This window comes from Mobula birostris, chromosome 11 (genome assembly GCF_030028105.1).
Source record: "Mobula birostris isolate sMobBir1 chromosome 11, sMobBir1.hap1, whole genome shotgun sequence".
NCBI classification, from domain to species: domain Eukaryota; kingdom Metazoa; phylum Chordata; class Chondrichthyes; order Myliobatiformes; family Myliobatidae; genus Mobula; species Mobula birostris.
This window is the reverse complement of record NC_092380.1, coordinates 37,650,777-37,939,134: the sequence shown is the minus strand read 5'-3', so window position 1 is coordinate 37,939,134 and position 288,358 is coordinate 37,650,777. Positions and strand designations below refer to the sequence as shown.

At 39.0% G+C, this 288,358-nt stretch overlaps 1 protein-coding gene across 1 annotated transcript; it reads left to right on the top strand.

Annotated features, from left to right (window-relative positions):
* Positions 1-186,880: 186,880 nt before the first annotated feature.
* On the top strand, positions 186,881-286,649 carry LOC140204661 (uncharacterized). The gene is made up of 4 exons (XM_072271354.1): positions 186,881-187,062; positions 196,191-198,252; positions 235,945-236,004; positions 285,212-286,649. Exons 2-4 carry the CDS (start codon positions 196,702-196,704, stop codon positions 286,424-286,426), a joined length of 2,826 nt encoding a protein of 941 aa, XP_072127455.1. The 5' UTR covers positions 186,881-187,062; positions 196,191-196,701; the 3' UTR covers positions 286,427-286,649.
* Positions 286,650-288,358: the final 1,709 nt, after the last annotated feature.

Here is a 288,358-nt window from a genome sequence, read left to right as displayed (position 1 = left end):
TAAAAAAGTTGATATCTCAGTCGATACATTGCTTTGACATTAAAAGAAGTATGTATTTCAATTTCACTCAATAGTACTGAATGCAATCCTTATGGAAATATCTTAATATAACTCACCACATGATTCTGAGTTGTCTAGGAGCTGTTATATCACTTTGCTATTCAAGGTGAAAAAGTGCTCACAGTGCATAGGCATTGAAAGAAGTATACATTTAAATTTTGCTGCATAGTACTGAATGCAAACCTGATCGAAAAATCTTAACATCACTCCCCACACGATTCTGAGCTTTTTGACACCTGTTAAATGATTTAGCTATTCAAGATAAAGAAGTTGATTTCTCAGTGCATATGGGCTTTAGCATTAAAAGAAGTATGTATTTCAATTTTATTCAATAGTACTGCAGGCAAACCTTATGGAAACATGTTAACATAACTCCCCACATGATTCTGAGATTTTTGACACCTGTTATATCACTTAGCTATTCAAGATAAAAAAGTTAATTTCTCAGTGCATAGAGTGCTTTCGCATTAAAAGAAGTATGTATTTCAATTTCACTCAATAGTACTGAATGCAATCCTCATGGAAACATCTCAATATAATTCCCCACATGATTCTAAGTTGTCTAGGAGCTGTTATATCACTTTGCCTTTCAAGATAAAAAAGTTGATTTCTCAGGGCATACAGGGCATTGGCATTGAAAGAAGTATACTTTTCAATTTTACTCAAAGGTACTGACTGCAATCCAGATGGAAACATCTTAACATAACTCCCTGCATGATTCTGAGCTGTTTGACACCTGTTATATCACTTAGCTATTCAAGATGAAAAAAGTTGATTTCTCACTGCATACAGTGCTTTGCATTAAAAGAAGTATGTACTGCAATTTTACTCAATAGTACTGCAGGCAAACCTTATGGAAACACCTCAACATATCTCCACACATGATTCTGAGATGTTTGACACCTGTTGCATCACTCAGTTCTTCAAGACAGAATAGTTGATTTCTGACTGCGTACAGTGCATTGCCATTAAAAGAAGTATGTATTGCAATTTTACTCAATAGTACTGCATGCAACCCTTATGAACACATCTTATTATAACTCCCGACATGATTCTGCGATGTTTGACACCTGTTATATCACTTAGCTATTCAATATAAAAAAGGTGATTTCTCAGTGGATACAGTGCTTTGGCATTAAAAGAAGTATGTATTTCAATTTCACTCAATAGTACTCAATGCAATCCTTATCGAATCATCTTAATATAACTCCCCACATGATTCTGAGTTGCCTAAGAGCTGTTATATCACTTTGGTATTCAAGATAAAAAAAAGTTGATTGCTCTGTGCATACAGTGCTTTGGCTTTGAAAGAAGTATACATTTCCATTTTACTCGAAGGTACTGACTGCAAACCTGATGGAAACATCTTAACATAACTCCCCACATGATGCTGAGCTGTTTGACACCTGCTATATCACTTAGCTGTTCAAGATAAAAAGGTTGTTTTCTCACTGCATACAGTGCTTTGCATTAAAAGAAGTACGTACTGCAATTTTACTCAATAGTACTGCAGGCAGACCTTATGGAAACATCTCAACATAACTCCCCACATGATTCTGAGATGTTTGACAACTGTTGTATCACTCAGTTCTTCACGATAGAAAAGTTGATTTCTCAGGGCTTACAGTGCTTTGGAATTAAAAGAAGTATGTATTTCAATTTTACTCAATAGTACTGAATGAAAACATGATGGAAACATCTTAACCTCACTCCCAACATGATTCTGAGATGTTTGACACCTGTTATATCACTTAGGTATTCAAGATATAATGGTAGTTTCTCACTGAATAGAGTGCTTTGGCATTAAAAGACGTATGTATTTCAATTTGACTCAAGAGTATTGAATGCAATCCTTATGGAAACATGTTAATATAATTCCCCACATGAATCTGTGTTGTCTAGGAGCTGTTATATTACTTTGCTATTCAAGATAAGAAAGTTGATTTCTCAGTGCACACGCTGCTTTGGCATTGAAAGAAGTATACATTTCAATTTTACTCAAAGGTACTGACTGCAAACCTGTTTGAAACATCTTAACATAACTACCCACATGATTCTGAGCTGTTTGACACCTATTATATCACTTAGGTTTTCAAGATAAAAAAAACTGATTTCTCACTGCATACGGAGCTTTGCCATTAGAATAAGTATGTATTGCAATTTTACTCAATAGTACTGAATGCAATTCTTATGGAAATATCGTAGTATAACTCCCCGCATGATTCTGAGTTGTCCAGGACCTGTTATAGCACTTTCCTATTCATGATAAAAAAGCATTGACTTCTCAGTGCTTACAGAGCTTTGGGATTAAAAGAAGTATGTATTTCAATTTTACTCAATAGTACTGAATGCAAAACTTATGGAAACACATCAATATAACTCTCCACACAATTCTGAGTTGTCTAGGAGCTGTTATATCACTTTCCTGTTCAAGATGAAAAAGTTGATTTATCAGTGCATACAGTGCTTTGGAATTAAAAGAAGTATGTATTTCAATTTCACTGAATAGCACTGAATGCAATCCTTATGGCAACATCTTAATACAACTCCCCAAATAATTCTGAGTTGTCTAGGAGCTGTTATATCACTTTGCTATTCAAGGTGAAAAAGTGCTCACAGTGCATAGGCATTGAAAGAAGTATATATTTCAATTTTGCTCCATAGGACTGAATGCAAACCTGATCGAAAAATCTTAACATCACTCCCTACATGATTCTGAGCCTTTTGACGCCTGTTATATCACTTAGATATTCAAGATAAAAAAGTTAATTTCTCAGTGCATAGAGTGCTTTGGCATTAAAATAAGTATGTATTTCAATTTCACTCAATAGTACTGAATGCAATCCTCATGGAAACATCTCAATATAATTCCCCACATGATTCTGAGTTGTCTAGGAGCTGTTATATCACTTTGGTAATCAAGATAAAAAAAGTTGATTTCTCAGGGCATACAGGGCATTGGCATTGAAAGAAGTATACTTTTCAATTTTACTCAAAGGTACTGACTGCAATCCTGATGGAAACATCTTAACATAACTCCCCACATGATTCTGAGCTGTTTGACACCTGCTATATCACTTTGCTATTCAAGATGAAAAAAGTTGATTTCACACTGCATACAGTGCTTTGCCATTAAAAGAAGTATGTATTGCAATTTTACTCAATAGTACTGCATGCAAACCTTATGGAAACATCTTAATATAACTCCCACATGATTCTGAGATGTTTGACACCCGTTATATCACTTAGGTATTCAAGATAAAACAGTTAATTTCTCAGTGCATAGACTGTTTTGGCATTAAAAGAAGTATGTATTTCAATTTCACTCAATAGTACTGAATGTAATCCTTATGGAAACATCTTAATATAACTCCCCGTATGATTCTGAGTTGCCTAAGAGCTGTTATATCACTTTGCTATTCAAGATAAAAAAAGTTGATTGCTCATTGCATATAGTGCTTTGGCTTTGAAAGAAGTATACATTTCAATTTTACTCGAAGGTACTGACAGCAAACCTGATGGAAACATCTTAACATATCTCCCTACATGATTCTAAGCTGTTTGACACCTGCTATATCTTAGTTGTTCAAGATAAAAAAGTTGTTTTCTCACTGCATACAGTGCTTTGCATTAAAAGAAGTATTTACTGCAATTTTACTCAATAGTACTGCAGGCAAACCTTATGGAAACATCTCAACATAACTCCCCACATGATTCTGAGATGTTGGACACCTGTTGTTTCACTCAGTTCTTCAAGATAGAAAAGTTGATTTCTCAGGTCTTACAGTGCTTTGGAATTAAAAGAAGTATGTATTTCAATTTTACTCAATAGTACTGAATGCAATCCTTATGGAAACATCTTAATATAATTCCCCACATGAATCTGTGTTGTTTAGGAGCTGTTATATCATTTTGCTATTCAAGATAAGAAAGTTGATTTCTCAGTGCACACGCTGCTTTGGCATTGAAAGAAGCATACATTTCAATTTTACTCAAAGGTACTGACTGCAAACCTGTTTGAAACATCTTTACATAACCACCCACATGATTCTGAGCTGTTTGACACCTGTTATATCACTTAGGTTTTCAAGATAAAAAAAAAGCTGATTTCTCACTGCATACAGAGCTTTGTCATTAAAAGAAGTATGTATTGCAATTTTACTGAATAGTACTGAATGCAATTCTTATGGAAACATCTTAATATAACTCCCCGCATGATTCTGAGTTGTCCAGGAGCTGTTATATCACTTTGCTTTTCAAGATAAAAAAGTTGCTTTCTCAGTGGATACTGTGCTTTGGCATTGAAAGAAGTATACATTTGAATTTTACTCAACGGTACAGACTGCAAACCTGATTGAAACATCTTAACATAACTACCCGCATGAATCTGAGCTGTTTGACACGTGTTATATCACTTAGCTACTCAAGAGAAAAAAGTTGATTTCTCAGTGGATACAGTGCTTTGGCATTAAAAAACCTATGTATTTCAATTTCACACAATACTACTGAATGCAATCCTTATGGAAACATCTAAATATAACTCCCCACATGAATCTGAGCTGTTTGACACCTGTTATATCACTTAGCTATTCAAGATAAAAAAAAAAGTTGCTTTCTCAGTGGATACAGTGCTTTGGCATTAAAAGAAGTATGTATTTCAATTTCACACAATACTACTGAATGCAATCCTTATGGAAACATCTGAATATAACTCACCACATTATTCTGAGTTGTCTAGGAGCTGTTATATCACTTTGCTATTCAAGGTGAAAATGTGCACACAGTGCATAGGCATTGAAAGAAGTATACATTTCAATTTTGCTCCATAATACTGAATGCAAACCTGATCGAAAAATCTTATCATCACTCCCCACATGATTCTGAGCTTTTTGACACCTGTTAAATGACTTAGCTATTCAAGATAAAATGTTGATTTCTCAGAGCATATGGGCTTTGGCATTAAAAGAAGTATGTCTTTCAATTTTATTCAATAGTACTGCAGGCAAACCTTATGGAAACATGTTAACATCACTCCCCACATGATTCTGAGCTGTTTGACACCTGTTATATCACTTAGGTTTTCAAGATAAAAAAGTTAATTTCTCAGTGCATAGAGTGCTTTGGCATTAAAAGAAGTATGTATTTCCATTTCACTCAATAGTACTGAATGCAATCCTTATGGAAACATCTTAATATAGTCCCCAAATAATTCTGAGTTGTCTAGGAGCTGTTATATCACTTTGCTATTCAAGATAAAAAGCATTGACTTCTCAGTGCTTACAGGGCTTTGGGATTAAAAGAAGTATGTATCTCAATTTTACTCAATAGTACTGAATGCAAAACTTATGGAAACACATCAATATAACTCTCCACACGATTCTGAGTTGTCTAGGAGCTGTTATATCACTTTCCTGTTCAAGATGAAAAAGTTGATTTATCAGTGCATACAGTGCTTTGGAATTAAAAGAAGTATGTATTTCAGTTTTATTCAATAGTACTGCAGGAAAATCTTTGGAAACATGTTAATATAACTCCCCGCATGATTCTGAGATGATTGACACCTTTTATATCACTTAGCTATTCAAGATAAAAAAGTTGATTTCTCAGTCGATACCGTGCTTTGGCATTAAAAGAAGTATGTATTTCTATTTCACTCAATAGTACTGAATGCAATCCTTATGGAAACATCTTAATATAACTCCCCAAATAATTCTGAGTTGTCGAGGAGCTGTTATATCACTTTGATCTTCAAGGTGAAAAAGTGTTCACAGTGCATAGGCATTGAAAGAAGTATACATTTCAATTTTGCTCCATAGTACTGAATGCAAACCTGATAGAAAAATCTTAACATCACTCCCCACATGATTCTGAGCTTTTTGACGCCTGTTATATCACTTAGCTTTTCAAGATAAAAAAGTTGATTTCTCAGGGCATACAGGGCATTGGCATTGAAAGAAGTATACTTTTCAATTTTACTCAAAGGTACTGACTGCAATCCTGATGGAAACATCTTAACATAACTCCCCACATGATTCTGAGCTGTTTGACACCTGCTATATCACTTAGCTATTCAAGATTAAAAAAGTTGATTTCACACTGCATACAGTGCTTTGCCATTAAAAGAAGTATGTATAGCAATTTTACTCAATAGTACTGCATGCAAACCTTATGGAAACATCTTAATATAACTCCCACATGATTATGAGATTTTTGACACCTGTTATGTCACTTAGGTATTCAAGATAAAACAGTTAATTTCTCAGTGCAAGAAAGTGTTTTGGCATTAAAAAAAGTATGTATTTCAATTTCACTCAATAGTACTGAATGCAATCCTTATGGAAACATCTTAATATAACTCCCCGTATGATTCTGAGTTGCCTAAGAGCTGTTATATCACTTTGCTATTCAAGATAAAAAAGTTGCTTTCTCAGTGGATACTGTGCTTTGGCATTGAAAGAAGTATACATTTGAATTTTACTCAACGGTACAGACTGCAAACCTGATAGAAACATCTTAACATAACTACCCGCATAAATCTGAGCTGTTTGACACGTGTTATATCTCTAAGCTATTCAAGATAAAAAAAAAAGTTGCTTTCTCAGTGGATACAGTGCTTTGGCATTAAAAGAAGTATGTATTTCAATTTCACACAATACTACTGAATGCAATCCTTATGGAAACATCTTAGTATAACTCAACACATTATTCTGAGTTGTCTAGGCGCTGTTATATCACTTTGCTATTCAAGGTGAAAATGTGCACACAGTGCATAGGCATTGAAAGAAGTATACATTTCAATTTTGCTCCATAGTACTGAATGCAAACCTGATCGAAAAATCTTATCATCACTCCCCACATGATTCTGAGTTTTTTGACACCTGTTAAATGACTTAGCTATTCAAGATAAAAAGTTGATTTCTCAGTGCATATGGGTTTTGGCATTAAAAGAAGTATGTCTTTCAATTTTATTCAATAGTACTGCAGGCAAACCTTATGGAAACATGTTAACATCACTCCCCACATGATTCTGAGCTGTTTGACACCTGTTATATCACTTAGGTTTTCAAGATAAAAAAGTTAATTTCTCAGTGCATAGAGTGCTTTGGCATTAAAAGAAGTATGTATTTCCATTTCACTCAATAGTACTGAATGCAATCCTTATGGAAACATCTTAATATAGTCCCCAAATAATTCTGAGTTGTCTAGGAGCTGTTATATCACTTTGCTATTCAAGATAAAAAGCATTGACTTCTCAGTGCTTACAGGGCTTTGGGATTAAAAGAAGTATGTATCTCAATTTTACTCAATAGTACTGAATGCAAAACTTATGGAAACACATCAATATAACTCTCCACACGATTCTGAGTTGTCTAGGAGCTGTTATATCACTTTCCTGTTCAAGATGAAAAAGTTGATTTATCAGTGCATACAGTGCTTTGGAATTAAAAGAAGTATGTATTTCAGTTTTATTCAATAGTACTGCAGGAAAATCTTTGGAAACATGTTAATATAACTCCCCGCATGATTCTGAGATGATTGACACCTTTTATATCACTTAGCTATTCAAGATAAAAAAGTTGATTTCTCAGTCGATACCGTGCTTTGGCATTAAAAGAAGTATGTATTTCTATTTCACTCAATAGTACTGAATGCAATCCTTATGGAAACATCTTAATATAACTCCCCAAATAATTCTGAGTTGTCGAGGAGCTGTTATATCACTTTGATCTTCAAGGTGAAAAAGTGTTCACAGTGCATAGGCATTGAAAGAAGTATACATTTCAATTTTGCTCCATAGTACTGAATGCAAACCTGATAGAAAAATCTTAACATCACTCCCCACATGATTCTGAGCTTTTTGACGCCTGTTATATCACTTAGCTTTTCAAGATAAAAAAGTTGATTTCTCAGGGCATACAGGGCATTGGCATTGAAAGAAGTATACTTTTCAATTTTACTCAAAGGTACTGACTGCAATCCTGATGGAAACATCTTAACATAACTCCCCACATGATTCTGAGCTGTTTGACACCTGCTATATCACTTAGCTATTCAAGATTAAAAAAGTTGATTTCACACTGCATACAGTGCTTTGCCATTAAAAGAAGTATGTATAGCAATTTTACTCAATAGTACTGCATGCAAACCTTATGGAAACATCTTAATATAACTCCCACATGATTATGAGATTTTTGACACCTGTTATGTCACTTAGGTATTCAAGATAAAACAGTTAATTTCTCAGTGCAAGAAAGTGTTTTGGCATTAAAAAAAGTATGTATTTCAATTTCACTCAATAGTACTGAATGCAATCCTTATGGAAACATCTTAATATAACTCCCCGTATGATTCTGAGTTGCCTAAGAGCTGTTATATCACTTTGCTATTCAAGATAAAAAAGTTGCTTTCTCAGTGGATACTGTGCTTTGGCATTGAAAGAAGTATACATTTGAATTTTACTCAACGGTACAGACTGCAAACCTGATAGAAACATCTTAACATAACTACCCGCATAAATCTGAGCTGTTTGACACGTGTTATATCTCTAAGCTATTCAAGATAAAAAAAAAAGTTGCTTTCTCAGTGGATACAGTGCTTTGGCATTAAAAGAAGTATGTATTTCAATTTCACACAATACTACTGAATGCAATCCTTATGGAAACATCTTAGTATAACTCAACACATTATTCTGAGTTGTCTAGGCGCTGTTATATCACTTTGCTATTCAAGGTGAAAATGTGCACACAGTGCATAGGCATTGAAAGAAGTATACATTTCAATTTTGCTCCATAGTACTGAATGCAAACCTGATCGAAAAATCTTATCATCACTCCCCACATGATTCTGAGTGTTTTGACACCTGTTAAATGACTTAGCTATTCAAGATAAAAAGTTGATTTCTCAGTGCATATGGGTTTTGGCATTAAAAGAAGTATGTCTTTCAATTTTATTCAATAGTACTGCAGGCAAACCTTATGGAAACATGTTAACATCACTCCCCACATGATTCTGAGATGTTTGACACCTGTTATATCACTTAGCATTTCAAGATAAAAAAGTTAATTTCTCAGTGCATAGAGTGCTTTGGCATTAAAAGAAGTATGTATTTCAATTTCACTCAATAGTACTGAATACAATCCTCATGGAAACATCTCAATATAATTCCCCACGTGATTCTGAGTTGTCTAGGAGCTGTTATATCACTTTGGCATTCAAGATAAAAAAGTTGATTTCTCAGGGCATACAGTGCATTGGCATTGAAAGAATCATACATTTCAATTTTACTCAAAGGTACTGACAGCAAACCTGATGGAAACATCTTAACATAACTCCCCACATGATTCTGAGCTGTTTGACACCTGCTATATCACTTAGCTATTCAAGATGAAAAAAGTTGATTTCACACTGCATACAGTGCTTTGCCATTAAAAGAAGTATGTATTGTAATTTTACTCAATAGTACTACATACAAACCTTATGGAAACATCTTAATATAACTCCCACATGATTCTGAGATGTTTGACACCTGTTACATCACTTAGGTATTCAAGATAAAACAGTTAATTTCTCAGTGGATACTGTGCTTTGGCATTAAAAGAAGTATGTATTTCAATTTCACTCAATAGTATTGAATGCAATCCTTATGGAAACATCTTAATATAACTCCCCACATGATTCTGAGTTGTCTAGGAGCTGTTATATCACTTTGCTATTCAAGATAAAATAGTTGCTTTCTCAGTGGATACTGTGCTTTGGCATTGAAAGAAATATACATTTGAATTTGACTGAACGGTACAGACTGCAAACCTGATTGAAACATCTTAACATAAATACCCGCATGAATCTGAGCTGTTTGACACGTGCTATATCACTTAGCTATTCAAGAGAAAAAAAGTTGATTTCTCAGTGGATACAGTGCTTTGGCATTAAAAGAAGTATGTATTTCAATTTCACACAAATACTACTGAATGCAATCCTTATGGAAACATCTTAATATAACTCAACACATGATTCTGAGTTGTCTAGGAGCTGTTATATCACTTTGCTATTCAAGGTGAAAAAGTGCACACAGTGCATAGGCATTGAAAGAAGTATACAATTCAATTTTGCTGCATAGTACTGAATGCAAACCTGATCGAAAAATCTTATCACTCCCCACATGATTCTGAGATGTTTGACACCTGTTATATCACTTAGCTATTCAAGATAAAAAAGTTAATGTCTCAGTGCATAGAGTGCTTTGGCATTAAAAGAAGTATGTATTTCAATTTCACTCAATAGTACTGAATGCAATCCTCATGGAAACATCTCAATATAATTCCCGACATGATTCTGAGTTGTCTAGGAGCTGTTATATCACTTTGGTATTCAAGATAAAAAATTTGATTTCTCAGGGCATACAGTGCATTGGCATTGAAAGAAGTATACATTTCAATTTTACTCAAAGGTACTGACAGCAAACCTGATGGAAACATCTCAACATAACTCCCCACATGATTCTGAGCTGTTTGACACCTGTTATATCACTTTGCCTTTCAAGATAAAAAAGTTGATTTCTCAGGGCATACAGGGCATTGGCATTGAAAGAGGCATACTTTTCAATTTTACTCAAAGGTACTGCATGCAAACCTTATGGAAACATCTTAATATAACTCCCACATGATTCTGAGATGTTTGACACCTGTTATATCACTTAGGTATTCAAGATAAAGCAGTTAATTTCTCAGTGCATAGACTGTTTTTGCATTAAAAGAAGTATGTATTTCAATTTCACTCAATAGTACTGAATGCAATCCTTATGGAAACATCTTAATATAACTCCCCGTATGATTCTGAGTTGCCTAAGAGCTGTTATATCACTTTGCTATTCAAAATAAAGAAAGTTGATTGCTCATTGCATATAGTGCTTTGGCTTTGAAAGAAGTATACATTTCAATTTTACTCGAAGGTACTGACTGCAAACCTGATGGAAACATCTTAACATAACTCCCCACATGATTCTAAGTTGTTTGACACCTGCTATATCACTTAGTTGTTCAAGATAAAAAAGTTGTTTTCTCACTGCATACAGTGCTTTGCATTAAAAGAAGTATTTACTGCAACTTTACTCAGTAGTACTGCAGGCAAACCTGATGGAAACATCTCAACATAACTCCCCACATGATTCTGAGATGTTTGACACCTGTTGTATCACTCAGTTCTTCAAGATAGAAAAGTTGATTTCTCAGGGCTTTCAGTGCTTTGGAATTAAAAGAAGTATGTATTTCAATTTTACTCAATAGCACTGAATGAAAACATGATGGAAACATCTTAACCTCACTCCCCACATGATTCTGAGATGTTTGACACCTGTTATATCACTTAGGTATTCAAGATATAAAGGTAATTTCTTAGTGAATAGAGAGCTTTGGCATGAAAAGACGTATGTATTTCAATTTTACTCAAGTATATTGAATGCAATCCTTATGGAAACAGCTTAATATAATTCCCCACATGATTCTGAGTTGTCCAGGAGCTGTTATATCACTTTGCTATTCAAGATAAAAAAGCATTGACTTCTCAGTGCTTACAGAGCTTTGGCATTAAAAGAAGTATGTATTTCAATTTTATTCAATAGTACTGCAGGCAAACCTTTGGAAACATGTTAATATAACTCCCCGCATGATTCTGAGATGATTGACACCTGATATATCACTTAGCTATTCAAGATAAAAGAGTTGATTTCTCAGTCGATACATTGCTTTGACATTAAAAGAAGTATGTATTTCAATTTCACTCAATACTACTGAATGCAATCCTTATGGAAACATCTTAATATAATCCCCAAATAATTCTGAGTTGTCTAGGAGCTGTTATATCACTATGTTATTCAAGATAAAAAAGTTGATTTCTCAGGGCTTACAGTGCTTTGTCATTGAAAGAAGTATGTATTTCAATTTTGCTCAATAGTACTGAATGAAAACATGATGGAAACATCTTAACATCATCCCCACATGATCCTGAGATGCTTGACACCTGGTATATCATTTAGCTATTCAAGTTAAAAAAGTTGCTTTCTCAGTGGATACTGTGCTTTGGCATTAAAAGAAGTATGTATTTCAATTTCACTCAGTAGTATTGAATGCAATCCTTATGGAAGCATCTTAATATAACTCCCTACATGATTCTGAGTTGTCTAGGAGCTGTTATTTCACTTTGCTATTCAAGCTAAAAAAGTTGCTTTCTCAGTGGATATTGTGCTTTGGCATTGAAAGAAGTATACATTTGAACTTTACTCAACGGTACAGACTGCAAACCTGATAGAAACATCTTAACATAACTACCCGCATGAATCTGAGCTGTTTGACACGTGTTATATCACTTAGCTATTCAAGATGAAAAAAAAAAGTTGATTTCTCAGTGGATACAATGCTTTGGCATTAAAAAACGTATGTATTTCAATTTCACACAATACTACTGAATGCAATCCTTATGGAAACATCTAAATATAACTCCCCACATGAATCTGAGTTGTCCAGGAGCTGTTATATCACTTTGCTATTCAAGGTGAAAAAGTGCTCACAGTGCATAGGCATTGAAAGAAGTATACATTTCAATTTTGCTCCATAGTACTGAATGCAAACCTGATCAAAAAATCTTAACATCACTCCCCACATGATTCTGAGCTTATTGACACCTGTTAAATGACTTAGCTATTCAAGATAAAAAGTTGATTTCTCAGTGCATATGGGCTTTGGCATTAAAAGAAGTATGTCTTTCAATTTTATTCAATAGTACTGCAGGCAAACCTTATGGAAACATGTTAACATAACTCCCCACATGATTCTGAGATGTTTGACACCTGTTATATCACTTAGCTATTCAAGATAAAAAAGTTAATTTCTCAGTGCATACAGTGCTTTGGCATTAAAAGAAGTAAGTATATCAATTTCACTCAATAGTACTGAATGCAATCCTGATGGAAACATCTCAATATAATTCCCCACGTGATTCTGAGTTGTCTAGGAGCTGTTATATCACTTTGGCATTCAAGATAAAAAAGTTGATTTCTCAGGGCATACAGTGCATTGGCATTGAAAGAATCATACATTTCAATTTTACTCAAAGGTACTGACAGCAAACCTGATGGAAACATCTTAACATAACTCCCCACATGATTCTGAGCTGTTTGACACCTGTTATATCACTTTGCCTTTCAAGATAAAAAAGTTGATTTCTCAGGGCATACAGGGCATTGGCATTGAAAGAGGCATACTTTTCAATTTTACTCAAAGGTACTGCATGTAAACCTTATGGAAACATCTTAATATAACTCCCACATGATTCTGAGATGTTTGACACCTGTTATATCACTTAGCTATTCAAGATAAAAAAGTTAATTTCTCAGTGCATAGAGTGCTTTGGCATTAAAAGAAGTATGTATTTCAATTTCACTCAATAGTACTGAATGCAATCCTCATGGAAACATCTCAATATAATTCCCGACATGATTCTGAGTTCTCTAGGAGCTGTTATATCACTTTGTTATTCAAGATAAAAAAGTTGATTTCTCAGGGCATACAGTGCATTGGCATTGAAAGAAGTATACATTTCAATTTTACTCAAAGGTACTGACAGCAAACCTGATTGAAACATCTTAACATAACTCCCCACATGATTCTGAGCTGTTTGACACCTGTTATATCACTTTGCCTTTCAAGATAAAAAAGTTGATTTCTCAGGGCATACAGGGCATTGGCATTGAAAGAGGCATAATTTTCAATTTTACTCAAAGGTACTGCATGCAAACCTTATGGAAACATCTTAATATAACTCCCACATGATTCTGAGATGTTTGACACCTGTTATATCACTTAAGTATTCAAGCTAAAACAGTTAATTTCTCAGTGCATAGACTGCTTTGGCATTAAAAGAAGTATGTATTTCAATTTCACTCAATAGTACTGAATGCAATCCTTATGGAAACATCTTAATATCACTCCCCGTATGATTCTGAGTTGCCTAAGAGCTGTTATATCACTTTGCTATTCAAGATAAAAACAAGTTGATTACTCATTGCATATAGTGCTTTGGCTTTGAAAGAAGTATACATTTCAATTTTACTCGAAGGTACTGACTGCAAACCTGATGGAAACATCTTAACATAACTCCCCACATGATCCTAAGCTGTTTGACACCTGCTATATCACTTAGTTGTTCAAGATAAAAAAGTTGTTTTCTCACTGCATACAGTGTTTTGCATTAAAAGATGTATTTACTGCAATTTTACTCAATAGTACTGCAGGCAAACCTTATGGAAACATCTCAACATAACTCCCCACATGATTCTGAGATGTTTGACACCTGCTGTATCACTCAGTTCTTCAAGATAGAAAAGTAGATTTCTCAGGGCTTACAGTGCTTTTGAATTAAAAGAAGTATGTATTTCAATTTTACTCAATAGTACTGAATGAAAACATGATGGAAACATCTTAACCTCACTCCCCACATGATTCTGAGATGTTTGACACCTGTGATATCACTTAGCTTTTCAAGATATAAAGGTAATTTCTCAGTGAATAGAGAGCTTTGGCATTAAAAGACGTATGTATTTCAATTTTACTCAAGAGTATTGAATGCAATCCTCATGGAAACATCTTAATATAATTCCCCACATGAATCTGTGTCGTCTAGGAGCTGTTATATCATTTTGCTATTCAAGATAAGAAAGTTGATTTCTCATTGCACACGCTGCTTTGGCATTGAAAGAAGTATACATTTCAATTTTACTCAAAGGTACTGATTGCAAACCTGTTTGAAACATCTTAACATAACTACCCACATGATTCTGAGCTGTTTGACACCTGTTATATCACTTAGGTTTTCAAGATAAAAAAAAAGCTGATCTCTCACTGCATACAGAGCTTTGTCATTAAAAGAAGTATGAATTGCAATTTTACTCAATAGTACTGAATGCAATTCTTATGGAAAAATCGTAATATAACTACACACCTGATTCTGAGTTGTCTAGGAGCTTTTATATCACTTTGCTATTCAAGATAAAAAAGTTGATTTCTCAGTGCATACAGTGCATTGTCATTGAAATAAGTATATATTTCAATTTGACTCAAAGGTACTGACTGCAAACCTAATGGAAAAATCTTAACTTCACTCTGCACATGATTCTGAGCTGTTTGTCACCTGTTAGATCACTTTGCTATTCAAGATAAAAAAGTTGATTTCTCAGTGCATACAGTGCATTGTCATTGAAATAAGTATACATTTCAATTTGACTCAAAGGTACTGACTGCAAACCTGATGGAATCATCTTAACATAACTCCCCACATGATTCTGAGTTGCTAGGAGCTGTTATATCACTTAGATATTCAAGATGAAAAATTTGATTTCGCAGTGGATATAGTGTTTTGGCATTAAAAGAAGTATGTATTTCAATTTTACTCAAAGGTACTGACTGCAAACCTGATGGAAACATCTTAACATAACTCCCCACATGATTCTGAGCTGTGTGACACCAGTTATATCACTTAGCTTTTGAAGTTAAAAAAGTTGATTTCTCACTGCATACAGTGCTTTGCCATGAAAAGAAGTATGTATTGCCATTTGACTCAATAGTACTGCATGCAAACTATTATGGAGACATCTTAATATAACTCCCCACATGATTATAAGATGTTTGACACCTGTTATATCACTTTGCTATTCAAGATTAAAAAAGTTGATTTCTTAGTGGATACAGTGCTTTGGCATTAAAAGAAGTATGTATTTCAATTTCACTCAATAGTACTGAATGCAATCTTATGTAAACATCTTAATATAACTTCCCTTATGATTCTGAATTGACTAGCAGCTGTTATATCACTTTGGTGTTCAAGATAAAAAAAGTTGATTTTTCAGTGCAAACAGTGTATTGGCATTGAAAGAAGTATACATTTCAATTTTGCTCCATAGTACTGATATAAACCTGATGGAAAAATCTTAACATCACTCTCCACATGAATCTGAGATTTTTGACATCTGTTATATCACTCAATTCTTCAAGATAAAGAAGTTGATTTTCAGTGCATACAGTGCTTTGGCATTAAAAGAAGTAAGTATTTCAGCTTTATTCTATAGTACTGCAGGCAAAACTTACGGAAATACCTTAATAGAACTCCCCACATGATTCTGAGCTGTTTGACACCTGATGTATCACATTGTTATTCAAGATAAAGAAGTTGATTTCTCAGGGGATACATTGCTTTGGCATTGAAAGAAGTATATATTTCAATTTCACTCAGTAGTACTGAATGCAATCCTTATGGAAACATCTTAATATAACTCCCGAAATAATTCTGAGTAGTCTAGGAACTGTTTTATCACTTGGCTATTCAAGATAAAAAACGTTGATTTCTCACTGCATACAGTGCTTTGCCATTAAAAGAAGTATGTATTGCAATTTTACTCTATAGTACTGCATGCAAACCTTATGGAAACATCTTAATATGACTCCCCACATGATTCTGAGATGTTTGACACCTGTTATATCACTTAGCTATTCAGTATAAAAAAGTTGATTTCTCAGTGGATACAGTGCTAGGGCATTACAAGAAATATGTATTTCAATTTTACTCAATAGTACTGAATGCAACCCTTATTGAAATACATAAATACAACTCTCCACATGATTCTGAGTTGTCTAGGAGTTGTTACATCAATTTGGTATTCAAGATGAAAAAGTTAATTTCTCAGTGCTCACAGTGCATAGGCATTGAAAGAAGTATACATTTCAATTTTGCTCCATAGTACTCAATGCAAACCTGATCGAAAAATCTTAACATCACTCCCCACATAATTCTGAGCTGTTTGACACCTGTTAAATCACTTAGGTATTCAGGATAGAAAAGTTTAATTTTCAGGGCTTACAGTGCTTTGGCATTGAAAGAAGTATGCTTTTCAATTTTACTCAAAGTTAGTGTCTGCAATCCTGATGGAAACATCTTAACATAACTCACATAACTCCCCACATGATTCTGAGCTGTTTGACACCTATTCTATCACTTAGATATTCAGGATTAAAAAAGTTGATTTCTCAGTGCATACAGTGCATTGTCATTGAAATATGTATACCTTTCAATTTGACGCTAAGGTACTGACTACAAACCTCATGGAATCATCTTAACATAACTCCCCACATGATTCTGAGCTGTTTGACACCTGTTTTTATCACTTAGCTATTCAAGATAAAAAAGTTGATTTCTCAGTAGATACAGTGTTTTGGCATTAAAAGAAGTATGCATTTCAATTTTACTCAATAGTACTGAATGCAACCCTTATGGAAATACATTAATATAACTCTCCACACGATTCTGAGTTGTCTAGGAGCTGTTATATCACTTTGCTATTCAAGGTGAAAAAGTGCACACAGTGCATTGGCATTGAAAGAAGTACACATTTCAATTTTGCTCCATAGTACTGAATGCAAACCTGATGGCAAAATCTTAACATCAGTCCCCACATGGTTCTGAGCTGTTTGACACCTGTTACATCACTTAGCTATTCAAGATAAAAAAAGTGGATTTCTCAGTGGATAAAGTGCTTTGGCATTAAAAGAAGTATGTATTTCAATTTCACTCAATAATACTGATTGCACTCCTTATGAAAACATCTTAATATAGCTACCCACATGATTCTGAGTTGTCCAGGAGCTGTTATATCACTTTGCTATTCAAGACAAAAAAGTTGATTTCTCAGGGCATACAGTGCATTGGCATTGAAAGAAGTATACTTTTCAATTTTACTCAAATGTACTGACTGCAATCCTGATGGAAAATTCTTAACATCACTCCCCACACGATTCTAAGCTGTTTGACACCTGTTACATCACTTAGCTATTCAAGATAAAGAAGTTGATATCTCAGTGCACACAGTGCTTTGGCATTAAAAGAAGTATGTATTTCAGCTTTATTCAATAGTACTGCAGGCAAACCTTATGGAAACATCATAAGATAACTCCCCACATGATTCTGAGATGATTGACACCTGTTAAATCACTTAGCTATACAAGATAAAAATGTGGATTTCTCAGTGGATACAGTGCTTTGGCATTAAAAGAAGTATGTATTTCAATTTCACTCTGTAATACTGAATGCACTCTTTATGGAAACATCTTAATATAACTACACACATAATTCTGAGTTGTCTTGGAGCTGTTACATCACTTTGCTATTCAAGATAAAAAAGTTGATTTCTCAGAGCAGACAGTGTATTGTCATTGAAATAAGTATACATTTCAATTTTACTCAAAGGTACTGACTGCAAACCTGATGGAATCATCTTAACATAACTCCCCACATGATTCTGAGCTCTTTGACACCTGATATATCACATAGTTATTCAAGATAAAGAAGTTGATTTCTCAGTGGATACATTGCTTTGGCATTGAAAGAAGTATACATTTCAATTTCACTCAGTAGTACTGAATGCAATCCTTATGGAAACATCTTAATATAACTCCCGAAATAATTCTGAGTAGTCTAGGAACTGTTTTATCACTTGGCTATTCAAGATAAAAAACGTTGATTTCTCACTGCATACAGTGCTTTGCCATTAAAAGAAGTATGTATTGCAATTTTACTCTATAGTACTGCATGCAAACCTTATGGAAACATCTTAATATGACTCCCCACATGATTCTGAGATGTTTGACACCTGTTATATCACTTAGCTATTCAGTATAAAAAAGTTGATTTCTCAGTGGATACAGTGCTAGGGCATTACAAGAAATATGTATTTCAATTTTACTCAATAGTACTGAATGCAACCCTTATTGAAATACATAAATACAACTCTCCACATGATTCTGAGTTGTCTAGGAGTTGTTACATCAATTTGGTATTCAAGATGAAAAAGTTAATTTCTCAGTGCTCACAGTGCATAGGCATTGAAAGAAGTATACATTTCAATTTTGCTCCATAGTACTCAATGCAAACCTGATCGAAAAATCTTAACATCACTCCCCACATAATTCTGAGCTGTTTGACACCTGTTAAATCACTTAGGTATTCAGGATAGAAAAGTTTAATTTTCAGGGCTTACAGTGCTTTGGCATTGAAAGAAGTATGCTTTTCAATTTTACTCAAAGTTAGTGTCTGCAATCCTGATGGAAACATCTTAACATAACTCACATAACTCCCCACATGATTCTGAGCTGTTTGACACCTATTCTATCACTTAGATATTCAGGATTAAAAAAGTTGATTTCTCAGTGCATACAGTGCATTGTCATTGAAATATGTATACCTTTCAATTTGACGCTAAGGTACTGACTACAAACCTCATGGAATCATCTTAACATAACTCCCCACATGATTCTGAGCTGTTTGACACCTGTTTTTATCACTTAGCTATTCAAGATAAAAAAGTTGATTTCTCAGTAGATACAGTGTTTTGGCATTAAAAGAAGTATGCATTTCAATTTTACTCAATAGTACTGAATGCAACCCTTATGGAAATACATTAATATAACTCTCCACACGATTCTGAGTTGTCTATGAGCTGTTATATCACTTTACTGTTCAAGATGAAAAAGTTGATTTATCAGTGCTCACAGTGCATTGGCATTGAAAGAAGTACACATTTCAATTTTGCTCCATAGTACTGAATGCAAACCTGATGGCAAAATCTTAACATCAGTCCCCACATGGTTCTGAGCTGTTTGACACCTGTTACATCACTTAGCTATTCAAGATAAAAAAAGTGGATTTCTCAGTGGATAAAGTGCTTTGGCATTAAAAGAAGTATGTATTTCAATTTCACTCAATAATACTGATTGCACTCCTTATGAAAACATCTTAATATAGCTACCCACATGATTCTGAGTTGTCCAGGAGCTGTTATATCACTTTGCTATTCAAGACAAAAAAGTTGATTTCTCAGGGCATACAGTGCATTGGCATTGAAAGAAGTATACTTTTCAATTTTACTCAAATGTACTGACTGCAATCCTGATGGAAAATTCTTAACATCACTCCCCACACGATTCTAAGCTGTTTGACACCTGTTACATCACTTAGCTATTCAAGATAAAGAAGTTGATATCTCAGTGCACACAGTGCTTTGGCATTAAAAGAAGTATGTATTTCAGCTTTATTCAATAGTACTGCAGGCAAACCTTATGGAAACATCATAAGATAACTCCCCACATGATTCTGAGATGATTGACACCTGTTAAATCACTTAGCTATACAAGATAAAAATGTGGATTTCTCAGTGGATACAGTGCTTTGGCATTAAAAGAAGTATGTATTTCAATTTCACTCTGTAATACTGAATGCACTCTTTATGGAAACATCTTAATATAACTACACACATAATTCTGAGTTGTCTTGGAGCTGTTACATCACTTTGCTATTCAAGATAAAAAAGTTGATTTCTCAGAGCAGACAGTGTATTGTCATTGAAATAAGTATACATTTCAATTTTACTCAAAGGTACTGACTGCAAACCTGATGGAATCATCTTAACATAACTCCCCACATGATTCTGAGCTCTTTGACACCTGATATATCACATAGTTATTCAAGATAAAGAAGTTGATTTCTCAGTGGATACATTGCTTTGGCATTGAAAGAAGTATACATTTCAATTTCACTCAGTAGTACTGAATGCAATCCTTATGCAAACATCTTAATATAACTCCCGAAATAATTCTGAGTAGTCTAGGAACTGTTTTATCACTTTGCTATTCAAGATAAAAACTGTTGATTTCTCACTGCATACAGTGCTTTGCCATTAAAAGAAGTATGTATTGCAATTTTACTCAATAGTACTGCATGCAAACCTTATGGAAACATCTTAATATAACTCCCCACATGATTCTGAGTTGTCCAGGAGCAGTTATATCACTTTGTTATTCAAGATAAAAAAGCATTGACTTCTCAGTGCTTACAGAGCTTTGGCATTAAAAGAAGTATGTATTTCAATTTTATTCAATAGTACTGCAGGCAAACCTTTGGAAACATGTTAATATAACTCCCCGCATGATTCTGAGACGATTGACACCTGTTATATCACTTAGCTATTCAAGATAAAAAAGTTGATTTCTCAGTCGATACATTGCTTTGACATTAAAAGAAGTATGTATTTCAATTTCACTCAATAGTACTGAATGCAATCCTTATGGAAACATCTTAATATAGTCCCCAAATAATTCTGAGTTGTCTAGGAGCTGTTATATCACTATGTTATTCAAGATAAAATAGTTGATTTCTCAGGGCTTACAGTGCTTTGTCATTGAAAGAAGTATGTATTTCAATTTTGCTCAATAGGACTGAATGAAAACATGATGGAAACATGTAACATCATCCCCACATGATCCTGAGATGTTTGACACCTGTTATATCATTTATCTATTCAAGTTAAAAAAGTTGCTTTCTCAGTGGATACTGTGCTTTGGCATTAAAAGTAGTATGTATTTCAATTTCACTCAATAGTATTGAATGCAATCCTTATGGAAACATCTAAATATAACTCCCCACATGAATCTGAGCTGTTTGACACCTGTTATATCACTTAGCTATTCAAGATAAAAAAAAAAGTTGCTTTCTCAGTGGATACTGTGCTTTGGCATTAAAAGAAGTATGTATTTCAATTTCACACAATACTACTGAATGCAATCCTTATGGAAGCATCTTAATATAACTCAACACATGATTCTGAGTTGTCTAGGAGCTGTTATATCACTTTGCTATTCAAGGTGAAAAAGTGCTCACAGTGCATAGGCATCGAAAGAAGTATACATTTCAATTTTGCTCCATAGTACTGAATGCAAACCTTATCGAAAAATCTTAACATCACTCCCCACATGATTCTGAGCTTTTTGACACCTGTTAAATGACTTAGCAATTCAAGATAAAAAGTTGATTTCTCAGTGCATATGGGCTTTGGCATTAAAAGAAGTATGTCTCTCAATTTTATTCAATAGTACTGCAGGCAAACCTTATGGAAACATGTTAACATAACTCCCCACATGATTCTGAGATGTTTGACACCTGTTATATCACTTAGCTATTCAAGATATAAAAGTTAATTTCTCAGTGCATAGAGTGCTTTGGCATTAAAAGAAGTATGTATTTCAATTTCACTCAATGGTACTGACTGCAAACCTCATGGAATCATCTTAACATAACTCCCCACATGATTCTGAGCTGTTTGACACCTGTTATATCACTTAGCTATTCAAGATAAAAAAGTTGATTTCTCACTGGATACAGTGTTTTGGCATTAAAAGAAGTATGTATTTCAATTTTACTCAATAGTACTGAATGCAACCCTTATGGAAATACATTAATATAACTCCACACGATTCTGAGTTGTCTATGAGCTGTTATATCACTTTACTGTTCAAGATGAAAAAGTTGATTTATCAGTGCTCACAGTGCATTGGCATTGAAAGAAGTACACATTTCAATTTTGCTCCGTAGTACTGAATGCAAACCTGATGGCAAAATCTTAACATCACTCCCCACATGGTTCCGAGCTGTTTGACACCTGTTACATCACTTAGCTATTCAAGATAAAAAAGTTGATTTCTCAGTGCACACAGTGCTTTTGCATTAAAAGAAGTATGTATTTCAGCTTTATTCAATATTACTGCAGGCAAACCTTATGGAAGCACCTTAATATAACTCCCCACATGATTCTGAGATGATTGACACCTGTTAAATCACTTAGCTATTCAAGATAAAAAAGTGGATTTCTCAGTGGATACAGTGCTTTGGCATTAAAAGAAGTATGTATTTCAATTTTACTCAATAATACTGATTGCACTCCTTATGGAAACCTCTTAGCTGCCCACATGATTCTGAGTTGTCTAGGAGCTGTTATATCACTTTGCTATATAGCTACCCACATGATTCTGAGTTGTCTAGGAGCTGTTATATCACTTTGCTATTCAAGATAAAAAAGCTGATTTCTCAGGGCATACAGTGCATTGGCATTGAAAGAAGTACACTTTTCAATTTTACTCAAATGTACTGACTGGGAATCCTGATGGAAAAATCTTAACATCACTCCCCACACGATTCTAAGCTGTTTGATACCTGTTACATCACTTAGCTATTCAAGATAAAGAAGTTGATATCTCAGAGAATACAGTGCTTTGGCATTAAAAGAAGTATGTATTTCAGCTTTATTCAATAGTACTGCAGGCAAACCTTATGGAAACATCTTAACATAACTCCCCACATGATTCTGAGATGATTGACACCTGTTAAATCACTTAGCTATTCAAGATAAAAACGTGCATTTCTCAGTGGATACAGTGCTTTGGCATTAAAAGAAGTATGTATTTCAATTTCACTCTGTAATACTGAATGCACTCTTTATGGAAACATCTTAATATAACTACACACATGATTTTGAGTTGTCTAGGAGCTGTTATATCACTTTGCTATTCAAGATAAAAAAAGTTGATTTCTCAGAGCAGACAGCCTATTGTCATTGAAATAAGGAGACATTTCAATTTTACTCAAAGGTACTGACTGCAAATCTGATGGAATCATCTTAACATAACTCCCCACATGATTCTGAGCTCTTTGACACCTGATATATCACATAGTTATTCAAGATAAAGAAGTTGATTTCTCAGTGGATACATTGCTTTGGCATTGAAAGAAGTATATATTTCAATTTCACTCAGTAGTACTGAATGCAATCCTTATGCAAACATCTTAATATAACTCCCGAAATAATTCTGAGTAGTCTAGGAACTGTTTTATCACTTTGCTATTCAAGATAAAAACTGTTGATTTCTCACTGCATACAGTGCTTTGCCATTAAAAGAAGTATGTATTGCAATTTTACTCAATAGTACTGCATGCAAACCTTATGGAAACATCTTAATATAACTCCCCACATGATTCTGAGTTGTCCAGGAGCAGTTATATCACTTTGCTATTCAAGATAAAAAAGCATTGACTTCTCAGTGCTTGCAGAGCTTTGGCATTAAAAGAAGTATGTATTTCAATTTTATTCAATAGTACTGCAGGCAAACCTTTGGAAACATGTTAATGTAACTCCCCGCATGATTCTGAGATGATTGACACCTGTTATATCACTTAGCTATTCAAGATAAAAAAGTTGATTTCTCAGTCCATACATTGCTTTGACATTAAAAGAAGTATGTATTTCAATTTCACTCAATAGTACTGAATGCAATCCTTATGGAAACATCTTAATATAGTCCCCAAATAATTCTGAGTTGTCTAGGAGCTGTTATATCACTCAGTTCTTCAAGATAGAAAAGTTGAATTCTCAGGGCTTACAGTGCTTTGGCATTGAAAGAAGTATGTATTTCAATTTTACTCAATAGTACTGAATGAAAACATGATGGAAACATCTTAACATCACTCCCCACATGATTATGAGATGTTTGACAGCTGTTATATCACTTAGCTATTCAAGACAAAAAAGTTAATTTCTCAGTGAATAGAGTGCTTTGGCATTAAAAGAAGTATGTATTTCAATTTCACACAATAAAACTGAATGCACTCCTTATGGAAAAATCGTAATATAACTACACACCTGATTCTGAGTTGTCTAGGAGCTGTTATATCACTTTGTTATTCAAGATAAAAAAGTTGATTTCTCAGTGCATACAGTGCAATGTCATTGAAATAAGTATACATTTCAATTTGACTCAAAGGTACTGACTGCAAACCTGATGGAATCATCTTAACATAACTCCCCACATGATTCTGAGTTGCTAGGAGCTGTTATATCACTTTGCTATTCAAGATGAAAAAGTTGATTTCTCAGGGCTCACAGTGCATTTGCATTGAAAGAAATATACATTTGAATTTTGCTCTATAGTACTGAATGCAAACCTAATGGAAAAATCTTAACTTCACTCTGCACATGATTCTGAGCTGTTTGTCACCTGTTAGATCACTTAGCCATTCAAGATAAAAAAGTTAATTTCTCAGTTCATAGAGTGCTTTGGTATTATAAGAAGTATACATTTCAATTTTTCACAAAAGTACTAACTGCAAACCTGATGTAAACATCTTAACATAACACCCCACATGATTCTGAGCTGTTTGATACCTGTTATATCACTTAGCTTTTGAAGTTAAAAAAGTTGATTTCTCACTGCATACAGTGCTTTGCCATGAAAAGAAGTATGTATTGCCATTTGACTCAATAGTACTGCATGCAAACTATTATGGAGACATCTTAATATAACTCCCCACATGATTATAAGATGTTTGACACCTGTTATATCACTTTGCTATTCAAGATTAAAAAAGTTGATTTCTTAGTGGATACAGTGCTTTGGCATTAAAAGAAGTATGTATTTCAATTTCACTCAATAGTACTGAATGCAATCTTATGTAAACATCTTAATATAACTTCCCTTATGATTCTGAATTGACTAGCAGCTGTTATATCACTTTGGTGTTCAAGATAAACAAAGTTGATTTCTCAGTGCAAACAGTGTATTGGCATTGAAAGAAGTATACATTTCAATTTTGCTCCATAGTACTGATGTAAACCTGATGGAAAAATCTTAACATCACTCTCCACATGAATCTGAGATTTTTGACATCTGTTATATCACTCAATTCTTCAAGATAAAGAAGTTGATTTTCAGTGCATACAGTGCTTTGGCATTAAAAGAAGTATGTATTTCAGCTTTATTCTATAGTACTGCAGGCAAAACTTACGGAAACACCTTAATAGAACTCCCCACATGATTCTGAGCTGTTTGACACCTGATGTATCACATTGTTATTCAAGATAAAGAAGTTGATTTCTCAGGGGATACATTGCTTTGGCATTGAAAGAAGTATATATTTCAATTTCACTCAGTAGTACTGAATGCAATCCTTAAGGAAACATCTTAATATAACTCCCGAAATAATTCTGAGTAGTCTAGGAACTGTTTTATCACTTGGTTATTCAAGATAAAAAACGTTGATTTCTCACTGCATACAGTGCTAGGGCATTACAAGAAATATGTATTTCAATTTTACTCAATAGTACTGAATGCAACCCTTATTGAAATACATAAATATAACTCTCCACATGATTCTGAGTTGTCTAGGAGTTGTTACATCAATTTGCTATTCAAGATGAAAAAGTTAATTTCTCAGTGCTCACAGTGCATAGGCATTGAAAGAAGTATACATTTCAATTTTGCTCCATAGTACTCAATGCAAACCTGATCGAAAAATCTTAACATCACTCCCCACATGATTCTGAGCTGTTTGACACCTGTTAAATCACTTAGGTATTCAAGATAGAAAAGTTTAATTTTCAGGGCTTACAGTGCTTTGGCATTGAAAGAAGTATGCTTTTCAATTTTACTCAAAGTTAGTGTCTGCAATCCTGATGGAAACATCTTAACATAACTCACATAACTCCCCACATGATTCTGAGCTGTTTGACACCTATTCTATCACTTACATATTCAAGATTAAAAAAGTTGATTTCTCAGTGCATACAGTGCATTGTCATTGAAATATGTATACCTTTCAATTTGACGCAAAGGTACTGACTACAAACCTCATGGAATCATCTTAACATAACTCCCCACATGATTCTGAGCTGTTTGACACCTGTTTTTATCACTTAGCCATTCAAGATAAAAAAGTTGATTTCTCAGTGGATACAGTGTTTTGGCATTAAAAGAAGTATGCATTTCAATTTTACTCAATAGTACTGAATGCAACCCTTATGGAAATACATTAATATAACTCTCCACACGATTCTGAGTTGTCTATGAGCTGTTATATCACTTTACTGTTCAAGATGAAAAAGTTGATTTATCAGTGCTCACAGTGCATTGGCATTGAAAGAAGTACACATTTCAATTTTGCTCCATAGCACTGAATGCAAACCTGATGGCAAAATCTTAACATCAGTCTCCACATGGTTCTGAGCTGTTTGACACCTGTTAAATCACTTAGGTATTCAAGATAGAAAAGTTTAATTTTCAGGGCTTACAGTGCTTTGGCATTGAAAGAAGTATGCTTTTCAATTTTACTCAAAGTTAGTGTCTGCAATCCTGATGGAAACATCTTAACATAACTCACATAACTCCCCACATGATTCTGAGCTGTTTGACACCTATTCTATCACTTACATATTCAAGATTAAAAAAGTTGATTTCTCAGTGCATACAGTGCATTGTCATTGAAATATGTATACCTTTCAATTTGACGCAAAGGTACTGACTACAAACCTCATGGAATCATCTTAACATAACTCCCCACATGATTCTGAGCTGTTTGACACCTGTTTTTATCACTTAGCCATTCAAGATAAAAAAGTTGATTTCTCAGTGGATACAGTGTTTTGGCATTAAAAGAAGTATGCATTTCAATTTTACTCAATAGTACTGAATGCAACCCTTATGGAAATACATTAATATAACTCTCCACACGATTCTGAGTTGTCTATGAGCTGTTATATCACTTTACTGTTCAAGATGAAAAAGTTGATTTATCAGTGCTCACAGTGCATTGGCATTGAAAGAAGTACACATTTCAATTTTGCTCCATAGCACTGAATGCAAACCTGATGGCAAAATCTTAACATCAGTCCCCACATGGTTCTGAGCTGTTTGACACCTGTTACATCACTTAGCTATTCAAGATAAAAAAAAGTGGATTTCTCAGTGGATACAGTGTTTTGGCATTAAAAGAAGTATGCATTTCAATTTTACTCAATAGTACTGAATGCAACCCTTATGGAAATACATTAATATAACTCTCCACACGATTCTGAGTTGTCTATGAGCTGTTATATCACTTTACTGTTCAAGATGAAAAAGTTGATTTATCAGTGCTCACAGTGCATTGGCATTGAAAGAAGTACACATTTCAATTTTGCTCCATAGCACTGAATGCAAACCTGATGGCAAAATCTTAACATCAGTCCCCACATGGTTCTGAGCTGTTTGACACCTGTTACATCACTTAGCTATTCAAGATAAAAAAAAGTGGATTTCTCAGTGGATACAGTGCTTTGGCATTAAAAGAAGTATGTATTTCAATTTCTCTCAATAATACTGAATGCACTCTTTATGGAAACATATTAATATAACTACACACATGATTCTGAGTTGTCTAGGAGCTGTTATATCACTTTGCTATTCAAGATTAAAAAGTTGATTTCTCAGAGCAGACAGTGTATTGTCATTGAAATAAGTATACATTTCAATTTTACTCAAAGGTACTGACTGCAAACCTGATGGAATCATCTTAACATAACTCCCCACATGATTCTGAGCTCTTTGACACCTGATATATCACATAGTTATTCAAGATAAAGAAGTTGATTTCTCAGTGGATACATTGCTTTGGCATTGAAAGAAGTATACATTTCAATTTCACTCAGTAGTACTGAATGCAATCCTTATGCAAACATCTTAATATAACTCCCGAAATAATTCTGAGTAGTCTAGGAACTGTTTTATCACTTTGCTATTCAAGATAAAAACTGTTGATTTCTCACTGCATACAGTGCTTTGCCATTAAAAGAAGTATGTATTGCAATTTTACTCAATAGTACTGCATGCAAACCTTATGGAAACATCTTAATATAACTCCCCACATGATTCTGAGTTGTCCAGGAGCAGTTATATCACTTTGCTATTCAAGATAAAAAAGCATTGACTTCTCAGTGCTTACAGAGCTTTGGCATTAAAAGATGTATGTATTTCAATTTTATTCAATAGTACTGCAGGCAAACCTTTGGAAACATGTTAATATAACTCCCCGCATGATTCTGAGATGATTGACACCTGTTATATCACTTAGCTATTCAAGATAAAAAAGTTGATTTCTCAGTCGATACGTTGCTTTGACATTAAAAGAAGTATGTATTTCAATTTCACTCAATAGTACTGAATGCAATCCTTATGGAAACATCTTAATATAGTCCCCAATTAATTCTGAGTTGTCTAGGAGCTGTTATATCACTATGTTATTCAAGATAAAATAGTTGATTTCTCAGGGCTTACAGTGCTTTGTCATTGAAAGAAGTATGTATTTCAATTTTGCTCAATAGTACTGAATGAAAACATGATGGAAACATGTAACATCATCCCCACATGATCCTGAGATGTTTGACACCTGTTATATCATTTAGCTATTCAAGTTAAAAAAGTTGCTTTCTCAGTGGATACTGTGCTTTGGCATTAAAAGTAGTATGTATTTCAATTTCACTCAATAGTATTGAATGCAATCCTTATGGAAACATCTAAATATAACTCCCCACATGAATCTGAGCTGTTTGACACCTGTTATATCACCTAGCTATTCAAGATAAAAAAAAAAGTTGCTTTCTCAGTGGATACTGTGCTTTGGCATTAAAAGAAGTACGTATTTCAATTTCACACAATACTACTGAATGCAATCCTTATGGAAGCATCTTAATATAACTCAACACATGATTCTGAGTTGTCTAGGAGCTGTTATATCACTTTGCTATTCAAGGTGAAAAAGTGCTCACAGTGCATAGGCATCGAAAGAAGTATACATTTCAATTTTGCTCCATAGTACTGAATGCAAACCTTATCGAAAAATCTTAACATCACTCCCCACATGATTCTGAGCTTTTTGACACCTGTTAAATGACTTAGCAATTCAAGATAAAAAGTTGATTTCTCAGTGCATATGGGCTTTGGCATTAAAAGAAGTATGTCTCTCAATTTTATTCAATAGTACTGCAGGCAAACCTTATGGAAACATGTTAACATAACTCCCCACATGATTCTGAGATGTTTGACACCTGTTATATCACTTAGCTATTCAAGATATAAAAGTTAATTTCTCAGTGCATAGAGTGCTTTGGCATTAAAAGAAGTATGTATTTCAATTTCACTCAATGGTACTGACTGCAAACCTCATGGAATCATCTTAACATAACTCCCCACATGATTCTGAGCTGTTTGACACCTGTTATATCACTTAGCTATTCAAGATAAAAAAGTTGATTTCTCACTGGATACAGTGTTTTGGCATTAAAAGAAGTATGTATTTCAATTTTACTCAATAGTACTGAATGCAACCCTTATGGAAATAAATTAATATAACTCTCCACACGATTCTGAGTTGTCTATGAGCTGTTATATCACTTTACTGTTCAAGATGAAAAATTGATTTATCAGTGCTCACAGTGCATTGGCATTGAAAGAAGTACACATTTCAATTTTGCTCCGTAGTACTGAATGCAAACCTGATGACAAAATCTTAACATCACTCCCCACATGGTTCCGAGCTGTTTGACACCTGTTACATCACTTAGCTATTCAAGACAAAAAAGTTAATTTCTCAGTGAATAGAGTGCTTTGGCATTAAAAGAAGTATGTATTTCAATTTCACTCAATGATACTGAATGCACTCCTTATGGAAAAATCGTAATATAACTACACACTTGATTCTGAGTTGTCTAGGAGCTGTTATATCACTTTGCTATTCAAGATAAAAAAGTTGATTTCACAGTGCATACAGTGCATTGTCATTGAAATAAGTATACATTTCAATTTGACTCAAAGGTACTGACTGCAAACCTGATGGAATCATCTTAACATAACTCCCCACATGATTCTGAGTTGCTAGGAGCTGTTATATCACTTTGCTATTGAAGATGAAAAAGCTGATTTCTCAGGGCTCACAGTGCATTTGCATTGAAAGAAATATACATTTGAATTTTGCTCCATAGTACTGAATGCAAACCTAATGGAAAAATCTTAACTTCACTCTGCACATGATTCTGAGCTGTTTGTCACCTGTTAGATCACTTAGCCATTCAAGATAAAAAAGTTAATTTCTCAGTGCATAGAGTGCTTTGGTATTATAAGAAGTATACATTTCAATTTTTCACAAAAGTACTAACTGCAAACCTGATGTAAACATCTTAACATAACACCCCACATGATTCTGAGCTGTTTGATACCTGTTATATCACTTAGCTTTTGAAGTTAAAAAAGTTGATTTCTCACTGCATACAGTGCTTTGCCATGAAAAGAAGTATGTATTGCCATTTGACTCAATAGTACTGCATGCAAACTATTATGGAGACATCTTAATATAACTCCCCACATGATTATAAGATGTTTGACACCTGTTATATCACTTTGCTATTCAAGATTAAAAAAGTTGATTTCTTAGTGGATACAGTGCTTTGGCATTAAAAGAAGTATGTATTTCAATTTCACTCAATAGTACTGAATGCAATCTTATGTAAACATCTTAATATAACTTCCCTTATGATTCTGAATTGACTAGCAGCTGTTATATCACTTTGGTGTTCAAGATAAACAAAGTTGATTTCTCAGTGCAAACAGTGTATTGGCATTGAAAGAAGTATACATTTCAATTTTGCTCCATAGTACTGATGTAAACCTGATGGAAAAATCTTAACATCACTCTCCACATGAATCTGAGATTTTTGACATCTGTTATATCACTCAATTCTTCAAGATAAAGGAGTTGATTTTCAGTGCATACAGTGCTTTGGCATTAAAAGAAGTATGTATTTCAGCTTTATTCTATAGTACTGCAGGCAAAACTTACGGAAGCACCTTAATAGAACTCCCCACATGATTCTGAGCTGTTTGACACCTGATGTATCACATTGTTATTCAAGATAAAGAAGTTGATTTCTCAGGGGATACATTGCTTTGGCATTGAAAGAAGTATATATTTCAATTTCACTCAGTAGTACTGAATGCAATCCTTATGGAAACATCTTAATATAACTCCCGAAATAATTCTGAGTAGTCTAGGAACTGTTTTATCACTTGGTTATTCAAGATAAAAAACGTTGATTTCTCACTGCATACAGTGCTTTGCCATTAAAAGAAGTATGTATTGCAATTTTACTCTATAGTACTGCATGCAAACCTTATGGAAACATCTTAATATGACTCCCCACATGATTCTGAGATGTTTGACACCTGTTATATCACTTAGCTATTCAGTATAAAAAAGTTGATTTCTCAGTGGATACAGTGCTAGGGCATTACAAGAAATATGTATTTCAATTTTACTCAATAGTACTGAATGCAACCCTTATTGAAATACATAAATATAACTCTCCACATGATTCTGAGTTGTCTAGGAGTTGTTACATCAATTTGCTATTCAAGATGAAAAAGTTAATTTCTCAGTGCTCACAGTGCATAGGCATTGAAAGAAGTATACATTTCAATTTTGCTCCATAGTACTCAATGCAAACCTGATCGAAAAATCTTAACATCACTCCCCACATGATTCTGAGCTGTTTGACACCTGTTAAATCACTTAGGTATTCAAGATAGAAAAGTTTAATTTTCAGGGCTTACAGTGCTTTGGCATTGAAAGAAGTATGCTTTTCAATTTTACTCAAAGTTAGTGTCTGCAATCCTGATGGAAACATCTTAACATAACTCACATAACTCCCCACATGATTCTGAGCTGTTTGACACCTATTCTATCACTTACATATTCAAGATTAAAAAAGTTGATTTCTCAGTGCATACAGTGCATTGTCATTGAAATATGTATACCTTTCAATTTGACGCAAAGGTACTGACTACAAACCTCATGGAATCATCTTAACATAACTCCCCACATGATTCTGAGCTGTTTGACACCTGTTTTTATCACTTAGCCATTCAAGATAAAAAAAGTTGATTTCTCAGTGGATACAGTGTTTTGGCATTAAAAGAAGTATGCATTTCAATTTTACTCAATAGTACTGAATGCAACCCTTATGGAAATACATTAATATAACTCTCCACACGATTCTGAGTTGTCTATGAGCTGTTATATCACTTTACTGTTCAAGATGAAAAAGTTGATTTATCAGTGTTCACAGTGCATTGGCATTGAAAGAAGTACACATTTCAATTTTGCTCCATAGTACTGAATGCAAACCTGATGGCAAAATCTTAACATCAGTCCCCACATGGTTCTGAGCTGTTTGACACCTGTTACATCACTTAGCTATTCAAGATAAAAAAAAGTGGATTTCTCTGTGGATACAGTGCTTTGGCATTAAAAGAAGGATGTATTTCAATTTCACTCAATAATACTGATTGCACTCCTTATGGAAACATCTTAATATAGCTACCCACATGATTCTGAGTTGTCCAGGAGCTGTTATATCACTTTGCTATTCAAGACAAAAAAGTTGATTTCTCAGGGCATACAGTGCATTGGCATTGAAAGAAGTATACTTTTCAATTTTACTCAAATGTACTGACTGCAATCCTGATGGAAAATTCTTAACATCACTCCCCACACGATTCTAAGCTGTTTGACACCTGTTACATCACTTAGCTATTCAAGATAAAGAAGTTGATATCTCAGTGCATACAGTGCTTTGCCATTAAAAGAAGTATGTATTGCAATTTTATTCAATAGTACTGCATGCAAACCTTATGGAAACATCTTAATATAACTTCCCACATGATTCTGAGCTGTTTAACACCTGTTAAATCACTTAGGTATTCAAGATAAAAAAGTTGATTTCTCAGTGCATATAGTGCTTTGGCATTAAAAGTAGTATGTATTTCAATTTTATTCAATAGTACTGCAGGCAAACCTTATGGAAACATGTTAACATAACTCCCCACATGATTCTGAGATGTTTGACACCTGTTATATCACTCAGTTCTTCAAGATAGAAAAGTTGAATTCTCAGGGCTTACAGTGCTTTGGCATTGAAAGAAGTATGTATTTCAATTTTACTCAGTAGTACTGAATGAAAACATGATGGAAACATCTTAACATCACTCCCCACATGATTATGAGATGTTTGACAGCTGTTATATCACTTAGCTATTCAAGACAAAAAAGTTAATTTCTCAGTGCATAGAGTGCTTTGGCATTAAAAGAAGAATGTATTTCAATTTCACTCAATAATACTGAATGCACTCCTTATGGAAAAATCGTAATATAACTACACACCTGATTCTGAGTTGTCTAGGAGCTGTTATATCACTTTGCTATTCAAGATAAAAAAGTTGATTTCACAGTGCATACAGTGAATTGTCATTGAAATAAGTATACATTTCAATTTGACTCAAAGGTACTGACTGCAAACCTGATGGAATCATCTTAACATAACTCCCCACATGATTCTGAGTTGCTAGGAGCTGTTATATCACTTAGCTATTCAAGATGAAAAATTTGATTTCGCAGTGGATATAGTGTTTTGGTATTAAAAGAAGTATGTATTTCAATTTTACTCAAAGGTACTGACTGCAAACCTGATGGAAACATCTTAACATAACTCTCTGCATGATTCTGAGTTGTCTAGGAGCTGTTATATCACTTTGCTAGTCAAGATGAAAAAGTTCATTTCTCAGGGCTCACAGTGCATTTGCATTGAAAGAAATATACATTTCAATTTTGCTCCATAGTACTGAATGCAAATCTGATGGAAAAATCTTAATATAACTCCCCACATGATTCTGAGTTGTTTAGGAGCTGTTATATCACTTTGCTATTCAAGATGAAAAAGTTGATTTCTCAGTGTTCACTGTGCATTGACATGTAAAGAAGTACACATTTCAATTTTGCTCCATAGTACTAAATGCAAACCTGATGGAAAAATCTTAACATCACTCCCCACATGAATCTGAGATGTCTATCATCTGTTATATTACTTAGCTATTCAAGATAAGAAAGTTGATTGCTCACTGCATACAGTGCTTTGCCATTAAAAAAAGTATGTTTTGCAATTTTACTCAATTGTACTGCATGCAAACCTTACGGAAACATCTTAATATGACTCCCCACATGCTTCTGAGATGTTTGGCACCTGTTATATCACTTAGCTATTCAGTATAAAAAAGTTGATTTCTCAGTGGATACAGTGCTTTGGCATTAAAAGAAGTATGTATTTCAATTTCACTCTGTAATACTGAATGCACTCTTTATGGAAACATCTTAATATAACTACACACATGATTTTGAGTTGTCTAGGAGCTGTTATATCACTTTGCTATTCAAGATAAAAAAGTTGATTTCTCAGAGCAGACAGCGTATTGTCATTGAAATAAGTATACATTTCAATTTTACTCAAAGGTACTGACTGCAAACCTGATGGAATCATCTTAACATAACTCCCCACATGATTCTGAGCTCTTTGACACCTGATATATCGCATAGTTATTCAAGATAAAGAAGTTGATTTCTCAGTGGATACATTGCTTTGGCATTGAAAGAAGTATATATTTCAATTTCACTCAGTAGTACTGAATGCAATCCTTATGCAAACATCTTAATATAACTTCCGAAATAATTCTGAGTAGTCCAGGAACTGCTTTATCACTTTGCTATTCAAGATAAAAACTGTTGATTTCTCACTGCATACAGTGCTTTGCCATTAAAAGAAGTATGTATTGCAATTTTACTCAATAGTACTGCATGCAAACCTTATGGAAACATCTTAATATAACTCCCCACATGATTCTGAGTTGTCCAGGAGCAGTTATATCACTTTGCTATTCAAGATAAAAAAGCATTGACTTCTCAGTGCTTACAGAGCTTTGGCATTAAAAGAAGTATGTATTTCAATTTTATTCAATAGTACTGCAGGCAAACCTTTGGAAACATGTTAATGTAACTCCCCGCATGATTCTGAGATGATTGACACCTGTTATATCACTTAGCTATTCAGGATAAAAAAGTTGATTTCTCAGTCCATACATTGCTTTGACATTAAAAGAAGTATGTATTTCAATTTCACTCAATAGTACTGAATGCAATCCTTATGGAAACATCTTAATATAGTCCCCAAATAATTCTGAGTTGTCTAGGAGCTGTTATATCACTCAGTTCTTCAAGATAGAAAAGTTGAATTCTCAGGGCTTACAGTGCTTTGGCATTGAAAGAAGTATGTATTTCAATTTTACTCAATAGTACTGAATGAAAACATGATGGAAACATCTTAACATCACTCCCCACATGATTATGAGATGTTTGACAGCTGTTATATCACTTAGCTATTCAAGACAAAAAAGTTAATTTCTCAGTGAATAGAGTGCTTTGGCATTAAAAGAAGTATGTATTTCAATTTCACTCAATGATACTGAATGCACTCCTTATGGAAAAATCGTAATATAACTACACACTTGATTCTGAGTTGTCTAGGAGCTGTTATATCACTTTGCTATTCAAGATAAAAAAGTTGATTTCACAGTGCATACAGTGCATTGTCATTGAAATAAGTATACATTTCAATTTGACTCAAAGGTACTGACTGCAAACCTGATGGAATCATCTTAACATAACTCCCCACATGATTCTGAGTTGCTAGGAGCTGTTATATCACTTTGCTATTGAAGATGAAAAAGCTGATTTCTCAGGGCTCACAGTGCATTTGCATTGAAAGAAATATACATTTGAATTTTGCTCCATAGTACTGAATGCAAACCTAATGGAAAAATCTTAACTTCACTCTGCACATGATTCTGAGCTGTTTGTCACCTGTTAGATCACTTAGCCATTCAAGATAAAAAAGTTAATTTCTCAGTGCATAGAGTGCTTTGGTATTATAAGAAGTATACATTTCAATTTTTCACAAAAGTACTAACTGCAAACCTGATGTAAACATCTTAACATAACACCCCACATGATTCTGAGCTGTTTGATACCTGTTATATCACTTAGCTTTTGAAGTTAAAAAAGTTGATTTCTCACTGCATACAGTGCTTTGCCATGAAAAGAAGTATGTATTGCCATTTGACTCAATAGTACTGCATGCAAACTATTATGGAGACATCTTAATATAACTCCCCACATGATTATAAGATGTTTGACACCTGTTATATCACTTTGCTATTCAAGATTAAAAAAGTTGATTTCTTAGTGGATACAGTGCTTTGGCATTAAAAGAAGTATGTATTTCAATTTCACTCAATAGTACTGAATGCAATCTTATGTAAACATCTTAATATAACTTCCCTTATGATTCTGAATTGACTAGCAGCTGTTATATCACTTTGGTGTTCAAGATAAACAAAGTTGATTTCTCAGTGCAAACAGTGTATTGGCATTGAAAGAAGTATACATTTCAATTTTGCTCCATAGTACTGATGTAAACCTGAAGGAAAAATCTTAACATCACTCTCCACATGAATCTGAGATTTTTGACATCTGTTATATCACTCAATTCTTCAAGATAAAGGAGTTGATTTTCAGTGCATACAGTGCTTTGGCATTAAAAGAAGTATGTATTTCAGCTTTATTCTATAGTACTGCAGGCAAAACTTACGGAAGCACCTTAATAGAACTCCCCACATGATTCTGAGCTGTTTGACACCTGATGTATCACATTGTTATTCAAGATAAAGAAGTTGATTTCTCAGGGGATACATTGCTTTGGCATTGAAAGAAGTATATATTTCAATTTCACTCAGTAGTACTGAATGCAATCCTTATGGAAACATCTTAATATAACTCCCGAAATAATTCTGAGTAGTCTAGGAACTGTTTTATCACTTGGTTATTCAAGATAAAAAACGTTGATTTCTCACTGCATACAGTGCTTTGCCATTAAAAGAAGTATGTATTGCAATTTTACTCTATAGTACTGCATGCAAACCTTATGGAAACATCTTAATATGACTCCCCACATGATTCTGAGATGTTTGACACCTGTTATATCACTTAGCTATTCAGTATAAAAAAGTTGATTTCTCAGTGGATACAGTGCTAGGGCATTACAAGAAATATGTATTTCAATTTTACTCAATAGTACTGAATGCAACCCTTATTGAAATACATAAATATAACTCTCCACATGATTCTGAGTTGTCTAGGAGTTGTTACATCAATTTGCTATTCAAGATGAAAAAGTTAATTTCTCAGTGCTCACAGTGCATAGGCATTGAAAGAAGTATACATTTCAATTTTGCTCCATAGTACTCAATGCAAACCTGATCGAAAAATCTTAACATCACTCCCCACATGATTCTGAGCTGTTTGACACCTGTTAAATCACTTAGGTATTCAAGATAGAAAAGTTTAATTTTCAGGGCTTACAGTGCTTTGGCATTGAAAGAAGTATGCTTTTCAATTTTACTCAAAGTTAGTGTCTGCAATCCTGATGGAAACATCTTAACATAACTCACATAACTCCCCACATGATTCTGAGCTGTTTGACACCTATTCTATCACTTACATATTCAAGATTAAAAAAGTTGATTTCTCAGTGCATACAGTGCATTGTCATTGAAATATGTATACCTTTCAATTTGACGCAAAGGTACTGACTACAAACCTCATGGAATCATCTTAACATAACTCCCCACATGATTCTGAGCTGTTTGACACCTGTTTTTATCACTTAGCCATTCAAGATAAAAAAAGTTGATTTCTCAGTGGATACAGTGTTTTGGCATTAAAAGAAGTATGCATTTCAATTTTACTCAATAGTACTGAATGCAACCCTTATGGAAATACATTAATATAACTCTCCACACGATTCTGAGTTGTCTATGAGCTGTTATATCACTTTACTGTTCAAGATGAAAAAGTTGATTTATCAGTGTTCACAGTGCATTGGCATTGAAAGAAGTACACATTTCAATTTTGCTCCATAGTACTGAATGCAAACCTGATGGCAAAATCTTAACATCAGTCCCCACATGGTTCTGAGCTGTTTGACACCTGTTACATCACTTAGCTATTCAAGATAAAAAAAAGTGGATTTCTCTGTGGATACAGTGCTTTGGCATTAAAAGAAGGATGTATTTCAATTTCACTCAATAATACTGATTGCACTCCTTATGGAAACATCTTAATATAGCTACCCACATGATTCTGAGTTGTCCAGGAGCTGTTATATCACTTTGCTATTCAAGACAAAAAAGTTGATTTCTCAGGGCATACAGTGCATTGGCATTGAAAGAAGTATACTTTTCAATTTTACTCAAATGTACTGACTGCAATCCTGATGGAAAATTCTTAACATCACTCCCCACACGATTCTAAGCTGTTTGACACCTGTTACATCACTTAGCTATTCAAGATAAAGAAGTTGATATCTCAGTGCATACAGTGCTTTGCCATTAAAAGAAGTATGTATTGCAATTTTATTCAATAGTACTGCATGCAAACCTTATGGAAACATCTTAATATAACTTCCCACATGATTCTGAGCTGTTTAACACCTGTTAAATCACTTAGGTATTCAAGATAAAAAAGTTGATTTCTCAGTGCATATAGTGCTTTGGCATTAAAAGTAGTATGTATTTCAATTTTATTCAATAGTACTGCAGGCAAACCTTATGGAAACATGTTAACATAACTCCCCACATGATTCTGAGATGTTTGACACCTGTTATATCACTCAGTTCTTCAAGATAGAAAAGTTGAATTCTCAGGGCTTACAGTGCTTTGGCATTGAAAGAAGTATGTATTTCAATTTTACTCAGTAGTACTGAATGAAAACATGATGGAAACATCTTAACATCACTCCCCACATGATTATGAGATGTTTGACAGCTGTTATATCACTTAGCTATTCAAGACAAAAAAGTTAATTTCTCAGTGCATAGAGTGCTTTGGCATTAAAAGAAGAATGTATTTCAATTTCACTCAATAATACTGAATGCACTCCTTATGGAAAAATCGTAATATAACTACACACCTGATTCTGAGTTGTCTAGGAGCTGTTATATCACTTTGCTATTCAAGATAAAAAAGTTGATTTCACAGTGCATACAGTGAATTGTCATTGAAATAAGTATACATTTCAATTTGACTCAAAGGTACTGACTGCAAACCTGATGGAATCATCTTAACATAACTCCCCACATGATTCTGAGTTGCTAGGAGCTGTTATATCACTTAGCTATTCAAGATGAAAAATTTGATTTCGCAGTGGATATAGTGTTTTGGTATTAAAAGAAGTATGTATTTCAATTTTACTCAAAGGTACTGACTGCAAACCTGATGGAAACATCTTAACATAACTCTCTGCATGATTCTGAGTTGTCTAGGAGCTGTTATATCACTTTGCTAGTCAAGATGAAAAAGTTCATTTCTCAGGGCTCACAGTGCATTTGCATTGAAAGAAATATACATTTCAATTTTGCTCCATAGTACTGAATGCAAATCTGATGGAAAAATCTTAATATAACTCCCCACATGATTCTGAGTTGTTTAGGAGCTGTTATATCACTTTGCTATTCAAGATGAAAAAGTTGATTTCTCAGTGTTCACTGTGCATTGACATGTAAAGAAGTACACATTTCAATTTTGCTCCATAGTACTAAATGCAAACCTGATGGAAAAATCTTAACATCACTCCCCACATGAATCTGAGATGTCTATCATCTGTTATATTACTTAGCTATTCAAGATAAGAAAGTTGATTGCTCACTGCATACAGTGCTTTGCCATTAAAAAAAGTATGTTTTGCAATTTTACTCAATTGTACTGCATGCAAACCTTACGGAAACATCTTAATATGACTCCCCACATGCTTCTGAGATGTTTGGCACCTGTTATATCACTTAGCTATTCAGTATAAAAAAGTTGATTTCTCAGTGGATACAGTGCTTTGGCATTAAAAGAAGTATGTATTTCAATTTTACTCAATAGTACTGAATGCAACTCTTATGGAAATACATTAATATAAATCTCCACATGATTCTGAGTTGTCTAGGAGCTGTTACATCAATTTTCTATTCAAGATGAAAAAGTTGATTCTCAGTGCTCGCAGTGCATAGGCATTGAAAGAAGAATACTTTTCAATTTTGCTCCATAGTACTGAATGCAAACCTGATCGAAAAATCTTAACATTACTCCCCACATGATTCTGAGCTGTTTGACACCTGTTAAATCACTTAGCTATTCAAGATAAAAAAGTTGATTTCTCAGTGCATATAGTGCTTTGGCATTATAAGAAGTATGTATTTCAATTTTATTCAATAGTACTGCAGGCAAACCTTATGGAAACATGTTAACATAACTGCCCACATGATTCTGAGATGTTTGACACCTGTTATATCATTCAGTTCTTCAAGATAGAAAAGTTGAATTCTCAGGGATTACGGTGCTTTGGCATTGAAAGAAGTATGTATTTCAATATTACTCAATGGTACTGAATGAAAACATGATGCAAACATCTTAACATCACTCCCCACATGATTCTGAGATGTTTGACACCTGTTATATCACTTTGTCTTTGAAGATAAAAAAAGTTGATTTCTCAGGGCACACGTGGCATTGTCATTGAAAGAAGTAAACTTTTCAATTTTACTCAAAGGTACTGACTGCAATCCTGATTGAAACATCTTAACATAACTCCCCACATGATTCTGAGCTGTTTGACACCTGTCATATCACTTAGCTATTCAAGATAAAAAAGTTGATTTCTCAGTGGATGCTGTGCTTTGGCATTAAAAGAAGTACATATTTCAATTTTACCCAATAGTACTGAATGCAACCCTTACAGAAACACATTAATATAACTCTCCACGCGATTTTGATTTGTCTAGGAGTTGTTATATTGCTTTGCTGTTCAAGATGAAAAAGTTGATTTACCAGTGCGTTGGCATTGAAAGAAGTACACATTTCAATTTTACTCAAAGGTACTGACTGCAAACCTGATGGAAAAATCTTAACCTCAATCAAGAAAGGTAGTGCACCCGTGGCTTACAAGAGAAATTAGGTATAGTATCAATTCCAAAGAAGAAGCATACAAATTTGCCAGAGAAAGTGGCTCACCTGAGGACTGGGAGAAATTCAGAGTTCAGCAGAGGAGGACAAAGGGCTTAATTAGGAAGGGGAAAAAAGATTATGAAAAAAAACTGGCAGGGAACATAAAAACGGACTGTAAAAGCTTTTATAGATATGTATAAAGGAAAAGACTGGTAAAGACAAATGTAGGTCCCCTGCAGACAGAATCAGGTGAATTGGTTATGGGGAGGAAGGACATGGCAGACCAATTGAATAATTACTTTGGTTCTGTCTTCACTAAGGAGGACATAAATAATCTTCCAGAAATAGTAGGGGACAGAGGGTCCAGTGAGATGGAGGAACTGAGCAAAATACATGTTAGTAGGGAAGTGGTGTTAGGTAAATTGAAGCGATTGAAGGCAGATAAATCCCCAGGGCCAGATGGTCTGCATCCCAGAGTGCTTAAGGAAGTAGCCCAAGAAATAGTGGATGCATTAGTGATAATTTTTCAAAACTCTTTAGATTCTGGACTAGTTCCTGAGGATAGGAGGGTGGCTAATGTAACTCCACTTTTTAAAAAAGGAGGGAGAGAGAAACCGGGGAATTATAGACCGGTTAGCCTAACGTCGGTGGTGGGGAAACTGCTGGAGTCAGTTATCAAGGATGTGATAACAGCACATTTGGAAAGCGGTGAAGTGATTAGACAAAGTCAGCATGGATTTGTGAAAGGAAAATCATGTCTGATGAATCTTATAGAATTTTTTGAGGATGTAACTAGTAGAGTGGATAGGAGAGAACCAGTGGATGTGGTATATTTGGATTTTCAGAAGGCTTTTGACAAGGTCCCACACAGGAGATTAGTGTGCAAACTTAAAGCACACAGTATTGGGGGTAAGGTATTGGTGTGGGTGATGAGTTGGTTAGCAGACAGGAAGCAAAGAGTGGGAATAAACGGGACCTTTTCAGAATGGCAGGCGGTGACTAGTGGGGTACCGCAAGGCTCAGTGCGGGGACCCCAGTTGACTACAATATATATTAATGACTTGGATGAGGGAATTAAATGCAGCATCTCCAAGTTTGCAGATGACACGAAGCTGGGTGGCAGTGTTAACTGTGAGGAGGATGCTAAGAGGATGCAGGGTGACTTGGATAGGTTGGGTGAGTGGGCAAATTCATGGCAGATGCAATTTAATGTGGATAAATGTGAAGTTATCCACTTTGGTGGCAAAAATAGGAAAGCAGATTATTATCTGAATGGTGGCCGATTAGGAAAAGGGGAGGTGCAACGAGACCTGGGTGTCATTATACACCAGTCATTGAAAGTGGGCATGCAGGTACAGCAGGCGGTGAAAAAGGTGAATGGTATGCTGGCATTTATAGCGAGAGGATTCGAGTACAGGAGCAGGGAGGTACTACAGCAGTTGTACAAGGCCTTGGTGAGACCACACCTGGAGTATTGTGTGCAGTTTTGGTCCCCTAATCTGAGGAAAGACATCCTTGCCATAGAGGGAGTACAAAGAAGGTTCACCAGATTGATTCCTGGGATGGCAGGACTTTCATATGAAGAAAGACTGGATGAACTGGGCTTGTACTCGTTGGAATTTAGAAGATTGAGGGGGGATCAGATTGAAACGTATAAGATCCTAAAGGGATTGGACGGGCTAGATGCAGGAAGATTGTTCCCGATGTTGGGGAAGTCCAGAACGAGGGGCCACATTTGAGGATAGAGGGGAAGCCTTTCAGGACCGAGATTAGGAAAAACTTCTTCACACAGAGAGTGGTGCATCTGTGGAATTCTCTGCCACAGGAAACAGTTGAGGCCAGTTCATTGGCTATATTTAAGAGGGAGTTAGATATGGCCCTTGTGGCTACGGGGGTCAGGGGGTATGGAGGGAAGGCTGGGGCGGGGTTCTGAGTTGAATGTTCAGCCATGATCATAATAAATGGCGGTGCAGGCTTGAAGGGCCGAATGGCCTACTCCTGCACCTATTTTCTATGTTTCTATCACTCTCCACACAATTCTGAGCTGTTTGACACCTGTTACATCACTTAGCTATTCAGGATAAAAAAAAGTTGATATCTCAGTGCATACAGTGCTTTGGCATTAAAAGAAGTATGTATTTCAGTTTTCTTCAATAGTACTGAATGAAAACATGATGGAACCATCTTAACATCAGTCCCTACATGATTCTGAGATGTTTTTCACCTGTTATATCACTCAGCTATTCAAGATAAAAAAGTTAGTTTCTCAGTGCATAAAGTGCTTTGGCATTAAAAGAAGAATGTATTTCAATTTTACTCAATAGTACTGAATGCAATCCTTATGGAAACATCTTAATATAATTCCCCACATGATTCTGAGTTGTCTAGGAGCTGTTATATCACTTAGCTATTCAAGATTAAAAATTTGATTTCTCAGTGGATACAGAGCTTTGGCATTAAAAGGACTATGTATTTCAATTGTATTCAAAGGTACTGACTACAAACCTGATGGAAACATCTTAACATAACTCCGCACATGATTCTGAGCTGCTTGACACCTGCTATATCACTTTGCTATTCAAGATAAAAAAGTTGATTTCTCAGTGCATACAGTGCATTGGCATTGAAAGAAGTATACATTTCAATTTTACTTCAAGGGTACTGACTGCAAACCTGATGGAAACATCTTAATATAACTCCCCACATGATTCTGAGCTGTTTGACACCTGTTATATCCCTTAGCTATTCAAGATAAAAAAGTTGATTTCTCAGTGGATAGTGTGCTTTGGCATTAAAAGATGTATGTATTTCAATTTTACTCAATAGTACTGATTGCAAACGTTATGGAAACATCTTAATATAACTCTCTACATGATTCGGTGTTGTCTAGGAGCTATTATATCACTTTGCTATTCAAGATGAAAACGTTCATTTCTCAGGGCTCACAGTGAATTTGCATTGAAAGAAATATACATTTCAATTTTGCTCCATAGTACTGAATGCAAACCTGATGGAAAAATCTTAACATCACTCTGCACATGATTCTGAGCTGTTTGGCACCTGTTATATCACTCAGCTATTCAAGATAAAAAAGTTAGTTTCTCAGTGCATAAAGTGCTTTGGCATTAAAAGAAGTATGTATTTCAATTTTACTCAATAGTACTGAATGCAATCCCTATGGAAACATCTTAATATAATTCCCCACATGATTCTGAGTTGTCTAGGAGCTGTTATATCACTTAGCTATTCAAGATTAAAAATTTGATTTCTCAGTGGATACAGAGCTTTGGCATTAAAAGGACTATGTATCTCAATTTTATTCAAAGGTACTGACTGCAAACCTGATGGAAACATCTTAACATAACTCCCCACATGATTCTGAGCTGCTTGACACCTGCTATATCACTTTGCTATTCAAGATAAAAAAGTTGATTTCTCAGTGCATACAGTGCATTGGCATTGAAAGAAGTATACATTTCAATTGTACTTCAAAGGTACTGACTGCAAACCTGATGGAAACATCTTAATATAACTCCCCACATGATTCTGAGCTGTTTGACACCTGTTATATCCCTTAGCTATTCAAGATAAAAAAGTTGATTTCTCAGTGGATAGTGTGCTTTGGCATTAAAAGATGTATGTATTTCAATTTTACTCAATAGTACTGATTGCAAACGTTATGGAAACATCTTAATATAACTCTCTACATGATTCGGTGTTGTCTAGGAGCTATTATATCACTTTGCTATTCAAGATGAAAACGTTCATTTCTCAGGGCTCACAGTGAATTTGCATTGAAAGAAATATACATTTCAATTTTGCTCCATAGTATTGAATGCAAACCTGATGGGAAAATCTTAACATCACTCTGCACATGATTCTGAGCTGTTTGGCACCTGTTATATCACTTAGCTATTCGAGTTAGAAAAGTTGATTTCTCAGTGCATACAGTGCATTGGCATTGAAAGAAGTATACATTTCAATTTTACTTCAAAGGTACTGACTGCAAACCTGATGGAAACATCTTAATATAACTCCGCACATGATTTTGAGCTGTTTGACACCTGTTATATCCCTTAGCTATTCAAGATAAAAAAGTTGATTTCTCAGTGGATAGTGTGCTTTGGCATTAAAAGAAGTATGCATTTCAATTTTACCCATAGTACTTAATGCAACCCTTAAGAAAACACATAAATATAACTCTCCACACGATTCTGAGTTGTCTAGGAGCTGTTATATCACTTTGCTATTCAAGATTAAAAAGTTGATTTTTCAGTGCTCACAGAGCATTGGCATTGAAAGAAGTACACATTTCAATTTTACTGAAAGGTAGTGACTGCACCCCTGATGGAAACATCTTAACATAACTCCCCATACGATTCTGAACTGTTTAACACCTGTTATATCACTTTGCTATTCAAGATAAAAAAGTTGATATCTCAGTGCATACAGTGCTTTGGCATAAAAAGAAGTATGAATTTCAGTTGTATTCAACAGTACTGCAGGCAAACCTTATGGAGACATCTTAACATAACTCCCCACATGATTCTGAGATGATTGACACCTGCTAAATCACTTAGCTATTCAAGATAAAAAAGTGGATTTCTCAGTGGATACAGAGCTTTGGCATTAAAAGAAGAATGTATTTCAATTTCACTCAATAATACTGAATGCATTCCCTATGGAAACATCTTAATATAACTACACACATGATTCTGAGTTGCCTAGGAGCTGTTATATCAGTTCGTTATTCAGTATAAAAAAGTTGATTTCTCAGTCGATACAGTATTTGGCATTAAAAGAATTATGTATTTCAATTTTACTCAATAGTACTGAATGCAACCCTTAAGGAAGTGCATTAATATAACTTTCCACATGATTGTGAGTTGTCTAGGAGCTGTTACATGAATTTGCAATTCAAGATGAAAAAGTTGAGTTCTCAGTGCTCACAGGGCACAGGCATTGAAAGAAGTATACATTTCAATGTTGCTCCATAGTACTGAATGCAAACCTGATCGAAGAATCTTAACATCACTCCCCACATGATTCTGAGCTGTTTGACACCTGTTAAATGACTTAGCTATTCAAGATAAAAAAGTTGATTTCTCAGTGCATATAATGCTTTGGCATTAAAAGAAGTATGTATTTCAATTTTATTCAATAGTACTGCAGGCAAATATTATGGAAACATGTTAACATAACTCCCCACATGATTCTGAGATGTTTGACACCTGTTATATCACGCAGTTCTTCAAGATAGAAAAGTTGAATTCTCAGGGCTTACAGTGCTTTGGCTTTAAAAGAAGTATGTCTTTCAATTTTACTCAATAGTACTGAATGCAACCCTTATGGAAACACATTAATATAACTCTCCACATAATTCTGAGTTGTCAAGGAGCTGTTCTATCACTTTCCTATTCAAGACGAAAAAGTTGATTTCTCAGTGCTCACAGTGCATTGGCATTGAAAGAAGTAAACATTTCAATTTTGCTCCATAGTACTGAATGCAAACCTAATGGAAAACACTTAACATCATTCACCACAGGATTGTGAGATGTTTGACACCTGTTATATCACTAAGCTATTCAAGATAAAAAAGTTGATTTCTCAGTGCATACAGTGCTTTGGCATTAAAAGAAGTATTTATTTCAATTTTATTGAATACTACTGCAGGCAAACCTTATGGAAACATCTTAACATAACTCCCCACATGATTCTGAGATGTTTGACACCTGTTATATCACTCAGTTCTTCAAGATAGAAAAGTTGACTTCTCAGGGCTTACAGTGCGTTGGCATTGAAAGAAGTATGTATTTTAATTTTACTCAATAGTACTGAATGAAAACATGATGGAAACATCTTAACGTCACTCCCCGCTTGATTCTGAGCTGTTTCACACCTGTTATATCACTTAGCTATTCAAGATAAAAAAGTGGATTTCTCAGTGGATACAGTGCTTTGGTATTAAAAGAAGTATGTATTTCAATTTCACTCAATAATACTGATTGCACTCCTCATGGAAACATCTTAATATAACTACCCACATGATTCTGAGTTGTCTAGGAGCTGTTAGATCACTTTCCTATTACAGATAAAAAAGTTCATTTCTCAGTGCATACTGTGCATTGGCATTGAAAGAAGTATACATTTCAATTTTACTCTAAGGTACTGACTGCAAACCTGATGGAATCATCTTAACATCACTCCCCACACGATTCTAAGATGTTTGACACCTGTTACATCACTTAACTATTCAAGATAAAGAAGTTGATATCTCAGTGCATACAGTGCTTTGGCATTAAAAGATGTATTTCAATTTCATTCAATAGTGCTGAATGCAATCCTTATGGAAACATCTTAATATAACTCCCCAAATAATTTTGAGTGGTTTAGGAGTTGTTATATCAATTTGCTATTCAAGATAAAAAAAGTTGATTTCTCAGGGCTTACAGTGCTTTGTCATTGAAAGAAGTATGTATTTCAATTTTACTCAATAGTACTGAATGAAATCATGATGTAAACATCTTCACATAACTCCCCACATGATTCTGAGATGTTTGACACCTGTTATCACTCAGCTATTCAAGATAAAAAAGTTCATTTCTCAGTGGATACTGTGCTTTGGCATTAAAAGAAGTATGTATTTCAATGTTACCCAATACTACTGACTGCAAACCTGATGCAAACATCTTCACATAACTCCCCACATGATTCTGAGCTGTTTGACACCTGTTATATCACTTTGCTATTCAAGATAAAAAAGTTGATTTCTCTGGGCATACAGTCCATTGGCATTGAAAGAAGTATACTTTTCAATTTTACTCAAAGGTACTGACTGCAATCCTGATGGAAAAATCTTAACATCACTCCCCACACGATTCTAAGCTGTTTGACACCTGTTACATCACTTAACTATTCAAGATAAAGAAGTTGATATCTCAGTGCATACAGTGCTTTGGCATTAAAAGAAGTATGTATTTCAGTTTTATTCAATAGTACTGCAGGCAAACCTTACCGAAACATCTTAACATAACTCCCCACATGATTCTAAGATGATTGACACCTGTTAAGTCACTTAACTATTCAAGATAAAAAAGTGGATTTCTCAGTGTTTACAGTGCTTTGGAATTAAAAGAAGTATGTATTTCAATTTCACTCAGTAATACTGAATGCACTCCTTATGGAAACATCTTAATATAACTACACACATGATTCTGAGTTGTCTACGAGCTGTTATATCACTTTGCTGTTCAAGATAAAAGTTGATTTCACAGAGGATACATTGCTTTGGCATTGAAAGAAGTATGTATTTCAATTTCACTCAATAGTACTGAATGCAATCCTGATGGAAACATCTTAATATAACTACACACATGATTCTGAGTTGTCTAGGAGCTGTTATATCACTTTGCTATTCAAGATGAAGAAATACATTTCTCAAGGCTCACAGTGCATTTGCATTGAAAGAAATATACATTTCAATTTTGCTCCATAGTACTGAATGCAAACCTGATGGAAAAATCTTAACATCACTCTGCACATGATTCTGAGCTGTTTGTCACCTGTTAGAACACTTAGCTATTCAAGATAAAAAAGTTAATTTCTCAGTGCATAGAGCGCTTTGGCATTATAAGATGTATACATTTCAATTTTTCATAAAAGTACTAACTGCAAACCTGACGGAGTCATCTTAACATAACACCCCACATGATTCTGAGCTGTTTGATACCTGTTATATCACTTAGCTGTTGAAGTTAAAAAAGTTGACTTCTCACTGCATACAGTGCTTTGCATTAAAAGACGTATGTATTGCCATTTGACTCAATAGTACTGCATTCAAACCTGATGGAGACATCTTAATATAACTCCCCACATGATTATAAGATGTTTGACACCTGTTATATCACTTAGCTATTCAAGATAAAAAAAAAGTTGATTTCTTAGTGGATACAAGTGCTTTGGCATTAAAAGAAGTATGTATTTCAATTTCACTCAATAGTACTGAATGCAATCTTATGTAAACATCTTAATATAACTCTCCTTATGATTCTGAATTATCTAGCAGCTGTTATATCACTTTGGTATTCAAGATAAAATAGTTGATTTCTCAGTGCAAACAGTGCATTGGCATTGAAAGAAGTATACATTTCAATTTTGCTCCAAGGTACTGATGTAAACCTGATGGAAAAATCTTAACATCACTCTCCACATGAATCTGAGATGTCTGACATCTGTTATATCACTCAGTTCTTCAAGATAAAGAAGTTGATTTCTCAGTGCTCACAGTGCATTGGCATTGAAAGAAGTACACATTTCAATTTTGCTCCATAGTACTGAATGCAAACCTGATGGGAAAATCTAAACTTCACTCCCCACATGATTCTGAGCTGTTTGACACCTGTTACATCACTTAGCTATTCAAGATAAAAAAAGTTGATTTCTCAGTGCATACAGTGCTTTGGCATTGAAAGAAGTATGTATTTCAATTTCACTCAGTAGTACTGAATGCAATCCTTATGGAAACATCTTAATATAACTCCCGAAATAATTCTGAGTTGTCTAGGAATTGTTTTATCACTTTGCTATTCAAGATAAAAAATGTTGATTTCTCAGTGCATACAGTGCATTGTCATTGAAATAAGTATACATTTCAATTTGACTCAAAGGTACTGACTGCAAACCTGATAGAATCATCTTAACATAACTCCCCACATGATTCTGAGTTGCTAGGAGCTGTTATATCACTTAGCTATTCAAGATGAAAAATTTGATTTCGCAGTGGATATAGTGTTTTGGCATTAAAAGAAGTATGTATTTCAATTTTACTCAAAGGTACTGACTGCAAACCTGATGGAATCATCTTAAAATAACTCCCCACATGATTCTGAGCTGTTTGACACCTGATATATCATTTAGCTATTCAAGATAAAAAAGTTGATTTCTCAGTCAATACATTGCTTTGGCATTAAAAGAAGTATGTATTTCAATTTCACTCAATAGTACTGAATGCAATCCTTATGGAAACATCTTAATATAACTCCCCAAATAATTCTGAGTTGTTTAGGAGCTGTTATATCACTTTGCTATTCAAGATATAAAAGTTGATTTCTCAGGGTTTACAGTGCTTTGTCATTGAAAGAAGTATGTATTTCAATTTCACTCAATAGTACTGAATGAAATCATGATGTAAACATCTTAACATCACTCCCCACATGATTCTGAGATGTTTGACACCTGTTATATCACTTAGCTATTCAAGATAAAAAAGTTCATTTCACAGTGGATACTCTGCTTTGGCATTAAAAGAAGTATGTATTTCAATTTTACCCAATACTACTGAATGCAACCCTCATGGAAACACATTAATATAACTCTCCACACGATTCTGAGTTGTCTAGGATCTGTTATATCACTTTGCTGTTCAAGATGAAAAAGTTGATTTATCAGTGCTCACAGTGCATTGGCATTGAAAGAAGTACACATTTCAATATTACTCAAAGGTACTGACTGCAAACCTGATGCAAACATCTTCACATAACTCCTCACATGATTCTGAGCTGTTTGACACCTGTTATATCACTTTGCTATTCAAGATAAAAAAAGGTTGATTTCTCAGGGCATACAGTGCATTGGCATTGAAAGAAGTATACTTTTCAATTTTACTCAAAGGTACTGACTGCAATCCTGATGGAAAAATCTTAACATCACTCCCCACACGATTCTAAACTGCTTGACACCTGTTAGATCACTTAGCTATTCAAGATAAAGAAGTTGATATTTCAGTGCATACAGTGCTTTGGCATTAAAAGAAGTATGTATTTCAATTTTAATCAATAGTATTGAATGCAAACCTGATCGACAAATCTTCACATCACTCCCCACATGATTCTGAGATGTTTGACACCTGTTATATCACTCAGCTCTTCAAGTTAGAAAAGTTGAATTCTCAGGGCTTACAGTGCTTTGGCATTGAAAGAAGTATGTATTTCAATATTACTCAATGGTACGGAATGAAAACATGATGCAAACATCTTAACATCACTCCACACATGATTCTGAGATGTTTGACACCTGTTGTATCACTTTGCCTTTGAAGATAAAAAAGTTGATTTCTCAGGGCATGCAGAGCATTGGCATTGAAAGAAGTATACTTTTCAATTTTACTCAAAGGTACTGACTGCAATACTAATGGAAACATCTTAACATAACTACCCACATGGTTCTGAGCTGTTTGACACCTGTTACATCACTTAGTTATTCAAGATAAAAAAGTTGATATCTCAGTGCATACAGTGCTTTGGCATTAAAAGAAGTATATATTTCAGTTTTATTCAATAGTACTGAATGAAAACATGATGGAACCATCTTAACATCACTCCCCATATGATTCTGAGATGTTTTTTACCTGTTATATCACTTAGCTATTCAAGATAAAAAAGTTAATTTCTCAATGCATCGAGTGCTTTGGCATTAAAAGAAGTATCTATTTCAATTTCACTCAATAGTACTGAATGCAATCCTTATGGAAACATCTTCATATAATTCCCCACATGACTCTGAGTTGTCTAGGAGCTGTTATATCACTTTGCTATTCAAGATGAAAAAGTTCATTTCTGACTGCTCACAGGTCATTTGCATTCAAAGAAGTATACATTTCAATTTTGCTCCATAGTACTGAATGCAAACCTGATAGAAAAATCTTAACATCACTCTGCACATGAATCTGAGATGTCTATCATCTGTTATATTACTTAGCTATTCAAGATAAAAAAGTTGATTGCTCACTGCATACAGTGCTTTGCCATTAAAAGAAGTATGTATTGCAATTTTACTCAATAGTACTGCATGCAAACCTTATGCAAACATCTTAATATAACTCGCCACATGATACTGAGATGTTTGACACCTGTTATATCACTTAGCTATTCAAAACAAAAAAGTTAATTTCTCAGTGCATAGAGTGCTTTGGCATTAAAAGAAGTATTTATTTCAATTTTACTCAATAGTACAGAATGCAATCCTTATGGAAACATCTTAATATAATTCCCCGCATGATTCTGCGTTGTCTAGGAGCTGTTATATCACTTTGCTAATCAAGATAAAAAAAGTTGATTTCTCAGTGCATACAGAGCATTGGCATTGAAAGAAGTATACATTTCAATTTTACTCAAACGTACTGACTGCAAAACTGATGGAAATATCCTAACATAACTCCCCACATGATTCTGAGCTGTTTGACACCTGTTAAATCACTTAGGTATTCAAGATAGAAAAGTTGAATTCTATGGGCTTACAGTGCTTTGGCATTGAAAGAACTATGTATTTCAATTTTACTCAATAGTACTGAATGAAAACATGATGGAAACAGCTTAACATGACTCCCCACATGATTCTGAGATGTTTGACAGCTGTTATATCACTTACCTATTCAAGATAATAAAGTTAATTTCTCAGTGCATTGAGTGCTTTGGCATTAAAAGAAGTATGTTTTTCAATTTCACTCAATAATACTGAATGCACTCCTTATGGAAACATCTTAAGATAACTACACACATGATTCTGAGTTGTCTAGGAGCTGTTATATCACTTTGCTATTCAAGATAAAAAAAAGTTGATTTCTCAGTGCATACAGTGCATTGTCATTGAAATAAGAATACATTTCAATTTGACTCAAAGGTACTGACTGCAAACCTGATGGAATCATCTTAACATAACTCCCCACATGATTCTGAGTTGTTTAGGAGCTGTTATATCACTCAGCTCTTCAAGTTAGAAAAGTTGAATTTTCAGGGCTTACAGTGCTTTGGCATTGAAAGAAGTATGTATTTCAATATTACTCAATGGTACGGAATGAAAACATGATGCAAACATCTTAATATCACTCCCCACATGCTTCTGAGATGTTTGACACCTGTTATATCACTTTGCATTTGAAGATAAAAAAGTTGGTTTCTCAGGGCATACAGAGCATTGGCATTGAAAGAAGTATACTTTTCAATTTTACTCAAAGGTACTGACTGCAATCCTGATGGAAACATCTTAACATAACTCCCCACATGGTTCTGAGCTGTTTGACACCTGCTACATCACTTAGCTATTCAAGATAAAAAAGTTAATTTCTCAGTGCATAGAGTGCTTTGGCATTAAAAGAAGTATTTATTTCAATTTTACTCAATAGTACAGAATGCAATCCTTATGGAAACATCTAAATATAACTCCCCACATGAATCTGAGTTGTCCAGGAGCTGTTATATCACTTTGCTATTCAAGGTGAAAAAGTGCTCACAGTGCATAGGCATTGAAAGAAGTATACATTTCAATTTTGCTCCATAGTACTGAATGCAAACCTGATAGAAAAATCTTAACGCACTCTGCACATGATTCTGAAATGTTTGTCACCTGTTATATCACTTAGCTATTCAAGATAAAAAGGTGAATTTCTCAGTGCATAGAGTGCTTTGGCATTATAAGAAGTATACATTTCAATTTTACTCAAAAGTACTGCATGCAAACCTTATGGAAGCATCTTAACATAACTCCCCACATGATTCTGAGATGTTTGACACCTGTTATATCACTTAGCTATTCAGTATAAAAAAGTTGATTTCTCAGTGCATACAGTGATTTCGGATTAAAAGAGGTATGTATTTCAATTTTACTCAATAGTACTGAATGCAACCCTTACTGAAATACATTAATATAACTCTCCACATGATTCTGAGTTGTCTAGGAGCTGTTACATCAATTTGCTATTCAAGATGAAAAAGTTGATTTCTCAGTGCACACAGTGCATAGGCATTGAAAGAAGTATACATTTCAATTTTGCTCCATAGTACTGAATGCAAACCTGATCGAAAAATCTTAACATCACTCCCCACATGATTCTGAGCTGTTTGACACCTGTTAAATCACTTAGGTATTCAAGATAGAAAAGTTGAATTCTCAGGGCTTACAGTGCTTTGGCATTGAAAGAACTATGTATTTCAATTTTACTCAATAGTACTGAATGAAAACATGATGGAAACAGCTTAACATGACTCCCCACATGATTCTGAGATGTTTGACAGCTGTTATATCACTTACCTATTCAAGATAATAAAGTTAATTTCTCAGTGCATTGAGTGCTTTGGCATTAAAAGAAGTATGTATTTCAATTTCACTCAATAATACTGAATGCACTCCTTATGGAAACATCTTAAGATAACTACACACATGATTCTGAGTTGTCTAGGAGCTGTTATATCACTTTGCTATTCAAGATAAAAAAAAGTTGATTTCTCAGTGCATACAGTGCATTGTCATTGAAATAAGAATACATTTCAATTTGACTCAAAGGTACTGACTGCAAACCTGATGGAATCATCTTAACATAACTCCCCACATGATTCTGAGCTGTTTGACACCTGATATATCACTTAGGTATTCAAGATAAAAAAGTTGATTGCTGACTGCATACAGTGCTTTGCCATTAAAAGAAGTATGTATTGCAATTTTACTCAACAGTACTGCATGCAAACCTTATGGAAACATCTTAATATAACTCCCCACATGATTGTGAGATGTTTGACACCTGTTATATCGCTTAGCTATTCAGTATAAAAAAGTTGATTTCTCGGTGGATACAGAGCTTTGACATTAAAAGAAGTATGTATTTCAATTATACTCAATAGTACTGAATGCAACCCTTATGGAAATACATTAATATAACTCTCCACATGATTCTGAGTTGTCTAGGAGCTGTTACATCAATTTGCTATTCAAGATGAAAAAGTCGATTTCTCAGTGCTCACAGTGCATAGGCATTGAAAGAAGAATTTTGCTCCATAGTACTGAATGCAAACCTGATCGACAAATCTTCACATCACTCCCCACATGATTCTGGGCTGTTTGACACCTGTTAAATCACTTAGCTATTCAAGATAAAAAAAGTTCATATCTCAGTGCATACAGTGCTTTGGCATTAAAAGAAGTATATATTTCAGTTTTATTCAATAGTACTGAATGAAAACGTGATGGAACCATCTCGACATCACTCCCCACATGATTCTGAGATGGTTTTCACCTGTTATATCACTTAGCTATTCAAGATAAAAAAGTTAATTTCTCAGTGCATAGAGTGCTTTGGCATTAAAAGAAGTATCTATTTCAATTTTACTCAATAGTACTGAATGCAAACCTGATAGAAAAATCTTAACATCTCTCTGCAAATGATTCTGAGATGTTTGTCACCGGTTATATCACTTAGCTATTCACGATAAAAAAAGTTAATTTCTCAGTGCATAGAGTGCTTTGGCATTATTAGAAGTATACAATTCAATTTTACTCTATAGTACTGAATGCAATCCTTATGGAAACATCTTAATATAATTCCCCGCATGATTCTGCGTTGTCTAGGAGCTGTTATATCACTTTGCTATTCAAGATAAAAAAAGTTGATTTCTCAGTGCATACAGTGCATTGGCATTGAAAGAAGTATACATTTCAATTTTACTCAAACGTACTGATTGCAAAACTGTGGAAACATCCTAACATAACTCCCCACATGATTCTTAGCTGTTTGGCACCTGTTATATCACTTAGCTAGTCAAGTTAAAAATGATCATTTCTCAGTGTATACAGTGCTTTGGCATTAAAAGAAGTATGAATTTCAATTTCACTCAATGGTACTGAATGCAATCCTTATGGAAACATCTTAATATATCTCCCCACATGATTCTGAGTTGTTTAGGAGCTGTTATATCACTTTGCTATTCAAGATGAAAAAGTTGATTTCTCAGTGTTCACTGTGCATTGACATTTAAAGAAGTATACATTTCAATTTTGCTCCATAGTACTAAATGCAAACCTGATGGAAAAATCTTAACATTATTCCCCACATGAATCTGAGATGTTTGACATCTGTTATATTACTTAGCTATTCAAGATAAAAAAGTTGATTGCACACTGCATACAGTGCTTTGCCATTAAAAGAAGTATGTATTTCAACTTTACTCAATAGTACTGAATGCAATCCTTATGGAAACATCTTAATAATTCCCCACATGATTCTAAGTTGTCTAGAGCTGTTATATGACTTTGTTATTCAAGATAAAAAAGTTGATTTCTCAGTGCATACAGTGCATTGGCATTTAAAGAAGTATACATTTCAATTTTACTTCAAAGGTACTGACTGCAAACCTGATGGAAACATCTTAATATAACTTCCCACATGATTCTGAGCTGTTTGACACCTGTTATATCCCTTAGGTATTCAAGATACAAAAGTTGATTTCTCAGAGAATAGAGTGCTTTGCCATTAAAAGAAGTATGCATTGCAATTTTACTCAAGACTACTGCATGCAAACCTTATGGAAATATCTTAATATAACTCCCCACATGAATTCTGAGCTATTTGACACCTGTTATATCACTTAGCTCTTCAAGATTAAAAATTTGATTTCTCAGGGGATACCGTGCTTTGGCATTAAAAGAAGTATGTATTTCAATTTTACTCAAAGGTACTGAATGCAAACCTGATGGAAAGATCTTAACATAACTCCACACATGAGTCTGAGCTGTTTGAAAACCTGTTATATCACTTTGGTATTCAAGATAAAAAAAGTTGATTTCTCAGCGCATACAGTGTACTGCCTTTGAAAAAAGTATACTTTTCTGTTTTACTCAAAGGTGCTGACTGCAAACCTGATGGAAACACCTTAACATAACTCCCCACATGATTCTGAGCTGTTTGGCACTTGTTATAGCACTTAGCTATTCATGATAAAAAAGTTGATTTCTGACTGCATACAGTGCATTGCCATTAAAAGAAGTACGTATTGCAATTTTACTCAATAGTACTGCATGCAATCCTTATGGAAACATCTTATTATAACTCCCGACATGATTCTGAGATGTTTGACACCTGTTATATCACTTAGCTATTCAATATAAAAAAGATGATTTCTCAGTGGATAGAGTGATTTGGCATTAAAAGATGTATCTATTTCAATTTTACTCAATAGTACTGATTGCAAAGCTTATGGAAACATCTTAATGTAACTCTCCACATGACTCTGAATTGTCTAGGAGCTGTTATATCACTTTGCTTTTCAAGATGAAAAAGTTCATTTCTCACTGTTCACAGTGCATTTGCATTGAAAGATGTATACATTTCAATTTTCCTCCATAGTACTGAATGCAAACCTGATGGAAAAATCTTAACATCACTCTGCACATGATTCTGAGATGTTTGTCACCTGTTATATCACTCAGTTCTTCAAGATAAAAAAGTTGATTTCTCAGTGGTTACAGCGCTTTGGCATTGAAAGAGGAATGTACTTCAATTTTACTGAATAGTACTTAATGCAAACCTTATGCAAACATGTTCATATCACTCCCCACAAGATTCTGAGTTGTTTGACACCTGTTATATCACGTAGCTATTCAAGATAAAAAAGTTGATTACTCTATGCATACAATGCTTAGGCTTAAATAGAAGTATGTATTTCAATTGTACTCAATAGTACTGAATACAAACCTCATGGAAACATCTTAAGATAACTCCGCAAATCATTCTGAGAAGTTCAGGACCTGTTACATCGCTCAGCTCCTCAGAATAATGAAGTTGATATCTCAGTGCACACAGTGCATTCGCACTGAAAGAAGTATACATTTCAATTTTACTCAAAGGTACTGACTGCAAACCTGATGGAAACATCTAAAGATAAATCCCCACATGATTCTGAGCTGTTTGACACCTGTTATATCACTTAGCTATTCAAGATAAAATAGTTCATTTCTCAGTGCATACACTGCTTTGGCATTAAACGAAGCATGTATTTCAATTTTACTCAATAGTACTGAATGCAATCCTTATGGAAACAATATAATATGACTCCCCACATGATTGTGAGTTGTCTAGGAGCTGTTATTTCGCTTTGATATTCAAGATAAAAAAGTTGAATTTTCAATGCATACAGTGCATTGGCATTGAAAGAAGTATACATTTGAATTTTGCTCCATAGTACTGAATGCAAACCTTACGGAAACATCTTAATATAACTCCCCACATGATTCTGCGTTGTTTAAGAGCTGTTATATCAATTAGCTATTCAAGATAAAAAAGTTGATTTCTCAGTGCATAGAGTGCTTTGCCATTAAAAGAAGTATGCATTGCAATTTTACTCAAGACTACTGCATGCAAACCTTATGGAAACATCTTAATATAACTCCCCACATGAATTCTGAGATATTTGACACCTGTTATATCACTTAGCTCTTCAAGATTAAAAATTTGATTTCTCAGTGGATACAGTGCTTTGGCATTAAAAGAAGTATGTATTTCAATTTTACTCAAAGGTACTGACTGCAAACCTGAAGGAAACATCTTAACATAACTCCACACATGAGTCTGAGCTGTTTGAAAACCTGTTATATCACTTTGGTATTCAAGATAAAAAAGTTGATTTCTCAGCGCATACAGTGTACTGCCTTTGAAAAAAGTATACTTTTCTGTTTTACTCAAAGGTGCTGACTGCAAACCTGATGGAAACACCTTAACATAACTCCCCACATGATTCTGAGCTGTTTGGCACTTGTTATAGCACTTAGCTATTCATGATAAAAACGTTGATTTCTGACTGCATACAGTGCATTGCCATTAAAAGAAGTACGTATTTCAATTTTACTCAATAGTACTGAATGCAACCCTTATGGAAATACATTAATATAACTCTCCACATGAATCTGAGTTGTCTAGGAGCTGTTACATTAATTGGCTATTCAAGATGAAAGAGTTGATTTCTCAGTGCTCACAGTGCATAGGCGTTGAAAGAAGAATACATTTCAATTTTGCTCCATAGTACTGAATGCAAACCTGATCGACAAATCTTAACATCACTCCCCACATGATTCTGAGCTGTTTGACACCTGTTAAATCACTTAGCTATTCAAGATAAAAAAGTTGATTTCTCAGTGCATATAGTGCTTTGGCATTAAAAGAAGTATGTATTTCAATTTTACTCAATAGTACAGAATGCAATCCTTATGGAAACATCTTAATATAATTCTCCACATGATTCTGAGTTGTCTAGAAGCTGTTATATCACTTAGCTAATCAAGATTAAAAATTTGATGTCTCAGTGGATACAGTGCATTGGCATTGAAAGAAATATACATTTCAATATTACTTCAAAGGTACGGACTGCAAACCTGATGGAAACATCTTAATATAATTCCCCACATGATTCTGAGATGTTTGACACCTGTTATATCACTCAGTTCATCAAGATAGAAAAGTTGAATTCTCAGGACTTACAGTGCTTTGGCATTGAAAGAACGATGTATTTCAATTTTACTCAATGGTACTGAATGAAAACATGATGCAAACACCTTAACATCACTCCCCACATGATTCTGAGCTGTTTGACACCTGTTATATCACTTTGGTATTCAAGATAAAAAAGTTGATTTCACCGTGCATACAGTGCACTGGCATTGAAAGATATATACATTTCAAAATTACTTCAAAGGTACTGACGGCAAACTTGATGGAAACATCTTAATATAACACCCCACATGATTCTGAGATGGTTGACACCTGTTATATCCCTTAGCTATTCAAGATAAAAAAAGTTGATTTCTCAGTGGATAGAGTTTTTTCGCATTAAAAGATGAATGTATTTCAATTTTACTCAATAGTACTGATTGCAAACCTTATGGAAACATCTTAATATAACTCTCTACATGATTCTGGGTTGTCTAGGAGCTGTTATATCACTTTGCTATTCAAGATGAAAAAGTTCATTTCTCAGGGCTCACAGTGCATTTGCATTGAAAGAAATAGACATTTCAATTTTGCTCCATAGTACTGAATGCAAACCTGAAGGAAAAATTTTAACATCACTCTGCACATGACTGTGAGCTGTTTGGCATCTGTTTTATCACTTAGCTATTCGAGTTAAGAAAGTTGATTTCTCAGTGTATACAGTGCTTGGCATTAAAAGAAGTATGTATTTCAATTTCACTCAATAGTACTGAATGCAATCCTTATGGAAACATCTTAATATAACTCCGCACATGATTCTGAGTTGTTTAGGAGCTGTTATATCACTTTGCTATTCAAGATGAAAAAGTTGATTTCTCAGTGTCACTGTGCATTAACATTTAAAGAAGTATACAATTCAATTTTGCTCCATAGTACTAAATGCAAACCTGATGCAAAAATCTGAACATCACTCCCCACATGAATCTGAGATGTTTGACATCTGTTATATTACTTAGCTATTCAAGATAAAAAAGTTGATCGCTCACTGCATACAGAGCTTTGCCATTAAAAGAAGTATGTATTTCAATTTTACTAAATACTTCTGAAAATAACCCTTATGGAAATACATTAATATAACTCTCTACATGATTCTGAGTTGTCTAGGAGCTGTTACATCAATTTGCTATTCAAGATGAAAAAGTTGATTTCTCAGTGCTCACAGTGCATAGGCATTGAAAGAAGAATACATTTCAATTTTGCTCCATAGTACTGAATGAAAACGTGATCGAAAAATCTTAACATCATTCCCTACATGATTCTGAGCTGTTTGACACCTCTTAAATCACTTAGCTATTCAAGATAAAAAAGTTGATTTCTCAGTGCATATAGTGCTTTGGCATTAAAAGAAGTATGTATTTCAATTTTACTCAATAGTACTGAATGCAATCCTTATGGAAACATCATAATATAATTCCCCACATGATTCTGAGTTGTCTAGGAGCTGTTATATCACTTAGCTATTCAAGATTAAAAATTTGATTTCTCAGTGGATACAGTCCTTTGGCATTAAAAGAAGTATGTATTTTAATTTTACTCAAAGGTACTGACTGCAAACTTGATGGAAACATCTTAACATAACTCCCCACATGATTCTGAGCTGTTTGACACCTGCTATATCACTTTGCTATTCAAGATAATAAAGTTGATTTCTCAGTGCATGCAGTGCATTGGCATTGAAAGAAATATACATTTCAATATTACTTCAAAGGTACGGACTGCAAACCTGATGGAAACATCTTAATATAACTCCCAACATGATTCTGAGATGTTTGACACCTGTTATATCACTTAGCTATTCAGTATAAAAAAGTTGATTTCTCGGAGGATACAGTGCTTTGGCATTAAAAGATGCATGTATTTCAATTTTACTCAATAGTACTGATTGCAAACCTTATGCAAACATCATAATATAACTCTCTACATGATTCTGAGTTGTCTAGGAGCTGTTATATCACTTTGATATTCAAGATGAAAAAGTTCATTTCTCAGGGCTCACAGTGCATTTGCATTGAAAGAAATATACATTTCAATTTTGCTCCATAGTACTGAATGCAAACCTGATGGAAAAATCTTAACATCACTCTACACATGACTCTGAGCTGTTTGGCACCTGTTATATCATTTAGCTATTCAAGTTAAAAAAGTTTATTTCTCAGTGTATACAGGGCTTTGACATTAAAAGAAGTATGTATTTCAATTTCACTCAAAAGTACTGAACAAAATCCTTATGGAAACATCTTAATATAACTCCCCACATGATTCTGCCTTGTTTAGGAGCTGTTATATCCCTTTGCTATTCAAGATGAAAAAGTTGATTTCTCAGTGTTCACTGTGCATTGACATTTAAAGAAGTATACAATTCAATTTTGCTCCATAGTACTAAATGCAAACCTGATGGAAAAATCTGAACATCACTCCCCACATGAATCTGAGATGTTTGACATCTGTTATATTACTTAGCTATTCAAGATAAAAAAGTTGATTGCTCACTGCATACAGTGCTTTGCCATTAAAAGAAGTATGTATTGCAATTTTACTCAATAGTACTGCATGCAAACCTTATGGAAACATCTTAATATAACTCCCGACATGATTCTGAGATGTTTGACACCTGCTATATCACTAGGGTCTTCAGTATAAAAAAGTTGGTTTCTCGGTGGATACAGTGCTTAGGTATTAAAAGAAGTATGTATTTCAATTTTACTCAATAGTACTGAATGCAACCCTTATGGAAATACATTAATATAACTCTCCACATGATTCTGAGTTGTCTAGGAGCTGTTACGTCAATTGGCTATTCAAGATGAAAAAGCTGATTTCTCAGTGCTCACAGTGCATAGGCATTGAAAGGAGAATACATTTCAATTTTGCTCCATAGTACTGAAGGCAAACCTGATCGACAAATCTTAACATCACTCCCCACATGATTCTGAGCTCTTTGACACTTGTTAAATCACTTAGCTATTCAAGAAAAAAAGTTGATTTCTCAGTGCATATAGTGCTTTGGCATTAAAAGAAGCATGTATTTCAATTTTACTCAATAGTACTGAATGCAATCCTTATGGAAACATCTTAATATAATTCCCCACATGATTCTGAGTTGTCTAGGATCTGTTATATCACTTAGCTATTCAAGATTAAAAATTTGATTTCTCAGTGGATACAGTGCTTTGGCATTAAAAGAAGTATGTATTTCAATTTTACTAAATAGTACTGAAAACAACCCTTATTAAAATACATTAATATAACTGACCACATGATTCTGAGTTGTCTAGGAGCTGTTACTTCAATTTGCTATTCAAGATGAAAAAGTTGATTTCTCAGTGCTCACAGTGCATAGGCATTGAAAGAAGAATACATTTCAATTTTGCTCCATAGTACTGAAGGCAAACCTGATCGACAAATCTTAACATCACTCCCCACATGATTCTGAGCTCTTTGACACTTGTTAAATCACTTAGCTATTCAAGAAAAAAAGTTGATTTCTCAGTGCATATAGTGCTTTGGCATTAAAAGAAGCATGTATTTCAATTTTACTCAATAGTACTGAATGCAATCCTTATGGAAACATCTTAATATAATTCCCCACATGATTCTGAGTTGTCTAGGATCTGTTATATCACTTAGCTATTCAAGATTAAAAATTTGATTTCTCAGTGGATACAGTGCTTTGGCATTAAAAGAAGTATGTATTTCAATTTTACTAAATAGTACTGAAAACAACCCTTATTGAAATACATTAATATAACTCACCACATGATTCTGAGTTGTCTAGGAGCTGTTACTTCAATTTGCTATTCAAGATGAAAAAGTTGATTTCTCAGTGCTCACAGTGCATAGGCATTGAAAGAAGAATACATTTCAATTTGGCTCCATAGTACTGAATGCAAATCTGATCAAAAAATCTTAACATCACTCCCCACATGATTCTGAGCTGTTTCACACCTGTTAAATCACTTAGCTATTCAAGATAAAAAAAAGTTAATTTCTCAGTGCATACAGTGCATTGGCATTGAAAGAAGTATACATTTCAATATTACTTCAAAGGTACTGACTGCAAACCTGATGGAAACATCTTAATATAACACCCCACATTATTCTGAGCTGTTTGACACCTGTTATATCCCTTAGCTATTCAAGATAAAAAAGTTGATTTCTCAGTGGATAGAGTGCTTTGGCATTGAAAGATGCATGTATTTCAATTTTACTCAATAGTACTGATTGCAAGCCTTATTGAAACATCTTAATATAACTCTCTACATGTTTCTGAGTTGTCTAGGAGCTGTTATATCACTTTCCTATTCAAGATGAAAAAGTTCATTTCTCAGGGCTCACTGTGCATTTGCATTGAAAGAAATATATATTTCAATTTTGCTCCATAGTACTAAATGCAAACCTGATGGAAAAATCTGAACATCACTCCCCACATGAATCTGAGATGTTTGACATCTGTTATATTACTTAGCTCTTCAGTATAAAAAAGTTGGTTTCTCGGTGGATACAGTGCTTTGGCATTGAAAGAAGTATGTATTTCAATTTTACTCAATCGTACTGAATGCAACCCTTATGGAAATACATTAATATAACTCTCCACATGATTCTGAGTTGTCTAGGAGCTGTTACATCAATTGGCTATTCAAGATGAAAAAGTTTATTTCTCAGTGCTCACAGTGCATAGGCATTGAAAGAAGAATACATTTCAATTTTGTTCCATAGTACTGAATGCAAACCTGATCGTAAAATCTTAACATCACTCCCCACATGATTCTGAGCTGTTTGACACCTGCTATATCACTTTGGTATTCAAGATAAAAAGTTGATTTCTCAGTGCATACAGTGCATTGGCATTGAAAGAAATATACATTTCAATATTACTTCAAAGGTACGGACTGCAAACCTGATGGAAACATCTTAATATAACTCCCTACATGCTTCTGAGATGTTTGACACCTGTTATATTACTCAGTTCATCAAGATAGAAAACTTGAATTCTCAGGGCTTACAGTGCTTTGGCATTGAAAGAACTATCTATTTCAATTTTACTCAATGGTACTGAATGAAAACATGATGCAAACACCTTAACATCACTCCCCACATGATTCTGAGCTGTTTGACACCTGTTATATCACTTTGCTATTCAAGATGAAAAAGTTCATTTCCACAGTGCATAGAGTGCTTTGGAATTAAAAGAAGTATCTATTTCAATTTTACTCAATAGTACTGAATGCAATTCTTATGGAAACATCTTAATATAATTCACCACATGATTCTGAATTGCCTAGGAGCTGTTATATCACTTAGCCATTCAACAATAAAAATTTGATTTCTCAGTGGATACAGTGCTTTGGTATTAAAAGAAGTATGTAGTTCAATTTTACTCAAAGGTACTGACTGCAAACCTGATGGAAACATCTTAAAATAATTCCCCGCATCATTCTGAGCTGTTTGACACCTGTTATATCACTTTGGTATTCAAGATAAAAAAGTTGATTTCTTGGTAGATACAGTGCTTTGGCATTAAAAGAAGTACGTATTTCAATTTTACTCAATAGTACTGCATGCAAACCTTATGGAAACATTATAATATAACTCCCGACATGATTCTGAGATGTTTGACACCTGTTACATCACTTAGCTATTCAGTATAAAAAAGTTGATTTCTTGTAGATTCAGTGCTTTGGCATTAAAAGAAGTACGTATTTCAATTTTACTAGATAGTAATGAAAACAACACTTATGAAATACATTAATATAACTCTCCACAGGATTCTGAGTTGACTCGGAGCTGTTACATCAATTTGCTATTCAAGATGAAAAAGTTGATTTCTCAGTGCTCACAGTGCATAGGCATTGAAAGAAGAATACATTTCAATTTTGCTCCATAGTACTGAATGAAAACGTGATCGAAAAATCTTAACATCATTCCCCACATGATTCTGAGCTGTTTGACACATGTTAAACCACTTAGCTATTCAAGATAAAAAAGTTAATTTCTCATTGCCCAGAGTGCTTTGGCATTAAAAGAAGTATGTATTTCAATTTTACTCAAAGGTACAGACTGCAAACCTGATGGAAACATCTTAAAATAACTCCCCACATGATTCTGAGATGTTTGACACCTGTTATATCCCTTAGCTATTCAAGATAAAAAAGTTGATTTCTCAGTGGATAGAGGCTTTGGCATTAAAAGATGCCTGTATTTCAATTTTACTCAATAGCACTCATTGCAAACCTTATGGAAACATCTTAATATAACTCTCTACATGATTCTGAGTTGTCTAGGAGCTGTTATATCACTTTGCTATTCAAGATGAAAAAGTTCATTTATCAGGGCTCACAGTGCATTGGCATTGAAAGAAGTATACATTTCAATATTACTTCAAAGGTACTGACTGCAAACCTGATGATAACATCTTAATATAACTCCCCACATGATTCTGAGATATTTGACACCTGTTATATCCCTTAGCTATTCAAGTTAAAAAAGTTGATTTCTCAGTGTATACAGTGCTTTGGCATTAAAAGAAGTATGTATTTCAATTTCACTCAAAAGTACTGAATGAAATCCTTATGGAAACATCTTAATATAACTCCCCACATGATTCTGAGTTGTTTAGGAGCTGTTATATCACTTTCTTCTTCAAGATGAAAAAGTTGATTTCTCAGTGTCACTGTGCATTGACGTTTAAAGAAGTATACAATTCAATTTTGCTCCATACTACTAAATGCAAACCTGATGGTAAAATCTAAACATCACTCCCCACATGAATCTGAGATGTTTGATATCTGTTATCTTACTTAGCTCTTTAGTATAAAAAAGTTGGTTTCTCTGTGGATACAGTGCTTTGGCATTAAAAGAAGTATGTATTTCAATTTTACTCAATCGTACTGAATGCAACCCTTATGGAAATACATTAATATAACTCTCCACATGATTCTGAGTTGTCTAGGAGCTGTTACATCAATTGGCTATTCAAGATGAAAAAGTTGATTTATCAGTGCTCACAGTGCATAGGCATTGAAAGAAGAATACATTTCAATTTTGTTCCATAGTACTGAATGCAAACCTGATCGTAAAATCTTAACATCACTCCCCACATGATTCTGAGCTGTTTGACACCTGCTATAGCACTTTGGTATTCAAGATAAAAAGTTGATTTCTCAGTGCATACAGTGCATTGGCATTGAAAGAAATATACATTTCAATATTACTTCAAAGGTACGGACTGCAAACCTGATGGAAACATCTTAATATAACTCCCCACATGCTTCTGAGATGTTTGACACCTGTTATATCACTCAGTTCATCAAGATAGAAAACTTGAATTCTCAGGGCTTACAGTGCTTTGGCATTGAAAGAACTATCTATTTCAATTTTACTCAATGGTACTGAATGAAAACATGATGCAAACACCTTAACATCACTCCCCACATGATTCTGAGATGTTTGACACCTGTTATATCACTTTGCTATTCAAGATGAAAAAGTTCATTTCCACAGTGCATAGAGTGCTTTGGAATTAAAAGAAGTATCTATTTCAATTTTACTCAATAGTACTGAATGCAATCCTTATGGAAACATCTTAATATAATTCGCCACATGATTCTGAATTGCCTAGGAGCTGTTATATCACTTAGCCATTCAACAATAAAAATTTGATTTCTCAGTGGATACAGTGCTTTGGTATTAAAAGAAGTATGTAGTTCAATTTTACTCAAAGGTACTGACTGCAAACCTGATGGAAACATCTTAAAATAACTCCCCGCATGATTCTGAGCTGTTTGACACCTGTTATATCACTTTGGTATTCAAGATAAAAAAGTTGATTTCTTGGTGGATACAGTGCTTTGGCATTAAAAGAAGTACGTATTTCAATTTTACTCAATAGTACTGCATGCAAACCTTATGGAAACATCATAATATAACTCCTGACATGATTCTGAGATGTTTGACACCTGTTATATCACTTAGCTATTCAGTATAAAAAAGTTGATTTCTTGGTGGATACAGTGCTTTGGCATTAGAAGAAGTACGTATTTCAATTTTACTAAATAGTAATGAAAACAACACTTATGAAATACATTAATATAACTCTCCACATGATTCTGAGTTGACTCGGAGCTGTTACATCACTTTGCTATTCAAGATGAAAAAGTTGATTTCTCAGTGCTCACAGTGCATAGGCATTGAAAGAAGAATACATTTCAATTTTGCTCCATAGTACTGAATGCAAACGTGATCGAAAAATCTTAACATCATTCCCCACATGATTCTGAGCTGTTTGACACATGTTAAACCACTTAGCTATTCAAGATAAAAAAGTTGCTTTGGCATTAAAAGAAGTATGTATTTCAATTTTACTCAAAGATACAGACTGCAAACCTGATGGAAACATCTTAAAATAACTCCCCACATGCTTCTAAGATGTTTGACACCTGTTATATCCCTTAGCTATTCAAGATAAAAAAGTTGATTTCTCAGTGGATAGAGGCTTTGGCATTAAAAGATGCCTGTATTTCAATTTTACTCAATAGTACTCATTGCAAACCTTATGGAAACATCTTAATATAACTCTCTACATGATTCTGAGTTGTCTAGGAGCTGTTATATCACTTTGCTATTCAAGATGAAAAAGTTCATTTATCAGGGCTCACAGTGCATTGGTATTGAAAGAAGTATACATTTCAATATTACTTCAAAGGTACTGACTGCAAACCTGATGAAAACATCTTAATATAAGTCCCCACATGATTCTGAGATGTTTGACACCTGTTATATCCCTTAGCTATTCAAGTTAAAAAAGTTGATTTCTCAGTGTATACAGTGCTTTGGCATTAAAAGAAGTATGTATTTCAATTTCACTCAATAGTACTGAATGCAATCCTTATGGAAACATCTCAATATAATTCCCCACATGATTCTGAGTTGCCTACGAGCTGTTATATCACTTAGCTATTCAAGATTAAAAATTTGATTTCTGAGTGGATACAGTGCTTTGGCATTAAAATAAGTATGTATTTCAATTTTACTAAATAGTACTGAAAACAACCCTTATGGAAATACATTAATATAACTCTCTACATGCTTCTGAGTTGTCCAGGAGCTATTATATCACTTTGCTATTCAAGATGAAAAAGTTCATTTCTCAGGGCTCACAGTGTATTTGCATTGAAAGAAATATACATTTCAATTTTGCTCCATATTACTGAATGCAAACCTGATGGAAAAATCTTAACATCACTCTGCACATGATTCTGAGCTGTTTGGCACCTGTTATATCACTTAGCTATTCAAGTTAAAAAAGTTGATTTCTCAGTGTATACAGTGCTTTGGCATTAACAGAAGTTTGTATTTCAATTTCACTCAATAGTACTGAATGCAATCCTTATGGAAACATCTTAATATAACTCCCCAGATGATTCTGAGTTGTTTAGGAGCAGTTATATCACTTTGCTATTCAAGATGAAAAAGTTGATTTCTCAGTGTTCACTGTGCATTGACATTTAAAGAAGTATACAATTCAATTTTGCTCCATAGTACTAAATGCAAACCTGATGGAAAAATCTTAACATCACTCCCCACATGAATCTCAGATGTTTGACATCTGTTATATTACTTAGCTATTCAAGATAAAAAAGTTGATTGCTCACTGCATACAGTGCTTTGCCATTAAAAGAAATATGTATTGCAATTTTACTCAATAGTACTGCATGCAAACCTTATGGAAACATCTTAATATAACTCCCCACATGATTCTGAGATGTTTGACACCTGTTATATCACTTAGCCATTCAGTATAAAAAAGTTGATTTCTCGGTGGATACAGTGCTTTGAAATTAAAAGAAGTATGTATTTCAATTTTACTGAATAGTACTTAAAACAACCCTTATGGAAATACATTAATATAACTCTCCACATGATTCTGAGTTGTCTACGAGCTCTTACATCAATTTGCTATTCAAGATGAAAAAGTTGATTTCTCAGTGCTCACAGTGCGTAGGCATAGAAAGAAGAATACATTTCAATTTGGCTCCATAGTACTGAATGCAAATCTGATCAAAAAATCTTAACATCACTCCCCACGTGATTCTGAGCTGTTTCACACCTGTTAAATCACTTAGCTATTCAAGATAAAAAAAAGTTAATTTCTCAGTGCATTGAGTGCTTAGGCATTAAAAGAAGTATGTATTTCAATTTTACTCAAAGGTACTGACTGCAAACCTGATGGAAACATCTTAAAATAACTCCCCACATGATTCTGAGCTATTTGACACCTGTTATATCACTTTGGTATTCAAGATAAAAAAGTTGATTTCTTGGTGGATACAGTGCTTTGGCATTAAAAGAAGTAGGAATTTCAATTTTACTCAATAGTACTGCATGCAAACCTTATGGAAACATCATAATATAACTCCTGACATGATTCTGAGATGTTTGACACCTGTTATATCACTTAGCTATTCAGTATAAAAAAGTTGATTTCTTGGTGGATACAGTGCTTTGGCATTAGAAGAAGTACGTATTTCAATTTTACTAAATAGTAATGAAAACAACACTTATGAAATACATTAATATAACTCTCCACATGATTCTGAGTTGACTCGGAGCTGTTACATCACTTTGCTATTCAAGATGAAAAAGTTGATTTCTCAGTGCTCACAGTGCATAGGCATTGAAAGAAGAATACATTTCAATTTTGCTCCATAGTACTGAATGCAAACGTGATCGAAAAATCTTAACATCATTCCCCACATGATTCTGAGCTGTTTGACACATGTTAAACCACTTAGCTATTCAAGATAAAAAAGTTAATTTCTCATTGCCCAGAGTGCTTTGGCATTAAAAGAAGTATGTATTTCAATTTTACTCAAAGGTACAGACTGCAAACCTGATGGAAACATCTTAAAATAACTCCCCACATGATTCTGAGATGTTTGACACCTGTTATATCCCTTAGCTATTCAAGATAAAAAAGTTGATTTCTCAGTGGATAGAGGCTTTGGCATTAAAAGATGCCTGTATTTCAATTTTACTCAATAGTACTCATTGCAAACCTTATGGAAACATCTTAATATAACTCTCTACATGATTCTGAGTTGTCTAGGAGCTGTTATATCACTTTGCTATTCAAGATGAAAAAGTTCATTTATCAGGGCTCACAGTGCATTGGTATTGAAAGAAGTATACATTTCAATATTACTTCAAAGGTACTGACTGCAAACCTGATGAAAACATCTTAATATAACTCCCCTCATGATTCTGAGATGTTTGACACCTGTTATATCCCTTAGCTATTCAAGTTAAAAAAGTTGATTTCTCAGTGTATACAGTGCTTTGGCATTAAAAGAAGTATGTATTTCAATTTCACTCAATAGTACTGAATGCAATCCTTATGGAAACATCTTAATATAATTCCCCACATGATTCTGAGTTGTCTACGAGCTGTTATATCACTTAGCTATTCAAGATTAAAAATTTGATTTCTGAGTGGATACAGTGCTTTGGCATTAAAATAAGTATGTATTTCAATTTTACTAAATAGTACTGAAAACAACCCTTATGGAAATACATTAATATAACTCTCCATATGATTCTTAGTTGTCTCGGAGCTGTTACATCAATTTGCTATTCAAGATGAAAAAGTTGATTTCTCAGGGCTCACAGTGCATAGGCATTGAAAGAAGAATACATTTCAATTTTGCTCCATAGTACTGAATGCAAACCTGATGGAAACATCTTAACATTACTCCCCACATGATTCTGAGCTATTTGACATCTGTTATATCACTTTGGTGTTCAAGGTAAAAAAGTTGATTTATCAGTGCATACAATGTATTGGCATTGAAAGAAGTATACATTTCAAAATTACTTCAAAGGTACTGACTGCAAACCTGATGGAAACATATTAATATAACTCCCCACATGATTCTGAGCTGTTTGAGACCTGTTATATCCCTTAGCTATTCAAGATAAAAAAGCTGATTTCTCAGTGGATAGAGTGCTTTGGCATTAAAAGATGCATGTATTTCAATTTTATTCAATAGTACTGATTGCAAACCTTATGGAAACATCTCAATATAACTCTCTACATGATTCTGAGTTGTCCAGGAGCTGTTATATCACTTTGCTATTCAAGATGAAAAAGTTCATTTCTCAGGGCTCACAGTGTATTTGCATTGAAAGAAATATACATTTCAATTTTGCTCCATATTACTGAATGCAAACCTGATGGAAAAATCTTAACATCATTCTGCACATGATTCTGAGCTGTTTGGCACCTGTTATATCACTTAGCTATTCAAGTTAAAAAAGTTGATTTCTCAGTGTATACAGTGCTTTGGCATTAAAAGAAGTTTGTATTTCAATTTCACTCAATAGTACTGAATGCAATCCTTATGGAAACATCTTAATATAACTCCCCAGATGATTCTGAGTTGTTTAGGAGCAGTTATATCACTTTGCTATTCAAGATGAAAAAGTTGATTTCTCAGTGTTCACTGTGCATTGACATTTAAAGAAGTATACAATTCAATTTTGCTCCATAGTACTAAATGCAAACCTGATGGAAAAATCTTAACATCACTCCCCACATGAATCTCAGATGTTTGACATCTGTTATATTACTTAGCTATTCAGTATAAAAAAGTTGATTTCTCGGTGGATACAGTGCTTTGAAATTAAAAGAAGTATGTATTTCAATTTTACTGAATAGTACTGAAAACAACCCTTATGGAAATACATTAATATAACTCTCCACATGATTCTGAGTTGTCTACGAGCTCTTACATCAATTTGCTATTCAAGATGAAAAAGTTGATTTCTCAGTGCTCACAGTGCATAGGCATTGAAAGAAGAATACATTTCAATTTGGCTCCATAGTACTGAATGCAAATCTGATCAAAAAATCTTAACATCACTCCCCACGTGATTCTGAGCTGTTTCACACCTGTTAAATCACTTAGCTATTCAAGATAAAAAAAAGTTAATTTCTCAGTGCATTGAGTGCTTAGGCATTAAAAGAAGTATGTATTTCAATTTTACTCAAAGGTACTGACTGCAAACCTGATGGAAACATCTTAACATAACTCCCCACATGATTCTGAGCTATTTGACACCTGTTATATCACTTAGCTGTTCAAGATAAAGAAGTTGATTTCTCACTGCATACGGTGCATTCGCATTGAAAGAAGTATACATTTCAATTTTACCCAAAGGTACTGACTGCAAACTTCATGGAAACATCTTAACATAACTCCCCACATGATTCTGAGATGTTTGACACCTGTTATATCACTTAGATATTCAAGATAAAATAGTTAATTTCTCATTTAATACAGGGCTATGGCATTAAAAGAAGTATGTATTGCAATTTTACTCGATAGTACTGAATGCAAAGCTTATGGAAACATCTTAATATAACTTCCCACATGATTCTGAGTTGTCTAGGAGCTGTTATACATTTTAATTTTACTCAAAAGTAATGACTGCAAACCTGATGGAAACAACTTAACATCACTCCCCACATGATTCTGAAATGCTTGACACCTGTTATATCACTAGGGTCTTCAAGATAAAAAAAAGTTGATTTCTCAGTGCTTACAGTGCTTTGGCATTAAAAGAAGTATGTGATTCTGAGTTGTCTGGGAGCTGTTATATCACTTTGCAATTCATGATAAAAAAGTTAATTTCTCACTGCAAACAGTGCTTTGGCTTTAATAGAAGTATGTATTTCAATTTTACTCAATAGTACTGAATGCAATCCTCATGGAAACATCTTAATATAAATCCCCGCATGATTCTGAGATGTTTGACACTTGTTATATCACTTAATTATTCAAGATAAAAAAGTTAATTTCTCAGTGCATACAGTGCTTTGGCATTAAAAGAAGTATGTATTTCAATTTTACTCAATAGTACTGAATGCAAACCTTATGGAAGCATCTTGATATAACTCCCCACGTGATTCTGAGTTGTCTGGGAGCTGTTATATCACTTAGCTATTCAAGATAAAAAAAGTTCATTTCTCACTGCATACAGTGCTTTGGCATTGAAAGAAGTATACATTTCAATCTTACTCAAAGGTAATGACTGAAAACCTGATGGAAAGATCTTAACATCACTGCGCACATGATTCTGAGATGTTTGACACCTGTTATATCACTCAGCCATCCAAGATAAAAAAAGTTGATTTCTCTTTGCTTACAGTTCTTTGGCATTAAAAGTAAATATTTCAATTTTACTCCAAAGTTCTGAATGCAAACCTTATGGAAACATTTTAATATAACTCCCCACATGATTCTGAGTTGTCTGGGACCTGTTATATCACTTAGTTTTTCAAGATAAAAAGGTTGATTTCTCACTGCATACAGTGCATTGGCATTGAAAGAAGTATACATTTCAATTTTACTCCAAGGTACTGACTGCAAACCTGATGGAAACATCTTAACATAACGCCCCACATGATTCTGAGATGTTCAAGACCTGTTACATCACTCAGGTCCTCAAGATAAAGAAGTTGATATCTCAGTGCATAGGCATAGAAAGAAGTATATATTTCAATTTCACTCAACGGTACTAACTGCAAACCTGATGGAAACATCTTAACAGCACTCCCCACATGATTTTGAGATGTTCGACACCTGTTAAATCACTTAGCTATTCAAGATAAAAAAGTTGATTTATCAGTGCGTGCAGTGCTTTGGAATTAAAAGAAGTATGTATTTCAATTTTACTCCATAGTACTGAATGCAAACCTTATGCAAACATCCTCATATAACTCCCCACATAATTCTGAGGTGTTTGAGAACTGTTATATCACTTAGCTATTCAAGATAAAATAGTTGATTTCTCAGTGCATACAGTGCTTTGGCATTAAAAGTAGAATGTATTTCAATTTTACTCCATAGTAGTGAATGCAAACATGATGGAAACATCTTAACATCACTCCCCACATGATTCTGAGATGTTTGACACCTGTTATAACATTTAGCTATTCAAGATAAAAAATGTTGATTTCTCAGTGCATACAGTGCTTTGGCAATAAAAGAAGTATGTATTTCAATTTTAATCAATAGTACCGAATGGAAACCTTATCGAAACATCTTATTATAACTCCCCACATGATTCTGAGTTGTCTGGGAGCTGTTATATCACTTTGCAATTCAAGATAAAAAAAGTTGATTTCTCACTGCATACAGTGCTTTGGCTTTAATAGAAGTATGTATTTCAATTTTACTCAATAGTACTGAATGCAACCCTCATGGAAACATCTTAATATAAATCCCCGCATGATTCTGAGATGTTTGACACTTGTTATATCACTTAATTATTCAAGATAAAAAAGTTAATTTCTCAGTGCATACAGTGCTTTGGCATTAAAAGAAGTATGTATTTCAATTTTACTCAATAGTACTGAATGCAAACCTCATGGAAACATTTTAATATAACTCCCCACATGATTCTGAGTTGTCTGGGACCTGTTATATCACTTAGTTTTTCAAGATAAAAAGGTTGATTTCTCACCGCATACAGTGCATTGGCATTGAAAGAAGTATACATTTCAATTTTACTCCAAGGTACTGACTGCAAACCTGATGGAAACATCTTAACATAACTCCCCACATGATTCTGAGATGTTCAAGACCTGTTAGATCACTCAGCTCCTCAAGATAAAGAAGTTGATATCTCAGTGCCTACAGTGCTTTGGCATAGAAAGAATAATACATTTCAACTTCACTCAAAGGTAATGACTGCAAACCTGATTCAAACATCTTAACATCACTCCCTACATGATTCTGAAATGTTTGAGACCTCTTATATTACTCAGTTCTTCAAGATAAAAAAGTTGATTTCTCAGAGCTTACAGTGCATTGGAATTGAAAGAAGTATGTATTTCAATTTTACTCAATAGTACTGAATGCAAACTTTATGCAGGCATCTTAACATAACTTCCCACATGATTCTGAGTTGTCTACGAGCTGTTATATCACTTAATTATTCAACATAAAAAAGTTGATTTCTCATTGCATACAGTACATTGGCATTCAAAGAAGTATACATTTTAATTTTACTCAAAGGTACTGACTGCAAACCTGATGGAAACATCTTAACAGCACTCCCCACATGATTTTGAGATGTTCGACACCTGTTAAATCACTTAGCTATTCAAGATAAAAAAGTAGATTTATCAGTGCGTGCAGTGCTTTGGAATTAAAAGAAGTATGTATTTCAATTTTACACCATAGTACTGAATGCAAACCTTATGCAAACATCTTCATATAACTCCCCACATAATTCTGAGGTGTTTGAGAACTGTTATATCACTTAGCTATTCAAGATAAAATAGTTGATTTCTCAGTGCATACAGTGCTTTGGCATTAAAAGTAGAATGTATTTCAATTTTACTCCATAGTAGTGAATGCAAACATGATGGAAACATCTTAACATCACTCCCCACATGATTCTGAGATGTTTGACACCTGTTATAACATTTAGCTATTCAAGATAAAAAATGTTGATTTCTCAGTGCATACAGTGCTTTGGCAATAAAAGAAGTATGTATTTCAATTTTAATCAATAGTACCGAATGGAAACCTTATCGAAACATCTTATTATAACTCCCCACATGATTCTGAGTTGTCTGGGAGCTGTTATATCACTTTGCAATTCAAGATAAAAAAAGTTGATTTCTCACTGCATACAGTGCTTTGGCTTTAATAGAAGTATGTATTTCAATTTTACTCAATAGTACTGAATGCAACCCTCATGGAAACATCTTAATATAAATCCCCGCATGATTCTGAGATGTTTGACACTTGTTATATCACTTAATTATTCAAGATAAAAAAGTTAATTTCTCAGTGCATACAGTGCTTTGGCATTAAAAGAAGTATGTATTTCAATTTTACTCAATAGTACTGAATGCAAACCTCATGGAAACATTTTAATATAACTCCCCACATGATTCTGAGTTGTCTGGGACCTGTTATATCACTTAGTTTTTCAAGATAAAAAGGTTGATTTCTCACCGCATACAGTGCATTGGCATTGAAAGAAGTATACATTTCAATTTTACTCCAAGGTACTGACTGCAAACCTGATGGAAACATCTTAACATAACTCCCCACATGATTCTGAGATGTTCAAGACCTGTTAGATCACTCAGCTCCTCAAGATAAAGAAGTTGATATCTCAGTGCCTACAGTGCTTTGGCATAGAAAGAATAATACATTTCAACTTCACTCAAAGGTAATGACTGCAAACCTGATTCAAACATCTTAACATCACTCCCTACATGATTCTGAAATGTTTGAGACCTCTTATATTACTCAGTTCTTCAAGATAAAAAAGTTGATTTCTCAGAGCTTACAGTGCATTGGAATTGAAAGAAGTATGTATTTCAATTTTACTCAATAGTACTGAATGCAAACTTTATGCAGGCATCTTAACATAACTTCCCACATGATTCTGAGTTGTCTACGAGCTGTTATATCACTTAATTATTCAACATAAAAAAGTTGATTTCTCATTGCATACAGTACATTGGCATTCAAAGAAGTATACATTTTAATTTTACTCAAAGGTACTGACTGCAAACCTGATGGAAACATCTTAACAGCACTCCCCACATGATTTTGAGATGTTCGACACCTGTTAAATCACTTAGCTATTCAAGATAAAAAAGTAGATTTATCAGTGCGTGCAGTGCTTTGGAATTAAAAGAAGTATGTATTTCAATTTTACACCATAGTACTGAATGCAAACCTTATGCAAACATCTTCATATAACTCCCCACATAATTCTGAGGTGTTTGAGAACTGTTATATCACTTAGCTATTCAAGATAAAATAGTTGATTTCTCAGTGCATACAGTGCTTTGGCATTAAAAGTAGAATGTATTTCAATTTTACTCCATAGTAGTGAAAGCAAACATGATGGAAACATCTTAACATCACACCCCACATGATTCTGAGATGTTTGACACCTGTTATAACATTTAGCTATTCAAGATAAAATAGTTGATTTCTCAGTGCATACAGTGCTTTGGCATTAAAAGAAGTATGTATTTCAATTTTAATCAATAGTACCGAATGGAAACCTTATCGAAACATCTTATTATAACTCCCCACATGATTCTGAGTTGTCTGGGAGCTGTTATATCACTTTGCAATTCAAGATAAAAAAAGTTGATTTCTCACTGCATACAATGCCTTGGCTTTTATAGAAGTATGTATTTCAATTTTACTCAATAGTACTGAATGCAAACCTCATAGAAGCATCTTAATATAACTCCCCACATGATTCTGAGTTGTCTAGGAGCTGTTATATCACTTAGCTATTCAAGATAAAAAAGTTGATTTCTCATTGCTTCGAAAGCTTTGGCTTTAATAAAAGTATGTATTTCAATTTTACTCTATAGTACTGAATGGAAACCTTATGGAAACATGTTAATATAACTCCCCACATGATTCTGAGCTGTCTGGGAGCTGTTATATCACTTAGCTATTCAGGATAAAAAAGTTGATTTCTCACTGCATACAGTGCATTGGGATTGAAAGAAGTATACATTTCAATTTGACTCCAAGGTACTGACTGCAAAACTGATGGAAACTTCCTAACATAACTCCCCACATGTTTCTGAGTTATCTAGGAGCTGTTATATCACTTTGCTATGCAAGATGAAAAAGTTGATTTCTGAGTGCATACAGTGCATTTGCATTAAAAGAAGAATACATTTCAATTTTACTCCAAGGTGCTGACTGCAAAACTGATGGAAACTTCTTAACGTAACTCCCCACATGATTCTGAGATGTTCAAGACCTGTTAGATCACTCAGCTCCTCAAGATAAAGAAGTTGATATCTCAGTGCCTACAGTACATTGGCATAGAAAGAATAATACATTTCAACTTCACTCAAAGGTACTGACTGCAAACCTGATTCAAACATCTTAACATCACTCCCCACATAATTCTGAGAAGTTTGAGACCTGTTATATCACTCAGCTATTCAAGATAAAAAAGTTGATTTCTCAGTGCTTACAGTGCTTTGGCATTGAAAAAGTTTGTATTTCAATTTTATCAATAGTACTGAATGCAAACATTATGGAAACATGTTAATATAATTCCCCACATGATTCTGAGTTGTCTGGGAGCTGATATATCACTTTGCTATTCAAGATAAAAAAGAAGTTGATTTCTCACTTCATACAGTGCTTTGGCTTTAATAAATGTATGTATTTCAATTTTACTCAATAGTACTGAATGCAGTCCTTATGGAAACATCTTAATATAGCTCCCCACATGATTCTGAGTTGTCTGGGAGCTGTTATATCACTTAATTATTCAAGATAAAAAAAGTTGATTTCACAGTGCAGTGCTTTGGCATTAAAAGAAGAATATATTTCAAACTTACTCCATAGTAGTGAGTGCAAACATGATGGATACATTTTAACATCACTCCCCACATGATTCTGAGATGTTTGACACCTGTTATAACATTTAGCTATTCAAGATAAAAAATGTTGATTTCTCAGTGCATACAGTGCATTGGCATTAAAAGAAGCATATCTTTCAATTTCAATCAATAGTACTGAATGCAAACATTATGCAAACATCTTAATATAACACCCCACCTGATTCTGAGTTGACTGGAGCTGTTATATCAGTTAGCTTTTCAAGATAAAGAAGTTGATTTCTGAGTGCATACAGTGCATTAGCATTGAAAGAAGAATACATTTCAATTTTACTCCAAGGTACTGACTGCAAACCTGATGGAAACATCTTAACATAACTCCCCACATGATTCTGATATGTTCAAGACCTGTTACATCACTCAGCTCCTCAAGATAAAGAAGTTGATATCTCAGTGCACACAGTGCATTGGCATAGAAAGAAGTATACATTTCAATTTCACTCCAAGGTACTGACTGCAAACCTGATGCAAACATCTTAACATCACTCCCCACATGATTCTGATATGTTTGAGACCTGTTATATCACTCAGTTCTTCAAGACAAATAAGTTGATTTCTCACTGCATACAGTGCTTTGGCTTTAACAGAAGTATGTATTTCAATTTTACTCCATAGTACTGAATGCTAACATTATGGAAACTCTTAATATAACTCCCCAGATGATTCTGAGTTGTCTGGGAGCTGTTATATCACTTAGCTGTTCAGGATAAAGCAGTTGATTTCTCACTGCGTACCGTGCGTTCGCATTGAAAGAAGTATACATTTCAATTTTACCCAAAGGTACTGACTGCAAACTTCATGGAAACATCTTAAAATAACTCCCCACATGATTCTGAGATGTTTGACACCTGTTATATCATTTAGCTAGACAGGATAAAAAATGTTGATTTCTCAGTGCATAAAGTGCTTTGGCATTAAAAGAAGTATGTATTTCAATTTTAATCAATAGTACCGAATGGAAACCTTATGGAAACATCTTCATATAACTCCGCACATGATTCTGAGTTGTCTAGGAGTGGCTACATCACTTTGCTATTCAAGATAAAAAAAGTTGATTTCTCACTGCATACAGAGCGTTGGCTTTAATAGAAGTATGTATTTCAATTTTAATCAATAGTACTGAATGCAAACCTTATGGAAAAATCTTATTATAACTCCCCACATGATTCTGAGTTGTCTGGGAACTGTTATATTACTTTGCAATTCATGATAAAAAAAGTTAATTTCTCACTGCATACAGTGCTTTGGCTTTAATAGAAGTATGTATTTCAATTTTAATCAATAGTACTGAATGCAAATGTTATGGAAACATCTTATTATAACTCCCCACATGATTCTGAGTTGTCTGGGAGCTGATATATCACTTTGCAATCCATGATAAAAAAAAGTTGATATCTCACTGCATACAGTGCTTTGCCATTAAAAGAATTATGTATTGCAATTTTACTCAATAGTACTGCATGCAAACCTTATGGAAACATCTTAATATAACTCCTGACATGATTCTGAGATGTTTGACACCTGTTATATCACTAGGGTCTTCAGTATAAAAAAGTTGGTTTCTCGGTGGATACAGTGCTTTGGCATTAAAAGAAGTATGTATTTCAATTTTAATCAATAGTACTGAATGCAAATGTTATGGAAACATCTTATTATAACTCCCCACATGATTCTGAGTTGTCTGGGAGCTGTTATATCACTTTGCAATCCATGATAAAAAAGTTGATTTCTCACTGTATATAATGCTTTGGCTTTAATAGAAGTATGTATTTCAATTTTACTCAATAGTACTGAATGCAATCCTCATGGAAACATCTTAATATAACTCCTCGCATGATTCTGAGATGTTTGACACTTGTTATATCACTTAATTATTCAAGATAAAAAAGTTAATTTCTCAGTGCATACAGTGCTTTGGCATTAAAAGAAGTATGTATTTCAATTTTACTCAATAGTACTGAATGCAAACCTTATGGAAGCATCTTGATATAACTCCCCACGTAATTCTGAGTTGTCTGGGAGCTGTTATATCACTTAGCTATTCAAGATTAAAAAAAAGTTCATTTCTCACTGCATACAGTGCTTTGGCATTGAAAGAAGTATGTATTTCAATTTTACTCAATAGTACTGAATGCAAACCTCATGGAAACATCTTAGTATAACTCGCTACATGATTCTGAGATGTTTGACACTTGTTATATCAGTTAGGTATTCAAGATAAAAAAGTTAATTTCTCAGTGCATACAGTGCTTTGGCATAAAAGAAGAATGTATTTCAATTTTAATCAATAGTACTGAATGGAAACCTTATGGAAACATGTTAGTATAACTCCCCACATGATTCTGAGTTGTCTGAGAGTTGTTATATCACTTAGCTATTCAAGATAAAAAAGCTGACTTCTCAGTGCATACAGTGCATTGATATTGAAAGAAGTATACATTTCAATTCTACTCAAAGGTACTGACTGCAAACTTCATGGAACCATCTTAACATAACTCCCCACATGATTCTGAGATGTTTGACACCTGTTATATCATTTAGCTATTCAAGATAAAAAATGTTGATATCTCAGTGCATACAGTGCTTTGGCATTAAAAGAAGTATGTATTTCAATGTTAATCAATAGTACCGAATGGAAACCTTATTGAAACATCTTCATATAACTCCGCACATGATTCTGAGTTGTCTAGGAGCGGTTACATCACTTTGCTATTCAAGATCAAAATGTTGATTTCTCACTGCATACAGTGCTATACGTTTAATAGAAGTATGTATTTCAATTTTCCTCAATATTACTGAATGCAAACCTCATGGAAACATCTTAATATAACTCCCCACATGATTCTGAAATGTTTGACACGTGTTATATCACTTAGCTATTCAAGATAAAAAAGTTGATTTCTCACTGCAATACAATGCTTTGGATTTAATAGAAGTATTTATTTCAATTTTACTCTGTATTGCAGAATGAAAACCTCATGGAAACACCTTAAAATAACACCCCATTTGATTCTGAGATGTTTGACACCTGTTATATCACTTAGATATTCAAGATAAAAAAGTTAATTTCTCAGTTAATACAGAGGTATGGCATTAAAAGAAGTATGTATTGCAATTTTAGTCAATAGTGCTGAATGCAAAGCTTATGGAAACATAAGCTTATAAGAAGTATACATTTTAATTTTACTCAAAATTAATGACTGCAAAACTGATTTAAACATCTTAACATCACTCCCCACATGATTCTGAAATGCTTGACACCTGTTATATCACTAGGCTCTTCAAGATAAAAAAAAGTTGATTTCTCAGTGCTTACAGTGCATTGGCGTTAAAAGAAGTATGTATTTCCATTTTAATCAATACTACTAAACGCAAACCTTATGGAAGCATCTTGATATAACTCCCCACGTGATTCTGAGTTGTCTGGGAGCTGTTATATCACTTAGCTATTCAAGATAAAAAAAAAGTTCATTTCTCACTGCATACAGTGCTTTGGCATTGAAATTTTACTCCAAGGTACTGACTGAAAACCTGATGGAAACATCTTAACATCACTCCCCACATGATTCTGAGATGTTTGAGACCTCTTATATTACTCAGTTCTTCAAGATAAAAAAGTTGATTTCTCAGAGCTTACAGTGCCTTGGAATTGAAAGAAGTATGTATTTCAATTTTACTCAATAGTACTGAATGCAAACTTTACGCAGACATCTTAACATAACTTCCCACATGATTCTGAGTTGTCTGGGAGCTATTATATCACTTAATTATTCAAGATAAAAAAGTTGATTTCTCAGTGCACACAATGCATTGGCATTCAAAGAAGTATACATTTTAATTTTACTCAAAGGTACTGACTGCAAACCTGATGGAAACATCTTAACAGCACTCCCCACATGATTCTGAAATGTTCGACACCTGTTAAATCACTTAGCTCTTCAAGATAAAAAAGTTGATTTCTCAGTGCATGTAGTGCTTTGGCATTAAAAGAAGTATGTATTTCAATTTTACTCCATAGTACTGAATGCTAACATTATGGAAACTCTTAATATACCTCCCCAGATGATTCTGAGTTGTCTGGGAGCTGTTATATCACTTAGCTGTTCAAGATAAAGCAGTTGATATCTCACTGCATACCGTGCATTCGCATTGAAAGAAGTATACATTTCAATTTTACCCAAAGGTACTGACTGCAAACTTCATGGAAACATCTTAAAATAACTCCCCACATGATTCTGAGATGTTTGACACCTGTTATATCATTTAGCTATTCCAGATAAAACATGTTGATTTCTCAGTACATAAAGTGCTTTGGCATTAAAAGAAGTATGTATTTCAATTTTAATCAATAGTACCGAATGGATACCTTATTGAAACATCTTCATATAACTCCGCACATGATTCTGAGCTGTCTAGGAGTGGTTACATCACTTTGATATTCAAGATAAAAAAAGTTGATTTCTCACTGCATACAGTGCTTTGGCTTTAATAGAAGTATGTATTTCAATTTTACTCAATAGTACTGAATGCAAACCTCATGGAAACATCTTAACATAACTCCCCACATGATTCTGAAATGTTTGACACTTGTTATATCACTTAGCTATTCAAGATAAAAAATGTTGATTTCTCAGTGCATAAAGTGCTTTGGCATTAAAAGAAGTATGTATTTCAATTTTAATCAATAGTACCGAATGGAAACCTTATGGAAACATCTTCATATAACTCCGCACATGATTCTGAGTTGTCTAGGAGTGGTTACATCACTTTGCTATTCAAGATAAAAAAAGTTGATTTCTCACTGCATACAGTGCGTTGGCTTTAATAGAAGTATGTATTTCAATTTTAATCAATAGTACTGAATGCAAACCTTATGGAAACATCTTATTATAACTCCCCACATGATTCTGAGTTGTCTGGGAGCTGTTATATTACTTTGCAATTCATGATAAAAAAGTTAATTTCTCACTGCATACAGTGCTTTGGCATTGAAATTTTACTCCAAGGTACTGACTGAAAACCTGATGGAAACATCTTAACATCACTCCCCACATGATTCTGAGATGTTTGAGACCTCTTTTTTACTCAGTTCTTCAAGATAAAAAAGTTGATTTCTCAGAGCTTACAGTGCCTTGGAATTGAAAGAAGTATGTATTTCAATTTTACTCAATAGTACTGAATGCAAACTTTATGCAGACATCTTAACATAACTTCCCACATGATTCTGAGTTGTCTGGGAGCTATTATATCACTTAATTATTCAAGATAAAAAAGTTGATTTCTCAGTGCATGTAGTGCTTTGGCATTAAAAGAAGTATACATTTTAATTTTACTCAAAGGTACTGACTGCAAACCTGATGGAAACATCTTAACAGCACTCCCCACATGATTCTGAAATGTTCGACACCTGTTAAATCACTTAGCTCTTCAAGATAAAAAAGTTGATTTCTCAGTGCATGTAGTGCTTTGGCATTAAAAGAAGTATGTATTTCAATGTTAATCAATAGTACCGAATGGAAACCTTATTGAAACATCTTCATATAACTCCGCACATGATTCTAAGTTGTCTAGGAGCGGTTACATCACTTTGCTATTCAAGATCAAAATGTTGATTTCTCACTGCATACAGTGCTTTAGGTTTAATAGAAGTATGTATTTCAATTTTCCTCAATATTACTGAATGCAAACCTCATGGAAACATCTTAATATAACTCCCCACATGATTCTGAAATGTTTGACACGTGTTATATCACTTAGCTATTCAAGATAAAAAAAGTTGATTTCTCACTGCAATACAATGCTTTGGATTTAATAGAAGTATTTATTTCAATTTTACTCTATATTGCAGAATGAAAACCTCATGGAAACACCTTAAAATAACACCCCATTTGATTCTGAGATGTTTGACACCTGTTATATCACTTAGATATTCAAGATAAAAAAGTTAATTTCTCAGTTAATACAGAGGTATGGCATTAAAAGAAGTATGTATTGCAATTTTAGTCAATAGTGCTGAATGCAAAGCTTATGGAAACATAAGCTTATAAGAAGTATACATTTTAATTTTACTCAAAAGTAATGACTGCAAAACTGATTTAAACATCTTAACATCAATCCCCACATGATTCTGAAATGCTTGACACCTGTTATATCACTAGGCTCTTCAAGATAAAAAAAAGTTGATTTCTCAGTGCTTACAGTGCATTGGCGTTAAAAGAAGTATGTATTTCCATTTTAATCAATACTACTAAACGCAAACCTTATGGAAGCATCTTGATATAACTCCCCACGTGATTCTGAGTTGTCTGGGAGCTGTTATATCACTTAGCTATTCAAGATAAAAAAAAAGTTCATTTCTCACTGCATACAGTGCTTTGGCATTGAAATTTTACTCCAAGGTACTGACTGAAAACCTGATGGAAACATCTTAACATCACTCCCCACATGATTCTGAGATGTTTGAGACCTCTTTTTTACTCAGTTCTTCAAGATAAAAAAGTTGATTTCTCAGAGCTTACAGTGCCTTGGAATTGAAAGAAGTATGTATTTCAATTTTACTCAATAGTACTGAATGCAAACTTTATGCAGACATCTTAACATAACTTCCCACATGATTCTGAGTTGTCTGGGAGCTATTATATCACTTAATTATTCAAGATAAAAAAGTTGATTTCTCAGTGCACACAGTGCATTGGCATTCAAAGAAGTATACATTTTAATTTTACTCAAAGGTACTGACTGCAAACCTGATGGAAACATCTTAACAGCACTCCCCACATGATTCTGAAATGTTCGACACCTGTTAAATCACTTAGCTCTTCAAGATAAAAAAGTTGATTTCTCAGTGCATGTCGTGCTTTGGCATTAAAAGAAGTATGTATTTCAATTTTACTCCATAGTACTGAATGCTAACATTATGGAAACTCTTAATATACCTCCCCAGATGATTCTGAGTTGTCTGGGAGCTGATATATCACTTAGCTGTTCAAGATAAAGCAGTTGATATCTCACTGCATACCGTGCATTCGCATTGAAAGAAGTATACATTTCAATTTTACCCAAAGGTACTGACTGCAAACTTCATGGAAACATCTTAAAATAACTCCCCACATGATTCTGAGATGTTTGACACCTGTTATATCATTTAGCTATTCCAGATAAAACATGTTGATTTCTCAGTACATAAAGTGCTTTGGCATTAAAAGAAGTATGTATTTCAATTTTAATCAATAGTACCGAATGGATACCTTATTGAAACATCTTCATATAACTCCGCACATGATTCTGAGTTGTCTAGGAGTGGTTACATCACTTTGCTATTCAAGATAAAAAAAGTTGATTTCTCACTGCATACAGTGCTTTGGCTTTAATAGAAGTATGTATTTCAATTTTACTCAATAGTACTGAATGCAAACCTCATGGAAACATCTTAACATAACTCCCCACATGATTCTGAAATGTTTGACACTTGTTATATCACTTAGCTATTCAAGATAAAAAATGTTGATTTCTCAGTGCATAAAGTGCTTTGGCATTAAAAGAAGTATGTATTTCAATTTTAATCAATACTACCGAATGGAAACCTTATGGAAACATCTTCATATAACTCCGCACATGATTCTGAGTTGTCTAGGAGTGGTTACATCACTTTGCTATTCAAGATAAAAAAAGTTGATTTCTCACTGCATACAGTGCGTTGGCTTTAATAGAAGTATGTATTTCAATTTTAATCAATAGTACTAAATGCAAACCTTATGGAAACATCTTATTATAACTCCCCACATGATTCTGAGTTGTCTGGGAGCTGTTATATTACTTTGCAATTCATGATAAAAAAGTTAATTTCTCACTGCATACAGTGCTTTGGCTTTAATAGAAGTATGTATTACAATTTTAATCAATAGTACTGAATGCAAATGTTATGGAAACATCTTATTATAACTCCCCTCATGATTCTGAGTTGTCTGGGAGCTGTTATATCACTTTGCAATCCATGATAAAAAAAGTTGATTTCTCACTGCATACAGTGCTTTGCCATTAAAAGAAGTATGTATTGCAATTTTACTCAATAGTACTGCATGCAAACCTTATGGAAACATCTTAATATAACTCCTGACATGATTCTGAGATGTTTGACACCTGTTATATCACTAGGGTCTTCAGTATAAAAAAGTTGGTTTCTCAGTGGATACAGTGCTTTGGCATTAAAAGAAGAATGTATTTCAATTTTAATAGTACTGAATGCAAATGTTATGGAAACATCTTATTATAACTCCCCACATGATTCTGAGTTGTCTGGGAGCTGTTATATCACTTTGCAATCCATGATAAAAAAGTTGATTTCTCTCTGTATACAATGCTTTGGCTTTAATAGAGTATATATTTCAACTTTACTCAATAGTACTGAATGCCATCCTCATGGAAACATCTTAATATAACTCCTCGCATGATTCTGAGATGTTTGGCACTTGTTATATCACTTAATTATTCAAGATAAAAAAGTTAATTTCTCAGTGCATCCAGTGCTTTGGCATTAAAAGAAGTATGTATTTCAATTTTACTCAATAGTACTGAATGCAAACCTTATGGAAGCATCTTGATATAACTCCCCACGTGATTCTGAGTTGTCTGGGAGCTGTTATATCACTTAGCTATTCAAGATAAAAAAAAACTTCATTTCTCACTGCATACAGTGCTTTGGCTTTAATAGAAGTATGTATTTCAATTTTACTCAATAGTACTGAATGCAAACCTCATGGAAACATCTTAATATAACTCGCTACATGATTCTGAGATGTTTGACACTTGTTATATCAGTTAGCTATTCAAGATAAAAAAGTTAATTTCTCAGTGCATACAGTGCTTTGGCATAAAAGAAGAATGTATTTCAATTTTAATCAATAGTACTGAATGGAACCCTTATGGAAACATGTTAGTATAACTCCCCACATGATTCTGAGTTGTCTGAGAGTTGTTATATCACTTAGCTATTCAAGATAAAAAAGCTGACTTCTCAGTGCATACAGTGCATTGATATTGAAAGAAGTATACATTTCAATTCTACTCAAAGGTACTGACTGCAAACTTCATGGAACCATCTTAACATAACTCCCCACATGATTCTGAGATGTTTGACACCTGTTATATCATTCAGCTATTCAAGATAAAAAATATTGATATCTCATTGCATACAGTGCTTTGGCATTAAAAGAAGTATATATTTCAATGTTAATCAATAGTACCGAATGGAAACCTTATTGAAACATCTTCATATAACTCCGCACATGATTCTAAGTTGTCTAGGAGCGGTTACATCACTTTGCTATTCAAGATCAAAATGTTGATTTCTCACTGCATCCAGTGCTTCAGGTTTAATAGAAGTATGTATTTCAATTTTCCTCAATATTACTGAATGCAAACCTCATGGAAACATCTTAATATAACTCCCCACATGATTCTGAAATGTTTGACACGTGTTATATCACTTAGCTATTCAAGATAAAAAAGTTGATTTCTCACTGCAATACAGTGCTTTGGATTTAATAGAAGTATTTATTTCAATTTTACTCTATATTGCAGAATGAAAACCTCATGCAAACACGTTAAAATAACACCCCATTTGATTCTGAGCTGTTTGACACCTGTTATATCACTTAGATATTCAAGATAAAAAAGTTAATTTCTCAGTTAATACAGAGGTATGGCATTAAAAGAAGTATGTATTGCAATTTTACTCAATAGTACTGAATGCAAAGCTTATGGAAACATCTTAATATAACTTCCCACATGATTCGGAGTTGTCTGGGAGCTGTTATATCACTTAGCTATTCAAGATAAAAAGTTGATTTCTCAGTGCATACAGTGCATTGGCATTCAAAGAAGTATACATTTTAATTTTACTCAAAAGTAATGACTGCAAAACTGATTTAAACATCTTAACATCACTCCCCACATGATTCTGAAATGCTTGACAACTGTTATATCACTAGGCTCTTCAAGATAAAAAAAAGTTGATTTCTCAGTGCTTACAGTGCATTGGCGTTAAAAGAAGTATGTATTTCCATTTTACTCAATAGTACTAAACGCAAACCTTATGGAAACATTGTAATATAACTCCCCACATGATTCTGAGTTGTCTGGGAGCTGTTATATCACTTTGCAATTCAAGATAAAAAAGTTAATTTCTCACTGCGTACAGTGCTTTGGCTTTAATAGAAGTATGTATTTCAATTTTAATCAATAGTACTGAATGCAAATGTTATGGAAACATCTTATTATAACTCCCCACATGATTCTGAGTTGTCTGGCAGCTGTTATACCACATTGCAATTCATGATAAAAAAAGTTGATTTCTCACTGTATACAATGCTTTGGCTTTAATAGAAGTATGTATTTCAATTTTACTCAATAGTATTGAATGCAATCCTCATGGAAACATCTTAATATAACTCCCCGCATGATTCTGAGATGTTTGACACTTGTTATATCACTTAATTATTCAAGATAAAAAAGTTCATTTCTCAGTGCATACAGTGCTTTGGCATTAAAAGAAGTATGTATTTCAATTTTACTCAATAGTACTGAATGAAAACCTTATGGAAGCATCTTGATATAACTCCCCACGTGATTCTGAGTTGTCTGGGAACTGTTATATCACTTAGCTATTCAAGATAAAAAAAAAGTTCATTTCTCACTGCATACAGTGCTTTGGCATTGAAAGAAGTATGCATTTCAATCTTACTCAAAGGTAATGACTGAAAACCTGATGGAAAGATCTTAACATCACTCCCCACGTGATTCTGAGATGTTTGACACCTGTTATATCACTCAGCCATCCAAGATAAAAAAAGTTGATTTCTCTTTGCTTACAGTGCTTTGGCATTAAAAGTAAATATTTCAATTTTACTCTAAAGTTCTGAATGCAAACCTTATGGAAACATTTTAATATAACTCCCCACATGATTCTGAGTTGTCTGGGACCTGTTATATCACTTAGTTTTTCAAGATAAAGAGGATGATTTCTCACCGCATACAGTGCATTGGCATTGAAAGAAGAATACATTTCAATTTCACTCCAAGGTACTGACTGCAAACCTGATGGAAACATCTTAACATAACTCCCCACATGATTCTGAGATGTTCAAGACCTGTTACATCACTAAGGTCCTCAAGATAAAGAAGTTGATATCTCTGCGCATACAGTGCATTGGCATAGAAAGAAGTATACATTTCAATTTCACTCAACGGTACTGACTGCAATCCTGATGCAAACATCTTAACATCACTCCCCACATGATTCTGAGATGTTTGAGACCTCTTATATTACTCAGTTCTTCAAGATAAAAAAGTTGATTTCTCAGAGCTTACAGTGCCTTGGAATTGAAAGAAGTATGTATTTCAATTTTACTCAATAGTACTGAATGCAAACTTTGTGCAGACATCTTAACATAACTTCCCACATGATTCTGAGTTGTCTGGGAGCTGTTATATCACTTAATTATTCAAGATAAAAAAGTTGATTTCTCAGTGCACACAGTGCATTGGCATTCAAAGAAGTATACATTTTAATTTTACTCAAAGGTACTGACTGCAAACCTGATGGAAAGATCTTAACAGCACTCCCCACATGATTCTGAAATGTTCGACACCTGTTAAATCACTTAGCTCTTCAAGATAAAAAAGTTGATTTCTCAGTGCATGTAGTGCTTTGGCATTAAAAGAAGTATGTATTTCAATTTTACTCCATAGTACTGAATGCTAACATTATGGAAACATCTTAATATAATTCCCCAGATGATTCTGAGTTGTCTGGGAGCTGTTATATCACTTAGCTGTTCAAGATAAAGCAGTTGCTTTCTCACTGCATACAGTGCATTCGCATTGAAAGAAGTATACATTTCAATTTTACCCAAAGGTACTGACTGCAAACTTCATGGAAACATCTTAACATAACTCCCCACATGATTCTGAGATGTTTGACACCTGTTATATCATTTAGCTATTCAAGATAAAAAATGTTGATTTCTCAGTGCATAAAGTGCTTTGGCATTAAAAGAATTATGTATTTCAATTTTAATCGATAGCACCGAATGGAAACCTTATTGAAACATCTTCATATAACTCCGCACATGATTCTGAGTTGTCTAGGAGTGGTTACATCACTTTGCTATTCAAGATAAAAAAAGTTGATTTCTCACTGCATACAGTGCTTTGGGTTTAATAGAAGTATGTATTTCAATTTTACTCAATAGTACTGAATGCAAACCTCATGGAAACATCTTAATATAACTCCCCACATGATTCTGAAATGTTTGACACTTGTTATATCACTTAGCAATTCAAGATAAAAAAAGTTGACTTCTCACTGCATACAGTGCTTTGGCTTTAATAAATATATGTATTTCAATTTTATTCAATAGTACTGAATGCAGTCCTTATGGAAACATCTTAATATAGCTCCCCACATGATTCTGTGTGGTCTGGGAGCTGTTATATCACTTAATTATTCAAGATAAAAAAAGTTGATTTCACAGTGCAGTGCTTTTTCATTAAAAGAAGAATGTATTTCAAATTTACTCCATAGTAGTGAGTGCAAACATGATGGATACATTTTAACATCACTCCCCACATTGTTCTGAGGTGTTTGACACCTGTTATATCACTAGGCTCTTCAAGACAAAAAAAAACTTCAAGTGCATTAGCATTGAAAGAAGAATACATTTCAATTTTTCCTCCAAGGTACTGACTGCAAACCTGATGGAAACATCTTAACATAACTCCCCACATGATTCTGAGATGTTCAAGACCTGTTACATCACTCAGCTCCTCAAGATAAAGAAGTTGATATCTCAGTGCATACAGTGCATTGGCATAGAAAGAAGTATACATTTCAATTTCACTCCAAGGTACTGACTGCAAACCTGATGCAAACATCTTAACATCACTCCCCACATGATTCTGATATGTTTGAGACCTGTTATATCACTCAGTTCTTCAAGACAAATAAGTTGATTTCTCACTGCATACAGTGCTTTAGCTTTAATACGAGTATGTATTTCAATTTTAATCAATAGTACTGAATGCAAACCTTATGGAAACATCTTCATATAACTCCGCACATGATTCTGAGTTGTCTAGGAGCGGTTACATCACTTTGCTATTCAAGATAAAAATGTTGATTTCTCACTGCATACAGTGCTTTAGGTTTAATAGAAGTATGTATTTCAATTTTACTCAATATTACTGAATGCAAACCTCATGGAAACATCTTAATATAACAACCCATTTGTTTCTGAGATGTTTGACACCTGTTATATCACTTAGATATTCAAGGTAAAAAAGTTAATTTCTCAGTTAATACAGAGCTATGGCATTAAAAGAAGTATGTATTGCAATTTTACTCAATAGTACTGAATGCAAAGCTTATGGAAACATCTTAATATAACTTCCCACATGATTCTGAGTTGTCTGGGAGCTGTTATATCACTTAGATATTCAAGATAAAATGTTGATTTCTCAGTGCATACAGTGCATTGGCATTCAAAGAAGTATACATTTTAATTTTGCACAAAAGTAATGACTGCAAACCTGATGGAAACATCTTAACATCACTCCCCACATGATTCTGAGATGTTTGACACCTGTTATGTCACCTAGGCATTCAAGATAAAAAAGTTGATTTTTCAGTGCATACAGCACTTTGGCATTAATAGAAGTATGTATTTCAATTTTACTCAATAGTACTGAATGCAAACATTATGGAAACATCTTAATATAACTCCCCAGATGATTCTGAGTTGTCTGGGAGCTGTTATATCACTTAGCTGTTAAAGATAAAGAAGTTGATTTCTCACTGCATACAATGCATTCGCATTGAAAGAAGTATACATTTCAATTTTACCGAAAGGTACTGACTGCAAACTTCATGGAAACATCTTAACATAACTCCCCACATGATTCTGAGATGTTTGACACCTGTTATATCATTTAGCTATTCCAGATAAAACATGTTGATTTCTCAGTACATAAAGTGCTTTGGCATTAAAAGAAGTATGTATTTCAATTTTAATCAATAGTACCGAATGGATACCTTATTGAAACATCTTCATATAACTCCGCACATGATTCTGAGTTGTCTAGGAGTGGTTACGTCACTTTGCTATTCAAGATAAAAAAAGTTGATTTCTCACTGCATACAGTGATTTGGCTTTAATAGAAGTATGTATTTCAATTTTACTCAATAGTACTGAATGCAAACCTCATGGAAACATCTTAACATAACTCCCCACATGATTCTGAAATGTTTGACACTTGTTATATCACTTAGCTATTCAAGATAAAAAAGTTGATTTCTCACTGCATACAGTGCTTTGGCTTTAAAAGAAGTATTTATTTCAATTTTACTCTATATTACTGAATGAAAACCTCATGGAAACACCTTAATATAACACCCCATTTTATGCTGAGATGTTTGACACCTGTTATATCACTTAGATATTCAAGATAAAAAAGTTAATTTCTCATTTAATACAGAGCTATGGCATTAAAAGTAGTATGTATTTCAATTTTACTCAATAGTACTGAATGCAAAGCTTATGGAAACATCTTAATATAACTTCCCACATGATTCTGAGTTGTCTAGGAGCTGTTATATCACTGAGCTATTCAAGATAAAAAAAAGTTGATTTCTCAGTGCATACAGTGCATTGGCATTCAAAGAAGTATACATTTTAATTTTACTCAAAAGTAATGACTGCAGACCTGATGGAAACATCTTAACATCACTCCCCACATGATTCTGAAATCCTTGACACCTGTTATATCACTAGGCTCTTCAAGATAAAAAAAAAGTTGATTTCTCAGTGCTTACAGTGCTTTGGCATTAAAAGAAGTATGTATTTCAATTTTACTCAATATCACTGAACGCAAACCTTATGGAAACATTGTAATATAATTCCCCACATGATTCTGAGATGTTTGACACCTGTTATGTCACCTGGGCATTCAAGATAAAAAAAGTTGATTTTTCAGTGCATACAGCGCTTTGGCATTAATAGAAGTATGTATTTCAATTTTACTCAATAGTACTGAATGCAAATCTTATGCAGACATCGTAACATAACTCCCCACATGATTCTGAGATATTTCACACCTGTCATATCATTAAGTATTCAAGATAAAAAATGTTGATTTCTCACTGCATACAGTGCGTTGGCTTTAATAGAAGTATGTATTTCAATTTCAATCAATAGTACTGAATGCAAACCTTATGGAAACATCTTATTATAACTCCCCACATGATTCTGAGTTGTCTGGGAGCTGTTATATCACTTTGCAATCCATGATAAAAAAGTTGATTTCTCACTGTATAGAATGCTTTGGCTTTAATAGAAGTATGTATTTCAATTTTACTCAATAGTACTGAATGCAATCCTCATGGAAACATCTTAATATAACTCCCCGCATGATTCTGAGATGTTTGACACTGGTTACATCACTTAATTGTTCAAGATAAAAAAGTTAATTTCTCAGTGCATACAGTGCTTTGGCATTAATAGAAGTATGTATTTCAATTTTACTCAATAGTACTGAATGCAAATCTTATGCAGACATCGTAACATAACTCCCCACATGATTCTGAGATATTTCACACCTGTCATATCATTAAGTATTCAAGATAAAAAATGTTGATTTCTCACTGCATATGTTGGCTTTAATAGAAGTATGTATTTCAATTTCAATCAATAGTACTGAATGCAAACCTTATGGAAACATCTTATTATAACTCCCCACATGATTCTGAGTTGTCTGGGAGCTGTTATATCACTTTGCAATCCATGATAAAAAAGTTGATTTCTCACTGTATAGAATGCTTTGGCTTTAATAGAAGTATGTATTTCAATTTTACTCAATAGTACTGAATGCAATCCTCATGGAAACATCTTAATATAACTCCCCGCATGATTCTGAGATGTTTGACACTGGTTACACTTAATTATTCAAGATAAAAAAGTTAATTTCTCAGTGCATACAGTGCTTTGGCATTAAAAGAAGTATGTATTTCAATTTTACTCAATAGTACTGAATGCAAACCTTATGGAAGCATCTTGATATAACTCCCCACTTGATTCTGAGTTGTCTGGGAGCTGTTATATCACTTAGCTATTCAAGATAAAAAAAGTTCATTTCTCACTGCAATACAGTGCTTTGGCATTGAAAGAAGTATACATTTCAATCTTACTCAAAGGCAATGACTGAAAACCTGATGGAAAGATCTTAACATCACTCCCCACATGATTCTGAGATGTTTGACACCTGTTATATCACTCAGCCATCCAAGATAAAAAAAGTTGATTTCTCTTTGCTTACAGTGCTTTGGCATTAAAAGTAAATATTTCAATTTTACTCTAAAGTTCTGAATGCAAACCTTATGGAAACATTTTAATATAACTCCCCACATGATTCTGAGTTGTCTGGGACCTGCTATATCACTTAGTTTTTCAAGATAAAGAGGTTGATTTCTCACCGCATACAGTGCATTGGCATTGAAAGAAGTATACATTTCAATTTTACTCCAAGGTACTGACTGCAAGCCTGATGGAAACATCTTAACATAACTCCCCACATGATTCTGAGATGTTCAAGACCTGTTACATCACTCAGGTCCTCAAGATAAAGAAGTTGATATCTCTGTGCATACAGTGCATTGGCATAGAAAGAAGTATACATTTCAATTTCACTCAACGGTACTGACTGCAAACCTGATGCAAACATCTTAACATCACTCCCCACATGATTCTGAGATGTTTGAGACCTCTTACATTACTCAGTTCTTCAAGATAAAAAAGTTGATTTCTCAGAGCTTACAGTGCCTTGGAATTGAAAGAAGTATGTATTTCAATTTTACTCAATAGTACTGAATGCAAACTTTATGCAGACATCTTAACATAACTTCCCACATGTTTCTGAGTTGTCTGGGAGCTGTTATATCACTTAATTATTCAAGATAAAAAAGTTGATTTCTCAGTGCATACAGTGCATTGGCATTCAAAGAAGTATACATTTTAATTTTACTCAAAGGTACTGACTGCAAACCTGATGGAAAGATCTTAACAGCACTCCCCACATGATTTTGAGATGTTCGACACCTGTTAAATCACTATTCAAGATAAAATAGTTGATTTCTCAGTGCATACAGTGCTTTGGCATTAAAAGTAGAATGTATTTCAATTTTACTCCATAGTAGTGAATGCAAACATGATGGAAACATCTTAACATCACTCCCCACATGATTTTGAGATGTTTGACACCTGGTATATCACTGGGCTCTTCAAGATTAAAAAAATTGATTTCTCAGTGCATACAGTGCTTTGGCATTAAAAGAAGGATGTCTTTCAATTTCAATCAATAGCACTGAATGCAAACATTATGGAAACATCTTAATATAACTCCCCACATGATTCTGAGTTGTCTGGGAGCTGTTATATCACTGAGCTATTCAAGACAAAAAAGTTGATTTCTCAGTGCATACAGTGCATTGGCATTCAAAGAAGTATACATTTTAATTTTACTCAAAAGTAATGACTGCAAACCTGATGGAAACATCTTAACATCACTCCCCACATGATTCTGAAATCCTTGACACCTGTTATATCACTAGGCTCTTCAAGATAAAAAAAAAAGTTGATTTCTCAGTGCTTGCAGTGCTTTGGCGTTAAAAGAAGTATGTATTTCCATTTTACTCAATAGTACTAAACGCAAACCTTATGGAAACATTGTAATATAACTCCCCACATGATTCTGAGTTGTCTTGGAGCTGTTATATCACTTTGCAATTCAAGATAAAAAAGTTAATTTCTCACTGCGTACAGTGCTTTGGCTTTAATAGAAGTATGTATTTCAATTTTAATCAATAGTACTGAATGCAAATGTTATGGAAACATCTTATTATAACTCCCCACATGATTCTGAGTTGTCTGGGAGCTGTTATACCACATTGCAATTCAAGATAAAAAAGTTAATTTCTCACTGCGTACAGTGCTTTGGCTTTAATAGAAGTATGTATTTCAATTTTACTCAATAGTACTGAATGCAATCCTCATGGAAACATCTTAATATAACTCCCCGCATGATTCTGAGATGTTTGACACTTGTTATATCACTTAATTATTCAAGATAAAAAAGTTCATTTCTCAGTGCATACAGTGCTTTGGCATTAAAAGAAGTATGTATTTCAATTTTACTCAATAGTACTGAATGAAAACCTTATGGAAGCATCTTGATATAACTCCCCACGTGATTCTGAGTTGTCTGGGAGCTGTTATATCACTTAGCTATTCAAGATTAAAAAAAAGTTCATTTCTCACTGCATACAGTGCTTTGGCATTGAAAGAAGTATGCATTTCAATCTTACTCAAAGGTAATGACTGAAAACCTGATGGAAAGATCTTAACATCACTCCCCACGTGATTCTGAGATGTTTGACACCTGTTATATCACTCAGCCATCCAAGATAAAAAAAGTTGATTTCTCTTTGCTTACAGTGCTTTGGCATTAAAAGTAAATATTTCAATTTTACTCTAAAGTTCTGAATGCAAACCTTATGGAAACATTTTAATATAACTCCCCACATGATTCTGAGTTGTCTGGGACCTGTTATATCACTTAGTTTTTCAAGATAAAGAGGATGATTTCTCACCGCATACAGTGCATTGGCATTGAAAGAAGAATACATTTCAATTTCACTCCAAGGTACTGACTGCAAACCTGATGGAAACATCTTAACATAACTCCCCACATGATTCTGAGATGTTCAAGACCTGTTACATCACTAAGGTCCTCAAGATAAAGAAGTTGATATCTCTGCGCATACAGTGCATTGGCATAGAAAGAAGTATACATTTCAATTTCACTCAACGGTACTGACTGCAATCCTGATGCAAACATCTTAACATCACTCCCCACATGATTCTGAGATGTTTGAGACCTCTTATATTACTCAGTTCTTCAAGATAAAAAAGTTGATTTCTCAGAGCTTACAGTGCCTTGGAATTGAAAGAAGTATGTATTTCAATTTTACTCAATAGTACTGAATGCAAACTTTGTGCAGACATCTTAACATAACTTCCCACATGATTCTGAGTTGTCTGGGAGCTGTTATATCACTTAATTATTCAAGATAAAAAAGTTGATTTCTCAGTGCACACAGTGCATTGGCATTCAAAGAAGTATACATTTTAATTTTACTCAAAGGTACTGACTGCAAACCTGATGGAAAGATCTTAACAGCACTCCCCACATGATTCTGAAATGTTCGACACCTGTTAAATCACTTAGCTCTTCAAGATAAAAAAGTTGATTTCTCAGTGCATGTAGTGCTTTGGCATTAAAAGAAGTATGTATTTCAATTTTACTCCATAGTACTGAATGCTAACATTATGGAAACATCTTAATATAATTCCCCAGATGATTCTGAGTTGTCTGGGAGCTGTTATATCACTTAGCTGTTCAAGATAAAGCAGTTGCTTTCTCACTGCATACAGTGCATTCGCATTGAAAGAAGTATACATTTCAATTTTACCCAAAGGTACTGACTGCAAACTTCATGGAAACATCTTAACATAACTCCCCACATGATTCTGAGATGTTTGACACCTGTTATATCATTTAGCTATTCAAGATAAAAAATGTTGATTTCTCAGTGCATAAAGTGCTTTGGCATTAAAAGAATTATGTATTTCAATTTTAATCGATAGCACCGAATGGAAACCTTATTGAAACATCTTCATATAACTCCGCACATGATTCTGAGTTGTCTAGGAGTGGTTACATCACTTTGCTATTCAAGATAAAAAAAGTTGATTTCTCACTGCATACAGTGCTTTGGGTTTAATAGAAGTATGTATTTCAATTTTACTCAATAGTACTGAATGCAAACCTCATGGAAACATCTTAATATAACTCCCCACATGATTCTGAAATGTTTGACACTTGTTATATCACTTAGCAATTCAAGATAAAAAAAGTTGACTTCTCACTGCATACAGTGCTTTGGCTTTAATAAATATATGTATTTCAATTTTATTCAATAGTACTGAATGCAGTCCTTATGGAAACATCTTAATATAGCTCCCCACATGATTCTGTGTGGTCTGGGAGCTGTTATATCACTTAATTATTCAAGATAAAAAAAGTTGATTTCACAGTGCAGTGCTTTTTCATTAAAAGAAGAATGTATTTCAAATTTACTCCATAGTAGTGAGTGCAAACATGATGGATACATTTTAACATCACTCCCCACATTGTTCTGAGGTGTTTGACACCTGTTATATCACTAGGCTCTTCAAGACAAAAAAAAACTTCAAGTGCATTAGCATTGAAAGAAGAATACATTTCAATTTTTCCTCCAAGGTACTGACTGCAAACCTGATGGAAACATCTTAACATAACTCCCCACATGATTCTGAGATGTTCAAGACCTGTTACATCACTCAGCTCCTCAAGATAAAGAAGTTGATATCTCAGTGCATACAGTGCATTGGCATAGAAAGAAGTATACATTTCAATTTCACTCCAAGGTACTGACTGCAAACCTGATGCAAACATCTTAACATCACTCCCCACATGATTCTGATATGTTTGAGACCTGTTATATCACTCAGTTCTTCAAGACAAATAAGTTGATTTCTCACTGCATACAGTGCTTTAGCTTTAATACGAGTATGTATTTCAATTTTAATCAATAGTACTGAATGCAAACCTTATGGAAACATCTTCATATAACTCCGCACATGATTCTGAGTTGTCTAGGAGCGGTTACATCACTTTGCTATTCAAGATAAAAATGTTGATTTCTCACTGCATACAGTGCTTTAGGTTTAATAGAAGTATGTATTTCAATTTTACTCAATATTACTGAATGCAAACCTCATGGAAACATCTTAATATAACAACCCATTTGTTTCTGAGATGTTTGACACCTGTTATATCACTTAGATATTCAAGATAAAAAAGTTAATTTCTCAGTTAATACAGAGCTATGGCATTAAAAGAAGTATGTATTGCAATTTTACTCAATAGTACTGAATGCAAAGCTTATGGAAACATCTTAATATAACTTCCCACATGATTCTGAGTTGTCTGGGAGCTGTTATATCACTTAGATATTCAAGATAAAATGTTGATTTCTCAGTGCATACAGTGCATTGGCATTCAAAGAAGTATACATTTTAATTTTGCACAAAAGTAATGACTGCAAACCTGATGGAAACATCTTAACATCACTCCCCACATGATTCTGAGATGTTTGACACCTGTTATGTCACCTAGGCATTCAAGATAAAAAAGTTGATTTTTCAGTGCATACAGCACTTTGGCATTAATAGAAGTATGTATTTCAATTTTACTCAATAGTACTGAATGCAAACATTATGGAAACATCTTAATATAACTCCCCAGATGATTCTGAGTTGTCTGGGAGCTGTTATATCACTTTGCTATTCAAGATAAAAAAAAGTTGATTTCTCACTGCATACAGTGATTTGGCTTTAATAGAAGTATGTATTTCAATTTTACTCAATAGTACTGAATGCAAACCTCATGGAAACATCTTAACATAACTCCCCACATGATTCTGAAATGTTTGTCACTTGTTATATCACTTAGCTATTCAAGATAAAAAAGTTGATTTCTCACTGCATACAGTGCTTTGGCTTTAATAGAAGTATTTATTTCAATTTTACTCTATATTACTGAATGAAAACCTCATGGAAACACCTTAATATAACACCCCATTTGATGTTGAGATGTTTGACACCTGTTATGTCACTTAGATATTCAAGATAAAAAAGTTAATTTCTCATTTAATACAGAGCTATGGCATTAAAAGTAGTATGTATTTCAATTTTACTCAATAGTACTGAATGCAAAGCTTATGGAAACATCTTAATATAACTTCCCACATGATTCTGAGTTGTCTAGGAGCTGTTATATCACTGAGCTATTCAAGATTAAAAAAAGTTGATTTCTCAGTGCATACAGTGCATTGGCATTCAAAGAAGTATACATTTTAATTTTACTCAAAAGTAATGACTGCAGACCTGATGGAAACATCTTAACATCACTCCCCACATGATTCTGAAATGCTTGACACCTGTTATATCACTAGGCTCTTCAAGATAAAAAAAAAAAGTTGATTGCTCAGTGCTTACAGTGCTTTGGCATTAAAAGAAGTATGTATTTCAATTTTACTCAATATCACTGAACGCAAACCTTATGGAAACATTGTAATATAACTCCCCACATGATTCTGAGATGTTTGACACCTGTTATGTCACCTAGGCATTCAAGATAAAAAAAGTTGATTTTTCAGTGCATACGGCGCTTTGGCATTAATAGAAGTATGTATTTCAATTTTACTCAATAGTACTGAATGCAAATCTTATGCAGACATCGTAACATAACTCCCCACATGATTCTGAGATATTTCACACCTGTCATATCATTAAGTATTCAAGATAAAAAATGTTGATTTCTCACTGCATATGTTGGCTTTAATAGAAGTATGTATTTCAATTTCAATCAATAGTACTGAATGCAAACCTTATGGAAACATCTTATTATAACTCCCCACACGATTCTGAGTTGTCTGGGAGCTGTTATATCACTTTGCAATCCATGATAAAAAAGTTGATTTCTCACTGTATAGAATGCTTTGGCTTTAATAGAAGTATGTATTTCAATTTTACTCAATAGTACTGAATGCAATCCTCATGGAAACATCTTAATATAACTCCCCGCATGATTCTGAGATGTTTGACACTGGTTACACTTAATTATTCAAGATAAAAAAGTTAATTTCTCAGTGCATACAGTGCTTTGGCATTAAAAGAAGTATGTATTTCAATTTTACTCAATAGTACTGAATGCAAACCTTATGGAAGCATCTTGATATAACTCCCCACTTGATTCTGAGTTGTCTGGGAGCTGTTATATCACTTAGCTATTCAAGATAAAAAAAGTTCATTTCTCACTGCAATACAGTGCTTTGGCATTGAAAGAAGTATACATTTCAATCTTACTCAAAGGCAATGACTGAAAACCTGATGGAAAGATCTTAACATCACTCCCCACATGATTCTGAGATGTTTGACACCTGTTATATCACTCAGCCATCCAAGATAAAAAAAGTTGATTTCTCTTTGCTTACAGTGCTTTGGCATTAAAAGTAAATATTTCAATTTTACTCTAAAGTTCTGAATGCAAACCTTATGGAAACATTTTAATATAACTCCCCACATGATTCTGAGTTGTCTGGGACCTGCTATATCACTTAGTTTTTCAAGATAAAGAGGTTGATTTCTCACCGCATACAGTGCATTGGCATTGAAAGAAGTATACATTTCAATTTTACTCCAAGGTACTGACTGCAAACCTGATGGAAACATCTTAACATAACTCCGCACATGATTCTGAGATGTTCAAGACCTGTTACATCACTCAGGTCCTCAAGATAAAGAAGTTGATATCTCTGTGCATACAGTGCATTGGCATAGAAAGAAGTATACATTTCAATTTCACTCAACGGTACTGACTGCAAACCTGATGCAAACATCTTAACATCACTCCCCACATGATTCTGAGATGTTTGAGACCTCTTACATTACTCAGTTCTTCAAGATAAAAAAGTTGATTTCTCAGAGCTTACAGTGCCTTGGAATTGAAAGAAGTATGTATTTCAATTTTACTCAATAGTACTGAATGCAAACTTTATGCAGACATCTTAACATAACTTCCCACATGTTTCTGAGTTGTCTGGGAGCTGTTATATCACTTAATTATTCAAGATAAAAAAGTTGATTTCTCAGTGCATGCAGTGCATTGGCATTCAAAGAAGTATACATTTTAATTTTACTCAAAGGTACTGACTGCAAACCTGATGGAAAGATCTTAACAGCACTCCCCACATGATTTTGAGATGTTCGACACCTGGTAAATCACTATTCAAGATAAAATAGTTGATTTCTCAGTGCATACAGTGCTTTGGCATTAAAAGTAGAATGTATTTCAATTTTACTCCATAGTAGTGAATGCAAACATGATGGAAACATCTTAACATCACTCCCCACATGATTTTGAGATGTTTGACACCTGGTATATCACTGGGCTCTTCAAGATTAAAAAAATTGATTTCTCAGTGCATACAGTGCTTTGGCATTAAAAGAAGGATGTCTTTCAATTTCAATCAATAGCACTGAATGCAAACATTATGGAAACATCTTAATATAACTCCCCACATGATTCTGAGTTGTCTGGGAGCTGTTATATCACTGAGCTATTCAAGACAAAAAAGTTGATTTCTCAGTGCATACAGTGCATTGGCATTCAAAGAAGTATACATTTTAATTTTACTCAAAAGTAATGACTGCAAACCTGATGGAAACATCTTAACATTCTCCCCACATGATTCTGAAATCCTTGACACCTGTTATATCACTAGGCTCTTCAAGATAAAAAAAAAAGTTGATTTCTCAGTGCTTGCAGTGCTTTGGCGTTAAAAGAAGTATGTATTTCCATTTTACTCAATAGTACTAAACGCAAACCTTATGGAAACATTGTAATATAACTCCCCACATGATTCTGAGTTGTCTTGGAGCTGTTATATCACTTTGCAATTCAAGATAAAAAAGTTAATTTCTCACTGCGTACAGTGCTTTGGCTTTAATAGAAGTATGTATTTCAATTTTAATCAATAGTACTGAATGCAAATGTTATGGAAACATCTTATTATAACTCCCCACATGATTCTGAGTTGTCTGGGAGCTGTTATACCACATTGCAATTCAAGATAAAAAAGTTAATTTCTCACTGCGTACAGTGCTTTGGCTTTAATAGAAGTATGTATTTCAATTTTAATCAATAGTACTGAAAGCAAATGTTATGGAAACATCTTATTATAACTCCCCACATGATTCTGAGTTGTCTGGCAGCTGTTATACCACATTGCAATTCATGATAAAAAAAGTTGATTTCTCACTGTATACAATGCTTTGGCTTTAATAGAAGTATGTATTTCAATTTTACTCAATAGTACTGAATGCAATCCTCATGGAAACATCTTAATATAACTCCCCGCATGATTCTGAGATGTTTGACACTTGTTATATCACTTAATTATTCAAGATAAAAAAGTTCATTTCTCAGTGCATACAGTGCTTTGGCATTAAAAGAAGTATGTATTTCAATTTTACTCAATAGTACTGAATGAAAACCTTATGGAAGCATCTTGATATAACTCCCCACGTGATTCTGAGTTGTCTGGGAGCTGTTATATCACTTAGCTATTCAAGATTAAAAAAAAGTTCATTTCTCACTGCATACAGTGCTTTGGCATTGAAAGAAGTATGCATTTCAATCTTACTCAAAGGTAATGACTGAAAACCTGATGGAAAGATCTTAACATCACTCCCCACGTGATTCTGAGATGTTTGACACCTGTTATATCACTCAGCCATCCAAGATAAAAAAAGTTGATTTCTCTTTGCTTACAGTGCTTTGGCATTAAAAGTAAATATTTCAATTTTACTCTAAAGTTCTGAATGCAAACCTTATGGAAACATTTTAATATAACTCCCCACATGATTCTGAGTTGTCTGGGACCTGTTATATCACTTAGTTTTTCAAGATAAAGAGGATGATTTCTCACCGCATACAGTGCATTGGCATTGAAAGAAGAATACATTTCAATTTCACTCCAAGGTACTGACTGCAAACCTGATGGAAACATCTTAACATAACTCCCCACATGATTCTGAGATGTTCAAGACCTGTTACATCACTAAGGTCCTCAAGATAAAGAAGTTGATATCTCTGCGCATACAGTGCATTGGCATAGAAAGAAGTATACATTTCAATTTCACTCAACGGTACTGACTGCAATCCTGATGCAAACATCTTAACATCACTCCCCACATGATTCTGAGATGTTTGAGACCTCTTATATTACTCAGTTCTTCAAGATAAAAAAGTTGATTTCTCAGAGCTTACAGTGCCTTGGAATTGAAAGAAGTATGTATTTCAATTTTACTCAATAGTACTGAATGCAAACTTTGTGCAGACATCTTAACATAACTTCCCACATGATTCTGAGTTGTCTGGGAGCTGTTATATCACTTAATTATTCAAGATAAAAAAGTTGATTTCTCAGTGCACACAGTGCATTGGCATTCAAAGAAGTATACATTTTAATTTTACTCAAAGGTACTGACTGCAAACCTGATGGAAAGATCTTAACAGCACTCCCCACATGATTCTGAAATGTTCGACACCTGTTAAATCACTTAGCTCTTCAAGATAAAAAAGTTGATTTCTCAGTGCATGTAGTGCTTTGGCATTAAAAGAAGTATGTATTTCAATTTTACTCCATAGTACTGAATGCTAACATTATGGAAACATCTTAATATAATTCCCCAGATGATTCTGAGTTGTCTGGGAGCTGTTATATCACTTAGCTGTTCAAGATAAAGCAGTTGCTTTCTCACTGCATACAGTGCATTCGCATTGAAAGAAGTATACATTTCAATTTTACCCAAAGGTACTGACTGCAAACTTCATGGAAACATCTTAACATAACTCCCCACATGATTCTGAGATGTTTGACACCTGTTATATCATTTAGCTATTCAAGATAAAAAATGTTGATTTCTCAGTGCATAAAGTGCTTTGGCATTAAAAGAATTATGTATTTCAATTTTAATCGATAGCACCGAATGGAAACCTTATTGAAACATCTTCATATAACTCCGCACATGATTCTGAGTTGTCTAGGAGTGGTTACATCACTTTGCTATTCAAGATAAAAAAAGTTGATTTCTCACTGCATACAGTGCTTTGGGTTTAATAGAAGTATGTATTTCAATTTCAATCAATAGTACTGAATGCAAACCTTATGGAAACATCTTATTATAACTCCCCACACGATTCTGAGTTGTCTGGGAGCTGTTATATCACTTTGCAATCCATGATAAAAAAGTTGATTTCTCACTGTATAGAATGCTTTGGCTTTAATAGAAGTATGTATTTCAATTTTACTCAATAGTACTGAATGCAATCCTCATGGAAACATCTTAATATAACTCCCCGCATGATTCTGAGATGTTTGACACTGGTTACACTTAATTATTCAAGATAAAAAAGTTAATTTCTCAGTGCATACAGTGCTTTGGCATTAAAAGAAGTATGTATTTCAATTTTACTCAATAGTACTGAATGCAAACCTTATGGAAGCATCTTGATATAACTCCCCACTTGATTCTGAGTTGTCTGGGAGCTGTTATATCACTTAGCTATTCAAGATAAAAAAAGTTCATTTCTCACTGCAATACAGTGCTTTGGCATTGAAAGAAGTATACATTTCAATCTTACTCAAAGGCAATGACTGAAAACCTGATGGAAAGATCTTAACATCACTCCCCACATGATTCTGAGATGTTTGACACCTGTTATATCACTCAGCCATCCAAGATAAAAAAAGTTGATTTCTCTTTGCTTACAGTGCTTTGGCATTAAAAGTAAATATTTCAATTTTACTCTAAAGTTCTGAATGCAAACCTTATGGAAACATTTTAATATAACTCCCCACATGATTCTGAGTTGTCTGGGACCTGCTATATCACTTAGTTTTTCAAGATAAAGAGGTTGATTTCTCACCGCATACAGTGCATTGGCATTGAAAGAAGTATACATTTCAATTTTACTCCAAGGTACTGACTGCAAACCTGATGGAAACATCTTAACATAACTCCGCACATGATTCTGAGATGTTCAAGACCTGTTACATCACTCAGGTCCTCAAGATAAAGAAGTTGATATCTCTGTGCATACAGTGCATTGGCATAGAAAGAAGTATACATTTCAATTTCACTCAACGGTACTGACTGCAAACCTGATGCAAACATCTTAACATCACTCCCCACATGATTCTGAGATGTTTGAGACCTCTTACATTACTCAGTTCTTCAAGATAAAAAAGTTGATTTCTCAGAGCTTACAGTGCCTTGGAATTGAAAGAAGTATGTATTTCAATTTTACTCAATAGTACTGAATGCAAACTTTATGCAGACATCTTAACATAACTTCCCACATGTTTCTGAGTTGTCTGGGAGCTGTTATATCACTTAATTATTCAAGATAAAAAAGTTGATTTCTCAGTGCATGCAGTGCATTGGCATTCAAAGAAGTATACATTTTAATTTTACTCAAAGGTACTGACTGCAAACCTGATGGAAAGATCTTAACAGCACTCCCCACATGATTTTGAGATGTTTGACACCTGGTAAATCACTATTCAAGATAAAATAGTTGATTTCTCAGTGCATACAGTGCTTTGGCATTAAAAGTAGAATGTATTTCAATTTTACTCCATAGTAGTGAATGCAAACATGATGGAAACATCTTAACATCACTCCCCACATGATTTTGAGATGTTTGACACCTGGTATATCACTGGGCTCTTCAAGATTAAAAAAATGATTTCTCAGTGCATACAGTGCTTTGGCATTAAAAGAAGGATGTCTTTCAATTTCAATCAATAGCACTGAATGCAAACATTATGGAAACATCTTAATATAACTCCCCACATGATTCTGAGTTGTCTGGGAGCTGTTATATCACTGAGCTATTCAAGACAAAAAAGTTGATTTCTCAGTGCATACAGTGCATTGGCATTCAAAGAAGTATACATTTTAATTTTACTCAAAAGTAATGACTGCAAACCTGATGGAAACATCTTAACATCACTCCCCACATGATTCTGAAATCCTTGACACCTGTTATATCACTAGGCTCTTCAAGATAAAAAAAAAAGTTGATTTCTCAGTGCTTGCAGTGCTTTGGCGTTAAAAGAAGTATGTATTTCCATTTTACTCAATAGTACTAAACGCAAACCTTATGGAAACATTGTAATATAACTCCCCACATGATTCTGAGTTGTCTTGGAGCTGTTATATCACTTTGCAATTCAAGATAAAAAAGTTAATTTCTCACTGCGTACAGTGCTTTGGCTTTAATAGAAGTATGTATTTCAATTTTAATCAATAGTACTGAATGCAAATGTTATGGAAACATCTTATTATAACTCCCCACATGATTCTGAGTTGTCTGGGAGCTGTTATACCACATTGCAATTCAAGATAAAAAAGTTAATTTCTCACTGCGTACAGTGCTTTGGCTTTAATAGAAGTATGTATTTCAATTTTAATCAATAGTACTGAAAGCAAATGTTATGGAAACATCTTATTATAACTCCCCACATGATTCTGAGTTGTCTGGCAGCTGTTATACCACATTGCAATTCATGATAAAAAAAGTTGATTTCTCACTGTATACAATGCTTTGGCTTTAATAGAAGTATGTATTTCAATTTTACTCAATAGTACTGAATGCAATCCTCATGGAAACATCTTAATATAACTCCCCGCATGATTCTGAGATGTTTGACACTTGTTATATCACTTAATTATTCAAGATAAAAAAGTTCATTTCTCAGTGCATACAGTGCTTTGGCATTAAAAGAAGTATGTATTTCAATTTTACTCAATAGTACTGAATGAAAACCTTATGGAAGCATCTTGATATAACTCCCCACGTGATTCTGAGTTGTCTGGGAGCTGTTATATCACTTAGCTATTCAAGATTAAAAAAAAGTTCATTTCTCACTGCATACAGTGCTTTGGCATTGAAAGAAGTATGCATTTCAATCTTACTCAAAGGTAATGACTGAAAACCTGATGGAAAGATCTTAACATCACTCCCCACGTGATTCTGAGATGTTTGACACCTGTTATATCACTCAGCCATCCAAGATAAAAAAAGTTGATTTCTCTTTGCTTACAGTGCTTTGGCATTAAAAGTAAATATTTCAATTTTACTCTAAAGTTCTGAATGCAAACCTTATGGAAACATTTTAATATAACTCCCCACATGATTCTGAGTTGTCTGGGACCTGTTATATCACTTAGTTTTTCAAGATAAAGAGGATGATTTCTCACCGCATACAGTGCATTGGCATTGAAAGAAGAATACATTTCAATTTCACTCCATGTTACTGACTGCAAACCTGATGGAACATCTTAACATAACTCCCCACATGATTCTGAGATGTTCAAGACCTGTTACATCACTAAGGTCCTCAAGATAAAGAAGTTGATATCTCTGCGCATACAGTGCATTGGCATAGAAAGAAGTATACATTTCAATTTCACTCAACGGTACTGACTGCAATCCTGATGCAAACATCTTAACATCACTCCCCACATGATTCTGAGATGTTTGAGACCTCTTATATTACTCAGTTCTTCAAGATAAAAAAGTTGATTTCTCAGAGCTTACAGTGCCTTGGAATTGAAAGAAGTATGTATTTCAATTTTACTCAATAGTACTGAATGCAAACTTTGTGCAGACATCTTAACATACTTCCCACATGATTCTGAGTTGTCTGGGAGCTGTTATATCACTTAATTATTCAAGATAAAAAAGTTGATTTCTCAGTGCACACAGTGCATTGGCATTCAAAGAAGTATACATTTTAATTTTACTCAAAGGTACTGACTGCAAACCTGATGGAAAGATCTTAACAGCACTCCCCACATGATTCTGAAATGTTCGACACCTGTTAAATCACTTAGCTCTTCAAGATAAAAAAGTTGATTTCTCAGTGCATGTAGTGCTTTGGCATTAAAAGAAGTATGTATTTCATTTTACTCCATAGTACTGAATGCTAACATTATGGAAACATCTTAATATAATTTCCCCAGATGATTCTGAGTTGTCTGGGAGCTGTTATATCACTTAGCTGTTCAAGATAAAGCAGTTGCTTTCTCACTGCATACAGTGCATTCGCATTGAAAGAAGTATACATTTCAATTTTACCCAAAGGTACTGACTGCAACTTCATGGAAACATCTTAACATAACTCCCACATGATTCTGAATGTTTGACACCTGTTATATCATTTAGCTATTCAAGATAAAAAATGTTGATTTCTCAGTGCATAAAGTGCTTTGGCATTAAAGAATTATGTATTTCAATTTTAATCGATAGCACCGAATGGAAACCTTATTGAAACATCTTCATATAACTCCGCACATGATTCTGAGTTGTCTAGGAGTGGTTACATCACTTTGCTATTCAAGATAAAAAAAGTTGATTTCTCACTGCATACAGTGCTTTGGGTTTAATAGAAGTATGTATTTTCAATTTCAATCAATAGTACTGAATGCAACCTTATGGAAACATCTTATTATAACTCCCCACACGATTCTGAGTTGTCTGGGAGCTGTTATATCACTTTGCAATCCATGATAAAAAGTTGAATTTCTCACTGTATAGAATGCTTTGGCTTTAATAGAAGTATTATTTCAATTTTACTCAATAGTACTGAATGCAATCCTCATGGAAACATCTTATATAACTCCCCGCATGATTCTGAGATGTTTGACACTGGTTACACTTAATTATTCAAGATAAAAAAGTTAATTTCTCAGTGCATACAGTGCTTTGGCATTAAAAGAAGTATGTATTTCAATTTTACTCAATAGTACTGAATGCAAACCTTATGGAAGCATCTTGATATAACTCCCCACTTGATTCTGAGTTGTCTGGGAGCTGTTAGATCACTTAGCTATTCAAGATAAAAAAAGTTCATTTCTCACTGCAATACAGTGCTTTGGCATTGAAGAATATACATTTCAATCTTACTCAAAGGCAATGACTGAAAACCTGATGGAAAGATCTTAACATCACTCCCCACATGATTCTGAGATGTTTGACACCTGTTATATACTCAGCCATCCAAGATAAAAAAAGTTGATTTCTCTTTGCTTACAGTGCTTTGGCATTAAAAGTAAATATTTCAATTTTACTCTAAAGTTCTGAATGCAAACCTTATGGAAACATTTTAATATAACTCCCCACATGATTCTGAGTTGTCTGGGACCTGCTATATCACTTAGTTTTTCAAGATAAAGAGGTTGATTTCTCACCGCATACAGTGCATTGCATTGAAAGAAGTATACATTTCAATTTTACTCCAAGGTACTGACTGCAAACTGATGGAAACATCTTAACATAAACTCCGCACATGATTCTGATGTTTCAAGACCTGTTACATCACTTACAGGTCCTCAAGATAAAGAAGTTGATATCTCTGTGCATACAGGTGCATTGGCATAGAAAGAAGTATACATTTCAATTTCACTCAACGGTACTGACTGCAAACCTGATGCAAACATCTTAACATCACTCCCACATGATTCTGAGATGTTTGAGACCTCTTACATTACTCAGTTCTTCAAGATAAAAAAGTTGATTTCTCAGAGCTTACAGTGCCTTGGAATTGAAAGAAGTATGTATTTCAATTTTACTCAATAGTACTGAATGCAAACTTTATGCAGACATCTTAACATAACTTCCCACATGTTTCTGAGTGTCTGGGAGCTGTATATCACTTAATTATTCAAGATAAAAAAGTTGATTTCTCAGTGCATGCAGTGCATTGGCATTCAAAGAAGTATACATTTTAATTTTACTCAAAGGTACTGACTGCAACCTGATGGAAAGATCTTAACAGCACTCCCCACATGATTTTGAGATGTTCGACACCTGTTAAATCACTATTCAAGATAAAATAGTTGATTTCTCAGTGCATACAGTGCTTTGGCATTAAAAGTAGAATGTATTTCAATTTTACTCCATAGTAGTGAATGCAAACATGATGGAAACATCTTAACATCACTCCCACATGATTTTGAGATGTTTGACACCTGTATATCACTGGGCTCTTCAAGATTAAAAAAATTGATTTCTCAGTGCATACAGTGCTTTGGCATTAAAGAAGGATGTCTTTCAATTTCAATCAATAGCACTGAATGCAAAACATTATGGAAACATCTTAATATAACTCCCCCACATGATTCTGAGTTGTCTGGGAGCTGTTATATCACTGAGCTATTCAAGACAAAAAAGTTGATTTCTCAGTGCATACAGTGCATTGGCATTCAAAGAAGTATACATTTTAATTTTACTCAAAAGTAATGACTGCAAACCTGATGGAAACATCTTAACATCACTCCCCACATGATTCTGAAATCCTTGACACCTGTTATATCACTAGGCTCTTCAGGATAAAAAAAAAAGTTGATTTCTCAGTGCTTGCAGTGCTTTGGCGTTAAAAGAAGGTATGTATTTCCATTTTACTCATAGTACTAACGCAAACCTTATGGAAACATTGTAAATATAACTCCCCACATGATTCTGAGTTGTCTTGGAGCTGTTATATCACTTTGCAATTCAATGATAATAAAGTTAATTTCTCACTGCGTACAGTGCTTTGGCTTTAATAGAAGTATGTATTTCAATTTTAATCAATAGTACTGAATGCAAATGTTATGGAAACATCTTATTATAACTCCCCACATGATTCTGAGTTGTCTGGGAGCTGTTATACCACATTGCAATTCAGATAAAAAAGTTAATTCTCACTGCGTACAGTGCTTTGGCTTTAATAGAAGTATGTATTTCAATTTTAATCAATAGTACTGAAAGCAAATGTTATGGAAACATCTTATTATAACTCCCCACATGATTCTGAGTTGTCTGGCAGCTGTTATAACCACATTGCAATTCATGATAAAAAAAGTTGATTTCTCACTGTATACAATGCTTTGGCTTTAATAGAAGTATGTATTTCAATTTTACTCAATAGTACTGAATGCAATCCTCATGGAAACATCTTAATATAGACTCGCCCGCATGATTCTGAGATGTTTGACACTTGTTATATCACTTAATTATTCAAGATAAAAAAGTTCATTTCTCGTGCATACAGTGCTTTGGCATTAAAATAAGTATGTATTTCAATTTTACTCAATAGTACTGAATGAAAACCTTATGGAAGCATCTTGATATAACTCCCCACGTGATTCTGAGTTGTCTGGGAGCTGTTATATCACTTAGCTATTCAAGAAGAAAAAAAAGTTCATTTCTCACTGCATACAGTGCTTTGGCATTGAAAGAAGTATGCATTTCAATCTTACTCAAAGGTAATGACTGAAAACCTGATGGAAAGATCTTAACCATCACTCCCCACGTGATTCTGAGATGTTTGACACCTGTTATTCACTCAGCCATCCAAGATAAAAAAGTTGATTTCTCTTTGCTTACAGTGCTTTGGCATTAAAAGTAAATATTTCAATTTTACTCTAAAGTTCTGAATGCAAACCTTATGGAAACATTTAATATAACTCCCCACATGATTCTGAGTTGTCTGGGACCTGTTATATCACTTAGTTTTTCAAGATAAAGAGGATGATTTCTCACCGCATACAGTGCATTGCATTGAAAGAAGAATACATTTCCAATTTCACTCCAAGGTACTGACTGCAAACCTGATGGAAACATCTTAACATAACTCCCCACATGATTCTGAGATGTTCAAGACCTGTTACATCACTAAGGTCCTCAAGATAAAGAAGTTGATATCTCTGCGCATACAGTGCATTGGCATAGAAAGAAGTATACATTTCAATTTCACTCAACGGTACTGACTGCATTCCTGATGCAAACATCTTAACATCACTCCCCACATGATTCTGAGATGTTTGAGACCTCTTATATTACTCAGTTCTTCAAGATAAAAAAGTTGATTTCTCAGAGCTTACAGTGCCTTGGAATTGAAAGAAGTATGTATTTCATTTTACTCAATAGTACTGAATGCAAACTTTGTGCAGAACATCTTAACATAACTTCCCACATGAATCTGAGTTGTCTGGGAGCTGTTATATCACTTAATTATTCAAGATAAAAAAGTTATTTCTCAGTGCACACAGTGCATTGGCATTCAAAGAAGTATACATTTAATTTTACTCAAAGGTACTGACTGCAAACCTGATGGAAAGATCTTAACAGCACTCCCCACATGATTCTGAATGTTCGACACCTGTTAAATCACTTAGCTCTTCAAGATAAAAAAGTTGATTTCTCAGTGCATGTAGTGCTTTGGCATTAAAAGAAGTATGTATTTCAATTTTACTCCATAGTACTGAATGCTAACATTATGGAAACATCTTAATATAATTCCCCCAGATGATTCTGAGTTGTCTGGGAGCTGTTATATCACTTAGCTGTTCAAGATAAAGCAGTTGCTTTCTCACTGCATACAGTGCATTCGCATTGAAAGAAGTATACATTTCAGTATACATTTCAATTTTACCCAAAGGTACTGACTGCAAACTTCATGGAAACATCTTAACATAACTCCCCACATGATTCTGAGATGTTTGACACCTGTTATATCATTTAGCTATTCAAGATAAAAAATGTTGATTTCTCAGTGCATAAAGTGCTTTGGCATTAAAAGAATTATGTATTTCAATTTTAATCGATAGCACCGAATGGAAACCTTATTGAAACATCTTCATATAACTCCGCACATGATTCTGAGTTGTCTAGGAGTGGTTACATCACTTTGCTATTCAAGATAAAAAAAGTTGATTTCTCACTGCATACAGTGCTTTGGGTTTAATAGAAGTATGTATTTCAATTTTACTCAATAGTACTGAATGCAAACCTCATGGAAACATCTTAATATAACTCCCCACATGATTCTGAAATGTTTGACACTTGTTATATCACTTAGCAATTCAAGATAAAAAAAGTTGACTTCTCACTGCATACAGTGCTTTGGCTTTAATAAATATATGTATTTCAATTTTATTCAATAGTACTGAATGCAGTCCTTATGGAAACATCTTAATATAGCTCCCCACATGATTCTGTGTGGTCTGGGAGCTGTTATATCACTTAATTATTCAAGATAAAAAAAGTTGATTTCACAGTGCAGTGCTTTTTCATTAAAAGAAGAATGTATTTCAAATTTACTCCATAGTAGTGAGTGCAAACATGATGGATACATTTTAACATCACTCCCCACATTGTTCTGAGGTGTTTGACACCTGTTATATCACTAGGCTCTTCAAGACAAAAAAAAACTTCAAGTGCATTAGCATTGAAAGAAGAATACATTTCAATTTTTCCTCCAAGGTACTGACTGCAAACCTGATGGAAACATCTAACATAACTCCCCACATGATTCTGAGATGTTCAAGACCTGTTACATCACTCAGCTCCTCAAGATAAAGAAGTTGATATCTCAGTGCATACAGTGCATTGGCATAGAAAGAAGTATACATTTCAATTTCACTCCAAGGTACTGACTGCAAACCTGATGCAAACATCTTAACATCACTCCCCACATGATTCTGATATGTTTGAGACCTGTTATATCACTCAGTTCTTCAAGACAAATAAGTTGATTTCTCACTGCATACAGTGCTTTAGCTTTAATACGAGTATGTATTTCAATTTTAATCAATAGTACTGAATGCAAACCTTATGGAAACATCTTCATATAACTCCGCACATGATTCTGAGTTGTCTAGGAGCGGTTACATCACTTTGCTATTCAAGATAAAAATGTTGATTTCTCACTGCATACAGTGCTTTAGGTTTAATAGAAGTATGTATTTCAATTTTACTCAATATTACTGAATGCAAACCTCATGGAAACATCTTAATATAACAACCCATTTGTTTCTGAGATGTTTGACACCTGTTATATCACTTAGATATTCAAGGTAAAAAAGTTAATTTCTCAGTTAATACAGAGCTATGGCATTAAAAGAAGTATGTATTGCAATTTTACTCAATAGTACTGAATGCAAAGCTTATGGAAACATCTTAATATAACTTCCCACATGATTCTGAGTTGTCTGGGAGCTGTTATATCACTTAGATATTCAAGATAAAATGTTGATTTCTCAGTGCATACAGTGCATTGGCATTCAAAGAAGTATACATTTTAATTTTGCACAAAAGTAATGACTGCAAACCTGATGGAAACATCTTAACATCACTCCCCACATGATTCTGAGATGTTTGACACCTGTTATGTCACCTAGGCATTCAAGATAAAAAAGTTGATTTTTCAGTGCATACAGCACTTTGGCATTAATAGAAGTATGTATTTCAATTTTACTCAATAGTACTGAATGCAAACATTATGGAAACATCTTAATATAACTCCCCAGATGATTCTGAGTTGTCTGGGAGCTGTTATATCACTTAGCTGTTAAAGATAAAGAAGTTGATTTCTCACTGCATACAATGCATTCGCATTGAAAGAAGTATACATTTCAATTTTACCGAAAGGTACTGACTGCAAACTTCATGGAAACATCTTAACATAACTCCCCACATGATTCTGAGATGTTTGACACCTGTTATATCATTTAGCTATTCCAGATAAAACATGTTGATTTCTCAGTACATAAAGTGCTTTGGCATTAAAAGAAGTATGTATTTCAATTTTAATCAATAGTACCGAATGGATACCTTATTGAAACATCTTCATATAACTCCGCACATGATTCTGAGTTGTCTAGGAGTGGTTACATCACTTTGCTATTCAAGATAAAAAAAGTTGATTTCTCACTGCATACAGTGATTTGGCTTTAATAGAAGTATGTATTTCAATTTTACTCAATAGTACTGAATGCAAACCTCATGGAAACATCTTAACATAACTCCCCACATGATTCTGAAATGTTTGACACTTGTTATATCACTTAGCTATTCAAGATAAAAAAGTTGATTTCTCACTGCATACAGTGCTTTGGCTTTAATAGAAGTATTTATTTCAATTTTACTCTATATTACTGAATGAAAACCTCATGGAAACACCTTAATATAACACCCCATTTTATGCTGAGATGTTTGACACCTGTTATATCACTTAGATATTCAAGATAAAAAAGTTAATTTCTCATTTAATACAGAGCTATGGCATTAAAAGTAGTATGTATTTCAATTTTACTCAATAGTACTGAATGCAAAGCTTATGGAAACATCTTAATATAACTTCCCACATGATTCTGAGTTGTCTAGGAGCTGTTATATCACTGAGCTATTCAAGATAAAAAAAAGTTGATTTCTCAGTGCATACAGTGCATTGGCATTCAAAGAAGTATACATTTTAATTTTACTCAAAAGTAATGACTGCAGACCTGATGGAAACATCTTAACATCACTCCCCACATGATTCTGAAATCCTTGACACCTGTTATATCACTAGGCTCTTCAAGATAAAAAAAAAAGTTGATTTCTCAGTGCTTACAGTGCTTTGGCATTAAAAGAAGTATGTATTTCAATTTTACTCAATATCACTGAACGCAAACCTTATGGAAACATTGTAATATAATTCCCCACATGATTCTGAGATGTTTGACACCTGTTATGTCACCTGGGCATTCAAGATAAAAAAAGTTGATTTTTCAGTGCATACAGCGCTTTGGCATTAATAGAAGTATGTATTTCAATTTTACTCAATAGTACTGAATGCAAATCTTATGCAGACATCGTAACATAACTCCCCACATGATTCTGAGATATTTCACACCTGTCATATCATTAAGTATTCAAGATAAAAAATGTTGATTTCTCACTGCATACAGTGCGTTGGCTTTAATAGAAGTATGTATTTCAATTTCAATCAATAGTACTGAATGCAAACCTTATGGAAACATCTTATTATAACTCCCCACATGATTCTGAGTTGTCTGGGAGCTGTTATATCACTTTGCAATCCATGATAAAAAAGTTGATTTCTCACTGTATAGAATGCTTTGGCTTTAATAGAAGTATGTATTTCAATTTTACTCAATAGTACTGAATGCAATCCTCATGGAAACATCTTAATATAACTCCCCGCATGATTCTGAGATGTTTGACACTGGTTACATCACTTAATTGTTCAAGATAAAAAAGTTAATTTCTCAGTGCATACAGTGCTTTGGCATTAATAGAAGTATGTATTTCAATTTTACTCAATAGTACTGAATGCAAATCTTATGCAGACATCGTAACATAACTCCCCACATGATTCTGAGATATTTCACACCTGTCATATCATTAAGTATTCAAGATAAAAAATGTTGATTTCTCACTGCATATGTTGGCTTTAATAGAAGTATGTATTTCAATTTCAATCAATAGTACTGAATGCAAACCTTATGGAAACATCTTATTATAACTCCCCACATGATTCTGAGTTGTCTGGGAGCTGTTATATCACTTTGCAATCCATGATAAAAAAGTTGATTTCTCACTGTATAGAATGCTTTGGCTTTAATAGAAGTATGTATTTCAATTTTACTCAATAGTACTGAATGCAATCCTCATGGAAACATCTTAATATAACTCCCCGCATGATTCTGAGATGTTTGACACTGGTTACACTTAATTATTCAAGATAAAAAAGTTAATTTCTCAGTGCATACAGTGCTTTGGCATTAAAAGAAGTATGTATTTCAATTTTACTCAATAGTACTGAATGCAAACCTTATGGAAGCATCTTGATATAACTCCCCACTTGATTCTGAGTTGTCTGGGAGCTGTTATATCACTTAGCTATTCAAGATAAAAAAAGTTCATTTCTCACTGCAATACAGTGCTTTGGCATTGAAAGAAGTATACATTTCAATCTTACTCAAAGGCAATGACTGAAAACCTGATGGAAAGATCTTAACATCACTCCCCACATGATTCTGAGATGTTTGACACCTGTTATATCACTCAGCCATCCAAGATAAAAAAAGTTGATTTCTCTTTGCTTACAGTGCTTTGGCATTAAAAGTAAATATTTCAATTTTACTCTAAAGTTCTGAATGCAAACCTTATGGAAACATTTTAATATAACTCCCCACATGATTCTGAGTTGTCTGGGACCTGCTATATCACTTAGTTTTTCAAGATAAAGAGGTTGATTTCTCACCGCATACAGTGCATTGGCATTGAAAGAAGTATACATTTCAATTTTACTCCAAGGTACTGACTGCAAACCTGATGGAAACATCTTAACATAACTCCCCACATGATTCTGAGATGTTCAAGACCTGTTACATCACTCAGGTCCTCAAGATAAAGAAGTTGATATCTCTGTGCATACAGTGCATTGGCATAGAAAGAAGTATACATTTCAATTTCACTCAACGGTACTGACTGCAAACCTGATGCAAACATCTTAACATCACTCCCCACATGATTCTGAGATGTTTGAGACCTCTTACATTACTCAGTTCTTCAAGATAAAAAAGTTGATTTCTCAGAGCTTACAGTGCCTTGGAATTGAAAGAAGTATGTATTTCAATTTTACTCAATAGTACTGAATGCAAACTTTATGCAGACATCTTAACATAACTTCCCACATGTTTCTGAGTTGTCTGGGAGCTGTTATATCACTTAATTATTCAAGATAAAAAAGTTGATTTCTCAGTGCATACAGTGCATTGGCATTCAAAGAAGTATACATTTTAATTTTACTCAAAGGTACTGACTGCAAACCTGATGGAAAGATCTTAACAGCACTCCCCACATGATTTTGAGATGTTCGACACCTGTTAAATCACTATTCAAGATAAAATAGTTGATTTCTCAGTGCATACAGTGCTTTGGCATTAAAAGTAGAATGTATTTCAATTTTACTCCATAGTAGTGAATGCAAACATGATGGAAACATCTTAACATCACTCCCCACATGATTTTGAGATGTTTGACACCTGGTATATCACTGGGCTCTTCAAGATTAAAAAAATTGATTTCTCAGTGCATACAGTGCTTTGGCATTAAAAGAAGGATGTCTTTCAATTTCAATCAATAGCACTGAATGCAAACATTATGGAAACATCTTAATATAACTCCCCACATGATTCTGAGTTGTCTGGGAGCTGTTATATCACTGAGCTATTCAAGACAAAAAAGTTGATTTCTCAGTGCATACAGTGCATTGGCATTCAAAGAAGTATACATTTTAATTTTACTCAAAAGTAATGACTGCAAACCTGATGGAAACATCTTAACATCACTCCCCACATGATTCTGAAATCCTTGACACCTGTTATATCACTAGGCTCTTCAAGATAAAAAAAAAAGTTGATTTCTCAGTGCTTGCTGTGCTTTGGCGTTAAAAGAAGTATGTATTTCCATTTTACTCAATAGTACTAAACGCAAACCTTATGGAAACATTGTAATATAACTCCCCACATGATTCTGAGTTGTCTTGGAGCTGTTATATCACTTTGCAATTCAAGATAAAAAAGTTAATTTCTCACTGCGTACAGTGCTTTGGCTTTAATAGAAGTATGTATTTCAATTTTAATCAATAGTACTGAATGCAAATGTTATGGAAACATCTTATTATAACTCCCCACATGATTCTGAGTTGTCTGGGAGCTGTTATACCACATTGCAATTCAAGATAAAAAAGTTAATTTCTCACTGCGTACAGTGCTTTGGCTTTAATAGAAGTATGTATTTCAATTTTAATCAATAGTACTGAAAGCAAATGTTATGGAAACATCTTATTATAACTCCCCACATGATTCTGAGTTGTCTGGCAGCTGTTATACCACATTGCAATTCATGATAAAAAAAGTTGATTTCTCACTGTATACAATGCTTTGGCTTTAATAGAAGTATGTATTTCAATTTTACTCAATAGTACTGAATGCAATCCTCATGGAAACATCTTAATATAACTCCCCGCATGATTCTGAGATGTTTGACACTTGTTATATCACTTAATTATTCAAGATAAAAAAGTTCATTTCTCAGTGCATACAGTGCTTTGGCATTAAAAGAAGTATGTATTTCAATTTTACTCAATAGTACTGAATGAAAACCTTATGGAAGCATCTTGATATAACTCCCCACGTGATTCTGAGTTGTCTGGGAGCTGTTATATCACTTAGCTATTCAAGATTAAAAAAAAGTTCATTTCTCACTGCATACAGTGCTTTGGCATTGAAAGAAGTATGCATTTCAATCTTACTCAAAGGTAATGACTGCAAACCTGATGGAAACATCTTAACATAACTCCCCACATGATTCTGAGTTGTCTGGGACCTGTTATATCACTTAGTTTTTCAAGATAAAGAGGATGATTTCTCACCGCATACAGTGCATTGGCATTGAAAGAAGAATACATTTCAATTTCACTCCAAGGTACTGACTGCAAACCTGATGGAAACATCTTAACATAACTCCCCACATGATTCTGAGATGTTCAAGACCTGTTACATCACTAAGGTCCTCAAGATAAAGAAGTTGATATCTCTGCGCATACAGTGCATTGGCATAGAAAGAAGTATACATTTCAATTTCACTCAACGGTACTGACTGCAATCCTGATGCAAACATCTTAACATCACTCCCCACATGATTCTGAGATGTTTGAGACCTCTTATATTACTCAGTTCTTCAAGATAAAAAAGTTGATTTCTCAGAGCTTACAGTGCCTTGGAATTGAAAGAAGTATGTATTTCAATTTTACTCAATAGTACTGAATGCAAACTTTGTGCAGACATCTTAACATAACTTCCCACATGATTCTGAGTTGTCTGGGAGCTGTTATATCACTTAATTATTCAAGATAAAAAAGTTGATTTCTCAGTGCACACAGTGCATTGGCATTCAAAGAAGTATACATTTTAATTTTACTCAAAGGTACTGACTGCAAACCTGATGGAAAGATCTTAACAGCACTCCCCACATGATTCTGAAATGTTCGACACCTGTTAAATCACTTAGCTCTTCAAGATAAAAAAGTTGATTTCTCAGTGCATGTAGTGCTTTGGCATTAAAAGAAGTATGTATTTCAATTTTACTCCATAGTACTGAATGCTAACATTATGGAAACATCTTAATATAATTCCCCAGATGATTCTGAGTTGTCTGGGAGCTGTTATATCACTTAGCTGTTCAAGATAAAGCAGTTGCTTTCTCACTGCATACAGTGCATTCGCATTGAAAGAAGTATACATTTCAATTTTACCCAAAGGTACTGACTGCAAACTTCATGGAAACATCTTAACATAACTCCCCACATGATTCTGAGATGTTTGACACCTGTTATATCATTTAGCTATTCAAGATAAAAAATGTTGATTTCTCAGTGCATAAAGTGCTTTGGCATTAAAAGAATTATGTATTTCAATTTTAATCGATAGCACCGAATGGAAACCTTATTGAAACATCTTCATATAACTCCGCACATGATTCTGAGTTGTCTAGGAGTGGTTACATCACTTTGCTATTCAAGATAAAAAAAGTTGATTTCTCACTGCATACAGTGCTTTGGGTTTAATAGAAGTATGTATTTCAATTTTACTCAATAGTACTGAATGCAAACCTCATGGAAACATCTTAATATAACTCCCCACATGATTCTGAAATGTTTGACACTTGTTATATCACTTAGCAATTCAAGATAAAAAAAGTTGACTTCTCACTGCATACAGTGCTTTGGCTTTAATAAATATATGTATTTCAATTTTATTCAATAGTACTGAATGCAGTCCTTATGGAAACATCTTAATATAGCTCCCCACATGATTCTGTGTGGTCTGGGAGCTGTTATATCACTTAATTATTCAAGATAAAAAAAGTTGATTTCACAGTGCAGTGCTTTTTCATTAAAAGAAGAATGTATTTCAAATTTACTCCATAGTAGTGAGTGCAAACATGATGGATACATTTTAACATCACTCCCCACATTGTTCTGAGGTGTTTGACACCTGTTATATCACTAGGCTCTTCAAGACAAAAAAAAACTTCAAGTGCATTAGCATTGAAAGAAGAATACATTTCAATTTTTCCTCCAAGGTACTGACTGCAAACCTGATGGAAACATCTTAACATAACTCCCCACATGATTCTGAGATGTTCAAGACCTGTTACATCACTCAGCTCCTCAAGATAAAGAAGTTGATATCTCAGTGCATACAGTGCATTGGCATAGAAAGAAGTATACATTTCAATTTCACTCCAAGGTACTGACTGCAAACCTGATGCAAACATCTTAACATCACTCCCCACATGATTCTGATATGTTTGAGACCTGTTATATCACTCAGTTCTTCAAGACAAATAAGTTGATTTCTCACTGCATACAGTGCTTTAGCTTTAATACGAGTATGTATTTCAATTTTAATCAATAGTACTGAATGCAAACCTTATGGAAACATCTTCATATAACTCCGCACATGATTCTGAGTTGTCTAGGAGCGGTTACATCACTTTGCTATTCAAGATAAAAATGTTGATTTCTCACTGCATACAGTGCTTTAGGTTTAATAGAAGTATGTATTTCAATTTTACTCAATATTACTGAATGCAAACCTCATGGAAACATCTTAATATAACAACCCATTTGTTTCTGAGATGTTTGACACCTGTTATATCACTTAGATATTCAAGGTAAAAAGGTTAATTTCTCAGTTAATACAGAGCTATGGCATTAAAAGAAGTATGTATTGCAATTTTACTCAATAGTACTGAATGCAAAGCTTATGGAAACATCTTAATATAACTTCCCACATGATTCTGAGTTGTCTGGGAGCTGTTATATCACTTAGATATTCAAGATAAAATGTTGATTTCTCAGTGCATACAGTGCATTGGCATTCAAAGAAGTATACATTTTAATTTTGCACAAAAGTAATGACTGCAAACCTGATGGAAACATCTTAACATCACTCCCCACATGATTCTGAGATGTTTGACACCTGTTATGTCACCTAGGCATTCAAGATAAAAAAGTTGATTTTTCAGTGCATACAGCACTTTGGCATTAATAGAAGTATGTATTTCAATTTTACTCAATAGTACTGAATGCAAACATTATGGAAACATCTTAATATAACTCCCCAGATGATTCTGAGTTGTCTGGGAGCTGTTATATCACTTAGCTGTTAAAGATAAAGAAGTTGATTTCTCACTGCATACAATGCATTCGCATTGAAAGAAGTATACATTTCAATTTTACCGAAAGGTACTGACTGCAAACTTCATGGAAACATCTTAACATAACTCCCCACATGATTCTGAGATGTTTGACACCTGTTATATCATTTAGCTATTCCAGATAAAACATGTTGATTTCTCAGTACATAAAGTGCTTTGGCATTAAAAGAAGTATGTATTTCAATTTTAATCAATAGTACCGAATGGATACCTTATTGAAACATCTTCATATAACTCCGCACATGATTCTGAGTTGTCTAGGAGTGGTTACATCACTTTGCTATTCAAGATAAAAAAAGTTGATTTCTCACTGCATACAGTGATTTGGCTTTAATAGAAGTATGTATTTCAATTTTACTCAATAGTACTGAATGCAAACCTCATGGAAACATCTTAACATAACTCCCCACATGATTCTGAAATGTTTGACACTTGTTATATCACTTAGCTATTCAAGATAAAAAAGTTGATTTCTCACTGCATACAGTGCTTTGGCTTTAATAGAAGTATTTATTTCAATTTTACTCTATATTACTGAATGAAAACCTCATGGAAACACCTTAATATAACACCCCATTTTATGCTGAGATGTTTGACACCTGTTATATCACTTAGATATTCAAGATAAAAAAGTTAATTTCTCATTTAATACAGAGCTATGGCATTAAAAGTAGTATGTATTTCAATTTTACTCAATAGTACTGAATGCAAAGCTTATGGAAACATCTTAATATAACTTCCCACATGATTCTGAGTTGTCTAGGAGCTGTTATATCACTGAGCTATTCAAGATAAAAAAAAGTTGATTTCTCAGTGCATACAGTGCATTGGCATTCAAAGAAGTATACATTTTAATTTTACTCAAAAGTAATGACTGCAGACCTGATGGAAACATCTTAACATCACTCCCCACATGATTCTGAAATCCTTGACACCTGTTATATCACTAGGCTCTTCAAGATAAAAAAAAAAGTTGATTTCTCAGTGCTTACAGTGCTTTGGCATTAAAAGAAGTATGTATTTCAATTTTACTCAATATCACTGAACGCAAACCTTATGGAAACATTGTAATATAATTCCCCACATGATTCTGAGATGTTTGACACCTGTTATGTCACCTGGGCATTCAAGATAAAAAAAGTTGATTTTTCAGTGCATACAGCGCTTTGGCATTAATAGAAGTATGTATTTCAATTTTACTCAATAGTACTGAATGCAAATCTTATGCAGACATCGTAACATAACTCCCCACATGATTCTGAGATATTTCACACCTGTCATATCATTAAGTATTCAAGATAAAAAATGTTGATTTCTCACTGCATACAGTGCGTTGGCTTTAATAGAAGTATGTATTTCAATTTCAATCAATAGTACTGAATGCAAACCTTATGGAAACATCTTATTATAACTCCCCACATGATTCTGAGTTGTCTGGGAGCTGTTATATCACTTTGCAATCCATGATAAAAAAGTTGATTTCTCACTGTATAGAATGCTTTGGCTTTAATAGAAGTATGTATTTCAATTTTACTCAATAGTACTGAATGCAATCCTCATGGAAACATCTTAATATAACTCCCCGCATGATTCTGAGATGTTTGACACTGGTTACATCACTTAATTGTTCAAGATAAAAAAGTTAATTTCTCAGTGCATACAGTGCTTTGGCATTAATAGAAGTATGTATTTCAATTTTACTCAATAGTACTGAATGCAAATCTTATGCAGACATCGTAACATAACTCCCCACATGATTCTGAGATATTTCACACCTGTCATATCATTAAGTATTCAAGATAAAAAATGTTGATTTCTCACTGCATATGTTGGCTTTAATAGAAGTATGTATTTCAATTTCAATCAATAGTACTGAATGCAAACCTTATGGAAACATCTTATTATAACTCCCCACATGATTCTGAGTTGTCTGGGAGCTGTTATATCACTTTGCAATCCATGATAAAAAAGTTGATTTCTCACTGTATAGAATGCTTTGGCTTTAATAGAAGTATGTATTTCAATTTTACTCAATAGTACTGAATGCAATCCTCATGGAAACATCTTAATATAACTCCCCGCATGATTCTGAGATGTTTGACACTGGTTACACTTAATTATTCAAGATAAAAAAGTTAATTTCTCAGTGCATACAGTGCTTTGGCATTAAAAGAAGTATGTATTTCAATTTTACTCAATAGTACTGAATGCAAACCTTATGGAAGCATCTTGATATAACTCCCCACTTGATTCTGAGTTGTCTGGGAGCTGTTATATCACTTAGCTATTCAAGATAAAAAAAGTTCATTTCTCACTGCAATACAGTGCTTTGGCATTGAAAGAAGTATACATTTCAATCTTACTCAAAGGCAATGACTGAAAACCTGATGGAAAGATCTTAACATCACTCCCCACATGATTCTGAGATGTTTGACACCTGTTATATCACTCAGCCATCCAAGATAAAAAAAGTTGATTTCTCTTTGCTTACAGTGCTTTGGCATTAAAAGTAAATATTTCAATTTTACTCTAAAGTTCTGAATGCAAACCTTATGGAAACATTTTAATATAACTCCCCACATGATTCTGAGTTGTCTGGGACCTGCTATATCACTTAGTTTTTCAAGATAAAGAGGTTGATTTCTCACCGCATACAGTGCATTGGCATTGAAAGAAGTATACATTTCAATTTTACTCCAAGGTACTGACTGCAAACCTGATGGAAACATCTTAACATAACTCCCCACATGATTCTGAGATGTTCAAGACCTGTTACATCACTCAGGTCCTCAAGATAAAGAAGTTGATATCTCTGTGCATACAGTGCATTGGCATAGAAAGAAGTATACATTTCAATTTCACTCAACGGTACTGACTGCAAACCTGATGCAAACATCTTAACATCACTCCCCACATGATTCTGAGATGTTTGAGACCTCTTACATTACTCAGTTCTTCAAGATAAAAAAGTTGATTTCTCAGAGCTTACAGTGCCTTGGAATTGAAAGAAGTATGTATTTCAATTTTACTCAATAGTACTGAATGCAAACTTTATGCAGACATCTTAACATAACTTCCCACATGTTTCTGAGTTGTCTGGGAGCTGTTATATCACTTAATTATTCAAGATAAAAAAGTTGATTTCTCAGTGCATACAGTGCATTGGCATTCAAAGAAGTATACATTTTAATTTTACTCAAAGGTACTGACTGCAAACCTGATGGAAAGATCTTAACAGCACTCCCCACATGATTTTGAGATGTTCGACACCTGTTAAATCACTATTCAAGATAAAATAGTTGATTTCTCAGTGCATACAGTGCTTTGGCATTAAAAGTAGAATGTATTTCAATTTTACTCCATAGTAGTGAATGCAAACATGATGGAAACATCTTAACATCACTCCCCACATGATTTTGAGATGTTTGACACCTGGTATATCACTGGGCTCTTCAAGATTAAAAAAATTGATTTCTCAGTGCATACAGTGCTTTGGCATTAAAAGAAGGATGTCTTTCAATTTCAATCAATAGCACTGAATGCAAACATTATGGAAACATCTTAATATAACTCCCCACATGATTCTGAGTTGTCTGGGAGCTGTTATATCACTGAGCTATTCAAGACAAAAAAGTTGATTTCTCAGTGCATACAGTGCATTGGCATTCAAAGAAGTATACATTTTAATTTTACTCAAAAGTAATGACTGCAAACCTGATGGAAACATCTTAACATCACTCCCCACATGATTCTGAAATCCTTGACACCTGTTATATCACTAGGCTCTTCAAGATAAAAAAAAAAGTTGATTTCTCAGTGCTTGCTGTGCTTTGGCGTTAAAAGAAGTATGTATTTCCATTTTACTCAATAGTACTAAACGCAAACCTTATGGAAACATTGTAATATAACTCCCCACATGATTCTGAGTTGTCTTGGAGCTGTTATATCACTTTGCAATTCAAGATAAAAAAGTTAATTTCTCACTGCGTACAGTGCTTTGGCTTTAATAGAAGTATGTATTTCAATTTTAATCAATAGTACTGAATGCAAATGTTATGGAAACATCTTATTATAACTCCCCACATGATTCTGAGTTGTCTGGGAGCTGTTATACCACATTGCAATTCAAGATAAAAAAGTTAATTTCTCACTGCGTACAGTGCTTTGGCTTTAATAGAAGTATGTATTTCAATTTTAATCAATAGTACTGAAAGCAAATGTTATGGAAACATCTTATTATAACTCCCCACATGATTCTGAGTTGTCTGGCAGCTGTTATACCACATTGCAATTCATGATAAAAAAAGTTGATTTCTCACTGTATACAATTCTTTGGCTTTAATAGAAGTATGTATTTCAATTTTACTCAATAGTACTGAATGCAATCCTCATGGAAACATCTTAATATAACTCCCCGCATGATTCTGAGATGTTTGACACTTGTTATATCACTTAATTATTCAAGATAAAAAAGTTCATTTCTCAGTGCATACAGTGCTTTGGCATTAAAAGAAGTATGTATTTCAATTTTACTCAATAGTACTGAATGAAAACCTTATGGAAGCATCTTGATATAACTCCCCACGTGATTCTGAGTTGTCTGGGAGCTGTTATATCACTTAGCTATTCAAGATTAAAAAAAAGTTCATTTCTCACTGCATACAGTGCTTTGGCATTGAAAGAAGTATGCATTTCAATCTTACTCAAAGGTAATGACTGCAAACCTGATGGAAACATCTTAACATAACTCCCCACATGATTCTGAGATGTTCAAGACCTGTTACATCACTAAGGTCCTCAAGATAAAGAAGTTGATATCTCTGCGCATACAGTGCATTGGCATAGAAAGAAGTATACATTTCAATTTCACTCAACGGTACTGACTGCAATCCTGATGCAAACATCTTAACATCACTCCCCACATGATTCTGAGATGTTTGAGACCTCTTATATTACTCAGTTCTTCAAGATAAAAAAGTTGATTTCTCAGAGCTTACAGTGCCTTGGAATTGAAAGAAGTATGTATTTCAATTTTACTCAATAGTACTGAATGCAAACTTTGTGCAGACATCTTAACATAACTTCCCACATGATTCTGAGTTGTCTGGGAGCTGTTATATCACTTAATTATTCAAGATAAAAAAGTTGATTTCTCAGTGCACACAGTGCATTGGCATTCAAAGAAGTATACATTTTAATTTTACTCAAAGGTACTGACTGCAAACCTGATGGAAAGATCTTAACAGCACTCCCCACATGATTCTGAAATGTTCGACACCTGTTAAATCACTTAGCTCTTCAAGATAAAAAAGTTGATTTCTCAGTGCATGTAGTGCTTTGGCATTAAAAGAAGTATGTATTTCAATTTTACTCCATAGTACTGAATGCTAACATTATGGAAACATCTTAATATAATTCCCCAGATGATTCTGAGTTGTCTGGGAGCTGTTATATCACTTAGCTGTTCAAGATAAAGCAGTTGCTTTCTCACTGCATACAGTGCATTCGCATTGAAAGAAGTATACATTTCAATTTTACCCAAAGGTACTGACTGCAAACTTCATGGAAACATCTTAACATAACTCCCCACATGATTCTGAGATGTTTGACACCTGTTATATCATTTAGCTATTCAAGATAAAAAATGTTGATTTCTCAGTGCATAAAGTGCTTTGGCATTAAAAGAATTATGTATTTCAATTTTAATCGATAGCACCGAATGGAAACCTTATTGAAACATCTTCATATAACTCCGCACATGATTCTGAGTTGTCTAGGAGTGGTTACATCACTTTGCTATTCAAGATAAAAAAAGTTGATTTCTCACTGCATACAGTGCTTTGGGTTTAATAGAAGTATGTATTTCAATTTTACTCAATAGTACTGAATGCAAACCTCATGGAAACATCTTAATATAACTCCCCACATGATTCTGAAATGTTTGACACTTGTTATATCACTTAGCAATTCAAGATAAAAAAAGTTGACTTCTCACTGCATACAGTGCTTTGGCTTTAATAAATATATGTATTTCAATTTTATTCAATAGTACTGAATGCAGTCCTTATGGAAACATCTTAATATAGCTCCCCACATGATTCTGTGTGGTCTGGGAGCTGTTATATCACTTAATTATTCAAGATAAAAAAAGTTGATTTCACAGTGCAGTGCTTTTTCATTAAAAGAAGAATGTATTTCAAATTTACTCCATAGTAGTGAGTGCAAACATGATGGATACATTTTAACATCACTCCCCACATTGTTCTGAGGTGTTTGACACCTGTTATATCACTAGGCTCTTCAAGACAAAAAAAAACTTCAAGTGCATTAGCATTGAAAGAAGAATACATTTCAATTTTTCCTCCAAGGTACTGACTGCAAACCTGATGGAAACATCTTAACATAACTCCCCACATGATTCTGAGATGTTCAAGACCTGTTACATCACTCAGCTCCTCAAGATAAAGAAGTTGATATCTCAGTGCATACAGTGCATTGGCATAGAAAGAAGTATACATTTCAATTTCACTCCAAGGTACTGACTGCAAACCTGATGCAAACATCTTAACATCACTCCCCACATGATTCTGATATGTTTGAGACCTGTTATATCACTCAGTTCTTCAAGACAAATAAGTTGATTTCTCACTGCATACAGTGCTTTAGCTTTAATACGAGTATGTATTTCAATTTTAATCAATAGTACTGAATGCAAACCTTATGGAAACATCTTCATATAACTCCGCACATGATTCTGAGTTGTCTAGGAGCGGTTACATCACTTTGCTATTCAAGATAAAAATGTTGATTTCTCACTGCATACAGTGCTTTAGGTTTAATAGAAGTATGTATTTCAATTTTACTCAATATTACTGAATGCAAACCTCATGGAAACATCTTAATATAACAACCCATTTGTTTCTGAGATGTTTGACACCTGTTATATCACTTAGATATTCAAGGTAAAAAAGTTAATTTCTCAGTTAATACAGAGCTATGGCATTAAAAGAAGTATGTATTGCAATTTTACTCAATAGTACTGAATGCAAAGCTTATGGAAACATCTTAATATAACTTCCCACATGATTCTGAGTTGTCTGGGAGCTGTTATATCACTTAGATATTCAAGATAAAATGTTGATTTCTCAGTGCATACAGTGCATTGGCATTCAAAGAAGTATACATTTTAATTTTGCACAAAAGTAATGACTGCAAACCTGATGGAAACATCTTAACATCACTCCCCACATGATTCTGAGATGTTTGACACCTGTTATGTCACCTAGGCATTCAAGATAAAAAAGTTGATTTTTCAGTGCATACAGCACTTTGGCATTAATAGAAGTATGTATTTCAATTTTACTCAATAGTACTGAATGCAAACATTATGGAAACATCTTAATATAACTCCCCAGATGATTCTGAGTTGTCTGGGAGCTGTTATATCACTTAGCTGTTAAAGATAAAGAAGTTGATTTCTCACTGCATACAATGCATTCGCATTGAAAGAAGTATACATTTCAATTTTACCGAAAGGTACTGACTGCAAACTTCATGGAAACATCTTAACATAACTCCCCACATGATTCTGAGATGTTTGACACCTGTTATATCATTTAGCTATTCCAGATAAAACATGTTGATTTCTCAGTACATAAAGTGCTTTGGCATTAAAAGAAGTATGTATTTCAATTTTAATCAATAGTACCGAATGGATACCTTATTGAAACATCTTCATATAACTCCGCACATGATTCTGAGTTGTCTAGGAGTGGTTACATCACTTTGCTATTCAAGATAAAAAAAAGTTGATTTCTCACTGCATACAGTGATTTGGCTTTAATAGAAGTATGTATTTCAATTTTACTCAATAGTACTGAATGCAAACCTCATGGAAACATCTTAACATAACTCCCCACATGATTCTGAAATGTTTGTCACTTGTTATATCACTTAGCTATTCAAGATAAAAAAGTTGATTTCTCACTGCATACAGTGCTTTGGCTTTAATAGAAGTATTTATTTCAATTTTACTCTATATTACTGAATGAAAACCTCATGGAAACACCTTAATATAACACCCCATTTGATGTTGAGATGTTTGACACCTGTTATGTCACTTAGATATTCAAGGTAAAAAAGTTAATTTCTCAGTTAATACAGAGCTATGGCATTAAAAGAAGTATGTATTGCAATTTTACTCAATAGTACTGAATGCAAAGCTTATGGAAACATCTTAATATAACTTCCCACATGATTCTGAGTTGTCTGGGAGCTGTTATATCACTTAGATATTCAAGATAAAATGTTGATTTCTCAGTGCATACAGTGCATTGGCATTCAAAGAAGTATACATTTTAATTTTACTCAAAAGTAATGACTGCAGACCTGATGGAAACATCTTAACATCACTCCCCACATGATTCTGAAATGCTTGACACCTGTTATATCACTAGGCTCTTCAAGATAAAAAAAAAAAAAGTTGATTGCTCAGTGCTTACAGTGCTTTGGCATTAAAAGAAGTATGTATTTCAATTTTACTCAATATCACTGAACGCAAACCTTATGGAAACATTGTAATATAACTCCCCACATGATTCTGAGATGTTTGACACCTGTTATGTCACCTAGGCATTCAAGATAAAAAAAGTTGATTTTTCAGTGCATACGGCGCTTTGGCATTAATAGAAGTATGTATTTCAATTTTACTCAATAGTACTGAATGCAAATCTTATGCAGACATCGTAACATAACTCCCCACATGATTCTGAGATATTTCACACCTGTCATATCATTAAGTATTCAAGATAAAAAATGTTGATTTCTCACTGCATACAGTGTGTTGGCTTTAATAGAAGTATGTATTTCAATTTCAATCAATAGTACTGAATGCAAACCTTATGGAAACATCTTATTATAACTCCCCACATGATTCTGAGTTGTCTGGGAGCTGTTATATCACTTTGCAATCCATGATAAAAAAGTTGATTTCTCACTGTATAGAATGCTTTGGCTTTAATAGAAGTATGTATTTCAATTTTACTCAATAGTACTGAATGCAATCCTCATGGAAACATCTTAATATAACTCCCCGCATGATTCTGAGATGTTTGACACTGGTTACATCACTTAATTATTCAAGATAAAAAAGTTAATTTCTCAGTGCATACAGTGCTTTGGCATTAAAAGAAGTATGTATTTCAATTTTACTCAATAGTACTGAATGCAAACCTTATGGAAGCATCTTGATATAACTCCCCACATGATTCTGAGTTGTCTGGGACCTGCTATATCACTTAGTTTTTCAAGATAAAGAGGTTGATTTCTCACCGCATACAGTGCATTGGCATTGAAAGAAGTATACATTTCAATTTTACTCCAAGGTACTGACTGCAAACCTGATGGAAACATCTTAACATAACTCCCCACATGATTCTGAGATGTTCAAGACCTGTTACATCACTCAGGTCCTCAAGATAAAGAAGTTGATATCTCTGTGCATACAGTGCATTGGCATAGAAAGAAGTATACATTTCAATTTCACTCAACGGTACTGACTGCAAACCTGATGCAACCATCTTAACATCACTCCCCACATGATTCTGAGATGTTTGAGACCTCTTATATTACTCAGTTCTTCAAGATAAAAAAGTTGATTTCTCAGAGCTTACAGTGCCTTGGAATTGAAAGAAGTATGTATTTCAATTTTACTCAATAGTACTGAATGCAAACTTTATGCAGACATCTTAACATAACTTCCCACATGTTTCTGAGTTGTCTGGGAGCTGTTATATCACTTAATTATTCAAGATAAAAAAGTTGATTTCTCAGTGCATACAGTGCATTGGCATTCAAAGAAGTATACATTTTAATTTTACTCAAAGGTACTGACTGCAAACCTGATGGAAAGATCTTAACAGCACTCCCCACATGATTTTGAGATGTTCAACACCTGTTAAATCACTATTCAAGATAAAATAGTTGATTTCTCAGTGCATACAGTGCTTTGGCATTAAAAGTAGAATTATTTCAATTTTACTCCATAGTAGTGAATGCAAACATGATGGAAACATCTTAACATCACTCCCCACATGATTTTGAGATGTTTGACACCTGGTATATCACTGGGCTGTTCAAGATTAAAAAAGTTGATTTCTCAGTGCATACAGTGCTTTGGCATTAAAAGAAGGATGTCTTTCAATTTCAATCAATAGTACTGAATGCAAACATTATGGAAACATCTTAATATAACTCCCCACATGATTCTGAGTTGTCTGGGAGCTGTTATATCACTTATCTGTTCAAGATAAAGAAGTTGATTTTTCAGTGCATACAGTGTTTTGGCATTGAAAGAAGTATACATTTCAATTCTACTCAAAGGAACTGACTGCAAACTTCATGGAAACATCTTAACATAACTCCCCAGATGATTCTGAGATGTTTGACACCTGTTGTATCATTTAGCTATTCAAGATAAAAAATTTTGATTTCTCAGTGCATGCAGTGTTTTGGCATTAAAAGAAGTATGTATTTCAATTTTAACCAATAGTACCGAATGGAAACCTTATTGAAACATCTTATTATAACTCCCCACATGATTCTGAGTTGTCTGGGAGCTGTTATATCACTTTGCAATTCAAGATAAAAAAGTTAATTTCTCAGTGCATACAGTGCTTTGGCATTAAAAGAAGTATGTATTTCAATTTTACTCAATTGTACTGAATGCAAACCTCATGGAAACAACTTAATATAACTCCCCACATGATTCTGAATTGTCTAGGAGCTGTTATATCACTTAGCTATTCAAGATAAAAAAGTTGATTTCTCATTGCATAGAATGCATTGGCTTTAATAAAAGTATGTATTTCAATTTTACTCTATAGTACTGAATGCAAACCTCATGGAAACATCTTAATATAACTCCCCATTTGATTCTGAGATGTTTGACACCTGTTATATCACTTAGGTACTCAATATAAAAAAGTTAATTTCTCAGTGCATACAGTGCTTTGGCATTAAAAGAAGTATGTATTTGAATTTTAATCAATAGTACTGAATGGAAACCTTATGGAAACATGTTAATATAACTCCCCACATGATTCTGAGCTGTCTGGGAGCTGTTATATCACTTAGCTATTCAGGATAAAAAAGTTGATTTCTCACTGCATACAGTGCATTGGGATTGAAAGAAGTATACATTTCAATTTTACTCCAAGGTACTGACTGCAAAACTGATGGAAACTTCCTAACATAACTCCCCACATGATTCTGAGTTATCTAGGAGCTGTGATATCAGTTAGCTTTTCAAGATAAAGAAGTTGATTTCTGAGTGCATACAGTGCATTAGCATTGAAAGAAGAATACATTTCAATTTTACTCCAAGGTACTGACTGCAAACCTGATGGAAACATCTTAACGTAACTCCCCACATGATTCTGAGATGTTCAAGACCTGTTACATCACTCAGGTCCTCAAGATAAAGAAGTTGATATCTCTGTGCATACAGTGCATTGGCATAGAAAGAATAATACATTTCAACTTCACTCAAAGGTACTGACTGCAAACCTGATTCAAACATCTTAACATTACTCCCCACATGATTCTGAGAAGTTTGAGACCTGTTATATCACTCAGCTATTCAAGATAAAAAAGTTGATTTCTCAGTTTTTACAGTGCTTTGGCATTGAAAAAGTTTGTATTTCAATTTTATCAATAGTACTGAATGCAAACGTTATGGAAACATGTTAATATAACTCCCCAGATGATTCTGAGTTGTCTGGGAGCTGTTATATCACTTTGCTATTCAAGATAAAAAGAGTTGATTTCTCACTGCATACAGTGCTTTGGCTTTAATAAATGTATGTATTTCAATTTTACTCAATAGTACTGAATGCAGTCCTTATGGAAACATCTTAATATAGCTCCCCACATGATTCTGAGTTGTCTGGGAGCTGTTATATCACTTAATTATTCAAGATAAAAAAAGTTGATTTCACAGTGCAGTGCTTTTTCATTAAAAGAAGAATGTATTTCAAATTTACTCCATAGTAGTGAGTGCAAACATGATGGATACATTTTTACATCACTCCCCACATTGTTCTGAGGTGTTTGACACCTGTTATATCACTGGGCTCTTCAAGATAAAAAAAAAAGTTCATTTCTCAGTGCATACAGTGCATTGGCATTAAAAGAAGTATGTCTTTCAATTTCAATCAATAGTACTGAATGCAAACATTATGGAAACATCTTAATATAACTTCCCACATGATTCTGAGTTGTCTGGAGCTGTTATATCAGTTAGCTTTTCAAGATAAAGAAATTGATTTCTGAGTGCATGCAGTGCATTAGCATTGAAAGAAGAATACATTTCAATTTTACTCCAAGGTACTGACTGCAAACCTCATGGAAACATCTTAACATAACTCCCCACATGATTCTGATATGTTTGAGACCTGTTATATCACTCAGTTCTTCAAGCCAAATAAGTTGATTTCTCACTGCATACAGTGCTTTGGCTTTAACAGAAGTATGTATTTCAATTTTACTCAATAGTACTGAATGCAAACCTTATGGAAACATCTTAATATAACTCCCCACATGATTCTGAGTTGTTTGAGAGCTGTTATATCACTGACTCTTCAAGATAGAAAAGTTGATTTCTTAGTGCATAAGGTGCTTTTACATTAAAGGAAGTGTCCATTTCATTTTACCCAATAGTACTGACTGGAAACATGATGGAAACATCTTAGCATAACTCCTCATATGATTCTGCATTGTTTGAGAGCTGTCATATCACTGAGCTCTTCAAGATAAAAAAGTTGATGTCTCAGTGCATACAGGATTTTGCCATTAAAAGAAATAAACATTTCAATTTTACTCCAAAGTGCAGACTGCAAACCTGATGGAAATATCTTAACATAACTGCTCACATTATTCTGAGTAGTTTGAGACCTGTTTTATCACTGAGCTCCTCAAGATAAAAAAAAGTTGTATTTACAGAGCATACAGAGCACAGACATTAAAAGAGGTATACTTTTCAATTTTACTCAAAAGTACTGACTGCATACCTGATGGAAACATCTTAGCATTACTCTCCATATGATCCTGAGTTGTTTGAGAGCTGCTATATCACTGATCTCTTCAAGATAAAAAAGTTGATTTTTCAGTGCATACAGTGCTTTAACATGAAAAGAAGTATACATTTCAATTTTACCCAATAGTACTGGTTGCAAACCTAATGAAAACATCTCAGCATAGCTCCTCATATGATTCTGAGTTGTTTGAGAGCTCTTATATCACTGAGGTCTTCAAAATAAAAAAGTTGATTTCTCAGTGCATACAGTGCTTTGACATTAAAAGAAGTATATTTATCAATTTTACTGAAAAGTACTAACTGGAAACCTGATGGATACATCTTAACATTACTCCCTATATGATTCTGAGTTGTTTGAGAGCTGTTATATCACTGAGCTCTTCAAGACAAGAAAGATGATTTCTCAGTACCTACAGTGCTTTGATATTAAAGGAAGTATATATTTCAATTTTACCCAAAAGTACTGACTGCAAACCAGATGGAAAATCTTACCATAACTCCGCATATGATTCTGAGCTGTTTGAGAGCTGTTATATCACTGAGCTCTTTAAGATAAAAAGGTTGATTTCTCAGTGAATACAGTGCTCTCACATTAAAAAGTATATTTTTTCAATTTTACCCAATAGCACTAAATTCAAACCTGAAGGAAACATCTTAGCTTAACTCCCCATATGATTCTGTGTTGTTTGAGAGCTGTTATATCACTGAGCTCTTCAAGACAAAAAAGATGATTTCTCATTGCCTACAGTGCTTTGATATTAAAGGAAGTATACATTTCAATTTTACCCAAAAGTACTGACTGAAAACCAGATAGAAACATCTTAACATTACTCCCCATATGATTCTGAGTTGTTTGAGACCTGTAATATCACTGAGCTCTTCAAGATAAGAAAAAGTTGATTTCTCAGTGCCTACAGTGCAATGCTATTAAAAGAAGCAAACATTGCAAATTTACTCAGAAGTACTGACTGCAAACCTGATGAAAACATCTTAACATTACTCCCCATATGATTCTCAGTGTTTGAGACCTGTTTTAGCTCTGAGTTCGTCAAGATAAAAAGTTGATTTCTCAGTGCATACAGTGCATTGACAATAAAAGTACTATATATTTGAATTTTACTCAAAAGTACTGATTGCAAACATGATCTTAACATAACTCCCCATATGAACCTGAGTAGATTGAGACCTGTTTTATCACTGAACACTTCAAGATAAAAACGTTGTATTCACAGTGCCTAGAGTGCTTTGACATTAAAAGAAGTATACATTTCAATTTTACTCAAAAGTACTGACTGCAAAGCAGATGGTAACACATTAACATAACTCCCTATATGATTCTGAGTTCTTTGAGAGCTGTTATAGCACTAAGCTCTTCAAGATAAAAAAGTTGATTTCTCAGTGCATACAGTGTTTTGACATTAAAAGAAGTATACATTTCAATTTTACCTAATCATACTGACTGCAAACCTGATGGAAACATCTTAGCATAACTCTCCATATGATTCTGAGTTGTTTCAGACCTGTTATATTACTGAGCTCTCAGAGATAAAAGAAAATTGAGTTCTGAGTGCATACTTTGCTTTGATATTAAAATAAGTTTACATGTCAATTTTACTCAAAAGTACTGACTACAAAGCTGATGGTAACACATTAACATAACTCCCCATATGATTCTGAGTTCTTTGAGAGCTGTTATAGCACTAAGCTCTTCAAGATAAAAGAAGTTGATTTCTCAGTGCATACAGTGTTTTGACATTAAAAGAAGTATACATTTCAATTTTACCCAATCGTACTGACTGCAAACCTGATGGAAACATCTTAGCATAACTCTCCATATGATTCTGAATTGTTTCAGACCTGTTATATTACTGAGCTCTCAGAGATAAAAGAAAATTGAGTTCTGAGTGCATACTTTGCTTTGATATTAAAATAAGTTTACATGTCAATTTTACTCAAAAGTACTGACTGCAAACCTGATAGAACCATCTTAACATAACTCCTCATAAGATTTTGAGTTGTTTTGAGACCTGTAATATCACTGAGCTCTCCAAGATAAAAAAGTTGATTTCTCAGTGCCTACAGTGCAATGCCATTAAAAGAAGTAAACATTTCAATTTTACACAAAAGTACTGACTGCAAACCTGATGGAAACATCTTTACGTAACTCCGCACATGATTCCGGTTAGTTTGAGACATGTTTTATCACTGAGCTCCTCAAGATAAAAAAAGTTGTACTCATGGTGCATACAGTGCATTGGCATTATAGAGGTATACATTTTAAATTTACTCAAAAGTGCTGATGGCAAACCTGATGGACACATCTTAACATAACTCCCCACATGATTCTGAGTTGTTTGAGACCACTTTTATCACTGAGCTCTTCAAGATAAAAAAGTTGGCTTCTCAGTGCGTACAGTACATTCGCATTAAAGAAGTATACATTTCAATGTTATTCAAAAGTACTGACAGAAAACCTGATGGAAACCTCTTAACCTACCTCCCCATATAATTCTGAGTTGTTTGAGACCTGAAATATCACTGAGCTCTTCAAGATAAAAAAGTTGATTTCTCAGTGCATACAGGGCATTGGCATGAAAGGAAGTAAACTTTTCTATTTAACTCAGAAGTACTGACTGCAAACCTGATATAAACATCTTAACATAACTCCGCACTTGATACTGAATTGTTTGAGACATGGTTTATCACTGAGCACTTCTAGATAAAAAAGTTGTATTCACAGTGCATAGACTGCATTGACATTAAAGAAGCATACATTTTAATTTTACTCAATAGTACTGACTGCAAACCTGATGGAGACATCTTAACATAATTCCCCACATGATGCTGAATTGTTTGAGACCTCTTTTATCACTGAGCTCTTCAAGATTAAATTTGTACTTGCAGTGCATACAGTGCTTTGACATTAAAAGAAGAATACTTTTCAATTTTACTCAAAAGTACTCACTGCAAACCTCATGGAAACATCTTAACATTACACCCCATATGATTCTGAGTAGTTTGAGACCTGCTTTACGACTGAGCTCTTCAAGATAAAAAAACTTGTATTCACAGTACATACAGTACATTGGCATTAAAGAAGTATACATTTCAATTTTACTCAGATGTACTGACTGCAACACTGATAGAAACATCTTAACATAAGTCCCCACATGATTCTGAGTTGTTTGAGACATGTTTTATCACTGAGTTCTTCAAGATAAAAAAGTTGTATTAACAGTTCATGGAGTGCATTGACATGAAAAGAAGTATACATTTCAATTTTACTCAAAAGTACTGACTGCAAGCCTGATGGAAACATCTTAACATAACTCCCCATATGATTCTGAGTTGTTTCAGACCTGTTACATCACTGAGCTCTTAAAGATAAAAAAAAAAGTTGATTTCTCAGGGCATACAGTGCTTCGACATTAAAAGAGGTATACTTTTGAATTTTACTCAAAAGTACTGATGGCAAACCTGATGGAAACATTTTAGAATTACTCTCAATATGATTCTGAGTTGTTTGAGAGCTGTTATATCACTGAGCTCTTCAAGTAAAAAAAAAGTTGCTTTCTCAGTGCATACAGAGCTTTGATATTAAAAGAAGTATACATTTCAACTTTACCCAACAGTACAAAGTTAAAAACTGAAGGAAACATCTTAGCATAGCTCCCCATATCATTCTGTGTTGTTTGAGAGCTGTTATATCAATGAGATCTTCAAGATAAAAAAGTTGATTTCTCAGTGCATACAGTGTATTGCCATTAAAACATGTAAACATTTCAATTTTACTCAAAAGTGATGACGACAAACCTGATGGAAATATCTTAACATAACTCCCCACATGATTCTGAGTTGTTTGAGACCTCTTTCATCACTGAGCTCTTCAAGATAAAAAAGATGATTTCTCAGTGCATATGGTGCCTTGGCATTAAAGAAGTATAAATTTCAATTTTACTCAAAAGTACTGACTGCAAACCTGATGGAAACAGCTTAACATAACTCCCCATGTGATTCTGAGTTGTTTCAGACCTGTTTAATTACTGAGCTCTTCAAGATAAAAAGGTTCATTTCACAGTGCATACAGGGCTTTGGGAGTAAAGAATTATACATTTCAATTTTACTCAAAAGTACTGACTACAAACCTGATAGAAACATGTTAACATAACTCCCCATATGATTCTGAGTTCTTTGAGAGCTTTTATATCACTGAGCTCTTCAAGATAAAGAAGTTGATTTCTCAGTGCATACAGTGCTTTGACATTAATAGAAGTATACATTTCATTTTACCCAATAGTACTGACTGCAAACCTGATGGAAACATCTTAGCATAACTCCCCATATGATTCTGAGTTGTTTCAGACCTGTTAGATCACTGAGCTCTCCAAGACAAAAAAGATGATTTCTCAGTGCCTACAGTGCTTTGATATTAAATGAAGTATACATTTCAATTTTACCCAAAAGTACTGACTGCAAACCAGATGGAAAAATCTTACCAGAACTCCGCATATGATTCTGAGCTGTTTGAGACCTGTTATATCACTGAGGTCTTTAAGATAAAAAAGTTGATTTCTCAGTGAATACAGTGCTCTCACATTAAAAAGTATATTTTTCAATTTTACCCAATAGTACTAAATTGAAACCTGAAGGACACATCTTAGCATTACTCTCCATATGATTCTGAGTATTTTGAGAGCTGTTATATCACTGAGCTCTTCAAGACAAAAAAGATGATTTCTCATTGCCTACAGTGCTTTGATATTAAAGGAAGTAAACATTTCAATTTTACCCAAAAGTACTGCCTGCAAACCAGATGGAAACATTTTAACATTACTCCCCATATGATTCTGAGTTGTTTGAAACCTCTTTTATCACTGAGCTCTTCAAGATAAAAAAGTTGATTTCTCAGTGCATACAGTGCTTTGACATTAAAAGAAGTATACACTTCAATTTTACCCAATAGTATTGACTGCAAACCTAATGAAAACATCTCAGCATAGCTCCCCATATGATTCTGAGTTGTTTGAGAGCTGTTAAATCACTGAGGTCTTCAAAATAAGAAAGTTGATTTTTCAGTGCATACGGTGCTTTGACATTAAAAGAAGTATATTTATCAATTTTACTGAAATGTACTAACTGGAAACCTGATGGACACATGTTAACATTACTCCCCATATGATTCTGAGTTGTTTGAGACCTGTAATATCACTGAGCTCTTCAAGATAAAAAAAAGTTGATTTCTCAGTGCCTACAGTGCAATGCCATTAAAAGAACTCTACATTTGAATTTTACTCAAAAGTACTGAATGCAAACATGATGGAAACATCTTAACATAACTCCCCATATGATTCTGAGTAGCTTGAGACCTGTTTTATCACCGAGCCCTTCAAGATAAAAAAGTTGTATTCACAGTGGCTAGAGGGCTTTGACATTAAAAGAAGCATACATTTCAATTTTACTCAAAAGTACTAACTGCAAACCTGATGGAAACATCTTAAAATAACTCCGCACATGATTCTGAGTTCTTTGAGACCTGTTATATCACTGACCTCTACAACATAAAAAAGTTGATTTCTCAGTGCATACAGTGCATTGCCATTAAAAGATGTAAACATTTCAGTTTTACTCAAAGCTGCTGACTGCAAACCTGTTGGAAACATCTTAACATAACTCCCCACATGATTCTGAGTTGTTTGAGACCTCTTTTATCACTGAGCTCTTCAAGATAAAAAAGTTGTATTCACCGTGCATACAGGGCATTTGCATTAAAGAAGTATACATTTTAAATTTACTCCAAAGTACTGACTGCAAACCTGATGGAAACATCTTAACCTATCTCTCCATATGATTCTGAGTTGTTTCAGACCTGAAATATCACTGAGCTCTTCAAGATAAAAAAGTTGATTTCTCAGTGCATACAGGGCTTTGGCATGAAAGGATGTAAACTTTTCTATTTAACTCAGAAGTACTGACTGCAAACCTGATATAAACGTCTTAACATAACTCCGCACTTGATTCTGAGTTGTTTGAGACATGTTTTATCACAGAGCACTTCAAGATAAAAAAGTTGTATTCACAGTGCATAGAGTGCATTGACATTAAAGAAGCATACATTTTAATTTTACTCAATAGTACTGACTGCAAACCTGATGGAAGCATCTTAACGTAACTCCGCACATGATGCTGAGTTGTTTGAGACCTCTTTATCACTGAGCTCTTCAATATTAAATTTGTACTTACAGTGCATACAGTGCTTTGACATTAAAAGAAGAATACTTTTCAATTTTACTCAAAAGTACTGACTGCAAACCTCATGGAAACATCTTAACATTACATCCCATATGATTCTGAGTAGTTTGAGATCTGCTTTACGACTGAGCTCTTCAAGATAAAAAACTTGTATTCACAGTACATACAGTGCATTGGCATTAAAGAAGTATACATTTCAATTTTACTCAGATGTACTGACTTTAAACCTTATAGAAACATCTTAACCTAAGTCCCCACATGATTCTGAGTTGTTTGAGACATGTTTTATCACTGAGCTCTTCAAAATAAAAAAGTTGTATTAACAGTTCATGGAGTGCATTGACATGAAAAGAAGTATACGTTTCAATTTTACTCAAAAGTACTGACAGCAAGCCTGATGGAAACATCCGAACATAACTCCCCATATGATTCTGAGTTCTTTGAGAGCTGTTTTATCACTGAGCTCTTCAAGTTAAAGAAGTTAATTTCTCAGTCAATACAGTGCTTTGATATTAAAAGAAGTATACATTTCATTTTACCCAATAGTACGGACTGCAAACCTGATGGAAACATCTTAACCGAACTCCTCACATGATTCTGAGTTGTTTCAGACATGTTTTATCACTGAGCTCTTCAAGGGAAAAAAAGTTGTATTCACTTTGGTTCCAGTGATCATAACGCCATTAGTTTCAATTTGATCATGGACAAGGATAGATCTGGTCCTAGGGTTGAGGTTCTGAACTGGAAGAAGGCCAAATTTGAAGAAATGAGAAAGGAACTAAAAAGCGTGGATTGGGACAGGTTGTTCTCTGGCAAAGATGTGATTGGTAGGTGGGAAGCCTTCAAAGGGGAAATTTTGAGAGTGCAGAGTTTGTATGTTCCTGTCAGGATTAAAGGCAAATTGAATAGGAATAAGGAACCTTGGTTCTCAAGGGATATTGCAAATCTGATAAAGAAGAAGAAGGAGTTGTATGAAATGTATAGGAAACAGGGGGTAAATCAGGTGCTTGAGGAGTATAAGAAGTGCAAGAATATACTTAAGAAAGAAATCAGGAGGGCAAAAAGAAGACATGAGGTTGCCTTGGCAGTCAAAGTGAAGGATAATCCAAAGAGCTTTTACAAGTATATTAAGAGCAAAAGGATTGTAAGGGATAAAATTGGTCCTCTTGAAGATCAGAGTGGTCGGCTTTGTGCGGAACCAAAGGAAATGGGGGAGATCTTAAATAGGTTTTTTGCGTCTGTATTTACTAAGGAAGCTGGCATGAAATCTATGGAATTGAGGGAACCAAGTAGTGAGACCATGGCAACTGTACAGATTGAAAAGGAGGAGGTGCTTGCTGTCTTGAGGAAAATTAAAGTGGATAAATTCCCGGGACCTGACAGGGTGTTCCCTCGGACCTTGAAGGAGACTAGTGTTGAAATTGCGGGGGCCCTGGCAGAAATATTTAAAATGTCGCTGTCTACGGGTGAAGTGCCAGAGGATTGGAGAGTGGCTCATGTTGTTCCGTTGTTTAAAAAAGGATCGAAAAGTAATCCGGGAAATTATAGGCCGGTGATTTTAATGTCAGTAGTAGGTAAGCTATTGGAGGGAGTACTAAGAGACAGAATCTACAATCATTTGGATAGACAGGGGCTTATTAGGGAGAGTCAACATGGCTTTGTGCGTGGTAGGTCATATTTGACCAATCTGCTGGAGTTTTTCGAGAAGGTTACCAGGAAAGTGGATGAAGGGAAGGCAGTGGATATTGTCTACATGGACTTCAGTAAGGCCTCTGACAAGGTCCCGCATGGGAGGTTAGTTAGGAAAATTCAGTCGCTAGGTATATATGGAGAGGTGGTAAATTGGATTGGACATTGACTCGATGGAAGAAGCCAGAGTGTGGCGGTAGAAAATTGCTTCTCTGAGCGGAAGCCTGTGACTAGTGGTGTGCCACAGGGATCAGTGCTGGGTCGATTGTTAATTGTCATCTATATCAATGATCTGGATGATAATGTGGTAAATTGGATCAGCAGGTTTGCTGATGATACAAAGATTGGAGGTGTAGTAGACAGTGAGGAAGGTTTTCAGAGCCTGCAGAGGGACTTGGACCAGCTGGAAAAATGGGCTGAAAAATGGCAGATGGAGTTTAATACTGACAAGTGTGAGGTATTGCACGTTGGAAGGACAAACCAACATAGAACATATAGGGTTAATGGTAAGGCACTGAGGAGTGCAGTGGAACAGAGGGATCTGGGAATATAGATACAAAATTCCCTAAAAGTGTCGTCACAGGTAGATCGGGTCGTAAAGAGAGCTTTTGGTACATTGGCCTTTATTAATCGTAGTATCGAGTATAAGAGCTGGAATGTTATGATGAGGTTGTATAAGGCATTGGTGAGGCCGAATCTGGAGTATTGTGTTCAGTTTTGGTCACCAAATTACAGGAAGGATATAAATAAGGTTGAAAGAGTGCAGAGAAGGTTTACAAGGATGTTGCCAGGACTTGAGAAACTCAGTTACAGAGAAAGGTTGAATAGGTTAGGACTTTATTCCCTGGAGTGTAGAAGAATGAGGGGAGATTTGATAGAGGTATATAAAATTATGATGGGTATAGATAGAGTGAATGCAAGCAGGCTTTTTCCACTGAGGCAAGGGGAGAAAAAAAACAGAGGACATGGGTTAAGGGTGAGGGGGGAAAAGTTTTAAGGGAACATTAGGGAGGGCTTCTTCACACAGAGAGTGGTGGGAGTATGGAATGAGCTGCCAGACGAGGTGGTAAATGCGGATTCTTTTTTAACATTTAAGAATAAATTGGACAGGTACATGGATGGGAGGTGTATGGAGGGATATGGTCCGTGTGCAGGTCAGTGGGACTAGGCAGAAAATGGTTCGGCACAGCCAAGAAGGGCCAAAGGGCCTGTTTCTGTGCTGTAGTTTCTATGGTTCTATTGTTCTATGGTTCACAGGTCATATACTGCATTGACATTAAAAGAAGTATGCATTTGAATTTTACTCAAAAATACTGAATGTAAAGTTGATCGAAACATCTTAACATAACTCCCCATTTGATTCTGAGTAGTTTGAGACCTGTTTTATCACTGAGCACTTTAAGATAAAAAAAGTTGTATTCACAGTGCACACAGTGCATTGGCGTTAAACAAGTATACATTTCAAATTTACTCAAAAGTACTGACTGCAAACCTGACGGAAACATCTTAGGATTACTCCCCACATGATTCTGAGTTGTTTGAGACCTCTTTTATCACTGAGCTCTTCAAGATAAAACAGTTGACTTCTCAGTGCGTACAGTGCATTCGCATTAAAGAAGTATACATTTCAACTTTACTCAAAATTACTGACTGCAAACCTATTGGAAACACCTTAACCTACCTCCCCATATGATTCTGAGTTGTTTGAGACCTGAAATATCACTAAGCTCTTCAAGATAAATAAGTTGATTTCTCAGTGCATACAGTGCATTGGCATTAAAGAAGTATACATTTTAGTTTTACTCAATAGTACTGACTGCAAACCTGATCAAAACATCTGAACATAACTCCCCACATGATACTGAGTTGTTTGAATTCTCTTTTATCACGGACCTCTTCAAGATAAAAAAAGTTGTATTTACACAAAAGTACAGACTATTATCTAAATGGGGAGACGGGTCAAACATCAGAGGTGCAGAGGGACTTAGAAGTCCTCGTGCAGGACTCCCAGAATGTTAACTTGCAGGTTTTGTCTGTGGTAAAGAAGCCAAATGCAATGTTGGTATTTATTTCAAGGGGAATAGAATATAAAAGCAAGGAGCCTTTATAAGACACTAGTCAGGCCACACTTGGAATATTGCCGACAGTTTTGGGCCCCAGATCTCAGGAAGATTGCATTGTCATTGGAGACAGTTCAGAGGAGGGTCACTGGGATGATTCCAAGAATGAACAGGTTAACATATGAAGAGTGCTTGGCAGCTTTGGAACTATACTCACCGGAATTTAGAAGAAAGTGGGTGGATCTCATTGAACCCTACCGAATATTGAAAGGACTGGACTGGTTGAATGTGGAGAGAATGTGGTAGGGGTATCCAGAACAAGAGGGCCTCAAAATTGAGGGGTGACCCTTTAAAGCAGAGGTAAGGCGGATTTATTTTTGAGCTAGAGAGTAGTAAATTTGTGGAATGCTCTGCTACAGACTGTGTAGGAAACCAAGGCAGTAGTTGATCGTTTCCTGATCGGTCAGGACATCAAAGGATATGGCGAGAAGGAAAGTGTATAGGGTTGAGTGGGATCTGGGATCAGCCATGATAAAATAGCAGAAATAGACTCGATGGGCTGAATGGCCTGATTCTGTTCCTATGTCTTATGGTCTTAATCCTGTTGATCCTATTGAGACATTCCTGATACTGGGAGCTGTACTGAGCTGTATTGACTCAATACATGTGCACGTTAAAATGACAATGCACTTGAACAACATTAGTTCTGGACCCTAATACAACATGAATGTAGGGGAGAGAATCTCTCTTTATAGGGGTCCATCATAGGGAAGAGATGATCTCGTTAACAGCGCTCCCTGATGTGTGAGAGACTATTATTGAATGGGTTCTCTAACAGTATATAAGCAAATTGGTTTATTATTATCATATGTACAAACGTTTGTACAAAGAGACTGTGAAACATGTTGTTTTGTGTGCCAGCAATACAGATCCTTTCAGCACATCAGTATATGGAGGTACAGAATGCAGAATACAGTGTTACAGTTAGAGAGAAAGTACAGTGCAGGCAGATAATAAGGTCATTACGAAGTAGATCGTGGGGTTAAGAATCTATCTTTCAACCTAGAGAGCCGTTAGAACAGCGGGACGGGAACATTTAGCTTGGTGAACATGCTTTTGTATTTTCTGCCCGATGGGGGAGGAAAGAAAGGATAAAATGCCCCGCCCGTGCTGGAAAGAGAAGTGGGTGGGGGGTGGTGCCGCCGGCGAGTATATTAAGGGAGTGACGAGATGCTGAGGTGTGGTGACATCAGACAGCGGAGCCGCCCTGTCAACAGGCGCTGAGGTGAAGTCCTGGCCAGGGAGTCGGCCTCTCTCCGGGACACGGTCTCACTATCAGTCATATTAAACCCGTTTCTGATTCTCTCGCAATAAAGCGCTATTACATTCCTGCTTCGAACTTCAGACGCCGATCCGACCACAGATGGAAGGTGGGTGAAGAGGGAGGTTGTGAGGCAGGGCTGTGGGTTGGTGTCGGAGAGATGGGAGGACGAACAGAGTGGGTAGGAGAGTGACACCGTCCTCGCCCCCTGGTAACCGGGAGCCGGATACATCGGCCTATCCCATGAGGATTTAATGTTTAGACCGAGAGTGGAGATGGTCTAAAACTACCAACGTGAGGCTTTAAAAGAATTTGGGACCTATCGAAGAGTTTCGGTGGGCAACACACATCGCGAGACGTCTTTTGTTGGTGAAGCGACGCGAGGTTTAAAAAGATAGCAGGTGAGGTTTCTGATTCTGGCAATTATGGAGAAGGTGCTGGGTTAAAATGTACCAACTGTGGAGGAGAATATATAGCTCTGCTTATGCCGAGTGTCCTGAACTTAAAGTTCTGGAAGTACAGTGTGTTCGGGTGGAAATGGCGATATCATATGCAGAGTTTCTGAAGAAAGTACAGAGAGTAATGTAAATAGAAGCTATTAATATAAGGAGTAGTAAATAATCACAAGACTGCAAAGTAGATTTGTTAATGGTTTTTCTCATCTTACAATGGAAAACTGGAAAGTTAGAAACATAGAAAACCTACAGCACAATACAAGCCCTTCGGTCCACAAAGTTGTGCCGAACATGTCCCTACCTTAGAAATCACTAGGCTTACCTATAGCCCTTTATTTTTCTAAGCTCCATGTACCTATCCAAAAGTCTCTTAAAAGACCCTATCGTATCCGCCTCCACCACTGTTGCCAGCAGCTCATTCCACGCACTCACCGCTCTCTGAGTAAAAAATCTTACCCCTGACATCTCCTCTGTACCTACTCCACAGCACCTTAAACCTGTGTCCTCTTGTGGCAACCATTTCCGCCCTGGGAAAAAGCCTCTTACTATCCACATGATCAATGCCTCTCATCATCTTATCAGGTTACCTCTCATCCTCCTTAACTTGTTAGCTAATGGTTAAGAAATTAAGAATTTATTTACTGGAGATTAAATTAAAGAGATTTACCAAATAAACCTGATGTTAGATGTGCACAGGAATCCTGGTTGAAATCTTCTGAGTTTAATTGAGGATATAAAAAATCATTTTGAAACTATTGTGAGGGGATCCAGGGGTGCCCCTATTAACTGTTTGAAGAGAGACAGAGAGAGACATTTATCTTTGATGGTTTGTTTGGGAAGGAGAGAGTGACAGAGTTTGAAAAGAGAAAGAGAGACGAAGATTAACGGTTGGACTGTCACTTTAAGGCATTGGAAGTAACTTTGGATTTTTACTGAGTTTGGAGTTGGAGACAGCACCGAGCAGCTTGTAAGTTGCTATAGTGACCAAAGCCGGTAGACACTCGATGTTATGATTTTCAGCAGGTTGTTGATATTTCTTCAAGGACTTGTTGCCTGCTTGTGCACTTCTTTGCAGACAAAGGAAGGAGGGACCCTTTGAATGGCAGGTGATGCTCAGCCTGGTGAAATAAATGGGAGGCCAGATGATACAGACCTCAGACACATGATCTGGACACTGAATGAACATTGTTGTGCCCGCAGAGAAAGTGGATTTTGGAGGATCGATCCAAATTGCTATCCCAGCGGTGAAGCAGGGGTTGACTGGTGGGGAGTTGTCTATGTGTCCGCCTTTGCCGGGGTGATAGCTCCACCACAGGAAAACCGGTCCCCCTGGTTAAAGTCATAGTCGGTGACTTGTAGAGGATTTTGGGAAACAACGAGAAGATCGAAGGCATCAGCTCACCTGAAGACTCAACTCTCTCTCTCTCTCCATCACTACTCAACTAAATACCACGAACTGAACTGAACTGAACTTTACTCAACATCATAAGACTGTATCTTTTTACCCCTAAACTTAAGGAAGCTTGGTTTTCATACATATATATTCCACACTTACTTTCCTATATAATCATTGCTAACCTGTTTGATTTATCTACATTTATATTACTGTATTGTGTAGTTACTAATAAATATTATTAGTTGTTAGCAATACAAGACTCCAAAGTGCTTTCTATTTCTGCTGGTTCTTTATCCCTGTCACGGGGTACGTGACACTATGTAACCTCTGGCTAAAAGAATAATTGGGACTGAACAGGAATTTTTGAACTGAAATAAACTCTGTCTTCAGCAGTTTTAAAAAAAAGGCTTATACAAGTTCTCTCTTAATTTGCAGAGAGACATTGAGAATTTGATAAACTGTACATAGTGCCCTTGTTCAAGGAGGGCAGGAGGAGGACTCGCTGATAAGGACAGGAATGAATATCCGTCTGTAATTAAGTCAGGGCCTAGCAAAGGGAATAACTGATAAGGACTGGACAGCACATCCATCTGTAATTAAACCTTGATTTAGAGGACTCTCTTATCTGTAACTAAGTTTTGCACCAACACACTTGGTGGGCAGACCAGTTCAAATGACATCTTGTAGCAGTAATGTATGGGACTTACTATGTATAAATATATGGCTATAACCTGACTAAGTGAGCCCACTTGTTGGATGGGGGCAACACTTATGTGCCTTCCCTTCGACAACTGGGTCTCAAACTCCTGCAGGAGAGTGTACTGTTGTAACTATACAACAACTATGCTGGGTCTCCCGAGTTTTATTCAGATTTGGTTTTAACATTTGGCATCACGAACAGGATCCTAATAGAGGGAGTGCCAAATAGACGGGCTGAGTAAGCGGCTGGACTATTCTGGAGACTGACCAGCCACCCAATAGGTATTTTACCTTTTGTCGCTCTCCGTTAGCTCCTTTGGAGGTACGGTCCCTCGCCCAAGGTTGATTGCATCACCTTGATGGGATTGGGAAAAAATCTGTCGGGAGACTCGTATAAGGTAGGCAAATTTTATTAATTGAGCAGGAGGCAGTACCGGGTAAATTTATTAATTCAGCAGGAGGCAGTACCGGGTAAATTTTACTAATTGGGCCAGAAGCAGACGTGCCGGGTAAATTTATCAATTGAGCAAGGGGTGCCAGCCGGGTAAATTTATCTGATTGTTAATAGAGCAGGAGACTTTGTGCCGGGGGCAATTGCAGTCAATTGATACGAGTAGGCCAGGGGCAGCCCTACACAATATGTGTGAGAGTTTTCCAGACAAGGAAAAACATTTACGAATGTTGAGTGCAGCACTGATTAAGAAATTGGGGAACCAAATATGGCCAGTGGGGGGGAACCTGGGATATTACCTCATGAGAACAAACAGTAAATTTGAACAAACAGGAAAAAGAACTGTGGAAAGAAGTGGAAATTGTTGAAAAGGGAATGGAAAGAAAAGGCAGATGTAAAGTGGAACAGTATATTATTAGCAAGTTAGAGGAATAATGCATGTGACAAAGGAATAGAGGTATGTACTGCAGAAGAAACGCCAAAAGGTTGGGAGATGCTAAAGGCAGAGCGTGAATAGGTGGATGGGCGCCGAAAACGAGAACAGGAAAAACAACAAAGCAAACTAAGGCTGAACTAGATAGGAGAACATCAGTCTAGAGTTTGAACTAATAGGGAAACAAGGGATCTCGAACCCACGTCTGGCGTTCCGACCCTGTTGAGGACAGTGACCGCGATGAGGATTGGGCACCCTTCATACACATCACCCCCAGCACACCCCCAACAGCAACTTAACTAAGTGCACCCAGTGCTCCCGAACCCTAATCTTCCCAGTATGCAGATACAGTGGCCGCTTGCGTAAAACAGCAGCAGCAGGGGAGCGGGGGTGTCCCTATACCCTGAGATCCATAAAGGGAATACCAAGGATTATTCCGAGACAGGGAGGGAAGAATCCAATAAAAACCCAGAGCTAACGGTTCCACCAGGACAATTGCCTTCCCGAATGCTGCCCAGTCCATGAAAGTTGCTGGAATGCCAATTCTGTTTATGATTGATATGGGGGCAACCACCACCACTCTCGATCAGGAAATAGTATTGGAACAGGGATTCCAGCTATCAGATGCTACAATCACTCTGTCGAGATTTGAAGGCAACGGAACTTACATATTCACGTACCCAGCCACTGCAGGTTCAATTCCAGGGGAACCAGTGTGAGGTTTCATTTGCAGTCACCACCAGTCTGCAGTGTAATCTAGCAGGGACAGACTTGCTCTGTTCGTTGGAAGTCGATATTCTATGCACAGACAAGGGTATCACCCTCGGACTAGTGAACAACGGACAGCTTCCCCAGTTTTCGACCCTCCCAGTGGTGGGCACTTAATCCGGACCCCACTTTGTTTGAACTCCCTCTACCAGCGGTCGACCCCCATTGTCACCCTGTGCTATGACCCTACGGGGTGTTCAACTCAGTAAAGCCAATATTATGGCTCGAGGGACAGAAGTTCCTAGTCACGGTGATTGGAGAGGTTAAAGGAAGAGAGGGCAGTGCATTACTGGCCGAAGTTCCGGATTTCCTTTGGCGACAGACAGGACTGAGCGGTTCCCCATGCAAGTGAAGTCACTTTTTAATTGTCATTTCAACCATAACTGCTGGTACAGAATATAGTAAAAATGAGACAACGTTTTCCAGGACCATGGTGCTACATGAACAATACAAAAACTACACTGAACTACGTAAGAAAAAACACAAAAACTACACTAGACTACAGACCATATAACCATATAACAATTACGGGCCATCTCGGCCCTTCTAGTCCGAGCCAAACTCTTACTTTCACCTAGTCCCACCGACCTGCACTCAGCCCATAACTCTCCATTCCTTTCCTGTCTATATAGCTATCCAATTTAACTTTATTGACAACATTGAACCTGCCTCAACACTTCTGCTGGAAGCTCGATCCACACAGCTACCAGTCTCTGAGTAAAGTTCCCCATCATGTTACCCCTAAACTTTTGCCCTTTAACTCTCAACTCATGTCCTCTTGTTTGAATCTCCCCCACTCTCAATGGAAAAAGCCTATCCACATCAACTCTATCTATCCCCCTCATAATTTTAAATACCTCCATTAAGTCCCCCCTCAACCTTCACACTCCAAAGAATAAAGACCCAACTTGTTCAACCTTTCTCTGTAACTTCGGAAATGAAACTCTGGTAACATTCTAGTAAATGCTTCCGATCCAGGACTGCGTAAAGTGCACAAAACAGTGCAGGCACTACAATAAATAATAATAAACAATAAACAAGACAGTAGGCACAGTAGAGGGTATAGTAGGTTGGTGTCAAGCCAGGCTCTGGGGTATTGAGGAGTCTGATGGCTTGGGGGAAGAAACTGTTACATAGTCTGGTCGTGAGAGACTATAGTTACCACGGTTAGGATTTGCCCTAGGTTCAAGCCAAAGAGCCTAGGGTTTCTTGCCTACACCCTGACGAAACAAGGCTACAGCGCCAAGAGAGAACGGCAAGATTTGCCTGCGGGCCAACTCTGATACTGGAAGGAGTCTGAGGTGAAGATGGGACATCTGGTAAGACACTCTTTTAATATTGACCGAACCCAAGACGTTGTACCCCATCTCTGGGCAATTTCAGACCATGAAGTCGGCCGTATCAATTCCGCCCCCACCCCCCCAATCCGGATCACCGTGAAAGAAGGACAGACTCTTCCATCCATTTCGCAATACCCCCTCAAGCCCGAGGCAACGTTTTATGAGAATGGAAGCTCCTTTCTGGACCCAGCAGGGAAACGATGTTCTGGCTATGCAATAGTGACGGACAGTGAAATAATAGAGCAGGCCTCTTTTGAAGCAGCTGTCTCAGCCCAGAAGGCTGAGCTGATTGCTCTGACTCGTGCCTGTATCCTAGCAACAGACAAAAGTGTGAATGTTTACACAGACTCCTGTTATGCATTTGGAGCTGCACATGACTACGGGGTTCTCTGGGAACATCAGGGATTCCTGACTTCCCCTGGCTACCCCATTAGTAATTCCACCTTTGTAAATAACTTACTCACCGCTCTACAGCTACCTCGAGTTTTGTCTATTATTAAATGCGCAGCTTACACCCGCATGTCCGACCAGAGTCACTAAATGCAATGCGTTAGTGGATAAGACAGCGAAAAATGTGGCACAATCCTCAGTAGTTGTAGTCCCGTGAGGTTCATGTCAAGCACCCCTCCGTGACTTAAGCAGAACGGTTCGGCCAGACATGCGGGAGGTACGTATTTTCAGAGGGACGCCTCAGAGGAGGAACGCAAACTGTGGTCTCAGATGGGGTGCCAGAAAGACCCCGACCTGGGCCTCTGAACCACCCAGCAGGACAGGTTTGTGTTCCTACACAGTTTTTACCAATATTGGTCGATTATATACATAATTGTACACACCTGGAAAAGGAGGGAATGATTGGTAACCTGTACCCTACACACCGGTACAAATTCCTTGCCAGGTGGACCTTTTTCGTGTCTACAAGTTGATTTTATTGAATTGCCTAGAGTACATTACAATAGATACTGCTTAGTTATTATAGATTTGCTTAGTAGATGGATTGAAGCTATTCCAACTACCTTGGTGTCCACATTTCTGAGGATCTCACCTGGTCCTAGAACTCCTCCGTTCTGATCAAAAAGGCGCAAAGCGCCTTTATTTCCTGCGGAGCATCAAGAAAGCTCACCCCTGTCCCAGGATACTGACGGACTTTTACCACTGTACCATTGACAGCATACTCACCAACTGCATCTCAGTGTGGTGTGGCAATTGTCCCGTATCAGACCGCAAAGCAATCCAGCATGGTGAAAATTGCCCAGCCGATTATCGGCAACCAATTGTCCACCATTGAGAACATCTACCATAAACGCTGCCTGGGCAGGGTGAAAAGCATTATCAAGGATGCATCTCACCCTAACCATCGACTTTTTACTCTCCTCCCATCTGGTAGACGCTACAGGAGCCTCCACTCCCGCACCAGCAGACACAGTAAGAGCTTCTTCCCTGAGGCTGTGATCCTGCTGAACTTCACATCACAGCACTAAGCAGTATTGCACTCATATTGCACTGTCTCATACTTCTATACTTGTGTGCTGTAGCACTTACTTTTTATTTGCAGTTATTTTGTAAATAACACTATTCTTTGCATTTCTGGTCAGATGTTAACTGCATTTCATTGGCTTTGTATCTGTACTCGGCACAATGACAATAAAGTTGAATCTAATCTAATAATACTGCTATGACTGTTGTGAAAGTATTATTACGGGAAATAATTCCCAGGTACGGCCTGCCAGAGATGTTGAGCTCTGACAACAGACTAAACTTTGTGGCAAAAGTAAACAAAGGGGTATGTAATGAACTAGCTATCAAGCAACAATTCCACTGTGTACACCACCCATGGGATGCTGGCATAGAGTAAATTAGCCAAACTAATGGCGGAGACTGGACTCACTTGGGTGAAGGCCCTACCGCTAGCCCTATTCCACATGAGGGTTACCCCACAGGGGAAAACAGGATTGTCACCAGCTGAAATCATTTATGGATGGACCATGAGGACTCCTGGGGACCAAGATCTTGTGTACCATTGCTCCCAGAAAGTCTACCAAAAAAAATTGGATATGCATACCCTAGGGGAAGAGATGGGGAAATATATATGCCAACTAACCAATATTCTCCAAGCATTTCAGTCACAGGTATAGCAGGCTTACAAGGAAGAGAACAACCCCGCAGAGAGGAGTGACTATCCCACCCTGGAACCTGGGGAGTTTGTCCTGATCAAGAACTGGGATCGAGGGAAACTAGGAACTCGGTGGAAGGACCATATCGGGTGTTACTGACCACTCCCACGGCTGTGAAACTGAAGGGACAATCTCGGTGGATACATCGGACAGACTTCAAACGTGTTACTGAAGTATTGTACTTATTGTAACTGCTGTCATTCTTGTATTGCGATGCTTGTGGCCACTGGTGGCTAGCTGCTTCAGCCCTGGGATCCTTTGGGTCCTGAGAGTTATTATGAAATGATAAAAAGAGGGAATGACGAATTCAGGATATAAAAAAAATCATTTTGAACCTATGTAACCTCTGGCTGAAAGGGACTGAACAGGAATTTTTGAACTGAAGTAAACTCTGTCTTCAGCAGTTTATAAAAAAACGGTTTGTACCAGTTCTCTCTTAATTTGTGGAGAGACATTGAGAATTTGATAAATTGTACATTGTACCCTCGTTTGAGTAGGGAGGGAGGAGGACTCACCAATAAGGACAGGAATGAATATCCATCTGTAATTAAGTCAGGGCCTAGCAAAGGGAGTAACTGATAAGAACTGGACAGCACATCCATCTGTAATTTGATTTATCTGTAACTAAGTTTTGCACCAACAGACTTGGTGGGTGTACCAGTTCAAATGACATCTTGCAATAGTAATGTATGGGACTTACTATGTATAAATATATGGCTGTAACCTGACTAAGTGAGCTCACTTGTCAAATGGTGGCAGTACTTACGTGCCTTCCCTTCGACAACTGGGTCTCAAACTCCTGCAGCATGACGCGCAATAAACTGTTGTAACTATAAGAAGCTGGTCTCCCAAGTTTTATTCAGATTCGACTTTAACATTATGTTGAAGTAAGACACAATGGAAAAATGGGTAATGTAGGTTTGGCTACCTTTCTCAGAAATGGGACAGTGCATAGAGTTATGGAAATTGGAGTTGTTTATGAATCAATTGTGTTTAGAATATTTGGAAAGAATAAATTTTATAACCCTTGTGAAGGGGTGTAAGATTTATTCTGTTGCTTCAGCTCAGGGTATTCACATACAGTCATCCTTCACTGATCCAACTACCTGTAATCCAGTGCTTTCGATAGTCCGGCACTGATTATGCTTAATGTGATCCCTCTGTAATTTGGCATTTCCACTAATCCGGCACTCCTCGGGTCCCAATGGTGCCAGATTAGTGAAGGTTGACCTGTTATCTAATGACAAACAGAAGGAGACAATACACATGTTGAAGGCCACAGGAAAGCACTTTATTTGAACTAGCACAAATGCCATGCAAAATACAAAAAGCAGTACAGAAATCCAAATAATACTTCTCAACCTCTGAATGAGCTAGTCTGTAGAATGCTCCACAGAGCCTGTTCTCTCCCCCTCGATTCAAGTTTTTTATGTGATAGGAAGATAAAGTTAGGATAAGAACAACATCCTCTCAGGAGTATAAGAGAATGGGACTCCACAAGGGAGTGTATCTAGCCCAGTGCTTTTTAGTATTGTAATTAATGATATTCACTTAAATGTTGGCGTTTGCAAATCATTATATGCAGATGACGGTGCAGTGTGGAAGAGAGATGGGACTTAAATTATATCGTTAGAAAAATTCTCTAAGTAGAGGAATAGGAACATCTGCGTGGGTTTAAATTTTCTGTTGCGGGGGTTCCAGTGATGTTATCATTCAGAATGGCAGCTTAAATCAATACCTCCTCTGGAAAAATGCATATTTGCCACATTAATCCATCAAATATAAGATCTTTTGAAAATATCTGAATTGATAAGGGGGCCAAGAATGGGGAAAAAGAATGGAGATTTAAAAAAAAGCACCACTGCGGAGCCTATGGAAGAGAGAGATACAATGAGCGGCTCTCCTACCCGTGCGCGTGGCGGCGAGGCTGACGCTGGAACTCGTGCAGGCGAAGTAGCAAATATGATAAAGATTTTGGAAGAGATAAGGGAAGTCCAAAAAGATAACAAACAGCAACTCAATGATATCAAGTCAGAGCTCGCCAACCTCAATCAAAAAATAGCAGTGGCAGACACTTGAATTGAGAAGGTGAAAGATTGCGTACAAAACGTGGAACAGATACTAAGAAAGACGATAAAAATATTAAATCAACAGGAAAGTAAATTGCTTGACCAGGAGGGAAGATTGCGACGGAAAAATATCACGATTTATAATGTTCCCGAAGGAGCGGCGGGATCGTCGACGATAGACTTTGTAAAAAAGCTACTGCGGGAAGTGCTGGAGATTCCTCCGACTACGGACATTGAAATTGTGAGGGCGCATCGTTCGCTCGTCCCGCGGCCTCCCAGAGACAGAGGAAGTAAGTTGCGCTCAATAGTACTTAGATTCCTTCGATTCAAGAGCAAGGTGGAGATTCTACGAAGAGCCTGGGGTAAGAAGAGGGTGTTTTGGAATGGGAAGTTAATATACTTCGATCATGATTACCCTCCGGTAGTCCTACAGAAACGGAAGGAATATTCCGAAGCAAAACAAATATTAAAGCAAGAAAAGATTAAATTCCAAACCCTGTACCCTGCTAAACTGAGGGTATTTTACCAAGAAGGGATACGACTATATTAGACGGTGGAAGAGGCGACTACAGACATGAAGAACAAAGGACCACCCATTAGCGTGGTCAAACCAAGGGAAAGTCTGGCTGAGCAGTTATCCCGATCTGGTTGGGAAATAGTAAGAGAACCGAGAAAGCAGCGGACAGGAGCAGGACGAGAGACGGATATTAGGAAGAGACTGTGATTTCTCCGATGACAGCCCTCACCTCCTCCAGAAAAGCCATAATGTCTGGCTAAATTTAAAAGTACTGATAAACTAAACGGAAGCAAAATTAGACGGTGATATACCTATCTCGAGAAATACGTATTATACGTGTTAATACATATTACTCAATTTTTTTAAAATTCATTTATTCATTCCTTTTTCCCCACCTAAATGAGAATTCATACATAGCAGGAATACACAGGGAAATCATTTCTGTGTTATGGACATAGATTTTTTTTTACTTACTTTTATAGGTTCTACAGCGGGGGCCCTCAACTCACAGGTAGGAGAGGCTATCCCCCATGGCTAGACGTTTCTTCTAGCTCAACCCAGGGTCATCTAGAGACCGCAGCCTTGGAATCACACCTTTGTTACCTTGTTTTTTATTATTCGCGTTTCTTGGCTCTTATTTGTTCAGGGAATAGATAGATTAAGTTATATTCTGCAAATTTCAATGATATACTAACAGATAAATACACATGGCTAAGGAAAAAGTAAAATTCATTTCTTTTAATGTCAGTGGGCTGTTGAATCCAGTCAAGCAGAGTAAAATTCTATCAAAAATGAAGAAAGAACAAGCCCAAGTAGCATATTTACAGGAAACTCACTTAAGTGATAATGAGCATGGAAAATTAAAGAGAATGGGCTTCACCAATTTGTTTTTCTCCTCATATAAATCAGGACATAGACGAGGAGTTGCTATTCTCATCTCAAGCAAGCTAAATTTTGAAAAAAGTATTCGAAATGGGAGATAAGGAGGGCAGATATATTCTGGTAAGGGGGAATATAGATGGAAATCAGTTACTTTATTGAATATATACGCACCCCCAGGAAGTGATATTAGTTTTTTCCAGAAAATTAACGGAAATGGAAGGTCTCTTGATATGTGGGGGAGACTTAAATTTACAATTACAACCAAAGTTAGATTCTTCCAATAGAAAAACTTATGAAACATTAAAGTCCTTACATAAGGAAGTTAATATTCTTTTTGAGGATGTTGGTCCAATTGATATACGGAGGGGCCTTTTCCCCGACAGAAGGGATTGCACTCATTATTCTGACCACCCCCGCCCCCCCGCCCCATTCCTTATATACAAGAATAGACTATTTCATAACATTCGGTAAAGATAGAGACAAAATAATCACCTGTGGAAATGGGACAATAGATGTAAGTGACCATGCACCTATATATTTATCTGTTGATTTTGACCTACAACCAAAGAATACTATTTGGAAACTAAATTCAAGTCTACTCAATGATCCCTATTTTAAGGAACAAATTAAAAATAAATTGGTCTTTACTTCGAATTCGATGATAATGGAGAGCTTTCACCTCCCATTCTATGGGATACTCTGAAGGCTGTTTTAAGCGGGAAAATTATAGCGATACCTTCAAATAAGAAAAAATAATAAGGAATAAAACATTAGAGGAATTACAAAATAAGCTGAAGGAACTACAAAAAAAACACGAATTGAGTTTGGCACAGGATACACCAGAGGAAATTTTAAAAATTAGGAATGAAATTAGTAGTTTGGCTACACAAGAAATTAGAAAATATTTAATGTTTCTGAAACAGAGACACTATGAAAGTGGATCTAAATCTATGAAAATACTGGCATGGAAACTGGAAAAAAAGATAGCAGAAAATACAATTCATAGAATTAGGGATCCAAGAACAAAAGTGATAAAAAATACGCTAAGTGAAATTCAAGAAGCTTTTGAAATGTTTGACAAAACTCTATATTCCAAAGTTCCAGGGGGAAGCATGACTCAATTTGACACCTTCCCGAATTCTTTAGAGTTACCCACTTTAAGCAGAGAACAAAATAGAAGGATGACTGCTGATATAGCTGAAGCTGAACTAAAAACTGCAATTAGTAGACTTAAATTAAGAAAGTCACCAGGATCAGATGGATAGACGGAAGAGTGATATAAAGAGTTTAGAAGTGAGTTAATTCCTGTTTTAGTCCCCACACTGAACTGGGCCCTAAGAAAGGAACAAATGCCACCCAGCTGGAAGGAGGTGATAATCTCAGCTATACCGAAAGAAGGCAAGGATAAAATGGAACGTGAGTCATTTGGACCAATTTCTATTTTTTAATGTGGATTATAGAATATTTACCTCCATCATGGCCAAACGATTAGAAGAGTTTCTATCCACACTGATACGTAATGATCAGACAGGTTTTATACAACAATGCCAAACACAAGACATATACGAAGGACACTTCACATTCTGGATCATATAAAAAAATGAAATTGAAGCAATAGTGATAAGTGTGGATGCTGAAAAGGCATTTGATTCGGTTAAATGGAATTTTCTTTACAGAGTTTTACATAGATTTGGTCTACATGACACAATTATTAAAAATATATAGGCACTATATGACAATCATACTGCCAGGATTAAAATCAATGGATATTTATCTAATAGTTTTACCCTAAAAAGGGGCACGAGACAGGGTTGTGCATGGTCACTGCCATCCTTCACATTATATTTGGAACCCTTATCTCAATACATCAGACAAAATGAAAATCTCAGAGGAATTACTATTAAAGGGACAGAGCATAAATTGGCCTGTTACACAGATGACATTTTGATCTGTCTAGAGCAACCAACATACTCTTTACCTAAATTGATGCAATCCTTTGAACAATATGGCCAATTATCAGGATACAAGATCAACATAGATAAAACCCAACTACTTTCATATAAATATAACCCACCAAGAGAAATTGAAAGTAGATATCTTTGGGCATGGCAAACAGAGTCTTTCAAATATTTGTGTACCTCAGATAAATATTATGTGGAGTTGTGACAAATATGATTATATGATATATATGTACAGTATCTGAAGTACATCTTATGGAAATGTTTGATGATGAAATTCAATAAAAAATAAATTACAAAACAAAATAAATTTTCTGTTGCAAAGAGTCATGTTATCTGTGTATTGAAAAGGAACACTGCCACCATAATTGATCTTGGATGAAATGGTAAATCACTTAAACAAGAGTCAGTGGTAAAGTTTTTAGGCAAGGGAATGGACACAAGGCTAACATGGAAGATGCATGTGGATAAAATTTGAGAGAAATGTGAAAAAGACCCTTCATATGCTCAAGAGCTTGGTTGGGTGTGATTGTGGTGAGAGTAGGAGGTCACTTAAACAAATCTACATTGCTTTCATCAGATCTGTCTTTGATTATGGATGTGTTGCTTATGAGTCAGCCTCACCAGTGGTCTTAAAGCCTCCAGATTATATTCAAGCTGAAACACTGAGATTTTTGTTGCCATATTAAATCATTCCCATATTCATCATTACTGGTAGAAATGAATGAAGTACTGTCACATCTACGAAGGTTACAGTTAGAAATGGGCTTATTGGATTAACAAAAGGGGACATAACATTGTTCATTCAACATCTGTTGAGGCTGCAGAGTCCAGGTTGTATATAAATTTCTTATGGATCCCTACCCTTGTTGGGGAGAAAGAAAATGAGGTAGCAGACATTCTAAAATTAAGGATATAAATGTAGTGGTGCCTTTGCATAAAGGAGAGGTGAAAATCATAATTAAAAAGTCTATTCAGTCACTGTCGCTGCAAAGTTGGCTTAAGCAAAGGAGAGGACAACGTTTGGATAAGATTCAGAGGATGGTGGGAACCAAACTGGAACAATGGTATAAAAAGAGGGGAAGAATTTATACTTGCACCAGCTTGAATAATTACTAGTTCATAATTAATATGCGTGGTACAGGGACTTGTAGGGAATACACTTGTCAAGAAGCAGTGCAGCATGCATTGTTTGAGGTTCAATGGAAACATCTAATTGCTAAATTGAGATCTTTGGGAGAGACACAGTTTAACCTGGAAAGTTGTTAAGATAGCAATGTCATCAGAATATCCTTGTGCATATCTGATTTTCTTTAAGCACTAGAATTTTTCACATGATATGGGATGAGAATTTAGTTGGTATACTTCCTATCTCTGCTCCACACTCCAATTCATTTGATGATGGCACCTTATATTGGTCTGCCAACTGCTATTAAACCTTAGAAGAACTTTTTGGCGGGCTGCAATCATCACATGAAGTTGTTTGTTGGTGAGGCAGTACGAGGTTTAAAAAGACTGAGGCTTTTCGGAAAATTCCGGTGAGCTACAATCATAATGATCTAGTTGACATTTGGCAGGGGCTGATGAAAGGAATCAAGACATAATCGGAATGGCCCTTGTTGGAGTGGACAGTGTTAGTGGCCATGCACTGATTTGACAAGCTAGGGTGAGAACAAGCACAGGCTAAAATTTAAGCTTCAGAAGTTAGAGGTGTAGTTAGGATGTTAGTTAGTGCAGTGGAATACTCCTGTGAGATGTGGCAGGATACCTATCTCATGACTACATCTACAGGAAGTACACCCATCTTCAGCTCCTAATTGACAAGGTTTAAGAACTGGAATAGGAGCTGGATGTACTAAGGATGATATGAAAGGCTGAAAACCTGACAGATGAAACTTTTTCTGAGGTGGTCATAGCCAGAATGCAGACTTCAGGCAGTATATAGATGACCACCAGGCAAAGAGAGGGGAGTAAGCAATCAGTGTAGAGCTCCCCTGTGGACATTCCTCTCAGCAATAAGTATACCCTTTTGAATACCGCTTGGGGAGATGACCTGTCAGGGCAGAGCAACAGAAGCCAGGCTAGTGGCAATGTTGCCAACTCTGAGACTCAGCATGGAACAGTAAAGTCAGGTGGAGTGGTGGTGATAGGAGATTCATTATTTAGGAAGATGGACAGGAGATTCTGTGGCCATGAAACAGACACCAGGATGGTGTGTTGTCTCCCAAGTGGAAGGATCCTGGATGTCTCAGAGGTTGCAGAAGATTGTCAAGAATGAGGGTGAGCAGGCAGAGGTTGTTCATTTTGGCACCAATGACATCGGTAGAATGAGGGAAGAGGTTTTGTGCAGTGAATACAGGTTGTTGGGGTAGAGGCTGGAGTAACACCTTCAAAATGATAATCTATGGATTACTCCCAGTACCGTGTGTTAGTCAGAGCAGGAATATGATGATAGTCCAGATGGGTGAATGAGTGGCAGAGGAAGTGCTGCAGGAGGCAGGGTTTCAGATTTCTGGATCATTGGGATCTCTTCTGGAGAATGTGTGACCTATACAAAAAGGAAGGGTTACACCTGAACCTGAGGGAGACCAACATCCTTGAGGGCAGGTTTGGTAAAGCATTGAGAAGTGTTTAAACTAATATGGCGGGGGGCTGGGAATTGGAATGGAGCAGTTGGTGTACAAGTCAATTGGTTGTGTCATAGGTCTGTGAGGAAGGATAGAGCAAAATTGCAGTCAATGGGATGAGTTGAAGTGCAACAAGGGAGCAAGATTGAAAGGGTGATGAATACAGGCCTGAAGGTGTTATATTTGCACTCAGTGTACAGAATAAGCAAGATGATCTTGCACATTTAGAGATTGGCAGGTATGACATCATGGCTGAAAGAAGGTCATAGTTGGGAGCTGAACATCCAAGGATACAGATTGTATCGATTGAAAGCACTGGCAGCTAGGTAGAGAGGATCATGAGACTCTGTCAGTAAGAATTGGAACTAAATTCTGAGGAAGAGGTGGCATAGGATCTTAAGATATAGAATGTTTATGGGTAAAATTAAAAAATTCAAAGGTATAAAGACCCTAATGGGAATCATTTATAGGCCTCTGAGTGACAGCCAGGATAAGGAATCTAAATTACAATGGGAGATAAAAAGGCATGTAAAAAGGGCAAGGCTATGATACTCTTGGGGGATTTCAATATGGAGGTAGATTGGGGGAAGCAGTTTAGTGTTAGATTCCAAGAGAGGGAATTTGCATAATGCCTATGAGTTGGATTTTCAGAGCAGCTTGTGGTTGAACCCAGTAGGGGAAAGAGAATTCTGGTTTGGGTGTTGTATCATGAACCAGATTTGATTAAGGAACTTAAGGTAAAGGAACACTTAGGAGGCAATGATCATGATGTAGAATTCACTCTGCAGTTTGAGAAGGAGAAGATCAAGGCAGATGTATCAATATCACAGTGAAAAAATACAGAGGTATGAGATAGGAGCTGGCTAAAGTTGATTGGAAGATGATACTAGCAAGAATGACAGTAGATAAACAATGGCTGGAGTTTCTGAGGACAAAGGATAGATACATACCAAAGAACAGGAAATATTCTAAAGGCGGGACTAGATTACATCAAAGACAGCAAAAAGAAAAGATAGGGCGTATAATATAGAAAATATCAGTTAGTGGATTGGGACATTTTTAAAAACCAACAGAAAACAACCAAAAGAGCCATAAGGAGAGAAGAGATAAAATATGAAGGTAATCTAGTCAATAATATAAAAGAAGATGCCTTTTTTTTCCAACTATAAAGAATAACAGAGGTGAGAGTAGATATCAGAGCACCAGAAAATGATGCTGAGGGGTAGTAGTGGGAGACAAAGAAATTAGAATTAAACCTGAATATGTATTTTGCATTAGCCTTCCCTATGGAAGTCACAAGCAAAATGCCAGAAATTCAGTATTAGGGAGCAGAAGTGAGTGTAGTTGCTGTTACTAAGAAGATGCTCAGGAAACTGAAACTGAAGGGAGATAAGTCACCTGGACAAGATAGAATACACCCCATGGTTCTGATAAAGGCCACTGAAGAAATTGTGGAAATTGGAGAGGACAGCAGAAGAAAGGATACTATGAGTCTAGTTAGTCTGACTTCAGTGATTAGAACGATATTGGAGTCCATTATTAAGGATGAGATGTTGGGGTACTGGAGGCACATGATAAAATAGGCCAAAGTCAACATGGTTTCCATATGCTGAAATGTTCCCTGACAAAGCTGTTGGAGTTCTTTGGGGAAATAGCAGGCAAGATAGAGAAAGGGAAGTCAGTGGATGTTGTTTACTTGGACCCTTTAGCAGGACTGGAGAAAAAAAAATGAGCAGACTTAAAAGGTGGGATGGAGGAGAGGGAGATACACCAGGTGACAGGTGAAACTGGGAGGAGAAGGGATGAAGTAAAGAGCTGGGAAATTGATTGGTGAGAGATACAGGGCTGGAGAAGGGAGAATCTGATAAAGGAGAGGACAAAAGTGCATAGAAGAAAGAAAAGGAGAGAGGTACACCAGAGGGAGGCAATGGACAGGTAAGGAGATAATGTGAGAGAGAGAAAAGGAAGAGGATGGAGAATGGGGAAGGAGGGGGTGGGATTACAGGAAGTCCGAGAAATCGACGAACTGGTTCATCCAACCTGAGTGTGGCCACATCGCGCCATGGATTGACGTAATGGAATGGGAAATGTAATTAAAATGGGTGGGCCTGCTTCTTTTGGTGGATGGAGCGCAGGTTCTCGGTGAAGTAGACTCCCAATCTATGTCGGGTCTCATCAATTCACATTCTTAAAATAAAGTAGTGACCCTAACTGACCTAAGACAGGGAATGTTTTCTCTGATTAAATGTCAGGAATTGTGAAAAACTGAGTTTAAATGTATTTGGCTAAGGTGTATTAAACTTCTGACTTCAACTGTATGTTAATAATTTGGACAATGGGATTAATTGATAAGTGGCTAAATTTGCCGATGATACAAAGATAGAAACATAGAAACATAGAAAATAGGTGCAGGAGTAGGCCATTCGGCCCTTCGAGCCTGCACCGCCATTCAGTATGATCATGGCTGATCATCCAACTCAGAACCCTATACCTGCCTTCTCTCCATGCCCCCCGATCCCTTTAGCCACAAGGGCCTTATCTAACTCCCTCTTAAATATAGCCAATGAACTGGCCTCAACTGTTTCCTGTGGCAGAGAATTCCACAGATTCACCACTCTCTGTGTGAAGAAGTTTTTCCTCATCTTGGTCCTAAAAGGCTTCCCCTTTATCTTCAAACTGTGACCCCTTGTTCTGGACTTCCCCAACATTAGGACCAATCTTCCTGCATCTAGCCTGTCCAATCCCTTTAGAATTTTGTACGTTTCAATCAGTTCCCCCCTCAATCTTCTAAATTCCAGAGAGTATAAGCCTAGTTGATCCAGTCTTTCATCATCTGAAAGTCCTGCCATTCCAGGAATCAATCTGGTGAACCTTCTTTATACCCCCTCTATGGCAAGAATGTCTTTCCTCAGATTAGGGGACCAAAACTGCACACAATACTCTAGGTATGGTCTCACCAAGGCCTTGTACAACTGCAGTAGTACCTCCCTGCTCCTGTACTCGAATCGTCTTGCTATGAATGCCAGCATACCATTCGCCTTTTTCACCACCTGCTGTACCTGCATGCCCACTTTCAATGACTGGTGTACAATAACACCCAGGTCTCGTTGCACCTCCCCTTTTCCTAATCGGCCACAATTCAGATAATAATCTGTTTTCCTGTTCTTGCCACCAAAGTGGATAACCTCACATTTATCCACATTAATTTGCATCTGCCATGAATTTGCCCACTCACCTAACCTATCCGAGTCACCCTGCATCCTCTTAGTATCCTCCTCACAGCTGACACTGCCGCCCAGCTTCGTGTCATCCGCAGACTTGGAGATGCTGCATATAATTCCTTCGTCTAAGTCATTAATATATATTGTAAACAACTGGGGTCCCAGCACTGAGCCTTCTGGTACCCATTCTGAAAAGGTCCCGTTTATTCCCACTCTTTGCTTCCTGTCTGCCAGCCAATTCTCGATCCACATCAATACCATACCCCCAATACCGTGTGCTTTAAGTTTGCACACTAATCTGTAGGGGACTTTGTGAAAAGCCTTTTGAAAATCCAAATATACCACATCCATTGGTTCTCCCCGATCCACTCTACTAGTTACAAGATAGGTGGAGGAGCAGGTAGTGTTGAGGAAACAGAGCCTGCAGAGAGACTAAGATCATTTAGGGGAATAGGGAAAGAAGTGGCAAATGAAATACAATGTTGGAAAGTGTATGGTCATGCACTCTGGTGGAAGAAATAAACGGGCAGACTATTATTCAGATGGGAAGAGAATTCAAAATGCAGAGGTGCAAAGGAACTAGGGAGTCTTTGTGCAGAATTTCCTAAATGTTAACATCCAGATTGAGTCAGTGGTGAAGGCGGCAAATGCAATGTTGGCATTCATTTCTAGAGGTGTAGAATATAAGAGCAGGGATGTGATGTTGAGGCTCTACAAGGCACTTGTGAGACCACACTGAGTATTGTGTGTAGTTTTGGGCTCCTTATTTTAGAAAGGATAATTGACATTGAAGAGGGTTCAGAGAAGATTCATGAGAATGATTCCAGGAATGAAAAGGTTACTGTATGAGGAACGTCTCGCAGCTCGGGCTGTTCAGGAGAATAGAGGGGAGGTCTCATAGATACATTCCGAAAGTTAAAAGGCCTGAACAAACTAGATATGGCAAAGTTATTTCCCATGGTAGGGGAGTCAAGGATAAGAGGGCACGACTTCAGGATTGAAGGACATCCATTTCGAACAGAGATGTGGAGAAGAGAGTGGTAAATCTATGGAATTTGTTGCCATGAGCGACCGTGGCGGCCAAGTCATTGGGTGCATTTAAAACAGAGATAGGTAGGTTCTGATTAGCCAGGGCATCAAAGGGTATGGAGAGAAGGCAGAGGAGCTGGGATGACTGGAAGAATTGGATCAACCCATGATTGAATGGTGGAGCAGACTTGATGGGCCAAATGGCCTACTTCTGCTCATATGTCTTATGGTCTTATATTCTTATGATTGGTGAATGTTTTACAGGGCTGGAGAAGAGGGAAATCTAATAGGAGGGGACTGAAAGCCATGAAAGGAAAAAAGGGGAGAGGAGCACCAGTGGGAGGTGATGGGCAGGCAGGGAGATAAGGCGAGAGAGGGAAAAGGGGATAGGAACGGTGAAGGAGAGGGCAGGGCATTACTGGAAGTTCCAGAAATTGATGTTCGTGCCATCAGTAGAGACTGCACAGATGGAATACCAGGTGTTGTTCGTCTAACCTGAGCATGGCCTCTTCGTGTCAATTGAGGCCCTGGACAGACATATCAGAATGGGAATGGGAAATTCAACTAAAATGGGGGGCAACTGGGAGATCCCACTTATTCTGGTGGACACATCAATGCTGAGTGACCTAAATCAATTTCAGGTCTCACCAATATACAGAAGGCCATACCGGAAGAACCCTATCCCTGGTAGGGTGGCGGGAGGATGGGCAGATGAGCGTGAAATGGAAGAGATGCAGTTGAGGGCAGTGTTGATGGTGGAGGAAGAGAAGCCCCTTTCTTTGAAAAAGGAAGATATCTCTGTTCTGGAATGAAAAGCCTCATCCTGAGAGCAGGTGTGGTGGAGACAGTGGAATTGAGAGAAGGGGATGGTGTTTTTGCAAGTAAATCAATCTCAGTCTCTGTCTCTGACTCTGGAGACAGCTTACCTATATATATATATATATATCTCTATAATAAACCCATGGTCTCTCACAGCTACGTCTTCCCACCCTGGTACTTGTAAAAATGCCATCCCCTTCTCTCAGGTCCTCTATCTATGCAGCATTGCTCTCAGGGTGAGAATTTTCATTCTGGAACAAAGGAAATTTTCTCCTTTTTCAAAGAAAGGGGCTTCCTTTCCTCCAGAATCAACACTGTCCTCAACTGCACCTCTTCCATTTCATGCACGTCTGCTCTCAGCCCATCTTCCCGCCACCCTACCAGGGATAGGGTTCCTCTTGTCCTTAACTACCACCCCACCAGCCTCATAATTCTCTGGAACTTCCATCATCTCTGACAGGATCCCACCACAAAGCAGATCTTTCCCTCCACCTCCCCCACAAATTTCTACATTCTGCAGGGAGCGCTCCCTATGCAACTCCCTTGTCTATTCATCGTTCCACACTGATCTCCTCCTGGCACTTATCCTTCCAAACAGAACAAATTCTACACCTGCCCCTACATTTCCTCCCTCACTACCATTCAGGACACATGGTGAGTGCATGGAATGGGCTGCGGACAACGGTGGTGGTGGGGGATACGATAGGGTCTTTTAAGAGACTTTTGGATAGGTACGTGGAGCTTAGCAAAATAGAGGGCTATGGGTAAGCCTAGTAATTTCTAAGGTAGGGAAATGTTCAGCACAACTTTGTGGGCCGAAGAGCCTGTATTGTGTAGTAGGTTTTCTATGTTTCTATGAAACGGTCTTTCCAAGTGAGGCGACACTTCACCTGTGAGGAAAAAGTTTTTCCTCGACTCTGTTCTAAATGGCCTACCCCTTATTCTTAAACTGTGGCCTCTGGTTCTGGACTCACCCATCAGTGGGAACATGCTTCCTGCCTCCAGCGTGTCCAATCCCTTCATAATCTTATATGTTTCAATAAGATTCCCTCTCAGCCTTCTAAATTCCAGAGTATACAAGCACAGTCACTCCAATCTTTCAACATATGACAGTCCCGCCATCCTGGGAATTAACCTTGTGAATCTACACTGCACTCCCTCAATAGCAAGAATGTCCTTCCTCAAATTTGGAGACCAAAACTGCACACACTACTCCAGGTGTGGTCTCACCAGGGCCCTGTACAGCTGCAGAAGGACCTCTTTGCTCTTATACTCAATTCCCCTTGTTATGAAGGCCAGCATGCCATTAGCTTTCTTCACTGCCTGCTGTACTCACATGCTTGCTTTCAGTGACTGATGTACAAGAACACCTAGATCTCGTTGTACTTCCCCTTTTCCTAATTTGACTCCATTTAGATAATAATCTGCCTTCCTGTTCTTACCACCAAAGTGGATAACCTCACATTTATCCACATTAAGCTGCATCTGCCCACTCACCCAGCCTGTCCAAGTCACCCTGCATTCTCATAATATCCTCCTCACATTTCACACTGCCACCCAAGCTTTATGTCATCGGCAGATTTGCTAATGTTACTTTTAATTGCCTCATCTAAATCATTAATATATATTGTAAATGGCTGCAGCCCCAGCACTGAACCCTGCGGTACCCCACTGGTCACAGCCTGCCATTCCGAAAGGGTCCTGTTAATTGCTACTCTTTGTTTTCTGTCAGCCAGCCAAGTTTCAATCCATGTCAGTACTCTGCCCCCAATACCATGTGCCCTAATTCTGCCCACTAATCTCCTATGTGGGACTTTATCAAAGGCTTTCTGAAGGTCCAGGTACAGTACATCCACTGGCTTTCCCTTGTCCATTTTCATAGTTACATCCTCAAAAAATTCCAGAAGATTAGTCAAGCATGATTTCCCCTTCGTATATCCACGCTGACGCGGAACGATCCTGTTACTGCTATCCAGATGTGTCATAATTTCATCTTTTATAATTGACTCCAGCCTCTTTCCCACCACCGACGTCAGGCTAACCGGTCTATAATTCCGTTTTCTCTCTTCCTCACTTCTTAAGGAGAGGGACAACATTAGCCACCCTCCAATCCACAGGAACTGATCCTGAATCTATAGAACACTGGAAAATGATACCAATGCATCCACGATTTCTAAAGCTACCTCCTTAAGTACCTTGGGATGCAGACCATCAGGTCCCAGGGACTTATCAGCCTTCAGACCCAACAGTCTATCCAACACCATTTCCTGCCTAATATAAATTTCCTTCAGTTCATCCAATACCCTAGGTCCTTTGGCCACTTTTATATCTGGGAGATTGTTTGTGTCTTCCCTAGTGAAGACAGATCCAAAGTACCTGTTCAACTCGTCTGCCATTTCCTTGTTCCCCATAATAAATTCACCCGTTTCTGTCTTCAAGGGCCCAATTTTGGTCTTAACTATTTTTTTCCTTTACACATACCTAAAGAAGCTGTTACTATCCTCCTTTATATTCTTGGTTAGTTTACCGTTGTACCTCATTTTTTCCTCAGCGTATTGCCTTTTTAGTTACCTTCTGTTGCTCTTTAAAAGTTTCCCAATCCTCCGGCTTCCCACTCATCTTTGGTATGTTATACTTCTTCTCTTATTTTTATACTATCCATTACTTCCCTTGTCAGCCATGGCCTCCCCTTACTCCCCTTTGGATCTTTCCTTCTCTTTAGAATGAACTGATCCTGCACCTTCCGCATTATTCCCAAAAACACTTGCCATTGCTGTTCTACTGTCATCCCTGCTAGGGTAATGTTCCATTGAACTTTGGCCAGTTCCTCCCTCATAGCTCCATAGTTGCAACAGAAAACATTTCAGGCACAAAGCACCCTTCCAGCTGGGACGAGATACTCCTTCATCTCCTAGGGTCAACAACAGATACGTCGGTGTTACAAAGGAAATACCTGGTCAGTCTGTAATTATCTAAAGACAGCAAAACTGACGTTTGAGATTCCCATACAGACACTTTGCTGTTTCTACCCCGTAAAAATACTTACAATAAACATCAGTGGGTGAAGGACAGCATTTCAGATGAGATGATTTTAGTCTCTACGCTGAGCTCTGACATCAAACTGTTACAGCGAGCTTCAATCCAAGCTGGGGGAAGAACTCCTCGACATTTAACTGGGAACGGATCAGGCATCCGGACTGACTGTCAAATTATCTGACAGTCTTCCTGTCTGTATCAGATTGGGCTATTTCTGCCCGCCTTCAATCTTTCACTTGGCAGAGTATAACACTCTCCATCAGTTTTGCTCACTGTTTCCCCTGTGGTGTGTAGCCACAGAGTAATTGAAACACTCCCACACACATAGCCGTTGTTGCCTTGTTGCTGAATTTTCATTTATATAATGTTAATTTAAAGCGCTGTACAGTTTTCAGGCCATGTAAAAAATTCTTGCTTGGAACAATGGTTGGAAAAAAAATTAGATGGAGCATTGGTATTATTTCAAGTTCTGGTCATGTACCACAGTGGTATAAAGAGCTCTGAGCCCTCCCCAACACCAGGTGATTGACGGGGAATACGAAGAAAAGTCTTTCTCATTGGAGTATGATAGAAATCTACAGCACATACCAGGCCCTTTGGCCCACAATGTTGTGCCAACTATGTAACTTACTCTAGAAAATGCCTCGAATTACCCTACAGCATAACCCTCTATTTTTCTAAGCTCCATGGACCTATCTAAGTTTCTTCAAAGACCCTATTGTACCCACCTCTACACTGTTGCTGGCAGTGCATTCCACACACCCACCACTCTGTGTCAAAAAACTTACCTCTGACAGCCCCCCCTTGTACCTACTTCCAAGCACCTTAAAACTATGCCCCCTCATGTTAGCCATTTCAGCCCTGGGGAAAAAAAAAACCTCTGACTATTCACACAATCAATACCTCTCATCATCTTATACACTTCTATCAGGTTACCTCTCATCCTCAAGTACAAGAGTGTGGCACTTTTGTGATGTGAAAGCTCCAGGTCACTTGTTACCCAGAGAGAATGGGACAAAACATGTTCTCAGAGGTAGAAATGACCAGAATAAGAGGAGGTAGAACAAAAAGTGTTTTCTTCAAAAACTAAAGTCGTTGGAGGGATTTTGTTCATTGCCCACCCCTCCCTCCCCCCCCCCCCCCCGCCCCCGAGTTCCTAATGCTTCGATTTAGATAGTTGGAACTCGGCTGTTGCAAGGGAAAAAGTTAAATGTTATTCCTCTTTGGTATATGGTAAAATAAAATGAAAGTCTGTACGACAAAATGCTGTTACCTTGGAGGGGACTGTTGTGGAAAGTACCAGTCCACAGCAACATTTTGAGGAAGTTAAGGGAGTACAAATCTCCAGCTATAACAGTGGAAAATGGTGAAGGTGAGGTCATTGTTCAGGTGGAGGTCCCGCATAGAGATTGTTCAAAATGAGGTCGTAAATTGGATTGGACATTGGCATTGTGGGAGAAGCCAGAGAGTGGTAGTAGATGGTTGCCTCTCTGACTGGAGGCCTGTAACTAGTGGAATGCCGCAGAGATTGATGCTGGGTCCGCACTATATCAACAATCTGGATGACAACGTGGTGAACTGGATCAGCATATTTGTGGATGACTCCATGGTTGGGGGTGTAGTAGACAGTGATGAAGTCTACCAAGGCTTACAGCAGGATGTGCATCAGCTGGAAAAATTGGGCTGAAAACTGACAGATGGAATTTAATGCAGACAAGTGTGAGGTGTTGCACTGGGGTAGGAGCAACCAGGATAGGCCTCACACAGTGAACGATAGGGCACTGAGATGCACAGTGGAACAAAGGGATCTGGGCATACAGGTTCATAATTTATTGAAAATGGTTTTACAAGCAGATAGAGCTGTAAAGAAAGCTTTTGGCACATTGGCCTTTTCACAAGAATCACCACTTGTAATAATGATCAGTGAGGCACAGAGAATCTGTATTTACCAACAAGTAACTTCTATTGTCTCTACTAAAAATCATGTGGGTTGACAAACTAACTACCTGTGTACATCCTACTAGAGCCCCAGACCCTCCATGAACAGTCAATGAAGAGAAAAGGTATTTCCTGGGAAAGGAGGCTACGCTGGCCAGATGTTCCTCGTGGTTCTGATTTCCACGTGCCCGTGGGGTCCTTCTTATCCGCAATGGTTGGTCTCTGGTTGCTGGAGAGTTATCACCCTTGCGTACTTGGAGCTCTTGACTCTTATAGTGATCCTCATTAATTGAACTGGTGAATCTCCACCCCGTTGGCTCAAGGTCACCTGACCTACCTGGGTCACCTCCTTACCGGTCACTGTACAGGGCTACAGCCAACATTGTTCCATGTCTCTGCCCACCACAACCTTGTGTATTTCTGCCTTTCAACTCCAACTGGTCCAAACCAGTTAAATGAGGCAAATTAGACAGAGTCTAATGAGATTGCAGATTGCTTCTTTGGTGGGTCTGGAATTTTACATAATAACTAGCTACTCATCTGAGAATGGTCTCAGGTTTAGCAAGTCATTACCTGAAGCTTCTTGTGTTCAATTGCTCTGATTAGATCATCTAAGAGCAAGATTCAGATCAGAGTCCACAAAATAGGCCGGGGGGGGGAGAAGATAGAAACAAAGACAACTGGTTTGTCTGCTTCTCCTGACCTTGATTAGACTAGTTTCTTCCAGCCAACAGCCTTCATAAATCAAAGTACTGAGTAAAGGAGATGGGATGTTATGTTTAAGTTGTGCAAAGTATTGATGAGGCTTACTTTGGAGTATTGTAAACATGAGAAAGATGCTGGAAATCCAGGTAACGCATGAAAAATGCTGGAGACAAATGCAAGACATATCTTGTGAGGTTACTTAAATTTAGTATATTGTTTGAAAACAGGAGAGCATGGCAGGAGTAGGAATAGCGAACTGGACAAGGACTGTGGACTACGACTTATCTGGGGGACCAAGGGTCTGGGCTAGGACTCGGAATCGGCTCCCAGAACTAGAGGAGATATGAAGAGGCTAGGGTATGGACTCCAAGCCCGAGACTGGGCAAGGACCCAGTACCTGGGTCTTGCCTCGGGCTCGGACCCCAGAACCAGGCATGGACATGACATGGGCTAGGGAGAGGAGGAACATGGAAAACAGAGCCTCGGTCTCGGGAGAGCAGGTACATGGAACCATAGACACATACACAGAACACAGAGTCGGGACCCTGCCTTACGTACAGGACATAGGGCCGGGACTCACACACAGAACAGAGAGCCGGAACCCCTCCTTGGGTACAAGACATAGGTCCGGGACTCATGACCCCCCGCGGGGCAACGGCAAGACAGCCTGACATACCCCACGGAGGCGAGGACAAGACGAGACAAGACATGACTCTCTACAAGGCAAGAGCAAAACGGCCAGACTTACCCCACGGAGGCAAGGACCAGACAAGACAAGACATGACACCCTGCGGGGCAACGGCAAGACGGCCTGATTTACCCCACGGAGGCAAGGACAGGACAAGACCAACACGAAAGCACACCAGACAATACCTGATTCGCTCCGGTGATAGAACTAGACCGAAGGGCAGGCGAGGGCTGCAGATGAGGGCTAGAGGCGAGAGAGGCAGAGAAGTGATTCAGACAGGGGGGGTAGGACAGGAATCACAGACCGCCAGGGCCAGGACTTGACTCAGAACTGGGAAGCCGCCAGGGCTTGACTTGGTGCTTGAATGCTGCCAGGACCAGGACCTGACTTGGTGCTAGAATGCCGCCAGGACCAGGACGTGACTTGGTGCTAGAAAGCTGCCAGGGCCAGGACTTGACTTGGAACCTCCGGGTAGTGGCGAGCTCTCAACTCGACCCGGGAACAGTAGACAGCGGTTCTTGATTCCCTCCGCCGGGTTAACTGACGGACCCACCTTGATGAGGAAACTCTGCAGGCTCGCTTCGGCGAGGTTGCTCCGGTGAGGAAGGGCGAAATACCGGCACTCGCTTCAGCAGAGACTAGGTTTGCTCCAGCCAGATGACATCGGCACACCGTACCTTTGATGACTTTGCAGACGCTCCCGCACCAAACGGCTGAAAGCCAGAGACTATAAACTACCGGTTCAGCCGAGCGTTAATTGCCTCTAATCACCAAAGCCAAGGGACACAGGAAAACGGGGAATCAATGGTCTGGATCGTAACATAAACAAGGTAAATTTAAAGGGACCCCGATCCGGACCATGACAGCTAATGGGCGATCGAGAATCTTCTGGAAGGAAGGCCCCAAAATCCACGGCTTTGCCTGCTGCTGGCAACCGAGACTGAGTTCGAATCGTTCGGATAGAGATGGTGCTCGGTACTCAGTGTCGGAGGGCTGATCGGAGGCTCGAAGTTTTCGGACAACTCAGAGTTAGACTGTGGTCGGGCATGGCAGGGAGAGTTTTCTTCCTTCTCCTGTCTGTGTGAGATATGGGACATTCGAGAGACTTTGAACTTTTTTACTGTGCTAACTAACTGAAGGAAGATTTAGTACTTTTAAAGAGATTTAGTAATCTCTTACTAACTCTTCCTTCAGTTAGTCCCGACGAAGGGTCTCGGCCTGAAACATCGACTGTACCTCTTCCTAGAGATGCTGCCTGGCCTGCTGCGTTCACCAGCAACTTTGATGTGTGTTGTTATAATTATGTGGTTTTGTTAGTTTTTTAAGTCTTTGTCTGTCCTGTATTTTGTGATATCACACCGGAGGAATATTGTATTATTTCTTAATGCACGCATTACTAAATGACAATAAAAGAGGACTGCGTGTCCTCATAATCTAATCTAAGGCAGGCACCATCTATGGAAAGGAATAAACAGTCAACATTTCGCCCTGAGACCCTTCATCAGGATTGGAAAAAAAAAGATGAGAAGTCAGATTAAGATGACACACAGAATGCTGGAGAATTCAGCAGTATTATGTGCACTTTTGGTCACCTACCTGCAAGAAAGATACAAACAAGGTTAAAAGATGACAGAAAAAAATTATAAGAATGTTGCTGGATCTGGAAGACCAGAGTTATAAGGAAAGATTGAATAGGCTAGAATTTTATTCCTTGCAACAAAGAAGATTGAGAAATTTGATAGAGCTATACAAAATGATGAGAGGGTATAGATAAGGCAAGAAGGCTTTTTTCTGCTAAGGTTGGCTGGGTCTACAATTAGAAGTTATGGATTAAGGGGGAAAGGTGAAAAGTTTAAGGGGAAACTTCTTCACTCAGAGGGTCAAGAGAGCGAGGAACAAGCTGCCAGCACAATTGGTGCATGCAAGCCCTGTTTAAATGTGTAAGAGAAGTTTTGATAGGTCCATGCATTGAAGCGGTATGGAAGGCTATGGTCTCAGCGCAGGTTGATGGGAGCAGGCAAGTTCTGCGTGGACTAGATGGGCCGAAGGGCATTTTAGTGCTGTATTTTTCAATGAACTTGTAACTCTAAATGCATGGAGAAGTACCAGTGTAAGGTGTTTTGAAGGGCATAAAATGGGCACTTTGGTGCAAGGAGAGAGTTTTGTCCAAGGCCAGGTCATGGTTGGTCACTAGTGCTGAGAGTGTGTCGAGTGGGAGTTAGCGAGAGGAGAGGCGAGGCGAGGCTGAGTGCAAGCATTCCGCAGAAGAGCATTATTTGCATTTCTGTGCTTGTTCAAATAAAGTGTTTTCTTGTGGTCTTGAGCACGTGCGACATTTCCTTTTGTTTGTAAATATATATGAGAAAACTGAGCTGAACCAGGAAAGAACACAAACAATTTTAAAATAATTTTCGTTTACAGCTGGAACTTGATCCGCTCCAATCCCTTCAGCCTTCGCTCATCAGTCCAAAACTCCTCAGTTCCCGCGTAGGGATCGTGGGGGGGAGAACGAGGACCGTCCCGGGGTGCGGTACCACAGTATGTTCAGTCTCAACAATTGTCCCGGAGTGGCGCTGCGTACCGGTACAAAAACGCTTCCGCCCGGAACTCCAATCCTACCTGCCGTTGATCCTCCAAAGCATGCGCATTTTCCCTGACCGTTGGCGACCCTTATGCCTGCGCATTGATCGCTGGGGCACTGGCGGCGAATTCTGATTCGCGGAGCTTTCTGGGTAGGAAAGATTCCATTAAAGCTTCCACGTTACATGCTTCAAGACACAATGTTTTTCTGTGGAAAAGTCAGCAGCCATTTTAAAGCAGCAAGAACCCACAAACAATATAGTCAATATCAACACGCATTCCGTGTGTGAAATATCAAAGACCAACCCACTCACAAATGCAGATTCGAAGTCGGCTGCCCCTTGCACGCTTTCCATCCTTGCTGGTTTGAGCGTCGATCTCACCAACTCGGCCTTGTAAAAAATCACACCAACGCGTGAAAAGAACAATATAAAACTCCAGTCCCATTAAATGTGAACATCAGCAGAAGAAATTCCCCCCATGCCAGTGTTCAAAGTGGCGAACTGGGTGTGACAAGCAGCCAACACACAGGAACTCAGCAGGCCAGGTAGCATCTCTGGAAAAGAGTACAGTCGACGTTTCAGGCCAAGACCCTTCAGCAGGACTGGAGGGGAAAAAAAAGACGAGGAGTAGATTTAAAAGGGGGAGGGGGAAGGGGAGGGAGAAACACAAGGTCAAACAGGGAGGGGGAGGGGCGAAGTAAAGAGTTGAGAAGTTGATTTGAAATTTGAGGAGAAACTAAAATCCGAAGTATCTGTATTTCAATAGAATAAAGGAAATTACAATGATAATGGGAGGAGAACTAGCCAAAGTTTACTGAAAAGGGACACTAGTAAGAAGGACAGCAGAGCAGCAATAGCTGGAGTTTCTGTGAAAAATGAGGGAAATGCAAGACGGATATATTCCAAACAAGAAGATATTTTCGAATGGAAGAAGGATACCATCATGGCTGACAAGTGGTCTCCGAGCCAAAGTAAAAGAAAAAGAGAAGGCATACAAGGAAGCCAAAACTAGTAGGAAGATAGGGAATTGGGAAGTTTTTAAAAACTTGCAGAAGGAAACTAAGAAGGTCATTAGGAAGGAAAAGATGAATTATGAAAGGGAGCTGGCAACTAATATCAAAGAAGATACTAAAAGCATTTTTAAGTATATAAAGGGTAAAAGAGACTAGGGGGTAGATATAGGACCAATAGAAAATGATGCTGGAGATATTGTAATGAGACACACAGAGATGGAAGAGGAACTGAATGTGTATTTTGCATCAGTCTTCACAATGAAAGACATCTGCAGTATACCGGACATTCAAGAGTGTCGGGGAAGTGAAGTAGGTGCAGTGAAAATTACGACCGAGAAGGTGCTCAGGAAGCTTAATGGTCTGAGGGTAGATAAATCTCCTGAACCTGATGGAAATGCGCCCTCGGGTCCTGAAGGAAGTAGTTGGGGAGATTGCAGAGGCATTAACAATGATCTTTCAAGAGTCAATAGATTCTGGCATTGTACTGGATGACTGGAAAATTGCAAATGTTACTCCGCCATTTAAGAAGGGTGAGAGGCAGCAGAAAGGAAACTATAGACCTGTTAGCCTGACATCAGTGGTTGGGAAGTTGTTGGAATCTATTGCTACCGATGAGATGGAGGCACATGACTAGATAGGCCAAAGCCAGCATGGTTTCCTGAAAGAAAATTCCTGCCTGACAAACCTACTGCAATTTTTTGAGGAAATTACAAGCAGGGTAGACAAAGGAGATGCATTGGATTTTCAGAAGGCCTTTGACAAGCTGCCGCACATAGGGCTGTTTAGCAAGATAAGAGCCTATGGAATTACAGGGAAGCTACCAGCATTGGTGGAGCTTCAGCTGATCGACAAAAAACAGAGAGTGGGAATAAAGGGATCCTATTCTGGCTGGCTGGATCCTATTCAGGTAAATGAGGGGGAATCTCATAGAAACATTCTGAATGTTAAAAGGCCTGAACAGATTAGGTATAGCAAAGCTATTTCCCATGGTAGGGGAGTCTAGGATGAGAGGGCACTTCAGGATTGAAGGACTTCTATTTAGAACAGAGATGTGGAGAAATTACTTTAGTCAGAGAATGGTAAATCTGTGGAATTTGTTGCCATGAGTGGCTGTGGAGGCCAAGTCATTGGGTGCATTTAAGGCAGAGATAGGTTCTGATAAACCAGGGCATCAAAGGCTATGGGGAGAAGGCATGGGAGTTGGGATGACTGGAACTGGATCAGCTCATGATTGAATTGATGGGCTCAATGGCCTACTTCTGCTCCTATGCCTTATGGTCTTATAGTCTTATGATTGGTGGAAGTTATACAGCGCTGGACAAGGGGGAAATCTAATAGGAGGGGACTGAAAGCCATGGAAGGAACAAGGGGAGAGGAGCACCAGAGGGAGGTGATGGGCAGGAAGACAGATAAGGTGAGAGAGGGAAAAGACAATAGGACGGGGCATTACTGGAAGTTCCAGAAATTGATGTTCATGCAATCAGTAGAGGCAACACAGATAGAATAGAAGGTGTTGTTCTTCCAACCTGTGTGTGGCCTCTTCGTGTCAGTACAGGAGGCCATGGATAGACATATCGGAATGGGAATGAGAAATGGAATTAAAATGGGGGGCAACTGGGAGATCCCACTTATTCTGGTGGACACAGCAATGCTGAGCGAAGCAGTCTCTAAATCAATTTCAGGTCTCACTGACATACAGAAGGCCACACTGGAAAGAACCCTATCCCTGGTAGGGTGGGGGGATGATGGGCAGACAAGCGTGAAATGGAAGAGATGCAGTTGAGGGCGGTGTTGATGGTGGAGGAAGGGAAGCCCCTTTCTTTGAAAAAGGAAGATATCTCTGTTCTGGAATGGAAAGCCTCATCCTGAGAGCAGATGTGGTGGAGACAGTGGAATTGAAAGAAGGGGATGATGTTTTTGCAAGGAACAGGGTTGAAAGAGGTATAGTCCAAGTAGCCGTGAGAGTCCGTGGGTTTATAATAGACATCATAGCTGTCTCTAGAGATAGAGACAGAAATCAAGAAAAGGGTTGGGGGATGTGTCAGAAAATGACCAGGTAAATCTGAGGGCAGTTTGGAGTTTAGAGGGAAAATTGATTGTCGATGAGCTCCACGTGGGTGCAGGAAGCAGCACCAATGCAGTCACATAGCATAGGAAAAGCGGGGACAGACATTAATGTAGAGTTGGAACATAGTTTGTTCCATGTTGCCGACAAAAAGGCAGGCATATCTGGGACCCACACTAGTGTCCATGGCTACACCTTTAGTTTGAAGAAAGTGGGAGGAGCCAAAGGAAAAAGTATTAAGAGTGAGCACAAATTCCATTAGACAGAGGCTTTTCATTCCAGAACAAAGGAGATGTCCTCCTTTTTCAAAGAAAGGGGCTTCCCTTCCTCCAACATCAAAACTGCCCTCAACCGCATCACTTTCATCTCGCGCACATCTGCTCTCACCTCATCCTCCCGCTATCCTACTAGGGATAGGATTCCTCTTGTCCTCACCTACCACCCCACCATCTTCCGCGTCCAGCACAAAACTTTCCGAAACTTCCGCCACTTTCAACTGGATCCCACCACCAAACATATCTTTTCCTTCCCCACCTTCTGCAAGGATCACTCCCTATACGACTCCCTTCTCCGTTCGCCCCTCCTCACAGATCTCCCTTCTGATACATCCTTGCAAACAGAACAAGTGCTACACCTCCTCCCTCATTCAGGGCTCCAAACAATCCTTCCAGGCGAGGCAACACTTCATTTGCGAGTCTGTTGGGGTCATCTACTGTATCTGGCCTCCTGTGTATTGGTGAGACCCAACGGAGATTGGGAGGCCACTTTTCCGAGCACATACGCTCTGTCCACCAGAACAAGTGGGATCTCCCAGTGGGGACCCATTTTAACTCCGCTTCCCATTCCAATGTCTATCTATAGCCTCCTCTATTGTTGTGATGAGGCTACACTCAAGTTGGAGGAATGCCATCTGGATAATCTTCACCCTTTTCTTCTGAGGGCTTCTGTCCTCGCCCATTAGATTCTCCCTTCTCCAGCCAATCCACTTCCCAGCTCTCTACTTCACCCCTCCCCTTCCCAGTTTCAACTATCACCTTGTATTTCTCCCTCCCCTCCCCCACCCTTTAAAGCTACTCCTCGTCTTTTCTTCTGTAATCTTGCTGAAGGGTCTCAGCCAGAGACTTCAACTGTACTTTTTCCCATAGACGCTATCTGGCCTACTGAGTTCCTCCAGCACTTTGTGTGTGTTGCTTGGATTTCCAGCAGCTGTAGATTTTCTCTTGTTTGTGATAAGCAGCCACAAGAACTGCAGAATCTGACATTAACAGTTCGTTGTGAACTTGCAGCTGGATTCAGCTATCAAGATGCTTAACAGAGTTTATTTGGACTTCCCATCTGATGTGAAGCTGTTGGTACTTCAGCGGATGGGATGAATGAGTAAATCCTTTTGCGCACGAGAGACAAAAGGGTGGCCTCTACTGATTGTGAACTTTCAGGAGCATCACAAGGTGGGGTAATGGAATTAATTTCTACTCACACACGGAGCAAGCGAGTAGCTTCTCCCAGGTGTGAACTTGCTGGTGTATCTGCGTCTCTTCCAAAATGAGAGCCAGTGAATGTCATCTCACCACTATCAACTCTATGCCAATTTATCCCTTCAGATCTTGGACATATTCATGTTCTTCAAGGATATAGAAACATAGAAAATAGGTGCAGGAGTAGGCTATTCAGCCCTTCGAGACTGCACCGCCATTCAGTATGATCATGGCTGATCATCCAACTCAGAACCCTGTACCTGCCTTCCCTCCATACCCCCGATCCCTTTAGCCACAAGGGCCATATCTAACTCCCTCTTAAATATAGCCAATGAACTGGCCTCAACTGTTTCCTGTGGCAGAGAATTCCACAGATTCACCACTCTCTGTGTGAAGAAGTTTTTCCTAATCTCGGTCCTAAAAGGCTTCCCCTTTATCAAACTCTGAGGAGTCAGGGGATGATCAAAATAGGATGGCAAAACTGAGAGAAGTCTTTTGATGACTGGAACCTGATTCATTTGATGAAGACAATCAACAAACTTATAGTCGAGGTTAACAAAGCAAAAATTTTACGAAATGGATTGCTATTAGTGATTTGCTGGGATAGTGCTCAACAAGGCAAAGTGATAAGATTAAATAAAATAGATGGCAAGGAAGTACAATGCTCCATACCTAACAACAGAAAGTGGACTACAGGAGTCATTGTGGGAATACCAGCAAAGTTACTATGGATGAGATTAAACAGAACATAAAAGGAGCAAAAATTATTGAGGCCAAATGTTTGAAAGCTACAAGAAATGGAAAAAAGTGTGATAGTTTATTGGTTATGATTAACTTCGAACAGGAGAGATTGCTGACTAAAGTTTATTTAGGATATATGTGTTATGAAGTCAGAATATATATATATACCACTGCTTTTAAGATGCTTTCAATGCCAGAAATTTGGGCATATTGTGGCTGTCTGCAGAGGGAAACAAAGATGAGGGAGATACGCTGCAGAACATGAATACGGAAAATGTGAAGAGGGAGCTCGGCTGAAATGCTGTTACTGTGGTGAGGAACACAGTGCAGCTTACCGAGGGTGCATTAATAGTAATAAAGAAGCTGAGATACAACATGTGAAAGTAACTCAAGGAATCAGTTATGCGGAGGCAGTGAAAGCATTTGCTGGAAAGAAGGCTACAAAGCAAACAAATACAGGGAATAATAAACTGGTGAACTGTGAGGGCTGTAATAAGATAAATAAGGATATGCTAATAAGGAGTAGAAAGGATTTCCTACTGTTTATGGTAGATGCCATTAACTGTTCAGTGCAAACAGACAAAAGAACAGAAAAAATTAAAATTATAGTCAAGTCTGCAGAAAAATATCTTGGGATTACAGGGCTTAGGTGGGAAGCAGTCAAAGAAATGCTGAATGGAGGATCAAACAGTTTACAGGCAGGAGAGGAGGGATATTAATGGCAGTATATATATTACAAGGGAATGCAAGGAGTCTTATTGCAAATGGTCAAGAATTAACGAAATATGTATCAGAACTTAAAGAAAAACTTCAGATTTTATGTATACAAGAAACATGATTGAAACCCAGGGTAAAAGTGCAGAACTCCAACAACAAATAGAGGTACTCAAAAAGAACAACTGAAAGTTGGAAAAGAGATTGGATGAAACAGTACTGCATTTAAAGGAGACAGTTTCTGAAAAGGATGCTTGTTGTCAAAAATTCAGTGACTTGGAAAACAGATAAAACAATGGAGGAAATTGGTCAGTTATAAAAGGAAAAAGGAATTGTTGCAAAGTGAATTATTTACATTCGGATTATTAAACAAAAACATGGAAACAAATTTAAAAGTTAAGCATGCGATAAATAATAATAAGATTTTAGTCTTACAAATGATGCAATGTCTTACAATCAATGTAATTGAGGTGATGCAATTACTTGAAAACCATGTGATTAAAAATTAGGGAGAACAGCAGTTTGCGACACTGCTCTCTAATAGGCACATACAGCATTTGCAAGAGGAATTTCAATTACAGAGTGAAACAAATAGAGATTTGCAGGTGGAACTAGGTTGTCTAAAATGGGTTGGAAGGAGATTGAAAATGGAGGAACTTATTACAAAATTACAAAAGGAAAAGGTATTGTGGTAAAGTGAAGTATCTACATTCAGGTTATAAAATGAAATCATGGAAGTAAATGAAGAAGAACGGCAAGATCTCAGTAAACAACGAAAGACTATGATTCAAGAAAAGGAAAACTTGGAAAAAGCAGATAGACTTGAAAAACAGCAATTTTAAATGTTAAGCATGCAAAAATTAATATTCTTAGACAAGAAGCTTTTAGATTTAACAGATATAAAACAGGAGAGATTCTGCAGGTGCTGGAAGAATAGTTGATATTGAATATACTGTTCTACCACGTATTCATAGACTTCAGGGTGTTTGACAGAATCTGGCATGATGCCTTATGGGCCACCATGAAGAAATTCACCATGGGGCAGAAGCTGGTTCATACAATCCATCAGCTTTATGCCAAGGTAACCAGTGCAGTGCTCGCTCAGGGCACCATTGGGGAGTGGTTCCATACCTCTGTTGGAGTCCGTCAGGACTGCCTCCTCTCCCCCACTCTCTTCAACATCTTACTTGAACGAATTATGAGTGTTGCCCTTGAAGATCATGTGGGCACAATCAGCATCGGAGGGAGGAACATCACAAACCTAAGATTTGCTGACGTCATTGATGGACTTGCAGGAAAAGAGGACGAACTGGCCAACCTGGTCAGGCATCCTGACAGAGCCTCCACAAATGGAAATAAGTACCGAGAAAACCAAGCTCATGGCAAATGCCAATGGTGCCATCACAACAGACATCTCAGTCTATGGTCAGAAACTTGAGACAGTACAGCAGTTCAAATACCTGGGGGCAATCATCAGTGATGAAGGATCAAGACCAAAGTCCTGGCAAGAACCACACAATGACTGCACTATCCAAACTCAAGACAATATGGAGGGACAGTAACATCACCATGAAGTACAACATCAGACTCCTGCGTGCATTGGTATTCTCCATCTTCCTGTACGCATGTGAGACGTGGACCCTCACAGCAGAGCTACAAAGGAAGATACAGGCATTGGAAATGAGATGCTATCACAACATCTTGAGTATCTCATACTTGGACCACATCACAAACGAGCAGGTCCGCAAGACCATCCAGCACCACATTGGCCCCCATGAAGACCTTCTCACAACCGCGAAGAAAGCTGAGATGGTACGGCCACGTAACAAGATCCAGTGGCCTTGCAAAGACCGTTCTACAAGGAACTGTGGAGGGGAAAAGAAGGAGAGGTAGACAGAGGAATAGATGGACGGACAACATTAAAGAATGGACAGGGAAAACATTTGCGATGACCCAGGCACTGGCACACAACCGCGACAGATGAAACAGACTGGTGCAAAGCTCGTCATGACCGCACCCCGACGACTCCACCACGAGTTAAGCGCCAAGGAAGGAAGAAAGGATACTATTTATGCCAGCTTGCTGCGTTAAAGTAACGCTGAGTTTTCTACATAAAAACATTGACTGTGTTTGAGGCATGTGGCGTGGAACTGATGCTTATAAAAGCGTTCTTAAAGGCACTTTAAACCTCTATTTCAGAGTTCCACATCCACGACCCGGCGATGGAGTGCGCATGCGTAACGGGAGCGCAGTTCCGGGAAATCGCGCATGCGCTCGGTGGACAAAGGGCTCTGGAAGAACGGGTCTTTGGGTGGGAGGGAGAAGGTTTCATTTCCATTGGCGTCTGCATCTTGATGCAGGAGCATTTGTGACCCCGCATCTTGGGATAGTGCCAGTCTTTTTTTCTCTCTCTCTTAAGCGGGCCTTGAGGAGTTTGCGGCTGATGAACGAAGGTGCTGGCGTGGTAAGTGTCGGTACAGAGGCCTAAACGCAGTAGCAAGTAAAAGAAAGGTAGGGTTAATCGGAGCGGTCAATTGTCAGAGTGTGCCAGTATTAGAGTGGGAAAGCCTTGGCTCAACAGGCAGAAGAACAAGTAAGAAGAGGTAAAGTTTCTCTCCTATTCACTAAAGTTTTGTTTTTTTTAGTACAGTGTAGTCAGGATGCAATACTGCACCGGAAGTGGATTAAGCAGTCAATGCAGGGTTTCCCTGTGACCATGCCTCTCATTAACAAGTATACCTCTTTAGATAGTGCTGGTGGGGGGGTAATGACTCATCAGGCCACAGCAACAGCAGCCAGACTAGTGGCACTGTGGCCTCCTCAGGCTCAGTCAGGAAGGGTAGTGCAGTAGTGATGGGGGACTTGATAGTTAGGGGCTGGACAGGAGATTTTGTGGCTGCAAATGAGACACCAGAATGGTGGGTTGCCTCCTGGGTACTAGACTCCAGGATGTAGTGGAGTTGCTGAAGAATACTCAAGGGGGAGGGTAAACAGCCAGAGGTTGTGGTGTGTATTGGCACCAATGACATAGGCATAAAAGGAGAAGAGGTCCTATGTAGTGAGTATTGAGAGTTGTGAAAGAGGCTGAAGAGAAGGACCTCAAAGGTAATAATCTCCGGATTACTCTTAGTGCCACGGGCTGGTGATAGCACAGATGACTAAGTGGCTGAGGAGATGGTGTAGGGAGCAATATTTCAAGCTCTTGGATCACTAACCTTTTCTGGGGAAGGGATGACCTGTACAAGAGGGATGGGTTGCACTGGAACTGGAAGGGAACCAATATCCTAGCTGGGGGTTTGCTAATGCTACTCAGGAAGATTTAAACTAGTTTGGCAGGGGGCTGGGAACATGATCACTATGTCAGTAAGTGAAGAATTGATCGGACAGGAAGATAGATATCAGAGAAAGTACTGATAGGCAAAATTTTCACGTGGGGGTTGTTTGTGTGATTTGTTTTTCTTTTGGAGAGGGTTGATATTTTCCTTTCTTTGTTTCATGGCTGTCTGGAGAAATCAAATCTCAGAGATGTATACTGCATACTTTGATAATAAATGTACCTTTAAAATAACAAGTATGATGGGGCGGATAGTTTAAAGTATGTGTATTTTAATGCTCGGAGTATTATGGATAAGAGTGTTAAACTTAACAGCATGCATCAGTACATGGAACTACAATGTTGTGGCTATTGCAGGGATTTGGTTGAGAGAGGGGCAGAGGAATGTACCAGGATTTTGAACTTTTAGAAAAGATAGAGAAAGAGGTAAGGGTGGAGGGGGGTGGAGGGAGTTGCGCTACTAATTAGGGACAATATCACAGCTGTACTCAGGTGAGACATAATAGAGGGTTCAGACGTAGTCCATTTGAAAAGAACTTGAAAAATTGGAAGGGTGCAATAGGATTGTACGACAGACCTAATATCCACCAGGCCATTGAGAAACAGATATTAAACAGATTAATGACGTGTAAAAAAAAAGGTAAAATGGGTTGTTATCATGGGGTATTTCGATCCCCTCCCTAATATAAACTGGGACCTTTTTAGTGCAAGGAGTTTAGATGGGGCAGAATTTGTCAGGCGTATCCAGGGAGGTTTCTTAAATCAATACATGGATGGTCGAATGAGCGGAGGAGCAGTACTAGACCTGCCCAGATGACTGATCTTTCAGTTGGTGAACAATTAAGAAACTGTGACCACAACTCCCTAACTTTCAGGATAGCTCTAGGTTAGCATTGTACAGTCCTTGCGGGAGAGTTTTAAATAGGAGTAGGGCAAATTACGAGGGCATTAGGCAGGAACTTGAGTTAATTGGGAACATCTTTTCTCTGGCAAGTCCACATCAGACATGTGGAGGGTGCTTAAAGATCAATTGCACAGAGTACAGGAAAGGTATGTTCCTGTTAGAAGATAAGAGAACCTTTGATGTCCAGAGAGGTGATTAATTATGTTCTATACTAGTCAAATTTAAGAGACTACTACACAGGTATATGGAGGAATTTAAGGTGGGGGGTTATAAAGAAGGCAGGGTTTAAGGGTCGGCACAACATTGTGGGCCGAAGGGCCTGTACTGTGCTGTACTATTCTATGTTCTAATTAAAAACGAAAGAAAAGTTTGTAAAGCTTGGAAGTTGGAATTAAGTGGAGCACTCAGAATCGGGTGTATTTTCACCAGCACGTGAGATGAAATTTGTTAACTTAGCAGCAGTTCAATGCAATACAGAAGAGAAAAAAAATTAAAATAATAAATACGTAAATCAATTGCAGTATACGTATATTGAATAGATTTAAAAATGAGCAAAAAACTGAAATACTGTATATTTTTTTTAAAAAGTGAGGTAGTGTCCAAGGGTTCAATGTCCATTTAGGAATCGGATGGTAGACGGGAAGAAGCTGTTTCTGAACTGACATATAAATAAGCCAGGAAAGAAATAAAGAAAGAAATTAGCAAGGGCCATGAAAAGTCCTTGGCAAGTAGGATTGTGAATCCTAAGGCGTTCCATACGTACGTAGAACAAGAGCAAGAGGATAACTGTAAAAGAGGGTGGCACTACTCAAGGGTAAAGAGGGGAACATTTGTTTGGAATGTGAGTGAGGTCCTTAATGAGTATTTTATTCCATTACTTACCAAGGAAAATGACGTGGAGGACCAAGAGATTAATGCTGAATATATAAATATATTAGTGTTTATGCGGTCAAGGAGGAGGAAGTGTTGGGTCTCCTGATGGGTATTAAGATGGCAAACAAGAAAATCTGCAGATGCTGGAAATCCAAGCAACACGCGCAAAATGCTGGAGGAACTCAACATCCATACAGTACAGTCGATGTTCCTGGCCAAATCCAGAACTAAGTACAGTCGACATTTCTGGCAGGACCGGAGAAGATTTAAAAGGTGGGGGGAGGGGAGAGAAAAGCACCAGGTGATAGGTGAAACCTGGAAGGGGAGGGATGAAGTAAAGAGCTCGGCATTTGATTGGTGAAAGAGACAGAAGGCCATGGAAGAAGAAAAAATGGGGAGGAGATGAGGTGAGAGAGGGAAAAAGGAATGGGAAATGGAGTGGGGTGGGGGCATTACCAATAGTTTGAGAAATCAATGCTCATGATGTCAGATTGGAGCTAGCCAAACGGATGTTCCCAATTAACTCTTGGTTCCTGCCTAATGCCCTCATAATTTGTCCTACTCCATCCTAAGCGTGGCCTCATCATGACAGTGGAGGAGGCCAGGGATGGACATGTCGGAATGGGAAGTAAAATTGAAATAGGTGGCCACTGGGAGATCCTGCTTGTTCTAGTGGACGGAGCATAAATGCTCAGCGAAGCAGTCTCCCAGTCTACGCGGGTCTCACCGATATACAGGAGGCCATGCCGGGAGCACCAGATGAAGTATAGTATTTGACCCCAAAAGACTCTCAGATGAAGTGTTGCCTCACCTGGAAGGACTGTTTAGGGCCCTGGATGATAGTGAGGGAGGAGGTGTAGGGGCAGGTGTAGCACTTGTTCCGCTTGCAAGGATAAGTGCCAGAAGGGAGCTCAGTGGGGAGGGTTGCGTGGACGAGGAGTTGCGTAGGGAACAATCCCGCCAGAAAGTGGCGGGGGGGGAGCAAAAGATGTGCTTGGTGGTGGGATCCTGTTGGAGGTGGCGGAAGTTTCGGAGAATTGTGTGCTGGATGCAGAGGCTGGTGAGGTGATAGGTGTGGGCAAGAGGAATCAGGTTACAGAGGGCGATGAGAGACTAGATGGCTAGGGCCTTGACCAGTATCTCTGTCCTCTCTGGGCACAGGCAGAGGCCCAGAGGACTGGCAAGTGGCTAATACTGTACCTTACTTAAGAAGGGATTAAGGGAAAATCCTGGGACCTATAGATCAGTGAGTCTTGCGTCAGTTGTAGGCAAATTGCTGAAGAAAATTCTTAGGGATAGGATATATGAACATTTGGAACCCAGTGGCTGGCTTGGAGGGCAAGTTGTGCCTTACCAAGTAACTTGTTTTTATTAGATTAGATTAGACTTTTTGACAAGGTGATGAGTGAGATTGAAGAAGGGAGAGCAGTGGATGTTGCCTATATGGATCTTAAATAAGGCATTTGACAAAGTCCCCCATGGGCTGCTAATCCAGAAGATTAGGGTGCATAGGGTCCACGGTGAATTGGCTGTTTGGATTCAGGACTGGCTTGTGCATAAGACAGAGGGTAGTGGTTGGAGGGACATTCGAGTTGGAGGTCTGTAATCAGTTGTACTCTGCTGGTTGTGATGTATACTGTATAAATGACCTGGATGAAAATGTAGATATGTGAGTTAGTAAGTTTAGACCATAAGACTTAGGAACAGGATTAGGCCATTTGGCCCATCGAGTGTGCTCTGCCACTACATCATGGCTGATCCATTTACCTTCTCAGCCCCAATCTCCTGCCTTTTCCCCATATCCCTTCATTTCCTAACTCTTCATAATCTCTGCCTTAGTTATACCCAATGATTTGGCCTCCACTGCAGCACGTGGCAATGAATTCCACAGATTCAGCCCGCTCTGGCTAAAGAAATTATTCGTCTCTGTTCTAAAAGGACACAGCACTATTCTGAGACTGTGTCCTCTGGTTTTAGACTCTCCCACCATTGGAAACATCCTGTCCACATCCATTTTTATTTAGGCCTTTTATCACTTGATAAGTTTCAATTAGGTTGCTCCTCATTCTTCTAAATTCTAGTGAATACAGGCCCAGAACCTTCAAAAGCTTTTTGTATGACAAGCTATTCAATCCCAGAATCATTTTAAACTCTCAATACTCCAAGTGAGGCCTCAGCAGAACTTCATAAAACCTCAATATTACATCTTTGCTTTTGTATTCTGGTCATTGGAATGAGTGCTGACATCACATTTGCCTTCCTCACTGCTGACTCAACCTGCAAATTAACCTTAAGGACTCCCAAGTGCCTTTGTACCTCTGATTTTTGAATTTTCTTTCCATGTACTAAATAGTCTACTCTTTTATTTCTTCTCCAAAGTGCATGACCATACACTTCCCAATGCTGGATTCCACCTGCCACTTCTTTGCCCATTCTCCAAGTCAGTCTAAGTCCTTCTTTAGCCTCTCTCCTCAAAACTACCTGCCCCTCCCTCTATCTTCATATCGACGCGAACCTGTCCACAAATCTCACAGTTCCATCATCCAAGTTATTGATATATAACATAAAAAGTAGTGGTCCCAACACAGATCCTTGTGGAACACCATTAATCACTGCAGTCAACCAGAAAGGGCGTCCTTTAATTCCACTGTTTGCGTCCTGTCTATCAGCTACTGCTTTACCAATGCTAGTATCTTTCCTATAATACTATGGGCTGTTAATTTGTTAAGCAGCCTTGTGTGGCATCCTGTCAAAGGCCTCTTAAAATCCAAGTATACAACATCCACCGATTCTCCTGGTCTAAACAGCTTGAATTCCAACATTTGTCAGTCAAGATTTTCCTTGAAGGAAAACCATGCTGAGTATGGCCTATTTTATCATGTGCCTCCAAGAACCCTAAACCACATCCTTCACAATTTACTTCAACATCTTCCCAACCACTGAGATCAGAGTATCTGGTCTACTCTTTTTTCTGCTTCTCTTCTTTGAAGAGTGGGTGACATTTGCAATTTTCTGTTGCTCCGGAACCATGCCAGCATCAATTGATTCTTGAAAAATCATTACTAATGCCTTTACAATCTCTTCAGCCACTTCTTTCAGAATCCTGGGGTGTTTATTATCTGGTCCATGTGACCTTCCACCTTTAGACCTTTCAGTTTCCCAAGAACCTTCTCCTAGGTAATGGCAACTTCACACACTTTTGCTCTCTAACACACTCAAACTTCCAGCATACTATTCCACTGTGAAGGCTGATGCAAAATGCTTTTTAAGTTCATATGCCATTTCCTTGTCCCATTACTACTATTTCCCAGCAGTCTGATATCCACTCTTGCCTCTTGTACACTTTATGTATCTGAAGAAAGTTTTGGTATCCTCTTTAATATTATTGGCTAGTTTTCTTTCATATTTCATCTTTTCCTCAATGAATTTTTTGAACCTTTCTGTTGGTTTTTAAAAGGCTTCAAAATCCTCAACTTCCCACTATTTTTTGCGCTACTCTTTGGTGTTTATGCTGGCTTTGATTTCTCATGCTAGCCATGGCTTTATCATCTTGCCTTTAGAATACTACTACTTTAAGATGTATACATCCTGCACCTTCCAATTTGCTTCCAGAAACTCCCGCTTATGCTGCTCTGTTGTCATCCCTGCCAGTGTTCATTTCCAATCAATTTTGACCAGCTTCTCGCTTGTGCCACTGCAATTCCCTTTCCTTCACTGTAATACTGATACATCTGATTTTTCAAATTTCAGGATGAATTCTATGATATTTTGATCACTTACCCTAACGTTTCCTTTACCTTAGGCTCCCTAATCAGCTCTGGTTTATTGCACAATACCCAAGCCAGAACAGCTAATCCCCTAGTGGGCTCAACCATGAGCTATTCTAAAAAGCCATCTTGTAGACATTCTATAAATTCACCCTCTTGGGATCCAGCACCAGCCTGATTTTCTCAATATACCTGCATAAAATCTCCCATGACTAGTGCTACATTTGCACTTTTGACATGCATTTTCTATCTCCTGTTGTAACTTGTAGACCACATCCTTGCTCCTGTTTGGGTTCTGCATATAATTCGGATCAGGGTTATTTTACCGTTACTGTTCCTTAGCTCTACCCACAATGATTCACCTTCTGACCCAATGTCACCTCTTTCTGATGATTTGATTTCATCTTTTATCAACAGAGCCACACCACCCCATCTGCATATCTGCTTGTCCTTTCAGTACAAAGTGTATCCTTGGACATTAAGTTCCCAGTCACAATTCAATGATACCCACAATGTCATACAAGTTCTGTATATTCTGTATACCTGGTTCTGTATATTGCATGTATTCAAATACAACACATTCAGTCCTGTATTCACACTTTTTAATTTTTTTGCCTTTTGCATTGCGACATAGCCATCTCACTACATACCGCCTCTGTAAACCTCAATTCTCAGCATTATCACTCTGGTTCCCATCCCCCTGTCAAACTAGCTCACACTCTCCCGAAGAACTCCAGTAAACCTGCCCACATGGATATTGGTTCCCCTTGGGTTCAAGTGTGACCCTTCACTTTTGTACTGTAGGTCATATCTTCCCCAGAAAAAATCCCAGTGATTCATTAATCTGAACCCCTGACCCCTGCACCAGTTCCACAGCCACACATTCACCTGCCAAGTCGTCCCATTCTTGCTGTTGCTGGCAAATGGCATGGGCACCAATCAAGAGATTACTTTCTGTGGATCTCTTGTTCTTCAGCTTTCTACCTAGCTCCCTAATATCTCTCCAGACCCCCTCACCTTTTTTAACTATGTCATTGGTTTGTGCATGATACCTAGATTGGTGGAGTTGCGCATAGTATCAAATACAGGCAAAAAATACAGTACCTTATAGATCAGTTGCAGATATGGCTAGAGAATTGGCAGATGGAGTTTAAGCCAGATAAATATGAGACGTTGCAAGACCCTTAACAGTGTTGCTGAGTAGAGTTCTTGGGGTCCAAGTTCATAACTCTTTGAACGTGGCTATGCAGGTCGATACAGTGGTTACAAAGGCTTATGGAAAGCTTGCTTTTATTTGTTGAGGCATTGAATTCAAAAGTCAAAGGTTGTGTTGTGATTTTTTGGAACTGGTTAGGATGTTGAGACTTTGAGGGTGCAGAAGAGGTTTACCAGGATATTGCTTGGCTTAGAGAGCATGAGAGGGTTGACAAGCTTGGGGTGTATTCTCTGGAGTGGCAGAGGCTGAGATCTGTTAGAGATTTGTAATATTATTTGGGGATAGATAGATTAGATAGTGAGTATCTGTTTTCCTCAGTAGAAATGTCTAATACCAGAGGGCATGCATTGAATGTGAGAGAGGATGAAAGGGGATGCAAGGAGTAAGTTTTTTTTTTACTGAGCATTGAATGCCTGGAATAGTATGGTGGTAAAGGCAAATGCATTGGAGGCTTTTAGGAGTTGTTTAGAGAGGCAGGTGAATATGAGGAAGATGGAGGGATATGGGCTTTTGTGCAGGTAGGAAGGATTAGCTTTTGGGTTTTTTGAATTTAATTTTTAGCTGATTTGACACAACACTGAGTTGTGCACAACATGTTCTATGTCCTGTGGTGCATGTACATCGTTGGGACCATGATGGGGATCTCATTGGGGATTAGTAGGTATACAGACAGCCATGAGTAACACTTCCACACCCTGCCCAGCTTCAGTTAACTAAATCAGATAATATCACTGGCATATGTCACAAAATTTGTTGTTATTCAGAAGCAGTACATTGCAAAACATAATAAAAATGTGAATTATAGTAGTGTATATAATCATAAAAAAACAGTAGTGAGGTAGTGTTCCTGGGTTTAATGTCCCTTCAAATATAAGATGGCAGAGGAGAAGAAGCTGTTCCTGAATCATTCAGTGGATGCTTTCTGGCTCCTGTACCTCCTACCTGATGGTAGCAATGAGAGGAGGGAATGCCCTGCGTAATGAGGGCCCTTCATAATGGATGCTGCCTTTTTGAAGATGCCCTCGATGCTGGTGAGGCTAGTGCCCATGTTGGAACTGCCTTTGGTGATTAGGAACTCAGAACAAAGATAAACTTCTGAGTTAATCTTGTGATGAAGAGTCTACCTTCCAGGACTGAATGGGAAAAATGAACAAAATCCTTCCATCGGCTTCAATTCTTGAGAAAATTGCCTTCATTTTATCTGCTCTTGTTTTCGGATAGAAATGCCCAGAATATGTTTTGTCCCATTCTCTCTGGGTACATAATAATAACAAACATATTTGTCCTGGGTAACAAGTGACCTGGGGCTTTCACACACAAATGTGCCACACTCCAATGAGAAAGACTACTGTACTCCATATTCATTGGTATTTCCACTGATGAATTAATTACCATCAATCACCTGATCTTGGGGAGGGGTCAGAACTCTTTGTACCACTGTGGGACATGACTAGAACTTGAAATAATACTAATGCTCCATCTAATTTTTTTTCCACAGCTGTGTGAACCAACAGTTGGTCTGAGCAAGAAATTTTTACACGGCCTGAAGACTGTGCAGCACTTTAAATTAACATTATATAAATGAAAATCCAGCTACAAGGCAACAAAGGCTATCTACGTGGGAGTATTTCCATTACCGTGTAGCCATGCAGCCATGCACCTTGTTGACCCTAGGAGATGAAGTATTTCATCCCAGCAGGAAAGCTGTTTTGTGTCTGAAATGAAGTTTTCTGTTGTAATCCAGTGAAATCCCCTGGAACCGGGGTGCTGAGAACACGCCAGCATTTGTTCACGAGAGATCAGTCCTTCAACTGCATTGATTTACTATGCCTGACATCTGACTTGATGAATTGATAGAGAAATGTGGGAAAGAATTCACTCACTCATCCCACTTGCAGACACACACGAGTTCACACTGAGGAGAGGTTGTTCACCTGTTCTGAGTGTGGGAAGGGATTAGCTTGGGCATACAGCCTACAGAACACATCAAATCAGTTAACACTGCAGAGATGCCATTCACCTGCTCAGACTGTGGGAAGGGATTTCCTCAGTCTTCTCAACTGAAGGTACATCAGCAGATTCACATTGGGAAGAAGCCATTCACCTGTTCAGAATGTGGGATGACCTTCACTACCTCATCCAGACTACTAAGACACCAGCAAGTTCACACTGGGGAGAGGCCGTTCACCTGTTCAGTGTGTGGGAAGGGATTCACTCGGTTATCCAGCCTACAGACACACCAAACAGTTCACACTGGGGAGAAGCCGTTCACCTGTTCAGACTGTGGGAAGGGATTTGCTCAGTCATCTCACCTACAGACACACCAGGCAGTTCACACTGGGGAGAGGCCTTTCACTTGCTCAAATTGTGGGAAACGATTTACTCGGTCATCTGAGCTACTGGCACACCAATCAGTTCACACTGGGGAGAGGCCTTTCATCTGCTTGGACTGTGGGAAGGGATTCACTTGGTCATCTCAACTTAAAGTACATCAGCGAATTCACACTGGGGAGAAGCCATTCACCTGTTCAGACTGTGGGAAAGGATTTATTCGGTCATCTGACCTACTGGCTCACCAGTCCATTCACACTGGGGAGAGGCCATTCACCTGCTCAGATTGTGGGATGGGATTTACTTACTTATCCAAACTGCAGAGACACCAACGAGTTCACACTGGTGAGAGGCCATTCACCTGTTCTCTGTGTGGGAAGGGATTCACTCGACTATCCAGCCTACAGATACACCAGTCAGTTCACACTGGGGAGAGGCCGTTCACCTGTCCAGAATGTGGGAAGGGATTCAGTCAGTCATCCCATCTACAGAGACACCTGTTAGTTCATACTGGGGAGAAGCCGTACACCTGTCCAGACTGTGGGAAGGGATTTGCTTCATCATCTGAATTGATGGTACACCAACGAATTCACACTGAGGAGAGGCCATTCACCTGTTCAGATTGTGGGAAAGGATTTACTCGGTCATCTGACCTACTAGCACACCAGCGAGTTCACACTGGGGTGAGGCCATTCACTTGCTCAGACTGTGGGAAGGGTTTCACTCAGTCATCTCAGCTGAAGGTACATCAGCGAGTTCACACTGGGGAGAGGCCATTCACCTGTTCATTCTGTGGGAAGGGATTCACTCGGTCATCTCACCTATATACACACCAGTCAGTTCACACTGGGGAGAGGCCGTTCACCTGCTCAGACTGTGGGAAGGGATTCACTCACTCATCCAACCTACAGAGACACCAGCGAGTTCACACGGGAGAGAGGCCATTCACCTGTTCTGTGTGCTGGAAAGAATTCACTCGATTATCCAGTTTGCAGACACACCAGTCAGTTCACAGTGGGGAGATGCTGTTCACCTGCTCAAACTGTGGGAAGGGATTTGCTCAATCATCCCAACTGCAGACACACCAGGCAGTTCACAGTGGGGAGATGCTGTTCACCCTCTCAGACTGTGGGAAGGCATTCACTCAGTCATATGCCCTGCAGACAAGCCAGTCAGTTCATATTGGGAGAAACCATTGTGGGAAGAGTTTCACTCAGTTATCTAGCCTTGTGACACATGACTGAGTTCACAGTGGAAAAGGTTTAAATGAGCTGCACGCAGGATATTTAACCTTCATTGCTGGCTGGCAGGCTGAAAGGTGACTGTTGGTGTCAAACTCTGAAAATATTGCTGCATCACATCCAGTTCTGCAGTTTTCAGTTTCACTTGCTGAAATTCACCTTTATTCAGACTGGAGTTTAATATTCTGGATCTGTGACTAATAAATCAGTTTTAAACTCTTGTCTCTGGTGCATAGTGTATTTAAAACACATCCTGTGTTTAGGGGGGAGTCAACTCAACCAAGCAAAGGTAGCGTGCAGTCAGACTGTCAGGAAGGGCAGGCAGATGATGATAAAATTACATTAGGGATGCAGAATCAAAAAGGGTAGCAAAAGAAGAAATCAAGGTGTTGTATCTCAATGCATAGAGTATAAGAAATGGGGTGGATGAGCTTGTTGCACTATTAGAGATTGTCAGCTATAATGTGGCAATCACTGAATCATGATTCAAGGATAGTTGTGGTTGGAAGCTGAATGTTCAAGGATACGTGTATCGGAGAGAGAAGAAGTTAGGCAGAGTGGGTGGCATGGCTCTGCTGGTAAAGAATGACATCAAATCAGTAGAAAGATGTGGCAGGATTGGAAGGATGTTGAATCCTTGTGGGTGGAGTTAAACTGCAAGGGTAAAAGGATATACAGGCCTCCCAACAGTAGCTGGGAATGTGGACCACAGACTACAACGGGAAACACAAAAGGGCAATGTTATGATAGTCATGGGAGATATTAACATGCAGGTCGATTGCGAAATCTCGAGTGAGTTTGTTGAATGCCTACAAGATAGCTTTTTAGAACAGTTTGTCATTGAGCCTACTAGGAGATCAGCTATGCTGGATTTGGTGTTATGTAATGAACTGGAGGTGATCAGGGAGCTTAAGGTAAAATGACCTTTAGGAGACAGTAATCACAATATGATTGAGTTCAACTTGAGGTTTGATAGGAAGAAAGTAAAGTCTGATGTAGCAGTATTTCAGTGGAGTAAAGGAAATTTCCATGGTATAAGAGGAGGAATTGGCCAAAGTAAAGTGGAAGGATATGCTGGCAGGGATGACAACAGAACATCGATGGTGTGAGTTTCTGGGGAAAAAATGAGGAAGATGGAGGATAGATATATTCCAAAAAGGAAGAAATACTCTAATGGCAAAATAGTACAACCATGGCTGATAAGGGAAGTCAAAGTGAATGTAAACGTAAAAGGGCATAGAACAAAGCAAAATTTCGTGGGCAGATAGAGGATTGGGAAACTTTTAAAAACCTACGGAGAGCAACTAAAAGAATCATTAGGAGGGAAAGATGAAATATGAAAGCAAGCTAGCAGACTATCAAAGTGAATAGTAAAAGTTTTTTCAAGTATATAAATGAAGGAGAAATGAGGGTGAACATGGGATCATTAGAAAATTATGCCAGAGAAATAATAACGGGGTACAAGGATATGACAGATGAATTAAGTGGGTATTTTGCATTTGTCTTTACTTTGGAAGACAATAGCAGTGTGCCAGACGCTGAAGGGTGTGAGGGAAGAGAAGTGAGTGAGTTGCTGTTACAAGGGAGAACATGCTCAAAAAGCTGAAAGACCTAACGGTACGTAAGTCACCCTCACCAGATGAACTGCACCCCAGGGTTCTGAAAGAGCGGTAGAGATTGTGGAAGTATTAATACGGCTCATTCAAAAATAATTGGATAGGTTCCAGTGACGTCATCGTTCGGAATGGTAGCTTAAATCAACAGCTCCTCCGGAGAAACGCATCTTTTGCTCCGTTAATCCATCAAATTTAAGATCTTTCGAAAATATCTGAATTGATAAGGGGGTCAAGAATGGAGATTTAAAAAGCACCACTGCGGAGCCTATGGAAGAGACAGGTACAGCGTGCGGCTTTCCTACACGTGCGCACGATGGCGAGGCTGATACGGGGCCTCGTTCAGGCGAAGTGGCAAATATGTTAAGGATTCTGCAAGATTTAAGGGAAGTCCAAAAAGATATAAAACAGCAACTCAATGATATAAAGTCAGAGCTCGCCAACGTCAATCAGAAAATAGCGGTGGCAGAGACTCAAATTGAGAAGGTGGAAGATCGTGTTTGACAAACCTCATTGAATTTTTTGATGAGGTTACTAGGAAAGTTGACGAAGGTAAAGCGGTGGGTGTTGTCTATATAGACTTCAGTAAGGCCTTTGACAAGGTTCCACACGGAAGGTTAGTTAGGAAGGTTCAATCGTTAGGCATTAATATCGAAATAGTAAAATGGATTCAGCAGTGGCTGGATGGGAAATGCCAGAGAGTACTGTTAGATAACTGTGTGTCAGATTGGAGGACGGTATCTAGCGGTGTGCCTCAGGGATCTGTACTGGGCCCAATGTTGTTTGTCATATATATTAATGATCTGGATGACGGGGTGGTAAATTGGATTAGTAAGTATGCAGATGATACTAAGATAGGTGGCGTTGTGGATAATGAAGTAGGTTTTCAAAGCTTGCAGAGAGATTTTAGGCCAGTTAGAAGAGTGGGCTGAAAGATGGCAGATTGAGTTTAATGCTGAAAAATGTGAGGTGCTACATTTTGGTAGGACTAATCAAAATAGAACATACATGGTAAATGGTAGGGCATTGAAGAATGCAGTAGAGCAGAAGTTTCTAGGAATAATGGTGCATAGTTCCCTGAAAGTGGAATCTCATGTGGATAGGGTGGTGAAGAAAGCTTTTGGTATGCTGCCCTTTAGTAATCAGAGCATTGAGTATAGGAGTTGGAGTTGGAATGTTGAAATTGTATAAGGCATTGGTGAGGCCAAGTGTGGAGTACTGTGTACAGTTCTGGTCCCCGAATTATAGGAAATATGTCAATAAAATTGAGAGAGTACAGAGGAGATTTACTAAAATGTTGCCTGGACTTCATCTCCTAAATTACAGAGAAAGCTTGAAAAAGTTAGGTCTTTATTCTTTGAAGAGTAGAAGGTTGAGGGGGACTTAATAGAAGTATTTAAAATTATGAGGGGGATAGATAGAATTGACGTGGATAGGCCTTTTCCATTGAGAATAGGGGAGATTCAAACAAGAGGACATGAGTTGAGAGTTAAAGGGCAAACGTTTAGGGATAACATAAGGGAGATCTTCTTTACTCAAAGAGTAGTAGCTGTGTGGAACGAGCTTCCAGCAGGTGTGGTTGAGGCAGGTTCGATGTTGTCGTTTAAAGTTAAATTGGATAGATATATGGACAGGAAAGGAATGGAGGGTTATGGGCTGAGTGCAGGTCAGTGGGACTAGGTGAGAGTAAAAGTTCGGCATGGACTAGAAGGGCGGAAATGGCCTTTCCCGTGCTGTAATTGTTATATGGTTAGAACGTGGAACAGATACTAAGTAAGACCACAAAAATATTAAATCAACAGGAAAGTAAATTGCTTGACTAGGAGGGAAGTTCTCGACAGAAAAATATCAGGATTTATAATGTTCCCGAAGGAGCGGAGGGATTATCGATGATAGACTTTGTAGAAAAGCTGCTGCGGAACGCGTTGGAGATTCCCCCGACTATGGAGATTGAAATTGAGAAGACGCATTGTTCGCTCGTCCCGCGGCCTCCCAGAGACAGAGAAAGCAAACCGCTCTCAATAGTACTTAAATTCCTTCAATTCAAGAGCAAGGCGGAGATTCTACGAAAGGCCTGGGGTAAGAAGAGGGTTATTTGGAACGGGAAGTTAATATACTTCGATCATGATTACCCCCAGGTGGTCCTACAGAAACGGAAGGAATATTCCGAAGCAAGACAAATATTAAAACAAGAAAATATTAAGTTCCAAACCCCGTATACTGCTAAACTGAGGGTATTTTACCAAGAAGAGATACGACTATATCAGACGGTAGAAGAGGCGACTACAGACATGAACAACAGGGGACTGCCCATTAGCGTGGTTAAACCAAGGGAAAGTCTGGCTGAGCAGTTATCCCGATCTGCTTGGAGATAAGTAAGAGAGTAAGAGTAAGAGAATAAAGATATAATGTGGATTTTATATTACTCAATTTTTAAAAATTCATTCATTCATTCCTTTTACCCCACCTAAATGAGAATATATACATGGGAGGAATACACACTTCTGTGTAATGGACATGGGTTTTAACTTACTTTTATAGGTACTGCAGCGGGGGCCCTCAACTCACAGTAGGAGGGGCTATCCCCCATGGGTAGACGTTTCTTCCAGCTCAACCCAGGGTCATCTAGAGACCCCAGCCTTGGAATCACACCTTCGTTACTTTTTTTTTTATTATTCGTGTTTCTTGGCTCTTATTTGTTCAGGGAGTAGATCGATTAAGTTATATTCTGCAAATTTCAATGATATACTAACAGATAAATACACATGGCTAAGGACAAAGTAAAATTCATTTCTTTTAATGTCAGTGGGCTGTTAAATCCAGTCAAGCGCAGTAAAATTCAATCAAAAATGAAAAAAGAACAAGCCCATGTAGTATACTTACAGGAAACTCATTTAAGTGATAAGAGCATGGAAAATTAAAGAGAATGGGCGTCACTAATTTGTTTTTCTCCTCATATAAATCAGGACATAGAAGAGGAGTTGCTATTCTCATCTCAAGCAAGCTAAATTTTGAAAAAGTATTCGAAATGGGAGATAAGGAGGGCAGATATATTCTGGTAAGGGGGAATATAGATGGAAAAACAGTTACTTTATTGAATATATACGCATCCCCAGGAAGTGATATTAGTTTCTTCCAGAAAATTACTAATATTATGGTAACGGAAACAGAAGGTCTCTTGATATGTGGGGGAGACTTAAATTTACAATTACAACCGAAGTTAGACTCTTCCAATGTAAAAACTTATGAAACAAAGTCCTTACATAAGAAGGTTAACACTCTTTTTGAGGATGTTGGTCTAATTGATATATGGACGGATCCTTTCCCCGACAGAAGGGATTACACTCATTATTCTGCCCCCCATTCTGTATATACAAGAATAGACTATTTCATAACATTTAGAAAAGATAAAGACAAAATAACCAACCATGGAATTGGGACAATAGATGTAAGTGACCATGCACCTATATATTTTCCTGTTGATTTTGACCTACCACCAAAGAATACTATTTGGAAACTAAATTCAAGTCTACTCAATAATCCCTATTTTAAGGAGCAAATTTAAAAAGAAATTGGTCTTTACTTAGAACTCAATGATAATGGAAAGGTTTCACCTCCCATTCATGGCATACTCTGAAGGCTGTCTTAAGAGGGAGAATTATAGCGATATCTTCATATAAGAAAATAAATAAGGAATAAAACATTGGAGGGATTAGATTAGATTAGATTATGAGGACACTCAGTCCTCATTTATTGTCAGTCAGAAATGCATGCATTAAAAAATGATACAATGTTCCTCCAGAATGATATCACAAGAAAAACAGGACAAACCAAGACTAAAACTGACAAAACCACATAATTATAACATACAGTTACAACAGTACAAAGCAATTCCATAATTTGATAAAGAGCAGACCATGGGCACGTAAAAAAAAGTCTCAAAGCCCCGATCGACTCATCATATAACGCGGCAGCAGAAGGGAGAAACTCTCCCTGCCATGAACCTCCAAGTGCCGACAAACTTGCTGATGCATTGGAAGCTCCGACCGCAGCCGACTCTGAGTCCATCCGAAAACTTTGCGCCTCTGACCAGCCCCTCCGATACAGCCTCTCTAAGCACCATCCTCTGCCGAGCGCTCCGAACCCGCCCCGGCCACCGAGTAGCGAGCAAAGCCGAGGACCCGGGGCCTTCTCTGCCGGAGATTCTGGACCACACAGTAGCAGCAGCAGCGAAGCAGGCATTTCAGAAGTTTCACCAGACGTCCCTCCATGCTGTCACGTCTGTCTCCATCAAATCAGGATTGTGCATGGCACCCTACTTGACAAATAACAGACATCACCACCAGAGTGGCCACTGTGAGCGCCATCTTCTCCTCCCGCCATTACAACATAATTACAAAATAAAGATTACAAAATAAACTGAAGGAACTAGGAAAAAAACACAAATTGAGTTTGGCACAGGATACACTAGAGGAAATTTTAAAAATTAGGAATGAAAGTAATAGTTTGGCTACACAAGAAATTAGAAAAAAATTAATGTTTCTGAAACAGAGACACTATGAAAGTGGATCTAAATCTATGAAAATACTGGTGTGGAAACTGAAAAAAATATAGCAGAAAATACAATTGATAGAATTAGGGATCCAAGAACAAAAGTGATTTAAAAAATCGAAGTGAAATTGAAGAAGCTTTTGAAATGTTTTACAAAACTCTATTCCAAAGTTCCAGGGGGAAGAATAACCCAAATTGACACCTTCCCAAATTCTTTAGAGTTACCCACTTTAAGCAAAGAACAAAATAGAAGGATGACTGCTGACATAGCTGAAGCTGAACTAAAAACTGCAATTAGTAGGCTTAAATTAAGAAAGTCACCAGGATCAGATAGATATACGGAAGAGTGATATAAAGAGTTTAGAAGTGAGTTAATTCCCGTTTTACTCCCCACACTGAACTGGTCCCTAAGAAAGGAACAAATGTCACCCAGCTGGAAGGAGGCGATAATCTCAGCTATACCGAAATAAGGCAAGGATAAAATGGAACATGAGTCATTTAGACCAATATCTATTTTTAATGTGGATTATAGAATATTTACCTCCATCATGGCCAAACGATTAGAAGAGTTTCTACCCACACTGATACGTAATGATCAGACAGGTTTTATACAACGCCAAACACAAGACAATATATGAAGGACACTTCACATTCTGGATTATATAAAAAAAATGAAATTGAAGCAATAGTGAAAGTGTGGACACTGAAAAGGCATTTGATTCCGTTAAATGGAATTTTCTTTGGAGAGTTTTACATAGATTTGGTCCACATGACACAATTATTAAAACTATACAGGCACTATATGACAATCCTACTGCCAGGATTAAAACCAATGGATATTTATTGAATTGCTTTACCCTAGAAAGAGGCACGAGACAGGGTCGTGCATGGTCACTGCTACTCTTCGCATTATATTTGGAACCATTAGCTCAATACATCAGACAAAATGAAGATATCAGGGGAATTACTATTAAAGGGACAAAGCATAAATTGGCCTGTTATGCAGATGACATTTTGATCTGTCTAGGGCAACCAACAAACTCTTTACCTAAATTGATGCAATCCTTTGAACAATATGGCTAATTATCAGGATACAAGATCAACATAGATAAAACCCAACTACTTTCATACAACTATAGCCCACTAAGAGAAATTGAAAATAGGTATCCTTGGACATGGCAAGCAGAGTCTGTCAAATACTTGGGCATCGTTATGCCAAAAGATTTGGCAAAATTATCGGAATGCAATTATCAGCCTATATATATATATATATATATATATATATATATATATATAAATATAAATATATATGCTGATATATATATATATATATATATATATAAATTAAGGAAGATATAACAAGATGGAACCTAACTCCTTTTTCTTGGTCTCAATTCAAGGACTGAATCTATTAAAATGAATTTTGTGCCCAGACTACTATATCTCTTTAAGACCCTACCAATAGAGATTAACCAAAATCAATTCAATGAATGGAACAAGATACTATCAAGATACATATGGCAAGGTAAAAGGCCTAGGGTTCATCTCAAAACTTTGCAGTTAGCCAAGGAAAAGCGGGGATGGGGCCTATCTTCTCTTAGATATTATTATTTTGCAGCACAGTTGAGAGCCGTGACATGCTGGTGCAACCCATTATATGACGCTCAATGGAAAAACTTTGAGGAGAGGATACTTTCCATCCCCATACAGGCAATTTTGGCTGATAACAACCTACAAAGTTACATAAATAATATTGACAACCCATGGGTGAAATGGACTCTTAAAATATGGAAAACTATTATAAAAGATTATAAGCTAGAGAGAGACATTGCAATTCTTAAATGGTGTGCATATGATTCGGATTTTACGCCGAATAAACTGGATGCTAGACTTAAGGACTGGACAGCTAAAGGAATAACAGCTATTTGCAATATAATGAAAGAAGGAACACTGTTCAGTTTTGAAATGCTCAAAGAAAAACACTTATTAGAAAAACAAGACTTTTACCAGTATTTACAGATGCAGCAGTTTGTTAATAGCACAGTTAAAAATGTAACCAAGGCAAGTACATGTCCGATAGAGCTATTTAGAAAAGCATATAATTCAGACAACGGTAGTAGAATAATTTCAATCATGTATAAGTGTTTGTCAAATCTTAAAACACATGCAAATTTATACATTAAAACAAAATGGGAGAAGGAAGGAGGGATAATAATATCTGAGGAAGACTGGACAATAATATGGAGGTATCAATGGAAGTGTACCAGTTCACAGAAATGGAGGGAGTTCGGGTGGAAAAAGTTGATAAGATATTTTATTACACCCTCTCAGAAATCCCATTATGATAGTAACCCCCCTGTTTGCTGGAGAAATTGTGGAAATCAAAATGCAAACCATTATCGTATTTTCTGGGAATGCCCCGTTATCAGAGACTATTGGAGTGAGATACATAAATGCCCTACAAGACATCTTTAAATGTGAAATACCCTTAGAGAGTAAGACCATGTATTTTGGGAATATACCTGAAGAATCGTTGAAAAGGGATAAATATTTAATGAATGTACTGCTGGTGGCTGGTAAAAAGACCTTTACCAAGAAATGGTTCGCTGGAGAGCTCAACTTTAAACGTATGGATAGAAATTACAATGGACATTTACAAAATGGAGAAGATAACAGCATCTGTTAATCATAATTTGGAACAATTTTATTCATACCAGATAAAATGGTTTAACTACATAACACCTCATAGGCCTGATTTTATTCTCACAAGTCAATGAATATGTTGTTAAAAAAGATCACTCCCTACTCTGTACATAGTTTTCTTCTTTTGATTGTTCTTTCTTTCCTTGCCTTCCTTTAAGTGTATACCTCAGATAAATATTATGTGGAGATTTGTGACAAATATGATTATATGATATATATGTACAGTATCTGAAATACATCTTATGGAAATGTTTGTTTGATGATAAAATTCAATAAAAAATAAATTACAAAAAAACCCCCCAAAATAATTGGATACTGGCATGGTGCCAGAGGACTGGAAAATTGCAAATGTCATTCCACTTTTTAAGAAAGGAGAAAGAACATACAAATCTACAGCACCTTATAGGCCAGTCGGCCTACGATGTGCTGATATGTAACCTACTCTAGAAACTGCCTAGCATTTCTCTAGTGCATAGCCCTCTATTTTTCGAAGCTCCCTACACCTATCTCAGAGGCTTTTAAAAGACCCTATTGTATCTGTTTCCTCTACTGCTGCCAGCAGTGCATTCCACGCACCCATCACTCTGTGTGAAAAACTTACCCTCGGTACCTTTTTCCAAGCACCTTAAAACGATGCCACCACATGTCAGCCATTTTAGCCTTGGGAAAAAGCCTCTGACTATCCAGACGATCAATGCCCCTCATCCTCTTATACACCTCTATCAGGTCACCTCTTATCCTCTGTCGCTCCAAAGAGAAAAGGCTAAGTTCACTCCACCTATTCTCATAAGGCATGCTCCCCAATCCAGGCAACATTCTTGTAAATCTCCTCTGCACCCTTTCTATAGTTTCCACATCCTTCCTGTAGTGAGGTGACCTGAACTGAGCACTGTACTCCAAGCGAGGTCTGACTAGAGTCCTATATAGCATTATCTCATTGCTCTTGAGCTCATTCCCACGTCTAATGAATGCCAACACACCATATGCCTTCTTAACAACACTGTCAACCTGTACAGCAGCTTTGAGTGTTGTACAGACATAGACCCCATGGTCTCTCAGATCCTCCACACTGCCTAGAGTCTTAACATTAATATTAAATAATGTCTTCATATTTGACCTACCAAAATGAACCACTTCACACTTATCTGGGTTGAACGCCATCTTCCACTTCTCAGCCCAGTTCTGCATCCTATCGATGACCTGCTGTAACCTCTAACAACCCTCCACACTGTCCACAACCACCCCAATCTTTGTGTCATCAGCAAATTTACTAGCTTTTTCATCCAGGTCATTTATAAAAATCACAAAGAGGAGGGTTCCCAGAACAGATCCCTGCTGAACACCACTGGTCACTAACCTCCATGCAGAATACGAACAATCTACAACTACCCTTTGCCTTCTGTGGGCAAGCTAATTCTGCATCCACAAAGCAAGGTCTCCTTTGATCCTATGCCTCCTTACTTTCTGGATCAGCCTTGCATGGGGATCCTTATCAAACAGAAACATAGGTAAACCTACAGCACAATGCAGGCCCTTTGACCCACATTGCTGTGTTGAATATATACTTACTTTAGAAATTACCTAGGGTTACCCATAGCCCTCTATCTTTCTAAGCTCCATGTACCTATCCAAGAGTCTCTTAAAAGACCCTATTTTATCCGCCTCCACCACCATCACTGGCAGCCCATTCCACACTCTCACCACTCTCTGCATAAAAAACTTACCCCTGACATCTCTGTACTTACATCCAAGCACCATAAAACTGCCCTCTGATGCCTTACTGAAATCCATATACACTACATCCACTGCTCTACCTTCATCAATGTGTTTTGTTACGTCCTCAAAGAATTCAATCAGGCTCATAAGGCACGACCTGCCCTGGACAATGCCATGCCGACTATCCCTAATCGGATTATGTCTCTCCAAATGCTCATTAAATCCTGCCTCTCAGGATCCTTTCCAACAACTTGCCCAGCACTGAAGTCAGACTCACTGGTCTATAAATTCCTGGGATATCTGTGCTCCCTTTCTTAAACAAGGGAACAACATTTGCAACCCTCCAATCCTCCAGTAATTCTCCTATCCCTATTGATGATGCAAAGATTATCACAAGAGGCTCAGCAATCTCCACAGTAGCCTGGCGTATATCTCATCCGGTCCCGGTAACTTATCCAACCTAATGCTTTTCAAAACCTCCAGCACATCCTCTTTCGTAATGTCTATATGCTCCAGAGTTTCAGTCTGCTGTAAGTCATCCCCACAGTTGCCAAGGTCTTTTTCCCTGGTGAATACTGAAGCAAAATATTCACTAAGTAAGGATGAGGGGGGAAAAGTTTAAAGGGAACATTGGGGGGGCTTCTTCACACAGAGAGTGGTGGGAGTATGGAATGAGCTGCCAGATGAGGTGGTAAATGCGGGTTCTTTTTTAACATTTAAGAATAAATTGGACATGGATGGGAGGTGTATGGAGGGATATGGTCCGTGTGCAGGTCAGTGGGACTAGGCAGAAAATGGTTCGGCACAGCCAAGAAGGGCCAAAGGGCCTGTTTCTGTGCTGTAGTTTCTATGGTTCTATGGTTCTAAATACCTCTGCTACCTCCTCTGACTCTGTGCACATGCTTCCACTAGGCACGGCTATCTGTTGCTTCCCCCAGGTATGGCATCCCCCCTTCCCAACAGCACTCAAAATGGAGTACTTATTGTTAAGGGAGACAGCCACAGGGGTGTTCTCCACTCTCCACCACGTGGTGCCCTCCCTTCCCTCTCCTGACGGTCATCCACTTACCTGTTTCCTGTAGTCCCGATTGCTCCTGTCTATCACCTTCTGACTCTCCCTAACAAGCCAAAAGCCATCAAGCTGCAGCTCGATGCACCTAGTGCAGATATGGCTATTAGGGATGCTGGAAGTCTCTTGGACATCCCACATCTAACACCCAGAACAGAAAACTGGCCTTGCAGTCGTACCCACTACTCTTGTTAGGGGAGGAGAAAAGTAACTTACCTCGCCAAGTAACTTACCTCACTGCACGATGATGAGCTACTGCCTCTGTGCACTTCCCGACCTGTGCGAAGCTCACAGTCTCTCTTCGAATTGATTGGTCCGCCGCTAGTGGTCCCCACGAAATGCTCCTTTTTAAACTTCTCCCCGACCTGTGCAAAGCTCTCTCTCTTTCTTCAAATTGATTGGTCTGCTGCTAAGGCAGCAGAAAGGAAATTATCGACCAGATAGACTGACCACAGTGGTTCGGAAGATGTCAGAGTTAGTTGTTAAGGATGAGATTATGGAGTACTTGGTGACTCAGGACAAGGCAGGATAAAGTCAGCATAGTCTCCTTAAAGGGAAAACCTTGCCTGATGAAACTGTTGGAAATATTTGAGGAAATTACAAGCAGGGTAGATGAAAGGAATACTGTGGATGTTGTATATTTGGACTTTCATAAAGCCTTTGATAAAGTGCCATACATGAGGCTGCTTACCAAGTTAAGAGCCCATGGTATTACAGGAAAGTTACTAACATGGTTAGAGCATTAGCTGATTGGTAGGAGGCAGTGAGTGGGAAAAAAAGGATTCTTTTCTGGTTGGCTGCCAGTGACTGGTGGTTTTCCGCAGGGGTCAATGTTGGGAACACTTCTTTTTCTGCTGTATATAAATGATTTAGATGATGGAATAGATGGGTTTGTTGCCATGTTTGCAGATGATACGAAGATTGGTGGAGAGGGAGGCAGTGTCGAGGAAACAGGTAGGCTTGATGAATGACTTAAATTAGGAGAATAGGCAAAAAAGTTGCAAATGAAATACAATGTTGGAAGATGCATTGTCATGCACTTTGGTAGTTGAAATAAATGTGCAGACTATTTTCTAAATGGGGAGAAAATCCAAAAAATCTGATTTGCAGAACACTCCAAAGGTTAACTTGCAGATTGAGTCAGGGATGAGGAAGGCAAACACAAAGTTAGCATTCATTTCAGAGGTCTAGAATGCAAGAGAAGGGATGTGATGCTGAGGCGTTATAAGGCACTGGTGAGACCTCACCTTGAGTATTGTGAACAGTTTTGACTCTTCATCTAAGAAAAGAGGTGCTGGCATTGGAGAGGGTTCAGTGGAATTTCTCAAGGATGATTCAGGAATGAAAAGGTTATCATATGAGGAATGTTTTATGGCTCTGGGTCTGTACTTGCTGGAATCTAGAAAGATTGGGGGACAGTGTGGAATCTCACTGAAACTTTTAGAATGTTGAAAGGCCTACACAGAGTAGATGTGGAAAGGATGTTTCCCATGGTGGGCGTATTTAAGGCAGAGGTGGATATGTTCTTGATTGGACATCAAAGTTTATGGGGAGAAGATCGGGGAGTGGGACTGAGGAGAGGAAAAAAGGATCAGCCATGATTGAATCACAGAGCAGACTCAATAGGCCAAATGGCCTAAATCTGCTCCTATGTCTGTGGTCTTATGGTGATGGGTTCCAAACAGTCACCACTCTCTGGGTGAAGAGATTTCCCTTGAATTTCCTGCAGATTGAGAAAGAAGACGAGTTGACTGCAGTGACATCTGACATATTCTTTGTCCCTCAAATCTCTGGGCTGAAGAAGAATGTCATTGGTAGTTAACTTCCTTATTCCCTGCTTATTTCAATGGAATGAGTCAGTTCCATGGCATCTAAGGGCTGTGTTTCACACAGCTGGGTTGTTACAATACATCACTCCTCTGAAGTCTGAAAGCAGATGGAGAACCATTAGCTGGATGTTCAATGGAGCTGGGTCAAAAACCAGGGACGGGTTAGCACAGGACAGAGTTTGAAGCTCTGGATAGTGGTAGGGATAAGAGCATATGATAAGCAGAGAAGCAGAGCCAGGGACACGGCAACAAATGATATTCATTTCAGGAGGACGAGAATATAAAAGTAAGGATATAATGTTGAGGATTTATAAAGCACTGGTGAGGCCTCACTTGGAGGATTCTGAGCAGTTTTTAGACCCCTTATCAAGGAAAGGATTGGAGATGGTTCAAAGGAGATTCACGAAAATGATTCTGGGATTGAAAGGCTTGTCATATGAAGAGCGTTTGATGGTTCTGGGCTTGTACTCACTGGAATTCTGAAGAATGTGAGGTCACCTCATCGAAACCTATCAAATGTTGAAAGGTTTCGACAGAGTGGATATGGAAAAGATGTTTCCTTATGTGGGAGAGTCTAAGACCAGAGGACACAGCTTCAGAAAAGAGGGAGTCCTCTTAGGACAAAAATGATGAGGAATTTCTTTAGCCAGAGAATGGTGAATCTGCGGGATTTGTTGCCACAGATGGCTGTGGAGGCCAAGTCATTGGGTATATTTAATGCAGGGTGAGATTCTTGATTAGTCAGGAATAAAGGCATATGAGGATAAGGCAAGGGCTTGGGGCTGAGGGGGAAAATAGATCAGCCTTGATTAAATGGCAAAGCAGACTCAACAGGGCTAATGGTCTAACTCTGGTCCTACTTTTGGCATATTGGCTTTCATAAATCGAAATGCTGAGTACCAGAGATAGGATGTTATGTTGAAGTTGTATAAGACATTGGTGAGGCCTAATTTTAAGTTTGCAATTTTGGTCTCCTAACTACAGGGAAGTTTGCAAGAGCACAAAGAAAATTTACAAGGATTTTGCTGGGTCCGGACACCAGACTTATAAGGAAAAATTGAAGAGTTCCGGACGTTATTCCTTGGAACGTAGAAGATTGAGAGGAGATTTGACAGAAAATTAAGGGGGCTAAATATAGGGTAAATGCAAGCAGGCTTTTTCCACTGAGGTTGGGTGGGCTACAACTGGAAGTCACAGTCATGGGTTCTGGGTGAAAGGTTAAAAGTTTAAGGGGAACATGAGGGGAAACTTCTTCACTCAGAGGGTTGTGAGAGTGTAGAATAAGCTATCAGCAGATATGGTGCATGCAAGCTCAATTTCAACATTTAAGAGAAGTTTAGATAAGTACATGGATGGTAGGGGTATGGAGGTCTATGGTCGATGAGAGTAAGCAGTTTAAATGGTTCAGCACAGACTAGATGGGCAAAAGGGTCTGTTTCTGTGCTGTACTTTTCTATGACTCTCTCTAATGAGAAGACTTGGCTATCTCAAGTAACTCATCGATACTATTGTTATGACTGTACAGGGAAAGGGATAGATTTATCAAAATACCATCAAGGGAGAGAGCACTGGGCTTGCCCAGGGGAAATGACAAGACAGAAATTTATGAATTGTGGTTTCAGTACATGAAAATTGTTCTATTTTGCCTGTAAATAATGAATCTTTTGCAGAATACAATGGTGGGACAGATATACTACATTACAACAGCAGCCAAGGGATTGAAATGATGTCCTTTGGAAAGTCAAAATGTCACCATTTGGAGTGACTTTCGATCTGACTATTGGAAGACAAACTTTGACTCAGCATCAGTAGCCATGGTAACAAAGGAGAGCCTCACAATCCAACACATTGATATTGATCAATATTTGTGGAACTATGTTGTTACAGAGAGCCTCACAACATACAATCAAAGTCAATCAATCAGCTTCTCTTCAGAAAGGACAGAGTCCTGGAATGGCAGGTGAAACGAGACATGTGCCCCCACTGGAGAACCTGAGACCAAACAGAATTGGGCACAAAGAGGCGATTGGAGGGTCCGTTGCCTGGGTCAAGTTGAGTCCGTTAGGCCTCTCTGACTATGGCCTTGATCTCCCAGATGAGTGCACAGGATGGTGGAAGGATGGTCCCGGGGTTGGAAAGGCCCTCCTTGGAAATGCATTAATGAGAAAGAGCATCGGGCTTCCCGTTCTTGGACCCCGGACGATAGGTGAGTGTAAATCTGAACCAGCCAAAAAATAATGCCCAATGGGCTTGGCGGGAATTCAGGTGTTTGGCGGTTTGGATATGTGTGACGTTTTGTGATCAGTCCAGATGATAAAAGGATGTTCTGCTCCCTTCAGCCAGTGCCTCCACTCCTCCAAAACAAGTTTGACCACCAGTAACTCCCGATTCCCTAAGTCGTAATTTTGTTCAGCAGGGGATAGCCGGCGAGAGAAGAAGGCACAGGGATGAAGTTTTTGATCAGGGCCTGAACATTGGGAGACGACCGCTCCCACCCCAGAGTCGGAGGCATCAACCTCCACAATAATTTGACAAGAGGGATCTGGTTGAACCAGGGTGGGAGCAGAGGTGAAATGCCTCTTCAGTTCCGAGAAAGCAGCGTCCGCTTCAGGGTCCCAGTGAAAAGTAGTCTTAGAAGAGGTGAGTCGAGTAAGGGGTGCTGACACCTGGCTGTAATCCCTGATGAAACTACAATAAAAGTTTGCGAACCCCAAAAATCGCTGGAGTTGCTTGAGTGTTGTGGGTGTTGGCCACTCCACCACCACCCGGATTTTTTCGGGATCTGCCCTCACTTGCCCACTCTCAATGATGTATCCTAAGAAACTGACTAAGAAATGTATCGTCAGCCTTTACAAATAGTTTGTTCTCCCAAAGCCTCTGCAGAACCTGATGGACATGGTGGGTGTGTTCTTGAGGACTGCTGGAGAAGGTTAAGATGTTATCCAAATAAACAAACATGAAGTGGTTAATAAAATCTCTAAGGACATCGTTTATCAGGGCTTGGAAAATGATGGGAGCATTGGTGAGACCGAATAGCATGACCAGGTATTCGAAGTGACCAAGAGGGGTGTTGAATGCTGTTTTCCACTCATCTCCCTCCCTTATCCTGACCAGATGATAGGCACTTCGTAGGTCCAACTTAGAGAAGATGGTGGCTCCATGAAGTGGTTCGAAAGCAGAGTTGAGAAGGGGTAGTGGATATTTGTTCTTTATGGTTATGCTATTTAGGCCTCAGGGATGCAGTGAACCATCTTTCTTCCCCACGAAGGAGAAACCTGCGCCAAAAGGGGAGAATGAGCGTCGGATAATGCCCACCGCGAGAGATTCATTTAAGTAAGCCTCCATTGCTTCCCTTTCTGGCCAGGACAAGTTATACAGCTGACTTGTGGGTAGAGGGGCTGCGGGGAGAAGGTCAATTGTGCAATCGTAAAGGCAGTGTGGAGGCAGGGAAAGAGCCTGTTGTTTGCTAAACACTTCTCCCAGATCATGGTACTCTGCTGGAACCTTGGATAAGTCGGGGGTTTCAGCTGCAGACGAGGTCGCGGTGACTTTCACAGGGGAAAGGGCCAATTGAAGACAAGTGGAGTGACAGAATGGACTCCAGCTAACTATCTTCCCAGTGGACCAATCAATGTGGGGATTATAGAGGCTTAACCAGGGGAACCCAAGAATGATATGAGCATGAGGAGAGGAAATGAGTTAAATTGTACCTGCTCCCGATGGTTCCCGGAGAGAATAAGAGACAGGGGTAGTGTGCAGTGTGTGACCCGGGCCAGAAGTCTACTGTCTAGTGCCCGGGCTTCAAGAGGGGTAGTCAACAGCTCCTGAGGAATTCCGGCCTGGGAAGCAATAGCTTCATCCAGAAGTTTTCCCTCAGCACCGGAGTCCACTAGAGCTGACAGAGGCAGGGATTGTTAGTTGTATCCCTGCATCTGGGTTCGGGGGACGGAAGGGAATGTTGTTTGGTTCACCAGGGTCCCCCTTTCTACTGGTGCCTTCCCCTTTGGCTGAAGGGGACTGGTAGCACAGAAGTGGCCGAACTGGCTGCAATAGAGACATTCCCGCGCTCTGAATCTCTGAAGTCGCTCTGTGGGAGAAAGGCAGTTCCGTCCCAGCTGCATGCGTGGAAATGGCCAGGCTGGGAGCTATTCTAGGGCAGGAGGAGAAGAGAGGCTTGTGCTGGTGGGAGACAGTAATGAGTGCCGTGGAGTGGTCAAAGGTGGAAGACGACCAGATCTTTCCCTATGGCGTACTTGGAGACGATTGTCTAACCTGGTGGCGAGGGAGATTAAGGAATCCAGGCTGTTGGTGTCATCTCTTGCCGCCAACTTGTCTTTCACCCTGTCGCTGAGATCACCCCGAAATACCTCTTGGAGTGCCTTGTCATTCCACCCCGGGTTGGCCGCTAACGTTCGGAACTCCACGGATTACTCGACAACACTGCGTGAGCCCTGATGGAGAGAGAGTAAACGCTTAGCAGCATCTTTACCACAGACGGGGTGGTCAAAGATTTTTCTCATTTCCGTGATAAAGGTAGGGAAAGAAGAGCAGATCTCCAGTTGATTATCCCAGATAGCTGTAGCCCACGCTAAGGCACTTCCCCACAACAACCCCATGATATAAGCTATCTTTGATCTATCTGTGCAGAACATGGATGACTGCTGGTTGAATAACAAGAAGCATTGCAGAAGGAAGGCCCAGCACTTCCCCAAATCCCCAGTGTAGTGTTCTGGTTCAGGTATGTGCGACTCTCTTGGCGGGGGTGTTGCTGAGATGTCGAGGGTTGTCACTACAGGCTGTCTGGACTGGTTTGACAGAGTTCCTGGAGTGGATGGGGTAAGATTACTGGATACACGGTCCACCTGGTCACCGATCTTTGTTATGTTAGCAGACAGGGAACAGAGGTTCTCCACGACATCCCGGAGGAGTTGATCGTGCAAACCCAGTAGGGAACCCTGGCTGGCGAGGGCTTGTTGCAAGGTCTTCATGTCTGCTGGGTCCATTTTGGCCAGTTCATTCTGTTGCAACGAGCGAAGGAAGCGAACTCAAGTGCAGGACACAGGCACGGAGATTGAGTTTGGATGCTTACACGGGCGTAGACGCTGAACAGCGAATAGGAGGGATCTTGACACAGAGCCCTGATATGGAGCCTTGATACGGAGACTTGACTCAGAGACTAGACACAGGGCCTTGACACAGAGCCTTGACTCAGAGAGATGGAGTCTCATAGGTGAACCTTGAAACTGGAACTAATCTTAGAGCAAACAGTTCCAAGCGGTCAGGAATGTAGTTATCTCACAGGAAAAAGATCAACAAACTGGCAACTAGTGGCTGTGACACCAGGGTTCTTATACTGCAGTTCTTGATGGAAACCAGGTGTGTCGTCATCAAAGTGAATCAGAAGCAATTGGGAAATTAATGGTCAGAACCATGGCACAATCAAAGAAAATAAAGAGCAAGATAGGGAATTAATGATCGGGACCATGACAGTGTTCATCTTAGCTGGGAAAGCTTCCACCCACTTCATAAAGGTAACTATTACTACCAGAATATATTTGTTCCCTGCTAGGGTGGGTGGTAAGGGTCCAACATAATCTATCTTCAAATTAGTCCAAGGCCCTTCCACTGGTCTGCAGTGTCAAAGGTCTCCTTTCTTTACATTTCTGTCAGGATTATATTGTGCATAGATCATGCAATTCCTGACATGGTGCTCCAATTCTTCTTTCATCTTCGGCCACCAGCCCACTTCCTTGATCTTTTCCAGGGTGCTTTCGTACCCCTGATGTCCCCATAGATCATGGTACCAATGGATCACCTGGTTTCTTCCTCCCTCTGGAACCACAAGCTTTCCTTGATGAAGGACAACCCCATCTTTGACAAACACTCCCTTGTGCTCTTTGTATACTTCAGACCCTCCTCCTTCAATTATTTTTTTAAAATTCTTTATCTTTCTTCTGTTCCTCTGTTAAATGCAAAGTGCTTTGGGAGCCCATGTGCGGAACACCCCAAAGATAAACCTGCAGGTTGAGTCGGTGGTGAGGAAGACAAATGTAATGTTAGCATTCATTTCAAGAGGTCTTGAATACAAGAACAGACTTTATGAGGCAGTGTTGAGGCCTCACCTTGAGTATTGTGAACAGTTTTGGGATCCTCATCTAAGAAAAGATGTGCTGGCATTGGAGATAAACAAGGGTGATTTGGGGAATGAAATGAGGAATATTTGATGGCTCTGGGTCTATATTCGCTGGAATTTGGTTAAGGTGAGGGGGGTGTGGGTCTCATTGAAACCTTTCGAATGTTGTAAGGCCTAGACAGAGTAGATGTGGAAAGGATGTTTCTCATGGTGGGTGAGTCTAAGACAAGAGGGCACAGCCTCAGGATAGAGGGGCGTCCATTTAAAACAGAAATGCGGAGAAATTACTTTAGCCAGAGGGTGGTGAGTTTGTGGAATTTATTACTACAGGCAGCTATGGAGACCAGGTCGTTGGGTGTATGTAAGCAGAGATTGATAGGTTCTTGATTCAACATGGCATCGAAAGTTACGGGGAGAAGGCCGGGAAATGGGGTTGAGAAGGGGAGAAAAAGATCAGATATGATTGAATGGGGGAGCAGACTCGATGGACCAAATGGCCTAATTTTGCTCCAATGTCTTATGGTTTTATCCTTAGCAATATCTCTAAGCTGCTGTATCCTGAACGTGTAGTGTGTTGTATTCTAATTTTGATTTCCTGTCCCGGCTCCCCACTCTCGGGTAGTAGCTAGGGGTGCCAATCATGCGGACGGTTGTACAGGCTCCCGTTGGTAGGGTGTGATGGGAATTTCTCAGAAAAATTCCTTGTAATTATCCATAACGATATCTAGTTGCTTCATCTGCAAAATCATTCCAATCAATATCTTCATATTCACCACGATCCCCTCTTTCATATCCAAAAGCACATATTATTCCTCGCTGTGCAGCGTTGGCCCTGCAACTTTTGAATCTGCTTTAAACACTTGGCATGATTGCCAGTGTTACTATTCCTTTCCTTTGGTGATTTCTGAATCACATTTAAATCATCGTACTGTTTCCTTAATCCTTCCACTTCATCCTTCGCTAGTTCGGCTGCTTCCTCTAGTTTACTTTTCTCTTTAAGTAATTTCTCACACTTCAACTGAACCTGGTTCTTATGCACCAAGTCTATACTTCTCTGACTCGTAGATTAGTAACCCTCAGGGTTTCTACCTCGACACGGTTTTATCCCCCCTTGTTCAATCCCTTCCTACCTATGTTCGTGACACTTCTCACGCTCTTAAACTTTTCGATGATTTTAAGTTCCCTGGCCCCCACCGCTTTATTTTCACCATGGATGTCCAGTCCCTATATACTTCCACCCCCCATCAGGAAAGTCTCAAATCTCTCCACTTCTTTTTGGATTCTAGACCTAACCAGTTCCCCTCTATCACCACTCTGCTCCGTCTAGCGGAATTAGTCCTTACTCTTAATAATTTCTCCTTTGGCTCCTCCCACTTCCTCCAAACTAAAGGTGTAGCTATGGGCACCCGTATGGGTCCTAACTATGCCTGCCTTTTTGTTGGCTTTGTGGAACAATCTATGTTCCAAACCTATTCTGGTATCTATCCCCCACTTTTCCTTCGCTACATCAACGACTGCATTGGCGCTGCTTCCTGCACGCATGCTAAGCTCATTGACTTCATTAACTTTGCCTCCAACTTTCACCCTGGCCTCAAGTTTACCTGGTCCATTTCGGACACCTCCCTCCCCTTTCTAGATCTTTCTGTCTCTATCTCTGGAGACAGCTTATCTACTGATGTCTACTATAAGCCTACTGATTCTCACAGCTATCTGGACTATTCCTCTTCTCACCCTGTATCTTGCAAAAATGCCATCACCTTCTCGCAATTCCTCCGTCTCCGCCGCATCTGCTGTCAGGATGAGGCTTTTCATTCCAGGACGAGGGAGATGTCCTCCTTTTTTAAAGAAAGGGGCTTCCCTTCCTCTACCATCAACTCTGCTGTCAAACGCATCTCTCCCATTTCACGCACATCTGCTCTCACTCCATCCTCCCCCCACCCCACTAGGAAAAGGGATCCCCTTGTCCTCACCTACCACCCCACCAGCCCCTGGGTCCAACATATTATTCTCCGTAACTTCCGCCACCTCCAACGGGATCCCACCACTAAGCACATCTTTCCCTCCCCCACCCCGCTTTCCGCAGGGATCGCTCCCTACGTGACTCCCTTGTCCATTCGTCCCCTCCCATCCCTCCCCACTGATCTCCCTCCTGGCACTTATCCTTGTAAGCAGAACAAGTGCTACACATGCCCTCACACTTCCTCCCTTACCTCCATTCAGGGCCCCAGACAGTCCTTCCATGTGAGGCGACACTTCACCTGAGTCGGCTGGGGTGATATACTGCGTCCCGTGCTCCTGATGTGGCCTTCTATGTATTGGCAAGACCCAACGCAGACTGGGAGATCGTTCTGCTGAACACCTACGCTCTGTCCGCCAGAGAAAGCAGGATCTCCCAGTGGTCACACATTTTAATTCCACATCCCATTCCCATTCTGATATGTCTATCCACGGCCTCCTCTACTGTAAAGATGAAGCCACACTCAGATTGGAGGAACAACACCTTATATTCAGTCTGGGTAGCCTCCAACCTGATGGCATGAACAGTGACTTCTCAAACTTCCACTAATGCCCCACCGCCTCCTCGTACCCCATCCGTTATTTCTTTATATACACACATTCTTTCTCTCTCTCTCCTTTTTCTCCCTCTGTCCCTCTGACTATACCCCTTGCCCATCCTCTGCGTTTTCCACCCCTCCCCCTTTTCCTTCTCCCTGGGCCTCCTGTCCCATGATCCTCTAATATCCCTTTTGCCAATCAACTGTCCAGCTCTTGGCTCCATCCCTCCCCTTCCTGTCTTCTCCTATCATTTTGGATCTCCCCCTCCCCTCCCACTTTCAAATCTCTTACTAGCTCTTCTTTTAGTTAGTCCTGACGTAGGGTCTCGGCCCGAAACATCGACTGTACCTCTTCCTAGAGATGCTGCCTGGCCTGCTGCGTTCACCAACAACTTCGAGTTGTGTTGCTTGAATTTCCAGCATCTGCAGAATTCCTCGTGTTTGGGTTTCTACCTCCTTTTGGATCCTTGTGCATTCTCCTTCCAACCTTTCACCCTAGGTTTCTGCTTTTTTCTAGTATTTCCTGTTGTAACCTACCTCGCTGGGCTTCTGCTTTTTGCTGATATTCCAGGACTTCCTGTTGTATCCTATCTCGCTGGGCTTCTGCTTTTTGCCGATATTCTAGGATTTCCTGTTCTCACTGTAACTGCACCGGTCTAATGAAATAATGGCCACGCAACATATGGATGTCCTTGAAGATTTATTTTTATTTCTGTCTCTCTCTTTCTTCAGTAGACACCATGAAAACTACAAGAAAATAAAGGACATAAAAGTTTGAACATACATCTCTCAGTCTTTTAGAGTCTCTCAAGCTAGTGTCCGTCGATAAACAGGCCCAATCACGTTAGCACATCAGAAGTGTGCTGAAATCAAATAAATCACTAAAACATATCACACTGTTCACATAAAGGCACCTCAACAACATTATATAAAACAAATTTGAAAAAACAATTACCGTGTGTGCCTGTTGGACCACATGCAGAATAAAGTTATTTTAGGGCCATATGTCTTTCTCTGCTTCCAAATTGGTTCTGACTCATGCTTTCATTAAACTCTGGTCATGTGACCCATTACACTCTATATTAAATAAACATACATAAAATATTTTAAGGTGATAAATTAATCATGAATTTATGACAAAAACATATAAAATAAACATCTCAATGAAACATGTCCCTGAGACAGTGATACTCCCGCCAAATTACTATGATTTATGATAACCTTTATACAAATATTTGAATAAATCTAGTAATTTCTGAACCAAATAACTGGTATTTGTAACAAACTCTAAGGTCAAGACTGATACTTTAAACTCTCCACACAGGTAGGTGTCTAGAAATTAGTTCCACTGGAACACATTTTAGTTGTCCTCTACAAGGACAACTAATTTATGAATAGGACGTTCAAGAATGGATGGATTAATGAGTCATTAACCCTCTTTTCCTTGCTTTTTATTTCTTAATTGTATTGTGGCTCTTCGCACCAGTCCATCTTCATCTTCACAAACATCAAGCATTCTTCCAAATCTCCATTCACTACGAGGAATCCCTTCCTCTTTTACAATGACGATATCTCCAATCTTCACATTTCATCTTGAAGAGTGCCAGCGCTGTCTGAGGGTGATGTTTGCTAGATATTCCTTCTTCCATCTACTCTAGAATTGCTCTGTCAGATATTGCACTCTGCGCCACCTTTTTCTGGCATACAGATCTTTTGCCATAAATTTTCCTGGTGGAAGCAGCGGGACAGAGGTTTTCATGGTAAGTAAATGGTTTGGGGTAAGTGGCTCTAGGCCTCTGGGATCATTGATACTGTTAGTGGTGAGTGGGCAGCTGTTTATAATTGACATGGCCTCATAGAAAAAGGTTCTCAAAGAAGCATCATCTCATCTTCCAGCGCTCTGTGAGAGGGCCCAGCTTAGGACAGGTACGTTCATGTTGAAGTCACATTGTTTTTCAGCCAGGTAAGCCGTCGATCTGTCTTTGTCCACTTCCTTTAAGGCCTTTGTCAGTTCATTTATCGCTCCAACAAAGTTTGTCTCTTGATCTGACCTGATTTGTCTTACAGCTCCACAGACAGCTATAAAACACCGTAAAGCATTTATGAAGGTAGCAGTTGTTAAATCTTCCAACATTTCTATGTGAATTGCCCTCGAGGATAGACAAGAGAATATAAGACCGTATCTCTTGTACTCTCTATGACCTTGCTTAGTGTGAAATGGTCCAAAACAATCCATCCCACAGTATGAGAATGGTGGCGAGGGATCAACACATTTAGCAGGAATATCCGCCACCTTTTGCGTTTGTGTTGGCCTACGAGCTTTCCTGCACGTAACACATTGTTTGATGTAGTTCACCACTTCCAAACCATGACAAGCTTGTGGTCCCCTTGGAGGTGAATGACCTACTGCTACTCCTAATTTCTTTGTTGAAATGGGACCTTAATCTACTTGAACAGGCATAACTTACACACTGAGTGCTCGGCTACTGTTTCTTCCAACACAACAGCAAAATGTGGTCTAGGGTTTCTGGCACTGTCAAAAATCAGCACAACACTCAGTGTACAATAACGACTTTCATTTCACCATAAGTTTCTGGGGTAGGAGAATGGGATTAATTGGATAATAAAAGAACTAGCACAGGTAGATGACTGAATGGTGGAGCAGATTCAATGGACCTAATGGCCTCATCTGTAGGGTCCAGAGGGGGTTACAGAGATAGAGTGTGATTTAGGGACCAGAGAATGTTACCGAAACAGAGAGGGGTGTAGGGTCAGCCGGGGCTCACAGAGATAGGGAGGGCTGTAGGGTCTAGAGGGGGTTACAGAGATAGGGAGTGCTGTAGGGTCTAGAGGGGGTTACAGAGATAGGGAATGTTGTAGGGTCTAGAGGGGGTTACAGAGATAGGGAGGGCTGTCGGGTCTAGGGGGGTTACAGAGATAGGGAGTGCTGTAGAGTACAGAGGGGTTTACAGAGATAGGGAGGGCTGTAGGGTCCAGAGGGGCTTACAGAGATAGGGAGGGCTGTAGGGTGCAGAGGGAGTTACAGAGATAAGGAGGGCTGTATGGTCCAGAGGGGCTTACAGAGATAGGGAGGGCTCTAGGGGTCAGAGGGGGTTACAGAGATAGGGACGGCTGTAGGGTCTAGAGGGGGTTACAGAGATAGGGAGGGATGTAGGGTCCAGAGGGGGTTACAGAGATAGAGAGGGATGTAGGGTCCAGAGGGGCTTACAGAGATAGGGAGGGCTGTAGGGGCCAGAGGAGGTTACAGAGATAGGGAGGGGTGCATGGGATGCAGGGGGTTATAGAGACGGAGAGGTGTAGGTGCCAGAGGGGTAACAGAAACAGGGAGGGCTTGAAGAACTGACAGAGGTTATTCCCCATCATTACAAATATTGTGAATATACTGACAACCATAAATATTCCAAGCTTCTGCTGATAGTACCTTAAGGAAGTAAGAGGAGGAAATGCAGTTTCCTGATTATCGTCCAGTCCCTGATATTCTGTCAGTTTCTTGCTCTCAGGGTCTGAAAGAGGAAATAGTTAATGAGACCAGCCAGCTGTCTGGAAATTGAAACTGCTGTTAAACGGTGGAGCTGATCTCCCACTGACACTGAGACTGCAGCTGTTTGCACTTGGACCTTCTAGAGTGGTCTATGTGCAGTCTCCTCTGGGAGGTCCCTTCCCTGCTTAGTGTCCTGGGACATCCAGGGCCCAGTGTTCAGTGACAGCCCACACAAACCGAATAGCTTTAATGTCTGCTGAAGACCCAGTCCTGATCCATTGACTGTCAAAGCTGTTTCTGACATTCAAAAGCCCTCAGAAATTATTAACTAATAACATAAGTTTTATTTACTACCCTCCAAGCTGAGAAACTGCTATTTATCATCTGTCTCTGCTTTCAGCCAATTTGCTGATGATCACATCTCTGACCCTCCCTCACTTTTCCAACTCAGCCTTTGTGCAGAACTTCATCAATCACCTTCTGAACATCTAGGAAGATGGCATCTACAGTGTTCTCTGCGTCAACCTTCAGCCTCTCCTGTTTAAAAAAAAATTGCCAGAACTGAAGTTAAACAGACTGCATAGATTAATACAGTTTGCGAACAATGGTAGCTTCTTTGAACATAGAACATAGAAATTTACAGCACATTACAGGCCCTTCAGCCCACAATGTTGTGCCAACCATATAACCTACTCTAGAAACTGCCTAGAATTTCCCTGCTGCATAGCCTTCTATTTTTCTAAGCTCCATGTACTATCTAAGAGGCTGTTAGAAGACCCTATTGTATCCGCTTCCACCACCACCACCACCAGCAGTGCATTCCATGCACCCACCACTCTCTGTGTGAAAAACTTACCCCTGACATCCCCTTGGTACCTACTTCCAAGCACCTTAAAACTATACCCCCTCATGTTAGCTGTTTCAGCTCTGGGAAAAAGCCTCTGTCTATCCACACGATCAATGTCCCTCATCATCTTATACACCTCTATCAGGTCACCTCTCATCCTCCGTCGCTCCAAGGAGAAAAGGTCAAGTTCATTCAACCTATTCTTATAAAGCACGCCCTCCAATCCAGGCAACATCCTTGTAAATCTCCTCTGTACTCTCTCTAGTATCCACATCCTTCCTGTAGTGAGGTGACCAGAACTGAGCACAGTACTCCAAGTGGGGTCTGACCAGGGTCCTATATAGCTGTAACATCACCTCTCAGCTCTTAAACTCAATCCCAAGGTTGATGAATGCCAACACACTATACATCTTCTTAACAACATTGTCAACCTGTGCAGTAGCTTAGAGTGTCTTAGGTCTCTCAGATCCTCCCCACTGTCAAGAGTCTTACCATTTATATTATATTCTGTATTCAAAATGGACCTACCAAAATGAACCACCTCACACTTATCTGGATTGAACTCCATCTGCCACTTCTCAGCCCAGTTTTTGCATCCTATCAATGTCCTGCTGTAATCTCTGACAGCCCTCCACACTATCCACAAAACCCCCAACCTTTGTGTTGGAGGCTTTTTTGCAGTTCTGTACAGTGTTGGTAAGTCTTCTCTTAGTGTGTACAGTTTTGGCCCCGCTTAGCTAAAATAGAATAACACTGGAGGCAATCCAAAGGAGATTCATAGGCTAATTCCTGAGATGAGAGGCTTGTCCTACCTCTAAAAACAAGAAAGAAAATGTGGAGGGAAGCTGGGCCATTGAAGGAACACCACTCATCACTACTCCCCCCTGCACATTTTCTTACCATTATTCTTATCAATGCTCATTCATTCTCTTTCACTCATATCATTTCTTGCAAATGCTGATTCACCCTCCTATGTACACAAACCCTAAAACAGCCTCATCCTCTGACAGTCCTATTCAAATAGATACACTGACTTCCCCGTAAAATCAAAGCTGGGAGCATAACACCCACCAGGTCTTTCACATTCACGCAGACAGACAAACAGACCGTAAGACCATAGGATATAGGAGCAGAAGCAGGCTGTTCGGCCCAAAGAGTCTGCTCCGCCATTCAATCATGGGCCTGCTCTCCATACCCTTTGATGCCCTGGTTATTCAAGAACCTATCTATCGCTGCCTTAAATGCATCCAGTGACCTGGCCTCCACAGCTGCTCGTGGCAAAAAAATTCCACAGATTTACCACCCTCTCCGACTAAAGTAATTTCTCCACATCTCTGTTCTACATGGACGTACTTCAATCTTGAAGTCGTGCCCTCTCGGCCTAGACTCCCCGACCATGGGAAATAACTTTGCCATATCTAATCTGTTCAGGCCTTTTGACATTCATACTGTTTCTATGAGATCCCCCCTCATTCTCCAGAACTCCAGGGAATACAGCCCAAGAGCTGCCAGATGTTCCTCATATGGTAACCCTTTCATTCCAGGAATCATTCTCGTGAATCTTCTCTGAACCCTCTCCAATGTCAGTATATCCTTTCTAAAATAAGGAGCTCAAAATTGCACACAATACTCCAAGTGTGGTCTCACAAGTGCCTTACAGAGCCTCAATATCACATCCCTGTTCTTATATTCTATACCTCCAGAAATGAATGCCAACATTGCATTCACCTTCTTCACTACTGACTCAACCTGGAGGTTAACCTTGAGGATATCTTGCACAAGGATTCCCAAGTCCACTTGCATCTCTGCATTTTGAATACTCTCTCCATGTAAATAATAGTCTGCCCGTTTATTTCTTCCACCAAAGTGCATAACCATACACTTTCCAACATTGTATTTCATTTTCCACTTCTTAGCCCATTCCCCTAAACTACCTAAGTCTCTCTGCAGGCTCTCTGTTTCCTCAACACGACCTGATCCTCCACCTATCTTTGTATCATCAGCAAATTCAGCCACAAATTCAATGACATAGATCATAAAAAGCAGCGGTCCCAACACCGACCCCTGTGGAACTCCACTGGTAACCAGCAGCCAGCCAGAATAGGATCCCTTTATTCCCACTCTCTGTTTTCTGCTGATCAGCCAATACTCCACCTATGCTAGTAACTTCCCTGTGATTCCATGGGCTCTTATGCATCCTTATGTGTGGCACCTTGTCAAAGACCTTCTGAAAATCCAAGTACACCACATCCACTGCATCTCCTTTGTCTACCCTGCTTGTAATTTCCTCAGAAATTTGCAGTAGGTTAGTCAGGCAGGAGTTTCCTTTCAGGAAACCATGCTGCCTTTGGCCTATCTTGTCATGCGCCTTTAGGTAATCCGTAATCTCATCCCTAACTATCGATTGCAACAACTTCCCAACCATTGATGTCAGGCTAACAAGTCTATAGTTTCCTTTCTGCTGCCTCCCACCCTTCTTAAATAGCATTCTTCCAGTCATCCAGCGCAATGGCAGAATCTATCGATTCTTGATACATCATTGCTAATGCCTCCGCAATCTCTCCAGCTACTTCCTTCAGAACCTAAGGGTACATTCCATCAGATCCAGGAGATTTATCCACCCTCAGACCATTAAGCTTCCTGAGCACCTTCTCAGTTGTAATTTTCACTGTACATACTTCACTCTTGAATGTCCGGTATACCGCAGATGTCTTCCACTGTAAAGACAGATGCAAAATATGCATTCAGTTCCTCTGCCATCTCTGCATCTCTCATTACAATACCTCCAGCGTCATTTTCTATTGGTCCTATATCTACCCTCAAGTCTCTTTCACCCTTTATATACTTAAAAATCTTTTATATTAGTCACCAGCTTCCTTTCATAATTCATCTTTTCCTTCCTAATGACCTTCTTAGTTTCCTTCTGCAAGTTTTTAAAAGCTTCCCAATCCTCTGTCTTCCCACTAATTTTGGCTTCCTTGTATGCCCTCTCTTTTGCTTTTACTTTGGCTCTGACTTCACTTGTCAGCCATGGTAGTGTCCTTCCATTTGAAAATTTGGAAAATACCTGTCTTGCACTTCCCTCATTTTTCACAGAAACTCCAGCCATTGCTGCTCTGCTCCTGCTAGTGTCCCTTTCCAGTCAACCTTGGCCAGTTCCCCTCTCATGCCATTGTAATTTCCTTTATTCCATTGAAATACCGACACATTGGAATTTAGTTTCTCCTTCTCAAATTTCAAAGTGAACTCAATCATATTGTTCTCACTGTTCCCTAAGGGTTCCTTAACCTTAAGCTCTCTTATCACCTCCGGAACATTGCACAACACCCAATCCAGCACAGCCCATCCCCTGGTGGGCTCAACAACAAGCTGTTCTAAGGAATGTCCCTTAGACATTCTACAAATTCTCTCTCTTGAGGTCCAGCCTGGTTTTCCCAATCCACTTTCATGATAAGATCTTCAATGATTATCATGACATTACCCTTCTGACATGCCTTTTCTATCTCCTGCTGTAATTTTTAATCCATATTCCTGCTGCCATTAGAGTCCTTTTACCCTTGCCATTTCTTAACTCAACCCATAGAGACTCTACACCTTCCGATCCTATGTCATCCCTTTCTAATGATTTAATATTATTTCTTATACACAGGGTCACACCACCCTATCTTTCTGATACACCATATATCCTTGGACATTCAACTCCCAATGGCAGCCATCCTTTAGCCAAGTTTCACAACATCATACTTGCAAATCTGTAGCTGCATTTCAAGATCGTCCATTTTAAATCCTATGCTGCGTGCATTCAAATACAACACTTATAGTTCAGTATTCATTTAGATTATGAGGACACTCAGTCCTCGTTTATTGCCATTTAGAAATGCATGCATTAAAAAATGATACAATGTTCCTCAGAATGATATCACAAGAAACACAGGACAAACCAAGACTAAAACTGACAAAACCACATAATTATAACATATAGTTACAACAATGCAAGGCAATACCGTAATTTGATAAAGAGCAGACCATGGGCACAGTAAAAAAAAAGTCTCAAGTCCCAATAGCCCCATCATCTCACGCAGATGGTAAAAGGGAGAAACTCTCCCTGCCATGAGCCTCCAAGCGCCGCAAACTTGCTGATGCAGCACTTTTGGAAGCACCCGACCACAGCGAACTCTGAGTCTGTCCAAAAACTTCGAGCTTTCGACCGGCCCTCCGACACCAAGCATCAAGTACCATCCTCTGCCGAGCGCTTTGACCCCGCCCTGGCCACCGAGCAACAAGCAAAGCCGAGGACTCGGGGCCTTCCCCTCGAGAGATTCTGGATCACACAGTAGCAGCGGCAGCGAATCATGCATTTCAGAAGTTTCACCAGATGTTCCTCCATGCTCTCACATCTGTCTCCATCAAATCAGGATTGTGCATGGTACCCTACTTGACAGATAACAGACATCATTGACAGGAATGGTCGCTGCAAGCTGCGTCGTGCTGCCATCTTCTCCTCCCGCCAATTTATTGCTTTCTGTTTGAACTGCACCATGCCTCTATTGCCCTGTAGCTCATCCCATTGGCTGTGAATATGCCTCATCTCCTGCCTGTCCTTTCTATCATCTCTGTTGCACACTATCTTTGATTTCTTTCTGTTTTCCCCTTCCTCAGCCCTATCACTCCAGTTCCCTAAACCTGCCTGCTAGGATATTGAACCCCTTTGGGTTCAGGTGTAACCCATCCATTTTGTACAGGTCATACCTCCCTCAGAAGAGGCCCAAAGGAACCTGAAACAATTTCTCAGCCATGCATTTATATGCCTGATCATGCTATTCTTGCACTCATTAGCACGTGGCACAGGCAGCAATCTCGAGGCTACTACCCTGGAGATCCTGCTTTTCAGCTTCCTACCCAACTCCCTGAATTCTCTCTTCATGACCTCCTCCCTTTTTCTACCTATGTCATTGCTACCAATGTGTACCAAGACTTCACCCTCTCCCTTCAGAATACTCTGCACCCAATTCCTGTACATCCCATACCCTGGCACCTGGGAGGCAACACACCATGTGGGTATCTCCATCAGGCTGACAGAACCTCCTGTCTGTTCCCCTCACTATGGAATCCCCAATGACTACTGTATTCCTCATCTTCTTCTCTCCCTTTTGTACCACGGAACCAGGCTCAGTGCCAGAGACCCAATCGCCATGGTCGTCCTCTGTCAGGTCACCCCCCCTCAACAGCATCCAAAATGAGATAATGATTACTGAGGGGGATGGCCACAGGGGTGCTCTCTACTATCAGCACTCTTCCCTTCCCTTCCCTTCCCTGACAGTCACCCATTGATCTAACTCCTGCAGCCTCGGGGTGACTAACTCCCTCTATCTCCTATCTATCTCCTGCTTCACTTTCCCTAATAAGCTGTAGGCCATCAAGCCACAGCTCCAGATCCCTAACACAGTCATTCAGGAGCTGCATCTCAATGCACCTGGAGCAGATGTGGCCATCTGGGAAGATTCCCAGCATTCCCATATCTGACACCCTGAGCAAAGTACTAGCCCTACAGACTCTTTAAAAAATAGAAAGGAGAAAAAGACGAAGTCTATTCACCCACTTACAACGGGTGATTGATAAGTTCATGGCCTAAAGTAGAAGGAGTCAATTTAGAAAACATAGCACATTTATTTTTTGCTACATTTACACGCTTAGTCCAGCTGTTGTGGAGCATTCGGATCCTTTCTTTGTAGAAGTTGGCGTCCTGGACCTCCAGAAGTGGTCCACAGCAGGAGTGATTGATAAGCTTGTGGCCTACGGTAGAAGGAGATATAGATGAGTTATTAACTTCAAACTTTCTGCATTTTCACTCAAAGAGTTGAACTGCACGTACATGTAACGAGAGCTGTATAACTCATCTCCTTCTACCTTAAGCCACGAACTTATCAATCACTCCTGCTGTGGACCACCTGGAGGTCCAAGACGCTCTTGTTACATGCACGTGCAGTTCAAATCTTTGAGTGATAATGCAGAAAATTTGAAGATAATAACTCAACTTCTTCTACCTTAGGCCAGGACCTTATCAATCACCCCTGCTGTGGACCACTTCTACACAGAAGGGATCCGTATGCTCCACAACTGCTGGACTAAGTGTGTACATGTAGGAGGGGACTATGTTGAAAAATAAATGTGCTAGGTTTTCTAAAATTGAATCTTCCCACAAACTTATCAATCATCCCTCGGACCTCGCTTAAGCCCAAATGAGCCAAGCCCTACCACTCTGCCTCAAACCATTCTGTCAATGACCGCTCCACTAGGCAGTGTCTCTCTTTTATGCCTGAACCTTCCCTGCTATCAAACTCACGATTGATGCTCTGGTTATAGCCACTGATATGCCACATACAATGGGCAAACACTCTCAAAGCTCCCTTTTTAAATAACCACTGCCAACCTGCGAGAAACCTCTCTTGGTAAAGCTCTATTGACGCTGATAGGCCACGTACACACACATACATGCAGACATCCATACAAACATACACATACCCTCACACAAGCAGACAGCCACACAAACACACAAAATAATCTGCAGATGCTGGGGTCAAAGCAACACTCACAACATGCTGGAGGAACTGATACCCTTACTTTCCAGGTCACTGAAACCGAAAGACCCTTTAGACATCATAGCGTACTGCAGTTGGTGTGGTCTTTCATTGGCTCCATTATGGTTATTATTCTATTATAGATTTATTGAGTATGCTCACAAGAAGATGAGTCTCAGGGTTGTATATGGTGACGTATATATACTTTGATAACAAATTCACGCTGAACTTTGAACTGTCATCCACTTTTTATTTGCCCTTGAACCTGCAATATCGGTGAGTCTTAAGTTTTTGTGAATGATGGTGAACATTTAGTGGATATACTTTGAAGGAATCATTATGTTTATGTTTTCATTGCCCCACGAGTTTACTCTTGTTTACACATTCTGCTGGGATCCTCCAGCTGATCCCTGATCAGGTAGGTGTTGTGAGAAGAAGAAATATAGTTTTGATTCAGTGGCTTCGTCATGTCTTGGTAAACTTTCACAACATGCTGGAGGAACTCAGCAGGTCGGGCAGTATCCGTGGAAATGATCAGTCAACGTTTCGGGCCGGAACCCTTCGTCAGGACCAAGGTAAACCTTGTGTTCTTGGTTGAAAATATTCCCTCCCAGTGACAACAAGATGAACAGAAAGCCTCCTCGGTCATGAAGAAATCACGCTTCATTCACAAAATAAAAACACAGTATTTAAGATTATGGTTTCTTTAGATTAGTTTTATTTTTCACAATGATATCGAAATATGCGGTGAAATGTGTTATTTTTAGTCAATGACCACTATCTGAAAATGTGCCGAAGGCAGCCCACGAGTTTCACCAGGCTTCTGGCATGAACATAGCATACTTACAGCTCACTAACCCTAACCCGCCTGTGTTTGGAATGTGGAAGGAAACTAGAGCACCCGGAGGAAATGTACGCAGTCACAGGGAGAAGGTACAGATTCCTTACAGACAGCGGTGGCATTTGAACCCCGATGGGTGATCGCTGGTGTTGATTGCTATCGTGCCTCCTTATTTATGATAAGGTTGTGATAAGAATGGGTTGAAATCTTTATGATTGACCTTGAGTCTGCAGGATTTGATGGGATTGAAAATGTTATCCAGTAGGTGTAGGAACACAATTCAATCATTTGGTCCATCAAATCTGCAACAATTTTCAATCACGGCTGATTTCTTATTCCTTCTCAACTCCATTCCCCCTCCTTCTCCCTCTAATCTTTGTATTCTTATACCTTTGGTCCTGCTAAATACCAACACCTTGTTTTGTGTGCAATTCTGATTGCCCCATTACAGGAAGGATGTGGAAGCTTTAAGGAGTGGATGAGCTTTAAGCCAGAGAAATACAGGTGCCTGGTGTTAAAGAAAGTTCCATGAAGTTCATGAAAGTTCGTGAAGAAGTTCCATTTCTCTTTGGATGGTATTGCTATCCCATTCACCTCTGTAAAACGAGACAAGAGTCTCTGACTGCAGCCTTAAAGATGCTGCTGCCATCAAAACCCAAACAGTGGGACGCATCCAAACTCAAACTGTGGGGCAGACCCATCCAACCCAAACTGTGGGGCAGACCCATCCAAACCCAGTCAGTGGGATACGGTCCCATCCAAACTCCAGCAGTGGGATATGGCCCACTATTTGTGTTTGGATGGGTTTTCCTAGAGCTGAAATGGTTGCCACAAGAGGACACAGGTTTAAGGTACTGGGGAGTAGGTACAGAGGAGATGTCAAGGGTAAGTTTTTCACTCAGAGAGTGGTGAGTGCATGGAATGGGTTGCCGGCAACGGTGGTGGAGGCGGATACGATAGGGTCTTTTAAGAGACATTTAGATACAGTGGGATTCAAAAGTTTGGGCACCCCTGGTCAAAATTTCTGTTACTGTATTCAATTAAATATCAGCAAATTCTGGAAGCAAACATCACACCATCTGTAAAAAAGCTGAAGATGAAAACAGGATGGCTTCTACAGCAGGATAATGATCCTAAACACACCTCAAAATCCACAATGGACTACGTCAAGAGATGCAAGCTGAAGGTTATGCCATAACCCCCACAGTACCCTAACTTAAACGTCATCAAAAATCTGTAGAAAGGCCTCAAGAGAGCAGTGCATGCAAGATGGCCCAAGAATCTCACAGAACTAGAAGCCTTTTGCAAGAAAGAATGGGCAAAAATCCCCCAAACAAGAATTGAAAGACTCTTAGCTGGCTACAGAAAGTGTTTACAAGCTGTGATACTTGCCAAAGGGAGTGTTACTAAGTACTGACCATACAGGGTACCCAAACTTTTGCTTCGGGCCCTTTTCCTTTTTTGTTATTTTGAAACTGTAAATGATGGAAATAAAAATGTAATTTTCCTTAAAATATTAATGTGCCATTTTTAACTTTATGCCTTTTGGGAATCAGGTCATCTTTTACTTGCTTAGCTATTCACAGTAACAGAAATTTTGACCAGGGGTGCCCAAACTTCTGCATGCCACTGTTGGTACATGGAGCTTAGTAAAATAGAGGGCTATAGGTAAGCCTAGTAATTTCTAAGGTAGGGACATGTTCGGCACAACTTTGTGGGCTGAAGGGCCTGTATTGTGCCGTAGGTTTTCTATGTTCTATGGTCAATCTTGCTGTATGCTTCCGAAACATGGACTGTAACACCAGAACTCCAAAGAAACTTAGAATCAACAGAAATGTGGTTTCTCAGAAGAACGCTGAAAATATCATATAGAGATAGGGTAACTAATGAGACAGTACTCCAACGTACCCATACAAAAAGATCTTTAATGAGAACATTAAATGAGAGGAAACTTAAATTCCTGGGCCATGTCATCAGAAAGGGAGAAATAGAATGCCTTACATTACAAGGCCGTATACCTGGGAAACGCAGAAGAGGAAGGCAAAGAAGAAAATATATGGACACTGTGAAAGAACTAACAGATCTAAGTGTGCAAGATATCATTGACGCTGCATGGGATCGTTTGATGTGGAAAGCCATGATCACTCAAGCATGTAACGTGCAAAGCACATGAAGATGAAGAAGTGATTATTACTTGGTCTACTCAATGTCTTTATGATTTTAAATAATGTAATGTCAATGATAATATTTTTGTCTGTCAAAAATGAGCTTTTTTTGGTGCAAGTACAGGATTGGACAGGGTAATGAAAAACTTATTTGCAGCAGCATCATTGACTCATAGTTTCTGATAAGTAGCATTTACAAGAAAATAACATTGTCTACACTATTTTCAAGAAAGAACACCATGAGAAAATAAAACAAAGTACAATTTAGTGCAAAGTGATCAAGCAAAACAAAGTTTTACACTACATCTCATTACCTGTGACAATAAAAAAAACAATATTAAACAGTGAGAGGAAACTGAAGCTCCCAGGGCAAACACATGCGTTCGCAGAGAAAATGTACAAACTCCCCATTGACAGCATAAAGATCAATGGGCATCACTCTAGCGTAGCAGTTACCAGGATGATATTACCGCTCGGGGCGTCGGATTTCAGATTTCAATTCTGACACCGTCTGTAATGGGTTTACACGTACTCCCTGTGATCAAGTGGATTCCCTCTGGGTGGTGCACTTTCCTCCACAGTCCAAAGTCGTACCGGTTAGTTGGTGAATTAGTCATTGTAAATTGTCCTGTCAGTGGGCTATTGCAAAGTAGGTGGGTGTTGGGACGGAAAGGCCTGTTCTGTGCTGTATCTCAAAATAAAATAAAATAAATTGTATTTTATTTATTCTGCTGCTTTTGTCCAGATAACAGCCTTGAGACAGCAAATCTACTGGTTTCAACATGGTGTGGTACAACGCATCAAGGTCTAATCACTGGCATTGTTGGCCCCTTGGGCAAATACATTTCTTAACTTTCTTTAAGTGCACTTTCTGTCCCACCATCCCTCCAAGACTTGCAAGACACTCACAGATTTGGTTCCTGGCCCATCTGAAGATCTTTTGTGAGTTGTACCACACTGTCTGGCAGACATCCTTCAGCTTGTAAAAGTGGAATTTCATCCATGAGTGAGACTTGATCTTCAGCAGATGGCTCCCCCGAGCATGACTTTAATATCTTCATCTTCGATGAAGTCTTGTGAGGAAAGCAGAGAGGACACATCAGTAAGAGAGTTGCTGGAAGGGAAGTGGAGGATGGGAGGGTAGTGAAGGGGAAGAGGAAGGGAGGGAGGGTGGAATGGGATGGGAAAGTGGAGAGTGAAGTCAGTGTAAACGGTAGGGAGTTAGAAAGGCAGGGGACAGATGCCTAGGACAGGGAAGGGGTATTAATGTGCAGAAAAGGGAAAGAAATTACAAGAAGTGAGATAGAACACTAAACCGCAGTACAGGCCCTTCAGCACAGAATGTTGTGCTAAACTTTTAACTTACTCTAATATTAATCGAGATTTCACTCCCAGACGAACTGCTGGCACCATTATGACCCATGATTTCAGTCTCTGAGGATGACGTGAGAGCATCCTTCAAGAGGGTGAACCCAGGGAAATCATCCAGTCAAGACAGTGTAGTTGGCTGAATACTAAAGACCTGTGCTAATCAACTGGCTGGAATTTACTGTTATCTTTAACCTTTTGCTATTGCAGTCTAAGGTACCCACCTGCTTCAAGAAGGGATCAGTCATGCCGGTGTCCAAGAAGAACGAGGTAACCTGATTCAATGATTATCATTCAGTAGCCCTTACTTCGACTGGTGTTGGAAGATATCAACTCCTGCCTGAGGTGTGACTTGCATCCACTCCAATCTGCCCACCATCACAACAGGTCACAGCAGATGCTGTTTCATTGGCTCTTCACTCAGCCTGAGAACATCTGGACAGGGAAGATGCACACAGCAGGATGCTCTTCATTGACGACAGCTCAGTATTCAACACTATCCTTTCATCAAAACTAATCAATAAACTTCAAAATCTAGACATCAATACCTCCTTGTGCAAATTGGTCCTCAGTTTCCTCACTAATAGACGCTCATCATTTCGGACTGACAAGAGCACCTCTTCCACAATCACCATCAGCCTGGTGCACCACAAGGCAGTGTGCTTCATCCCCTGTTTTACTCACTTTATACTCATGACTGTGAGGCCACAGATTGCTCCAATGCCGTATTCCAGTTTACTGACAACACCGCTGTTGTTGGCTGAATCAAAGCTGGTGGGAAATCAATTTACAGAGATTGAAAATCTGGATGAATGGTTCCATAACAACAACTTCTCACTCAACATCGGCAAAAACAAAGAGTTGTTTCTTTGACTATAGCAGGAAGAAATCGGATGTCCATGAGCCAGTCCTCACTGGGGGATCAGAGCTGGAGAGGGTGGGTAACTTTAAATTCCTTGGTGATATCATTTCAGAGGATCTGTCCAATCATGAGTGTGTAAGTGGCAATTCAAACAAGGCATGGCCGTGTCTCTGCTTTCTGAGAAATTTCCTCAGATTCGGCATGCCACCTAAAACTGACAAATTTCTGGAGGTGCACAGTGGAGACTATCCGGACTGGTTGCATAATGGCCTGGTATAGAAAGACCAATGGCCAAAAATGGAAAAGCCGACAGAAAGTGGTGGATACAGCCCGGTCCATCACAGGAAAAGCCCCACCACCTACCATTGAGCACATCTACAAGGAGCACTGCCACAGGAAAGCAGTATCCATTACCAAGAACTTCCACTATCCAGGCTGTTAAGTAAAAGCACACACACAGAAGATGGCTTTAACTGGTGTTTCGACACATTTCGACGCAGGAGAGCAATGTGCATGTGCAGAAAACGAATCAGTACGGAGTGTTAAGGGGTGGGGGGGGGGTCATTGCTCTAAGAGAAGTAGACTTTACACTTCCTCCCCCTTTATATTAATACACCATAAAACTGTATATGTACAAAATATTAAATTTCCCTTTCAGAAACCCATATTCCAAATAATAACAGTTTATAACTAACTACAGAGTTCTAAAGTTTCAGTCTTTCAGGTGGCTCTCTGTTTCTTTCAGGATAGCGCCTCTGGACCTGTGGAGTTTTTGTCGCGGTCTTGTCTAAGACAATATTCTGGTTTCCAGTGTCACGTTGCTGTCAGTGACATGATCATCACTGAGAGGTAAATCCGGTGTCTGTAATGTGTCTGTTTTGTTGGATGCAATCGACTTAGGTGTGTTCTTGACTGGCATGACAGACTGGAACAGTCCCTGTGAGCATTATTGTGATGATCTTCCTACTCGACTACTCAGTCTTCATATGCAGATAGGCTTGTGACAGGTCAAACTCTGACAATCTCTTCCAGCCTGCCAAAGATGCAAAAATGTCTTCTCTTTGTGGCAGGGGATACTGCACAATAGGCTGCATAGGGTTGATGCTCATCCTGAAATCCCCACAGAGTGAACAGTTGCCATTGGCTGTTGATGCTACACTGAGAGCTTTGATTGAGTGCCAGTCTCGTTGGATTTTTCTCAACCATTCACAATCAGAAAGTGCTGGTCCTCCACTTTTCAATACATAAAGCTCTAACTGCTGTGTTTGGCCTCCACAGACCACCTTCACTTTTAGTTTGTCTTGCGGGACAGTTTTTCACCTGTGTCAGTCTTTGGCATCACTGAGGTCTTCTCCAATGGCATGTTAGAAAACAGTTATTTGTAGTTAGACTCTGGTATCAGTCTTCACTCTGGAAGACACAAGCAGTATGCCTGATGTTGTAGCGTGTGAAGAAAGAGAAGTGGGTGCAGTTACTATTACAAAACAGAAGGTGTTCAAAAAGCTGAAAAACCTAAAGGTACATAAGTCACCTGGACCAGATGAACTGCACCCTGGGGTTCTGGAAGAGGTAGCATTGGAGATTGTGGTAACATTAGGAATAATCTTTCAAAAATCATTGGACTCCAGCATGGTGCCAGAGAACTGGAAAATTCCAAATGTCACTCCACTCTTTAAGAAAGGAGGAAGTCAGCAGAAAGGAAATTATAGACCAGTTGGACAGACCTCAGTGTTTGGAAGATGTTAGAATCAATTGTTAAGGATGAGGTAGTGGAGTACTTGGTGACAGAGGACAGGATTGGACAGATTCATCATAGATTCCTGTAGGAAAAATCTTGCCTGTTGGAATTCTTTGAGGAGATTACAAGTAGGGTAGATAGAGGGGATGTTGTGGATGTTGCATATCTGGACTTTCAGAAGGCCTTTGACAAGATGCCACACATGAGGCTGCTTAGCAAGATGAGAGCCCATGCTATTACATGAAAGTCACTAACATGGTTAGAGCATTGGCTGATTGGAAGGAGGCAGTGAGTGGGAATAAAAGGATCCTTGTCTGATTGCCAGCCGGTGACTGAACAGTGATTGCCACTGCAGGGTTCGGTGTTGGGACCACTTCTTTTTATGTTTCATATAAATGATTTAGATGATGGAATACATGGCTTTGTTACCAAGTTTGCCGATGATACAAAGATTCGTGGAGGGGCTGGTAGTATTCAGGAAACAGGTAGGATGCAGAACAAGTTAGTCAGATTAGGAGAATGGCCAAGAAAGTAGCAAATGAAATACAGTGTTGGAAATTGCATGGCCATGCACTTTGGTAGCATAAATAAATGTGAGGACTATTTTCTAAACGGGGAGAAAATCCAAAAATCTGAGGTGCAAAGAGATTACAGAGTCCTTGTGCAAAACACCAGAAAGGTTAACTTGCAGGTTGAGTCAGTGGTGAGGAGGGCAAATGCAATGTTAACATTCATTTTGAGAGGTCTAGAATACAAGAGCAAAAATGTGATGCTGTGGCTTTATAAGGCACTGGTGAGGCCTCACCTTGAGTATTGTGAACAGTTTTGGGCTCCTCATCTTAGAAGATGTGCTGGCATTGGAGGGGGTCCACAGGAGGTTCATAAGGATGATTCCCAGATTGAAAGGGTTATCATACAAAAGACATTTGATGTCTCTGGGTCTGTACTCACTGGAATTTAGAAAGATGAAGTGGGATCTCCTTGAAACCTTTCAAATGTTGAAAGGCCACAGAGTAGATGTGGAAAGGATGCTTCCCATGGTAGGGGAGTCTTGGACAGGAGAGCATGACTTCAGGATTGGAGGACGTCCATTTAGAACAGAGATGCAGAGAAATTACGTCCGTCAGATGGTTGTAAATCTGTGGAATTTGTTGCCATGAGCTGCTGTGGAGGCCAAGTCATTGGGTACACTTAGGGCAGGGATAGATCGGTTTTAGATTAGCCAGAGCATCAAAGGGATAGGGAGAAGGCAGGGGAGTGGGGATGACTGAAAGAATTGGATCAGCCATGACTGAATGGCGGAGCAGACACAATAGGCTGAATAGCCTACTTCTGGTCCTATATCTTATAGTCCTGTGGACATGGCATCAATGATTACGGGGACTGGAGTTGAGGAGGAGAGAAAAAAAGATCAGCCATGATTGATGGAGCAGAGTCAATGGGCCAAATGGCCTAATTCTGCTCCTATGTCTTATGGTCTTATGGTCTAAGTCAGAGCTCAGAGATCAATCCAATTGAGAATTTGTGTCTGGACTTGAAAAGGGCTGTTCACTCACGATCCCCATGTGATCTGACAGAGTTCGAGCAGTTTTATAAAAAAGAATGTGGAGAAATCACAGTCCAGAGGTACAAAGCTGATGGAGACACAGATTCAAGGCTGTAATTGCTGCCAAAGATGATCAGTGTCAAAAAGTCAAATTAAACTCACTGTGATTCAACGTTGTAAAACAATAAAACATGAAAATGAAAACTTCCAAAGTGGGTGATTACTTTTTATAGGCTCTGTAGATTATCTTTGATTCTATTGTATTGTGGTCAGCATTCAGTTCATGATGACAAACAAGAAAAGCCCATTTATCTCAGATGTTGTTTTATTGTGACAGGCACAATAACAGACAGAGTGCAACAGCTCAGTAAGAACTAACTCAGTCACATACAGATGGGGAGGTGATTATCACACACCTCGGTTACATTCAGGGTGACACACAAACACACAAGTGAACAACTGTGTAACCCAAGCTAAAATGTAACCTTTCTAAAATAAGGAGCCCAAAACTGCACACAATAGGAGCCGAGAGGTAATGTTGCAGCTATATAGGACCTTGGTCAGACCCCACCTGGAGTACTTTGTTCAGTTTTGGTCACCTCACTACAGGAAGGATATGGAAGCCATAGAAAGGGTGCAGAGGAGATTTACAAGGATGTTGTCTAAATTGGGGAGCATGCCCTATGAGAATAGGTTGAGTGAACGGAGGATGAGAGCTGACTTGATAGAGGTGTATAAGATGATGAGAGGTATTGATTGTGTGGATGTTCAGAGGCTTTTTGACAGGGCTGAAATGGTTGCCACAAGAGGACATAGGTTTAAGGTGCTGGGGGAGCAGGTACAGAGGAGATGTCAGGGGTAAGTTTTTTACTCAAAGAGTGGTGAGTGCATGGAATGGGCTGCCGGCAACGGTGGTGGAGGCGGATACGATAGGGTCTTTTAAGAGACTTTTGGATAGGTACATGGAGCTTAGAAAAATAGAGGGCTATAGGTAAGCCTAGTAATTTCTAAGGTAGGGACATGTTCGGCACAACTTTGTGGACTAAAGGGCCTGTATTGTGCTGTAGGTTTTCTATGTTTCTATGTCATCCAAATAGAGAAAGGTCATGGAGAGCACATCATTTATGATGGCCTGGAAATCTGCTGGCATGTTAGCAAGGCCTGAGGACATGACAAGCTACTCGTAGTGCCCTATGGTGTGTTGAATACAGTATTACATTCATCACCCTCCTTTTTGTGGACCAGATTATACACACTCCACAAGTCTAGCTTTGAGAATGCTCTTGTCCCTTGGAGAACATTGAAGGCAGTGTTCACGAGTGAAAGGCGGTATTGATTCTTTGCCGTTATGCGATTCAGCCCTCTATAATCAATGCATGCCTGCAGGCTTCTGTCCTTTTTCTGTACGAAGGGAAAGCTTGCACAAGCTGGTGAGGTAGAGATTCGAATGAATGCCTTTGCATCACTCTCCTTTGTGTGTTCTGACATAGCACTTCTCTCTGGGTCTGAAGCGTGTATAATTGACCAGTGGAGTAGTAGGCAGTAGATCTATTGCACAGTCGTAGGTCAGTGTGGTGAAAGAGTGGAGAACATTCTCTTGCTGAATACCTCGTCCAAATCTTGTAGAGGGAGGGGATTTTGACTGCTTGGGTGTTGCAATGACCCCCGAACATCCATCTGAGGATGACTCCTGAGGCTCCTTGGGTAGCAGGAGTAATTTGGCAGAGCTCAGAGTCTCCTCCATGGGTTCACTCGAGTCTTTTGTTGAAACAGAGACCAAATCTTCATCTGTATCCCCAGACAACGGCAACAAGACGTCCTACTGGGATGAGGCTACAAATGTCTACGTTTGGAGCCTTTCCCAGAGATGGGACCTGGTAACTTGTTCCCTTAGGATTGGCTGCTGGGGCTCCAGAATTCTTCAGCACCACCTTGACGGGTTCTTGGCTTCCTCCAAAACAAAACACCCTTTCTCTAATTCCTGTGCACATCTGTTGAAACAGGGTCTAGACTCGCCTGGTCCTGTTGACTGGAGTCTGCTTGTCAGCCCTTGGGGGCAGCTGCAAGCAAACATCTTTCTCCTGGTCTTGGGAGAATCGGGGAGTCGTAACACCAAACCGAAAACATTCCCTCTTGCACAGATTTGATCATGTGATCATTCTTCCTTCCTGCCAGATCACAGAAGAGTTATGCTTGGACAGCCCAGGGTTGCTGCAGATCGGGGGTATGTGAGGTGAATCTATGATATCAAATCAAATGTCCTCCGCATGTTGCTCTATCCTCATTAGCAAAACCAATGTCTGCTGCATGATCTGCCCAGATCCAAGAGGATGACCATCCAGGGAAGTCGCCAGTATGGGATGGCTCAACTCCTGCAGAGATATTGTGACAAAAGAGGGTTACAAAGAGTACACATAGATTAAGATGCTAACTGTCCTGTGCTGGCACCAGTGGGATCAACAGTTGATCTGCCACCTGTCTTCAGGAGAAAAAGAGATAAGTAAGACAATGGAGCAGCATTTGGAAATGTTAATGAAGAGACGGGAGAGTTTAACGGAAGGAGACACAGTCTGAGAGCTGTCAAGATTGGCTCCTTTTTGAACCCTGAACTGTTTGAAGTGATTGACAGGTGATACCCCAGCAGGGGGATAAAAAGGGACAGGTTCGCTAAGGCAAGACACACACGACACCACGAGGTAACGAGACCCTGGAAGCGCTGCGCCTCCCACAAGTCGGTGGGAGTTTTTGGAGGGCTGGTCGCGGGACCAAGCCACAGACGCACAGGGTGGAAAGGTACGATCGGCGGGAACCTGGTGTGTGTCCGCCCTTGCCTGGGTGCCAGGTTCACTGCAGAGGAACGATCGTATCTGAAACAGAGGGGTCACAGTCGGTGACCTCGGAAGACATTACAAAGGGCACGCCCAGAAGCTGACTGTGAGGAATATTGAAGGTCTGTTTGGAATCCGATTTGAATATTCATTCGCTCTCTCTCTCTCTCTCTCTCTCTCTCTCCCACGGCAGTGATTACTGTGAACTGAACTGAACTCAATTGAACTGAACTTTGCATCACTTTGAAACTGGTCATTTAACCCTAGACGACGATAGAGCTTGATTGATCCTATTATCCCAGATCTGTGTACATGTGTGTTTATTCATTGCTAACCTGTTGCATTTATATCCTTACTATTAGAGTACAGTGTTGCTTATTTCTTTAATAAAACTTTCTTAGTTCCAGTAATCCAGACTCCAACTGAGTGATCCATTTCTGCTGGTTTGGCAACCCAGTTACGGGGTACGTAACAATATGTTGAGCCAATGGGCTGTCTCCAAGTCCAGGAAATTGCCAGCAGCTCCATAAAGGCTTTCACCAGTTCTTTACCCAGGGGATCACAAGCTTCAGCAAGACACCATTAGGGTTTGGAGTAATAGCACTTACAGTCACAGTCTGACTAGATGTTAAGTGTCAGATGGAATACGTAGAACATAGAACATTGAATAGTACAGCATAGTACAGGGCCTTTGGCCCACAATGTTGTGCCAACCCTCAAACCCTGCCTCCCATATAAGCCCCCACATTAAATTCCTCCATATACCTGTCTCGTAGTCTCTTAAACTTCACTAGTGTATCTGCCTCCACCACTGACTCAGGCAGTGCACTCCACGCACCAACCACTCTCTGAGAAAAAAACCTTCCTCTAATATCCCCCTTGAACTTCCCACCCCTTACCTTAAAGCCATGTCCTCTTGTATTGAACAGTGGTGCCATGGGGAAGAGGCGCGAACTATCCACTCTATCGATTCCTCTTATTATCTTGCACACCTCTATCATGTCTCCTCTCATCCTCCTTCTCTCCAAAGAATAAAGCCCTACCTCCCTTAATCTCTGATCATAATCCATATTCTCTAAACCAGGCAGCATCCTGGTAAATCTCCTCTGTACCCTTTCCAATGCTTCCATATCCTTCTTATAGTGAGGCGACCAGAAATGGACATAGTACTCCAAGTGTGGCCTAACCAGAGTTTTATAGAGCTTCATCATTACATCGCGACTATTAAACTTTATCCGACTTATGAAAGCTAACACCCCATAAGCTTTCTTAACTACTCTATCCACCTGTGAGGCAACTTTCAAGGATCTGTGGACATGTACCCCCAGATCCCTCTGCTCCTCCACACAACCAAGTATCCTGCCATTTACCTTGTACTCTGCCTTGGAGTTTGTCCTTCCAAAGTGTACCACCTCACACTTCTCCGGGTTGAACTCTATCTGACACTTCTCAGCCCACTTCTGCATCCTATCAATGTCTCTCTGCAATCTTCGACAATCCTCTACACAATCTACAACACCACCAACCTTTCTGACGTCTGCAAACTTGCCAACCCACCCTTCTACCCCCACATCCAGGTCGTTAATAAAAATCACAAAAAGTAGAGGTCCCAGAACCGATCCTTGTGGGACACCACTAGTCACAATCCTGCACTCTGAATGTACTCCCTCCACCACCACCCTCTGCCTTCTGCAGGCAAGCCAATTCTGAATCCACCTGGCCAAACTTCCCTGGATCCCATGCCTTCTGACTTTCTGAATAAGCCTATCGTGTGGAACCTTGTCAAATACCTTACTAAAATCCACATAGATCACATCCACTGCACTACCCTTATCTATATGCCTGGTCACCTCCTCAAAGAACTCTATTAGGCTTGTTAGACACGATTTGCCCTTCACAAAGCCATGCTCACTGTCCCTGATCAGACCATGATTCTCTAAATGCCCAGAGATCCTACCTTCAAGAATCTTTTCCAACAGCTTTCCCACCACAGACGTAAGGCTCACTGGTCTATAATTACGTGGACTATCCCTACTACCTTTTTTGAACAAGGGGACAACATTCGCCTCCCTTCAATCTTCCGGTACCATTCCCGTGGACAACGAGGACATAAAGATCCTAGCCAGAGGCTCAACAATCTCTTCCCTCACCTCGTGGAGCAGCCTGGGGAATATTCCGTCAGGTCCCGGGGACTTATCCATTCTAATGTATTTTAACCACTCCAATACCTCCTCTCCCTTAATATCAACATGCTCCAGAACATCAACCTCACTCATATTTTCCTCACCATCATCAAGTTCCCTCTCATTGGTGAATACCGAAGAGAAGTTTTCATTGAGGACCTCGCTCACTTCCACAGCCTCCAGGCACATCTTCCCACCTTTATCTCTAATCGGTCCTACCTTCACTCCTGTCATCCTTTATTTCTTCACATAACTGAAGAATGCCTTGGCGTTTTCCTTTACCCTACTCGCCAAGGCCTTCTCATGCCCCCTTCTTGCTCTTCTCAGCCCCTTCTTAAGCTCCTTTCTTGCTTCCCTATATTCCTCAATAGACCCATCAGATCCTTGCTTCCTAAGCCTCACGTATGCTGCCTTCTTCCACCTGACTAGATTTTCCACCTCACTTGTTACCCATGGTTCCTTCACCCTACCATTCTTTATCTTCCTCACCGGGACAAATTTATCCCTAACATCCTGCAAGAGATCTCTAAACATCGACCACATGTCCATAGTACATTTCCCTGCAAAAACATCATCCCAATTCACACCCGCAAGTTCTAGTCTTATAGCCTCATAATTTGCCCTTCCCTAATTAAAAATTTTCCTGTCCTCTCTGATTCTATCCTTTTCCATGATAATGCTAAAGGCCAGGGAGCAGTGGTCACTTCCCCCAGATGCTCACCCACTGAGAGATCTGTGACCTGACTCAGTTCTTTATCTAGTACTAGATCTAGTATGGCATCCCCCCTAGTTGGCCTATCCACATACTGTGACAGGAATCCATCCTGGATACACTTAACAAACTCTGCCCCATCTAAACCCCTGGAACTAATCAGGTGCCAATCAATATTAGAGAAGTTAAAGTCACCCATGATAACAACCCTGTTATTTTTGCGCCTTTCCAAAATCTGCCTCCCAATCTGCTCCTCTGTATCTCTGCTGCTACCAGAGGGCCTATAGAATACCCCGAATAGAGTAACTGCTCCCTTCCTGTTCCTGAATTCCACCCATACTGTCTTAAAAGAGGATTCTGCTACATTACCCACCCTTTCTGTAGCTGTAAAAGTATCCCTGACCAGTAATGTCACCCCTCCTCCCCTTTTTCCACCCTCTCTATCCCTTTTAAAGCACTGAAATCCAGGAATATTGAGAATCCATTCCTGCCCTGGTGCCAGACAAGTCTATGTAATGGCCACTACATCATAATTCCATGTATGTATCCAAGCTCTCAGTTCATCACCTTTGTTCCTGATGCTTCTTGCATTGAGGTGCACACACTTTAGCCCTTCTACCTTACTGTCTTTACACCGTTTATTCTGCTTCTCTTTCCTCAAAGCCTCTTTATATGTTAGATCTGGCTTTACTCCTTGCACTTCTTTCACTGCTCTATCGCTGTGGTTCCCATCCCCCTTGCAAATTAGTTTAAACCCTCTCGAACCATGCTAGCAAATCTACTTGCAAGGATATTGCTCCCCCTCGAGTTCAGGTGCAACCCATCCAATCTGTACAGGTCCAATCTTCCCCAGAAGAGATCCCAATGATCCAAAAATCTAAAACCCTGCTCCCTGCACCAGCTCCTCAGCCACGCATTCAACTGCCATCTCCTCCAATTCTTAGCATCACTTGTCACGTAGCACTGGCAGCAATCCTGAGAACGCCACCCCTGAGGTCCTGTTCTTCAGCCTTCTGCCTAGTTCCTAAAACTCACACTTCAGGACCTCATCCCTCTTCCTGCCTATGTCGTTGGCCCCACGACTTCTGGTTGCTTTCCCTCTCGTACCAGGATGTCATGCACCCGGTCAGAGACATCCCGGAACCTGGCACCCGGGAGGCAACAAACCATGCGGGTGTCCTTCTCACGTCCACAAAATCTCCTGTCTGCTCCCCTGACTATAGAGTCTCCAATGACGACAGCTCTCCTCTTCTCCGTCCCACCCTTTTCACCACTGGGTCAGACTCAGTGCCGGAGGCCCTGCCACCATGGCTCACACCTGGTCGGTCATCCCCACCAACAGTATCCAGGACGGTAAACTTATTATTCAGGGGAATGGCTACAGGGGTGCTCTGCACTACCTGTCTGTTCACCTTCGCTTTCCTCCCTCTGACTGTCACCCAACGACCTGCTTCTGACAGCCTAGGTGTGTCTACCTCCCTGTAGCTCTCATCTATGACTGCCTCATTCTCCCTTAGTTCTCCATTCTCCCTACAGTGTCAGGAAGTGTATAGTCATGCACTTTGGTAGAAGACATGAAAGGGTTGACTATCTTCTAAATGAGGAGAAAATACAAAACTCTGAAGTGCGAAAGGACTTTGGAGTCCATGTGCATGATTCCCTAAAGGTTCATTTGCAGGTTGAGTCTGTGGTGATGAGGATAAATGCAATGTTAGCATTCATTTCAAGAGGACTAGAATATGAAAGCAAGGATGTAATGTTTGAGACTTTATAAAGCAATGGTGAGGCCTCACTGAGAGTATTGTGAGCAATTTGAGATGTGCTGAAATTGGAGACGTTTCAAAGGAGTTTCACAAAAATGATTCTGGGTTTGAACGACTTGTCATATGAAGACTGTTTGATGGCTCTGGGCCTGTATTCACTGGAATTCAGAAGAATGAGGGGTGACCTCATTGAAATGTATCAAATGGGTGGAAGGTCTTGATAGAATGAACGTTGGAAGGATATTTCCTATGGTGGGGGGGTCTAAGACCAGAGGACACATCCTCAGAATAGAGGGACATCCTTTTAGGATGAAGATGAGGAATTTCTTTAGCCAGAGAGTGATGAATCTCAGGAATTCATTGCCACAGCAGCTGTGGAGGCCATGTTTTTGTGTATATTTAAGCAGAGGTTGATAGATTGTTGATTGGTTGGGTCATGAAGGGATGCGGGGGAAAGGCAGGAGAATGAGGCTGAGGGGAAAATTGGATTCAGCCATGATGAAATTCTGCTCCTATATCTTAGAGTCTTATGGTCTTAATCTCCAAGGACAAACAATGTAGTGAAATAACTGGCAGATAGACAGAGGAGGAGGAGAGGCTCTGCTGGTAAAAAAAAAATTAAATCAAATTTTTATGAAGTGACAGGATTGGAAGGTGTTGTATCACTGCGTGTAGAGTGAAGAAGCTGCAATGGCAAAAAGACCCTGATGGGAATTATATGCAGACCTCCGAACAGAAGCAAAGATGCGGTCTACAAATTCCAAGGGGTGATATAAAATGCACATCAAAAGGACAATATTACAATAGTCATGGCGGATTTCAATACGAAGGTAGATTAAGAAAATCATGTTGGTTTTAGCTCCAAAGAGGGGGCATTTGAAAACTGGCTACAAGATGATTTATTAGAGTAGCAAGTGTTTGAGCAGGGAGGCAGATTTTGGAAAGGTGCAAAAATAACAGGGTTGTTATCATGAGTGACTTTAACTTCCCTAATATTGATTGGCACCTGATTAGCTCCAAGGGTTTGGACAGGGCAGAGTTTGTTAAGTGTGTCCAGGACAGATTCCTGTCACAGTATGTTGACAGGCCGACTCGGGTGAATGCCATACTAGATCTAGTATTAGGTAACGAACCGGGTCAGGTCACAGATCTCTCAGTGGGTGAGTATCTGGGGGACACTGACCACCACTCCCTGGCCTTTAGCATTATCATGGAAAAGGATAGAATCAGAGAGGACAGGAAAATTTTTAATTGGGGAAGGGCAAATTATGAGGCTATAAGGCTAGAACTTGCGGGTGTGAATTGGGATGATGTTTTTGCAGGGAAATGTACTATGGACATAAAACCATCAGACTAAGGAGCAGAAGTCGGCCATTTGGTCTATCGAGTCTGCTCTGCCATTTTATCATGAGCTGATCCATTCTCCCATTTAGTCCCACTCCCCCGCCTTCTCACCATAACCTTTGATGCTCTGGCTACTCAGATACCTATCAATCTCTGCCTTAAATACACCCAATGACTTGGCCTCCACTGCCGCCCATGGCAACAAATTCCATAGATTCACCACCCTCTGGCTAAAAAAATTTCTTCGCATCTCTGTTCTGAATGGGCGCCCTTCAATCCTTGAACCATGCCCTCTCGTACTAGACTCCCCCATCATGGGAAACAACTTTGCCACATGCACTCTGTCCATGCCTTTCAACATTCGAAATGTTTCTATGAGGTCCCCCATCATTCTTCTAAACTCCAAGGAATACAGACCAAGAGCGGACAAACGTTGCTCATATGTTAACCCTCTCATTCCTGGAGTCATTCTAGTGAATCTTCTCCGTACCCTCTCCAACGTCAGCACATCCTTTCTTAAATAAGGAGAACAAAACTGCCCACAGTACTCCAGGTGAGGTCTCACCAGCGCCTTATAGAGCCTCAACATCACATCTCTGCTCCTATACGCTATTACTCTAGAAATGAATGCCAACATTGCATTCGCCTTCTTCACCACCGACTCAACCTGGAGGTTAACCTTAAGGGTATCCTGGACAAGGACTCCCAAGTCCCGTTGCATCTCAGAACTTTGAATTCTTTCCCCATTTAAATAATAGTCTGCCCATTTATTTCTTCTGCCAAAGTGCATAACCATACACTTTCCAAAATTGTATTTCACTTGCCACTTCTTCCAATCTATCCAAGTCTCTCTGCAGACTCTTTGTTTCCTCAGCACGACCGACCCATCCACCTATCTTCGTATCATCAGCAAACTTAGCCACAAAGCCATCTATTCCATAATCCAAATTGTTGATGTACAATAAAAAGAAGCGGCCCCAACACGGACCCCTGTGGAACACCATTGGTAAACAGCAGCCAACCAGAATAGGATCCCTTCATTCCCATTCTCTGTTTCTTGCCAATCAGCCAACACCCTATCCACGTATGTAACTTTCCCGTAATTCCATGGGCTCTTATCGTGTTAAGTAGCCTCATGTGTGGTACCTTGTCAAAGGCCTTCTGAAAATCCAAATATACAACATCCACTACATCTCCCTTGTCTAGCCTACTTGTAATTTCCTCAAAAAATTGTAATAGGTTTGTCAGGCAGGATTTTCCTTTAAGGAAACCATGCTGAGTTCTGCCTATCTTGTCATATGCCTCCAGGTACTCCGTAACCTCATCCTTGATAATCGACTCCAACAACTTCCCAACCACCGATGTCAAGCTAACAGGTATATAATTTCTTTTTCGCTTCCTTGCCCCCTTCTTAAATAGCAGAGTGACACTTGCAATCTTCCAGTCCTCCGGAACGATACCAGAATCTATCGACTTTTGAAAGATCATCGCTAATGCCTCCGCAATCTCCACAGCTACTTCCTTCAGAACACAAGGGTGCATTAGACTATTCAGCTTCCTGAGTACTTTCTCTGTCTTAATTGTGACTGTGCACACTTCTCTTCCCTGCCACACTTGAGTGTCCGGTATACTGTTGATGTCTTCCTCAGTGAAGACTGATGCAAAATACTCATTCAGTTTCTCCACCATCTCCTTATCTCCCACTACAATTTCTCCAGCATCATTTTCTATTGGTCCTATATCTACTCTCACCTGTCTTTTACTCTTTATATACTTGAAAAAGCTTTTAGTATCCTCTTTGATATTATTTGCTAGCTTCCTTTCATAGTTCATCTTTTCCCCCTTAATGATCTTCTTAGTTCCCTTTTGTAAGCTTTTAAAAACTTCCCAATCCTGTCTTCCCACTAATTTTTGCTTCCTCATATGCCCTCTCCTTTGCTTTGACTTTGGCTTTGACTTCTCTTGTCAGCCACAATTGCATCCTTTTTCCATTTGAAAATTTCTTCTTTTTTGGAATATACCTGTCTTGCACCTTCCTCACTTCTCGCATAAACTCCAGCCACTGCTGCTCTGCCGTCCTTCCCGCCAGTGTCCCCTTCCAGTAAACTTTGGTCAGTTCCTCTCTCATGCCACTGTAATTTCCTTTACTCCACTAAACCAATCCTTGTGGGACACCACTAGTCACAACCCTCCAATTCAAATGTACCCCCTCCACCACGACCCTCTGCCTTCTGCAGGCAAGCCAATTCTGAATCCACCTGGCCAAACTTCCCTGGACCCCATGCCTTCTGACTTTCTGAATAAGCCTACCATGTGGAACCTTGTCAAATGCCTTACTAAAATCCATATAGATCACATCCACTGCACTGCCCTCATCTATATGTCTGGTCACCACCTCAAAGAACTCTGCCATTCACAAAGCCATGCTGACTGACCCTGATCAGACCATGATTCTCTAAATTCCCATAGATCCTATCTCTAAGAATCTTTTCCAACAGCTTTCCTACCACAGATGTAAGGCTCACTGGTCCATAATTACCCGGACTATCCCTACTACCTTTTTTGAACAAGGGGAGAAGACTTGCCTCCCTCCAATTCTCCGGTACCATTCCCATAGACAACGAGGACATAAAGATCCTAGCCAGAGGCTCAGCAATCTCTTCCCTCGCCTCGTGGAGCAGCCTGGGGAATATTCCATCAGGCCCCGGGGACTTATCCATCCTAATGTATTTTAACAACTCCAACACCTCCTCTCCCTTAATATCAACATGCTCCAGAACATCAACCTCACTCATATTGTCCTCACCATCATCAAGTTCTCTCTCATTGGTGAATACCGAAGAGAAGTATTCATTGAGGACCTCGCTCACTTCCACAGCCTCCAGGCACATCTTCCCACCTTTATCTCTAATCGGTCCTACCTTCACTCCTGTCATCCTTTTGTTCTTCACATAATTGAAGAATGCCTTGGGGTTTTCCTTTACCCTACTCGCTGGGACCTCAGTTGTTTACAATATATATTAATGACTTGGATGAGGGAATTAAATGCAGCATCTCCAAGTTTGCGGATGACACGAAGCTGGGTGGCAGTGTTAGCTGTGAGGAGGATGCTAAGAGGATGCAGGGTGACTTGGATAGGTTGGGTGAGTGGGCAAATTCATGGCAGATGCAATTTAATGTGGATAAATGTGAAGTTATCCACTTTGGTGGCAAAAATAGGAAAACAGATTATTATCTGAATGGTCGCCGATTAGGAAAAGGGGAGGTGCAACGAGACCTGGGTGTCATTATACACCAGTCATTGAAAGTGGGCATGCAGGTACAGCAGGCGGTGAAGAAGGCGAATGGTATGCTGGCATTTATAGCGAGAGGATTCGAGTACAGGAGTAGGGAGGTACTACTGCAGTTGTACAAGGCCTTGGTGAGACCACACCTGGAGCATTGTGTGCAGTTTTGGTCCCCTAATCTGAGGAAAGACATCCTTGCCATAGAGGGAGTACAAAGAAGGTTCACCAGATTGATTCCTGGGATGGCAGGACTTTCATATGAAGAAAGACTGGATGAACTGGGCTTGTACTCGTTGGAATTTAGAAGATTGAGGGGGGATCTGATTGAAACGTATAAGATCCTAAAGGGATTGGACAGGCTAGATGCAGGAAGATTGTTCCCGATGTTGGGGAAGTCCAGAACGAGGGGCCACATTTGAGGATAGAGGGGAAGCCTTTTAGGACCGAGATTAGGAAAAACTTCTTCACACAGAGAGTGGTGAATCTGTGGAATTCTCTGCCACAGGAAACAGTTGAGGCCAGTTCATTGGCTATATTTAAGAGGGAGTTAGATATGGCCCTTGTGGCTACGGGGGTCAGGGGGTATGGAGGGAAGGCTGGGGCGGTGTTCTGAGTTGGATGATCAGCCATGATCATAATAAATGGCGGTGGAGGCTCGAAGGGCCGAATGGCCTACTCCTGCACCTATTTTCTATGTTTCTATGTTTTCTATGTAACTTCTCAACACTCATAGTTCCCTACTCGCCAAGGCCTTCTCATGCCCCCTTCTTGCTCTTCTCAGCCCCTTCTTAAGCTCCTTTCTTGCTACCCTATCTTCCTCAATAGACCCATCTGATCCTTGCTTCCTAAACCTCATGTATGCTGCCTTCTTCCACCTGACTAGATTTTCCACCTCACTTGTCACCCATGGTTCCTTCATCCTACCAATCTTTATGTTCCTCACCGGGACAAATTTATCCCTAATGTCCTGCAAGAGATCCCTAAACATCGACCGCATGTTGATTCCGGGATTCTGAAATGAGATATTTCCGGGAGTTAGGAAGGAAGCTGAGAAGCAGGACCTTCCAGGATAGTAATCTTGGGATTGCTACCTGTGCCACGCGCTCGCGAGGGCAAGAATAGTAGGATCAGGCAGATGAATGTGTGGCCCTTTGTTTTTTTTTTTGTTTCTTTACTAACCATACATTCAAATTAAGAATTATAAAGCTCAATCACTTAATCGCATATTGTGTACTATTTGTTATTTCGTGGTACTGATTTGTAACAGGGGACACATCTCACAGCATCCACCCAAACAAGCTTTCTTAAGTTTGGCCAGACTGGAGGCTATCATCCCCTATATTAAGCCGCGAGCAGAAGCGAGAGTTACACTGTTCTTGATACTGTTGAGGGTGACAAGATTCAGTGGACTCAGTAGATAATCGGATGGTATGTTGCCTCCCATGAGTATACAACTTTGGATACTGTAAAACGGGATGACCTTCTGGGGGGAGCCCGCAGCGACCGAGTCTCTGGCACTGAGTTTGGCGCTGTGGCTCAAAATGGAAGAGAGCTGAATAGGACTGCAGTTAGGACAGGAAATTCCACCATTAGAGGAAAACCTACAAGATTTTGTGGACATGATAGACAAACCAGATACTATCCTGCCTCCCAGGTGCCGGAGGATGATTTGGATCAGGTCCACGACATTCTGAAGGGAGAGGGGGAGCAGCTAGAACTCTTGATACATATTGGCACAACGACACAGTTAAGACTGCAGTGGAGTCCTTAAGAAAAACTTTAGGAAGCCAGGTAGAAAGCTGAAAATGGGACCTCCAGCATTATAACCTCTGGATTGCTTGTCTCTGCTACATGTCAGTGAAGGTAATAGGATGATTCAGCAGATGTATGTTTGGTGGCTGAGGAAGTGGTGCAGGGGTCAGGGGGGTTCTAATTTCTGGACCAATAGGGATTAAAATATGCAGTTCAATTGGGAAAATTTGGTTGGTGCCAAGACGGGGAATTCGTAGAATGCCTGTAAGATGGAATATTCTGGATTGGGTGTGGTGCAATGAACCAAAATTGATTAGAGAACTTAGGTAAAGGAACCTTTAGGGACCAGTGGTCACAATATGATAGAATTCACACTGAAATTTGAGAAGGAGAAGCTAAAGTCTGATGTCTCATTATTATAGTGGAGTAAAGGGAATTACAGAGGCATTAGAGAGGACTTGGCAAAAATAGATTGGAAAGCAACATCAGCAGGGATGACAGCAGAGCTGCAAGGCTGAACTTTCTGGGAGCAATTCAAAAGTTGCTGGATAGTGACACCCACAATCTATCTCAGAGGACCTGTCCTGGACCCCTCATTACAGCCTACATTATGGCCTGATATGGGAACACCAACGCCAATGAACAGAAAATTCTACAAAAGGTAGTCGATTTGGCTCAGTACATCACGATAAAGTACTCCCAACAACTGAGCACATCTACATGAAATGCACTCATAGGCAAGTAACATCCACAATCAAAGATCCTCACCACCCAGGCCCTGTTCTCACTACTGCCATCAGGCAGAAAGTACAAGAGCCTCAGGACTCACACCACCAAGTTCAAGAACAATTACTACCCCTCAATCATCAGGCTCTTGAATAAAAGAGGATAACTGCACTCATCTATTGAGATGTTCCCACAAGCAATTATCTCACTTTAAGGATTCTTATTTTTTTTATTTCATACCCTTATTATTTATTGCTTATTTGTACTTGCATTCACAGAGTTTGCTGTCTTCTATGCCCTTGCTCTTTTACCGATCCTGTTTACAGTTACTATGATTTCCTGAGTAAGCCCACAGGAAAATAAATCTCAGGGCTGTACGTGGTGACGTATGTACTCTGATAAGAAATTTTACTTTGAACTTTGAGAAGAAGAAGAAGAAGGACTCTTAATGCAGGATTTCACAACCATGGCTGACAAGACAGGTCAAAGCTAACATAAAAGCTGAAGAAGGGGCATGTTGTAGAACAAAATTAGTGGGAAGGTAGAAGATTGGTAAAGCTTTAAAAACCAATGTAAGGTAACTAAAAAAGTCATAAAGAAGGAAAAGGAATATGAATGTAAGCGAATCAATATTAAAGAGGATACAAAAAGTTTCTTCTGATAGATAAACTGTAAAAGAGGGGCAAAAGGAGATGTTGAACCGCTGGTAAATAATGCTGGAGAGATAGTAATGGGAGTCAAGAAAATGACAGATGAACTGAATAGGTATTTTGTATCAGTCATCACTGTGGAAGATAATAGGGGTATGCTGGAGGTTCAAGAGCGTCAGGAGCAGACGTGTGCAAAGTCTATTATGAGGGAGGTAGTGCTTGGGACACTGAAGGTCTGAAGGTAGATAAGTCCATAAGGCAGAATTAGGGCCCATCAAGTCTGCTCCGCCATTCAATCATGGCTGATCCTTTGTTTTTATCTCCTCCTCAACCCCAGTTCCTGCCTTTTCCCTGTAACCTTTGATGCTATGTGCAATCAAAAACCTATCAATCTCTATCTTAAATACACCTAACGACCTGGCCTCCACAGCTGCATGTGGTAACACATTCCACAAATTCACTACCCTTTGGCTAAAGAAATTTCTCTGCACCTCTGTTTTGAAAGGGCGACCGTCTATCTTGAGGCTGTGCCCTCTTGTCCTAGACACTCCCCCCATGGGAATCATCCTTTCCACATCTACTCTGTCTAGGCCTTTCAACATTCAAAAGGTTTCAATGAAATCACCCCTCATCCTTCTGAGTTCCAGTGAGTACAGACCCAGAGCCATCAAACTTTCCTCATATGATCGCAAACACAAGGAATTCTGCAGATGCTGGAAATTCAAGCAACACACATGAAAGTTGCTGGTGAACACAGCAGGCCAGACAGCATCTCTAGGAAGAGGAACAGTCGACGTTTCAAGCCGAGACCCTTCCGAGACTAAGTTAGTCCTGACGAAGGGTCTCGGCCTGAAACGTCGACTGTACCTCTTCCTAGAGATGCTGCCTGGCTTGCTGCGTTCACCAGCAACTTTGATGTGTGTTGCTTTCCTCATATGATAGCACTTTTATTCCTGGAATCATTCTTGTAAACCTCCTCTGGATCCTCTCCAATGCCACCACGTCTTTTTTAAGACGAGGGGCCCAAAACTGTTCACAATACTCAAGGTGAGGCCTCACCAGTGCCTTATAAAGCCTCAGCATCACATCCTTGCTCTTGTACTCTGGACCTCTTGAAATGAAAGCTAACATGGCATTTGCCTTCCTCACCACTGACTCAACCTGCAAGTTAAACTTCAGGCTGTTCTGCACATGGACTCCCAAGTCCCTCTGCATCTCAGATTCCTAGATTTTCTCCCCATTTAGAAAATAGTCCGAGCATTTATTTCTGCTACCAAAGTGCATAACCATACATTTTCCAACATTGTATTTCATTTGCCACTTTCTTGCCCATTCTCTTAATCTGTCTAAATCCTTCTGCATCCTACCTGTTTCTTCAGCACTACCTACCCCTCCACCAATCTTTGTATCATCTGCAAACTTGGTAACAAAACCATCTATTCTATCATCTAAATCATTTATATACAGCATAACAAGAAGTGATCCCAACACTGACCCCTGCGGAACACCACTAGTCTCTGACAGCCAACCAGAAAAGGATCCTTTTATTCTCACTTGCTGCCTCCTACTGATAAGCCAATGCTCTAACCATGTTAGTAACTTTCCTGTAATACCATGGGCTCTTAACTTGGTAAGCAGCCTCATGTGTGGCACCTTGTCGAAGGCCTTCTGAAAGTTCAAATATACAACATCCACTACATCCCCTTTATCTACCCTACTTGTAATCTCCTCAAAGAATTTCAACATATTCATCAGGCAGGATTTTCCCTGACTTTGTACTATCTTGTCCTGAGTCACCAAGTACTCTGTTACCTCATCCTTAACAATTGACTCTGACAACTTCCCAACCACTCCAGTCAGGCTAATTATAATTTCCTTTTTGCTGCCTTCCTCCTTTCTTAAAGAGTGAAGTAACATTTGCAATGTTCCAATCCTCTGGCACCATGCCAGGAGTCCAATGCTTTTTGAAAAATCATTTCTAATGCCACGACAATCTCTAACATCACCTCTTTCAGAACCCTAGGGTGCAAGTTATCTAGTCCGAATAACTTATGTACTTTTAGGTCTTCCAGTTTTTGAGCACCTTCTATCTTGTAACAGTAACTGCATCCACTTCTCTTCCTTCGCACACTACATCAGGCTACCATCCTCCACAGTGAAGGCTGGCACAAAATACTCATTTATTTCTTCAGCCATCTTCTGATCCCCCGTTATTATTTCTCCTGCCTCATTGTCTTGCGGTCCTATATCCAGTCTCATTGCTCTTTTATTTTTAACATACTTGAAAAAACTTTTACTGTCCACTTGGATATTTCATCTTTTCCTTTCTAATGATTTTTTTAGTTGCTCTCTGTAGGTTTTTAAAAACTTCCCAGTCATCTATCTTCCACTAATTTTTGCTTTGCTGTATGCCTTTTTTTTTGCTTTTACAATAGCTTTGACTTTTGTTGTCAGCCATGGTTGTACTATTTTACCATTTGAGTATTTCTTCATCTTGGGAATACACATGTCCTGCACCTTCCCCATTTCCCCCAGAAATGCACGCCATTGCTGCTCTGCTGACATCCTTCTCAGCAGCTCCTTCCAATTTACTTTGGCCAACTGCTCTCTCATACCACTATAATTTCCCTCACTCCACTGAAATACTGCTACATCAGACTTTACTTTCTCCCTATCAAATTTCAAGTTGAACACAATCATATTGTCATCACTGGTTCCTAAGGGTTCTTTTACCTTAAGCTCTCTAATCACCTCCGGTTCATTACATAACACCCAATCCAGTATAGCTGATCCCCTAGTAGGCTAAACGACAAACTGCTCTAAAAAGCTATCTCCTAGGCATTTAACAAACTCACTCTCTTGAAATCCATTACCAACCTAATTTTCCCAATCGATCTGCATGTTAAAATTTCCCATGACTACCATAACATTGCCCCTTAGACTCGCCTTTTCTATTTCCTGTTGTACCCTGTGGTCCACCTCCCAGCCACTGTTGGGAGGCCTGTATATATAACTGCCATCAACATCCTTTTACCCTTGCAGTTTCTTAACTCAACCCACAGGATTCAACATCTTCAATCCTATGTCACATCTTTCAACTGATTTGATGCCATTCTTTACCAGTAGAGCCACACCACCCCTTCTCCCTACCTTCCTATCCCCCTGATATAATGTGTAACCTTGGACATTTAGCTCCCAACGACAACCGTCCTTCAGCCATGATTCAGTGATGGCCACAATATCATGCCTGTCAACCTGTAATATTGCAACAAGATCATCCACCTTATTTCTTATACCACGCGCATTTAGATACAACATCTTGAGTACTGTATTTGCTATCCCTTCTGATTCTGCATCCCTATTGATTTAATACTCAGCCTGTAGCCTACAACTAAGTCCCATCACCTACCTGCCTTTCCTGACAAGCTGACTGCACATTACCTTTACCTTTTTACCATTTGTTCTATCCTGAGTCCCCTCACTCTGGTTCCCACCCCCTTGCCAAGTTAGTTTAAACCCTCCCCCAATATTGGTCCCCCTCGGGTTCAGGTGCAACCTGTCACTTTTGAACAGGTGATTCCTCCTCCAGGAAAGATCCCAGTTATCCAAGAACCTGAAGCTCTGCCCCCTCCACCAGCTTCTCAGCCACAAATTTATCTGCCAAATCATCCTGGTTCTACTCTCACTGGTGCATGGCACAAACAGCAATCCAGAAATTACTACCTGGTTTGTCCTGCTTCTCAGCTTTCTACCTAGCTCTCTAAATTCTCTTTTCAGGACCTCATTGCTTTTCCTTCCTATGTCAATATGTACCAAGACATCTGGCTACTCCCCCTCCCTCTCAAATGTTGTGGACACGATCTGAGACATCCCTGACCCTGGCACCTGGGAGGCAACATACCATCCGGGTGTCCTGTTCACATCCACAGAATCTCCTGTCTGTTCCCCTCTCTATCAAGTCCCCTATCACTACCACTCTCTTCTTCTCTCTCTTTCCCTTCTGCACCACAGACCCACGCTCGGTGCCTATAACCTGGTCACCATGGCATTCTTCCAGAAGGTCATCCCCCGCAGAAGTATCTGAAGTGTTATATTCGTTTTTGAGGGGAATAGCCACAGGTGTGCTGGGCTCTAACTGCCTATTTCCATTGTTCCTGCCAGTCACCCAGCTACCCACTTCCTGCAACTTTGGGGTGACTACTTCCCTGTAACTTTGATCAATTATATCCTCACTCTCCTGCACAAGCCAAAGGTCATCCAGTTGCTGCTCCAGATCCCTAACATGGTCTTCATGGAGATGCAACCGGATGCATTTCACGCAGATGTAGTTCCCCAGGAGACTCTAGGTCTTCCAAGGCTCCAATATCCGGCACAAGGAATACACCACAGCTATTTAAATGGTACAGTAAGAGAGGGAAAAAAGCAAAAAGGAAACCTTAACCTTAACCTTTAAACAGAGCATGTCGCTTCTACTCTCGTCACTCGCTAGTCCCATCAATGGCCATTCCACTTATCCCTTCTGTACTTTTATTTTGTTTGTAGAGCTCGGCTGATAGGCCACATACAGTCACCTGGACCAGATGACCTACTCACCATGGTTCTGCAAGAGTTGGCTGAAGAGCTTCTTGAGGCATTAGTAATGATGTTTCAAGAAAAAAAATGGGTCCTGACATGCTTACCAAGGACTGGAAAATTGCAAATGTCACCTCACTCTACAAGAAGGAGAGTGGCAGAAAAAAGGAAATTAATTGTCAATTTGTCTGACCTCAGTGGTTGGGAAGATGTTGCAGTCAATTGCTAAGGATTGTTACATACCTCATGGGTATCTTGTGACTGTCTTATGACCATGATGTAATTGAGTATCTAGTGAGCATGATGTAATGGTCTTGTGGCGGTCACATGATGTAATTTTCCCGCCAGTGTGAGGTCACGCGATGACATGTTCATCACGGGTATAAAAAGGAGAACTCTGGGGTGACGCAATTAGCTTTAAGTTTAGTTCGTTATTTAATTCATCAGATACTCCATTATGCTGCGTATTGGTCTTATGACACAGTTTCCTTTTAAAGTGGAGTTCTACTTTCTATTGTAAGTAGTATTGGAGAGTGAAGACCTTACCAAACTACAGGAGTTTGCCAAGTCGAGTAAAGCTGATATCATTTGGCGGTTCTGGAGATAATTGACCTTTATTGAACCTTCGTTCAAGAAAAAGTGACCTGCAACTGAGGTATCCTCTGCTAAAGTAGGAAGGATAGTGCAGTGTCTATTCTCCAGAGGAAAAGGTCAGTTCCTTTAAACCGTTTTATTTCCATCATCGTGAATCCTGTGGGCAAGGCAGGTTCCGGCTGGGATCAGCAGTAATGTTGCATCTTCGAGGAATTCTTTACTTCAGGAAAGTCTCTCCTAATTGACTGTATAAATCTCTTGGACTTTTGAATTTACTATTCTAAGAACTGTGTTCAAATTTACCGCATTTATCTTTTTAAAAACTGTTCCAGAGTTGCCGCATAGCAGTTAACTTCCGGTTACATTAGTCGTTTGAATATTTTTCGCTATTGTTGAGCAGAGTTTAATAAATGTTTGTTTGTTTTTATAAACCTGACTCAATTGATATTCGTTGTTGCTGGTCACGTGACAGGGTGTGAAGGTGCATGATAAAATAGGCCGTAGTCACTATGGTTTCTTTGAGGGAAAAGCTTGCTTGAGAAATCTGTTAGAATTTTTTGAAAAAAAAACAAGCCGGATAGACAAAGAAAAATCGTTGGAAGTTTTTCAGAAGGTTTTTGACAAGGTGCCACACATGAGGCTGCTAAACAAGTGAAGAGTCTACGGTATTAGAGGAAAGATACTAACATGGATGGAGCATTGGCTGATTGGAATGATGCAAAGAGTGAAATAAAGCGAGCCTTTTCCAGTGGCTACCGGTGACTAGTGGTGTTCTATAGGGTCTGTTTGGGAATGCTTCTCTTTACAAGTCAATTACTTGGATGACAGAATTGATGGCTTTGTAGCCAGGTTTGCGGAGTATATATAACAGTTGGAAGGGCAAGTAGTTTTGAGAAAGCAGAGAAGCTACAGAATGGCTTAGACAGATTAGGAGAATGGGCAAGAAGTGGCAGGTAGAATTTTGTGTTGAGAGATCTACAATCTTAAAGGATTAAAAGCATAGACTACTTTCTAAATGCAAAGAAAATACAAAAATTTGAGGTGCAAAACTACTTTGGAGAAAACATGCAGAATTCCCTAAAGGTTACTTTGTAGGTTAAGGCAGTGGCAAAGAAGGCAAATGCAATGTTAGCATTCGGTTCGAGAGGAATAGAACATAAGAGCAAGGGTGTAGTGTTGAGTCTTTATAAGGCACTAGCAAGGCCTCTCTTGCATTGGGAGCAGTTATGGGCCCTTTATCTGTGAAAGGATGTGCTGGAATTGGAGAGAGTTCAAAGGTCATTCATGAAAATGAATCTGGGATTGAAAGGATTATCATATGAGAAGGGTTTAAAGGCTCGGGGCCTTTACTCACGTAAATTCAGGACAATGGAAGGGGAGGGGGTTCTCATTAAAACCTATCGAATTGTCAGTACCTCCAGTTGAACTCTGCCTTTTTGAGCGTTCCCCCCCAGCTGTCAGGCTATGGTTTTGTATTGCCAGGTGCTCCTGTCCCCCATTCTTGTTCTACTCCGGCCCCTATATTACTGAGTACTCCATCTCTCATCTATTTTTCATTATTACCTGTATTGCCGCCACCTGTGCCTCACTGTGCTCCACTTATCATCTGCCTCTCTGTTTATTGCTCAGTGTATTTCAGTCCTGTGTTTTCACCTGTCTGTTGCCAGATTGTGCTAGTGAATTTTCCTGAGCCTTTCTAGCATTCTTATCCGTACTCTGAATATCAACTCTGCCTGTTTCTCAATTCTGGTTTTTGGATTTCTTTGGATGTTTTGATCTTTGTCTGAACTTTGACGCAGACTTTGTTTGCACCTTGGGATTTGTTACTCAATTAATATCACTGTGTGTACAGTACTGGGTCTATGATTGGATCCCTGCTCTAGTGTTCTGACAGTACAATCTGGCCAGAATGGATCCAGTAGACCCCGGTTGCCTGAGAGCTGCCCTGGAACAACAGGGAGTGATGCTGGGGAGACACCAGAACCAGCTCAACTCTGTGTTCAGGGCAGTGGATTCACTTTCTACCAATGTAGCTGATCTTGTGGCCCAGACTCAGTCACTCCAGCTGTTCCAGAGCGCCCACCAACATTCTGCGACTGCATCTTCTCGTGCATGCTCACTCCTCCTGTCCAAGTGCCCCATCTGCCTCCTCCAGAAAAGTAGTCAGGTGAATTCGGTACCTGTTGCTCTTTTCTTTCGGATTGATTTTGTTGGATGCTGTGTGATAGTCCTGAGCAACGAACCAGTGGGTTGTGTGTGCTGGTGTAGATGCTGCCGCGGTTGAGTGGTGGTGTGCATCCATGGTGTTACTGGAAAGAATACATGTGTATTGAGTGGGGAGATATTCGTACTCTGGATGACTTGTTAATTCAACTTTTAAGTACTGTTAAAGCTTTCGGCAAAGTTATGATTGTGGGGCGGAGGTTTGATAAAATGGCAGGCACAGACTCTGTTTTAGTTCAGACTAGCGTAGACGTAATGGCAGTGGAACTGCCTAGTACTATTGGGGCCCCAAGTGAGGGGGGGGCCATGGGCTGTCCACACTTTCCAGGAGGAGGAGAGTGTAGTGGAGCGGGCTGAATCACAAATTGTGTCTCTCGTAGTGAGACGAGAGACTACGCAGAGGGCTGCTGGTGGCTGGGGTTCCGCGAAAAGGGGTGCGGCTGGTATTGTCTGTTATAACTGTGGTGAAGAGGGGCACTTCGGGCAGGAGTGTGAATGATGGGAAGCCCCTCAGAGTGACCCTCTGGGTACCTAAGCAGACAGAGGCATCGGGAAACTTAGAGGAGACCCAGTAAGGGAACGGCCTGGTGTCTCGGGGGGGGGGGGGGGGGGTACACGTTTCCAGCAATATACCAAGGAACCCTCGAAAGTGAAAGACCCTATTCCTGAAGACTTAGTGGAGCCTAGCTCCAGTGTATCACTACAGATAGAAGGTATTTAGTGCTAGGGCCATATTTGACACAGGGTCGCAGGTCATGTTGCTGTACTGTTTGTTTTTCAACCAGTATCTGATACATTTACCATTGACGCCACTCAGTGCACTACAGATCTGGGGTCTTACTGCAGTGATTATCCAAACAATGGTTATTTGTCAGTGAAGCTGGAGGCCGATGTGCGAATGGCTGAGTTCCTTGATACATTAATCCAGACCCCATTGCGAAGGGTGGCGTTTCAATTCTGGCGGGGACCAACACTCCTCTGGAGAGGAGGCTCATGGAGGCCTTCAAGGAGAAGGCTGGGGAGAGCTTTTCTGAGAACATTGTCCATGCACCTGATGTTCCGAGCTGCTTTTGAGAAAGTCGCATGGCTGCAGTGGGCTGGATACCGAGTTGAGACAGTCAAAGCCAATCGTGTTATGGCCTGGGGAAGTAGCGAGAGTGATGGGGATCCCTTAATTTCCCAGAATTCCTGAGGGCGAGGACCTCTTAGTGGATGGCCACAAGGAACAGTGGGGATTATATGCAGGGGTACTGGTGAGGGCCGAACTGCAGAAGCCCCCAGTTGTACAGATGAACAGGATGGCAGTGATTGTCAGGAACACTGTGAAGAGGAAGGTCACCTTCAAGAGGGCGATCCCCTGGCGCATCTTTTCCTGGTGACAGTAATGTCTAGCATCCCGGTGAAACAAGCCAGGGAGAGACCCTCTGCAAATGGGGGAAAGTTGACCGCTGAGTCATTCAGCTTCAGGGACTCCCCAGCAATGTCCCCTCTAATTTTTAGTAGACAGTGTGTGCAAAAATATTATGCTATGCAAACTTTTTTCCTGTAACAAAAGCATGTGCGCACTGAATGCACACATGGCATAGTTTATGTAGGTTTACAAAATATTTGACATAAAACTGCGCAGAATAACAGCAAGATAACATATTGTGACGAGAGTACACATAGATTAAGATGTTAGCTGTCCTGTGCTGGCACCAGTGGGATCAGCAGTTGGTCTGCCACCTGTCTTCAGAAGAAAGAGAGATAAGGAAAACAATGGAGCAGCATTTGGAGATGTTAATGAAGAGACGGGAGAGCTGTCAAGACTGGCTCCCCTTTGAACCCTGAACTGTTTGAAGTGATGGACAGGCGATACCCCAGCGGGGGGATAAAAAGGGACAGGTTCGCTAAGGCAAGGCACACATGACACCACGAGGTAACGAGATCCTGGAAGCGTTGCACCTCCCACAAGTCGGTGGGAGTTTTGGAGGGCTAGTCGCTGGAACAAGCCATAGACGCACAGGTTGGAAAGGTACGATCGGCGGGAAACTGGTGTGTGTCCGCCCTTGCCTGGGTGCCAGGTTCACTGCAGAGAAACGATCGTATCTGGAAACAGAGGAGTCACGGTCGGTGACCTCAGAAGACATCACAAAAGGGGCTCGCCCGAAAGCTGACTGCGAAGAATATCAAAGGTCTGTGTGGAAGCCGTTTGAATATTCATTCGTTTTTGCTCTCTCTCTCCTTCCCCCCACTGTCCATTGCCACAGCAGTAATTACTGTGAACTGAATTGAACTCAATTGAACTGAACTTTGCATCACTTTGAAACTGGTCATTTACCCCTAGACGACGATAGAGCTTGATTGATCCTATTATCCTAGTTTCTGTGTACATGTGTGTTTATCATTGCTGAACTGTTGCATTTATTATCCTTTTGATTAGAGTACTGTGTTGCTTATTTCTTTAATAAAACTTTCTTAGTTCCAGTAATCCAGATTCCAACTGAGTGATCCATTTCTGCTGGTTTGGCAGCCCAGTTACGGGGTACATAACATAAGTGGGGTTCTCGTCCACTATTTTGAACGCTAAATTTGGGACGGAGTAAATTGATTGGGTTAAAATTCCCGAAAGAAAGAAAAGACAAACAGCAGAAATGGAGATTGAGGAATTTATAAAGGCACCGACCTTGGAGGCATTAGAGGATGCCAGGAAAGCGGAATTGGCAGCTGTGGCCAAACGGTTGAATCTTGTTAAGAGGAAGTCGACAATGAGGAGAGAGGAGGTACACAGAGCTATCATAGAGCACTATGTGTTTCCCCAAGGGGAGCTGGAGGTGGTGTCTATTGAAAAACCTGCTGGAGACACGGAACAGGTGCAGCTTGAAAAACTGAGACTCGAGCACGAGTTCCGGGTACGGCAGCTAGAACACGAAGAGAAAGAGAGGCAATGGGAGCGAGAAGAGAAAGAGAAACAGTTAGAAAGGCAGGAGAGAGAGAGACAGTTGGGGCGAGAAGAGAGGCAGTTGGAGAAACAGAGGGAAAGGGAATTTGAGCTGGAGAAGTTAAAGATAAGGGCAGAGCAGGGGCCCGTGCCGAACCAAGGTGGAGGGTTCCGGGCGACCCAGGAGGTTAGGCTGGTTCCCCCATTTGACAATGCCGATGTGGATCGGTACTTTCTCCATTTCGAAAAAGTTGCTACAAGTCAGGACTGGCCGAGGGGTAAGTGGGCTGTTTTGCTTCAGAGTGTACTAAAAGGGAAAGCCCAACAAGCTTACTCAGCTTTGTCCGCGGAAGATGCCCAGAGGTATGAGGTGGTGAAAGAGGCCATCCTCAGGATTTATGAGTTGGTCCCGGAGGCATACCGGCAGAGGTTCCGGAATGCGAGGAAGCAATGGGACTGCACGTATTTAGAGTTTGCCCGTGAGATGCAGACATATTGTGAGCATTGGTGCGCCTCGAAGGGGGTAGAGGGGGATTATGACAGACTGCTACAGCTGATCCTAATTGAGCAGTTTAAAGGTTGTGTCCCTGAGGGTATGAGACCCTACCTAGATAAGAAAGAGGCAGTCACGTTAGCCGCAACTGCTAAGTTAGTGGATGAGTATGCGTTGACGTATAAAATGAAGTTTGCCCCGAGTAAAGGCTACCAGAAGGATAGCCAGGACGGCGGGGAGAGTCCGCCAGAAAAGTCAGAAATAAGCCGGGGACTAGTGAGAAGGATAAGGTAGACCGGGAGCAGTCTGGTAGGAAGTCTCCTGGGGTCGTCTGTTATAATTGTGGGAAAGTCGGACACTTTGCATCCAGAAGCTTTGCCCCAAAGAAGGAGACGGGGAAAGGGAAAACGGCAATTTTGACTGACTGTATCGAGCTGGTAAACGAACCGCTAGGAGAGGACAGGTCTGCCAAAGTTCAGGAAGGGCGCGAGAGGATTATCTCGGCCGGATTGGTGTCAGTGAAGGAGGGTTTAAACCCAGTTCCAGTGCGGATCTGGAGGGACACGGGAGCGTGTCAGTCATTGGTATTGAAGAGTGTATTAGAGTTTAGCTCAGAGACCCAGACTGGGGAGGTCAAGGTCAAAGGTATTGGGGAAGGGACAGAGGCAGTCCCTTTGCACCAGATACACCTACAAAGCAACTTGGTCTCTGGACTAGTCACGATCGGGGTGAGGTCCGAATTACCGATGAAAGGCGTGGAAGTCTTGCTCGGTAATGACCTCGCCGGGGGAATCGTGTTCCCAGCCGTGAGATTGCCAGGTCAGCCTGCCAGCATTGAGGCCCCGCCCGTGGACTCACAGGTTCATCTCGGGACTGCCGAAGTAAATTTAGCTAAGACGTACCAGGAGGAGGTAGAAAGTGAAAAGAAGGAGTGCAGTGAAACAAGAGGTAGTGAGGGAGATGGGACAGACTTAGCATTAGCCAGGAAAGAATTTGTGCAGGCGCAGGAGCGAGACGACGGGCTGATGGTTTTGGCGGAGACAGCTCTCTCTGACGCAGATTTAAGAAGGGAGCCAGTAGGCTATTGTGTAGAGGAGGAAGTGCTAAGGAAGAAAGGGAGACCAAGTATCGTACCCGCAGATGAGGAATGGAGGGTGGTGCAAAATAGTTATGGGGATGAGATTTTTAACCTGGCCCACAAGGTACCTCTCGGTGGATATTTTGAGGTGCTGGAGGAAACAGTTGGTGGAATCATGAAAGAGGTTTACTGGCTGCACAGGAGGAAGGATGTTATTGATTATGGCAGACGCGAACTGAGACGGTCACAGGCTTTTGATATGCTAACAAACCTAGTTGGTGTTAGCGCGGAAATCAATGAAGCTAGGGTCACCCTGATAAGAGGAAAAAACCATTTTGAAAAGATGAGTATGGTATCGACCAGATGGGAGAAGGCTATTGTTTGGGCCAGCTCTGCTGATAAAGTCTCTCCCTTAATCCCCGAATAAAGCGACTCTTTAGGAGAAGTAATTAAACGGCTTGCACATGAGTGTTTGATTGTCCCGGGGCGATGCAAAGAACTGGGACGTTGGGTAGCGTTTGTTACGCTAGGTCAGCCTAGTGAGCAACAGAAGTGTCTATTGGCGATGTGATACGGCTGTCTGGAGCCAGCTTGATAGTGAACCTTGAAAAAAATGAGTTCGGCCACACGAAGGTCACTTACCTGGGAATTGTGGTAACACAGGGGCAGCTGGCGGTGATGCAAGCTAAAATGCAGGCTATCTCTGACATCCCAACCCCTACAGACAAGAGGGCCCTCAGAAGGCTCTTGGAGATGGTGGGGTACTGTAGGAAGTTTTGCAATAACTCTGCGGTTACTACCCTTCCCCCTCCTACTAAGCCCTTGCGAGAGAAAACTAAGTCGGAATGGGACGACCCTTGTTATTGTGGTCCGGGACGAAACCCAATGAGAGGTTACATTGATCGCAATTCATCAGTGTTTTTGGCCACTATGAAGTTTGCTAAGTTGGAACCTGGTTTAAGGTATTAATAACACATATAAAAGGAACAGAAAATGTGATGGCTGACTGTCTGTAAGGTGTTGACAACTTAAAATTCGCTGTATTAGCCAAATAGCTGATGAAGATGTATATTTGTGTGTATCAAATAATGTATTCATGTTTGTAATTTTTACCCCAGTAAATATCCTTAAAGGTGAGGGGTGTGATGAGAGTACACATAGATTAAGATGTTAGCTGTCCTGTGCTGGCACCAGTGGGATCAGCAGTTGGTCTGCCACCTGTCTTCAGAAGAAAGAGAGATAAGGAAAACAATGGAGCAGCATTTGGAGATGTTAATGAAGAGACAGGAGAGCTGTCAAGACCGGCTCCCCTTTGAACCCTGAACTGTTTGAAGTGATGGACAGGCGATACCCCAGCAGAGGGATAAAAAGGGACAGGTTCGCTAAGGCAAGACACACATGACACCACGAGGTAACGAGACCCTGGAAGCGGTGCGCCTCCCACAAGTCGGTGGGAGTTTTGGAGGGCTAGTCGCTGGAACAAGCCATAGACGCACAGGGTGGAAAGGTACGATCGGCGGGAACCTGGTGTGTGTCCGCCCTTGCCTGGGTGCCAGGTTCACCGCAGAGAAACGATCGTATCTGGAAACGGAGGGGTCACGGTCGGTGACCTCAGAAGACATCACAAAAGGGCTCGCCCAAAAGCTGACTGCGAAGAATATCAAAGGTCTGTGTGGAAGCCGTTTGAATATTCATTTGTTTTTGCTCTCTCTCTCCTTCCCCCCACTGTCCATCGCCATGGCAGTGATTACTGTGAACTGAACTGAACTCAATTGAATTGAACTTTGCGTCACTTTGAAACTGGTCATTTACCACTAGACGACGATAGAACTTGATTGATCCTATTATCCTAGTTTCTGTGTACATGTGTGTTTATCATTGCTGAACTGTTGTATTCATTATCCTTTCGATTAGAGTACTGTGTTGCTTATTTCTTTAATAAAACTTTCTTAGTTCCAGTGATCCAGACTCCAACTGAGTGATCCATTTCTGCTGGTTTGGCAACCCAGTTATGGGGTACGTAACAATATATATTTAAGTCACTCAGTTATTTTTTCTCTCTCTTGTCTTTGGCATTTACCCATTCTTTGTAAACTCTATCTAGACTAATAGAACTTCCATCCAATTAATAGCTTTTTATTCTCATTAACATATCCAAATGACATTCACCTAAACGGTTTCTCAGCTTGTTTTTCAGTTGATTCATTAGGCTAAAACCTCGCTCACAGTCCGCACTAGACGCAAGAAAGGTTCCCCCAATGTCCATCAACTGTGCAAGATCGCAAAACTGTTCATTTTGAAGTACAAATGTCACCATTTGAGCAAAGTTTGAAATCAGTTTGGATTTATAATTTCTTGCACGGAAAATTTGAAATCATTAAACTGTCTAACTATTACAATATTTTTAGCGAGAAAATCATGATATTTTAGACATAAGGCATTAACTTGTTCATCGCCAAATGTGAAGTCACAATCTGCAATTGTGGAGAAATCAAAAGCTGACCATTCTTGTACCTCAACTTTGATCTCCTCTGGGTTAGATCGTTTTCGCTCTCGCTCACCTGAGCTCAACCGTAACATGCGTAGCACTCCTGTAACAGGTAATGACAGGTTCTGTTGCCTGAGCTTTTGTACACCATCCAAATACGAGTTACTTGCCAAATGACGCTTCAAAAAATCAATTTTCCAAATATCATCCCACTTTTTTCCACTAGCAAATTCTCCAGCAACTTTCGCATCACAATACAAACAGATAACTCCAGTTTCCAAATCGTACATAAATATTTCTCGTAACTGAACGTTCATGACGTCATGAGCTTTCGGTGTAGCAGTTTCTACTATTTTGTTAAGCCATTCAATTTTAAACAAATTTGCATTTCTTTTGTGCTTCACATCCTTCACTTCTTTTGAATTCGACATAGTGAATCAATATTCTTTCCAATAAAAATGTAGTAAGCTATCTACAGGATTTGAAACAGATCTTTGTAAACTTTATGATATGGACACTGTCTGCCAAACATAGCTGCCGCCGTGATGCAGCTGTACAAACTGAAACAGGAAAGATGAGGTGACGGAAATTCGTGCCGTTCATTGTAGTATTTGAAAAACCGACTAGCTAGTTAACAGAAACAGTTAGCTAAAAGATTATTTTCAATAAGTATAATTATTAATTACTACATTATTTTAGGTAACTAACCTTTTGTGCGCACATTAATTTCCTTTGTACACTGGTTGAAAAACGTGTGTGTGCGTGTGCACACACGCATAGCTTAGAGGGAACTCCTAAGGCATCCATTAGTCTTGCGAGACCATGGATCTGCGCCTGGAAAGTCTTCACTCTCCAGGTTGCAGGCCTGGGCAAGGTTGTATGGAAGACCAGCAGTTGCCCATGCTGAAAGTCTCCCCTCTCCATGACACCTGTGTTGTCCAAGGGAAGGGCATTAGGACCCATACAGCTAGGCAGCAGTGTTGTCGCAGAGCGTTGTGTGATTAAGTGCCTTGCTCAAGGACACAACACATTGCCTGGGCTGGGGCTCGAACTCACGACTTTCAGATCGCTAGTCGAATGCCTTAACCACTTGGCCACTATGCTCCCCAGTACCTGCGGGTTGGAAGAGGAAGTTGATGGAGAAGATGTTGAAACTGGAAGGTGTCTTTTCCACTGACAAGTTTGATGTGGGTTGTTCCAAGAGCACTCGTCACACCATCTGGATGACTGAGGACACCCCGTTCAGAGAGAGGTTGTGGTGACTGACCCCTGTAGAGGTGGAAGACGTTTGGCAGCATTTGTGTAAGTTGAAGGAAGCTGGGATCCTCACTGAGTCCAGAATCCCTTATGCGTCCCCAATAGTAGTGGCCAGGAAGAGGAATGAGAAGGTAAGGAAGTGTATGGACTATAGAACTCTGAACAGGCATACCGTCCCCGACCAGTATACAGTTCCAAGGATCGAAGACGCGCTGGCCTGTCTAAGTGGTGTGAAGTGGTTCAGTGTGCTGGACTTGAGGAGTGGATATTACCAGATCCCCATGAGTGAGGCTGACAAAGAGAAGTTGCCATTTATATGTCTACTGGGATTATTCCAGTTTGAAAGGATGCCCCAGGGCATGTTGGGAGTCCCTGCAACTTTCCATTGTGTCATGGAGAAAATGGTGGGGGATATGAACCTGCTTGAGGTATTAGTGTATCTGGATGACCTCATAGCATTTGGGTCCACCTTGGAGGAACATGAAGCAAGGCTACTGAAGGGCTAGTTAAAGGGCTAAAACTTTCCCTGGACAAGTTCCAGCTCTGCAAGATATCTGTTAGCCAGGTTGGGCACATAGTCTCAAGGGATGAAGTGGGGTTCAGCTGAAGGACAGAGGAGTCTGAGTTGCAGGAGGGCACGAGTGATAGACTGGGGGAGGCCTTCACCAGGTATACTAGAAGTATCCCCAGTAGTGTTAGAACATGAAGAAGTAGATGAGGGGGGAAGGAGGTCACAAAGAATCAGGAGAACACTGGATAGGCTGGCCTATGTAGCACTAGGGGAACAGAGTGTGGTCCCTACCGCTTTGCGGAGCTATGTCACAGCCTTTTACACCTGGGATGGACTTTGTGCTTTGCATGCTTTGCAAACTATCTCAATGTCATGAGGATATGACTAAATTTGGTGAAGGGAGAGTATAACACCCTGGGAAAGGTTTCACTGCTAATGTAATGGTTTATCTGTAGAAGCACTGCTAATGTAATGTTTTTCTGTAGCAGCAGTGTTTGGGTTATAGCTAGAGGTAACAGGGGCTTTGGAATGTGTGGCATCCAATGAAGGGAGTGTTTTTTTTTCTTGTGTGCCTGAGGCCGAGGTGATCTCGGTCTTTTGTTTGGCAGAGGATGCCAGAAAGGAGAGGTTGTAGCCACTAGGGTGCAGTGGGCTTGGAGTGGGGCCAGGAGTCGGCGAAGCCCGGGGAAATAGATGGAGGCACAATGGAAGGGAAACCATGAGCTCCAACAATGTGCACATTAGACTGCTTCATTAAAATGTGCCCCTTTTTGTTTTACTTTACTAACCCTTTAGTCAAATTAAGAATTATAAAGCTAAATCGTTTAATTGCATACGGTACTGTCTGTTATTTCTTGGTCCTAGTTTCTAACAGGGTAACGCATTACGTAGCATCCACATAAACAGGAAGTTTTGCACCTCAATCTCATATGTTTGGTGGGGCCAGAGATTGTCTTCCCTAGACTTACACAGCAGACAGAACCCGAGGGTTGCACTAGCATGGCGGGTGTCGGTTAGCTAATGGTCTTTGGTGAACTAAGTGTGGAGGGGAGGGGAGGGGAGGGTTGATGCTTTTGCTGCTGCTTGTGTGTGGGAAGGTGGGGTTTTTGGGGTTCTAATGTTTTTTCTGCCATTCGTTCTTTGGCATTTTCATCTGTTTCATGAATGTTTACAGAGAGTAGGAATTTCAGGTTGCACATTGTACACATTCTCTGATATTAAATGGAACCATTGAATGAAGTTATCACCTCTGGTTCGAAGGCCAGTGGTTCAGGGGTAATAACTGTTCCTGAATCTGGTTGTGTTGGTCCTAAAGCCCCCAAATCCCTGATGATGGATGCTGTTTTCCTGTGCTAGTGCTCCGTATAGATGTGTCAACGGAGGGGAAGGCTTTAGAAGTGATGTACTGGGCTGTATCCACTACTTTTTGTGGGAATTTCCATTCAAGAGGATAGGTATTTCCATGCAGCTGTGATGCAGCCGGCCAGTATATATACCACACCACACATTTGCAGAAGTTGCACTTGTATTAGATGTCATGCCATATCTTCACAGATGCCTAATTAAGTACAGGCGATGCAGAGATTTCTGGCTGATTGTACTTAGGTGCTGGTCCTAGGACAGATTCTCTGAAATGATAACACCAAGGAATTTGAAGTTGCTGACACTCTCCACCTTTGATCCTCCAATGAGGAATGGTTCATGGACCTCCATTTTCTCATTCTGAAGTCAATAATCAGCTCCTTGGGCTTGCTGACATGGAGTAAGTTGTGGCACCACTCAGGCAGACTTTCAATCCACCCTTCTACATGCTGATTCAGCCTTTGATTCAGCCAATGACAGTGTTGTCATCAATAATCCTAAATAGGATATTGGAGTCTTGCTTAGCCACACTATCATTAGTGTAAAGTAGGTAGAGCAGGGGCCTAAGCATACAGTTTTGTGGTGCAACTGGACTGATAGAGATTGTGGAGTAACCAATCCAAACTGACTGGGGTCTGAAAGTGAGGAAATCGAGGATCCAAATGCACAAAGAGTTATTGAGATGAATTAGTTTTGAAGGGATGATAGTATTGAATGCCAACCTGTAGTTGATAAAAAGCATTCAAATGTATACATCTTTGCTGTCCAGATGTTCTCAGCATTAAAGAAGAGCCAATGAAATGTCACCTGCTGTCATCTGTGCTGGTAGTGAAATTGGAGTGGATCCAAGCAGCTTCTCACGCAGGAGTTGGTGTGTTTCATCACCACCCTCTCAATACACTTCATCACAGTGGATGATAGTCATTGAGGCAGGTTACCACATTCTTTTAAGGCACAGTATAATTGAGGCCTGCTTGAAGCAAGTGGCTACGTCAGACTGCCGAGGCAAGAGGTTGAAGCTATTGGTGAGCACTCTAGCCAGTTGATCAGCACGGGTCTTCATTACTCGGCCAGTTGCCGCATCTGTTCCTGTTGCTTTCCATGGTTTCACTCTCCTGAAGGATGCTCTCCCGAAGGATGCTCTCCCATCAACCACAGAGATTATCAGGGGCTGGGCGAATTTGTGAAATTTCCTTCATGTTTTGACAGTCAGAGTGAACATAGAAGACATTGACCTCATCTGGAAATGATGCCCAGTTGTCACCCACCTCTATTGATTTCACTTTGTTAGAGGGAATTGCATTCAAGTCCTAACACAGCTGTTGAGCATTGTTCATTGATCTCAGTTTAGTCCTTGAAATAATACTAATGGAGAGAGACAAAATGAGCCAAGTCACAAACTGAAGACAGGCTGAAATGGCCCATTCTGGTACAGAGGGAAAAACAGTCAGAAACAGAAAAGTCAGTCTGGATGCCTGATCCATCCCCATTTATAAAGTTAAAGGTTGTTCCTACAACATGTGTTGAACCTTGCTGTAACAGCATGATGATAGATATCACTATATTTACTAAAATTATCTCATCTGAGATCACCTATTGATGTCTTTTGTAAATCTTTTTACAAGTTAGAAATAACAATGTCAGTTTTGCTTTCTCTGTCCTGATATTTAAGGAGTGACTAGATATTTTCTTTGTAATACCAATATATCTGCGGTTAACCCTCAGAGATGAAGGAATATCTCATCTCCGCTGAAAACATACTTTGTGTCTGAGGTTAGGGTTTCTCTCTTAAATTAGTGAAATACACTGGAATCCGGTTGGAGAGAACTCACCAGCATTTGTTCACTGGAGATCAGATCCACAACTGCATCGACTAGGCGAGGGATTCACTCTAACATATGACTTGATGAATGGCCAAACTTTTGATAACAGGGAGATATTATTGTTCTTCTGTCACACAGCCAACCCACAGACATATATAAAGGGAGAGGCCACTCACCTGCTCTGTGTGTGGGGAAAACTTGATAGTTTTGTTTCAAGGCAGAACTTGAAAGGTTCTTGATTTGAAAAGGCACCAAAGGTTACAAGAAGAAGACTAGGGAGAGGGGCTGAGGAGGGGATAAAAGGATCAGCCATGATTGAATGGCAGAGCAGACCCAATGAACCAAATTGCCTAATTCTGCTCTCGTGTTGTATGGTGTTATATTAAACCTGATCCTGAACGAGACCGGTCTGTCCATCACAGTCACTGGTCTTTTTTCCAGTACTGATGAGTATCTGCATTTTCAAATACACACTGCCGGGGAAAGCGCTAGTATTGTCACTCATGGCTGCCTCTCTGCCCAGAAATCCTCACAATGAGAGACCCATCTATCTGCCATGGTCCCAGCAAAATGCATGTGCCTTAGAAATGGCTGAAAGCTCTCCGAGGTCTGGTTACGGATCATGGGGCTGAGAAATGAATCACCTTCTAATTCATACTATCAAGCCAACTGTGTATCCAATCAGCCACCTCTCCCTGGATCCCATGTGATTTGACTTCCCACCATGCTGCACATTGTCAAAGGCCTTATTGAGGTGCATGTTGGCCATGCACCTGAGGCACAGGTTTCTAAGACCGAGGGCATAGGTTTAAGCAGAGGAGTCAGTAGTTTAGAGGGATCTAAGTGTTACGTACCCCGTAACTGGGTTGCCAAACCAGCAGAAATGGATCACTCAGTTGGAGTTCGGATTACTGGAACGAAGGAAGTTTTATTAAAGAAATAAGCAACACAGTACTCTAATCAAAAGGATAATAAGTGCAACAGTTCAGCAATGATAAACACACATGTACACAGAATTAGGATAACAGGATCAATCAAGCTCTATCGTCGTCTAGGGGTAAATGACCAGTTTCAAAGTGACGCAAAGTTCAGTTCAATTGAGTTCAGTTCAGTTCACAGTAATCACTGCCGTGGCTGTGGACACGGGGGGGCGGGGGGCAGAGGGAAGGAGAGAGAGAGCAAAAACAAATGAATATTCAAACGGCTTCCACACAGACCTTCGATATTCTTCGCAGTCAGCTTTCCGGCGAGCCCTTTGTAATGTCTTCTGAGGTCACCGACTGTGAGCCCTCCGTTTTCAGATACGATTGTTTCTCTGCAGTGAACCTGGCACCCAGGCAAGGGCGGACACACACCAGGTTCCCGCCGATCGTACCTTTCCACCCTGTGCGTCTATGGCTTGGTCCCGCAACCAGCCCTCCAAAAACTCCCACCGACTTGTGGGAGGCACACCGCTTCCAGGGTCTCGTTACCTCGTGGTGTCGTGTGTGTCTTGCCTTAGCGAACCTGTCCCTTTTTATCCCCCTGCTGGGGTATCGCCTGTCAATCACTTCAAACAGTTCAGGGTTCAAAGAGGAGCCGGTCTTGACAGCTCTCAGACCATGTCTCCTTCCGTTAAGCTCTCCCGTCCCTTCATTAACATCTCCAAATGCTGCTCCATTGTTTTCCTTATCTCTCTTTCTTCTGAAGACAGGTGGCAGATCAACTGCTGATCCCACTGGTGCCAGCACAGGACAGTTAACATCTTAGTCTATGTGTACTTTCGTCACACCCCTCACCTTTACAGCGAATTTTAAGTTGTCAACACCTGACAGACAGTCAGCAATCACATTTTCTGTTCCTTTTATATGTGTTATTAATAATCCCTTAAACCAGGCTCCAACGTAGCAACCTTCATAATGGCCAAAAACACTGATGAATTGCGATCAATCTAACATCTCATTGGGTTTCATCCCGGACCACAATAACAAGGGTCATCCCATTCCGACTTAGTTTTCTCTCACAAGGGCTTAGTAGGAGGGGGAGGGGTAGTAACCGCAGAGTTATTGCAAAACTTCCTACAGTACCCCACCATCTCCAAGAGCCTTTTGAGGGCCCTCTTGTCTGTCGGGGTTGGGATGTCAGAGATAGCCCGCACTTTAGCTTGCATCACTGCCAGCTGCCCTGTGTTACCACAATTCCCAGATAAGTGACCTTCATGTGGCCGAACTCATTTTTTTCAAGGTTCACTATCAAGCTGGCTCCAGACAGCCGTATCACATCGCCAATACACACTTCTGTGTTCGTTAGCCCTTTCGTCACTGAATTACTCATTCTATAGGGCTGTTGCTCACTAGGCTGACCTAGCGTGATAAACACCACCCAACGTCCCAGTTCTTTGCATCGCCTCGGGACAATCAAACACACGTGTGCGAGCCGTTTAATTACTTCTCCTAAAGAGTCACTTTGTTCTGGGATTAAGGGAGAGACCTTATCAGCAGAGCTGGCCAAAACAATAGCCTTCTCCCATCTGGTCGATACCATATTCGTCTTTTCAAAATGTTTTTTTTTTCTTATCAGGGGGACCCTAGCTTCATTGATTTCCACGCTAACACCAACTAGGTTTGTTAGCATATCAAAAGCCTGTGACCGTCTCAGTTCGCGTCTGCCATAATCAATAACATCCTTCCTCCTGTGCAGCCAGTAAACCTCTTTCATGGTTCCGCCGACTGTTTGCTTCAGCAACTCAAAATGTCCACCGAGGGGTACCTTGTGGGCCAGGTTAAATATCTCATCCCCAGAGATTTTTGGCACCATCCCCCATTCCTCATCTGCGGTACTTGGTCTCCCTTCCTTCCTTAGCACTTCCTCCTCCACACAATAGCCTACTAGTTCCCTTTTTAATTCTGCGTCAGAGAGAGCTGTCTCCGCCAAAACCATCAGCCCCTCGTCTCGCTCCTGCGCCTGCACAAATTCCTTCCTGGCTAATGCTAAGTCTGTCTCAGCTCCCTCACTACCTCCTGTTTCACTATACTCCTTCTTTTCATTTTCTACCTCCCCCTGGTACAAGGCTGGTAGAAACGTCTCAGCTAAATTTACTTCGGCAATCCCGGGATGAACCTGTGAGTCCATGGGCGGGGCCTCAATGCTGGCAGGCTGACCCGTCAAGCTCACTGTCGAGAAAACAATTCCCCCGGCGACGTCATTACCGAGCAAGACTTCCACGCCTTTCATCGGTAATCCGGGCCTCACCCCGATTGTGTCTAGTCCAGAGACCAAGTTGCTTTGTAGGTGTATCTGGTGCAAAGGGACTGCCTCTGTCCCTCCCCTAATACCTTTTACCTTGACCTCCCCAGTCTGGGTCTCTGAGCTAAACTCTAATACACTCTTCAATATCAATGACTGACACGCTCCCATGTCTCTCCAGATCTGCACTGGAACTGGGTTTAATCCCTCCTTCATCGACACCAATCCGGCCGAGATAAACCTCTCGCGCCCTTCCTGACCTTTGGCAGACCTTTCCTCTCCTAGCAGTTCGTTTACCAGCTCGATACAGCCAGTCAGAATCGACGTTTTTTTCTTTTCCCGTCTCCTTCTTTGGGGCAAAGCACCTGGACGCAAAGTGTCCGACTTTCCCACAATTATAACAGACGACCCCAGGAGACTTCCTACCAGACTGCTCCCGGTCTACCTTATCCTTCTCACTAGTCCCCGGCTTACTTTCTGACGTTTCTGACGGACTCTCCCCGCCGTCCTGACTACCCTTCTGGTAGCCTTTACTCGGGGCAAACTTCATTTTATGCGTCAACGCGTACTCATCCGCTAACTTAGCAGTTGCGGCTAACGTGGCTGCCTCTTTCTCATCTAGGTAGGGTCTCATACTCTCAGGGACACAACCTTTAAACTGCTCAATCAGGATCAGCTGTAGCAGTCTGTCATAATCCCCCCCTTTGAGGCGCACCAACGCTCACAATATGTCTGCATCTCACGGGCAAACTCTAAACACTGCTTCCTCGCATTCCGGAACCTCTGCCGGTATGCCACCGGGACCAACTCATAAATCCTGAGGATGGCCTCTTTCACCACCTCATTCCTCTGGGCATCTTCCGCGGACAAAGCTGAGTAAGCTTGTTGGGCTTTCCCTTTCAGTACACGCTGAAGCAAAACAGCCCACTTATCCCTCGGCCAGTCCTGACTTGTAGCAACATTTTCGAAATGGAGAAAGTACCGATCCACATCGGTATTGTCAAATGGGGGAACCAGCCTAACCTCCTGGGTCACCCTGAACCCGCCACCTTGGTTCGGCACGGGCCCCTGCTCTGCCCTTATCTTTAACTTCTCCAGCTCAAATGTCCTTTCCCTCTGTTTCTCTTCTCGCTCCAACTGCCTCTCTTCTCACTCCAACTGTCTCTCTCTCTCTTGCCTTTGTCGTTCTAACTGTTTCTCTTCATGTTCTAGCTGCCGTACCCGGAACTCGTGCTCGAGTCTCAATTTTTCAATCTGCACCTGTACCGCGTCTCCAGCAGGTTTTTCAATAGACACCACCTCCAGCTCCCCTTGGGGAAATACACCTTTAGATACATAGTGCTCTACGATAGCTCCGTGCATCTCCTCTCTCCTCATTGTCGACCTCCCCTTAACAAGATTCAACCGTTTGGCCACAGCTGCCAATTCCGCTTTCCTGGCATCCTCTAATGCCTCCAAGGTCGGCGCCTTTATAAATTCCTCAATTTCCATTTCTGCTGTTTGTCTTTTCTTTCTTTCAGGAATTTTAACCCAATTAATTTACTCCATCCCAAATTTAGCCTCCAAAATTGCGGACGAGAACCCCACTTATGTTACGTACCCCGTAACTGGGTTGCCAAACCAGCAGAAATGGATCACTCAGTTGGAGTCCGGATTACTGGAACTAAGAAAGTTTTATTAAAGAAATAATCAAAAGGATAATAAATGCAACAGTTCAGCAAAGATAAACACACATGTACACAGAATTAGGATAACAGGATCAATCAAGCTCTATCGTCGTCTAGGGGTAGATGACCAGTTTCAAAGTGACGCAAAGTTCAGTTCAATTGAGTTCAGTTCAGTTCACAGTAATCACTGCCGTGCCGGTGGATGGTGGGGGGGAAGGAGAGAGAGAGCAAAAGCGAATGAATATTCAAACGGCTTCCACACAGAGCTTCGATATTATTTGCAGTCAGCTTTTGGGCGAGCCCTTTGTAATGTCTTCTGAGGTCACCGACTGTGACCCCTCCGTTTTCAGATACAATCGTTTCTCTGCAGTGAACCTGGCACCCAGGCAAGGGCGGACACACACCAGGTTCCCGCCGATCGTACCTTTCCACCCTGTGCGTCTATGGCTTGGTCCCGTGACAGCCCTCCAAAACTCCCACCGACTTGTGGGAGGCGCACCGCTTCCAGGGTCTCATTACCTCGTGGTGTCGTATGTGTCCTGCCTTAGCGAACCTGTCCCTTTTTATCCCCCTGCTGGGTTATCACCTGTCAATCACTTCAAACAGTTCAGGATTCAAAGAGGAGCCGGTCTTGACAGCTCTCAGAGCGTGTCTCCTTCCGTTAAACTCTCCCGTCCCTTCATTAACATCTCCAAATGCTGCTCCATTGTTTTCCTTATCTCTCTTTCTCCTGAAGACAGGTGGCAGACCAACTGCTGATCCCACTGGTGCCAGCACAGGACAGTTAACATCTTAGTCTATTTGTACTTTCGTCACATAAGGAAGAAATTTTTCCCTCACGCTGCCTGGATTGGTGGCGGGGGCAGGTCCTTTCACAACATTTGAGAAGTGGATGAGCATTGAAACTGTCGGAAACAATCAGCTATCAGAGTCAGAATCAGGTTTAATATCACTGGCATATGTCGTGAAATATCTTGTTTTGTAGCAGCAGTACATTGCAATACATAGTATTGCAATATAACGCTGTAGATGTGTTCATAGTTTAATTGTCCATTTATAAATCTAATGTCAGCGGGGAAGAAGCTGTTCCTGAAATTTTCAGTGTGTGCCTTCAGGCTCCTGTACCTCCTCCTTGATGGCAGCAATGAGAGGAGGGCACTTCTTGGGTGCTGGGGTCCTCAATGATAGATGAAACCTTCTTGAGGCATTACATTTTGATCGAGAACTTGATACTGGTGAGGCTAGTGTCAATGATGAAGCTTTCTGAGTTTACGATTTTCTGCAGTTTTTTCCGATCCTCTGCAATGGCCAGATAGTGTGGCAACCAGTTAGAATGCTCTCCACAGTACATCTGTATAAATTTGCAAGAGTGACATACCAAATCTCCTCAAACTCTTAATGAAATATAGCTGCTGTTGCGCCTTCTTTGTAATTGCATTTTGTTGATCTGACAGATGTTGACACCCAGGAATGTGCAACTGTTCTCCCTTTCCATTACTGATCCCTTGATGTGTTGTGGTATAACTTCCTTGGTGTTACTGATGTTGAGTATAAGGTTGTTTTTGCGACATCACTCAACAATCTGATCTATCTCACTACTTGCCACCATTTGAGGAGGAGGAATGTTGGTGTTTCAAAGACAGGAGAGGGGCTTCATTGCAGAGGTGGATGTGGAAAGGATGAGGGAAAGAGATGGATGCTTCAGAGTCAGGGTGGTGAAGGTTGTGGGTAAAAAAGCGTCACAGACCCGGGAGAGGACAAAAGGTGCCTGACTTGCTGAGTTCCTGCTGTGTGTCGCTCTACCGTTTATTACCAGCATCTGCAGAATCTCGTGTTTTGTATCTGCATTTGTAAATGAGTTGGACTTTGACAGCTGCCACACGGATTATCTGTTGTCAATGAGTGGATTGTGTGTGGGAGCTTGCTGCATCAAAATAGCTGCACAGTTTTCTGCATAAAAACACTACCGTATCTCCTTTTGAGACAGGTGGGGTAGAGCCGGTACTTGGCAACACATTGCTTACCCAGAACTCTCCGCGCTTCAGAGTCGGAGAGCCAGCGATACTTACGCATGCGTAAGGCTCAGAGCTAGTATCCGATAATCGCGCATGCGCTCAGTGGATAACTGGCCGAGGCTGAAGCTCCGCAGCAGGTAGGAGCGGGGTTGCGGGCGGAGCTAGAACATCACCGGCGTCCACACCGCGACGGAGGGATAATTCTTGCGAGCTCCGGACAAACCGTGGTCCTGCCGACTGGAACATCCTCAATACTTTCTTTCTCTCTCAGCCCCACGATCCGTTCCCGGGCTCCGGGGAGCTTTCGGCGCATGAGGGAGGAACGTGGCGCTATTTCTGTAGCGCATGCGCATGGTTGTGACCCTGATGGTTAGACGGTCTCGTTCAGACAACGCACATCGAAGTTGCTGGTGAACGCAGCAGGCCAGGTAGCATCTCTAAGAAGAGGTACAGTCGACGTTTCGGGCCGCGACCCTTCGTCAGGACTAACTGAAAGAAGAGCTAGTAAGAATTCCTCGTGTTTACGGTCTCGTTTAGAATCGGGTTTAATATCACCGGCATACATCGTGAAATTTGTTGTTTTTGCGGCAACAAGTACAATGCAATACATGATAAATATAAAAAAATTATGCATGTATTATGTATATATATTAAATAGTTTAAATAATTAGTTTAAAACAGACGTACAAAAATAGGTCATGTTAATGGGTTCAATGTCCATTCAGAAATATGATGCCAGAGGAGAGGGAAGGTGTTCCTGAATCCTTAAGTGTGTGCCGTCTACCTGAATGGTAGTAATGAGAAGAGGGCACGTCCTTGGTAATCGGAGTCCTTAATGATGGATACCACGTTTTTGAGTTATTGCTCCTTGACCACGTTCTTTATACTGTGGAAGCTAGCGCCCATGCTGGAGCTGACTGAATTTACAACTCTGCAGCTTCTTTCCATCCTGTGCAGTAGCATCCCCCCTAATAGAGCCAGTTAGAATGCTCTCCAAGGTACATCTGTAGAAATTTGCAAGTGTCTTTGGTGACATACCAACTCTGCTCATATTCCTAATGAAATATAGCCTCTATCATGCCTTCTTTGTAGCTGCATTACTATGTTGGGCTCAGTTGATCCTCAAAGAAGATGACAGTGGATGTGATCTATATGGATTTTAGTAAGGCATTTGACAAGGTTCCACACGGTAGGCCTACTCAGAAAGTCAGAAGGCATGGGATCCGGGGAAGTTTGGCCAGGTGGATTCAGAATTGGCTTGCCTGCAGAAGGCAGAGGGTCGTGGTGGAGGGAGTACACTCAGATTGGAGGATTATGACTAGTGGTGTCCCACAAGGAACTGTTCTGGGACCTCTACTTTTCGTGATTTTTATTAACGACCTGGATGTGGGGGTAGAAGGGTGGGTTGGCAAGTTTGCAGATGACACCAAGGTTGGTGGTGTTGTAGATAGTGTAGAGGATTGTCGAAGATTGCAGAGAGACATTGATAGGATGCAGAAGTGGGCTGAGAAGTGGCAGATGGAGTTCAACCCGGAGAAGTGTGAGGTGGTACACTTTGGAAGGACAAACTCCAAGGCAGAGTACAAAGTAAATTGCAGGGTACTTGGTAGTGTGGAGGAGCAGAGGGATCTGGGGGTACATGTCCACAGGTCCCTGAAAGTTGACTCACAGGTAGATAGGGTGGTTAAGAAAGCTTATGGGGTGTTAGCTTTCATAAGTTGAGGGATATAGAGTTTAAGAGTCGCGATGTAATGATGCAGCTCTATAAAACTCTTGATAGGCTACACTTGGAGTACTGTGTCCAGTTCTGGTCAGCTCACTATAGGAAGGATGTGCAAGCATTGGAAAGGGTACAGAGGAGATTTACCAGGATGCTGCCTGGTTTAGAGAGTATGCATTATGATCAGAGATTAAGGGAGGTAGGGCTTTACTCTTTGGAGAGGAGGATGAGAGAAGACATGATAGAGGTGTACAAGATAATAAGAGGAATAGATAGAGTGGATAGCCAGCACCTCTTCCCCAGGGCACCACTGCTCAATACAAGAGGACATGGCTTTAAGGTAAGGAGTGGGAAGTTCAAGGGGGATATTAGAGGAAGGTTTTTTACTCAGAGAGTGGTTGGTGTGTGGAATGCACTGCCTGAGTCAGTGGTGGAGGCAGATACATTAGTGAAGTTTAAGAGACTACTAGACAGGTATGTGGAGGAATTTAAGGTGGGGGGGGGTATATGGGAGGCAGGATTTGAAGGTCGGCACAACATTGTGGGCCAAAGGGCCTGTAATGTGCTGTACTGTTCTATGTTCTATGCACTCAAGAACTTAAAATTGCTCGCTGTTTCCGATCTGATCCCTTTGTGAGAACTGGTGTGTGTTCCCCTGTCTTACTCTTTCTGAAGTCCACAATCAGTGGATTGTGATGTACTGACATTGAGTTCAAGGTTGTTGCTGTGACAATACTCAGCTAGCATATATCTCACTACTGTATGCCTTCTCCTCACCATCTGAGCTTCTGCCAACAATAATTGTGTCATCAGCAAATTTATACATTGCATTTGAGTTGTGCCATGGGTGTAGAGCAGAGGCTAAGCATGCAACCTTGAGATGCACCAGCATTAATTGTCAGCGAGGTGGATAAGTTACTTCTGATTCGCACGGATTGTGGTATTCCAGTGAGGAAGCTGAGAGGCCAGTTGCATAAGGTGGTACAAAAGCCCAGGTTTTGGAGCTTTTCAGTCAGAACTTCAGGAGTGATTGAGTTAAACACTGAGCTGTAGTCAATAAGCAGCATCCTGACATATTATCCTGGTGATCCGATGAGCTTGCATCCATTGTAGACTTATTTGTTTTACCTCTTTCTCTAGACCTTTCTACCCATGAGAACATGTTTTGTACCATTCTCTCCGGGTACATAATGATATCAAACACCTTTGTCTTGGGTAACAAGTGACCTATAGCTTTCACATTGCAAAAGTGCCACAAAGACAACAGCCCTTCCCTTCATATTCTTGGCATTGCAATTGATCAGTTCAACATCAACAGTCACCTGGGGGGGGGGGGGGAAGTGGTCAGAGTAATCTGAAAGTCTGCAGCATTAGCCATGTAACATGTGCTTTTTGTAACATGAAGGGACATAACCAAAACTTGAAATAGTGCTAATGGAGAGAGACGAACGGAGCCACATCACTGAAAACAGGCAGGAATGGACCATTGTGACAGACAGAGAACTGGATGGTCAGTCCAGGTGCCTGATCGTGCTGAGTTAGAAGATCAGGAATTGTTCTTCCTACTTGGGTTGAACCTCGCTGTAATTGTGTGATATCAGACATTATCTCATGTGAAATACTGTCTTTCACCCATCAATGTCTATTGTAAATCTTTTTATAGGTTAGAGATGAAGAATTTGTGTGCACGAGTCTCAAACACAACAACATGTCAGTTCTAATGTCTCTGTCACCAATATACTTGTTGTTGATCCTAGGAGAGGAAGACATATCTCAGTGAAATCCACTGGAACCAGAGTGCCGAGAACACACCAGCATTTGCTGATCTGTTCTGTCTGTGGGAAGCGATTCATTCTGTTATCAAGCTGATCAGACAACAGAAATTTCACAGCAGTGAAAGGCTGTGCGGTGTTGGTCGGAAAAGATTAACACACTGAGCTGATGGGCAGACTATTCACTGAGTAATCTGATCTGCTGACACATCCGCGAGTTCTCACAGCGGAGAGGCTGTTCACATGTTCAGTCTGTGGGGGAAAATGGTTCACTCTGTCAACCCACTGACATACACTGGTCAGACTGGGTAGAGGCCATACACCTGCTTAGCCTGTGGGATGGGATTCACTCGCTCGTCTGACTGATTGGCACACGAGTCAGACTACACCGAGGAGATGTTGTTCACCTGCTTAGACTGTGGGAAGGGATTCACTCGTTCATCTCAATTGAAGGTGCATCAGCGAATTCATACTGGGGAGAGGCCATTTACCTGCTCAAATTGTGGAAAGAGATTCACTCAGTTATCTAACCTACTGGCACACCAGCGGGTTCACACTGGGGAGAAGCCATTCACCTGCTTACATTGTGGGAAGGCATTCAGTCACTCATCTCACCTGAAGGACCATCAGCGAGTTCACACTGGGGAGAGACCGTTCATCTGCTCAGACTGTGGGAAGGGATTCACTCGATCATCTGACCTGAAGCAACATCTGCGGGTTCACACTGGAGAGAGACCGTTCACCTGCTCTGAATGTGGGAAGGGATTTTCTCAGTCATGCAACCTTGTGACACACTATCAAGTTCACACTGCAGAGAGGCCGTTCACATGCTCTGAATGTGGGAAAGGATTCACGCAGTCATCTCAATTGAAGGTACATCAGCGAGTTCACACTGGGGAGAGGCCATTCACCTGCTCAGATTGTGGGAAGGGATTCACTCAGTTATCTAACCTACTGGCACACCAGCGAGTTCACACTGGGGAGAAACCATTCACCTGCTCAGACTGTGAGAAGGGATTCACTCAGTTATCTAACTTACTGGCACACCAGCGAGTTCACACTAGGGAGAAACCATTCACCTGCTCAGACTGTGGGAGGGGATTCACTCAGTTATCAAATTTACTGGCACACAAGCGTGTTCACACGCGGGAGAAACCATTTACCTGCTCAGACTGTGGGAAGGGATTCACTCAGTTATCTAACTTACTGGCACACCAGCAAGTTCACACTGGAGAGAATATATTCACCTGCTCACATTGTGGGAAAGGATTCAGTCATTTATCACAATTGAAGGTACATCAGCGAGTTCACACTGGGGAGAGACCATTCACATGCTCACATTGTGGGAAGGGATTCAGTCGATCACCTGACCTGAAGGAACATCTACAAGTTCACACTGGGGAGAGGCCGTTCACCTGCTCTGAATGTGGGAAGGGATTTTCTCAGTCAAGCAACCTTGTGGCACACTATCAAGTTCACACTGCGGAGAGGCCGTTCACCTGCTCTGAATGTGGGAAGGAGTTCAATCATTCATCCAATCTTCGGAAGCACTACGGAGTTCACACTGGGGAGAAAGATTAAATAGTTGTAAGCTGGATTATTTAACCATCACAGTTAACAAATCCAAAGGCAAGTTCACAAGTGACAGTTGTCAAATTCTGCAGTTATTGCTGCTGCTAACCACACCCAGTTCCGGACCCTGGTTGCTGGACATGGGAGGAGTTTTTATTGCTGATGTTCTCATTCAGTGGGCCTGGAGTTCAATATTATGGATTTGTGGCAAATAAATTTGTGCTATTTTAAACTCTGTCTCAGTTACTCGGTGAATTGACAACACACCTAGTGTTCAGAAGAAAGTCAACTCTCCATTGCTGCTCCCTGCCAGTGTTTCTGTTCCACGATAGTCCTTTTAAGTCATTCCCTGCTGTTCACCTCTCACTCTCCCTGTGGTGATGGGTTCCAAACAGTCAGCACTCTGTGAGTGAAGAGGTTTCCCTTGAATTTCCTACATGACTTTCTGCGGACTGAAGAAGACAAGCTGACTGCAGTTATGTCTGACATGTTGTTTGTCTCTCAAATCTCTGGGCCGAGGAAGAATAACATTAGTAGTTAAGCACCTTATTCTTTGCCCATTTCAATGTTATGGATCATTTTCACTCCTTCCAAAGGGTTGCGTTCTCTAAAAGTCTTTTGAAGGCAGAATGCAGAACCATAAGTTGAATGTTCAATGGAGCAGCATCAGAAATCAGAGATGGGTCAGCAAGAGTGCAAAGTTTCGGTCTGGACAGTGGGAGGTGTAAGGGGATATGATGAGGAGCAGGGAAACAGCAGGAAAGTGGCAACGAATGACAGTTTAGCAACATTTGGGAGCTGATAGAGAAAAAAAAAAGGTGGTCAGGGGCCAAGAGTTCAAAGCTGTGTCAAATGTTCAGTGGACAAAAGGCTCCAGGAAGGGAACTGGACTTCCCAGGCACAGCTGAGTTCGTGGTATCTAAACCTGAGGATTTGGAACATCCGCAAAAAAATACAATTCCAACTTTATCAGGCATGAGGAACTTGTAATGTAACTTCAAGTGAAGTAGAAAAACAATTTTCTACCAATTGAAGTGTAACATTAAGATCAGGTCTGATGACAAGAACCAGCTGATGTCTATACCTTGGTAGCTAGTAGGAATAGTTGCGACTGAGGTGCAAAAGAAAGAACTGGATCCAACTTCCAGTGAATTAAAATATCAATTGAAGCTGCACAGAAAAACAAATTCCTTGTGTCACTTTTGCTTCTTTAACAGGTCACCTTGTGAGATCATTGATTCTTGTCCCACTATGATACCAACAAGTAGACAAACAGAGAATTTGATGCTCAGTCCAGATGCGTGGGCTGTCTGCCCAATGGAAGTTGAGGATTTGTTCTCTTAACGTATCACTGTGTGATGTCAGAGATCACCTTGGAGACTTAAACCATCTCATCAGAAATACTGTCCTTCACCCATTGATATCTTTTGTAAACTTTTTACAGAGTACAAAAGGCAAGGAATTTGAGTATGGCAATCTCAAACACCAATTCATCAGTTCTGCTCTGAATGTTTGTTCACCCACACTGGAATGCCATCGTTCTTTGAATGTGATGTTGGAGATGCTATTCAACATCTTGATAGAAACCATACCAGTCATAGCAAGGCTACATGTCTCTGGGACGAATCCTGCCCATGTATCAGCAAAGGCTCTTGGAACAACAATTCCCCTTCCATTTCTGTCAACTCCCCCCATCTCTGGGGCACCCCTGCACCCTATCTGTGATTCCCTCCCATGCCTCTGGGATAACACTCTACACTCCATACCCCCACATAATGGATGTCCCCTTCCCATCCTTGGGATAAACCACCTCACATCCCTGTCTCTGTAATGCTCCCTACACCCGTCTCTGGAAGGTCGGTTTCTCACTTCCAGCACCTGTCAGGCGTGAACAGTTCCCTCTGCTGAACCTGTGTCTGTGATGACCCAGTCATTACTTCC

What these genes read in the sequence shown, in the direction of transcription:
- LOC140204661 (XM_072271354.1), top strand. Translation starts at nt 196,702, where the DNA reads ATGCCATTCACCTGCTCAGACTGTGGGAAGGGATTTCCTCAGTCTTCT. An exon ending in TCACTCAGTTATCTAGCCTT is followed by an intron (nt 198,253 to 235,944) that starts GTGACACATGAC and finishes TTGCTATTGCAG; the next exon opens with TCTAAGGTACCCACCTGCTT. An exon ending in CGGTGTCCAAGAAGAACGAG is followed by an intron (nt 236,005 to 285,211) that starts GTAACCTGATTC and finishes TCGTCTGACTGA; the next exon opens with TTGGCACACGAGTCAGACTA.